Raw genomic sequence first — 224945 nt, forward strand, 5'->3', positions numbered from 1 at the left:
TTACTAAAAATCATTCAGGAGTCGGCTTGTTCTACTTTATTCAAGTTTAATAATTAAATTAATATGGAAACGTCAAAATCGGATCATTTATTATGAAATTTAAGATCTAAGATCGTTAAGAAAATCAAAGTTCGTCGATCAGGTTTTAACCTAAGAGATCAGCAATCTTCCATTTTCTGTGAATTTAAAGCAGATAACTAATAGAAATATAACTAAATTTTTAATTTGAATAGATTACTTCTCTGAATCTGATTAAAAAGTTTTTCTATTTCTGTTAGAGATCAGAGATGTTAACTTACTTTAAAAATAAATCATGCATAATCAGTACGATCGATCGCTTAGGACGTTTATTTTGTAGTTTCCTTGTTAATACATCTTCATTTGAAAAGAATAAAAATAAAAACATATAATTTACATTCTCGTAATATTGTTATGTCTTTAATTCGCCCCGTTATCATGTGAGTCGTCAGTTCTAAATTCTAACATTTAATAAAGACTTAATTGAGAAACTGAAAATAACTCGTACAGAAAATAAAACTGCCAGAAGTGGCTTAATTTATTTGTAAAAAAAAAAGAATTATAATTGTGCAGTCTCTGAAAATTTCACGCTGATTAGAGATGTGAATAAACAAAAGTGGGGTGAAAATGATAAACGGCGGAAAATTCCGGAGATTCTCCAAGTTAATTTGTCAGTTTATCTCGAAAATGTTTTTTGTAGATCACTAATTAGGTATTATTTTACAACTCAATGGAGAAGAGGCGATTTCTACTGAACTTTTGCAGTCTTTGGCCATTCATTAGCACAGCCCACAAAGCCGCCCAGGGGGTGGGAATTCTACATAAAAGGGGGGTCGCTGATAGACAAAAATCATTTGAATAATTTTGGCTTTTCTTTTTGTTTTTGAGATTAAAATTTCCAATATTTACAAACATTTATGAAAAATCTACAAACATTAAAATAGCGATAGAACTTCACGCTGATTTCGGAGAATTTCTAAAATAAAGAATATTGTGGCGAATTGAGCAAAATATGATTGGAAAATCTGTCGAGTACATAATTCGTTTTTTTTCCTTCCATTACAAATCCGTTGGTCAATAATACGCCCGGGGAGAGAGAGAAAAAAAAAAGCTCCAAAAGAAAAATTCAGAGAGTGAAACATTCATGATAACCCCATGGACTTTTCCCGTTCTCTTTCTCCCTGTATCCCCTGCAATTTCAGTATTTGCCTCCAAACATCGCAATGATTATTTTCTGGCACTTGGGGACAATATTCTTGAGGCTTTTTTTGCACACTCATTCCATTCATAGAGATAGACAGTGTGGGGATGAATTTCTAAAGCGCCATTCCAATTCTCTGCGCGCGCCAGAGGAAATGATCACCTCCAGAGCCCCCAAAGTGAACCTCAAGATTAATTAATTTTGCCACAAAAAAAATAATCTCAGGAGATTCTTAAGCTTAGAGAGTTCTTTAGAGTTTCACAAGAGCTACTTAATTAAATCTTGAGCAAATATTTGCAGCACAATGAGTGCGTCGAAATGAATTTGATAAAACTAAAGGAAAAGCTTTAATTCGTTCTATATCAATCCAGTTTTAAATCAATATTAAATGCTCTATCGTCATTCATCGTGTGCACTTCCTCATGTCGTGAATTTTGATGCAACTTTGTACACTCCGGAGAAATCTCTCAACAAAAAATAAGTTTTGAAGAGATTCTGATTCTTGGCCAAAAAGAATTACTAGTTGGAGTTTGAAACACAATCAGGGAAGACTCTGAAATTGATTTTCTTGATCATGAGCTCTTTTTTTTTTAAATGAAGAATAATATGAAACTTAATTCCCTTTAGATATTCAAAGAATTTTATCAAACTTCTTCAAGTGTGTACATAAGATTTGCTGACAACAAACACTTGAGAAAACAATAATTGATTATGTTTAAAGATGTAGGAAAGTAGAGAAAAATCGACTATAAGTTTTATTAAAATTATAGATTAGTTCACGAGGAATAAGCATGTTCAGTTAGCTAAAATTCTAGAAGAGATTTAGACTTTCAAAAATTAGATGAATTGTGAAGGAGTTTATTCATTTTATAGCTCTCGATTGTAAAATTTATTGGAAAATATGCTTTAAATTAAATACTGGAAAAAAATGTAAAAGATCGTAAAACATCAAATAAGAATCAAACTAATTTTCCATTAGGAAAATCACCTGGAAAAACTACGTATATATCGGATAAAATAATTGAAAACCTCTCCCCCATTGATTTTTTTTATTTTATATTTTTTTTATTAATTAAGTATGAATATTATAAATGTTTTTTTTTATGTTTCTATCGTTAAGATAAAATACTTTATTTATCAATCACAAAAGCATTTTGCTTCATGCTGCTTATGCTGCATTCAAAATACAAAAAAAATTAAGTGTGGGCGTGGTTTATCCTATTTTTGGGTGAATTTCTTCCAAATTTTCCTTTGCGATTCAATAAAATAGATTTTCTTTATGATTTATTATTTTTTGCAATATTTTTCGTATTCTGTGTGTAGTACTTAATATTACAAAACTGTATAATAAATGCATAAAAATGAATAAACCCCTTTATAAAAACCTCAGAATTCGATCTAATTTTTAACGTCAAATTTGAAATTTTGATAATCTTAAAAAATAAATATTTTGGCATTAAAGATCTTCATAAGATTCTTCTTTTTGCATAAGAAAGATTCGAGAAAGATCGCGTATTCTAATCTTAATTTTATCTATTAAATTACTTACGTATTAATATTGGAAAAAAAAAGTATGACACATGCTAAGAAAATTCATGAATATAAATTAGAAAAGAGAAAAGGTTTGAGGAAACGTTTTGCAGCATGAGGTGACAAAAGGAAGGGGCATTGATTGTTCCCTGAATGGACTGTGTGTGTGCTTTAGCTTTTCCCAATTTGAAAGCTCAACCACTCCACACCACACCGGCAAGCTCGCATTTGTTGGAGTGTAATTAAGTCGACGAGTACAGAGTATTTTCAGTGTTCGAAGCATTACAGAAAGCTGACGAGGGAGCGAGGCATAGAGCAGCGGGAGCAACAGCTAAAGAAGAAAAAAAAACGAGAGAAGAAATCGTTCAGAGTGTTGGGAGATAACTCGTATTATTATAAACAATATATATTATATTTGTGTATATAATACAGTACAATTCGTGGTTCTATTTGTGATTATATTTTTTCGAAAAAGCGTTTAATGTCCTTAACTTGATAATAAGTGAATCAGTTGTGTCTCATCTGGCAGCGAATTAACATCTCCCCGGGCAAGCAAAGCGTGGTCGTTTGTCTATCAATGTTAAATGTTGGTGATCTTATATGTGAATTTACTATGCAAATAGCCTCTTGGGACTGCACGACATCAGATTAAATTGCATCGAGACTTTTTTTCGGAGCGGATTTTGGGGGTGATCGCTACGAAGATCCAGAAAATCCTGATTATATTCAAACAAGAACATTGAGAGAAGTTGCTCAAATCATTATTGGATTTTTTCCAGCAGCGGCAGCAACAAAGAGAAGAGGAAAAGTGTGGAGAAAATTGTTTTGTGTTTTAGTGATTTTTCCTTAAAACTTTTTTTTTGTTAATCAATTAAGAGAGATCCTGTTAAAGAATAAATTGTGCGCAGTGAAAAAGAAAGGAAATGCCAGAATTGAGTCCCGAAGTGTTTGTCACAGACACGGCAAGCTCAAAAAGTAGCTTAATTGTTGTATCAAATCGATTGCCATTTGTGCTGAAAACCAATCCGGAAACCAAAGCTCTCGAGAGGAAGCCAAGGTGAGGAAAATTAATTTTTTTTCTCTTCTTTTTCTTTTGGTGAAAAAAAAAGCTCTTCTGGGTGTAAGGATTGAGAAGGATTAAAGGGTATAATGATTTCTTTGATTTTCTCTGCAGTGCTGGCGGTTTGGTAACGGCTGTTTGTCCCGTGGTAATCCAAGGCAAAGGACTATGGGTAGGATGGTCAGGGATTCATATGAAGGACGACGATGTGGTGATCCCGGAATCAGACCCAAATGATCACACCCCAACGGCTGGTCTCAAATCCTCACAGGTTAGTTAATTTTTCTCCCTGAATCATTCTCTAGATTTCTAAGCTTCTGCCAGAGAAAATCTCCCTCCAGGAAATACCCACATATCGTCTAAAGCGCAGACATGTTTTCAAAACAAAATTTCCTCATCCACCCGCCACGATCATACCGTGTGATCGGATGAAAAGTTATGAAGCTTTTATAAAATTTTTCTCAAAAAAAAAGTTTTTACTTGTGATCTCACTCTCGTAACGGAGCTGTAGTTTTTGCTTCCATGTAAAAGAGTAATAATTTGTGGAGATAAAGGCGCATACTTTTCACATTATATGTGTTTGTCAATAACAATTCTTGTTTGCTGAGAGAGCATCAGTTATTACACAGAGAGTCAATGCAGTGATAAGAATTTTTTGAGACAAGAAAAAAGTTTTTTGAATTATTTACCCTCTCGAGGATTAATACAAAATGCGTGATAAAGATTGGAGTGTTTAGTAGAGAGACAATATTTTCACAGTTTGCTTATTGCCACACTTTTCATGATTTTCTAGTTTTCTCGGCCCATATAACTTACACAACATCCATTCATTATCACGGTCGGATGGCAAAAGTGGTTTGAAGAAAAGAAATTTAGCAGGGGTGGCGAATTTCTTACATTGAGGGATCCGTGTTTAATTTAAAATGAGAATTTTTCATTAAATATTCTTAAAATTTACCTCTTTAGAAGATCGAGGATGCTAAAAACCCTTGGAATTATTAAATAAATTTGCAAAATAATGCAGAAAATATTATATTCCTGTAATTTATGAGAATAAAAATGCTGAATTTAAATTCTTATTGAAGAGTTTTCTAAACACTTGATCTCTTAAAATCTTAAACTGAAGATTAAAAAAATTATTACTATGAGAGTAAGATCGTACATTACTGTAAAGCATTGAAGATAAGGAAATTCTAATTTTCTTTTGAGATTTTTTTTTATTAAAAATTTTAATTATTTTATAAAGAATTCTATAAATTCTTTCTAGTTTTTCATTATTCTAAAACGTATCCTCTTCAATTATTTACGTATCATTAATACCAAACTTATCAAAATCAGATGAATTATTAATTTTTAGAAATCTTCTTTTTTTTAATTTGCGATTTTTTTTAAAGTTTTTGTTTTACTGTTAGGGATCTAAGAAAGAAAACTAAAAATTATTTTAGTTTTCTTTTTTCTTTTAGATATATAATTATTTATCAAAATCGGTAAAAGGATTGTGGTCTATGTAATTTTATTGAAATGAATAAGACTTCTCTATTTTCATTTATATTTTTAAGAATCATAATTTTATTTACCAAGCGTTAAATTTTTATGATTTAGCTAAAGTTTCTAGAAGAAAAATAAATTATTTAAAATTTTAAAAACAATTATTTTCATTAAAATATTAATTAGCTACTTATCTAGTTTTTTTATTCAATTTTTATTTATTTTAACTTTCTTTTATGTATCAAGTTTTCAATATTTAATATTTTCCAAGACTAACAGTAATTTAAGTTAGTTGTTCGCCCCCCAAAAAGAAAGGTGAAGATGGAATATTCCAGAAATATGCAATAAAATGTTAATTTTAGAAAATGAAGATACCTAGCTCTGATAAAATTCTCGTTTTTTTTTTCAAACTCATTTTTACTGGTTATCATTTCTTATCATATTTAAGCATAATATTCTTTAAAATTTATAGCACTCATGTGTGCGATATCACTTTTTTTTTTTATTTGGCGACTGTTTTTCGAGAAAGCTCCCTTGGCAATGAATTTATATTTTTTTTGAGGGGGAAATTCATTGAGAGAAAATTAAGAATTGCTTAATTTGGGTGATGAATGTATATAAGAATTCAAGTAAATGCGACGGCGGTATGAGAAAAAGAGAACGTGATGTCTGTTGGCGCTGAGAAAACCCCAAGAATTTTCCATACACTCACCTGATAAGTTATCATGCAACTGAACGCCCTGGACGGTTGTTTTATTTGTTTATTTTTTTATGCTCCCTTTCCTGCCCCCCAAAATCATGAGATTACAGAAGAATGGCAAATTGACGCTAATTCGATGAGATTTTCCCAATCGCGCGATATTTTGGCCTGGTCGAGGTAATTGAAACCGTGACATTGAAAATGTGCGACGTAGTGTTTGCTTTCATAATCTTATGTGAACTGCGGAGTCTTGAGCGCGCGTATACCCAATTGATTAGCCTCTTCCACATGGTGGACGAAATTAAATCTCCTAATTGGGATTTAATTTGAGATTTTTGCTAAACTGCGTCGCGACTTTCCTTCACAATGAATTTATTTGTATATTTTTCTTGAATGAAATGCCGCGACAGACAACCGTGAGTCAGATCATTTACAACATCCTAAGACTTTTAACGTCATTACTCTACCGTTTATACTACACATACTTTCTTTATCTCGCTACTTCCTTTTTGCAACTTTGCAAAAAAAAATTCTCTTTATGACCAAAATAAAATAAAATTTTCTCCATAAAAGTAAATATTTAGAATTGAACTGCAAAAAAAAAGTTCACATGACGTAGTTTTGTGGTTTGTTTTATAGGCAGAGGAACTACTATCACTGCCTTTTCAGTATTTCGTATGGATAAGAAAATGCTTTGTGCGATTTTTTTTAACTGTACAAAAATGCTCAGAAAAAACGCCACGCGTCTTTATAAAATTAAGTTCGATGACATATTTGGCAAGATATTGCCCCAAATATTGTTTTAGAGGACTAAATGTTGACAAAAATACAACCATAGGCGCGCTTATCTCGTGCTAGACACACATTTTTGCTTGGTTAAGTAATTATCTTGCACAATGAGCCTAATTATAGATATCAGTTTTACGGAATCTTGTTGAATTTCAATGAAATTTCAATTATTTACCTTTTTAACGTTTGAAAACAATGGCGTCCTTTGAGAAATTATAGCGCCGCCATTACAAAACTATCAATTTAAATAGTAACGGTCTTTTTTTTAGTACATAAACGCGGCGTCCTTTGTTCTTACCTTAAGAATCTCACCCAAAGATGATTAAAATGAAGAAAATTAATAATTTCCACGTTGTTTTAGGTCGTTTGCGTAAATATGGATCCCTTGATCTTTGATTCGTACTACAATGGCTGCTGCAATGGTACATTTTGGCCCCTTTTCCACTCAATGCCCGGTCGAGCGGTCTTCAGCGCTGATCACTGGCGCAGCTACGTGACAACCAATAAGCAGTTTGCCCGACGCACCATTGAGGCCCTGGAGCGTTGCCATGCGAATCAGCGTGAGAATGCGGGAACACCGATTGTCTGGATCCACGACTACCATCTCATGCTTGCGGCTAACTGGGTACGCGAAGCGGCCGAGGAGAAGGGCCTCGCTTTCCAGCTGGCCTTTTTCCTCCACATCCCCTTCCCGCCGTGGGACATCTTTCGTCTACTTCCGTGGTCGGATGAGATCCTTCAGGGAATGCTGGGATGTGACATGGTCGGCTTTCACATTCGCGACTATTGTCTCAATTTTGTTGATTGCTGCCAACGGAGTCTGGGATGCCGTGTTGATCGGAAGAATTTGCTCGTTGAGCACGGTGGGCGATCCGTGAGGATTCGTCCACTTCCGATTGGCATCCCTTTTGAGCGTTTTGTTGAACTTGCCACAAGTGCCAAGCGTGTGATCAAGACAAAGCAACAGGTGATCCTTGGTGTTGATCGTCTTGACTACACCAAAGGTCTCGTCAACCGTCTCAAGGTACAAAACATTCGCAAAAAAAAATGAAGAAAAGCTTAAAAAAATTACCTGATTTTTTAAAAATTCTTTTAGGCCTTTGAACTGCTCCTTGAGAAACATCCTGAGCACCTTGGGAATGTGAATCTGCTGCAAATCTCTGTGCCATCGCGTACAGATGTGAGGGAGTATCAGGAGCTGAAGGAGGAGATGGATCAGCTTGTTGGAAGAATAAATGGTCGCTTCACAACACCCAATTGGTCCCCAATACGCTACATCTACGGATGCGTTGGCCAAGATGAGCTGGCGGCTTTCTACAGGGATGCTTCAGTTGCTCTTGTGACACCCCTGAGAGATGGAATGAATCTCGTGGCGAAAGAGTTTGTAGCGTGTCAGATTAATGATTCCCCTGGGGTGCTGATTGTCTCACCATTCGCCGGTGCTGGAGAGATGATGCACGAAGCATTGCTGTGCAATCCGTATGAGATTGATGATGCCGCCGAGGTGATTCACAGGGCACTCACAATGCCTGAGGATGAACGGAAGCTACGTATGAGTCGACTGAGACGACGTGAGATGGAGAATGATGTCAATCACTGGATGAGGTGCTTCCTGAAGGCGATGGGATCCTTGGAAGAGGACGACATTGGCACAACTTCAATGCAACCTGTTTCCATTGATGACTTCGATGAATCCCTCCTCAGCTACATTGGCTACAACCACAAGCTGGCCCTCCTACTCGACTACGACGGCACCTTGGCACCAATTGCTCCACATCCAGATCTCGCTATTCTCCCCCCGGAAACAAAGAATGTCCTCCTGCGTCTCTCAAATCACTCCGATGTGCACATTGCCATTGTTTCGGGACGCAATGTGGACAATGTGAGGCAAATGGTGGGAATTGAAGGGATCACATACGCCGGCAGTCATGGCCTGGAGATCATTCATCCCGATGGCAGCAAGTTTGTACATCCGATGCCCATTGAGTTTGAGGACAAAGTTAGCCTCCTGCTGAAGGAGCTCCAAGATTCCGTAAGTTTCCGACATTTTTATTTTCTTTGTTGATTTATTTTAGACGCCATCGTGCGCCATCTTGGATAAGTTTTTCTTTGAAGATCCAGAATTAAGCAGTAATTTGTCGATAATATTAGTTATAATTAGAGATTTTGAATGCAGACAATGCAGATCGGGCAAACTTTAAGACCAATGAGGAAAAATTTATTATTGAACGAGGTAAATTGTCGCTTCGCTCCAATTTACCTCGCCCCGCTTCGCGGGGATTTGTTGCGCTTCGCGCAAATTTTAGAGAGAATATAAATTGTGATGGTTTAAAGGAAGATTTGGGCCACTTATCGATCCCAAAAGAAAAAATTTGCAAAGAGAAGAAATCAATTTCATACAACACTTTAGGCGCCAAATTCAAAAATTTGCAAAAACTGCATGAAATCTCTATGGGGGCTACCTGAAGGGGGGCTTTGGGGGGAAAATGAATACGGCCATCTGAAACCGCCTGTTATAAGGAGCCTCTGTACCAAATTTCATCGCGATCGGACAAACGGTGTGGATTTGTATAAAAAAGTCGGAACGACGTTCACCAACAAACAGACCTTTCTTTATTATATAGATGTTTATGAAAATTCCCTTTTGATAAGTTCAAGCCAATGTCACAGAGATTCCCGATAACGCGCAATTGACGTATGCAGCCACAGACGCACCACAAAAAAGTCGTTGTCCTACAACTGAATCGAGTTTCTATCCAGAAAATTCAGGAATTTGTCGCATATTTGCATTAGTTTTAGCTGTGTTTCTTTCAGACACAGCTTTTGTGTACCGAGCAAAATCGAAAGTCGTCAGATCGGGCTCAAACTTGGGATGAGCACGAATTAGGGTCCCCACATTCCAAAAAACGTATGCGCCAAAAAATTTTTTTTCCGGCCGTCCGTCCGGCCGTCCGGCCGTCCGGCCGGAGTACAACGCTAAATTGCGAGAGAACGGTGATAGATAGAGACTTGCGGTAAACGGCAAAGTTTAAAAGTCGACTGGAAGACGTCAGATTATGACGTCAAATTTTACCCCCCACCCCACCGTCCGCCATTTTGAATAACCTCAAAATTTTGTTTTCGCTATATCTCAGCCCCTGTAATAGCTAAAAATCTGAAAATTTTATATGTTGTAGGGGACATCAAGACCTTTCCAACGATACCTCATTTTCGAAAATCGGTCAAGCCGTTTAGTCAATATGGCCGCCACAATTTTTCATCGAAAATCGACCATAACTCGAAAACGGCTTGACCGATTTCGATCAACCCGGGCTCAAATGAAAGCTCTCAACAAACCCTACAACTCTCTAGAACATCAGAAGTTTCAAAAGTGACCGCTAGAGGGCCAAAAATCAAAAACAAAATTTTCGATTAGTTTTCGATGAATATCTCGAAAACGCCATTATCGATTTGCTTCATTTTTTGATATGTTATAGCTGACCATATTATCTAGCTCCATGCCAAAAATGAAGAAAATCTATGTCGCCGTTCTCGAGATATAGCCTTCCAAAGTTGGCATGTCATATCTCGGGTTCTACCAGTCCGATTTCGATCAACTCAAGTGCAAATGAAAGGTTTCGTGAAGCCCTACAAATGTCTAGAACATTGCAAGTTCGAGAAATGACCGCGAGAGGCGCTAAAGTCAAAATCAAAATTTTCGAAAATTTCGAACTCGAATATTTCGAAAATGCCATTATCGATTTACTTCATATTTTAATATATTATAGTTGAGGTTAAGACCTTTCCAACAATAGCTCAAACTCGAAAATCTATGGAGCCGTTCCCGAGATATGGCATTTTAAAGATTTCTTGGGGGATGACTTTTCAACTTTTCCCGACTTTGCGCGTAATTAAATAAATTCGCGTTCTAATTTGCTGTCACAAAATTGGTACACTGAAAGAAACACAGCTCTCGTAAGCTTGGTCAGCTTACCAGTACATTTTTTCTTCATTGAAAAGATATGAAGAAGAATACTAAAGAACAGTGTGATAGTCTCAGACAAAACAACATTCTGCGAGACGGGACAGAATGTTGCTGCTGCTGCTTGATACTTTGGCCCTTCTGGCGTGACGACGACGCCCCAAAGTCCATTTTGTTGAAGATTGTAAAATGTATTGATTGTGGTTGTTTGCTCCGAAGGTTTGCGGAGATGGAGCTTGGGTGGAGAACAAAGGTGCCCTCTTGACATTCCACTATCGTGAGACTCCTGTGGAACTGAGGTCAACAATGGTGGAGAAAGCGCGGCTGATTATCAAGAAATTCGGCTTCCTCGCTCATGATGCCCACTGCGCACTTGAGGCCAAACCACCGGTACAGTGGAATAAGGGACGTGCCTCAATCTACATTCTCAGGACTGCCTTTGGGGTGGATTGGACTGAACGCATGAAGATTATCTACGCTGGAGACGATGCCACTGATGAAGATGCAATGCAGGTGAGTGCAGCAAGCCTTTGCATGTTTTTCAATAATATTTTTTTTTACTTAATTTCTCTTCACATCTTTCCAGGCTCTCAAAGGTATAGCAATGACTTTCCGTGTGACTTCATCACACATCGTGAAGACATCTGCCCAGAGACGTCTTCCATCCACGGATTCCGTGCTCACGATGCTAAAGTGGGTGGAGCGTCACTTTATGCGACGCAAGCCACGCGCTAATTCGCTAACGTACAAAAGTCGCAGGAAAGATGGGCTCAAGATGCAAATGTGCTTTGATCTATCATCACCAAATACTCACACCAGCAGCTCAGATGAGCCCCATGAGTAGCCAGGGGGCTCGCGGAGTTTCACCATGGAGCTCTGCAGTTAATAAATGCATAATCAACTCTATCTTTGGGATTTATTTGTAATTCAGTCGCATGTTATCATAATTTTATATTGAAACACTTTATTTGTGTGATTAAATGCCATTTTTACTGACTTAGGGTTTTATACTTCTTTTTTTCTCATTTTTTTCATCAAAATGCCCAAAATGCAAAGAAATAAAGGAAAAAACGCAGAAATCTTATTTTCCTGACTGTCATGGCGGCTGAGCATTCTTTCCGCAATAAATCCGTTACAGTTGGTCATTCAAATATTTGTAAAATGCGCCAACTTCACTTGAGTTGATTTCATTGATAAAAAATCATATGTTTTTGACAACGTGTTGTTTGTGTTTTGATTTTATTGCTGACGTCGCTTCTGCGTGGCGGAAAATTGTGAAAATCTCTGTGAAAAATCATGCTGAAGGCTGTAATTCTCATTGGGGGCCCACAGAAGGGGACCCGATTTCGACCTCTATCACTGGATGTGCCGAAACCGCTCTTCCCCATCGTGGGGCGCCCCATAATCCAGCACCACATCGAAGCCTGTGTCTCCATGAAGGAAGTCAAGGAGATCCTCATCATTGGGTACTATCCGTCTGCCCAGATGTCGCACTTTATCAGCGACATGCAGAATCTCTATGACATCAACATTCGCTACCTTCAGGAGTTCACAGCGCTGGGAACAGCCGGTGGGATGTACCATTTTCGTGATCAAATCCGTGCTGGGAATCCTTCGGCATTCTTTGTCCTCAATGGGGATGTCTGTGCGGATTTCCCGTTGCAGGAGTTGTATGATTTCCACAAGAGTCGTGGGGCTGATGCGCTTATTAGCATTATGAGCACGGAGGCTACAAAGCAGCAGAGCCTCCACTACGGATGCCTCGTGCTGGACAAGCAGACGGGTGTGGTTAATCACTATGTGGAGAAGCCAAGCTCCTTCATTTCCTCATTCATCAATTGCGGCGTCTACGTTTGCACCACAGACGTCTTCCCCATGATGGCCACCATCTTCCACTCCAAAGAGCAGGATTATGCTGGGTGAGAAACATCCAATTTTATTTAATGAATTAAAAGTATACAAAAAAATTTATGATAAAAATTCAATTAAAGTTATCTAAAGATAAGCTTGACTAGTTCCCAATGAATGAGATTCATTTGTAAGACATTCGATAGAAGAGAAATTTAATTAAAAATATTTATTGCAGACTAAACAACATTTCAAACAAAGATCAGGGTCATATGCAGTGGGAACAGGAGATCCTGATGCCCCTCGCAGGGACAGGGAAGCTCTTTGCCCTCCCTGTGACCAATTGGTGGTCTCAGATTAAGACTGCCGGCTCAGCAATTTATGCCAATCGGCACTACTTGGAATTGTACCGACACACCCGTCCGGAGCGCCTGGCCAACAGTGACCTAAAGTCCGTCAATGGGAGTGTTTGCTGCACAATCTTCCCGGATGTCTACATCCATCCCAGTGCCTCTGTTCATCCCGATGCCACCCTTGGCCCAAATGTCTCCGTGGGAGCTGGAGTAACTATTGGCGCTGGCGTTCGGATCCGGGAATCCATTATCCTGGACAATGCTGTTGTGAATGATCACACACTCATCTTGCACAGTATTGTGGGAAGAGGAAGCGTCGTTGGGGCATGGGCGAGGGTTGAGGGAACCCCCTCTGACCCGGATCCCAACAAACCCTTCGCCAAAATGGACAATTTGCCACTTTTCAACAACGACGGACGCCTAAATCCCTCAATAACCATCCTCGGATGTTGCGTCACGGTGCCCTCGGAGATGATTCTCCTCAATTCCATTGTTTTGCCGCACAAAGAGCTAAACAGAAGCTTCAAGAATGAAATTATCTTGTAGGGAGGGAATTTATTGCTTGCTGCACCAAATAAATGAGCTATTTTTGGAGATTTTATATTTTTTAATGTTTTTTTGTATCGGAAATCAATATCTGTGATTCAATATGCGTGCGAGTTTGAAAACGCACGCAGCAACTTCGGCTGAATTCGTCACAAATCAACTTGATATCAACAAAATCAACCGCAGACACGTCAACAAGTGAAAGGTGATTCAGAAGTTCTTCCTGAAATTTCATTTAAAATTAGTTAATTGCAAAATGAGCAGTATTGAGGAGTTGCAGGAGAAAGTAGCTACCCTGGAGAGTGAATTGCAGCGGCATAAAAATGCCGGAGGACGGGGGAAGATTGAAAAAATGTCCGCGGAAGTTGTGGATTCAAATCCATACAGTCGGTGAGTTGTTGTTGGAAGCACTCCAGGATGTGCTGGACAGGTGATAATCTCAGGATATTGTTTTCTGCAGGCTCATGGCACTGCAGCGGATGGGAATTGTGACGGAATACGAAAGGATACGGGGGAAGAGTGTAGCTGTGGTGGGTGTGGGTGGTGTTGGGAGTGTCACAGCTGACATGCTGACACGCTGTGGGATTGGGAAGCTCATCCTCTTTGACTATGACAAGGTGGAACTTGCAAATATGAATCGACTCTTCTACACACCTGACCAAGCGGGGCTGAGCAAGGTGGAAGCAGCTGCACGAACACTGAGCTTCATCAATCCAGATGTTGAGATCCTGACCAACAACTACAACATTACCCTCGTTGAGCACTTTGATCAGTTCATGAGTACCATTAGTACGGGAGGGATTGACGGGAAGTCTCCTGTGGATCTTGTGCTGAGCTGTGTGGATAACTTTGAAGCACGCATGGCCATCAACACAGCCTGCAATGAGCTCAATCTCAACTGGTACGAATCCGGGGTGTCTGAGAATGCTGTCTCGGGGCATATTCAGCTCATCAAGCCCGGTGAGACGGCCTGCTTTGCCTGTGCTCCGCCCTTGATTGTGGCTGAGAACATTGACGAGAAAACGCTGAAGCGAGACGGTGTCTGTGCAGCAAGTCTCCCAACAACGATGGGAATTGTGGCGGGATTACTCGTGCAGAACGCCCTGAAATACCTCCTGGGCTTTGGCGAGGTCTCCGACTACCTTGGCTACAGTGCCCTCAATGATTTCTTCCCCAAGATCACGCTACGACCCAATAAAACCTGCGAGGATCGCTTCTGCATCCAGCGTCAGAAGGAATTTGAATTGAAACCCAAACCGGAAGCACCAGTAGTTGAGGAAGCATCCAATGAACCCCTTCATGAGGATAATGAGTTCGGCATTGAGATTATCAATGAATCCGTGGAGGAAAAGGGAGCTCCACAGAGCCAGGGACAGGGATTACGATATGCCTATGAGAGTGGAGATGCGCATTCCGAACCATCAGCACCTCCGGAACCATCCGGGGCGGATGATGTCAGCCTAGAGGAGTTGATGGCTCAAATGAAGAAGATTTAAATTATATTTTTATTCAAATTTTGCTTAAAATAAAAATCGCACGCAAAACAATTAATTTTTATTTTTCATTTTCAAACGGTTTTAGTAGGCCAAGAACTTTTCAAACGACCGCCATGAAGTTAGCTGTGCTCCCAACATCTCCCGCGAAGGTTGATCGCCGATACCGCGACATAGTGCAAACATCATTCCATTCAATAATCAAAATTCGGGAAAAATTTGAGATTTTTTTGCTAAATTCGCGTAAATTTGATGTAATTCCTGACTGAATGTTGCAATTTCTGTTATGAGGTGAGTTCCCCCACAAAGTGCTGCCCAAAATCACCCCCAAAGCATCGCGGAAGCGGGAGAATTGTGCCTGGGAAAAGTAACCCAGAAGAGAAGTTGTTTTGTCAAAAAAGGGCAAAGCAGAAAAAATGCATAAATTATTTATTTATTGAACGCATTCAACGGGAAAATGCATGCGATAACGCCCGTGGAATGCACCTAACCCCGTGCTTGATTAATCCGCAGGAATGGAAAGTGATAAATATGAGCAGAAGCTTTATCAGATGTTCAGTAGCTACGACACCGAGGAGAGCAACACACTGAACAGGGAGGAGCTGACAAAACTCTGCATCACGCTGGAACTGAGGGATGCTGGGGCTTCCCTGATTGCTGATCTCTTCCCCGAGGGGGCTACAAAGACGGAGAAGAGGGTGTCATATGGGGCCTTCAAGGAGGCCCTGCTCAAGTTCCTCGGAAATGAGATGCCAGTAAACTCCTACGAATCAGGTGAGAAGATCTCTCTCTCTCTCTTTTCTCCACTCTTCCTAAAGATTTGCATCATTTCCTGACTCTTTTTTATTCGATGTACAGAAGCAACAAATGATTCACACGAAGTAGAAACATCCAGTAGCAGTATTCCCCTCTCTCCGGGCAGAGAAGTCTCCCCAAAGTGCATTGTTGGAACCAAAAAGTACGGCCGTAGATCTCGTCCAACGAGCGCCAATCTGTCTTCGTCGTCACTCTCAGAGTCAGACAATGAGGCAAATCCAGAAACCACGACGGGGTCCACGGCAAAGGTCAAAGAGGTATGCAGACCATAAAGCACATCCAAAGTCCTTGACCCTAAAACTTACTCGCTTTGCAGGTACAGAAATCCGCCTCGCAGACCGATGTGGTGCACCACAAGAGGGTGATTGGGTCAAAGCTCAAACGCTGTGCCTCCCTGCCAGCTCAGAGGAATCGCCATGAGCACACCAAATCCCTCCAGACGCAGCTGGAAGTTGTTCAATCCATTGGTGAGTCGTCCCTCCTGGGAAGATTTGTTTTTCTTTATTTATCACATTTCCCTGGTTAGACTGCTGTGTGTTTGTATTTAATGTGATTTTTATGTTAACCACGGGCTTTGTTTTGTAAAATAAAATTAGTTTTCAAACAAAAAACGTTCAATTTAGGGGGTTGAAAATGAATTTTGGAGATGAAGAAGAAAAAAATCCTTATTAAAGCTTGATTTGATTTTTGACATTTTGAGCGCCGTTTGACCTTCTTCAGGGCATTAGAAAATTAGAAAAACATTTTTAAAAAATCTTGATTTTTGCATAAAAAGCTTCTTACAAAATTTATTTAAGAAAATAAAATATTCGGTTTATTAGAGGTTTACAAATCTTTTTTTTTTTAATTTCTTTTAGTAATTAAATATATAAAAATAACGTATAATAAAAAAATCGTTATATAAAAAATATTTATAGCAAAATAAAAGTAAAAAATAGAGATCAAAGAATTGAAAAAAAAATTATTCATAAGTGAGATTCGAACCTGAAACATTCGGGGTGAAAATTAAGAGAAACTTTAACCACTGTACCAACATCTTAATGTAAAATCCTTCTGAAAACATTTAATTGAAAGAAAATTTGAATTTTATTCTAACTTCAGACACTTCTTAAGTCTTAAAACGTTAATAAAATTTCTAATTCATAAATTAAAAACTTGGAAATAATAACTAAATGTTTTTAAATGCGTAAATAATTAATTATTTCTTTCATTCTATAGTGAAATGTAGACTAAAAATTATTTAATAGTGTTAAAACTTGTTCAAATAACACTATTAATATTCCCGTGTCGAATATTTCGATTTATTTTACGGGAGCATCAAAATCTTGCCGAATAATCCGAATCTTAACGAATAATCTGGATTTTGAGGAACAATCCAAATCTCAACGAATAATCTAAATTTTGTCGAATAATCCGAATTTTCTTGATGAATAATCTGAATCTTAGCAAATAGTCTGAATCTTATCGAAGAATAATCCGATTCTCGACGAATAATCCGAATATTTTCACACAGATAAACACCCCTTGTGTTGAAACGTTTTCTAAAAAAAAACTTTCGTGTTCATTTCTTTTAATTTTTATAAGGAATTGAAAAGAGTCGAAAGCTTTGGAAAATAATTTAATTGATAAAATCTGAAGATAAAACGATGAAAATTTACTGATAACAACAAAAATGAAGATTAGTTCAGAAAATGAGCTAAAATTCCATCTCAATCCATTCAACCCCCGAAATCTCTTAACAGAGATTAATTAACAAGATCTGTGACTTTCCGATAGTGGAGCCTCCCTTCCTCGTGTGATTTTCCACGCTTTATTGCCGGCTCGTCATTGAATTTATTATAAAGAGGTGTACAACACACCGCATATTTATACTGCGGGTGTGCGGAATGATTAATCGACTTTCATTGTATAGAAAGTTGGTCAAGAAAACCAATAGTTGAGGGGCGATGGGGGCACATACTACAGTAAATCGATTTAGACGGTGCGCGGGGGAAAATTCATGTGATGGGGTTTTCACTCTCAAACCACCGCTGCTGCTACGCAAGAAAATACCACAACAATAAGTTTTTTTTCACTTGCTGCAACCAAGAGCTTAAGTAGCTACCATCGTGAGCTTCCTGGATGTGTCTCACTCTCTCGTAGTGAGTGAACATTTCGCACCCGCGCGCGCCTTTAAAAAAAATAATAATAATGTCGTGCCTGAAAGTTTTCGCGTGAAGTGGAATCGTAAAGTATATACGAGTGGTGGTGGTGCTGCTTTAAAGTGGAAATTATAAGCCGTCAAATAATATATTTTTTTATTATAGTTTTTAAAAAGGATCATGCATGAGAAGTACAAAATATAATAATTGAAATTGTATTTTTGAGTGAGGTGTGTGTGTTGCACAAAGTGTTTTTGTAATTTTTTTTGTGCCACAATTAGAAAGAAATATAAAAACAGTCCCCATAAATTCTCTGTGTCTTCTTCATCTTACAACCATTCGTGTCGCAGGTAGATTACAATAACTGTCTCATATTAAATATAATTATTTGTCTCATTAGATTTAGCTCCCACGAGCCAGTGCTAAAATGAAAAAAAAAGAATAAAAGAGAACGTCAAGAACCTTGGAATGAGCAGAAGCAATTTTCCAAAAGAGAAACTCCCAAAAGTACAATTTTCGCCCCATATTTCACCTTGAAATCTCCCCTCAGTTAGTTCACACCCTGTTGCAAATTCTTTGTTTATTCGCACATCACATGATAATTTCTACTTTTCCATACATAGCTTCTCCCTCCTCCTATATGGGAGTGAGTTGAGAGAATAATAGCGATAAGAATCGGATAAGACGATCCCAAATACCCAACAAATCGATTTTTGAGCGTTTTCTCGAGGAAATTCCACTAAAAAAATGTTTTCTTTTTGTATTTAATTGAGCTATTTCTTCTTCAGGAAATTCTATTCTAATTCTGAACTTTGTTGACTTTGTTAGTCAACTCAATGACTAATAAGCTTTCAGGGGTTTTTTGATAAACACAATTAAAGGCATTTTTATGAATAATTTCTCTTTGATTGTTCATTCAAGAGAATCATCGTCAATAAAATTTTCATGAAACTCACAGAGTCTTATAAAAGCCTTAATAAATAGAGTAGAAAATAATAGGGGAGGATGTCTCAAATCAGGGCTTTAATATTATTTTTAATTTAGTTGAGAGAAATAATTCAGTTAAGTCACCTAAACAACATCAAATGTTTGATAAAGTAATGTCAAACGTTAGGAAATAAACGTCAAACTGAAAAAAAAGAAATATCAAATTATAAGAAAAGAGACTTTGAACGTTAGAAATGAAGTGTCAAACGTTAGAATTACATAAAATAATAATTTAAAGGTGATTTGAATGCAACAAGGAAGCATTTTGCATTTTCAAAATGCTTTTACTTTTTTAATTTACATTAAGCTCTTGTATCCTAAGACATTCCTTTTTTTATCTAATGCATTTTAAGGATCCTTATAGGTCCTTTATTTTGAAAAGAAATGTTTTCCTTAAACACCCCTTTGAAGAGATTTCTAACTTATTTCACTGGAATCATTTTATAAAAGCCGTTTATTGAGAAAAAGGTTTTGGAAGAAAAAATATAAAGAACTTGTAATTAAATGTTAATTTTCTTACTGAAGAGTTTCCTCGGACGGTCAAGAGAGGAGGAAGGCAAGAAAAAAGCAACGTTTTTTGCAATCAGCGACGTTACGAATAATTTCATCCTTATGCTATAGGAATACATAATTATACAATTGGATTAGCAAAATTTATCATAAAAAAAGATCTGATGGCTAATCCGAAGAAATTCTTCAGTCAAAATTACCACGATCGTTAAATTTTTCTCATTAATTTTCAAATTTTAATGATTTTATTTATTGAAAAAAAATCATTAAGGGAATATCTTTGATTTAATTATAGATAAAAATGCTAAAAAATAATCTTTTTCTTTAAACAAGAAATTCAAAATGCTTGAAATGCTCAAAACCTGGATTTTTCATTAAAAAAAATTGAAAATAAATCCAACTTTCATGAACTTGATTAAATCTACAGTTCTTCGAAATAGGTACTTCATTTATTAGTACAGTGAAACATGCCCTGATTTGGCACTCAAATGTCTCCGGTTCGAATGACGGATAGATCTTTATTTTTTATTCTTTATTTCAACCCGGAAAAATTCTTTGGCAGATAAATAAAAACTAAAATGTTTTTAATATAAGAAAACTAAGATGTTTTATTCTTCCGGAAGACTTAGCCAAGTATTTGTGAATCAATAGGGTAACTTTTTGATAATTCTATTTGTAAACCTTTAATTTATAAATGAGCAATGTTCTTATTCTCCCTAATTCAATTACCACTTCGTTTGACCACAAAAAAATAAAACATTAGCCGTCCTTATAACATGTTTCATAAACAATTTACTTAAGTGCTTGCTTAATGAATCAAACATTTTATTTTGATTGTAAATTACTTTTTAGTTAGCTGTGTTTCTTTCAGACACAGCTTTTGTGTACCGAGCAAAATCGAAAGTCGTCAGATCGGGCTCAAACTTGGGATGAGCACGAATTAGGGTCTCCACATTCCAAAAAACGTATGCGCCAAAAAATTTTTTTTCCGGCCGTCCGGCCGGCCGTCCGTCCGGCCGTCCGGCCGTCCGCCGTGGTTCAACCATAAATTGCAAGAGAACGGTAATAGATAGAGACTTGCGGTAAACGGCAAAGTTTAAAAGTCGACTGGAAGACGTCAGATTATGACGTCAAATTTTACCCCCCACCCCACCGTCCGCCATTTTGAATAACCTCAAAATTTTGTTTTCGCTATATCTCAGCCCCTGTAATAGCTAAAAATCTGAAAATTTTATATGTTGTAGGGGACATCAAGACCTTTCCAACGATACCTCATTTTCGAAAATCGGTCAAGCCGTTTAGTCAATATGGCCGCCACAAATTTTCATCGAAAATCGACCATAACTCGAAAACGGCTTGACCGATTTTGATCAACCCGGGCTCAAATGAAAGCTCTCAACAAATCATACAACTCTCTAGAACATACGAAGTTTCAAAAGTGACCGCTAGGGGCCCAAAAATCAAAAACAAAATTTTCGATGAGTTTTCGATGAATATCTCGAAAACGCCATTATCGATTTGCTTCATTTTTTGATATGTCATAGCTGACCATATTATCTAGCTCCATGCCAAAAATGAAGAAAATCTATGTCTCCGTTCTCGAGATATAGCCTTCCAAAGTTGGCATGTCATATCTCGGGTTCTACAAGTCCGATTTTGATCAACTCAAGCGCAAATGAAAGGTTTCGTGAAGCCCTACAAATGTCTAGAACATTGCAAGTTCGAGAAATGAACGCGAGAGGCGCTAAAGTCAAAATCAATATTTTCGAAAATTTAGAACTCGAATATTTCGAAAATGCCATTATCGATTTACTTCATATTTTAATATGTTATACATACTTGAGGTTAAGACCTTTCCAACGATAGCTCAAACTCGAAAATCTATGGATCCGTTCTCGAGATATGGCCTTCTAAAGATTTCTTAGGGTATGACTTTTCAACTTTTCCCGACTTTGCTCGTATTTAAATTAATTTGCGTTCTAGTTTGCTCTCACAAAATTGGTACACTGAAAGAAACACAGCTCCCGTAAGCTTGGTCAGCTTACCCGTACATTTTTTTTTCTACAAGTCATTGAATCATTTATCTTTTTCTTGTCTTGAACTATAAATAAATCATTACAACATTTTTTTCTTAGCCGGTTGTTCTCGTGCATTATGCAAAAGCAAACAACACGGTATGATACCGTCGTGGGATTTAATAAATGCGCGCGCCAAGCTGCAAAAAAGATCTCTCAAGCATAAAAAAAAAGCCTTCCATCTCCCTTTTTCTTTTTTCCAATATAAATTGTTGTTTTTTTATTTTAAATTAATTTTTGGGTGTATTCTTGTAGATTTTTCGCCCGAGTCCGATGTTGTGCCATTCGATGTGATTGTGGACATGTGGGAGAACGCTGGTGTTCTCCAGGCTGCAAATCACCTGGCGAATCTTGGCTTTAGTGGCAGGCAGATCAATATAAGTGATCTCACGGCGTCAATTGATCACGAACTTCAGGTGATGCGTGAGAACGCGGCTGCCATTCCCCTCCTGAGGGCTTCCCTTGTGCTGCACAAGGCGGAAGTTAATGGGCTGCAGGTGGCCCTGAGGCAGCTTGCGTCGGAGAATCAGAAACTCCATTCGGATAATCAGAGTGCAAACCAACGTGCTGTGCTTCTGGCTCAGGAAATCGACGAGAGACATGCAAATATTGAAAATTCAACCCGTTCTGAGGTAAGACTGCTTTTCAATTTTTAGTTTTTTTTTCTAAATTCTTTGTAAATTGAATTTTCGTGGCAGATTCGTGCCTTAGAGCAACGTCATGCGGAAACTGTGCGTGAGCTTACCCTACAGATGACAAAAGATCGGGAACATTTGGCGGCGCTAAATGCAAAACTGGAGGAACGTATAAAATACCTGGAGAATGAGCAGACACGCCTAAAGAATGAAAATTCAGCACTCAGGAGTGAAAATTGTGCCTTTGAGAGTGAACAGACAAAGTATCAGGGAGTTATTGCCGAACTAACAGCTACAAATGCAAAGTTAAATGCAGAAATTGTCGAACTGGGTCAACGACAGGATCACAGTGAGGCAGAATGCGAAGAGGTGCAGATGTTGATGCAAAAGATAAGTTTGGTGCAGAAGGAGAATGTTGATTTGAGGGATAAAAATGATGAGCTTTGTGCGGAAATTGAGAGTGTTTCGATGGAATTGAAGCGAATGCGTGGGAGTAAGAGTGTGTCAAAGTCTCCGGATGGGGAGATTGATGAGGATGCTGTGGATGGTGGAAGTGAGGATGTGGAGTTGAATGTGGCGAATACGTTGGCAATAAAGCGACGGGGAGATAGCCCCAGTAAGAGAATCAATGAGGAAAGTCCGAGACTTGGGAAGTTCAGGAAGTACAGCGATGATTCAGCTGATTTGTCGGACAATCCAGCTGAATGGGCGGCTCTCAATATGGAATTGGAGCAGGCAGAGAAGAAGATCGAAGAGGTGCAGGACACGACGGAGGAGATGAAAGAACAACAAGAAGTAGCAAATATGGAGACAAAGGCGGATGAGGAAGATGTGGTAAAGCTGAGGGAACGTGTGGCAGAGTTGGAAGCAAGCTTAGAGCTGATGCGAAAGGAATTTGAGGATTTGGAGGACTACTGGCAGGGAAAACTCACCACTGAACGTCAAATGTTCGAAGAGGAGCAAACTCAATGTGATGAGAAACTCGCAGAACTCCTGCAGAAGATGATGGAGTATGAGGAGCAATTCAAGACAGATAAATCCAACAGTGGTCGCCTGACGCCAATTGAGGAGAAGGATAACCTGGAGCAGCAGTATGCTGAGCTCGAATCTGAAATAAACGAGCTAAAAATGAAGAATTCCTCCCTGTTGGCGGAGAAAACGGATGAAATTACAGAGCTGAAGAATCAAATAAAGACCCTCATGGAGTCTTCAAATGCCACATGGAACACATCAACGCAATTTGAAGGGCACGACGATGCGAGTTCAGCAAGCTCACCCATGAATTATCTCTGGAATCAGAGTACAATTCATGCGCCAGCCAGGGATTATCACAATCCTAATTGGCATCAGGAGGGGGAGAAGAAGAAGCCCCCGGCCACGGGGATTGAATGCCTCACCACAACGGAAACATCCACGTGGGCTTTCTCACCGGAAAAAGCGCCCGCAATCTCGCCCATTCAGAAGCCCAAACGTCACACAGATGCCGAAGATGCAGCCCGGAAGCCAGAAGTGGATGAAGGGAATGCTTCAGTCAAGAGTGGAGGAGCTTCCTCTCACAGTGGGGCCTCCACATACAACATGTAAGTACCTAAAACACTTTTTATTACCTCGCCTTTAAGTGATTCATGAGTATACATAGTAGAGGCAGGAAGTTGTGTGGAAATTTTATTTAATGCAATTCATGGAAAAAAAAGAAAAATTATTATTTAATAAATCTTATAAATTTATTGGGTTACGAAAACAGCAAAAAGAAACAGAAATACCTCGCAAAATCGGCTTAAATTTCATGTTTTAGCTTTGAATAAATTACGTAGTTGCGTGGACAAAGCTATGTGGGAGGATTTATGTGGAATATTATTGATTGATTTATTTTTGAATTAATATTGAATATTTTAGGTCTTTACGAATAATTTGATCAAAATGGAATTTAGTTGACTAAAAAATTAATTAAAGACATGATTTTTTAGATTTCTTAAGACAGAAAATTAAACGAAGTCTAGAAAGTTCAGATTCCTATAGCTAGAAAAGCCTAGAAAATTCAAAAAAAAAGAAAGAAAATTATTATTCTCATAGCCTAGTTCATAAATTCCTGGTTCTCTAAGTCAGAAAAATATAAAGTTCAGAAATTCTTCATTTTATTAACCACAGTCTAGAAAAACCTTATGCTCAATTAAAACAGCTTAGAAGCTTGTAGAAGACAAGAAAGAAATTCCTTATTTTCTTTGTTAGAAAATTAGAATAATAACTTTGAATTCATGGATCTTCTATCTAGAAAAATAATAATAATTTTATTTCACCCTTTTACAGACTAGTGTTTTAGGGATATCTAGAAAAATAATCTAAGATGCTAAAAGTTTCTGATTCTATCAGTAAAAACCAGAAGAATTTTGAAAATTAATTATTTTCCTAAATTGAAAGATAAATCAAATCTAGGAATTCCTGATTATCTTAGCCAGAAAACTAAAATAATTCCTAATATTCCTGATTTTCTTAAAGAGAAAAATCGAGTTTTTTTTAGCCAGAAAACTAGACAAAGTCTAGAAATTTTTAGCATTCTTGGCTATAAAATCTAGATTGAAAAGTTAGCCTAGCTTAATTTGTCATGAAAATCTAATTTTGTCGACAGAAAACTGTATTAAGTGAATGTCTGACTTTTTAAGTTATAACAACTAAAGAAAAATTCTAGATAGTATAGATTCTATTAGTCAGAAAGGAAAACTAAAAGTAGCTGTTCTCGATCTCTTAGCTACAAAATTTTCAAAAACTAAAAATCCTTAATTCTTGTAACCAAAAAAGTAAATTAAACCAAGAATACATTTCTGACTTCCTAGGTTAGAAAAAAAACTAGCAAAATCTAGAAATTGTTAAGTCTCCTAGCCAACAGATTAGCTTAGTTTGAAAACTAAACCTGACTTAAATGCTTTTTATTCTGTTAATAAAGTCATCGTCCCCTCTACAAAAAAAGTTCTAAAAATCAAAAAATTGAATATTAAGTCTTGAAATTCTCTCAAAAATTATTTTCACTCAAGCATTTAATCTTCTCAAACAATTTTAAATAAATAAATTTTTAATTTATCAAATAAATTAAATTACAAAACAATAAGAAATAAAAATTACTTGTTTATTTATTCCATATCAGACGCACGAATGCGAGCCCTGATGAATTTAAAAATGAAATACAGGAATTAGTAGCCATTAAGAACCATCTTGAGGAGGAAATTAAAGACATAACTTATAAGAGAGATTGCCTTCTAATGGAAGTTCAGCAACTTTCTTATGTGAAACCAACACGCACGGAAGCTGCTGTAAGTCTTCATTCACTTTGTTATTTATTTATTTATATGATAATTTTAACATGAGGTGTCTAACTTGCATTTTTCTTACTTTTTATATGTGAAAATGAAAATAAAAATAGAAAATGGCAAATGTGAATTTACAAGCACGCATCCAGCATTTAGAGCAGAAAAATCGACAGCTACAGACGGTGCTGAAGCAGCAGCAACACTATGCTGAAACAATAATGCACCGTAAGTACCTACCTATATATAAAAGTGAGGGGGTCAGTGGGCTTTCTGTTTAGTTCAGGAAGCTAAAAAAAATGCAAACTTTTCTCTTTCCTTACATGATGGGCAATGTGGTACCCATAGAAACTTGGCAGCAACAGAGATCGGAAATAAGTGAACTGAGAAATCGCCTGGAGGCGCAAACGATCATTATAACAGAACAAGCACAAAGGCTGGCAAATGCGGATATCCTGGTGAAGGATCTCTATATTGAAAATTCTCATCTCACATCAAACATGCAGCGTCTTGAGCAGCAAAATTCGCGGAATGCATATCTCTATCAGTACTCAGCTCCAGGATCTAAACTCCCATAGAAAATGCAAATGAAGAAGAAGAATTTTGCGATAGGATTCTAAGTGAAAATCATCTCTATGTTGCTTCGAGTTTTGTCCTCTCAGCAAAGGTAGGCGCAAAGTATTCTAAAAAAAAAATAATGAAGTTCAATAGCTAAAATTCTCCTCTTAAAAAATAATTGTAAATTTAAATGAAAATGAAACAAAAAGCAGTGACATGTTGTCTAGAAAGCACCGAGACTTTTGTAAAAGACAGAGAGCTTTAAGTCACACAACTTTTAACTCCAGTTTATTCCTTTTAATCTTTCCATTTATTACTAACAAGACTTTGTTTTCGTTTTTTTTTTTTTAATTTTCTATTGTTGAATTTAAAACTCAAGTTTTTCTTATTTTTATTTCTAAAAAAAAATACTAATAAACAAAACATTGTGAGTGATATTTCAGTAATTTGTAGTATACGTGGATTTTTATTTAGAATTTATGAAATTTTTACTATTTTTTGTGTTTTTTTTTTTTGCCTGAGAATTTCCTCACATTTTAAGAGAGAAAAGAAAAAAACAAACTAATAAAAAAAGAAGTGAATTAAAAGACATAAAATCGTGTGAAATATTATTACTTCTAGTGAAAATGTATTAACTTAATCTTTCTTAATTTATTTTCTGTAATCCAATACCATCTTGTTTGAAATGCAATTAAAATGAAGAAAAAAGACTTTCAGTGGCTTCTTAATCAACATCTGGACATTTGGTCTTGCGAATGTAGCCCTTTCCTGATGGCAATGAGACTGTAGAGAAGCCCGCGGGGAAGAGCTTCTGAGCCTCATCGTCGGAGATTGTTGGTAGTATCATACACTCAGATCCTTGCTGTAAAGCAAATTCAATTAATTAATATTATTTTCTCTGAAGAACTTAAAAGGTTTTAGGAGTCCCTCACCGTCCAATCTGCAGGAGTTGCAACCTTGTTCTTGTCCGTAAGTTGCATGGAATCAATCACACGAAGAATTTCCCTTTAAAAAAATCAATTAAAATTATTAAATCTTCCTCAAAAGAAATCTTTCTCTCCTTACGTGAAATTCCTTCCAGTTGTTGCAGGATAGAGAATTGAGAGTCGGAGCTTCTTTTGGGCATCCACAACAAAGACAGCTCGGCACGTAACAGGTAATCCGTGCTTCCCAATTTCATCTTTATCCAGCATATTGAGCTTCACAGCCAATTCCCGACGATCATCATCTATAATTGGGTATGGAAAATCTCCGGAAAAGCCCCCAAAGTGCTTAATATCGTCAATCCACTTCTCATGCGTGGAGACACTGTCGCACGAGAGAGCGATGATTTTCACATTACGCTTCGCAAATTCAGGAATCAAAGTGAGAAGTCTACGAGGAGATAAATTTGCAAAAGATTAGATGATAAGAAATTATAAAAAAGTGCAGCAGTGATTGCATATTTGCATTAGAAAGCACGCGAGGTAAGTTTGGAAGGGGAGAAATAATGCAACAGATCAATAAATTAAAATATTTATTTGCTAAGCAGGGTTAGACTGTGAAAACGGCTAAGTCTGTTTACAAAAAAATTGAACAGATTTAGCCGTTTTGACAATCTAACCCTTACAGTGACCTAAAACAGGAAATAAAACAAGAAGACATCAAATTCTAATTCTGATGAACGTAATTCACCATAAAATGTTTAAATATACATTCGTAGTCGTATGATGATGATCCAGAACACTTGCATAAGAAATGCCGAGAGGAGTTTTTAAAGAATCTAAAAAATTGGTAAAACTCTAAGGACTTAACTTCGGCGTGCGGAAATTGCTCATCGGTGGGGTTTTTACTCGTTTAACCCCACCTTTCTGAATAAGTTTCTTGCTACTGATAATCATTGTTCTTTGAGACCCTTTTCTGCCGTAAACAAATAAATAAATACACAAGGATTCTAATACAGAAGCAACGTGTGAGATTTAATTATTCGTCGTTATTACTTCTGAAGACTTAAATCTGTGTTAAAAGTACAACTATCAAAACTGATAAAAAATCTAAGAGTTTGAGCAGTTTGAGAGTGAAAAGTTTTTTTTTTAATAAATTCTTTCTTGTATTTCAACATCATTGGTCACACATGCTAGGAATAACAAACATAGATGTTTATTTTCGGAGCAGTCAACATAAAACATGAAATATATCTCAATCAGAATATATTTATCGAAATGTAAATTTTTCCTATTTCTCTAATCAAATACAATAATCAAATAGAACTTGATAATGATACATAATAAATTTGTCGAAACGTTGCTGGAAAGTTCATAAAGCTGCGTCTTAGAAATTTTAACTACTACGCCACTTGTTGATGCAATCAACAATTGAATCGCGAGCATTCAACAAAGTCGCGTGCGCTTTCTTTTATTCTTGATTCAATTTAGAAATTGCATGCGCGTCACGGTCGTGATTAGAGAATTAAATGAATGTAGGTACTCACCGAGAAAGTTCTGTTGTGCAAACAGGTGTAAAATCGGCCGGATGTGAGAATAAAACTCCCCATCTGCAGTGAGAAACCGGAAGAGTTAAAAACTCAATTATTAGATACTTCCTGCTGTTGATACTCACGACGATCCGAGCCAGCTGTAGAAGTCAATTTCACCGATTGTGGTGTTGGCTGTGAAATTCGGGAATGTGTCGCCGATATTCATTTTTTAAGTAATTAAATTTATAAACAAAAAAACACGTTTTATTGTACCGGGGTGCGTTCGAATCAGCTGATTTTAGTGTGAAAATCTGCAGGTCGTGAGAAATCTGCAAATCTCCAACACGAAAAGTTGCCGAAGGTAAGCCGAAAGCCTGTTGTTTTTGAGCAGGGCCGTAGCCAGGAAGCAAATTTTATGGGAAGTTTAGTCCCCCAAAACCCCCTTCCTGGGTACACCACTGATTTTCTGTGTTGGTTTTTTGGCATTTTGGCCTTTTGAATTTATTTTTATTTTAGGTTTCCGCGTTGCAGAAATCCGGTAAACTTGTGGAGGCCGTGCACTTTCTCTCGGGGCGCTAAACGAGTTTTCTGACTTTGGTTGTCACACCGCAGCAGAAGAATTGAGACACTAAATTCCCGGAGAAGCAATTTGGTGGAGCGTTCAAAGTTCAAGCACTCCCGAAAATTGAGCTAATTGAAAAGTCATTGCGCGATGAATTGGATAGCCCAAAAGTCCGTGTCGGTGCTGTCGAATCCGGTGAGTAATTCTGAATTTTATTTCGATGGTACATCGATGCAGTTTGCTGACTTTGACCGTCCCCGGAAGAGTTCACGCTACTTGGCAGCCAATACGAGGACATTGGCTTCATCCTTTGGGCCCCCAATGCACGCAGGGCCAGGGCATGTGGGACAGCAGCAGAGGAGTTCATCGAGTCAGGGAAAGGCGCTGGAGAATCCGCAGAATCTACCATCACTCCCAGTGCCGACGCTCAAGGAGACTCTCCTGAAGTTCCTCACCACAGCCCAGCCGCATCTCAATGAGGAGGAATTCCGACGCACCCGAAGCCTTGTGGACAAGTTCATCCAACCCGGAAGTGATGGGGAAACGCTGCAGAAACTCCTGGAAGCTCGTGGGAAGTTGAAGAGTAACTGGCTGGCCGAATGGTGGCTCAAGACGGCCTACCTGGGCTACAGGGATCCCGTTGTGGTGTGGTCCAGTCCGGGAATTGTCTTCCCGGAGAGAAAATTCACCAGCCAGCGGGATCGTCTGGCCTTTGCGGCTAAAGTCATTACGGCTTCCTTGAAGTTCAAGGAAGAAATTGACAACAATCGCATTCCCATTGAGAAATTTGGGAGGAGCGAACTGGACATGCAGCAGTACAGGAAGATCTTTGGCACATGCCGAATTCCAGGGAGAGAAATTGATACGATTGAATTTAATCCCACTTCCAAGCACATCGCTGTCATTCATCGGGGGAATGTAAGAGAATTCCTGGCGTGGGAGGAAATTGAGGAATATTAAGGAATTTTACTTTTTGACAGATCTTCAAAGTTCCCGTCTATGGTGGAAGCAATCAGGAGGAGATTCTGAGTGAGGAGGAACTCATTCAGCAGCTTGAGGAATGCACGAAGGAAGAGAAGAATCCCTACCCTGTGGGAATCCTCACTTCGGATAATCGCAATAACTGGGGCAAGGCACATGATTTCCTTCTAGCAGGTTCGATACTTCCGGGAAGTTCATCAGGAAGAGATTTTTACCATTTTTTTCCTTCTGCAGATCCCAAAAATCGTGCCTCTCTGGGGGAGACTCAGAGCGCTCTGTTTGTTCTCTGTCTGGATGATGCAGTTCCCCGTCCAGCAGAGTACAAAACAGTCACCAGTCATCAGGTAATCACAGGCGGTGGATCCCATCAGAACACCGGAAATCGCTGGTACGATAAAACCGTTCAGGTAGGTCAAACTTATTTGTATTTACAAAATCTAAGCACACCGACTAATTGCTCAGCTCGGCTGACTCTCCCCCTCAACCACATCCTTGTCCTTCTCCTTCTCAATCTTGAATTCTCCCGTCTTTCTGAATCCCGAATAGTGCAAAACGGTGGCATTCTCAACTTTCAGTGCTTTTGCAAATCGCTGAGCTGAAAGGCAAGACATTTCAATTAGTTCTTAAGATTTCCGGGAAAGTTTGCCAGCAGACCTTGAGATAGATTATCGTGCTCATCTTTGATTCCGTGAGATTTAGCCCAATCGAGTTTCCCATTGTAAATTGCATAACAAACAAATCCAAAGGCATTCCATGCCAGGAACATGTAGCCCAAACTCAGCCGGTTGCGCCATGTCTCGGCGGTGTTGAGGGGAATTGGCCGGGTGTTCCGCCTCACGAATCTCCGGAGCCACGGGAACCTAAACAGAGCCATTCCGGGCTCGACTGGAGGAAATAACTTAACCTCACTTTTTATCTTTTTGATGTTTTTGACATTTATTTTGCTTTGATTAGGATTCGTGAAAGTTTCATGAAAAAATTGAAAATTTGTTTCTTAATGAAAAGTGATTTTTGAATGAATTTTGTGGCTTTTAGAGGCAAAATATCGTAGTATGTATAAGATTTATTTACTCTAACAACATTCATAGAAAAAAAAACGCGATTTTTCCCAATTTCTTTCGGAAAAATTAAACAAAGGTGTCTTAAATGAATTTTTCAGTGATTCATTGAAATTTTCAACCCTCATCGTGTCAGTCAAATGAATCCGTCAAAGGTGAATGGAGAATTTTGTGTTTTGTTGTGTGAAAAGTAAATGAATTGGTTTGGCATGGACTGTCAAAGTGAAAGGAAGTGTAGTGAAAGAGCTCCATTCAAATATTCTAAATAAATCAAATAAAAACCCAAAAACAAAACGAACATTAAATAAATTATATCAAATAAGCAATAAACAATACACAAGTGGAAAAAAAAAATATAACGGAAGTAAAGGGTTCTATCCCCCAAATAAAGTGGCCCATAAGGGCACGAACAAAGTGAAACTAAACAATGAACTGATAACAATAGAAAAATACCGAGAAATAGAAATAAACAGTGAAACACTTAATATACTAAAAAAAAAAATTAAAAATAATACAAAAAGAGATGACAACCCACATAATAATCAAATACCCCTACACCCTATTCAAACAATAGAAACGATGAACAAAGGAAAGAAAAAAAACAAACCTGGAAAATCCCCACAGAAGAACAAAAAACAAAAAATGGAAGCCGCATCCTCCTCGTCAACACAAATAGACGAACCATGCACGAACATGGCCGTGGACGAAGATGAGGAAACAGAAATAAAAACATGGACAAAGGAACCCTTACCCCAAATCGAGGAACAAAGAAAACATATGTTCCAAAAGATGACCAATACCCAGAACGAGATCCCCGAAAAAAACAACAAACAAGAAACGGAAGAATTAATTAAGTACAACAGGCAGGACAAAGGTCCCTTCATATTAATGATGGAGAAGGACAACGCAAACACAGTTGAAACTGCCAGAGAAATCTGCAGAATAATTGGACGAAACAGGATTGTTGAGATAAAAAAACTCTCAGCAAGAAGAATAAAGGTAACTACTAACAGCTGGGATTCAGCTAACAAAATTCTGCAGGACATAAATATTACAAGAATCAAGCGCTACAGAGTATATGTGCCATCAGCGTACATACACTCCATCGGTGTCGTAGACGACATCCCAATTAATTTCGACACAAAAGAAATAATACAGGAGTCAGAATGCGAATCACCAATCATAAAAATTGAACGCATGATGAAATTAAACGCGACGGAAAACAAATTGGAGAAATCAAACAAGGTGAAGGTAACCTTCAGGGCCTTCCACCTCCCAACAACCATCAAAATTTACGGGGCGAGTTTCAGAGTGAGACTCTTTATACCCCCACCCACATACTGCAAAAAATGTCTGTGCTACGGACATTTTAAAAAAATCTGCAAAAACGAAGAAAGATGCCCCAATTGCACCAATTTGAACGTAAATGGACACGACTGCAATACTTATTGCAAGTATTGTAAGACCGGGGAACACCCAACAAATGATAAAGAATGCCCTGAAAGGAAAAGACAAACAAAAATAAAAGCTGATTGATATGGTGCAGATAATAAGCAAAATGGCACACGCAGACAAAACCCCGAACGAAGAAACCATTGACTACATTCGTGACGTGCTGGATGGAAATCAACCACTCTTCACGTACAAAGAATAAATCCAAACTAACAACTAATCAATGATAATCACACAAATTAACATAAGAAGTTTAAAATCAAATAAATCATTACTAGAACAGTACATAAACGAAAATAAAACTGAATGTGCCTTACTAAGTGAAATATGGACAAATAAAAAATCAAAAATTAATATCCCAGGATTCAGAAAACACCTACACAGCCGTGAGAACGGATACGGAGGTGTTGGTATACTAATAAATAATAAAATTATCAGCAAAAGTAAAGTGAGAAATGATCTAGAACCTCTAGAAGTTATAGAAGTGCAAATAAAAAAAGAAAACAAAGACTACACATTGATCTCAATATATATCCCACCCCAAATTAGAAATAGTGACATAAAAGACAAACTAGAAAAACTCTTAAATGAACTAGTGAACAAAAACAATGTGATTTTAGGTGGTGATTTCAATGCAAGACATGATATGTGGGAAAACAACTCAATAAACAATGGAAGAGGTGTACTAATAGCTGAACTAATCTCAGAATCAAACCTAATATGCATCAATGACGGCCAACACACCCACTACAGCAGTCACTTCAACACAACATCAGCAATAGACCTAACTCTAATATCCCCCAACCTTATAGATAAAGTACAATGGAATATAAATGAAACAGAGATAGGATCAGACCACTTCCCTATAGATATAAAAATTAGTGTAGGAAAACAGAACCAACAAAATAAACTTAAAACAAAACTAGATTTAAGCGAAATTAAAATACAACTAAAAAACAAGCTAAATCTTAATGAATGTACAACAGCAGAAGAAATTGAAGGAGAAATAAAGAAAATAATTCTCAATAATATAAAAACATTCAAAGACAATAATGACAAATATATACCAAAATATTGGTGGACTGAAGAAATAGGAAGACTGTGGAAAATAAAAAAAGAAAAATTTAAACTATATAAAAAACATAATACAGAATATACAGCTAAAGAACTTAGAAAAATAACAGCTAGACTTAAGCTAGAAATAAAGAAATCAAAAAAGAAAGCATGGATTACTTTTATAGAAAGTATAAACCCAGGGAGCAGCCCTTTAGAAATATGGGAGAAAGTAAATAGATTCAACAACAAAAAAATCAAAAGAAAAAATAACATAATAGAAACTAGGGAACAAGGAATAGACTTTATAGAATACAACTTCGTAGAAGAAGAATATAAAACTATAACAACACAATCTATAGATATAGACTATGATTTTTGCACATTCGAAGAAGTAAAAGAAATAATAAAATCAAACAAAAATACAACCCCAGGCATAAATGAAATATCACATGAAATGATGAAAAAACTAACAGACGAAAACATTAAAGCCATAACAAATATATATAACAAAACATGGAGAGAACAAAAAGTCCCTAACAGTTGGAAAAAATCAAAAATAATACCAATACTAAAACCTAATAAAGACGAAATGGACATTGCAAGCTATAGACCAATAGCACTCCTAAATGTAATAGCAAAAAATTTCCATAAAATACTAATAAATAAAATAAATAACATAGTATACAACAACAAAATACTTCCAAGTAATACATATGGATTCAGAAAAAACAGAAACACAACAGACTACCTACTAAATCTAACAAATACTATAAAAGAAAATAATAAAAAAGGCATGAGAAGCATAGCTATAATAACTGACATTAGTAAAGCATTCGATAACGTAAACATTGACATACTAATAAAAAAATTAAAAGAACTTAACTTTCCCACAGAAATAACTAACTGGCTCGAACACCTACTGAATAATAGAGAAATAATAATAGACGAAGAAAGCTATACAGAAACTATATTAACAAGCACAGGACTACCGCAAGGTAGTATACTCAGCCCAACACTATTTAACTTATATACCATAAACCTACACAAAATTAACTCAAGAGACTGCAAAATATTACAATTTGCAGATGACATAACACTAATAGTCTCAGGAAAAAATAACACCCAATTATACCAAAATGCAAACAAATTATGCGAAACACTCAAGAAAGAACTAAAAAAACTAGATTTAGAACTAAACCCAAATAAATGTAAATATATACAATTCGATAAAACAAGTAAAGATAAAGGAGAAATAAAAATTAACAATATAAAAATAAAAGAAGAAAGATACCACAAAATACTAGGCGTATATATAGACAAACAGCTTAATTTCAAAATCCACAAAAAAGAAATAAAAGCACAATGTGAGAAATACATAAATCTCCTTAAAATATTTAGCAGAAGCAGGGGAGGAGCCCATCCAAAATCATTAACTATGATATATAAATCTCTAATCAACTCCAGAATCAACTATGCTGCACCAGTAGTATGGGATCACAAGGAAAATCTATTAGAAAAAAATATTTTACAAATAGTTAAAAATAAAGCCCTCAGAATCGTAATGGGATATACAAAATCCACACCAATAACATCTATGTTAGCAGACGTAGGAGAAATGCCAACTAGATTAGAACATGAAAAAAACACAATAAAACATCTTATTAGAAGAATACAAGGGCCAGACAGCTGTCCCAACATTATAAACCAATATAGAGAACTAGAAAACATAAACTACATCAAAAGCAATTACGAAGAATTTGAAGAAACTGGAACAAATACAGAAGAATTAGATAAAGAAAAAATACTAGAAAATCTTAAAGTTAAATGGAAATCAGACTATCAAAACATAACAGAAAATGTAGGTAAATACAACAAACAGATAAGAAATAACAAATTAGAAGATAAACCCTGGTTCAAAAATAAAAAACTAAACGCTAGAGCAACTAAACTAATAAATAGACTTAGAAGCGGACACTCTTATGATAAGAAATTCCTTAAAATAATAAAAATAAGCGAAAACGATCAATGCGATCTTTGCAATACAGAAGAAAACGCGAATCACATCATAATAAACTGTAAAAAGTATGATATCTCAAGAAGGAAATACAAATCCATCACCAACGCCCCAGACCTCCAGAGCATACTCAAAGAGAACAAGACAAACAAATTGATAGAAATCTACGAGTTCACCAAGGAAAACAACATAGACATTTAAACACAAACAAACACTCATATATTATAAGTAACAATAAGAATGTACAACTTTACCATATACTATTATGGTATGATACATCCTTATAGAACAGGATAATACTCTATCCTAAATAAGAGTAAACAAAACCAGAACAAATTAAACCAACGACAAAAATTCAAATTCAAACAAACTAGTAATATAAGAGTATATGTATATTGTGTGTAGACGTCAAATGACGTTTGGCCTTGTGGCTTGAAAAGGCTGGGGCCGTAAAGCTTTAAAATAAAAAAAAAAAAAAAAAAAAAAAAAAAAAAATGAATTTCGGTGAAAACGCAGCAATAAACGAACGGACTGCACTAATGGATGGTCATGTGGGTGAATCGCACGTCGTAAGGACCACAGATCGCGTCGAGGACATGGAGAGGAGGAACAAAAAGAAGCGGAATCCGCGTGAAAATAGACCAAATTACGGGGTAAGGAATCCCTTCTTTGGGCAACTTCCGGACGTTTAAGGTGAATCACGCTTTCTTGTAGACAACCAGCACAACACAGACTGTTGGGGTACCCACGGGGGAATCGTCGCAGAGTCAAACTGATGGCCCTGGGGGGCCTCCACCGCCGGAACATGCAGAGGCTTCGTGGGAGGAAGAGGAGGGATTGAAGTATGGGGCTCAGCATGTTATTAAGCTGTTTGTCCCCGTGTCACTGTGTATGCTGGTCGTTGTGGCCACAATTAGCTCAGTTAACTTCTACTCAACCAAGGATTACTACCTGTGAGGACAAAGGTTAACCATCCTGGTGAATTTTGCTAAATTCCGGATGATTTTTGCTTTGCAGACTCTACACTCCATTTCATGAAACATCCCCCGATACGGGGACGAAGATTTTGGACGCCCTGGCCAATTCGCTAATCCTCATGACTCTCATTGTTATCATGACAATCCTCCTGATAATTCTCTACAAGAAGAGATGCTACAAAATCATCAATGGATGGCTCATCCTTTCGTCCTTTATGCTCCTCTTTATCTTCAGCTACCTCTACTTGGAGTGAGTTAAAAGTGACATAAAAGGCGTTGATTTGGTGGATTAATTTTTGGGGATTTTTAGGGAAGTTCTACGAGCCTACAACATCCCAATGGACTACCCAACAGCCATTCTGATTATGTGGAATTTTGGCTTTGTTGGCATGATGTCAATTCACTGGTTGGGACCATTGAGGCTCCAACAAGCCTATTTGATCTTCGTGGCTGCCCTCATGGCGCTTGTTTTCATCAAATACCTCCCAGAGTGGACAACGTGGGTGGTTTTGGCTGTAATCTCCATCTGGGATTTGATTGCTGTTCTCTCACCCAAAGGACCCCTCAGGATACTCGTTGAGACGGCACAGGAGAGGAATGAACAGATCTTTCCGGCTCTCATTTATTCCTGTAATGATTTTACGAAGATTTCTCCTTTAGAACCTTCTCTGACAGCTTTTTTTTTTCTCTTAAAGCGACCTTCATTTACTCCTACATGGGAGCTGATCAGGATACTGCACCACCAGCTCCTGTTGCGAGACAGAGAACAAACAGAAGAGCCGGAACATCGGCAGATCCTCCAGCTGAGGTTAATCAGAATCCTGAAGGTATTTTACGAAGGTTTTCTGTTAGCATTTGCAGCTCATTAAATCTATTCTTTCAGTTGCAGACGTTGAATGTGGATTCACAAAAGAGTGGGCCAGTACATCCACTGAACGCACAGCTCGTCGTCAGCTGGAAGTTCAGGCAAATGTTTCCAATAATCCAAATCGTTCCACGGAATATCGCACCGTGACAACGGAGGAGAATCCCCCGAATTATGAAGTTCCCGAGGAGAGAGGCATCAAATTGGGTCTTGGGGACTTTATCTTCTACTCCGTCTTGGTGGGAAAAGCCTCCAGCTATGGGGATTGGAATACAACAATTGCCTGCTTTGTGGCAATCCTCATTGGGCTCTGTCTCACACTCCTCCTTCTGGCCATTTGCCGCAAAGCCTTGCCCGCCCTGCCGATTTCCATAACTTTTGGGCTGATTTTCTGCTTTGCAACGAGTGCCGTTGTGAAGCCATTCACAGAGAGTTTGGCATCTGAACAAGTATTCATTTAATCCTCCAACTAACGCCTCAAGCCTTCCAATATTTATGCAATCTTCTTATTCAGCATAATTTATAATGTGAAAAAAAAAGAATTTCATCGCAAAAAAGGTGGAATAACGACTAATAAAAGATAAATTAATAAAGGAAAAATGTTTGTTTTAATTCATTTTAACTGAAGGGGTTTTATCTTAATGAAATTATTCGGATCTTCGGAAATATTGCGGATGATTCGCTAAATTCAAGCATAAAAACACTCTAAATTAAACCAAAAAGTATGTAGTAAAAAGAAATAAGAAAAGACTAAATTCAAGCCGATAGGGGAGACCGGGGTAAAAAAGTCAATATGGAGTTTTGAAATATGTACCAATTTTTCCGAACTTATAAATCGGAAAAATTAGAGTGAGACTGAGAAGCCCTACCAACCTCCAATTTTTGTCTGTAATTTGGAGGTTATCCGATCAAGGAGTTAACCCTTTAAGGTTTTTTGGGTCATCCGCTGACCCAAACGTGAAACATTTTTTTTTTCAATTATTTATGAATGTAATTGTTTTTCCATGTTACAAATGCATCAAATTCACGCATAAGGGGTCAAAGAAGACGTTCTGAATGAGAAAAGTCCTCTAAAAAAATTAATAGAATAAAAATCGCGATAAAAGAGCGCATGTTTCAATGTTTTTATGTTTCACGTTGGACGTTAAAGGGTTAAAAAAGAAAATAAATTTTTGGCCCTGTTCAGGATTGGGCAAACGTTATTTTGAATTTAAATGAGCGATCATCTGAGCGACATTCAGTGTAGTTTGCCCCCTGATTCATGTTTCACCCATGGCTGTCACTTTTTGTCACTTCCGTTTGGAAAAATAGCCCCACGTTTTTTGGCTAGAATAAAATTTACAAGAAAAAGTGAAATTATCGTTTATTGCTCTACCCCAAGATATTGAAGTTTGATCCTCCTCACCGCCGGATTAATTGTGACTGTATTTACAGGTGAGAGAGGCCCGGCTGAAGTGCCCTTGTGAAGAATATTTATTAATTAATCTTTCACGGATATCCCCCCCAGGTGAGAGAGGCCGGATAAAGGTGCCCATTGATGCCAATTTACTAATTATTTTCTCGTGGATATCACCCATAGGTAAATATCCCTACCATATTTGGTCCTTCGAGCCGGATCGGGAACAGTTTGAATCCCACAAGAACCATGGCATCAGTTTGCAAGGAGGCCAGCCGGAGTGCATTCAAGGGTCAATTGACGGTCGTCAAAAATCTCCTGAAGAAGTACCAAGCCTTGAAACCTGAGGAGCTCAAGGACCCTCAAGTGGAAATAGGTCTCATGTCTCAACGCAATGTGATCAATCGCATTGAGGACAGATACCGTGCTATTCAGATGGAAATCATCGCAGAAGCTCCTCCCGAATCAAAGGAGGAGGAAGAGACCAGGCTTATCAACTTTCTGAACGATTGTCAACAGGTTGATGAAGGTTTGACGAAAATTATTGTGCAGATTCAACTATTGTCTGCACCAAAGGGAGCTGCGGGTAGCAGCCAAGTACAAACCTCCACAAATCAACCTATGCATCAATTGATCTCTCTCATGACACTCCACATTCAAGAGCAGCGTGCTCAACGCGTCAGTGAGGATTCAAAGTTGAAGGACATCCTTTCAGAGCAACGACATGAGCTGAAGAAACTACTGGACAGCTCAAAACGTGATATCCTCAATTCTACGATGAGAGAAGACGACGCATTTGAAACTCCTGACCCTTGCATGAAGCTGGAACCAATCAAATTGCCAATTTTTTCTGGTGATTATTGCGAGTGGACCACGTACAAAAATTTATTCCTCGCAAGTGTTCACAAGAATGGACGTATCACCAAATCCCAGAAAATGCAGTACTTGAAGACGTCGACCACTGGTGATGCTCTTGCTCTATTTAGCAGTTTGCCTATTTCTGATGAGAACTACGATGTTGCATGGAATCGCCTGGAGAAGAGGTATGACGACAAGATGATCATCATCTCAGCTCACATGGAGAAATTTCTTGGGCAGCCCATTGTGACCAAGCCCGACGTATCAGCAATCCGTAAGCTTCAATCATCAACCTGCCAGGCATTGGAGGCAATCGACGCTTTGGGTGTTACAAGCCGAGATCCGTGGCTCATCCACATTGTCCTCAAGCATCTCGACTATCAAACCCAAGCACAATGGAGTGAGAAGAAACCAGATGGTATCCCTACATGGAGGGAGTTTGAGGACTTCCTCGACAAGAGATGCAGGAGCCTTGAGACTTGTCCGGTCTCCAATCCGAGGTTTCAGAGTAAGTCCAATAAAGCTTCGTCTCTTGCCACTGAAACCAAGGTCAACAAGGAGAATTGCAAATTTTGTAAGCTCAATCCTCACAAGTTATTCAAGTGCCGAAAGTTTCTGGGTCTTCAACCCAAGCAAAGATTAAGTACTGTAAAATCTTTGAAAATTTGCATTAACTGTTTAAGTGAGTCCCACGCAATTGATTCTTGCTCTTATCAGTCTTGCAAACATTGTAATCAAAGACACAATCATTTGCTACATGATGCATTGAATCCTCCTACTCCTTTACCCACTGACGTCCAGAATATTCCCGAATTTGTTCCGAGGAACACTGAACGACCTCCCACGAATTCTGCCACCGTGAGTTGTACTGGGGCATCACAGGGGGGAGTTAAATCGAATGTTCTGTTCGCAACGGCTGTTGTGAAGATTGTGGGACGACATCGTGTGCAGCAGTGTCGTATTGTATTGGATCCAACGTCTCAAATCAACATCATCACTACACAGATGTGTCAGCGGCTAGATGTGGTTCCCCAACGTACAAACATCATGATAGAAGGTGTGGGATCCATCTCAGATAAAAGCCAACAAGAAGTTGCGGTGACTCTACAAGTAGGTTCTGATTCTTCCCATGTCAATGAAGAGATCCACTGTGTTGTTATGCCCAAAGTCATTGGTGTGCAGCCGAATTTCCCAGTAGACCTACAACGAATCGCAATTCCGCCTCAGTTTAAATTGGCAGACCCCATGTGGTACAAACCCCAAAAGATTGATCTTCTCATTGGAGGGGCGTTGGCATGGTCGCTCTTTGAGCCCCAACAGCATCATTTGGGACCTGGATTGCCAATCCTACAAGCAAGTCCGTTCAACTGGTTAGTTGTAGGCCCGTGTCCCACGCAGAATGACCCAGTCTACGCATCATGCCACGCGACGACACTCACCAGCATTGATCGAGCTGTTCGAAAATTCTGGGAGATTGAAGAGGTGCCCAAGGAAACTGTGGCACAAACTGAATTCAAGGAAGTAGAAGAGCACTTCTCTTCCACAGTTTCACGTCATCCAAATGGTAGATATGTAGTTGAGCTGCCATTCAATTCCTACGTCCATGAATTGACCAACAATCGTGAAACGGCTCTTCGTCAGCTGAACTATATGATTAGACGACTGCAGAAGAACCCTACGTTGATGAAAGAATATGATGCCATCTTCAAGGAGTATTTATCTCTGGACATCATAGAAAGAGTCCCAGCTCAGGAATTGGACAACAAGTCATATTATCTTCCTCATCACTGTGTGATCAAGGAATCTGCGGTTTCAACAAAGATACGCATCGTTTTCAACGGAGGCTCTCGTGCAAGAGGTGGTCTAAGTGTCAACAATTGTTTGAAGGCCTGCCCAACTGTCCAGCCCACTCTGGTGTCCATTTTATGGAGATTTCGGATGTACGAAGTTGTGTTGACATGTGACATCGTCAAGATGTACTTGCAGGTGCTTCTTAGCACACTACACCGAGATTATGTGAGATTTGTTTGGGAAGAGGACGGCAAGGTGGTTCACTACCGCTTTCGTACTGTATGCTTTGGAGTCTCAGCGTCACCTTACCTTGCCACTCGAGTGTTGCTACAATTAGCAGAGGACTACGAGGATACATATCCACTGGCAGCTTCCATTCTGAGACAATATTTTTATGTGGACGATTGTCTGTTTTGTGCCTCTACCGTTGAGGAAGTTATTGAGGCAAAACGACAGCTTGAGGCGCTACTTAAACATGCGTCAATGGAATTATCAAAATTCAGATCCAATAGGATTGAAGTTCTTGCTCCTGATAGTCAAACGGCACAAGCCATGGAGTCTCTGACCTTAGATGAAGAAGCGAAGACGCTGGGTATCTTATGGAACCCCCACATTGATGCGTTCCAGTTTCGAACATCAAGCAATTTCCAGGCAGAAATTTGGACCAAACGGCAGTTGATGTCTACAGTAGCACGAATATTTGATCCCTGTGGTTTGATCGCACCTGTTGTGACCACAGCAAAAATCATCATTCAGGTTGTGTGGATCAGGTCGTTTGAATGGGATGAACCTCTTCCCCAAGATATCCTAAAGGACTGGAAGGCTTTCATATGCGACCTGCAGAACATTGACCAACTACGTATTCCAAGATGGATATCTAATATTTCTTCACCCCAAAGAATGGAATTACACGCATTTTGCGATGCAAGCAAGGTTGCCTACGGCGTTGCAATCTATCTTGTGTACGAGGATTTCCAAGGGAATCGTACGTCTGGACTTCTGACATCAAAATGCCGATTGACTCCAATCAAAGACAAAGGAGATGACAAAGATGAGGATGGGAACACCCCAAAACAACCCACTAGGATTCTCACGACTCCAAAGGGGGAGCTATGTGGTGCAGAGCTCGCTACTCAACTCATGACATCAGTCTCGCAAGCAATGAGTATCCCGAACATCTATTTTTGGACAGACTCCACAACAGTGCTTCATTGGATTCATTCTCCTGATAGTCCGAAGCGAGAACCATTTGCCAGACGTCGTGTCTCTAATATTCTCAATCAGTCTCATTCTTCTCAATGGAGGCATGTTGGCACCAAGGAAAATCCCGCTGACATTGTGTCACGGGGGAGCAAGGTCAAAAATCTGATTGGGCAAGATTTATGGTGGCATGGACCACACTGGATTGTCAAACCGTCTTCCGAATGGCCTCCAGAGTTCAACCCAGCGGAACATCTCGACTTTCTTCCAAAAATCCTGTCAACGTTGACTACCTCTGCACAAGAAACCTTGCCATCTCATCCTCCAATTCTGACCATTTACGAGCAATTGACTTCTCGCTGCAGTTCCTTTTTGAAAGCTGCAAGAGTCTTGGTTTGGACACTACGAGCTGTGCACTTGTTCAAGCTCAAGAAAGGGCGCCAGACACGCAGCAGGACAACTCGCATTTCAGAGCTAGTGCCCGAATTTGTGAGTGTGCCGGAGCTACAGCGTGCGGAATCATTACTCATCACATGGGATCAGGAATTCCTTCTCAGTAAGGAAATCACTCTGTTGAAGGATAGAAAGCTCAACGATTTGTCAGCACACATTCGCAAATTGACGCCCTTTTTGGACCCCAATGGTATTGTGCGAGTAGGAGGACGCCTTCAAAATTCTCTCTTATCTTATGATGCTCGCCATCCTATTTTACTGGCCAAAGGAAAGTTAGCAGAATGGATTGCTGAACGAGAACACTTTCGCCTTCTGCATGCTGGGCCCCAGTTGACTTTGTCATCTATTCGTGCCAGGTTTTGGCCTTTGAAAGGTCGCAATTTGGTTCGGCATGTCATTCACAAATGTATCATTTGTACAAGAGCCAAGGCTCGCCCTGTGGAACAGTTGATGGGAAACTTGCCGCCATCTAGAACCAGACCGCACTCGCCATTTGAACACACCGGGATGGATTTCACTGGACATTTTTTCATCAAGAGATCACCAAGAGGATCAGTCTGTGAGAAAGCATATGTGGTTGTGTTTGTCTGCATGTCCACTAAGGCAATACATCTGGAACTTGTGACATCCATGACGTCTGCAGCATTTATTGCCACTTTCCGGAGATTCATTAGTCGTCGTGGAATTCCCAGTCATTTATACAGCGACAATGGAAAAAACTTTGTGGGCGCAGACAGGCTATTGAGTGAATTATTCCAAACCCACAACTTTCAACGAGACATCATTGATTTCTCCTCGCAACTCCACATTCAGTGGCACTTCAATCCACCATTTGCCCCCCACCAAGGAGGATATTGGGAGGCTGAGGTCAAATCGTTCAAGACGCATGTCACCAAGGTGGTTGGGAGTGTCAGGCTCACTTATGAGGAATTGTACACTGTTATGGTGGAGATAGAGGCTGTTCTCAACAGCAGACCTCTAGCTGCAATCATGGATGATCCCAATGATCCTCGATGTCTGACACCAGGAGATTTTCTGCGTCCTGGAGGCGCACCCACTCAACTTCCCGTTGATCCAGGAGTTGTTGCGTCAAATGTTGACCACCTTCAGCATTGGAAACTGTGTACAAAGCTCCAAGCTGACTTTACAAAAAGATGGAAAACGGACTATTTGCATACCCTCCAACAGCGCAACAAATGGAACAAGGACCAACCCAACATCAAGATCGGAGACGTCATTCTGCTCAAGACGGAGGATGCTTCAAACGTGGATTGGCCTTTGGGATTGGTTGTGGCAGTGTATCCTGGCAATGATCAGCGAGTGAGGGTGGTTGATGTGAAAGTTAGCGGCAAAGTGGTAAGAAGATCAATTTCCAAACTCATAAAACTCCCAATTGATTCCCAGTAAAATTATTGATTTGTCTTTGAATTAAATTTTCCTCAATTTTCTTTATTATATATCTTGAATTATATACATTGTAATTTACGCCATGGATGAAAGGGGGAGTATGTTCAGGATTGGGCAAACGTTATTTTGAATTTAAATGAGCGATCATCTGAGCGACATTCAGTGTAGTTTGCCCCCTGATTCATGTTTCACCCATGGCTGTCACTTTTTGTCACTTCCGTTTGGAAAAATAGCCCCACGTTTTTTGGCTAGAATAAAATTTACAAGAAAAAGTGAAATTATCGTTTATTGCTCTACCCCAAGATATTGAAGTTTGATCCTCCTCACCGCCGGATTAATTGTGACTGTATTTACAGGTGAGAGAGGCCCGGCTGAAGTGCCCTTGTGAAGAATATTTATTAATTAATCTTTCACGGATATCCCCCCCAGGTGAGAGAGGCCGGATAAAGGTGCCCATTGATGCCAATTTACTAATTATTTTCTCGTGGATATCACCCATAGGTAAATATCCCTACCAGGCCCATTTCCCAAACTTTTGCGTATTAGGAAAAACGCGTTTTCCGATACATTTCCTTTAGCAATTTTCCAATCTGATAATTTTTCTCACTAGTTGGGTTAATGTAGAAAACGTTGCCAAGGTGGCCAAGGTATGTATATTTTTCACTAAATTTTAATTACTTTTCTGTACATTTGTTTGAATCAAAACATACTCCTTGGGGTAAATAGTGTCAACCCATGTAAATCATATGGGAGTTCGAAATTTTTGACATATTTTCTATCCATTTGTTGCAAAATGGCGTGATTGAGAAAATCGCAAAATTCTCTGTTTTAGTGGGTCTAAATGTTAAATTCCTTATTGTGGATCAAAAGATGAGAAGTTTAGCTATCAAGTACTTATCAATCGCTCAGGTGGAAAATCTCTGGAAATGTCGGAAAATTCCACCGACTTTATTTACCCCACTGGTGACTATATTGTCCCGCCGCGTTTAATAAAACAGAAGCGGAAGGGTTCAGGAAAAGCTCGAAAACTGATATTTCCCGGGGAGATAAAGAAAAGTGATCTGAGACAAAGTTGTAGGCCAGGAAATTTCCTATAAGAATGACCTATTGAGGAAATTTACTTGCCATTTTATGCAAATTGACTTTTTTTACCCTGGTCTCCCCTAATTATTTGGTTTTAAGTTCCAAAACAGCATAGATTGAGGAACAAAACTTACAAAAAATCACTAATGCCTTAAAGAGGACTAAATTCAAACCAAAAAGTTCTAAATACGTTTTTGGATTTTTATCGGTTTTGAGTTGTTCGATTTTTAGCAAAAGATTATTCATGTAAAGTCAAATATTCAGACTTTGGAAATATTCGGATGATTCGCTCAAAATATTCGCCAGATAAACACCCCTTGTTTTTACTACTTAACTTAAGTTTTAACTTAACCCATTTATATCCTTTCTATTTTTCTTTATTGAATTTATTTTATCCATTAGCTTAGCCCCAAAAGGAATTCTTTTTTATCTTTATTGAGAATTTTTAAATCATTAATAACACAGAAAAAAATATAAAGGAAAATATTCGAAAATCCCTCCTAATATGTTCCGGACACATTAAAGTAACATCCGGAAAGAGAAATCACTTAATAATCCAAAAAAAAATTGTTTAAATTGCAGAAAATTATTTCTCCATCAAACTCACTTATAATTTAATTTTAATCCTGAATTTACTTGGAGTCTTAAGGATATCCATTCAGGCAGAATCTGGGCAGAATTAAGCTCTAGAAAACTGATTAAAAATAATCATTTTTTGCTCCAAATATTTATCGCAGGAATGGGTTAATTTCCTTTGAGAAATTAAAGAATTTCCTTTTAATTTTTTAGTTTATTGTGGGAGAAGATGGTCTCAATGGGCTCACGTATGAGCATACTCCTGCCGAAGGAGGTCCCATTGCTGTTCTCACTGATCAGATCCTCAAATACGTGTAAGTAGGGGAGCTTTCTTATCAAATCCCAGAACTTCCCAACTATCCGTTAAATTAAACTTCCAGTGATTCAGGAAAGCCTCCAATTCAGAGTCGTGTAGGGATCTATGAGAAGCCAACACTGCTGGACTTCAATATCAGCGAAGATGTGAAGAAGTGCATCGGTGAAGCAGCAAATAATATTGATGCTCTTTCGCGGAATCTGGACATGGATTATTTGCATTTTAAGGAATTCGGGAAGGGATTTATCAAGTCCCAAAAAATCAGCCCAGACAGCTTCATTCAGATCGCTCTGCAATATACTTTTTACAGGTTTTTTGTTGAATTCTGGAAGCTTCAGGGATTGGATTTGATTGAATTTTTATCCTTTTAGGCTTCATGGAGTTCCTGGGGCACACTACGAATCAGCTCATACGCGTCTCTTTGTTCATGGACGCACAGAGACAATCAGATCATGCTCAAATGATTCAATTGCCTTTGCAAAGTCAATGATGGAGAGTGGAAGTGATGAGGATCGTGTGAAGAAACTCCTGGCTGCCATAAATGCCCACAAAGACTACACAATGCAGGTAAATGCGAGACTTTGGGATGGGTTTAGTTCAGAAGTTTGAATTCTCGGTTGATTTTCTAGGCAATGCAGGGAAAGGGTGTTGATCGGCACCTCCTGGGCTTGAAGTTGACAGCCCAGGAGAATAATATTAAAGTTCCTGAGCTCTTTAGCGATGCAGGATACATTAAAAGCTCCCATATGCGGCTCTCAACGAGTCAGGTACTTGAGCATTTAAAGGAATCCCAAAAGAAGGATTCAATCGAAGATTTTCCTTGCAGGTTGCTTCAAAGTATGAAGCCTACATGTGCTACGGACCACTCGTAGACAATGGCTATGGGTGCTGCTACAATCCACGTGAGGATGACATGTTATTCGGCATTTCAGCCTTCAATTCATGTCCCGAGACGTCCTCGAAGAAGTTCAGCATGACCCTCCGGGAGTCCCTCATTGACATGTACAAGATCCTCTCGGCCACAGGACGCGGCATCAAGAGCAAGCTCTAAAGAAGTTCTTGCCAAATTCTTGCCAATATTTTTATGACAACGCAACAATATTTTATTCAACGAAAGACTTTCAGATATTATTTTACAAGGAGACTTTTTTAGCCACAGCATTTTTATTATATTAGGTGTTGGAACATTTTAATATAGATTTATTTTTTCAAAACATTTTTCTTTCAAATTGGAGGAGAAAGAATTTTAATTTGGTATCCTTGGGACTCCAATATCAATCTGAGAAACACGATGGAATTCCTTTTTCAGCGCTGTGATGGAGTTTGCTGCAAGAAAAATGAGTTTTAGAGGAAAATTCTTATTCTAAAAAGGGATAAAAGTCTCACCACTGTCCTTAAGAATCCTGTCATAGACTCCAGATAATTCCTTTTGCTTCACACTGGCATTGAGGATGTCTCCCTTCTTCATTGATTGGAAGATCTCAATGGCCAATTCCGGGCAGATGTTCAGGGAAGTCATAATACTGCAATCAAATCCTTGAGCAAGGGCTCCACAGAAGATCATATTATTTCCCAGGAAGATAAATCTATTAAGCTTGAGACAAGCTGATCCTTCAGCCAAATCTGGGGAACTGAATTTGATTCCAACAATGTTTTCAATCTCCTTCTCAGCTAAATCGAGGAATTTTGGCATTGAAACTTAAAAGAAAAAAAAATATTTTTAAATTTTCATCCTATATATAGGATAGTCCTATATATGTATATCTTTATACTCAGGGCATGTCTTAATAAATAAATAAATAAATAAATAAAATCCTTAAAAAATGTTCTAAAAGTCCTTCAACCTTCAACTTTGCTCATCATTGGGAAGTGATAGTAGAAAAGAGGCGTCCTGGAGCAATGTTTGGACACATTCCCTATATACCGAACGAGATCCTTTTCATTTTTAGGCCTAAAATACAGTTCGGGAAGGCACAGAATCGCATCAACTTTTAGTTCTTCCGCATGTTTGGCCAGTTCAGCAACATCCACAAAAGGAGCTCCTCCAATTTGCACCATGAGCGTCATTCCGTACTTTTTGCATGCCTTTTGCCACTCTTCAGCAACTCCCTGGCGTTCAGGGACGCTGAGGGACATCCCCTCGCCGGTTGTTCCATTGACTAGCACACCCTGAACACCTTTGTTCTTGAGCCATTTGGCATAGGGATCAATTACACCGTAGTTTATGCTCTGGGAGCTAGAAATTATTAATTTTTTTTACTCTTAAAGAAGATTTTTGATCTAAAATTATTCTTTTTTTTATTTTTAATTAATTTAAAATCCTAATAAGATTTAATAGGGTTAATATGAATTTTCATAGCATAAATAGTCTTTGATCTGTAGGTTTTATTTCGTTTCATCCTATTTTAAATAAAAATATCCTTTAGTTTTCTTTTAACAAAGTTTGCAGACAGAATTCATTTTTCTTTTTATCTTTCGCGTCATTGATTTGAAAAATGGCGTTCGTAACGTTTTTTTTTTAAAGATTTGTTGGATTGGATGCTAAATTATGGAATTCTGAATTAAAGTCTTTCTAAGAATTATTTCCACGCTTAGAATGAGAAAAGAGGCCTTTTCTTTAATCTTCTATTACTTTTATTCAAAAGAAGTTTCTAAATTCTTTTTTAAAAATCCATTTGTTTCAAAATGGAGTCAAGAGTCCTTTCAAGTTTGCCCTAAAAGAATTTCCGATGAAAAAAAGAATATAATATTGGCCCATTAACATTACAAAGCTTGTTTAAAAAAATCAGAAGTAAATAAAATATTATAAATATAACGAAAAAAATTATTTATAAAGATGATTTTGAAAGAACTTTTTTTTTTTATTTTACGGCCGAAAGAACTTTTTAATTATTCTGCCAAAGGAGTTAAAAAAATTCTTCAATAGTAAAAAACGCGGGAACGAATCAATTGAGGGAATCATTAAATTCTAAATTGCGCGATAACCGCTTGATAATCTTTTGGGCAATATCAATTCAGAAACCGCGTTGATGCCGGGAAAATGTGATAAAATCCCTCATCTCGAGGAATTCTCTCTCAAAACTTCTTAATCAAAAAGAAAGATTTTTTTTACAATAAAACTCACGGATCATTCTTGAATGAATTGAAGACCGGTGCCATCAAGCCACGGAACTTAAATGATGCCCGAACCGCATTCATTCTGTTGCGAATTTTTTATTAACCTGCTGGCCGCCAAGACCTTGGAGCTTCCTTAGAGCGCCAAGGTGGGGTCGTTGAACGACCCCAAGAAGGAAGTCGATTTTCTCATAAACTATAAAACCGGGAACTGTCGGGTCACTACTTTTAGACTTCTTATATAGTCCTCTTGCCCCTTGCATCACAAATTCGCCACCCGGAAACACGCAGAAGAAGATATTAGGGAAAAACATTTTTCACTCATTTTTCACACTTTCTTCGTGAGAAATTTGCCACGAAGTTGACCGCAACTGCTATTTTTTTCACTACTTCCCCACATTCCCCTCACTTCCCGCACCGTGATAAATGGAAATATTTCTCGAATATTCTTTATTGTTTTGCACATTTATATGCTTCTAATTATGTTTTATGTTGTTTATGTTACTTATTCGCGATAATTCTGACACTGAGATGGTAAAGTGAGAAAGTAAACACAACCCTTCAACTCCCTTCAACCCCATGATTCATGATGTGACTAACTTCATTCTAAAAAATTTTCCGCAGCATGGCCGTTACACCAATTTTTGAATTCCCTTCTTCTACATTTTCGTCAATAACTTTTCTTGTGGTGGTCGGATTGAGCTGAAATTTTTACACAATCTCCTCAGATAACCAAGGAACTTATTTCCAAAAGATGGGAATGGTATCTTTTATATTTATTAAGTTATAGCACGAAATATAGGGCTGGGGTCGTTCAACGACCCCGCTTGGCGGCCTAGAGGTTAAACAAAAATAAAAAAAGAAAAATAATCAGCTGAGAGCGTCTTATCAGTGCAAAAGACAACACGAAGACTGACAAGTTTGCGCGTTTCCTCTTCGTTCTATTCGTTTTATTTATCAACATTTTGAGAAGTGCTGGAAGGTGGAATTACCAAAATAATATTTAGGAAGATTATTCTCAAACTTTATTAGCACGTTCGCTCTGTTCTTGAGGAGTTTTTAACGCACCGTCGTTGAGAATTTACAACAAAAATTCTTTAAGATTTTTTTTAAAGAATTTCTTTATCTGAAAAATAGCTTGAAATCTAATTTTTGTAGGCCTGATGATTTAGCATAGCTTAGTCCTCGAAACATCACAATAAACGTAAATTTTTCAGCAATTTTTTAATAAATTTCCTTTTTAAAATTTTCAAAAAATTCCTTTTATTGAATAATTACAATCCTCCAATAATAACTGAGCTGTCCTTATAAAATATTCCACCATATTTAAGTTTTTATTAGGATACTTTTTGTATCTAATCTGTCTTCAATTAGGCAGCCTGGTTTTTCCAATATTAGTGTGAAAAACCCGATTGAATTCCATTTTCATTGCCGTCACCCAATCTCCTGAAAATTTCCGAGAAAATCATTAATTTCAAAGAATTCTACACGTCATCAATTGGTTAAAAATCCTCACCATCTTGAAGGATTCTCTCAACAATCTCAGACAGTTCCTTTTGCTTCTTCCTGGCATTGACGATGTCTCCCTTCTTCATTGACTCCAAGATCTCAATGGCAAATTCAGGGTAAATATTGAGGGTGGTCATGATGCTTGAATCAAATCCTTGAGCTAGAGCTCCACACAGGATGGTATCAGCTCCCAGGAAAATAAAACGATTGTCTTTCAAACAAGCTGATCCTTGTGCCAAATCTCCCGAAGTGTATTTAATACCGATGAAATTTTTAATTTCCTTCTCAGCCAAATCGAGGAATTTTGGCATTGAAACTTGAAAGAAAGAGATCCTTAAGGCATTAAAAGGAATGAAAAGATCAATCAAGATCTCTTACGATCGACTCCGCTAAATGAGGGAATGTGATAGTAAAGGAGAGGCGTCCTTGGGCAGTATTTAGCCACATTCTTAAAATATTCCACGAGATCCTTTTCATTTTTAGGCTTAAAGTACAATTCAGGAAGGCACAGGATCGCGTCAACTTCTAGCTGTTCTGCATGTTTGGCTAGTTCAGCAACATCCACAAAAGGAGCTCCTCCAATTTGCACCATGAGCGTCATTTCGTACTTTTTGCATGCCTTTTGCCATTCTTCAGCTGTGGCCTTCCTTTCAGCAACGTTGAGGGACATTCCTTCACCGGAAGTTCCATTAACTAAGACAGCATTGATTCCTTTATCCTTGAGCCATTTGGCGTAGGGATCAATTACTTCGTAGTTAACGCTCTGAGAGCTACAAAAAGGATTTTTTCTTTATTATTTCTTCTCGATAAATTTCAAAGCAAATTGCTTTATTTTTCAGTTAGTTCTTAAGGATTGAATCAATGAAAACTATTCTGAAAAACAACTTTTTATTCAATTAAAATTACATGATTAGCTCAAATTATTTCTTTTACAACAAATTCCTTTACTAAAGGAATTCTATGAGTTCTAAATAAAATATTTTATTTGATAGAAAAGCTATTTTATCTTCTTTTTAAGCACTTCACAAGATCCATTAGCATCTTATCATTATTGTTTTTGCTTTTTGCTTGAGACATTCAAGTTGGTCTTCTTTTTCATAAGATTAATATCTCAGAATTTATTGCCATGACTTCAGAGTTTGTGGAAGAAACAAGATTCAAGCAACTCAGCTAAAGCAACTTTCTCCAAGACTTGCCGGGGATTGCAGACGAAGAAATTTTCTTATTAAATTAATAATTAAAAAACTCACGAATCATCCTTGAAGGCAGTAAAAGTAGGAGCCATAAGGCCACGGAAATTAAATGCACGCACGCTCATTTTCCCCACAGTAAAAACTTTCTTTTGAAAATGGAGAGAAATTTTCTAAAAATACGCAGAAAAGTGAATTTTTTCGAGGAGCTGAAGAAACTTCTTATCAGTTGGAAGACCACACGGAGACTGAAAACATACGAAGAAGCAAAAACAGACTGTGTCTGCTGCTCTCGGTATTTGATATCAGTCATGAAAAATAGTAGAAGCTCTTATATCAACAATAAACTGAAATGTTTTGCTGATAAAATTATTTTTCTTTCATTTCTTTAATTTTTTTTTATGAATAAGTAAAAAATTCCAACGGTTTTGAAAAGTTTTATTTTTCAAATTCACGCGGGAATTTTTCTCACTAAAAAATCTCTAGATTTGTGCTCACAAATTATTTTAGGTTAGATTACAAAAAAATCTGGAAAACTTAGAACTTTGAGGATGAAAATTCTGCTTCCAAATCAACATTTTTGATGTCCTTTGAAAGTAACACACTTCGTCGGTGGCTCAACTATTGGCCCGGTAAGAAATACTTCGGAATCTACAGATTCCTCCCGGCTTTCTTCCTCCTGGGAGCTGCTCTTGAGTTCTCAATGATCAACTGGACAGTCGGAGAGACGAATTTCTGTAAGTTCTCATCCTGAATAACAATCTCACCTGACCCGGAAATAGAAAAAGAAAATTAATTTATCTTTGCCCTCCAGACAAGACTTACAAGAAGCGTCAGGCAAGGAGCATTGTTGAGGAGAAATTGCGAGCAGCTGAAGGAGCAAACTGAAGAGATGCCAGCTGGGGTGACTTGGGGGCAGTACATGAGATTCTTCATTGCAGCCATGCTCTCCATGGCCGCAGGAGCACAAGTTGTTCACAATTACTACAAGCCAATGAAGGATCTCGACGCATACGTGGCTCAGGAGCTGCAGCAATTGCAATCCGGAAGTACTTCTTCTTCTGGGAAGAAATTGGACAACAGTTAGCTGGAATTAGAATTAGTTGGAATGTTTTAGTTTATCAAAATGTTAATAAATTTTTAAATTATAGAAAAAATCTTGTTTTTGAATATTTTTGTTTGGTTTTATTGATGGGAAAGGAATTTAAGGATTTTGGAGCTAAAATATTTTATCTTTTTAATTGATTGATAAAAGAATATTTTATTCCACATACCTACCTCAAAGTTTTTGACGAAAATAATTAAGAAATGAGAATATTCTTTTCCCTTCACAAAATTAAGTCCTTGAAGTTAAAATTTCAAGGATTAAGCCACAATTAAGTGGGTTAGACTTTGAATTTATTCTACTAAATAGTCATTAAAACATCAAAATCTAGTCTGAAAAATTGGCGTTAAAATAAAAGAAAATTCTTAAAAAACTATTAAAGATTTTCTGTATAAAGAACTTTTTTTTCATGATTTCTGTACATATTTTAATCTTTTTTTCTAAAGAAAATAGCAAACCTTTTTTTTTAAATTGAGTTAGAAGCTTTTTGTGTAAAACAGGAAACGTAAAAACAATTTTAAAGAAATTGTTAGGGGAGGGCGGGGCTATTTGTGTCAATTTGGATAAATCGCTATCTGCAGGACTCCCACGGGGCAAGAAATTTTCCTCGATAGGTCATTCTCATAGGAAATTTCCTTGCCTACAACTTTGTCTTAGACCACTTTTCTCTATCTACACGCGAAATATGAGTTTTCGAGCTTTTCCTGAACCCTTCCGCTTCTGACTTTTTTAACACTCGGAGGACTTTACTGGTAATTGCTACCAATTGAAACTTTAAAATCGTCACAAAATAAAATCTATTGGACTTATCTCGATGAATTTAGCATCTATGTGTAGGGAATTTTAATTACTTTAAGATAGCAGAAAGAAAATCTCGAGAAAAGTCTTTTCTTTGGAAGATAATTGAGGTCAAAGTCAGAATCCAACGTGGAGGATCAAATTGGTAATAAGTACCAATCAAAATCTCATACATTTTTGCCATTCTTTTGAGGTTATGTTTCCCCATATTTCCCAAATAAAATACTCTTGTTCACTTTTCCTCGGTGAAAATCATTAATTTGGACTAATTTTATTGCCGGAAGTGACTAAAAAGTTACTTGAAGAATCAAAGTTTGTGATGATTTAGGCGCAATAATAAATTAAGTAAAATTGTAGCTAAAAAAGTCATTTGAATTGGAAATTTTACATAGATTCGACGCAATTTTTTTTTAGTGACGATTTTCTCAATTAAATATTTAGTAATTAGATGCAGGAATGCTTGAAGGCGATTGAGAATTAGTGAAACTATCGATCCTCGTTCAATAAACTGATTAATAATTAATTATTGAGCATATTTTATCAACTGGTACTTATTACCAATTTGATCCTCCGCGTTGTGCCAAATGTTGGGTCCTCCAAGTGTTAAGAATCCGTCGACAAGTATTGTCACCAACGGGGGTAATTAAGTTGGTGGAGTTTTCCGACATTTCCAAAGATTTTCCACCTGAGAGATTAATTGTAGCTACTAACCGAACTCCTCACTTATTCATCCACGACAAGGAATTTCACTTTTATACGCACTAAAACACAGAATTTTGGAATTTTCTCAACCGCTACATTTTGCAACAAAAAGGTTAGAAAACATGTCAATATTTTGACGTTCCATATGATTTACATTGGTGACAATATTAGCCCCATTCGACATGTGTTGATTTGAATAATTGTGCAAAAAAATCATTAAAAGTTAGTGAAAAATGCACCTTGGCAACGTTTTCTGCATTGACCTAGCTCGTGGAAAAGACGGTGAGATTGGAAAATCGCTAAAAGAAAAGTGTCGGAAAATTAGTTTTTCTCAACACCCAAAACGTATTTTTGGAGGCCTCAAAATTTGTTTATTTTTTTATTCCTAAACTATTCATCAGATATTCTCCAAACTACAGTCAACTATTGAGGGTAGATAGGACTTCTTATCCTAATTTTTTCAGGTGCTTCCGATTAATAACTTGGGAGAAATCGCGATTTGAAAATTCCAGACTGTCACAAATAGCCCCGCTCTCCCCTAATGTTCTTTTTTAGTTTTTTTTCGTCGAAAATTAAATCATCGAACCAAATTAATGGTACCTACCTATATGTCTTACCTAAACTATTAAAGAAAATTAAATTTTGCTTGAACCCTAAAGCCTAAAAAGAAAAAAAAACAGAAGATTTTTAACAGAACTTTTCGTTTAAATATGATCTTAATTATTTATCTAAAAATTTATTTTATGGAAAAAATTGAAGCATTTGGCTTCCCAAAAAGTCCCCTAAAGTGAACCCTTTTGGCACCTTTCTAGGAAGCCCAAAGCTTTAATTTTCTCTTGAAATTTCTACGTCAATTAATCCACATAGAAACTATTTAATTACTTCTTTTCTGAAGTCGATGAGCAGCTTTTCCTTCCTGTAAAAAATACTTTTTTTAAGAAAAGAAAAACAAAATCATTTTTCTCCTTGAACTGGACAATATATCATGTAGAACAGGCACCAATGCACAAATACTTTTATGAAAAAAGAATAAAATCAATTTTAGTTACAAAACTTTGAAACATTAAAACTTCTCAAAATCATACCAAATTCTACTTTTACCAAAAAGAAAATCAAAAAAATATTAAAGAAAAAATTTAATCACACAATTCTAATAAAAAAAATGAATAAAGTGAATGAAAGAAATAAATACTCATGACCTGCAATCGTCCTTTGTGATTGCTTTCCTCCCATCAATCCAACCCACACAAAGTAACTACAAGAGAGGCAAAAATAAAAAATTTACTTTTAAAAAAATAAGAAATAAATTAAAAATAAAAAAAGAAAACTAAAAGACAAAGCATTTTGTACATTTTGCAGCCCATCGTGGCATTGATTTATCAATTTTATGTGGCTGTCTTCAGTAGCAACACCAAAAATAATGCAAAAAATGTGTCGAAATTTAACTAGAAAACATGTATTACAAAAGATTTTTTTTATATATCACATTACGTATACAATATTATGTATCTAATTTTACCTACACAATTTTCATTAATTTTTATTTATTAATTTTTTTTATACAATTTACTGGTTTTGAAAGTTTTTTTTCTTCTTCTCATAATTAAGTTACTTCTTGTTGGTTTTTTGTTGTTGTTTAATTTTTTTTTGAGTAAAGACTAATAAGAACTGAGAGACGTTTCTATTGAAAAAAAATTCTCTTTATTAATTTAAAAAAAAAAGTTAAATGTTGAAACTCATTGCTGTTAATTAATCCTTCTTTATTTCATAACATTTTTTCTTAGGTTCACTAACGTTACAATGTTTCCTTGTTGTTGTTTTCTCATCTTTTATTTATTTTCTGATTTATTTTTAATTTATTCCTTTTTGTCTAATTGTTGTTGTATAAATGCTGGCAGCCTGTTTTTAAGAAATCATCACAAAAATTGATTAAATCTCTCACAGGATTTTTTTAAAAGGTAAAATGTAAAGTTTTCATTGATTTTCTTTTTACTTCTAAACCTTCTCTCTAATTTATATACATTTTCCTTCTCTTTCTGGCTCTGCCGTTGCATGACTTTCTTTTATTTATTTATTTTCCTTTTTTTTCCTTTGCTGCTATTTATCCCCTCGAGAATGAATCCTCGAGCGAATTTCCGGTACAAAATAAAAGAAAAAAAAACTGTCCTTTCAACACCTTTTCCTTGGCATTTCCTCATTAAAAAAAAACAATTCCAAATAAAAGAATTTCGAAACAAAAAGAAAAGATGAAAATACATCTAATGAAGAAAGAAAAAGAAAAACAAACTACAACTAAGTTTTTTTTTTCTCTTTTGTTTTATGTACAAACATCGTGAAATTTCATTTATATAATTTTTTTATGCTAAAAACAAAAAAAGGAATTACTTTATTATCTTTTATTTATATTTATATAAAATTAATGCAAAAAAAATGATAAAATTGCTAGCAACAAGAATTTTCATTGTACTACATTATTTTATTTTATTTATCGCAAAGAAATTATTTACACGGGGTGGGGGGGGAACAAAAAAGGATTTTTAAATTTATTTTTGGATGTAAGGGGGGTGTTGGGAGTTTTTATGAAACACTAAAGGAGGAAATTTTCTTTTCACACTTCTTCCACAATTTCTGCATGCTTTTTGTTTAATTTTTTGTGATTTTTTTCAATTTCTTTTTTTTCTCCTTCGTCATTCTAAATTATCTCACTGAAATAAATAAATGTCCCTCAATATCCATTCATATGCGTCAATCTGAATCACTTAGAGCCTTTTTTCGCCTCTTTGCTGCTTTTGGTTTTGACCATTCGTCCTGGAAAGAAAATAAAATTAAAATTTTTATAAAAAAAATCATTAAAAAAAACTTTTTAATAAAACAAAGAATTGTAAGAAAAAAAGAAAATATTTGTGATTAATTATTCCCTTTCTAAGCCAATATAGATCGATATATTTATTATTTGTTTTTTCTGCATGACGTATCGTTGATAATTACCCTACTTCATCAGGCTTAATCAGGAAAGGGTGACCCAAACGTGAAACATTTTATTTTACTTAATTTAATTGTTTTTTTTTTTTAATTTCGAAATTCGTTAGGGGAACGTAGCCCAATTTGGACCTCCAAAGATCTGCGCAGAATGAGAAAAAATTATAAATAAAATAAAGAGCAATAATCTTTTTGGTACCATTTTAAAGCCAATTTAATGCTCTTTTTACTCCCATAAGTTTATACATTAAAAGTTTTATAAGTTTTAAGTAATAGCGGATTGAAAAAGGCCTTGACAGGTTCAAATCGGGCCACGTTCCCTTAAATTTAAATCCATAGAATAAATATCGTTTTAAAAAAAGCCCATGTTTCAATGTTTCTATCATTCATGTGGAACTGAAAGGGTTAAATAAAAACATAAAATTTCCCCAATAATTTAATAAAAATTATTAAAGCTTGACAATGAAGCTTCTCCATCTCTTTAAACTGTCCAATGCAGACCACAAATTATGAAAGCCACATTTGCTATACAATATTACATAAAACAGAATGCTTGACAATAAAATTAGTCAATTAAATTGAATATTATACGACATTTTGCTCATTTATGTGCAACAAAATTTTCCCTCATAAACCAATTTATATTGATTTAGTATCTCAATTGAATAGAATAGATATTGGGGTAGATTCTGATATAAATCTTTTTTTCTTCTCTTACAATTTGTCAATTAAAAGATTTTTAGTATTCTGGGAAAAATCTTAAAGAATTTTAACATTTTATTTCTTTCCTTAAACGGGTTTCTGAAAGAAAATTACTTTTCCAGGGCTCTTTAAATTCTTTCTGACTGTTTTCTGTACCAACAAATTCTTCGTTTTTGTTTTAAAGACCGACAATAGAATGATTTAAAAATATTAACTCTCAAAATGTTATAACTTTTTAATTGTTTGAAAAGAAAAGATTTTTATCAGAATCCCCTTATTTCTTTGTTTTTGTGAATTAAGAGGAATTTTCCTTAATTTTCTCTTCAAAATTGTAAAATTTGAAATAATTTCTTTTATTTATAATATTCTTAAGAAAAAGTAGAGATAATTTATGAATGCAGAATAAGACCCAATTTGCCAATTCAGAACAAACAAGGATTTCTTGGTTGCTGAATAAGGCCCAATGGGTCGAATTCTGCGACCAAGAAATCATTTAAATCGTTGAAATTTATTCTGAAATGACAAAATGAAAATTGACAAATTGAGTCCCATTCTGCTCATCATAAATTCTTCAAAATTGCAAGAATTTATTCGGGGAAATCATCTTATTGGATGGAACCCGTAACAAAATAAATAAATAAAATAAAGAATTTATTCTGAAAATTCAACAGTTTCATTCAGTCAAATTCACCGACCAAGAAATCCTTAAAATCATTCAAATTTCTTCTGATTTTTCAATGATTTCTGGGCCACTTAATTGAACTGAATAAAATTCTTAAAACTTCAGAATAAATTCTTAAAATTTCAAAGAACTCTGCTGAGTCGCAGAATAGAACCCAATTTGCCAATTTCATGGCATATTCTCAACTCTTTTACACATTTCGCTTATTCCCCTTCACTTTCATACCCTTATTAAACCCTCAAACACCCTTAAAAAAATTAGCTGAATTTCCTTCTTGAATATTTTTTTTTATTTCCCTCCTTCCCATAAAAAAAATATTGCTCCTCATTCAAATCTCAATGACTATGTAGTAAAAGACATATCTTTCAGAGAGAGAAGATAACTAACATGTTAAGTATGTGATGCAAAAATATCCTTCCCTTCTACTGCAGTTATTCATCTTCGTTCACTTCACATAACCCCGCAGCAGCAATAAATCATAAATCTTTCGCTATAAAATAAAATTCCCTCAGGAGCTAATAAAGTCTCTCTCTCTCTATATTGCTGCAGAGAGTATAAATGGCCAATTTGGAGAGACAGAAAATGATCAATTAGCCATCTCAAGCTTTTTAACATTTCAATATTCATGCAACTTGTTTTGTGGCTGATAGCCTTCTAGAGAGAGGTGGAAGAGGTGAAAGGTGGTGGGTGCACTTACCTCACTCGACTCCTCATCACTTGAAATAAAACTAGATAGAGGTTCGATATTTTTCTTATTTGATGCATTTGATGTACTACTCGATTCCTTTTTGCTCGGTGGCTGCTTCCTTCCTCGCCCACTCGCACCCCGTCTTCCAACTCCACTCGTCTCATCTTCCGCCGCCAGTGCAAATAAATCACAGTATTGTTTCTATTTTGTGAAACGAAAGAGATAGAGAAATAAATGTTAGAGATGGAAGGAATTTATTAGACGTTACAACATTTTCCCAAAAAAAATGAAGAAAAAAAGGATTTTCTCCTTCTTACCTTTGTGCTCTCGCTACTGTGTGAGAAAGCCTGCTGGAGGGCTCGTTGCATGGCATCCTGAACATATAGCCCGGTCCCTGTGCCATTCCCATGTCGACAGCTCCGTCGAAAGTGCTCCAGATGGTTGAGAAGCTAAAGGGAAAAGGTGTGAGAAAAAAAAGAAGAATTCTTCCGCCCCTCTTGGAGTGGCATTCAAGAGTCTCCTCTTCTTACCTGCTCTGAGGAGGGTGATGTTGTTTGAACGGAATTATTTTTAGTGTGACGTTTCCGTTTATTTGGTGAACTATTCGGATATTTTGATGTCAATAAACCCGCAATGATTTCCGATAAATTCTCCTCAAATTCTTGACACCAATACCTGAGTTTTTTTTTTCAAATCAAATAAAATACAAAGAAAAACAATTTAAATATAAAATTACGCAAAATGATTTAAAAAAAAATGTTGAGCTTTATACCTTAAAGCTGACGTGACAAATGGATCACCACGATTTTTCGTTTCTCTACTCAAGAGCAATCGAACGAGTTCCGCATTTGGTTTCTCACACTTAAGTAGCATCAGCATGTATGTAAGTGCTTCTGCATGATTCGATGATTCTAATTCAGGTAGAATATCCTGAAAAGCAAAAGAGGGAATGTTCAAAAAACCTCCATCAAGTCAAAGTCAAACTCCATCACAAGAATTTGTCGTCGTTTCCATTTAAAATTCATCTCAAATTGCATGGAATTGTTTACACCTTTTCTTTACTTAAAAACTTCTTCATTTTAACTTCCTCCTCTCTCTCTCTTTGCCCTCCTCTCATTTTACACTCTCATCAGTTCAACTACAATTGAAACTCAAAGTATTTGCTTACACTCATTTCGCAGCAGATCCACCAACAAACGGATAATTATAAACAAGACTTTTGTGAATATAACATCATAATCTATTTGCTTTTGGTATGAGTATTTTACCTCTCAAGTTACGGAGAATTTTATTTGAACAGGTAAAAGAGAACGAAGGAAAGATTGCAAAAGGATAAAATTAAAATAGATGCTCGAATAGTTCAAGAAACGATGTCAATTCAAATTGATTTCCCCGTATCAATTGAAAAGTTTCAATTAGAAAATTGATTCCATGTTATTCCTTCGAAGGAGTTTATTATTAATTTGATTTATACTTCTCTCCCTCTCAAATCAGGGAATTTTCTTTTGAAAAGAAAAGTGAGAAAAGTCAGAAAACTTCGCTACACCAAAGAAGGAAAACATTTCCAGAGGAAAAACTTTCTATTTAACGAGTTTATTTTCCACTCAACCAAATTCATCAAACGAAAGGATATTTTGGTTAATTAATTAGAATTCTTGGAAAGTAATAAATTGAATAAATGAAAATTTAATAAATTTTATATTTCAAAAGATTAATAAACAAAATTCAGAACAGGAATTATTGAATTGAGGCGCTAAGAATTAGAGGAGAGCAGTGTAATTCTGACCTCTTAATTTTTTTTTAAGAGAAATGTGATTTTAAAAATAAAACAAAATTTGAAAGTTTCTGTACTGTCTCAAAGCTCCTAATTAATATAATTCTTCATCTAAATTTTTGTCATTTGATATTATAATTTTGTCCAACCAAAAAACATAGAACATGTTGCATTCTGATAAACTTTCATATTTTTAACTTAAAAAAATGGTATTTTTAACCCTAATTTTATCCTTGACTTTTAAACCATTTTTTAAAACTATTTTGTAAAGTAATTACGTAAAAAAGCGATGGAAATGAAATATTCTGAAAATTCTTATCGCATTAAGCACATAACCTCAAATGCCTAAAATGTATTTTTGTTTCCGTCAATTTTATCAATTTTCTTCAACAATGCTTTATTATTCAAATGAAAAGAGTTTAATTAAATAATAATGAGAAAATAAAAAAAACAACCTCAATTAACAATATTTAGCATAAAGTTAATTATCTTATTTAAAATATTATCTTTTAAACGTTAATTTGCAAGAAAACTCCGGCATTTTAAATTAGTTTATTCAAATAAAAAATCTAGGGGAAAAATGTGATAATTATTTCCTTTTAACTTGATTTCTATTAGTAATTTTATCAATTTTATTTGATCACTAATTTATCGCTTTTACTTTAATAATAATCAACATTTTTCCGAGAAAAAACCACGAAATTTTAGGTTATGTTTTTTACAGGACTAATACCGCACAAAATATAACATTTGGCCATTTTCTTATTATAGAGACCTTTCACCTTTATACAATTTCTTTCTTACAAATGCTAATAGCTAAAATAAACGCCTAAAACGTAACAACTCGATTTAACTAAAAACAAAAATCTATACACAATTAATGCAAACATTAAGAATTTTCTTCCGATTTCTCTTTAATAATAATATTCTATATTTACGCGAGCTTATCATTTCTTTTTTTTTTTTTTTACAAAAATTCTCCAATAAAATTAAACTTTTTTTACGTCTTTTTTTGTTTTACTATTTTGTATCAATACGTTAGCTAGCTGCTAATTAACCCTTGCAAACATTCCTCTACTTAAATCCATTGTAAAGCTTGTTTAAATATTTATAATTAGAAATTCTGCAGAAAGATACGCAAAAGGGTCTGATTGAAAAACCTCCCCTAATTTTCACCAAATTTCTCTTGATATTTTTTCACGCAATTAACCAACTATTTAATTAATTTCCCCATCAATCTTTTTCAATGTTTTAAGCAATTAAAACCCTTTTCCAATTGTTTGCATTAAAACGTGCATGTACTGTAAACAAAAATCCATCGTGCTAAATTGCCTTCAATTTCTCCCTCCTCGTGATTCTCGCTTTACAACAAATATTTATCCTCACGGATGCATATTTTTTTCGTGTCAAAAAAAAGAGTATTTCAATTTATCCCCATGAGTTTTGTAAAGGATACGAGAGAAAAATGGGTCCTGGCACATTTTATTATGTTCAAAATATTCCCAATAAATTCTTGTTATTCAATATTTTACGTGAAAAGCGTATTTTCCACACAATACGGGGGTGAGAATTTATGTCGCTTTTTTCGGGGCTTTATTTTTTTTTTGCTGGTGGTGGTGCGAGCAATTCATGGGGGAATATTTACCCACTTTAAATTAATTTAGTAGAACAATGATATGATTTATTTATGGGTATGAAAAAAAAGTTATTTGCATTGTTGCTTCCCATTATTTTTTTATAGAGGTGCGGCGCTTCCACAATAATGTCTTCTTAACCCACAAAATTGTTTGTGGGCTCTTTGCAAATTCCTCCCCCTTTTTTTGGGGGATGAGGACTTGTGAGGTGAGGAGAGGAAGATAAAATTTAATACCTCCCCTAGCAGAATTTTAGAAGGAAAATGGGTGGATGTGGTGTGGAAAAAAGTAGGTTAAAGTTAAGCTGAGGTGAAGAGGTGTGAGTTGAGTTTGTATATGAAGAAGTTTTGGACAAAGTTTTGCAAGTCATACAAACAACACACGACGATGGATGTTTGAGCATGAAAGTGGAGTTATAAACAAATTTTCTTTTGCAATTTCCCACACATATTTTCCTCCTTTTATTGTAAAAGACTGATTTAGTTTCCAAACTAGGCCCTGAAGGTTTTCTCTTCTGTTGTGTTCTGATTTGTTTTTAGCTAAAAGAATTTTTCATTAAAAAAAAAAAAAACAAGCAACAAAATGCTTTCAATGTTGCCGAGGGGGTCACAAGATTTTTTTTTGCAAATTTTATTATCAATTAAAAAAAATTATGGAAAAATGATCAAAAGACTCACCTGAAGATACTCAATGGGTACATCATGCGCCTGTAGGAGTTGCCACAGGCAGAATTGCTCAAATGTCTCATAATTCAAGCTATCGCGTACACATTCGAGTACCCCATCATTCTGGAAGATCACCAACTTCCCCTGCGTGACGCAATAGATGAGATCTCGCAAATTCTTGGCATCAATACACCCAACGAGTGTCCGAAGTACATCACAATTATTAATCATGCTACTCTTGAATTCACGATAAACATCCGGCAGGAGCCAAAGGAAGAAATGCGGACTCTCCCTCTCGAGTAATGTCAAATCACGCGCCAGGCAACTTTCAACACTCTGATTCACGGAATCACACACATTCCTATACATACTCGTTTTAAATACAACATTTGGATTCTTCCGCGACTGCAATCGTGTGTGCACCTTGAGGAAGTACAGCATTAGGTACCCCATACCCGGTATTCGATTGTACACCGTAGCAAGGAGATTTGTTATACACTTCCGACACTTATCCTCATACTGATAGAATATTTTGCACAACACAAATAATGGGTAGTCTATGCTTTCGGCCAACTTCTCATTGTCGTGCTTTGAATCGGGGAAATTTGGCTTTGATAGCGTCGCTTTGAGAATGTTCACCACATTGTTTGCAATGTATGTTTCCTGTTCCCCATCGAGGGTGCTACACGTCCGGAAATCAAGGAGGAACGTCTCAAAATCCTCACATGATTTTGATGTCAAAAAACGTTCAAATGAACCCGCAATTGATGGCGGTAGGTCCACTTTATCCGGTGCTGGTTTCTCTTTTAACCGCACCTACAAAGATAATTTTATTTGATTTATTTTTCCGGATTCGTATTTTTGGGAAACCTTAAAAAATATTTTTCTACCGATGGAAGAACTTTTAATGAAGGAGAAAAAAAGAAAATTCTTAGAAATAAAATTAAAAAAAATGGATTAAAGAATTAGACAGAGAGAGAAAGAATTGAAAATATTTTTTATTAATTTTTGAAAATTCTTTTTAAATTCATTCAAACTTTGAAGAAAAAAAGATTCCTGAATTGCTGGAAATGTTACAAATTCAACAATTCCTATAAATTCATTAAAAATCTTTTCTATCGGAAGATGGAACATTATTTCAAAACATGAGTTACGTAGCAAAATCATTAAGACTCTTTCCTTAGATTGCAACTATCTCTGGTTCAAATCGAGAATGAGAATTTATTTCACAAAAGAAATTTTGCTTTTTTTCTTTCAATTTTCTCTTCTAAATTGCTTTTTTTTGTTTTTCTTATAACTGTTGAGTCTTCGGTTAGTTTTTCTTACGTTAGAAGATACGTATTTTATTAACATTAGAACATAAACGAATTAATAAATAAAATTGATAAGAAGTTTTTATTTTAATCAGGATTTGCATATAAAACACATTTTTTTTAAATAAAACTTGAATAAAATAAATTCTAGAAAAGGCTATTTTTAATCGATTTTTGAGAAATCTTGTGGGGAAAAGCAAACTTTTCCTATTTTCGAATTCTTTAAACTTTTGAGAAAATTATAAGATTTTATGCCATTTTTATGCTCTTAAAGAAAACAGAGAAAAGTTATTAAATGTTAAGGGTGATACAGAGAGCAAACCAGAACTAAATTTTAAGAAGAACTAATTTTTAAAATAAATCATAGTATTTTTTATTTAATAAAACTTTTTAATTTTAAAACGATTGAAAAGGCTTTAAAAATTTAAATTTATTGTGTTGTAAAAAAATATAATGAAAAGAAAAAGTATTTTATTAACTTGAAAAGAATCCTTCGGAGGTTTCGTACTCAAGCATAATGCATTGTAATGCGAGAACGCTACCTATTATGCTACGTTTTAACTTATTAAGCACAACTGATTATCTTCTGCATTAAGGGAAGTTTTTACTTTTTTTTTTAAATACGAACTTTTGAACTAAGAATCTCCTCTAAAAGATCTACTTCATCTTCTTCTTTATAAGCAGATTTATCAAATAATGAGATTCAGTCAATTAAAACAACAAATACAAAACTAAGAAAAAAAACTCTCCGCGAGCTTTTCTTGATAAACTTTCAAGTTTTTGCATTATGTTCCATCTCACATTGCCTTTAGGAACTCTTTCATTTGATGAAGCTACGCGAGAATTCCTCCTCAAAACTTTTTTGCTAAAACATTTATAAAATTTTCCTTTTGACGTGAAGAACTTGTATCAAAATTCCACAAAACTTTTCATCAATAAAAAAAACTTTCAAATATTCTTCTTTAAACATTATTTTATGTTGTGTGGAGAGAAAAAAAAACGAAAAGTGTTAAGTATTCCAATTTTCATCTCAATGCTGGATAAATAAAAAAGTTCCATTACTTGCTAAATGCGACAAATTCGCCAAAAAGTCTGTTCAGTGCAAGATGATGGGAAAGTCTCTGAGTGAGCTTTTTTTTATTAGGGGGATGATTTTGGTGATGTGGTAAGAATGTTAGTGTATTGATTTTAGATGGTACGAAGGGAGTGTGAGGCAGTGTGAGGAGTTAAATGGATGATGCCATTAAAGTTTTCGGGTAAAGAGAAATATTTCCGCAACCACAAGAGGAAATTCTAAAGAAAACTATTTTATACGATTTACGAGTATTGCCAACATTTCTCTCAAGTTATGGGTTAACTTGACGAGAAATTCCTTTTGAAGCTTTTGCTGGGAAAGCTTCGTAGAGAAGAGATGGAATGGAATGTAGGGTGAAAGGGAAAGTTTTACGTTTTTACTCACCTTTGAGAGCGGCAAATCATCATCGTCATCGGTGAGATCTTCCGTTTTGACCGCTGTTGTGGTTTCCTCTTCGTCATCACTGAAATCCACCTCATTCTCCCCTGGCTCCCCATCGGCATCCCCAAGGGTGGTATTTGTGGCCATTTGGGGATTATGACCACCCCTGTGGGGCTCAGCATTACCCGGTCGACCGAATACTTTGTCGTCACTATTGAAATTATTGTGCATCCCCGGTGCCCCAATACGCTCATCCATGATATAGAGATTTGTACGATCGTCCGTCATTTGACTATTGAGGTCATTTGGATTTGGTCCACTGCAGAATTCCCGAAAATTCTCCCTAATCATCTGCTTGAGCTCCCTATCGAGCTTTGGAGATTCAAACAGGGGATACAAATTCGGTATAACCTGCTTCTCCAGAATCTTCCGCAGTGAATTATACACCCCCATGCGAATTTTATCCTCATTCTTCGGATAGAAATTCTTCATGATGCGACAGAGGAAATCAAGGAGGGTACTACTAACGAGCGGATGATTCCGTATGGAATGGTACATCACCAATATTCCTGGTTCCACATTCATTATATTATCCTTCATTGGATCGAAGAATAACCAATCGTAGAAGAGGGCCAATTTGGCATTTGCCAGTGCCGTGGGGTTCGTGCACGACGTCAATAGCCACCCAATGATGGCCCATCGTGGTATTATATCCGAACATAGCATATCATTTGTCGGATGAATTGCATTTATGATGAATCTTATTAGATCCGACCGTAAGCTATGAGATTCGGGTGTTGTGAAGTATTTATCTTGAAACCAGTCTTGGTATCTGTTGAACAACAACAGCAACAACAACAAAACTCAATCATTTTGCAATAAAAAAAAACCAAAATAAGAAAAAATTCCCCGCATAAATGCCTTTCTTTTCTCTTTCACTTTTCTTATCACTAAAGAGACCTTATCGGAGGCAGACCTCATTGCATCTTTCGCTAATTGAGAATTTAGTGTGTGACGATTAATCTTATCGGGAAGGGGGCGAAAAGGCGCGCATTTTAGATGGGAATTTACGTTGTATGGGGACACAATTTTCGTGTGTGTTTGTTGGAAAAGAGAACCGGGGGGAGGAGGTAATTGAGCGACATGCCCTGAATTTGTGATAAAACACCGAGATTTAGCCGTGTGCTTTATACCTTCGCTGTGTCTCTACTCTATAGTTGTTATCCAATAAACTCTCACACAGAGTTGAGCTAATTTATGGAGTACGGGGGTATGTCTTTCATTAATCCCCTGCGGAGTGCTTTCATCCAAAAGCACTGACTGCTCACTACATTACATACTACAGTACTGCTCAAATATAGGGTGTCCCACTTGAGATGTTTTTATTATTTATTTATGAATATTTTTTTAATAAAATATCCCGTCATGGAATTAAAAGATTTTTTTTAAATTGAACGTCTGGGCATTTTAAAATAAATATTTAACGAGTTTTTAATATTAAGTTTAAGGGGTTATATATCTTTTACCAGAATAAAAAAAGATCATTTTCTGTTGATATTCGTGATTTTTTGGGTAAAATTATTTACATAAATGTTTAATAATTTGAAAGGAATTAACATGAGTTTTGCGGTATTAATTAACCCAGATTGCAATTTGTGGAAATTCGTAAATTTCTGGGGATTTTTTTCTGGACAAGATACTTTTTCGATTCAATCCAAAACGGATTTTCTAACTTATATTGTTCTAATTGTTGATTGTTCTAATTTAATTATTTCTGTAATTATTGGAAGATTATAAAACTTTTTCAAAATGTTAAAAAAATTTTAAATTTCGGAACTTCAGAAGTTATATTCCGGAAGTAAAACTGTCAGTTCAATGCTTTTATAAAAAATATTGAAGAGAATTTTTTTTCTTAATCTGAACTAAGGGGTGACGAATATTTTGATTTACGAAGATTTGAATAATTTTAATTCACTATAAACATCCCTTGCTAAAAGCTGACTAATATGAAACCGAATAAAAATCGAAAAAATGGCCCTTTTCGGCTTGAATTTACTAATTTTTAGGCTTCAATTTTAGTCTTTTTTTAAAGCTATAATTAATATTTTTTTTAAAGCTTTTTGAGATTGAAGACTACCTTTTTTAAGGTTGAAAACGAAACCCACGTACTTTTAGGCTTGACTTTAACAATTTTTGGGTTGAATTTACTACTTTTCGGTTTAAATTTACAACTTTTTGTTCTTTCTAGGCATAAATAATTTTTTAAAGCTTTTGTTCCTCAATCTCTGCCTTTTTATGACTAAAAAAATACTTTTAGTTAGTTTTTTTAGGCTTAAATTTAGCATGATTATAGGGGTCAAATTACTACTCGGTTTGAATTTAGTTTTTTTGAGGCTTGAAATAAATATTTTTTAGGCTTCTGATTTTTAATCTGAGCTATTTAGAGGTTAAAAATCTTCCGAACACCCGTTAAAGGATGAAAAGGGATTCTGCGGGAACTCAAAAGCTTAAAAGGCTTTATTGACCAAAAAAATTAATTATAATATTTCGACCGATAAGGGTATATAACCCCTTCCTAACAAATAATTTCCATAAGGCTAACACTTTATTTTTTTCTTATAAGCGATATTTTTTTATTATTTTAATCCTGAGTATTAAAAAAAAAGTTTCAAAACCAACAAAACTAAACAAAAAATCATTAAAAATAAATTCTTTCAAATAAAAGGAAAATTCTTTTATTTCCAACCAATATAAATTCTTCCTTTTCAACACCTGAATTGGAACACCCTATTCAATAATTAAAAGCAATGGAACAACAGACACGATACCGATTGCTTTTCAATATGCATTCAGTTTGTACGTTTTGATGCACATTGAGCCAAATTTATTGCCTCTGTGAACCGATGAATGGAATGAAGAAGGTTTAAATGCGCGAAATCTCTTTGGCATTGGCACACAAACCATCTTCTTCATCTCCATGCTCTCTGTGTGTGCTGGTTTTGTGTTGAGAAACAAATGGCCTGTTCGAGGATGAGGCTTCTTTCATCTAATTATCAATTCGATAGCACACTGATAAATCTCTTAAAGAGTTATTGTTCTTCCGTTTTGATTAAAAGAATTTAACACTCTCAAAGATCTCAATCGGTTGATTGTGGGTGGATGTTTGAAAGGGAAGGATTGAAACAATTTACTTTTGAGGTGTTTCTTTTTGTTGTTCTTTTCATCCCTTAAATCCTCCATCGTGGCATTGTGGAGGTAAATCAGAGAGTTGGAAGCAATGAAATTGTCGGAAGGAGCTCTGAATTCCTCGAAGGGACATAAAACTAAGAGAAGCAAAAAGTTCTTCCCACCCCTTTTTATGCCTTCTCACCCTTCTTTTTTTTCTAAACAAAATTCCTTTGCGCATTTTCCACAGAATCATGTGAAAATCAAAAATGTAGGAAATGTGTCTCACAGGCATTTAAAAATGAGGAATTTTTCTTTTTTTAAAAATGAAAATTAAGTTTAAAAAAAAAAGAGAATTTTCTTACCTTTTGTGATTGCCAAACTTGACGCTGCTCGTGAGGAAGTGGAGCTTTCTCTCAATTTCCGGCGTCAGCCGTGACTGCAGGAAGCGTCGGCTGGTGCGTGTCTGAAGGATCTGCCACACACCCGTGAATGTGGGGCAGAGGGATTTGGGATTGAGGAAGATATCCTTCCACAGTTGATCAAATTCCGGGATACGCGCCACATTCTGCAGCAACCGAATAAAATCCCGTCCGAGTGGGATGACGTCAGTGAAGCGATCCCGAATGAGGGAAACAACGAATTTGACTTCCTTGGCGCGTAAGTTGGCCAGGAGGGGGTTCGTGTGGTCCTCAATGAGGCGCACATACGTGTACACCACCGTGCCCACGAGGAAGGGAGTTTTCTCGAGCCACTGCCTGTGATCCACGAAGATGTCCAAGAGACCTTCAACAAGGAGAATATTGCGCGGCGAAGCATCCCCACCGCTTGCCTGACGGAGCATATTCCACACAATTTGGTCCACATTGAGCACGGCATTCTTCACGAATTCCCGCACAAGCCACAGCAGCTGCTTCCGGGCAATATCTGTCATTTTTGTGTATTTATCCGCCACCAGCATGCAAACGTTGGTGGTGGTGAAGGCCAGCCCGTCGCGCGACAGGAGCGTCAGGTCCCTGTAGGTCTTGGCGGCCTGCTGGGGTTCCGTGAGGATGGTGTACACCATCCCCAGGGAGATATCCTCGTGCTGCTTATCCTTAGCCATTGTCGTGGCCAGGAGGTCGTGCAGCTCCTTGTCGCTCAAACCTGCCGTCATGGGGACGAAGCTCTGATGAGCCCTCTCCAGGCGCTACGTCAAAAAAAAAACAAGAAAACATAGCATGAGGCATAAGGAAAAAAAAGAGCATGTCCGGGAGTCCCGATGGCGTGTTTAAATGGCCCACAGGAGGAGGGGGTGTGCGGGGGGAATTCTGACAACAGCACGTTTGTCAAAATCCACCACAAAAAGAACAACATAAAAAAAACAAAGATGGCTACGACGATTTTAGGGCCACACCACAGATTTGAGATGCCTTTTTCACAGCCTACCTCTTCGAAATCATCCCGCAGATCCACGGCAGAGAATGCAAACAGCTTTGATGATTGTGTTTTGCACGATTCCATTTTGATTAACTTAATTTTCGAGGCAATTTTCCGCGTCCACCAGAGACATTATTCGACGAAGTCAATCCCCATTAAAAAATGTCCTATGACAAACCCCTGGACAGCTATACGAAACAACCATGTTCGCCTGTAAACAATCCCTCGAACTTGTCCGTACGAGAGGTTTTTATGTCATTTACATTCACTTTTTGGTGTGGAATCTCCAAGGATTCTCCGGTGGAGCTTCTATGGAGTGTGGCAAAATTCTGTCTTGATGTGATTTATGGACATTTTGGAGTTTTCTTGAGGAATGTCCAATGCATGCAAAAAAATTAATTTCCTCTTTTGCTGATTAATCTATTCAAATTAAAAATCTTTTTTTTTGTATTTTTTATTAAAATAGAAAATCTAGATTTTTTTTTCAAAATCAAATTAAATTGCAAATGAAAATTAATTTTTTCACATGATTTTCTTTATTTTACTCAGAGAATTCAATAAATTAATGAAATATGCTACCTTTGCCTGGAAATAAAATCTTAGTTCAATCACAAAAAAATCAGTTATTTCAAAATATTCCGTCGTGTGATATGAAGGAAAAACCATGAGACACGCCCTATAAATGTTTCAATCCATGTCCAGAAAAAATTCTGCTTAGATTTATCCGCGGAAAAAAGTCGAAATATCCAAGAAAACTCCCAATTTTTTCCTCCTTTTCCCATTTTCAAGAGAAAAAAATCAATTTCTTCCGTTTTTTGCTGATTTTTATTGAAATGCCATCACCAAAATCGCTAGGAGGCTTTCTAAAGATTCAATCAATTGATACAGAAATGCGGTAGAAGTGGAATTTCAGGCATTTATCCTGGTGGCCATTCAAGCTGCCGGCCTCCGAGGACGTGCAAATGTAGATGATAGACACTCTGGCACCCATCAGGGCCATTATTGACCACCAAGCGGAATCCATTGGGTGCCTTTTCCTGCCCCAGACTCCCGGCGACCTTCATCAAATGCCCCAAAATCTACAAAAAAAAAAACAAACCAAACGGGAAAAAAATGAAAAACAGTTGAAAATAGGGGAGAACCGGCAAAATTTACATCTTTATCCTCATCCTTTGCCAGCTCAAGCATTGCAATTCTCTTCTTTGGTATCACGAGGAAGTGCACCGGAGCCTGCGGAGCAATATCATTGAAAGCAAGGCACGTACTGTCCTCGTAGATAATATTAGCCGGAATCTCCTTGCTGATAATCTTATCGAAGATTGTGGGCTGAGCCGCAGCCCCGGAAGCTGCAGCCTCGCGGGCTTTCTGAGCTTCGTCGCTGAAAGTACGAGACATTTGTTTGTTAGGACATATCCAGGAGTTTCTGTACACAATTGGGGTGATCAGGAAGCGAAATTTGTGCAAAAGCGACATAATTTTTCTAATTTTTATAAAAAGAACAAAAAAGAACTTTACTTTGTGCAAAAATCCGCTCACACTGCAGTTTTTACAGAAAAATCTCTAACCTCAAAAATGGTTTCGTGTGAGGGAGACAAAGATCACTGCAGAACTATAAGCTATCTTCCTCACACTTACAGTTTTTCGCAATTTTTTCGCATTTTCTGGCGATTTTTCCCGAAAAATTAAGGAAAAATCAAATAAATACGCTCCAAAATGGAAAATTATGAGTTCTTTTGAAAATTGAAAATACCTAAACGCCAAAATCAATTTAAAATTCATTTTCTAGTTTTTCCATAAAAAATCCTTAAAAAAAAAGCCCTCAAAACCAGCCCCCAAAGGCCCAGAGAAGCTGGAAAATTCCGTTAGCCCAAAGGAAACTAAAAAAGTGAATTTTTTATCGGGATCGGATCAGCCGTTTTGGAATAATTTGCTTACTAGGCTTACTAAAAACGAATTTTCATGATTTTTAACACTCTGGAGGACAAAACTGGTAATCGCTGCCAATTCGACTTTTTTAAACCGCCATAGAGATTAAAATCTATCCAATTTATCTTGATAAATTCTACATCTATTGGTAGGCGACTTCAATACTAGAAGTTTGTCGAAAGAAAATCTAGAAAAACTTTTTCTTTATAGTAGAAAATTAAGCTCAAACTTTGAGGTTAGAAATTTGTGTCCTCCAAATATTAAGCATTTTCTTAAAAACAGAAGCTATAATTTATTATTTTTCTAAGCTCTTTAAGGGGGGTCTCTTGGGAAAATCGTTAGAATTTGCTCATTTTTTAATGTTGTAATTTTCGGGGTTTTTCTTAAACTTGGTTTTCCGATGTTGATTACATTTGTAGTCTAATTATTGAAGTGTAAGAAAATCACTTTTCGCTATCTTAGGTGCGGCGCCATCTTGTGATTTTCCGAATTTTCCACAGAACTGCCCTAAAACACAAAGGTAGGTTTTTCTCAGGATCTACTGGATGGATTTTGATGGGGTAAAAAGCAAATGAAAGAGGAAATACCAATGCAGATTTTGATGTAGCGGAATTTTGAATTTCCGTTCTGGGGCTGAGAAAAGTGGAAAAATGTGACTTTTTTCAGATATTTTTGACGCTTTTTTACTTTTCTCAGCCCCAGAGTGGAAATTCAAAATTCCGCTACATCAAAATCTGCATTGGTATTTCCTCTTTCATTTGCTTTTTACCCCATCAAAATCCATCCAGTAGATCCTGAGAAAAACCTACCTTTGTATTTTGAAGAAAATCTCAAGATGGCGTCGCATCTAAGATGGCGGAAAATGATTTTCTTATTCTTCAATAATAAGTCTTCAAATGTGACCAACATTTGAAAATCAAGTTTAAGAAAAACCTTAAGAAAAATAAAAACATTGAATTTCATCAGCTCTCAAAAGAGACCCCCCTTAACACATTTAAGTTTTTTTTCTCAATCCGCCATATTGGTATGATGCGACAAACACCAAAGAACGCCTTCAAAGGCCGCCATGTTGGATTCTTTATGAACATTCTCATTTTTCTCTAAAACATCGTGAAAAAAAAACCTTTAAAAACTCACCAGAAAAGACTAAAGAAAATTAAAACAAAAAAATCATCCATTTGACCACATTTTTATTTTATTTTACATTACATTAGTAGTTCAAATTAGAGGTATATATAAAATATTTTAGTCACGAGATTTAACATTTAATTTTCTCATTCATTTTCTTTTCTTGCTTGAGGCACAACACATTCCCTAAAAAACTACGGATCTGACCATTTCCTTAAATGCAAATTCGATCTGTTAAACATTCTCTGTTATATTTAAAAAAAAAAAAGCTGACTAAAAGTCCCTAAAATAAATCTTAAAAATATTTTACAAAAAATTCTTATCGCCATCACAAAATATTTCTTTTTTTTTCTTTCATAAAAATTGGTGCATTAGTCGTACCACAATTTTCTTTTAATTTGAAGAAAAAAATATAGGATTTTTAGAGATTTTTTTCTTCTTTTTTTTTTACAGTGTGGTAGAGAAGCAAAAAATAATAATAATTTCAAACTTAAAAAAAAGAAGAGAACGAACTTTGATTTCTTTTTCTAGGATTCTAGGATAAAAAAAGAATTATTATAGCATAAAAGCAAATTAATAAAAATGTTTTTTTTTTGGAGATTTAACTTTTTTTTCTTTAAAAATTGATTTGTTTTCTGAGATTTTTCTTTGAGGCACTATTTAAGCTTTTTTCTTTAGGAAGTTTTCTATAATTTTATAAAAAATTATTTTTCTTCTTTTCTATTTTATTCTCATTAAAGACAGTTTACAAGTTTTTTTTATTTTTTCATTGGAAAGATGGAGAAATTCTTGAGAGAAATATTAATAAAATTGGTTGATTTCTTTTTTGGCTACAAACTCACGTTTTGTTTAAGCAAAAAAATAATTTGGATTAAATTCTTTTCATTGCGCCAAGAATCTTCTGGCATTTCCCTTTCCAATTAATTCTTTTGCGCAATTTAACAAAAAAAAAATTCATTAATGTTTTCCTTTTTAAAAAAAAAATTAAAACCAAAAGCAATTTGCAATGAATGTAAAAAAAAAACTCAAATTGAGGATCCTTTTGGCGCAAATAAAATATTACATTTACATACAAATAATAAATCATCCTCTCTTGTTTCACAGCGTGTCCTTTTTTCCTTCCTTTCTTGTCGTCTTCACAACTTCTTTCCTTTTGTTTTTTTTGCAACAACTTCTTCTTTCTAAAAATCAATAATATTCTTATTTCGATCGCGGAAATTCCGTGCACTCTTCCTCACACTACTTGATGACCTCTTATTCTTCGAGTAAGACCGCAATTGTCTATCACATTTGAATGGCGAAGCATTATTATTCTTCGTACGCTTTGTTACTGGGAGAACGGCAATTGAATCTGCAAAGAGAAAAGAAAATTCTTTAATTAGAATCATTTCCTTTGAAGAGAAAAAAAAAGAAGAAAATACTTACTCGGAGTCTTGGAGATTTCATAAGATTTGAGAATTCTCTTCGTCTCCTTGAGTTCCTTCATGAGAAGCTCATTCTTCTGCCGCTCCATGGACAATTCCATTGATAGCTGTGCCTTGGATTTCGTATCCGTCAAGCAGAGTAACCTACAGTCACAAAAAAACATAAAATTTGTTAATAAACTCATCCAAAGACCCAAAAACTGCCCCAAAAACTACTCACGGATGATTGAAGATGGAATTGGGTGAAGGTCTCTGCTTTGGATCTGGATGCGTCATCAATTTAATGAGATTATTGAATTCACTGCTTAGCCCCGGAAGTTGCGGAATATTCCCATCGCGGAGTCGATGCCATTCGGGCCCATTCTTCGGCAGTGGACCACCCCCACCGGCTTCATAAAGCGTAATCCCCAATGAAAAGATATCCGCCTTGGCTAGATGTGAGAAATCATCACGAAGTATCTCCGCGGGGAGGTACCGACAATCACCTTCCTCCACTTGGGGATCCAACACAGACGTCACATGGCCCAAATCACCAATCTTGTACGTTATCACATCACGTTCCGTATCGTCGAAGATCTCCTCAAAGCCATCGTCGGGATTCTCGACTGCCGTTAACCTGCAACGTCATCAAATTCAAAATTTGAAATTAAATTTTGTCATGAAAGCTGAAGGTTTGCTTTGGGAATAAATATGGCTGAGAAATAAAGGAAGGAAGGAAGACGTACCTTTGAGGAACTTTCGTCAAAAATATATTTCCTGCCTTGAGATCCATGTGAACCAAATCATTCGAATGGATGTATCTGGAAAGAGATTAAGAAAAATATATTTAATTATTTCTCGTTCTATGGTAAAGCTATAAAAAATTATTAAAAGTTTTTATTATTTATGAATTTTTGATAAACAATTATTAAAGAATAAGAAGTTTTATTCTTAATTCAAAAACTTTCAAATTGATCAAAGAAAAAAGTATTTGTGGGACTTGCAGTACTTGCAAAAGTAATTATAGTATTTAAAAGGAATTAATTGGTTTTTAAAACTATGAGTTGTTAAGCATTGTAAATTAATGTTGTAATTGAGACCAAAAAATTGCGGTAGCTATGTAAAATAAAGGACCGAAATAAATTTAAAAATAGGTTAATGCATGTTAAAAAATTAAAATTTAGTTACATATTATATTCTTTGATTATTAAATTGTATAAATACAAAGATAGAAACCTAGAATTTTATGTTTTAAAGTTAAAAAAAAATGATTTTTTTTAGAAAAGTATTTAAAGTATTTGAAGTATTTTCGGTATTTGTAAAAGTATTTCTAGAAGAATTTAAAAATTCATTTGTAGAGTTTTTATGAGTTTTAAATGAAACTGAAATGTATTTTAATAAAAATAAAACAAAGTACTTATGAGAATTGAAAATTGAAAAAAAGGTTTTTTATGAACTTAAAAAACCTAATAAAAAAATATTGAGAGTATTTCATTAAAAAAAAACACTCTGTGGTAGGTACCTACTTATTAAAAAAACTTATTTATTTAAATTCACATTAAACCTACATTTTTTTAAAAATTTTCGTTAACTATAAGTACCTACTTGAAGTATTTATAGGATTCTTGGTATTTCTTGAATGATTTATAGAATTTTTATAATGCTTTATAAGTTTTTTTTTTCAAAATTTATTATTATGTTTTAAGCGTTTTAAACCCTATCCCTTTACCCTAAGGTATTTGATTTTAGCTTTTATCTTCATATATCAAAATTTAATTACAAAAGAAATATTTGAAATGTTCTTAGTAGGTACTTATGGTATTTACGGTATTCTTACAATTTTATTTTAATTGGCAAAATGAATGATATTATGTAAAAATTGTTGAATTAATAAATTAAAATATTCTTTGCTCTCGTTTAATTAGTTAATGACAAAATATTGTTCAAATTATTTCGACGTGCCCGAACACAGGAGCACACAGGAGTATGGTTCATAATCTTCGGGCGTGTCGATTTAATTCTAGATTTATATTTAAATAATTATTTAAAGGATTTATGGTGTTAATGCAATTTTAAACTGATCAGTATTTAACAAGAAAGTAAAATTAAAATTAATCTGTAAACATTAATGAGATATAAATTTCAAGGATTTACCATTAAAAATTCATTTAAACCTTTTCATAAAAATTAATTTTCAATTCATGCAAAGTCTAAACTAACTAAAATTCTTAGAAATATAATATTTTTCCTATTAAAATATCCTTTATTTTGGGGCAAAAAATATTCCACAAATATCCCTTTAAAAGATTCCATTAGAGAGAAAAGAGAAAATTTAGGACATTCTAATGAAATTCATTCTAGACCAATTTCTACCTAAAAAAAATGTCATAAAATATACCTGAAGAACAAATTAAATATAGTCTGCTGGATTTTTTTGTAGCAGATTAACTACCTTCCATGGAAATTTCTTCTCATGAAATTCTCCTCAAGTTTTAAACCTTCTTCATTTGATCTTTTGGTACAAAAATTTGTGAGAAAAATTAGGTTTTTCTTACCTCAATCCTTCTGTAATGTGAATGAGGAGTATTCTGAGCTCAGTTTCATTGAGATGGCGCATTTGAAGGAGGGATTGGAGGCTCCCACCGTTGCAATACTCATTCTGGATAAGCATGTGATTATTTTCAGCCCAAGCTGAATAATATCGCACAACATTATCGTGTTTCCCCAGCACAGCATGGGCCCAAACTTCGTTCAAAGCGATTCGTCTGTTTGAGAAGAATTTTTTTAATTTAAAAGAAATTTTAAGAAAAAAAGATTTTTTTTAAAGAGAAGAAAGAAAGAGAGAGAGGCGACTTACTCGCAGGCACTCCCAGCAATTGGCTTCTTGCTCTTCTTTATGGCATAAATGCACCCATCAAGTCGATTGAGACACTTGAAGACATGCCCAAACTCCCCGGCCCCAATCAGCGAAAGCTGCACAAATTCCCGCTCATACCGACTGATGTTTGTGTCCTGCAGAGCGAGTCTCTTCGGTGCCTGACGCACCTCACATCCCTCATCGTCCGAGAAGCGCCCATCGTGACACCCGGAGCCCATCATGTGCGCCGGGAGGGAGTGATTGTGCATCTCCGACAGCTCCCACCGCGTTCGCTTCTTCGTCTTCATCATCATCCCGTCTGGCGTGAAGGGATTCACATTTGCACTGGGGCGCTTCTGCTCCAGGGTGAGATTGTGCACGTGCAGGGGGAGCATGCGTGCCTTGAAGTGCTCACTCGCCGGCAGTGGCGTTGAGGAATGATCAATCGGTCTCGCCAGAACATCCATAAATTCCGCCTCACTCTGCGACGTATTCCCATCTTTCCCCGCACCATGTCTCACCTCACTCACCGTGAGCTTCTTCAGGATTGTCTTGGGGGTTGCTGGGGAATCAAAGAGTCTACCCGGAAGGAAAAGAAAGCCATGAAGTGAAGATTTCTTCGTGAAATTCTTCATTTTTCTTGATTTTCTCGCAAAGAAACTCACTTTTACTTCTTTTTTCGATTTATGACTTTACACTCTGAGAGATTTTTCTCTACTAAAACTCTCTGAGTCCCTTTAAATGCCCCCTAGACGGCATTTAAAACCCAAAATGCCTGAAGAAAAGACAACTTAATGACCCTACAGAGGACCTTTAAATTTATTTTTCTACCTCTTGTGCTATTTTCTTGTTTACTACAAGTGTGTGCATTGTCTGCGTGGCAAAACAACGCAAGAACGAACCATCTTACCTTCTCCGAATCCCCCAATCTGCCCAGAAAAAGCCAAACATTGTCTTTTCGCAGGAATTTAACAAAATAATCTTCAACAGGAAATAAAATCTTTGCAGTTTTTGATTTATTTTCATGGCAATTTGAGATTTCAATGCGATTTTGCTATTGGAATGATTGGACGATCAGGAATACAATTTGATCATCTTCCCTGCCCTCTAATCCCAGGCATTAAAAAGAAATCAGGAGGAGACTTACCTTAGAGCTCGAACTTTGCGATAAGGTGGTGACATGGAGACATTCTTCTTGGGACTCAAAATAATGTTTGATTGCGAAATATCCGCGAGAATATTCCCGGATTCCGGTGAACTACCGAAGAAGAGCTTCCGCGGCTGTGGTGGCATCCTGTCCGGACTGATGTCTGCACTGGAATTCATGTCCGGAGACGTGTCAACACCACTACTTTCTGTGCAAATTTCCATTGTTTTCCTGTCTTTCTGCGGAAATTCACGCGCTCCACCACTATGACACCATAAAGATGCACTCACTGCCACCCACGGGAAGTCTCTTTGGGGGCACAATTCCGTGTATTTCCGGTCTTTCTGCCCAAAAATACCTGATGCGTCTCTTTCTCCAAAGCAAAAAAAAACTTCAATGCAAAACAAACACACCGGAAAAAGGTTAATTTTGTTCTTTTTTCACGCCGATTTCACTTCTTCCCGATTCACCATGCACTTATAGAGGAGTTTTGGGTACCTTTTGGTAATTTCACGAGGAATTAAACAAGTTTTTTTGGCAAAATTTACAAAATAACATAACACAATGCCGAGCAATGATTGACAATACGCATAAGTGGCGTCCTCCTTGTCCAACGCTTTTTACGGCGAACGCGGCGAATTGAGCAAAAAGTCCATGGAAAATTTTGAAGTTTAAACCGTTTGTGACTGTTGCAAACACACATAACCTCAAAACTATTCGAAACGTTCCAAAACATTTCTTGAGAATCTCCAAAAAGAACTTTTTGGGGGATTTTGAAGCACTTGTGGGGCGCTAAATTTCATTACAAACATGTCGAAATCTTCCTCAGAGGTCTGACAAGCAGATGTCATCAAAACAACATGAGAAATTAATAAATTCCTAATCATTTTGCAGCGAATAACATCAGCTTTGCGGGATTTTCATTCCGGAAAGAACATCAGCAGCCCAAGGAAGCTGACAAAGAGAAAATCCTCCAAGGATATTTCAACAAAGCTCACAGAAAATTCCCCACCAGCTAAGAAACGTCTCTCAGACGATTGGCTGCACGTCTTTGCCCCGAAGAAGGTGGAAGATCTCGCAGTTCACGCCAATAAAATCCAAGAAGTTGAGAAATGGCTCGATGGGGAGCCGGCAAAGATGAAAAATCCCCTCCTCCTACTCACAGGACCAGCGGGATGCGGGAAGACAGCTGTGGTTAAAGTCCTGGCGGAGCAGAAGAACTTCGAAGTGTGCGAATGGATCTCTCCGGAGGATACGTGCAAACAATACCGGGATGCTGATGATGAAGGGATGGAGATTCGTGAAACACAATCGGAGAAATTCCGTGAATTCCTCTTCAAAGCTTCCCGGTATAAATCTCTCTTTGCCAAGTCCAACAAAAGGCTCATTCTCGTGGAGGATTTCCCGAATTTCCTCCTGAGAGACAATCAAATCTTCCTCAGTATCCTCGAGTAAGTTCCTGGCACATTCCTTGGGGATGAAGCATCAAAGATTAAAGCAAAATCTTCCTTTCAGCTCGTGGAAAATCTACGGGAAGTGCCCACTAATCTTCATAGCAACAGAGACAAAGAGCAAAGAACTGAATATTTCTGTGAATCTCTTCCCGGATTCCGTGAGGAGCACCTATGGGATCTCCAGTATTAGTTTCAATCCCATTTCAGCGACACTCATGAAGAAGGCCCTGCTGAGGATAACCAACGCCCTGAAGCAGGAGGAATACAGCAAGATCTACAAACAACCCGCCCAGGAAGTTGTGGAGGGTATCACATCCTCAGCCATGGGGGACATTCGGAATGCCATTCTCAATCTTCAATTTGTCTCTCAGAGAGGTGAGTGGAGATGGAAAATAATTTCTGATTGATTTTTTAAATGAAAATAAATTTTGCTGGTCAGTGAAAATTTGTTTAGTCAGTGAAAAATATTTTTGATCAGTTAAAAGTTTTTTACGATAAAAAATTCTTTAAAAATTATTTTGGTATTTTTTTACGTTAAAAAAAGTAAAATAAAAAAATAGAAATCTTGGTTTTGTATTCCAGAGTAAATTATCCAAGATCTTGAAAGGCTTGATAACGAGAATTTTATCCAGGATTTTGAACATTTTAGAGAATATAAAACCAATAATTCAATGAAAAATTTAGTAAAAATAATAAATAATTTGTATTTAACTGAAAATGCATTTATTTAGGTTTCCTAGATAAATAAATGAATTAAAAAAATAAGTTGGATAAAATTAGGTTTTCTTTTATTCAAGAGCGATTTGTCCAAATTCATTAAGATAAAAGAGATTTTTTTGCAAGAAAATATTTCAAAACATAATGGCGTTCGTTGAAAATTTAAAATTGTAGATAATTGAGATAAAATTAATACAAAATCAATCTCCATCATCTCACAGAATTTGTAGGTGAAGAAAAGTCTCCTTTGATTGTTTTTGATCTTTAAAAGAATGGCATAGTGTTCTAATCTGATCCTGTACTGGCTGGATAATTTATTGATTTTATCCGTATTATCCAAAGTATCTAAATTTTATCTCTAAAAATTGTGTAAAAATATCAAATAATTTGTATTTAACTGAAAATGCATTTTTTTAGATTTCCTAGATAAATAAATAAATTCAAAAACTGAGTTGGATAAAATTAAATCTTTTATTCAAGAACGATTTATCCAAATTCGTTTAAAGTAAAAAAATTTGCAAGAAAATATTTAAAAAAAAAAATGGAATTCATTGAAAATTTTAAATTATAAATAATTTAAAGAGAATTGAGATAAAATGATTAAAATCGATTCACATTATCTAAGAGAAATTTTTTAAAGATTTCCTTGCCTGCTTCACCTTTGTACAGAAAAGGCTCTTTTGATTGTTTTTTTTATCTTCAAGAGGTACCGGCTGGATAATTTATTGGTTTTATCCATGTTATCCAAAGTCTCCTAATTTTTATTCATTTTGGTACAAATTCTGAAACAAATCCTTTTCTTTATTCTTGAAAAATCTGATAATCAATAATTTAATTATCTTGAATTCTTTATCCCAGAATACGAACAATTTATCTAAAATTAAAATGTATGACCGCCATTTTGTTTTTAAACATTTTTCTCAAGAAATGATCTTAACTTCTGTTCTATTCAACCGATTTTAATGAAAAATGTCTTGAATGAAAGGAAATTTAATTTCTCGCAATTTTCTTCCTAAAAAAGCATTTTAAATCATTTTTTAAACTCCCTAAAAAATTCCCTTTCAGACGCAACAGTAAAGATTAACATTGAAGCCACAAAGGCGCCAAAGAAATCCAAGGGCAAGTCAAGCAAATCCTCATCTGGAACCACCAAGAGGCTAAAGACCGTTGGTCGTGATGAAACAATCACCCTCATGCACGCCATGGGAAGAGTTTTCAATCCAAAATGTGAGTCTCAGCCGCAATGTTGATCATAAATTCCCATTTTCATCCCATCTGTGTCTTTTACTTTTTTGCTTTATTGCCGAGCAGATGAGGATGGCGTGTTGACGCACAATCCCGAAGAATTGGCTGAAGATTTTTCAACGCAGCCACACAATTTTATTGCATTCATTCACGCAAATTACCTCCAACACGGTGGAAATGTGGAAGATTGCGCAGAAATTGCGGAAAATCTGAGTTTTAGTGAGTATTTGAGTAGAGAATGGCGCTGCGATGACATCCCCGTGATGGCACTGATTGTTGCCACGCGTGGGACAATGGTGCTCAATGCTACACCTGTTTCCGGATGGATTCCCTGCAGAGGACCCCGGAAGATTAATCCAATTAGCAGGTAAATTATTCTTTTTTTTTTATTTAAAAAAATGTTTAAAAATTGTTTAAAAAAATTTTGCTTTTAAAGCCACGAACAGCACGAGAAGATCTTCAATTTGGGCTATGAAGGATTCCATTCAATGGCCACAACTGCTGCAGATCTCATTCAGTACGCCACAATCATTGGAAAGGATCAAGAGACAATCAGGAGGGAATTAAAAGAAGCTGATTACGATGAAATTGTGATAGTTTGATTTTTTTTTCTTCTTTTATTTATGATGGATGGACCTTAATAATAATTAGAGAACGTTGATTTTGGTATACAATAATGGCAATGATTTCTCTTTAATTAAATAATAAATTATACAAAACTAATAATATCAATTAGCGATACTTTTTTTTTATACTGAACTGATGTCAAAGAATTGCTTCTCAAAGAGAAAATTGACCTCACACACGCGCACACAATGATGGAAGAAAGAAAAAATAATATTTACAGAAAGCTTTAACACCTAAATCTAAATTTCTAAAGGAAAAATACATCTTAAAAATAGAATTTAAATTTTACAAATTTTTCTTTTTTTTTCTTTTAGTCTCTAAAGAGTATAATAATAATAATTAATTTTCAAGGATAGCTTCTGTATGCCTTTTTCTTGTGAAAAGTCTTCGTACACTAATTTTTTTTTCTTTTTTTCCTACAATGAAACATTTTGGTTGTTTTTTTTTTTACGACAAAAATTGTGACATTTGGACTATGGAATATTTAATGCTTAAATTGGTGTCTTAAATGCACGAATTTATTCGGTTTTGGTGGGTGCTGCTGCAGCGCCCCCGCCGCCCAAAAGCCCCCCAAGGATGTCCTTAATCTTGGCAATCACGCCAATCTTGCACAATCCGGGATAGTAGACGGTGAGAAGGGTGGCCAAGTAGCTCAAGAGGAGATTGTCAATTGTGGAGCCAATCCAGGCTAAGAAGAGAAGAATTCCGCTCACAACCACCACGAACTGAAAGCAAAATTTCATTTTTTTTGTATTTCTTTTTTATTAGAAAATAATTTATTAGCTAAAATCGGAATATCGGTCAAGCCGTTTTAGCTAACATGGTTGCTCGAATATCGACAAATTTTCCGATTTTATTTGTTTGATTTTGATCAAAGTTGGCTGAATTAAAAAGTATTGAAAGCTCGTTAAATGACCGTAAGAGGCGCTTAAATCAAAAACAATTTTTTCGATAAACTCATTGAAAACTAACGATGTATTTTTTAAGATTAAAGATTTAATTTAACCGCTTTTATGTTGTTTTTTGTAAATTTTTTCTTTTGTAGAAATTGATGTTTACTTCAAAATCGGACAAGCGGTTTTGCTAAAGTTGTATTGAAGTTTTTTTTGACAACAATGAAATCGGATGAGTTGTCGGATTTCAGATTTTGGTTGACCTATCTTTAAATGATCTGTTATTTTAACTCTTTAAGAAGGATCAAAATGTAATAAAGATTACCAATATTCCAAAATGGCGTAAGGGGGACATTTACAATTTTTAGAAAAATTAAATCTAATAAAAGGGGTTCTTTCATCAATACATGGGACATGATTTCATTCAAGGATGCAATCAGGATACGCCTTAACTTGTAGATAATTAAGAAGGGATCATAAATCAACTAAATCATAAATAATGGGATTAGTTTGGAAAAATTCGTAAAAGATTTGCCAAAAAATTAAAAAAAAAAAATGACGTCAACATTGAACGTTTTTTGTCTCTTTAACTACATAAAACTATGTATTCATGCTACTAATGCTTCATTAAGGAATTTTGCCAAGTTATTTCTATACTTGTTGAATCCATTCATTAAAAGTGACAGAAATAAAATGTATGACGTCATTTTTGCATTTTTTTTAGTCAAATCTTCTGTTTCTCTTAACGATTTCAACTAATTCCAGTTGAAATTGGAAAATTTTAAGATTTCTTATTCTCATTTAAGTCTCTTACATGATGACACGTGTTCTGATTAATTATTCGAATAAAAGGTTTTCGATATGAGTAACGGGTGAACTCCTTCTTTTCCCTTATTTAAGCATATCAAACAGGTTATTTTAAGGGGGTCTCTGGGAGGGACTTTCGTATTGTTTTCGTTTTTCTTTAAGTTTTATGTATAGACTTATTTTTATTGAAGTGTAAAAAAATCAATTTTCGCAATTTTAAGTGCGATGCAATCTAGTAATTTTCCGACTTTTCTCCACGTATTATAGGGTACGTACCCTAAAACACAAAGGTAGGTTTTTCTCAGGATCAACTGGATGGATTTTGATGGGGTAAAAAACAAATGAGAGAGAAACTATCAATGGAGATTTTGATGTAACAGAATTTTAAATTTTCATTCAGGAGCTGAGAAAAGTGGAAAAATGTGTTTTTTTATTGATATTTTTGATATTGGATGCTTTCACAGCACTTTTTTCAATCAGAACGTTTTCTTTGGCATCTTTTACGTGAAATTGATGCATTTGTGAGTTGAAAAAACCTATTGAATTAATAAAATTTGGAAAAATAAAATGTTTCACCTTTGAGTCTACGTAATGACCCAAAAAACGCGAAAGGATTAAATCTAAAAATCTTCAGAAATATTTTTCTAACTCAAAATCATTTCTTTTAAATCATTCTGTCTTATTTTTTTTAAGTTTCAATTTGTAATTTTTCTATACATAGTGCATAATATCCTTTAGAAAATATATTGATTTTCAATGAAAAATAAAACTTTTCACTGATGAATGAATTTTTCAACTGAAAAATAGAGAAAGTTCTCGAAAATTTCTTCTCACTTCATTAGCTACACCCTGTGTTGCACTGCGAACAGGTAATCGCCGCACAAAATCAGTGCGCTCGCGTGCATTTGACCCCCAGGGAGGCAAACCGGGGGGAACAACAACAACAACAAAGTGGAGCGCCCTTCATTTGGGGTTTTATCATTTGAATCTCATGCAAATGATGAAGCAAATAACAGAGGTAAAGTAAAGATAAAAAAAATGACTCACGAGGGTGGATTTCTTCTCCTTGGCCGCAATGATGGTGTGGAAGATGCCGCAGATGCACTGCTTGGCATTGAAGATGGCCACACAGATCCCCTCGAATTCCTTCTCCTGCACCCCCGTCCATTTATCAGGCTTGAACAGCAACTTCCCCACAATGGGGTACACGTAGTCGAGGAGATTGAACCACAGCAGGGTCAGCGCGAAGAGGGTGAGCTCCGAGAAGTCGAGGTACCACAGCAGAAGGAACTGCAGAGTAACTGCGGCAAAGATTACGGCTGGATAGAAGGGCTTCTCCCACGTGAGAATCCTACTGGCGTGCAGAATAATCTCTCGCCAATCCTCCAGATCGTGCTTCAGCTTATTCAGCTGCTTCTTCTGCGTGAAGGAAAAAAAAATAGAGCAAAAATCAATAAAACATGAAATGCAACTTTTATCAATGTTGGGGCGCGGAAGGCAGAAAAAATCGATGCGCAATTTGAGGGGAGATGATCTCCGTTGTACCTGGTCGGTTGTCCCGAAATTCAACAAAGTCGTCATCTTTGGTCTTTCCTCCACTTCCTTCGCAAACTCTTTAGCACACACTAAATGGGGATTTTCTTCTCTCGCGAGAGCTTAAAAGTTTCCTTGGAAATTGTGTTTTGTTTACACTTTCCCACTGCTGCGCTATATTTTTCCTCTCTCTGTGAAAAAGAAAAACTGGAATAACCCTTCGGAGTTTGAATGATTTGTGATTCTTCCGTTGGGCAATGGATTACATTTATCATAAACAAAGTAATTTTATTCTTCTTATTCTTACATTTCTTATCACTTGGCTTACTGGGATTGAATTTTCTCTTAAATTAAGTAATTTTCCAAAGAAAAATTCAAGAAACAAACTCTCACCACAGGAAATTCCTGGAGAAGAATTTCACAAAGAAAGCAATATCAGTGAATTTTTCTCAAACCCATCGAGTAAGGGGCCTAAACAGCGACATCCGGCGACTTGAGCAATCACTTCGCCGTGCAGTTCGCTCCATGAATTTCGCCATGAAGCGGCAGTTGCGTTCAAAAATCGCTTCGCTTCGTGAGAAAAAGAAAAAAAACCGCAGCGCCCCCAATTGGAGTTAAATTTAAGTCAAGTTTGCTGCGAGTTTTACTTCGTATATTTTTAATTAATTGTAGTTTATTCCTCAGCCCGTGTGTTGTATTTTAGTGCAAATAATCACTACAAAGCCTTATCGTATGCATTCACATCCCCGCACTTCCTGCCCGGAAACGCTGAAGCCATGAATTCGGTGAGTTTTCCCAATTTGGCAGCTCTGCTCATACAAATGGAGCGCTTCGGAGAAAAATCCACACAAAACAAAAACACGGGAAAACATGCTTTTCCACCCACAAATTTCCCCCAAAATTCGTGGGAAAGTGAAGAAAATGCTTCAATGGAGGGAATTTGGGACTTCCTGATGGCTAAATTGGGGGCTCTTTGGGGTGTTTGATGGTTGTTTTGTGGCCCCTTTGTGGGCTTCATTTTGGGGGGAGAATGGAGGAAGGAAATTAACCAATTTCTCTCTCTTTCTCTCTGTTGCAGACATCAAACGTGGAGAATCTATCACCGCAGATTATTCGGCAGATTGTCAAGGAGATGCACGATCTGTCCACCAATTCCCCGGAAGGCATCAAAGTACAAATAAATGAAGCCGATGTGACGGACATTCAAGCAATAATCGAGGGTCCAGGTAAGAGGGGCTCACTCACCCCCTTTGCTAATTGTCATGCCTTGTGGTGGCGCGTTGTATTTTTAGACCTTTTTGCGCGATTGATTGAACTCGTGAGCGATGAAAAAGTCATTCCGGTTGTCACGAGAAGCTCGCTCTTTTGCTCTCAAACTCCTCTTGTAATCATTCTTATTTAAACATTTAACTGATAACGAGTCCCCTTCGAGGGTACAAAGATGCCTCAAAAGAGAACCTGAAAGCACAAGAAGAGAAAGTTGGAGAGAAATTTTCCTGGAAGAAATCTCTTTTGGAAGCGCATGACTAATTCTTGGGGAATTTTCTTGAATAATCTTCACGTAACATTGACTTTCTCTCTTCCTCCACACAGCTGGGACACCCTATGCAGGTGGGGCCTTCCGCGTAAAGCTCGCCCTTGGCAAGGAATTCCCATCAACACCGCCAAAGGCATTCTTCCTCACGAAGATCTTTCATCCGAATGTTGCGGCAAATGGGGAAATTTGCGTGAATACCCTGAAGCGTGACTGGCAACCCGACTTGGGCATTAAACACATCCTCCTCACCATAAAGTGTCTCCTCATCTGCCCAAATGCCGAATCAGCTCTCAATGAGGAAGCTGGGAAGATGCTGCTTGAGCGATACGACGACTACTCGCAGCGGGCGAAGATGATGACGGAAATTCATGCGCAAACAGCCAAAACGGGGCTCCAGAGCGACGAGGAGGGTCCACTGTCGAAGAAGAAGGCGCAGGATAAGAAGAAGGAGAAGCTAATTAAGGAGAAGAAGCGCAATCTCAAGCGATTATGAGCGCGCAAAACCTTCCATCTCGACTTTTTTTTGGAGAAAGATAAATTTAAAAACCATTTTCTGAAAAAAACTTAGTTTTAGGCGCACCTAATCTTTCCTTTTGTGAATGAAGAGATAAAAAAAAACTCAATCAAATCCAGTCAATTGAGACAACGCGCGAGAATGATCGTTTTGTGAACGGATTAGCACCACCCACACAAACTTTTTTATTTAGAGTGGATTGATGATGAATTTTCTTCCTTTTTTTACCGCCCTTTCCCTCATCCTCACACCCCCAACCCCCACCCTCACTACACTCATAGATTTCTAAGTCGATCACCTGTCTGTTTTTTTTTAAATTAAATTAAATTTTGTTCATTTATAAAAATCAAAGGGAATCACTCTTGTCATTGCAATTTAATTATTAAAATATTTTTAGTTTTTCTTGTAAGATCAAAGAGTTTTTTTTTTGGCAAAAAATGCATTTTTTATGTTGTACAAAAGTTTTATTTTTATGGAATTTGTTGGGTCAAAATGTGAATTTTCTTTGGGAAAAATAAACAAATTAGCAGAAAAATAAGAAAATAAAATAAAATTAAAGAAAAGAAAGTTTGCAGATGAAACCGACAAAGGACCGCGTATTTTCAACAACAACAAAAAACCAGCTAAATTTATTGTAACAATTTTCTCAAAATACAATTTTAGATAATAAATGTGTGTAATGTGTCGAAGGCGAAAAAGTAGAAAATAATATATATTTATTTCATTAATGCCACTGAAATTGTCTTTTAATTTTTTCATTACGACCCAAAAATCCATTCAGATTTGTTCTAAAATCAACAGGAGAGCCAGAAAATGCAAAAAACTGATTTCAGTCAAAAATATGTCTGAACTTGAAGGGAAAAATTGAAAATTCTTATTTTTTGCATTTGAAACTTCCCTTTGGTACATATCGATCAGGCTCATCGACGAACCTGCGGGTACGGGATGACCCAAAAATCCATTCAGATTTGCTCTAAAATCAACAGGAGAGCGAGAAAATGCAAAAAACTGATTTCAGTCAAAAATATGTCTGAACTTGAAGGGAAAAATTGAAAATTCTTATTTTTTGCATTTGAAACTTCCCTTTGGTACATATCGATCAGGCTCATCGTCGAACCTGCGGGTACGGGATGACCCAAAAATCCATTCAGATTTGCTCTAAAATCAACAGGGGAGCCAGAAAATGCAAAAAACTGATTTCAGTCAAAAATATGTCTAAACTTCAAGGGAAAAATTGAAAATTCTTATTTTTTGCATTTGAAACTATCCTTTGGTACATATCGATCAGGCTCATCGTCGAACCTGCGGGTACGGGATGACCCAAAAATCCATTCAGATTTGCTCTAAAATCAACAGGGGAGCCAGAAAATGCAAAAAACTGATTTCAGTCAAAAATATGTCTAAACTTCAAGGGAAAAATTGAAAATTCTTATTTTTTGCATTTGAAACTTCCCTTTGGTACATATCGATCAGGCTCATCGTCGAACCTGCGGGTACGGGATGACCCAAAAATCCATTCAGATTTGCTCTAAAATCAACAGGAGAGCGAGAAAATGCAAAAAACTGATTTCAGTCAAAAATATGTCTGAACTTGAAGGGAAAAATTGAAAATTCTTATTTTTTGCATTTGAAACTTCCCTTTGGTACATATCGATCAGGTTCATTGACGAACCTGCGGGTACGGGATGACCCAAAAATCCATTCAGATTTGCTCTAAAATCAACAGGGGAGCCAGAAAATGCAAAAAACTGATTTCAGTCAAAAATATGTCTGAACTTGAAGGGAAAAATTGAAAATTCTTATTTTTTGCATTTGAAACTTCCCTTTGGTACATATCGATCAGGCTCATCGTCGAACCTGCGGGTACGGGATGACCCAAAAATCCATTCAGATTTGCTCTAAAATCAACAGGGGAGCCAGAAAATGCAAAAAACTGATTTCAGTCAAAAATATGTCTAAACTTCAAGGGAAAAATTGAAAATTCTTATTTTTTGCATTTGAAACTATCCTTTGGTACATATCGATCAGGCTCATCGTCGAACCTGCGGGTACGGGATGACCCAAAAATCCATTCAGATTTGCTCTAAAATCAACAGGAGAGCGAGAAAATGCAAAAAACTGATTTCAGTCAAAAATATGTCTAAACTTGAAGGGAAAAATTGAAAATTCTTATTTTTTGCATTTGAAACTTCCCTTTGGTACATATCGATCAGGCTCATCGACGAACCTGCGGGTACGGGATGACCCAAAAATCCATTCAGATTTGCTCTAAAATCAACAGGGGAGCCAGAAAATGCAAAAAACTGATTTCAGTCAAAAATATGTCTAAACTTGAAGGGAAAAATTGAAAATTCTTATTTTTTGCATTTGAAACTTCCCTTTGGTACATATCGATCAGGCTCATCGTCGAACCTGCGGGTACGGGATGACCCAAAAATCCATTCAGATTTGCTCTAAAATCAACAGGGGAGCCAGAAAATGCAAAAAACTGATTTCAGTCAAAAATATGTCTAAACTTCAAGGGAAAAATTGAAAATTCTTATTTTTTGCATTTGAAACTATCCTTTGGTACATATCGATCAGGCTCATCGTCGAACCTGCGGGTACAGGATGACCCAAAAATTCATTCAGATTTGCTCTAAAATCAACAGGGGAGCCAGAAAATGCAAAAAACTGATTTCAGTCAAAAATATGTCTAAACTTGAAGGGAAAAATTGAAAATTCTTATTTTTTGCATTTGAAACTTCCCTTTAGCACATATCGATCAGGCTCATTGACGAACCTGCGAGTACGGGATGACCCAAAAATCCATTCAGATTTGCTCTAAAATCAACAGGAGAGTGAGAAAATGCAAAAAACTGATTTCAGTCAAAAATATGTCTGAACTTCAAGGGAAAAATTGAAAATTCCTATTTTTTGCATTTGAAACTTCCCTTTAGCACATATCGATCAGGCTCATCGACGAACCTGCGGGTACGGGATGACCCAAAAATTCATTCAGATTTGCTCTAAAATCAACAGGGGAGCCAGAAAATGCAAAAAACTGATTTCAGTCAAAAATATGTCTAAACTTGAAGGGAAAAATTGAAAATTCTTATTTTTTGCATTTGAAACTTCCCTTTGGTACATATCGATCAGGCTCATCGACGAACCTGCGGGTACGGGATGACCCAAAAATCCATTCAGATTTGCTCTAAAATCAACAGGGGAGCCAGAAAATGCAAAAAACTGATTTCAGTCAAAAATATGTCTGAACTTGAAGGGAAAAATTGAAAATTCTTATTTTTTGCATTTGAAACTTCCCTTTAGCACATATCGATCAGGCTCATTGACGAACCTGCGGGTACGGGATGACCCAAAAATCCATTCAGATTTGCTCTAAAATCAACAGGAGAGCGAGAAAATGCAAAAAACTGATTTCAGTCAAAAATATGTCTGAACTTGAAGGGAAAAATTGAAAATTCTTATTTTTTGCATTTGAAACTTCCCTTTGGTACATATCGATCAGGCTCATCGACGAACCTGCGGGTACGGGATGACCCAAAAATCCATTCAGATTTGCTCTAAAATTAACAGGAGAGCGAGAAAATGCAAAGAAACTGATTTCAGTCAAAAATATGTCTAAACTGTCTAAACTGAATCCTGACGATTAATTTAGATTTAAAATTAAAGACTCTACGTTTGAGCAAGTTCACGTAGTTATTGTTAAAAGTATAAGTTTTTCTTTCGAGAAAAAATTTGCGCTGACTCTAAATTTAAAATTTTCTTTACGAATCAACAGCTGAGATCCTTTCTTTTTAAAACAAAGGAATAGTGTTCTGAAAAATTTTAAACGTCACACAAGCCTTCGATAAAGTCTGGCACGAAGGCTTCCCAACAAACATTTCATTTGGCTTAAAAGACTAAAAGTTCTAAAAAGGTGTTATAATGGTGTAACACAGAACTTTTTGTCTTATAAAGGGATTAAATAGGCTATATGTTCTACTAGAATTTTGCTCTTATAAGCCATGATTGTAGTTCTCTATAGGACTTCGATATGAGTCTTTTGTTCTCAGGAAAATAATTCCAATAATGTCTTCTTATAAAAGCCTACAGCCTATCCATATAGAACCAATAATCTACAAGAAAATATGTTTCATAATGGGGTATTATAAGATAAATATACTTAAAAGAATGCTTATAGCATGCAATAAGAATTTTATAGAACTGCTTATAGGATTTTTATGAAACCTCTTTCTCCCTTAATGAAAAATTATTATTAAAGTTATATTTTCATTGCTAAATATAAATTATTTTTTGAGATCTAATCGATCTAATACATATGCGCAACAATACATCATCTAGTTGATTTTTCAAAGAAAAAAAAAAAGAAAATATTTTTTCTCGTATTTAATTAGCATTGACATATCGCCTCTACCATGCAAAAGTATGGTAGCTGAGAAAGGCAATTTTTCACATGAAAAAGTAAATTTGTCGCGTACGTACAATACTTTCTCAAGGGAGATGCGAAATTTTAATAGAGAGCATTTTTGAGAAGCTAACTAGATCGTTATAAGAATTCAATTCTCAGAAGGTTCTAAAGAGTTCCCATAATGTTCTACGAGTATAAAAGTGTACCAAATATCCCGTATACTTCGGTAGAAATAAATTCTAAGGAGTTTTGTTAAATACGAAATTCACACATTTGCCTGGCAAGATATGTGTGTATTCTCAACTCTTTCAGATATGTTCCCGGAATGCAGAGGAAGTTATCCAAGACATATGTTCATCAATTATACATATAAATTAATCATATAATATAATCACAAAATAATTTGATATATAAATACGAAATATGTATAAAAAAAATCAAAATAATATAGAAAATAGAAAATTGGAAAAAAAAATAATAATTAAAAATCTTTTTTAAAATTTTTACGAATTTTTTCGTAAGTTTTATAACGTTCCTATAAGCAGTGCTATAAGTTTCTCATAGTGTATTACAAGACGGCACTAATAAGTATTTCATTTTCTTATAATATTTATTGTAGATAGTTATAAGACTGTTATAGGATAAACCTAGAGAACTCTTGTAGGCCCTTATTAGTGCGCCAGATTGGCTCATAATGGTCTGAGAGACTTATATGAGCTATCTATAAGCGTTCTCTAGGAAATTCATGGTTTTATAAATTTTACTTGAAGTATTCAGTGAGAATACTATAGAACCTATTTTGTTTGTTGGGTTGCTTTGTAAACTAAAAAAGACTTCTACCTCATCAAATTGATGAGCAAAATGTTCAAAAAAGGAATATTTAGTGATATAATTAAAAATAAATCAAATACTTAATCACTTGTCGTAGCAGTTGTCGTATAAAATTCATTGAAAAAGAAAAACAATTTATACGACAAATGCTACGACAAGTGAGAATTTGTGTCCTTAATAGGATTCAGGTGTTTCCCAGGGCAGCGTTTTGGAACCGGTACTGTACCTACCTTTACTGAGTTTGAAAATGAAGAAATTAGCATGTGATCGTTTTCAAACAGCAGGGGGAAATGCTCCTTCATCACGAAGCGCCCCATCAAATGGATATTCTTCTTTTTCACTTCTTATAAAAATATGAGACGACAGTGATTTAAAAAAAAAAACAAATGGATGTTGTTTCTAACCTTAAAAAGAAGAATGTAAGTTTTCTCTCCTCACGTTGTGACACAACATTTTTGCGGCAACACGCCATTGATAGAATTTGTGAGAAATAATCATCTTTTTATTCAATATTATTATAAAAATTTGTTTTGTGAGATACTCTAGAAGAGAAGAAGACAGCAAAGAGAAGTGAATTAAAGACTTTAGTGAAGAAGAAACCACCGTGTGTTCCTTATTTTCTGCATTTCATCAACGCGTACGGAGAATCAGCAAGCTTCCGGAAGACGCCCACCCTCATCAGCCCTCAACAGCATCAAACCGGTCAATCTCGCCAGAAGGGCTATAGATTAATCGCTACCCTACTTGCAGGTACACATTATTGAGGAGCTTGTGGCAGGAAGTGTCCGAGGTATTGCCAATATTACCTATTCTAACCTATCGCTGTATTCTCCAAAGGTACGCTATCCCTGAGGGTCTCGTGGCAGGAGGCATTCTAGGTCGCTACCAAAACCTAACTAATCTTTTGCTGTATTCGGGCTTGTTCGGGGTTGTGAAATAGTCCTATTTCTCGGTAAAAATCAATCAACATGAAGAGTATTTTTACGTTGTAACTTGATTCGTAAGCGGAAGTAGGAAGCATAATTGATTTTTTTAACCCTTAAGAAGCCAAAGCAAGATGTTTAACTGTCCCAGAAGAAAGTCAATTTGTTTCTTACAAAGTATTCAAAGTATTAAATCTTTTATCGAATTAATACTTCTTTAGACTTTTTTTTAGATACATACAGACTCAGAAGTAAGAAAGCTCTTATTTTACATTCTTAGCTACGTTTCGTTCTATACAAGAACTCCATCAATTCTTTGTTCTTTTATTCCAATTATTATAAAGTTTGTCGTCTCAAATATTTTTTTTGTTAATAAATTTCCTAAATTCCACAAAGCCTGATGAAGTTCTTAAATAGAACGAAACAGCTAAGGCCTTCTTACCTCTGAGACTGCCTCCGATCTTTTAATTCTTCATATAAGATAATTTGTAAAATACTCCTTCGAGATTAAAAGAATACCTTTTTTTTACCTTAAGTAGCTTCTTTTATTTTCTCTTTTCTTCCATTTCTTTTCTTTTCTTTTTTATCAATAGACAAAATCCTCTTCTACATAAATGGTAAATGTATTAAATATATATTATAGCTTGTATATCTCCACACAAACTACTACTCGAGATTAGAAAAAGAAAGCCACTTATATAGAAAAACCTATAAGGCATTTTGCATCCCACGGTGATCATCTTAAAGGAAAAATATTATTTTGTACCACAAAAAAGAACAAAACTCCAAAGGAGAGAAAAAAAAACAAAATAAAATCGTGTTGCAACACTTAATAATTATTTACACAAAGAGGCTATACGAGGGTAAATAGGTTTGTAAATGTATAAAATAAAAAAAAACACGTTCTAAATAACAAAAATAAAATAAGAATAAAACAAGAAATTGCCCCCTTTGCTTCACACACCCCCGCCGTAGCACAGCATGGAGGGTGAATTGCTGCTATCAGCGTTCAGTTGCTATTCATCGTGGCGGATGATCGTGCCTGGAGTTGCTGCGACGATATTGCCTTCAGGACCTCCTCGCGTAGCGTCGAAGGATTCTCCGCCGAAAGGATGTCCGTATTGGTGGACAAGTAGCGCAATTTATTCGTCACAGCTAACAGATTTTTGATGTTTGTTTTAAACTTGAGCCAAAAGAGTTATTGCAAAGAGTCAAAGAAGACTTACCTGGTCGTAGCTCAACCAGTGAACAATTTTGATCTACCCACAGCATTGCAGTTCGACAGAGTTCATCAACACTCGCAATTGAGACTGTGGAGTTGAAGGAGTTGAGAAGAGGCTCAAAGATCAGGCCAAACTTCAAGGAAAAAGAAAACTTTTAAAAGAAACTTCCTTATAACACTTGGAAGTAAAACTTACAATCCAGAACTTCCAGTTATCGACTGATCTGTACCGTACGTATTGGTTGTAGAGTTCCAGAACCCTTCCTGTCCGTTGCCGCGAAACTGGAGCTCCATTGGCGGGTAGGATTGAATGCAAATGGCTGCAAAACAAGACAGATCAAGTAAAGAAAAAACCTCAAAGTTAAGAAAACTAAAAGCTCTTTGAGGACTCACTTGAGCGAACTGTTGAGTTTATCCCGCTCGCCACGCATCGCCTCGGTCTTTTCATGTATAGCCGCCCGTTCCGCCTTGAGTTGGCGAATGTATTCGGCGCCCTTTTGCAAGATTGCCGCCTTGCTCAGCTGTTTGGGAGTTTTTTATTGGTGGTTTGTTACAAGAAAACAAGAGTAATGGGCAACAATTTTTGGGGGGAGACTAACAAAAAAGATTCTTTTGGGGAAGAGGAAGGGACAAGTAGAAGATACCTTGGCCGTTGGATTCTGCTGTAGCTGCGGTATCAGCGATTGCAGCACATCGAAGCCATTCTTTATGTTGTACCGCCTCTTTTGCTCCGCATGAATGTGCCCCGCTCTGCGCTGTGGGTACTTCGATGGGTCCTTCGACGGTGACAGTGGCCCACCCATTTCGTGCTGATCCATCGCAATTTCCGGCGATAGACCCAATGCACTCGATGGGGATTCACTGCCAACCATTCGTGCGGGACTCGTGTCGTGACGCCTTGAGGTGGATGGTGCTGCGGTGGTGCTGCTCGTGAGGTTCGTCTGGGAGCCCCCGTGCTGCTTACCGATTGTTGTGCTCGGCGTTGCCTGTTGCTGCAGCAACTGCAGAAGGGCCGGTTCACTCGTTGCTGCCTGCAGCGTGGACGAGAGTACCTGCTGCTGTGGCTGAGCCTTCATCACAATTGAATTGCTCCGGCTACGTGCCTGATATTTGTTAAAATTTTTTTTAGAAGTTTTGTAAAGGAATATTTGTTTTTTTTATGAATAAAAGTTTATCAATTTTTTGATTTAATTGATCAACGTTCTGTTCTTTGTTACATTTTGAAGGTAAAAAGGTTTATTTTTTCTCGCTGGTTCTGTATTCGAACCCGAGACTTTTTAAACGCGAGCAGATTGCTCTATCAATTGCACTATTTGCTTCCATAGGTTAATGAAAAGACTTCAATTTTTAATTTTTTAAATTCATTAAAAGTTCAGAATTATTAATTTTTTGATCAGTAATCTATTCTTAAAAAAAGTAAGAATAGTTTTGATCAGTAAAAAAAAGTAATTTTCGTTAGAAAAAATATTCTTTTTAATAAGCAAGAATTAGAAAGATAAAATTGTTTTATCAGCAAAAATTATTGAATTAGAGAGATAAAAAATTGTGAAAAAAATCTTGATTATTAGTTTTAATTTAATACAATAATTTTTCTTTGATCATGTAAGAAGTTATTTTTAACCAGAAAAAAATCTTCAATTAGAGAAACAAACTAATTTTAAAAAATTTCATATAACTATAATTTTTTTTTGATCAGTAATATAAACTCAAAAAAATCCTTTGATCAGTAAAAAATCAATTTTCGTTAGAAAAAATATTCTGTCAGGAAGAATTCTTTATTTTGAAAGAAAACTGTAGAGAATGAATAAATAAACAAAAATGAAATATTATTGATCAGCAAAGAATTCAATTTTCCTAAAAAACATCGTTTTAACAGCAAAAATGATTTAATCAGAGATAAAAAATGGAGAAAAAAGTCCAATTTTTTTTTTTAAATATTGCATATAATAATTTTTCTTTGATCAGTAAGAAATTCTTTTTAATCAGAAAAAATCTTCATTTAGAGAAAAAAAAATCAAAAAAAAGTTCCTCATAAACAATAATTTTTTTTTTTGATCAGTAATACAACTTATTCACAAAATATTCCTTTGATCAGTAAAAATATTAATTTTCATTTGAAAAAATATTATTTTCAGCGAAAATTCTTCATTTAGAAGCATAAAAAATTGAAAAAAACTGTTTAAAAAAAGATATTGTTTGTATTATTAAAGAAAAAATTATAAACATTTATTATTTACTGATCAGTAAAAAAAATTTCTGATAAACAGATTTTTGGTCAGTAAAAATTCTCTATTAAGAGAAATAAAAATTTAAGAAACTTAATTGTAAAAGATATTTTTTAAATTAAAAAATCTTCATAAACAATAATTATTCTTTGATCAGTAAAAGCACTTATTGACAAACAATTTTTTGATTAGTAAAAAAAATCTTTAACGAAAAATATTCTATTTTAATTAAGAAAGAAACATCTTTAATGAATAAAAATGTAAAAGTCAAGGCCCTTACAAAAAAAAAAAACAAAGTAAAAGTCCTTACCTTTGACTTTGGCTGATATTTAGGCAGGACAAATTGACTTGTGGCTTCCTTTGTGCCGGTATTGTTGAACAAGAGCGTGGCATTGAGGGGCAAACTATTGGATCTGTACATTTCCTTTGAATTCGGGGCGGGTTCTGAGATAGCAATCAAATTGCTCGTTGCCGTGGGTGTTTGGGCATTCATCATGGGCACCGTTGTGGTGACCATTTGATTCCCCGGGAAACCCACGGACATTGATTTGAACTGATTGTAGGGCACCTTTGTGGGTGACGTTGATCTCTGATCAAACGACGCAGTGCATGGCTGCTGTGACAGCAAATTGTACAAAGTTTGGGAATTTTGTGCCATTGGCAGCGGTAACTGTGGATGCTGTGGCACCTGCATCACATTCTGCTGTGCCCCCATTGTGGTGTTCCCCTGAAAACTATTCGTTGCCTGAATCCCCGTAAAGGCCGACGGTTGGGGCATTTGAATCATTGACTGCAGCGTCTGTTGCTGCTGCTCTTGCTGCTGAATGAGGATCTGATTGTAGATGTTTGTCTGATGGGGTGTTGGTAGGGCTTTATCGTAATTGTGCGGCTCCCGCTTACTCAGCTGCTTCAGGTTATTCCTTGAGAATCTCGACGAAGGCTTACTGTAGCTCCCATGCGCCGGCTTATCACCGAGTATCTGCTGATACTGCGTCGCTGGTGTTTGTCCTGCATCAATGGACGCCCCAATTGGTGGCTTTTGATATGCCTGAATATTGCTACTGCTTCCATCGAATGTTTGTCCCTGTTGCTGTTGCTGCTGCTGCAAATTGCTCAGATCATGCGACAACATCTTTGCCGTGTAGTGCAATTGCTGACTACTCGGATACACCTCTTCCTTTAACTCCACCCCAGCACTCCCGCCGCTCAACATATTGCCACCACCCACGGATGGCACGTTATTTTGCACTTGATTGCCGCCCCCGGATATTTCACTCATATTCACCGATTCCATCGGTTCCGACCCCATTATGTACAGATTTATCGACTTGAAGAGATCATCGGGCGCCTCCTCCAACACCGGGGGCAATCGCGACGGACCAAAGAACTCCCCAATTGGCTCACACGTATCCATAAAATCCTCCAAATTGGGCTGCAATGGCCCCAAACCCGGTTGAATAAAGTCCGCTATTCCAGCTCCTCTTGCTACAACACATCACGTGGAAAGCAAGGTGGAAAGTCAATAAAACTTCCAATCAGGGATTTGAGTTGTTAAAAATGGTTCTTTATGTACTTCTGCAGCACTGAATGCGCCGTAATTTTATTACAAACAAGAGGTGTTTATCTGACTAAAAATATTCGGATTATTCGGATGATTCGTCAAAGAAAACAAAATATTCAACAGACAAACATTTTCTTTTTTTTTTAGTCTTAAATCGGTAAAAGCCTAAAAAGTACTAAATTCTAGTCGAAGAAGTAAAATTCAATTTAACACTTTATAGGCTTAAATTTACTACCTTTTTCCCATTGTATTCAGTATACTTTTTCAGCTAAAATTTACTATGTTTTGGGCTAGAATTTAGTACATTTCTGCTAAAATTTAGTACTTTTAACTAGGTATTGAATTTAGTACTTTTTCAGCTAGATTTTAGTATTTTTTGAAAATTCAATCTTTAGAAGTAAATTCAATATTTAAATTTTAGTCGAAAACATACTAAATTCTAGCCAAAAATATATTAAATTCTAACTGGAAAAATCCTGAATTCAATAAGAAAAAGTACTAAATTTAAGCCGAAAAAGTACTAAATTCTAGCTGAAAATGAGAATATTCAGATCTTCGGAAATATTTTTGTAACTTCTACTAATTTTGTTTTTTTATTTGTTATATTTGTTATGATTCATTGTTTTACATAATTTAAAAAAGAGGGAATTTTATTACATTTGTCTTGTAATTTATTTGAATTGGCGGGATTATTAGTACCTGGTTATTGTTTACCAATATTAAGACAACTAGTTGTCCGTTAGATTAATAATTTTATTTATTTTATCAAGCAGCTCATAGAATAAAATTCAGATTTTTTTTTAAATTAAGAAAAGATCCTTTAAAACAAATAATTACTGTCATTTTTGGCATCCTTTTGCGTCCACAGCAGTCTGAGTATTCTTACCATTTTCTTGAATTCTTGCCTCAAACCAGCAGAAAATTCTCTTAATTTACTTTAATTCTCAAAAATGTATTAAAATCCTTAATAATTCAAACTAAAACCTCTTAAATTCTACAAATAATCAACAATTCATTTACAATCTTCAATCAAGAATTTACCGAATTAAACCGATTAAGAAAAAAAAAAGAAACTTTGTTGCAATCAACGTCAATCTCTCTTCCCGATGCTATCTCTCCGTATGTGTGAGACTTCAAAATCCTTTTAAAGATTAGCAATGAGAACTAATTTATGAGACCTTGTCACTGAGAGATAGCTCTGTTTTTTAATCTCGATCTAATGTGGGCTTAAGTACTTCAAATCAGTTAAGAACTTGTCCAATATTTACCTTGAGCTATTTTGCAATAAAATTACTTTCTCAATGCAATTAATTCCTTTCAGAGATAAACCCGATAAACCGCTCAATCCATAACTTTAGTATTTAAGGATTAACAAAAAAAAATAATTAAAAAAAAGGAAACTTACCTATTTCGCGTGGATCAGGAAACTGAAAGGGTTGCGAAATAGTTGAAAATAGTAGATCGTCGATATTATTTAAACTCCTGTCGTCATTTGATGACCAATCGAAATCTCGTTCACTTAGCTACAGCGTGATTGGAAAAAACAAAGAAAATTCATTGAAAAAAAAAACGTTTACGTTGGAACATTCCGAAAATTCCCCCGGTCATTTCAACTCTATCACGTGAAGATGTTGAACGATAAGAGTTGATAAATTTAGCATTTAGGGGGTGTGATGTCTCTTAATTCGAAACGGTTTTTAATGGAAAAATCCTCGTTGAAATGATTCTTTTTTTTATTTTCGGATATTCATCCTCCGTCATTCAAACACCCGATGTGAGGAGTTTAACGATAAGATAAGCCTGTGCATGTCTTATAGGCGTGTTATGACCATTATTAACACAAAACCGATGACTTCATACACGAGCTCAAAATTCCTTTTAGATCCCAAAGTCTCTTCTCATTCAGCGGTAGATTATTATTAGGGGCAATGAGTGGAGATATTTTCTCATCTCAATAAAATCTTATTAAATGAGGGAATTAAACAAAAAAAAGAATTAAAGAAGATACTAACTGTGTCAAGTGCATTCGAATGTTCCAGGGTACGATGATGATGGAATCTCCGCCATTTCTTGTACTCTGCACTTATAACTAGCAAATCCCGCTTCCAATATTTCCCCTCTAGTACAACTGCCTGTTTTTTTAATTAAAATAAAAAAATACATTTCGGTTAAAAAAATTAGAAATATGCTTATAATATTTTTTTTTTAAATTTTAATTGAAATCTAATAAGAATCTTAAGAAAAATTAGCGAAATTTTATAAAACTTTTATTAGTTTTAAATTACGATTAGTTTTATAAATCACTAAGAATTATTTTATTTCGCTTTCTTTATTTCTCTTACTCTTAGGATATTTTTAATCCTTAAATCCTAATAGTAGATGTTCTTAATGAAAAATTTAATAATAATAATTATAGTCACCATTAAAAAATTGAATGAATTGATAAGAAAATAAATAAAAACTTTAATTAATTAAGTAAATTCTCATAACAAATCTAACTAAAAAAGAATATTAAAATTCTGTTAATATAATTTTCTTATTCCTTATTTTTTTTAACATATTTTTAGAATGAAAAACATTAATGATTGTTTTCCTTTAATAAACCTTTAATTAATAGTTTAAATTAATAGTTTACTTTTTTTTAATTTTTAAAAAGATTTATAAAAAAATAATAAAACATTAAGTTCGGTACAAAAAAACATAAAAAATCTTTAAAAGAACACAAAATTGATTTTGAAATACCCAAAAACAAGAAAAGTTCTTTAAAGAAAGCTTATTAAATTACAAAGAAAACTTAAAGAAAATTTATAAATAAAAAACAAATTAATATAAGACATTTTAGGAATAATCTAGCTCTCAGCAGAAAATTCCTCTCAGTGTGATGTCAATGCATGAAAAACAACATTTTACAGCATTCCTCTTACAGATAACCCACACAGCTTTTTTTCCCTTCAATTTTATTCATTTTATGTTCTCCTCCACATTCTAAAAAAATCTTTTGATTTAATTTAATCCATTTGTTTTACTTACTTCTGGTTTATTGTGAATATCGCAGTCTAGTGGTGAAGCAAATTGACATAAAGTCTTTTTTCTCATGATAACTGCAAAAAGATTTTTAGTAATAAAAAAAAAAACGTTAAAGACGTTAATTTTTAAAAATTAATTAATTTGAAAAAAAAAATCACCAAGCGATAGTAGAGAATCTTAAGTCGTTTGCGCCTTAAGACGCTAAAACTGGGAAGTCTTTTGGCCATTATTTGGGGAGAGGTAGTTTAGGAGAAAAACTTCTTTCCCGGCACTTCTTTTTTGTTCGGATTATATAACACACCGCCTCTATGTGCCACTTAGTCTCTCGGGAGATGAAACACCCGCTCCAAACGCACCACTCTCACTCTAAATGTTAATTTAACTAATTTGTATATTTTTGTTGTACTAAACCACTTTATTTGAAAATTTTTATATTAATATTTTCGTTAAGCAAACTCCCCCTTAAAAGCGCGCGCGCGCGTCTTCCGCAAGAATCAAAATCTGACTGAACTTTCGGAAAATCTTTCACTCTACTATGTGCCACGAGACATCGCAACAAGTGGCGAAATGATATTTATCAGCAATAGGCACATAATAAATCGTGTGCTTAGAGATAAACTCGAATTTTGTTTCATATACTAAATGACGCTCGTAGTCGCTCACATGCTCAAAGCTCAAACATCGCGCATACACAACAAAAGGAATTTAAAAAAAAAATTAAACATTTTTTGTCGCTGCTTTTTGTCCCCTTGCTCCAGGATCTCACAAAGAAGAAGACGAAAAATATGTTTTAGTAAAGTCTAATGAGATTAGACAAAATTTTTGAGGGCAAATGAGAGAAATTTTCATGAGTAGAAGAAGATTTATCTAACAAGCATAAAAAAAAACTTTTGGAGCTTATCACCACAAGCTTAATGTAAGTATGAGTTTTTCAATGTTTGTCTGTAGTATAAATGTATTTAATTTACTGAAAGCTCATAGAGCATCACATAAAAACTCTTATCAATTTTATTTATGGTTTTATGGTGGGAGGTTGTTTGGAAAATTTTGTGAAAAGAATTTTGGGAATTATTAGAATTGATTTAAGATTAATTTAAAAATTGATTTAGAATTAATCAAAACTACTAAATCAGATTTAAAAAAAAAATCTTTCTGATTTTTTTTAAGTTGCTTAGAATTAATTAAAACCACTTCAGAATTTTTGTAAAAATTGAATTTAAAACTTTTAAAAACTATTTTAGAATTAATTAAAATTTATTTATAATTGAATAAAATTAATTTAGATTTTTGGGGCTTAGATCGTTAATCTAAATACGTAAAGTAAATTCGTAAGTTAAGGGTTATTGAGTGTTGACTTATACAGCAATTTAAGCATAAATTTTCGGGAACAAAACATTAAAATTGATGCTTAGACTTCATCATAAGAATACAATTAAGGGCTTGAAGTTTTTGCAAATGTTAGTGAAGAACTAATTGTCCTAGAAACTGACCTAAATGACCTAAAACCTAAGGCATAAAAATTGAATGTTCGGAACAAATAATTCAAAGTTTAGGAGCCCAAAATTAAAGATTCAGACATTGTTTTAAATTCAGACATAACTATAATTATTAAAAACAATATTAAAAAAATATTTCTTGAATTTATAAAATTTATAACTTGTTGAAAAAAAAAAACAATTAGAACACACTTTGCTTAAGAAACTTTCGAAAAAGCTTTCCGTTCTTTAAGGTGAAATATGTAGGCACCTAGGTCCTTTAGAACCTTTCTGATATTTTCTGTTTAGGGCATATTTTCATTTATTTTTCTTTTATAATTTTTTAAGTAAAATCCTACTTCAAGCTGCAAAGTTTCTTTTAAAATTTAATCAAATTTAATATTTTCTTTTTAATTAATTTTCCCAAAACTTTCAGCAAAACCCTCCCTCAACAAAGTTTCAAAAGTATCTGTCTGTGTGCTTTGTGAAGAGGCTCCACTTCCCACTAATCACATTTTCAATTTCCAAGTCCAATATACATGGAGAATATACAGAAATATATTGCTGACGATAAGGATAATCTTGTGAATTGGGTGATTAGTGATTATATTTTATATTTGGTTTCTCTCTCATTCCCTCATATAAATATTAAACGTTACTAAAACAAGCTCGTGTGGAGCAAGTTTCCAATCATTGACCAGAAGCATGATATTATTTACATTTTTTTTACACCATCCTCGTACCATCGGTACCATCCCAAATCAATCATTCACCGTCTACCCACCTAATCTCCCACCAATGAGCTCTACCTGAGCAATCACACGGAAAAATCACCCATTATCGTGCTCAAGAAAAAAAAACTCAATTATTTCATTTTGCCCACAGGGCAGGAGCATGATTTCCACACACCTTCCGTACGTTCCACACATCATAAGAAGATTATATATCATTGCGGGGTTTGCGAATACAAAAAAAGGAAGTTTTCATTTCAGAGTATATTTTCTTCAGTTGGAAAATTTTATCTCCTGCTATACGAAATGATTTACAACAAGATTATTTTCTCTACTATCTCTTGGCTTTTTTTTCAGCTAAAAGTTCTTTTATTCCCGAAATCATGCGGAGATTTTTTTTCGCTTTAAATATTGCAAAAGAATCTACTTACATTGCATATGCCAACATCGCCATATTAAGTTATTAAGGCGAATTTTATCCTTCCAACGAAGACGGATACCTTTGAAGCGATTCCATTTTGGGGAGGTTAATTTTTGTCTGGAAAAATCATTGAAAAGGAATAAATTTTAAACGGGCAAAAAATTAAATTAATTTGGGATTAAAGACTTCTTACACTTCGAAGCAGAATTATTGAGACAACGTAACACTTTTGTAAATGAACAGCGACTGTTGCGCCATCCACTGAGAGAGAAGGAAAGAGCCGTAGACTGAAGAGCCCTCTATCATAAAAATTCTGTGGGAACGCCTCCAGGGGGCGTTAACTTTACTTAAAACAAGTAGAAAGGTTCCAAGTCCAATATGGATTTGAAGATAACCTTTTTAAACTTCGATTTCGTCGATTTTTAAATTTTTTAAGTGGTTCTTCAATGAAGTTTATGCTTAGAAATAAATTTTTCTTACTAGTAGAGTTTTTAATAACTAGTAAAGTAAAGTTCATGTACTACGTCATCTCAACCGCAAAATAATTTTAAAAAAATTTAAACTCAAAATAAACAAAAATAAGGCAATAAATTACAAAATTAGTCCTTTTAAATTATATTTGGTAAACAATTCAATTAAGCATTGCGCATAAATATTGACAAACCATAAAATATTGTTTTATTCTCACCCACAAACTTTACGTTGCGATATTTAACTGTATGTTAAGGCCGGAGGCAGAGAGCTGATAACTCATTGAAATAGTTTATGTCAATATTATATTTCGAGATTACAACGCAACAAGGTCACACACAATGGGCTTGGTTTGAAGATATTCAAAAAATGCCCAATAAGATTGTAACACATCATCCCTCAGTTGCATCATCATAAATTCATTCTCGAGCTGATAAAGTGCTCTCTCACAGAAGTTTTTACTTCTTGTGCAAAAAAAAAACATCCTCCTTAGAGCACTTTTGCACGTCGTGTGCCGTGAATTTTATTTGAAAATCAAACAGAAAACACCCAGAAAACAGAAACCTCAAATTGATGACGGAATAAATGAGATGTTTTTATTACAATTTAAAAGGAAAAAAAATGTGCGAATTTCCAGACAAAATAAAAAAAATAAAGTCTTTCAGTGAGGCTTCCTCCCTCACCGACAAATATTTATTTATTTCTGCAAGTAATGTATTATTTCTTCAACGCGTTACCATTGACATTGACGCCTTCAAGTGTATGTACTTCACTTGTTTGTGTAAATAAGGATTTTTTATTTAATATAAAAAGTAATTTATACGATAAAGGCATTTAATATAAAATTGATAATGAGCACCAGTTAAACTCTTCTTGTTTATTTTATTGCACATCTTCCTTTCGCAATTCAATAAAGTCTTCAATTTTTCTTGGAGGTGTAAAAAAAACGTGAGTCTTCAGATCTCAACAGCACAAAGACTTTCGGACTGATAACAAAGTCTTAAGTGCACAAATACGCGAAAGATAGTGGACAATGTGCTTTATCATCTCGATAGGGTTAAAAAAAAAATCTTCCGCCGATCTCTTAATTTAAGAGATACATACCCACTTGAAATCTTCCATTTGTTATCTCTTTTTTTATTAGCTCTAATGCGTTCAATAACTCTACGATTTTCTTTACATTTTTAAGGAACAAAGGGAATAAATTATTTTAAGGGATTACTTAGCGAAATCTATTGAGAGAACAAGAGAAGTTTCCTTTGTAATTGATTTTGGTTCAGAGACATCAAAATGCGTTTATTTAGTCATAATGTATGATTTCTTTAAGGAATAATTAGGTTTGAATAAAGGATTTTTTAAAGAACATAAAATAAATCAGAACTTAAAATAATTATGCAATTAAAAGCAATAAAAATATATTAAAAAAAAACCTTTTAAACAATTCAAAAATTCAAAATAGTAAGAAAAATATTTATATTTTCTGTATAAATCGGATGGGTTTCTTTTCTAAATCGGAGAGATTATTATGATGGAAAAAAGTCCTAAACTATTCTAGTAGTTTCATTTTCATTTTAATTTAAAACTGGTTTAATTTTAATCCAGATTTCCTATGATTATTACGCTCAAAAAATTCTCTTTTCAGAAAAAAAACAGAATAGATTCCATTAAAGGAAAAATTTTAGAATTTATGTAAATTTTAAGGAATTCTGGTTGAGAATTGAATTTTTTAGACAACTTTGTCGTCAGACTACAAAAAACAAGACTCATATTTTTTTTTTTTTACTAAACATGTCCTACTTATCAAAATCGTACCAGGAGTTAATTTTATCCAAATTGTAAAAAGAAGAATATATTTTTTCAACGTTCTTGATTCTAATTTTTCTAGAGATTTCAGAAGTATTTTGATTTTAGAATTGACAATAAAAATAACTAACAAAATATATTTTTTTAATAGGTACTACAAATCATTCTTTCCACTTTAAAAGTTACAAAAGAAGTTTCCCTAATTCTGCTGCATTATTTCTGACCAGGATCTGTATTTTCTTGATGTTTTGAAATAAACCCAAAGATTCATTTCTCTAAATTAAAATTATATCTTCCCAGAAATTTTGACAATTTATTACATAAAACTGCATTGCAGTGCAGACGCCGGGTACGTACCAGGCGCCTCCATTTCAATCTGCTGCAATTTTCAAACAAATTTTAGACTATAAAAATAACTCACATTTCGCACTAAAAATGCTTAAACTCCTGGCAAATAGTTGAAATAAAAGTTCTCTCTGAATGGGGCAATACTTTTGATGTTGTTGTTATGCACAAACAAAGGGGAAATCCCATCCACTTCCCAAACAAACTAAAATAACCAAAAAGAATAAAAAACGATAAAAATCCAATAGCTCTGATGATTTTTTTTGCACACAGTGGTCAATTAGAAAAAACCAACTAATCTCTTGTCAACGTGCTCAAATCAATGGACTGCTCTTTCAAGAAATTCGCTCTCAAAAGGTGGACGAGCAAACAAGTCCTTGGGCTGGGGCAAAAGAGGTGGCTTTTGAATAAATTTCCTGTATAAATACTGAAGAAAAATCATACCCAATGATGAGATAAAAATTTTATGACAATTTTATGGTTTTATTTTTTCTTTCAAAGATGAAAAACTTTAACATTGCTGCCAAAGACGACATCTCCTTTGTTCTTTTGCACAGAAACGCGTATGTTTGAAAAAAAAGAGAATTTTTGAAAAATATAAAAATGGAAATGAGGCAAAGTTTTACATTTATAATTACACAGGAAAAAACGAGAGGTGGACGTCATCGAGTTTGGGTGACAACCGGGAGCCCATGAATTGCTGGCGATTGAGGAGTTGAAGAAGAATTTTTATTTTTTCACCCAACAAAGAGACAAAAGAAGAAACCACAAAAAGCTCGGATTGAGAGACATTAAATTCATTGTTCATCGTGGGGCAAAAACGGAGAGTTTGATAATAAAATGTGGGCTGTGTGCTCGTCCGCGAGGTGTGCGACGATCAATTTTGCTGTTGCGACGATATTTGGAGGCCCGTCGCCTCCATGTAGAGACGCGCCTCCCGCTCACGATATCCCCAAAGTGAGTGTCGTCCACACAGTCAGAGTGTTGTAAACACTTAACCGACAATCAACGCGTCGTTTCCCTCCTCGTGCTGTGATCTAAATGCTAATTCTGCCGCTCATCTGCCCATTGGAGTGGAATGTTTGTGACATTTTGTATGCATTGCCATCATTTTGAATAGTTGGTGGATGCCACGCTGTGTGTGTGACTGATATTAAATCAACAAACTGCCCGCTAATTTATGGTGTTTGCAGCAACACCTCTATAAATATTTTCATTTATTTTTTTTCAGTGTACAACAAAACACCCCAAAACACTTTTAATGTTCCTCCATTAAAACTTGATAACTTTTTTTTTTCTTCTCATTTCGTCTCATTTCTTGCAAATTGAGACGTTTTCTTAATTTTTTTCTCAGCTTAAGAATTTTGATTTTAACATTCCCAAACAGCACGTGGTCTGAGAATTACAAACACGAGCAGATGCAGACACTCCCCCACTGATGATGATGATGATTTTGTGAGGAATAAATGAACATTTTAGAAGATATATTAATCAATGTCAATAATATGCAAATGTTTATTTATAATCCTCAACGCTCTCTGAAGAAAATATATTTCGCCAGAAGCTTCGTGGAAATTTTATAACTATGGGAAATTCCATTAAATTAATTTTATTAGGGAAACCAACGTTAGAGAAACTTGCATTGAATTAGTAAATCTATAAAATTAAAAATATAACACAATTTGAAGTGGCGAAGGGAATAATAGGAGCTAACGTAGGGGAAGACGGGCTAAGATTTTTTAGAGAAAATAAAAAATTCTTTCTTTTCACAGATTTTTTTTTCTATTAACTGATCTTTGTAATATAGGAGAGAATGGAGCAAAAAGTAAAAAAAAAAACTATTTTAAGAAATACCGAAAATTTTGTATTTTCTTCTGAGCTAGAAAAAAGTTTAAAGATCTTCCTTAATACTTGGAAGATTTTGCTGACCATCGTGGCCAGGTCCAAGTTTTTAAATCGTCTGAGAATTAAAAGCGGTTAAACATTTCGTGATAAATTTTATATTTTTGTTTAGGGAATTTCAATTACTTCAAGTTTGTTGAAAGAAAACTTGGAAAATACTTTCTTTGTGAGAGAAAATTAGAGACAAAGTTTTGAGGTTAGAAAAAATCGATCCTCCAAGGACTAATTGAATTTATTTTCTCAATTATTCAATACTTCTTTATATAAAAACTAAATTTTTATTAGATTATCTAAATAACAAAAAGCTCCTAAAAATCCTTAATAAAAATTAATCATTCAAGATCTTTTACAATTCAAAGGTTCTTCAACCCTTTCTGATCATTTTCATTCAACCTTCAGCACACTGATTGAACAGAGTACTGAAAGCTAATTTATTTAAAAATAAAGTAAATTAAAAAAAAGACCCATTTCCACCCCACTCTCCCCTATTTAACGTATATTGAAAGAAAAAAACCTATTAATTTAATCTTTTCTGCGCATTTTACCTAAAACTGGATGATGGGCATTTGCGGCATATCAATTTAATTTTTCTCTTCCTTGTCCCCAAGATAGGGCTCCACCGCGCGGGCAATTTGATTCGAATTCCTCCAATAAATTGATAAGAATTATCATCACCTCTGCCTGGTGGCGGGGTGCCTTTTAAATTAAGAGAGAAGTTTAATTCAAAGAGACATTAAGAGCCCCATTGGACGGAGTCGGCCTCAAACTCTCGTGGCCTTTTCAGGCGGGGAGGGAATCACTTGAGAGAGATGAAAGGTCTGCTGATGAATGAGGAAGGGAATATTAGAGAAAAACCATCTCCCTTCTTCTTGGCTTTGTTGGCATTTGAAAGTTGTTTCGACGAGTGAAAATGAAAGTAGTTTGAGGCATATTCCAGCAACTCCCCTATTTATTTTTTTAAAGGAAAACTATTTCCTTGAGGGAAGGATTCTGAGGCCAGGCACTGTCAGGGAGTGTTCTGGGTGTGCAGAGAAAGGTCCACAAATGGAGGAGAGAATGTTGCGATATTCCATTTGTATTTTTGTGAGGCAACTTGTATTGATAACCTCGCAATCTATCAAATAAACGTCTCTCTATGTACAAATTGGTAATATTATGTACTCCGGGGAAGTTTATTAAATTCACCTCAATGGGCTACTCAAAGGGGCAACAATCACCCGGGGCAATCGCTTTTGGGGATCAGGAGTTACTCTCTTTGAGCTGCCTCCGGAGAGATTGTGGATGATTGTAATCAGCTGTGAGAGCTACATCTTCCGGAATGCTCTCGCACATGCTTGACAATGTGAGAGGCGCTAATAGACGCGCTATTAGCAATTGAGCAAGAAGTCAACTAATGGATTATGCAACAGCCTTCCCCGTAGAAACTCTCCGGACATTCCGCGGGGTAACCTTCCACCAGGGCCTGCCGGAATGCCAGGAAGGAAGGGAAAAATAAATAAATTACCTGTATGCGAGTTTCATGCAGTTGAAGAGCTTTGTGAGGGATGTCTCGATGGAGAGCTCATGATTCCGGAAGACACTTGTCCGTGGCACATACCGCTGGATGTCGGTGCATGTATTGACGACGTTGGGCTTATCCGGATCGGGCATTTCTTCGTCATCCCAATCCTCCTGTGCTTCTGCCTCAAATTGCGACACCATAAACTGCCCGGAATGGATCGTTTCGCGATCCTTCTTCGACTCACCACTACTCAACTTGAACGACATACTCATGCCTAGCATATTACACCAATTTTTGAGCACAATATCCCTTATCAGCGAGCTACAATCACGAAAAATGTTGGGAGATGACTTCCCATCCTCGAAAATTTACGATTTACGTGAAAAACTAACAACCCAGTAGCGAAAATGACGTTGTTCTGCACGATGGCCCTTAAGTGTGTCACGTGACGATTTTTAACACTGCCTAGTGACATTTTTAAAAATATTTCAATGTGTACTTTGGGCCGTGAAGAAAAATCAAGAAATTCGCGAAATGAAATGAGGATTATGCTGGAAAAGTTCTAGTTCCTGGGAAAACAATAAATGTTCTTCTAGAAAATAAAATATTAATTTAGGAAAATCTCGAGAAGCAATTTTTGTTGAAATAAAAATTAAAGGTCATTTTGGTATTCAGCGTAAAAGATAAAAGAATTTTGCTATTCATCATAAAAAAAACTAGTCTAAACTTTTATAAAGTCTCCAAAAATTAAAAAAATTAAATGGAATTGGGGGCCATATCCAGCGTAAAAAATCTTTTACTTTTATTTTATGTATGAACTTTTATCGTAAAAATCGTTAAAAGAATTTTTTATAAGATAAAAAATATTTTACGCAGAATACTGTTTTTTTATAATAATTTTTTAAAGTTTTTTTTTATTAAACATTTGAAAGGTTCATTACAAATTATCCCACAAAATTGTGAAAAATTTATCGGAAGCACGATAGGCAGAATTATTTTTTTTATTTAATTGTAAATTCACAGCCGTGATGGAACCCTTTAGGGGAGAGCGGGGCTAATAAAGTCACTTAAGGGTTTGGAAAAGGCTTAAAATATCATATTTCCTAGCTAGATAGAACAAAATGATCTGAGAAGGAGTTGTAGGGCAAGAAATATCCTAAAGAATTGAGCTATACATTTCGCTTTATCTGTTTGGGAAATATGATATTTTGAGCGTTTTCTAAACCCTTAAGTGACTTTTTAACCCCGCTCTCCCCTACCCATAGTGATAAGAAATTAAAAGAAATGTTATTATAAAAAAAATCGGTATTCTGCTTAAAATATATTTTATCTTACAAAAGATTCTTTTGACGACTTTTAGGATAAAATTTCATATAATAAAAGTAAAAGATTTTTTACGCTGAATATGGTCCTAAAATTAAGAATTTCAAAAGATAAGAAAGATAAATGATTTTCCGAGACACATGATGCCCACCGTTTGTCGTAGGACAAAATGGAATATTTCTCAACCAACAATAGACGACGCTCGTTAATGTGCAAGAATGAGAACTTCCCACGACATGTCTGACAATACTCGAAGGATTTTCTCTTCGAACAGCTGATTCTGTCAAAAAAATCAAAACAAACACAAAAGGCGCGCTAAAAGCAACCTTCTTATTGCTAATTTTATCTCATTTCCTCATCCGGTGAAACAAGAACTCCCAGCTAGTGAAAATGAATTCAATAATGACGAGTCCTACCCAGAGGATAGCAAGGCGGATAATGCTGTGTGAATCGCCTGTTTTGCGAGATATGCTGAGACAGGTGAGAAAGAAATCTCTCCGGATGTTGATTTCTTTGATTTGATGATTTTCCTCGTTTCCAGAAATGCCGTATCCGGATGAAAGAAGCCCGAGCGCATGCCTTCAATCGTCACAGGAACCTCATGGAGAGTGACCAGGTAAGAAGACACAAGAAAATGTCAAGAAAAATGTGTTTAAGATAAGTTTTTTTTCTTACAGGTGATGATGACAAAGATCTTCAAGAGTGAGATATCAGAGCTGGACAGAGATATTGAGGCTCACGAGGAGGTAATCCAAGAGTTGATGAATGAAGCGGATCAGTGGATGTTTGAGGAAGTTGAAAAGGCCGATGAGGATCTCATATCGCACTATGAATCCGGATCCCCCCAAGTTTTCTGCCCAATTTGCCAAAAGAACCTCCTGCATCAGCAAGGGAGCACGATATCTTGTCCCTGTGGAATGAGGTAAGTGCACAGGTAAATTCTTCTCTCTCTCAATATCCCTCTCTAAGAGGTACTCAATCCTTGACAGATTTATCTTTGAGAATGGCCTGGAGAGATTCCATGAAATCATTCAAATGAAAGTTGTTTACCACGAAACATTTTGCGACAAAGTCTTGCAGTTCTTCAAGGAACCAAAATTCGATGAAGGATTCTACTCCTTGTCTGCTATCTGCAATTACTGCGAATACATGACGTCAATTATTTTGTAGCATAAATTATGATTTTTGGTAAAGATTTTTTTTTAGTTTGTTAGTGGAGACACAAATACACTGAAAAAAAAAGTTTAAAAATTTCCTGTTAATAAATTAAGTATTTCAATTAATGTTTTTGTAGTCTGTTCTAAAGTGTTCTTGAGATTAATCATAGAATGAAAAAATCATGTAAGATAATTAAGTTAGAATTAAGCCCTAAAATGTACAGAAAAATGGTTAAATAAACATGCGGCTTTCAACAGCTTTCATAAAAAAATCATTTTTTACTTCAACTTCAATAATTTAAATTTTCCTTCAATTTCAGTTAATTTTTAATGACTTAGGTACGTTAAGATTTAAGTCTGCCAGCTGTATTTAAGTATTTAATCTTTGGTCAATTGTTTTACCACTTCTACCTATACACTGACCCTAAAATCTAGAATTAACGGATGCTAATTATTTTTTTTAATAATCTGTGCAGAATAACTTTGCACCGATACTCCATCAATTAAATTAAAAAAAGAAGAATCTGTCAAGAATTAGCCAATTAACACTTTGCTTTATTTTATTAACCAATCAGAGATAATTTCCAATTCTTCTTCTTATTATTTGTCATTTCAAAAAGAGATTCAAACTACGATTCAATTGGTTACTGAATTAAGCTCCGCCCAAACGAATTTGGCCCCGATTGTCCAGAGTTTCTTAGTTGTGACTCTTTTTGTTTGTCTAGAAAAATCTGTTCTTAACCAAAATTCTCAAAAATTTAACGTTAAAAATTTTAAAGCTCTTATTTTAAACAAATCATTTGATTTTTATGCATTCAAAGTCAACAATTTAAATTCAAACGTATTTAATGGCGTACAATAGAGAAATCTGGGTTAATAATTTTTGTATAAATTAAGCTACAAAAGAAAATTGAATTTGCAGAGACAAATTGTAGAATTTTCAGGGACATTATTCTTTGGCATCGTTAAAATGGCCATCAGGAAATTGTTGCAGTCATAAATATATAACTTTAATGTTATCAAAATTGCGTTGATGATGACATCAAAAACATACGAAAAATACCATAAAATTTGTTGGGCAAAAGTGCAATCATTTTTGAGATTTATCGCGTGACACATGATGCGAAATTTGACCGAAAACATCGTAATTTGAACGTTAATCTCTTTAACAACTTGGGATAAAATTTTTTAATGACCCCGTTTGGTTTATTTTTCGGGATTCCTTTCATCGCTGATGGCGATCAAAAAGAGCTTTTTTTTTCAACAGTCAGAATTATGTTTATTTACTTAAAAAATCTCTCTCTCGTGCTCCCTTCGCTGCTGCTGCTGCTGCTGCAAATTGCATTTAGGAGAGAAGATTTTTATTATTTGTTCCACTCAAATCCAATCGTTCACATTGCGGACGTTTATTTCCGACCAAAACGTTATGTATTTTTTCCTTCAACTAATTTCCTCCCCGGACAAGAGAGGGGATTTTCAGTTGACATCATAAAATCATCGTTAAAACTTTTATGTTGTGTTCAATGGAAGAGTTTTTCGATAGCATATAAAAGTAATGCGATGTACTCATGTACAGTATCTCCCAACAATGGGAAAAATATTTTCCATCTCTCTCCTTTTTTTTTCCTTCACTTTCAATCATTTTGTGTTGGATAAAAGGGGATTGGGTGGGTGGATATTGCAGTTGAGCGAGGGAGGGAAGACTCCTTCAGCCAAAATCACAGAGCAGCAGCACCAAAGAGTCTCATTCTTCCCATGGGTGCATAAAGTATGGACTTTATGGGCGGGTGAAGTACAATCAAAAGGAAAAGCTCCTTTCCCTCCCGAACATTGAGTTGTGGGAAAATTTTATTTACAAATAGCGGATGAAATTCAGTACATGAGAAGGAGCAATTGTGTAAGCGAGAATTATATTCACAGAGTGAAATGTTTACGTGGCCACTTTCGCTATATACCCGAAGATTGTGGCTGAGAGGCTGTTAAAAAATTTGAGTTGATCATTTTGTAGATTGGAACATTTTCTTTCTACGTTGGATTAAAAAATTGTAGAGATTTTGATAAATTAGTAGAGGAAAGGAGAAAGGAAGTTATTTATTTTGAGAAGAGATCATAAAATTTATCAGAAGAGTTCAGAAGATTGTAAAGAAAATTCAGAAGAAATAGCTCTTAATTGAATAAAACCACGCCCCCATTTGACTTCATTTTTGATCATTTGTGCATAAAGCATTAGAGCATATGCTTCAGATGAAGATCTCTTAAATTTTTTAAGAGAGAAAATTAAGTAATTGTGTCTCGAATGCAAATTTGTTTTTTTAAAGAGATAAGGTATTAAAATTTTTATGCATGACATTTTTTTTAAATGCATGACCTAAGTTTTTTATGCTATTTTTGATTATTACTCAATGTAAATTGATGAATAAAAATTTAGAAAAATAAAGAAATTCGTCCAATGAAGCTTGGATGCATTTGCTTTATGCAAATAAGCGCAAAATAAGATAAAATATGGGCGTGGTTTTAGTATTTTACGACCATTATGCTTTGCAAATTATTTTTAGTTAATCCCTATGAAAAATAGAAGATCTTTTTAGCTTGACCCTTTTCGCGTCTTTTGTTTCTATATTAATTCAAAAGTGAAAAATTCGTTTTTTCTCGAATAAAAGATAATTAAATTATTTTTTGAAAATGAAAATTTGCTAAATTTTCTTACAAAATGACAAGCAAGATGTTTTGAGTAAGAAATGTCCTCTGGGGTGTGCTCTTAAATTTATATTATAAATAAATTTATTTATTAAAAATATTTAAAAGTTAAAAGAAAAGAAACAAAGAAACTTAATAGATTGCAGTGGAGACGCCTGGTAAATTTTCTTCTAGATTTTCATTATCGATAGATTAACTTTTTTTTGAGATTCTAAATCAATTTCAAACGACAAAACATAAAATTCTTCTCTTATTTTCTACACAAAACCTCCGATCTTTAATCTATAAAAGAAAAAATTATTTATAATCAACTCTGAGGCGAGCGGCTTCAGGAGCCTCAAAATTTCTCCAGAAAAATCCCCTTGGTGCAAATTTCCGATCTGTCGATCTGAACCCGGTACTGTGATGGTATATGAGGCAGAGCAATATTGTGTGAGCAGAGAGCTCTATAAGCGGCACTGAGTGTTTACATTTGCGAGGAAAAATCGAGGAGCATCGTCTGAGATTTTGCTCTACACTCAATTTCAGTTTTTCATCCGAGATCGCGCCTTCAAGAGCTCCATTGATTTTTTTTCTGGGGCACCCCCCACGTTGAACAATTCCCCCTGGTGCCCCCTTTTGCAGAAGTGGATGTTTTCTTGGTGGAAAGGATGCTACAGCACTGCATAGGGACATCACAGTTGAGCCAACAATTGTGCAAATTGGGGATTATTGATACGAGTGTGTCAGCTCTTACGATAATCTCCCTCGGATCTGTGGCCTTTTACTTATGCAAACGCACAAATTTAAAGTGAGTGAGGAATCAGCGACATTTTCTTTTTCTTTCTCTGTTGTGTGATGTTCGTTTTCTTTTCATTTTCTTTTAAATTTTTTCACAAATGGCTGATTTTTTTCTCCCTCTATTTGGTGCTTTTTTCCTCTCGTTTTGTGCCTGAATTCCTTCAATGTACCAGAAAGTTCCAAAAATGTGTGAAAATTTCCCATAAATTCTACTTATTTTTGGAAACTCGCGTGCTTCGCCGCTATGTACAGGAAGAGCCCGCGCGTTGGGAATCGTCATCGTTAGTTTGTAATTTTTGTGCTCAATGACGCGTACGTTGGCCATTTGAGCCATCTGCTGGAGCTTTTTTCCAATAAGAATTTATTTAAGTTCAATTTTCAATTAATATTGCAACCTTCTTCTCTATTTTCTTCCTGTTTTCTTAAAGAAATGAGAAGAAAGTTTGAAGAAAATGCGATGATTTTGAATATTTCAATTAAAAAGGAAGAATTTTCTTAAAAATTTAACCAATAAAAAAATTTGATCAACAAAAGAAAATCTGCGTCATCATCAGCTAATAGAGAGTAATAAATTCTCTTGCGGAAACGTAATCTTTTCTCACGTTTAATTTAATCAAATTAATAGCGGGGGCGGCAAATGAACGTAAAGTGGTTTCCTAGTAGTGAGTATCACAAAAGGTAAAGTTTGAAAGTGCAGGTGGTGATTTATTGGAAAGCAATTTAGAGATTTTAAAGGCGTGTGCAGCAATTTTTCATCCTTCTCATCAACACGTTCCACGTATAATCTTCTCGGGATTTTGTCAGGAATTTTCCATCTTAACTTCCCATTTCCACGAACCATCCACAAACTACTTGAGAAGGAATATCAATGGAAGATTTTTTTTGTGCGGATTTTCCAAGTTTTCCGTCAGCAAAAAACTACTATTTTCCATTGATAAAGTTACATATAATGAATATATAAATGGATGGGGAGTTTTTTTGTACATATGTAGTAGAGAAGCTTTTCGAGCTTTTCATTGAATTTTCTATCAATTGTAAGAGTGGAAAAGTGGAAATGGCATTTATTGCCAGTCGGATATGTAAATCACTAAATGAAAATTGAAAATTTTCATCAATTTCCATTTTATTATTTCAAATAGTTTGTTGAAAATTAAATTGATTCACATAAAAATTTAATATTTTAATTTCTTTTTGCTTGTTGAAGGAAAACGTCTCGATGGTAATTATGCTACACAACGATGAAGCATAATTATGTTTTATATATAATTTTAGATTAAAATTGAAACAAGATTCGCATTTCCATTCAGGAAGCTCTGAAGATTAATTTGTTGAGTTCATATTTATTCTTTCTCTTTGAAAGGAAACTGATACAAATTTATTTTTGCGAGAGATTTTTGTTTATTTGGAATAAAATCGCATAAAGCTTTCCTCACGTTTTCGCGCTTGGTTTTCACCCGTACATTGAATTACTAAAAATAGCTTTATTGCTGCTAAAAGTGCTAAAATAATCTCACTTGTTTGACACGTAATGTATGTTTATTACCAAATGATAGTAAATTATTTTCAGAGCTTTTTTTTTTCGAATAAAAACTTTTGCTATGTATGGGGGGAAAAGCGCTACAATCATTTAAATGTAAATTGCTTCTCATTTCAATTGTGTACGTAATCAATTTATTAATTTCCCTATTATTGTGGTCATGTTGCAGTCTGATAGAGCTCTAATTAAAAAAAAATCACCAAACTCTATTAGGTAGAAAATTAAATGAAAATGATTTGCTCGATTGGGAGTTAATATTAATTAACAAAATAAATTGAATTGCATTGCAACATTATAAAGTGCTTATTTGAAATGCTTTATGGTTAAAAAAAATGCATCCACAGATTATTAAAAAATATGTTTATGATTTTCCATAATAACTGTGATACCTACATACATATAGAATGTTTGAAATTGAACGCGGAAGCTTTCATTTGCAGGCGCACAGACATACTTTATATGCACAATTGGCGATTTTCATTGGTAATTTTGATACTTTTCGTGCAAATATGCGGATTCGCAGAAGTGTGCATTGCAATTAATTCCCAACGTGATGCCAGTGTGGTGAATCGATATGCCCTATTTGATCCGGGATTGGCTCTTGGTGCATCCATCGTGGCAGCTGTCTTTATACGGGCTGTTGAGCTTCAGGATCAACCCGGTAAGTGTTCTTCAGGCGGGTAAATCTTTGCACATGTCCACAAATGCGGGTTTTCTTGGCAATGTGGTCAAGAAGGGGGGTGGGGGGTGGTGTAACTTCTGCACACAAACCCTCCTCAGAGTCTCACAGCTCTTACAGCAAAGGCATCAAGCAATGTATACACATACATCAATTAATTGTTCATACTGCAATGGTTGAATGATCACAATCTCTAGCACTATTATGTCTTCGGATGTCACATGTGTAAAGCCTTGTCCCTCCTGGGAAAGTGACAATGCTAATGGAAATTATTTATTGAGGTAATTGTGCGTCTATCAATGACCTGCCTCTCTACGTGATTGGATTTTCAATTGGATCACATTTAATTGAAATATTTAATTTATTAATTTTTGACTTTTCAACCTCACCACGCTAAAGCATCAATGAGTTTTAAATTAAAGTTCAAAGAGGAAAAGTTAAAATTTAACTTTTTTGGATTTGAATTTTGTGTTTTCCGATAATGAAACGACAGTTTGAGTCAGAGCTTTAGCAGAGAAGAAGATCAAGAGTTTGGGTCAAAAGCTCTGGCTATGATTGCTATGTAATTTTTTAAAGAAACAGAAAATAGTTGAAACTAATGTTAACGCAAATTTAGCTACTTGCGACTCAAAAAAGACTATTTGCGACTCAATCGTCTTATTCAGACTCAGCTTTTGCCTAATGTAGACTCACTCAGTCTTTGCCTAATGGTGACTCAATTTTTAACTAATGTTGACTCAATTTTAGCTGTATTTTTTTCAGACACAGCTTTTGTGTACTGAGCAAAATCAAACTTGGGATGAGCATTCGTGCTGAATTAGGGTCCCCACATTCCAAAAAACATATGCGCCAAAAGAAAAATTTTTTCGGTCGGTCGTCCATCCGTCCGGAGTTCAGAGCTAATTTACACGATATCGGTATTAGATAGAGACTTGCGGTAAACGGAAAAGTTTAAATATCGGCTGGAAGACATCCGATTATGAGGTCAAATCTAACCCCCCTGGTTCAAAAAATTTTATAAATCAATTCTTTTTTTATAGTTGTAATCATTTTCATGTGGGATTCTGTTTGTTTAAAATATTCGCTGTCTATTTTTTTTAACGTGCCCTTAAGTTAAAACTCGCGGCTACATCAGGTATTTTGTAGTACAGATATGTTAAAAATTGAGTCACCATTAGGCAAAGACTGAGTCTACATTAGGCAAAAGCTGAGTCTGAATAAGAAGATTGAGTCGCAAGTAGTCTTTCTTTGAATCACAAATAAACGGAGCCAATAGAAAATTGCGCACTGGAAGAAGCAGCTGAAGAATTAATTTATAATTCTTAGAATCATTAAGCTTTAAAATATTTTAAAAAAATAATCTTTTATAAATCTTCTACAAAATATGCAAAAATATTCAATTTTACTTTGTCCTTTTTAATCAACAAAAGATAAAACACGTATGTACCTCCTGCTATTGCTTACACATCACATGGATGTAGCATAAAATGGTAAAAGAGGGGCATATATAGAAGAGAAAACATGAGAGTAAATATTCGCCTCTCAATGTCCAATAAAACTCCCTCACATGGTGGAGAATATCATAAATTTGTACAAGGAAGTTTGTTCAGTTTTCTTCCCTTAAATCTCGTTTAGTAAACAAATTAGAGAAGTTTGCTTGCCACTTAAGTGCTTGTTCAGCTTTCACTGAAGCGGAAGAGAGAGTTGTATTGATTGTGACGGGGGGAGGGCTAGAGGTATGGCAGAGGGTGGGATTTAGCATAAATTCTGAATCGCCCCGAAAAGTGTTGCATTAGTGGGGATCTCACCCTTCCATGCATGAATATATCCCTTTTTTCACTCTCTCGTTGAGTTTAGGGTAGTACTTTTCGTATATATATAAGTTTGAATTGCAACTTCCGGGATTTGGGTGAGAAGCTTAACGACGAGAGGCATTTCTCACCTTTCGTCCATCCCATCGCTGTGTGTTTGAGATCCCTGTGAAAGGTGCATTTATGATGATTCTTGATAAATTATTTTGCAGCCTGGCTCTATCTTGTCGTCCTTGCGGATGCTCTTCAGTTTATCACAAAGATATGCAAACTAGCATGGCTGACACGGAACCAGGGATTATTCTGTCTGCAGCCCTTCCTAATGATGTGCTCTACCATTCTATTTCTCCTCCTCACACTCCTGGATTCCTTCGTGGCATACAAAGAGGTGAGAAAAGAACATATTCCAAATGGTACTAAATAATAGCGCGCACTTTGTGCGACACACTCACCTTAGAATACGAAGAATTTTCTCAAAAGCATTTTCCAAGTTTCTTTGGAAAAAGCTCGGTGACACTTTAAGATGAAGAGCTTTATTCGTTGTAGTAGAGAAATGCCACCAAAGGAGCTAAATTTCCTTATCGCCATGTCATGCAATACCCGGGGATATAACATGCGAAGAACATCCTCCCACACGAAGGAGGTGTAGCGATGATTTTAATAAAGTGTCTTCCTTTCGCTTTTTTCGACCTTGTCTCCCTCTCGGTGAAACTTTAATACTTTCACATAACCCATCGTTTATAAACACGAGACGCGACAACCCAGGAAACGACACCCCGAGCGCTTTAAAAATCATTTGCAACCCTATCTCGCTCTCACGAAAGGGAGCTCTGCATGGATGCTACATATATAGCCATCAACCACCCCCGCTCAGCACAGAGTCCGCGGCGGTGTGTAAAAGTTTAACAAGCAAAGTCGATACTAATGTGAGATTTATTGTTTTTTCACACAATCAAGCGAACACGTTTTGCTAAGTTTTATTTAATTGGAAAACTTCTTTTAGTTTTTCCGCACTGTGTTTCACTTTGGTGGTGAAAAGTGCTTTGGATTTGGGAAATTATGAATTCATTTTGAACTTCCTGCTCATTGCAAAAATGTCCTTGGAAGAATTTTCTTCTTGTATACTAAATTGAGAAAAAAAATGAAAATTTTGATTAGGGAAAGTGGGGTAAAAAAAGTCACAAAGGGTTTAGGAAAATCCTGAATTATTATATTTTCCCGAATAATAGAGGAAATGAGTCTGAGAAAAATTAATAGGATAAAATACATATTTTCTAGAGAAATTGGGCATTATTCAGCGACTAAGAAACCCTTGAAATCTTTAAATTTTGTACTGAAATTTCAAGATTTCAAGCGAATTTCAAGGGTTTCTTGGTCGCTAAAAAGGGCCCATTAGCTGAATTTTTGAGCTTTTCCTTAACCCGTTTGAGACTTTTCTACCCCACTCTCCCCTATCTAACTTTAAATTATTATTTAAAGATGTAATTTAAAAATATATAACGAAGAAGAAAGTTGTAAGAAAACAATAAAAGCCATAGAAATATCCCATTTGTCGTCAAATCAGCAAGTTTGTAAAAAATAAAGAAAAATTCACACATCCAAGAAAACAGTAATGAACATCAAAATAGAGCACATTTCTCTGTGTCGTCGTCACGACAATTTTCTCTTCAATTTTCCTTCATTTTTTTCTGCCAAGTTTCCATGAGAAATTCTTCTCTTTCATGTTATTTTCTCAACTAATTTTTCTTTCTCAACTTTTCTATAGTGGAAATGTTTGTGGTTTAAGTTTTTGGTTTGTTAAGGAAATTTCTTTGAAAAAATTGTGGTGGAAAAATGATGGAAAAATTAGAGCAGAAAACTTACAAAAGATCCAAAATATTTGTCAAGTTTGTAATTTACTGGGGGGATAGGGAAATTGTTGTCTGTCGGGCAATCAATTTTCTTTGTTGGTTTTGCATTTAAGACACGATTTAAACTTTAGAATGGGATTTAAGCTTGATGTTTAATTGGTAATTAAAAAATAGCGATTAAATTTAACGATCTACTCAAGAATATCCTTTTAAATGCAAAATTGAAGAGCGAGCAATGAAGCGAAACTATGTTGATTGAAACTAAAATTAATACTTTCTATCAAAGCAGAATTATTAAAATTCTTTAGAATTTGAAGGAAATTCTTTAAAATTCGCGTTAAAATTGTGAAAAAATTGAAAATTAAAAATCCAGGTAATAAATTACATACAATAGCACCCATAGCTTAATTTCCGGGCTGTATCATTAAATTTAATATTTACTCCATCACATAAATGCCAAAACCGTCATTCACACACAAAAAATAATAAGTTTAATATTATGCGAGAAATTTTATATGATGCGGCTGTTAGTTTATAATATTTTCCGGTTAAACGGAATTTTCGTTGAATATAATTTTGCAACTTTTGCCATCATTCCACTGGGTTTGTGATGAATTTTATTCACAATATTCCTTGAGAGAACTGATGCGCTATGTATATGCAGCATCAAAAATTTCCATGGAGAATTTCATATATTTTAAAGGGGAGACGAGACAAGGCAAATATTTGGGAAAATTCTGCAACACTACAAATTTGTTTTTGACATAGTTTCAGCTGATGGTTTAGATCGTTCTGATTGCCATGTAAACGTGTTTTTGTGATTAATAGACTTCATCTTTGTGTGCACGTTCACCATTCTGTGGCTCATAAACATTCCCGCCCCGCCCACCCCTCGGGGGTTAATTCAAATACATCCGGGGGGAGGAAATTGGGGGTGGTAGATGGGCACGTGAAAGGTGACAAATTAGTGGAGCTATAATTTTAATACATGGAACCGCATTGAAAGCAAAATGGAAAACACTGAATCATGTGGGAGATTTTCTGCCAAAAAGGCTCTGGGTATGCGTGTAGGGGGCACCAAAAAAATCCACGCACGTGTTTGGTTCGATGCTTCACATTTCTCGTTCGCATTTTGGTTGCGGGAATGAAGTCACGTGGGGGCACTGGAGAGGGGGTGGATCCTGAAAATGTGCCAACAAATATCCAAGCAATGTTCGTGCGGTATGAAGAAGAAAAAAGAATGTATCACAAAAGAGAGACTTTTTAAATGATCCCAATAAATCATGAATGAGTCTCAATATTAAACTCCATGCTCATACCCTTTTACCTCAACTTTTAGCACAAAAGCATCGTATGAAATTTCATCGCTTTTCCTCTCTGCAAAATGTTAAGCAATATATATTATTAAATTCTCGCAAATCGATTTAATTGCATCCTGCAGACTTTTGCCATTTCCTTACCTCCACGACAACCCCCTTTCAATTTGGGGGTAGATTCAATGAAAATTTCACCAAAGACAAGAAGAGTTTCCAAAGGTGGGTGATCTATCGTGTGAGCACCTTCCATTAGGTCACATAAATGCTTTTTTTTTCAAACTCTGTGTGAGAGACAAAAAGACTCAAAAAAAAAACGATCCAATATTGTGGGAGTATTTTGCGGGGAAAAAGCTCTAAAGTTTTCTCCTCGCATGTTACGACAAGAAGTGGAGCAATTTTCAAATTTACTCTACGCATGGATGATGGAAGATCTTAAAGATGGAGTTTAAAGGGTAAAACATGAATATTATGGAAATTCTTAAAGTTTTAGGAAGAAAATTTATCTTGAAATCCATTCAAGTGTTGGTTAGAATTTCTTAGAGGAGAAAGGGGAATGTTGTGCTAATTGTTTGGATGTTTAATAGACAAAATTGAATAAATAAATTGAATTTAATCTGAATTCTTTAATTTTTGATTGAATAGATATCTCTTGTCTAGTTTTTTTTGGGAATTTTAAAAAGGACATTTACAGGATCTTTTATAATTCTTTGACGATAAAATGTTTGGAATTTTTTAAGGAAACGAAAAGAGGCGTAGTCAGAAATATATTTTAGGGGGTGTTTAAAAAATTATTTTATTAGCCCGGATTCTTATTCAATTGATTGATATTTTCATTCTAATGTTTTTTTTTTACGATTGTTCTAACATTTGAGATTTATTCTTCCATTTGACTTTTCCTTTTTAACGTTTTGACAATTTTTTTAATGTAATTTAAATTAATTTTTAACATAAAATTCACGTCAATTTTATCTTCTAATTTAATTTTTCTATAGAAATTGGAAAGATTGCAAGTTTTATAATGAAATTTCCAATATTAAGCCCAGAAAATTAAAAGAGATTCTCACGATATTTATGGAATTTGAAGAAAATTTATAAAATAAATTCAATTTTTATTTACAAAAAAGCCTTAAAATTACCAATGTTTGCCCCTTTAGAATTTGCAGAAATTGCTGCTTAGAATTCACCTACGAAAAAAATAGGTCACAATAACATTTTCCTTTCCCTCGAAAAAATGATGAATTAAATTGAACTTCCGCATTTGATGATAAATTTTTAATAAACCTCCCAAAGTTCATGGGGCAATCGTCTTAATCAACTTCCTTCTTCTCCCAAAAATATGATGAAAAAGCTCCATAAATTTATTGCTCTTCATGTTTAAATTTTTAAAATAAATTTTGTAGAAAGCTGGAGATGACCTTTTTTTTAGAGAGAGAAAAAAAAGAAATTCTGTGGGAGTAATCGATGTGTTCTTGCGATATCATTAACATTTAACAAATTGTGCAGGGTTAGAGGGTTCACACATTTCTGGGGCAATTTTTCATGCTTCCGTGCCGTGGAGGAAGGAGCAATATTTCAGCCACACAGCCTTGGGTGGTAGAGGTGACCTCCGGGGGGTTGGAATGACAAATTCATACATTTTGATAAATTGTGATCTGGGTGAGTGGGAAAGAGGGTGGAATGGTCCCTAATGCTATTTTGATAGTGTAATGGCTCCAGTTTTCCTCATAAACATAACAACTCGCTAAACATTTTGGCTATCTTTTCATTGGATGTAATGTGCCTTTTTGGGCGGGTTTGGGTGGGTGGCGTTTGCAGGGTCAAAGTGGCCGCAACCACACAATAAACTGGAGCGAATGCATCGGCTACAAGCACCCACAATTGACTTTCCTGTCGAGAATAACGTTCTGGTGGCTGGCACCGCTCATGTGGCGTGGCTGGTGGAAACCACTGGAACTGGAGGATCTGGGAAATTTGAGTGAGGAGGACACTTGTCGCTATCATTATGACAAATTCCTCCTCAACCATCGCACCACACCGGGTGCATCCATGTGGCGTGCTTACATAAAGACATACTGGCGCGAAACCATCTTCGGTGGTGTGCTCAGGTTCTTCAGTGATGCCACCACCCTCATTGGACCCCTCGGCATTTCCCTCGTGGTGGACTACGTGGCACAGAACCAAAAGCAGCACATCGCGATGCACAGCGCTGCGGGGAACTCATCGAGTGCAGAGTTGGGTAGCCACATGAGTGATGGCATCTACTTTGTCACTTGGTGGGACTTGATGACGAACGGATGGTTCGTAGCCGTTGCCATTCTCCTGGCATCACTCGCCCAAGGCACCCTGTCGCAGTCATCTACCCACATCATAAACATGGTGGGAATTCATCTCAGAGCCGCCATACAGGGGCTCATATATCGCAAATGCCTCTCCCTCAGTCCAGCTTGTTTTCGCCACACAAGCAAACCCACTGCCACCAATGAAGACCATTCAAACCCCGACAGAGGTGATGAGGAAGCGCACAGTGAAACCGATGCGGGATCCATTACCAATTTAATGACGGAGGATGCAGACAACATCATGTCATTCTTTTGGATCATTCACTACGTCTGGTCGATACCACTCAAGGTAACAACCCCTCATATCATGCTTTTCTCAATCAATAATAATGGATTTGTGTCTTAATGTTGTAATTCTTTGTGATTCTCAGAGCTTTTTTTAACAGGGATTTCTTACGTAAATTTTATGCTATACCTGCTATACTAATCTACATTAAAGCATAGAGCTTTAAACATATTTTCCGTTATTTTTTTTTAAATAGGGCTACCACCTTACACTACATTCTAGCCTGGAGATTTTACCTATCTCCCCCCATCTCCTTAAATTTTTAAATACCCATAATAGTAAAAATTACATCGATCTCTCAAGGAATTATTTTTTTTATTTAGGTTTTTTTAATTTATTTAATTTTTTTATATGTTAAAATATTAGGTCGCTTTTCTCGCGAACTTTTTCAGGCATAAGGGATCGGCTTGAGTTTTTTTAAGCCAAGCTTCAATTTTATAAGCTTAGCTCAAGTTTTTTATTGGGGGTTTTTCTATTAAGCTAAATCTCAGTTTTTTAAAGTTAAATATTAACTTCTTTTAAACTAGACCTGATTTTTTAAATCTGAGCTTAAGTTTCCTAAGTCATGTTGAGGCAGGATTGAATACATTCTAGACCGAACCTGTTTTAAATATTAAAAGCTTAAAAGCTTCATCTTAAACAATTGTAAGGTAAATTATGTAATATCTCAAAAAATGTAGGTTTGACTTAAAAACATATGCCTTACTTAAGAAACAAAGTAAGTCGTTTATTAAACTAGGGAGCTAATTCTGGCAAAAATATTTTCTTTTCTTTTCTTACAATTCGTGAGTTATAAGGTTTTTTGGCATTCTCACAAAAAAAACTTATAAATTTGTAAGATCTAAAAAGTTTCACACTTCAACTTTTAGAACACGTCGCGAGAAACATTTTTGCTATAATAGAAAAGAAAAGGTTTTGGTATTCCGGCCGAATTTTTTCTTATAACTTGTAAGAAAATCTTACAAAATCATATGTTTTATAAGGACCTGCCGAGGTGCTTTTTCAATCTTTTTGTGAATTTTGTGACCACCAAAGCATGATTCCTTATCATCATGGGCAACAATTGACTACTTTGACGGATATTTTACATGAATCTGAGTGTTTGGAATTGTTTTTTAACAAAAAATATTGTGAAATATGTGGAAAAACTCTGACCATTTTTTGTGAATTATGCCAACGAATGTCAATAATTTTCAGAGACTTGGCCTTGAGGAAGATGATTAGAATTATGCATTCACACAGGCACTGCAATAAAAGATACTTCTGTAGTGTAGAAAAAAGGCAAAAGTTAGAGTATGGGAAGACATTTTATTAAGGAACATTCTATGTAGATTCGCGACTTCTTCTCTTAATGCCATTCCGGAGAGCTGGTCCCACCAATTTCAACTCTTCCACAAATGCTTCCATCATTCCGCATAAGATCCTGCTTACTAAACAAAGATTTCATGCTGCCTGGGAGTTGTCCGGATATTCTTTCCCGGAATCCGTGGATGCCACAGATGTTCAAAGGCTCCGGATGATTCAATTTTTTTCCATGACAGTCTAGATAAAAAAAAATTAAGAAAAAACTCTTAATTCATGGAAAATTTTTTGCATGGAATATGCAAAAATACTTTAAAAGGGTTAAATTTTTACCAAAAATCGAATAATCCATTGTGTTTTATTGATAAATTCACTTAACTTTAACCTCATTTTCTTTATTTACATTAACTTATTTCACTTCGTCTATCTTCGGTTTCACTTCGTTTGATAAAACTTAAATTTTAACAACGACATCTGTTTTCGTGTTCTAATTTCGGAGGTTTGTGTATGTGTTACTATAAAAGAATGAAAAAGAAATTTTTGTGGGAATGCCAAATCTTACAAAATCCCTTGTAAGACGAAATAGATAGAAAAGAAAATATTTTTGTCAGAATAAGCTCCTAGGTCTATTTTTTTGGCCGAACCTTAGTTCCTTTAGGTCAGACTTTTAAGACGCATTCAGACTCAGTTTAGCCTGATCTAACCTAGAAATCTTAAAAGAATGACCTTAAAAAAACTTAAGTCAAGTCTTCAACAAAGGCCTTGCTTAAAAATCTTAGGACTGACTTTAAAAACTTAAACCTAGTTTGAAGAAAATTGTTGCTTAGCTTAAAGAAGTTTATTCTGGTTTAGAAAAACTTTGATCTGACTTAAGATGCTTTTCCTTTAATTAAAAAAATCGAAACTTCTTAAATTATTATGTGTTAATAAAAACGCATTTTCTCACACCACATATTGGTATTTTATTTTGCATTTTCCTTTCTTTTTTTTTCCTAACCACAACTAATCAACTGTTGGGCCCTTCCTGTGTTGCATATTCACATTTCCATATAAACCATCCCTTTGCACGCTCAATAGCTTTGTGGTGGGTGCACAAATTTGGATGTATAGCAAAAGAAAAAGTCCAATTATTTTACGAATGAGTGGAGCACATGTGAACTTCCGGTGGGAAATGAGAGGAAGAGAAAGTAACAAAAAAAATGAGAGAATTTTATTGCAATTTCTCTTCCAGATATCCATTGTAATTTATTTGCTCTATTTGAAATTGGGCTGGAGCGCAGTGTTCGGATCATTAATTTGTGTGGCTTTAATGACGCCGCTACAGTTTTTAATTGGAAAAATGATGTCAAAAAATGCGGAAAAAATGTCGGTAAGTGCATTATGATACCAACACACCCCCCCCCCCCCCCAAACTCCATATAAGGGTCACATATGTTTTGTGGGAAAAATTCATTCTCTTGAATTCCGTGCATGAAATTTCATTTTCATTAATGGCATGGGGGGGGGGAGTTATTAAAAATGTAGTTTTTAATTTATCAACTCCCACATAGTACTTCCAAGAATTTATGTATACGCTCCGCAGTTGATTTTGTGACACTTTTTGATTACTTTTTACACACGCGAAGAATTAAATGAGAATCATGGAAGAGTTTAGCCCACAATTCCTTAATATGTTGGCTTTTTTACGGGAAAACTTGTTAATTAACCATCACGATTTGCATTTAAATCTTCTGAAGGAAAACTTTCACACACACACTCTTTATGAAATTCCCACAAGAATGACTTTTACTGCTACTTAATGAATGAAATTTCCAATAAAAGCGCATTTTGATTTTCTAATTTCTTGTCAGAATAACTTGACTCCTCTGGAACATTTTCCCCTCTTCCGCCCTGATACCGTAAAGAGAGACGAAGTTTGTGGGATTTTACGGTTCTCAATGAAACTAATTTGAAACTGCCCTGGGAATGGAGTATGTGATTCTGTGAGACCCATTGAAAGTTGCTTTGGTGGTATGTCTATATAGCACACATGAACTAAAATGTGGGAAGACGTTCAAAAAGAGATGAAAAGCAATGAAAGCTCACTGTTCCTCACCAGTAAAAACCCACAAAAAGGATCAATATTTTCGAGTGATTTCTATATAGGAAGAAGTTAGTCTTGAATTGGCCTTTTTGCACTCTCTTTCCCCCCTCCCCCCTATAATGGAAAATTGGGGTGGGATAGTGCAAATCAGTTTATGGTTTTTTGCATCTTGAAACTTTTGTAGTATTGTGAGAAAAATCAATAATATATTTTATTCTTGATGTCATTGAATGTGATATGGATATAGGAAGGATATTCGTCACAGTGAGGAGATGAATGGCCATAAATTCAGCGAGAAAACACAATGATGACGTCATTGTTTCCATTTTTAGGTCAATTTTCTTTATTCGTTTTATGTAGCTTATCTTCGTCGAATTTTCAATATCTTTTGATTTGTCTAAAAATTAATCATGGGCCGTTTGCTCTCCTTTGCTTACAGATAAAAAAGAAATTCTTTTGAAGTTTGTAAAATTCCTCTTTTAATTTTCTTTTTAAAATAATTTTGAAGCTGCAAAAAATCATTTTCTCTAATTTTGTTAATATCCTTCACAGAACAATTTAATTGATAAAACTATTTCCGGTTTAAAAATTTTCTCACTACATTGTAAAAAAAAAAACATTTTCAAAAATATTTCTTCCTTTTAATATTAATATTAAGGATAAATTTTCGCGCATTAGTGTAAAAGCTCCCGCCCAAAGTTGTGATGCATAAACTAAGTTGTGCAATATTTTTTGAAGTTGCTGAAGCTGAAAAATTGCTCTGCAAAGTTGGGCGACTTCCTGAAACTTTGCATAATGCAAATCGTGATGGACAAGCAAGTGAATTGGATGAACACTCCTCCGTCTGCAGAGTTCATCCGATGTAAATGTTTCAATCATTTTTGATTGGATTACTTTGTACGGATGATGGTGCTAGAAGAAAAGTTTTCTCCTGCACCGAATTTTCCATATTTTTTTTTCACACCAAAAATTTCAATGCTAAGTCTGGTGTGAATTGGTAAAGTCCCCTGGAGAGGTGTTTTCCTGTGATTAATCTATTTGCCTTCTCATTTAACACCTCCCCTTGCGCAGCAATACACCGATGAGCGATTAAACAAATTGAATGAAATACTTCTGGGTATCCGGATAATAAAGCTGAATGCATGGGTGGAAAGTTTCAAGGAACGCCTCCATGCTTGCCGTGAAAAGGAGTTAAGACCCATGAAATTGGACTGTATATACTGGACCGCACTGAGTGAGTTTTCCGTCTTGAATGAAAACTTTTGTTGGGGATAAGTACCAACTATTCAACCCCTTTTTGCAGTGATGCAAAAAGCCCTTTTTGCGGGGGGTGGTTAAGTTTTCAATTTGCTAACTTATTTTTCCCTCCTTTTTGGTCCTTTTTTTACTCCTTTACGGACAGCCTTCCTAACTCATGTAGCCTCAATTCTCATTGCCTTCGTCACATTGGCCATTGCGACGAGCTATGATGGAGATTTTTCATCGAGTCGTGTCTTCTCAGCCCTGGCACTTTTCAATCAACTCACAATTGCACTCTTTATCTTCCCCATTACTGTGCCCATTACCATTTCCGCCATCATAAGCACACGCCGCTTGGAAGCCTTTATGGCCTTGCCAGACGTTCACAAGGAGCTCGATGGGAGTCAGAATGTGGCACGTGTCCTAAGTCGTGGCGATAATTTGCTGGATATCTATGAAAATGAAGATCTCAGTGACACGACTACGTCGGAAAATCCCACAGACGTGCGAGAATCCCCATCAGATGGGGGAACCTCTGCTGCTGCTGCCGCCCCACACCCCGTGGGTGGGCATCGTGGCAAGTCAAAGTTGCGAAAAAGCAGCCTCAGCTTGTACAGTCAATTGGAGCGCAATCGTGAAAGGAAGAAGCAGCCACCCGCCAAGGATTCAGCAGCTGCACTGAGTGACCAGCCAAATAATTTGCCCGATTCAACAGTGCTCAGGATAACTAATGGGGTGTTCACATGGAGCACGAATCACTTAAATGCCATCAATTTGCCCATAGAGCATTTGGAAGTGAATAAGGGTGAGTTTTTGGGGCGATTTATGTTCTGTTTTATTGTGTTTTTGCCCCGCAAACATTCCATCCTTCTCTTCGTATATATTTTTCAATTATATAAACGCCTTCCATGCCCAAATATTTACGGCAATAATGTATCATTAACCATTTTGCTCCAATTTTCGACACACTTTCCCTGCCACCCACCCCCACACACCAACGCCATCGTGTTGAAATGAAGATGAAACGTCTCTCAGGTATTGATTTATGGAGACATGAGAGACACTCTACATATTCGCATGACACAATAATAATCCCCCATTGCTCATTAATCTCGCATTTTCCTAATTAATCTCACGTACACCACGCTTAATTTATTAACTCACAATTTAACTGCTCATATATAGATTTTGATTCTATTATCTCTCCTTATTCTCCATCTCTCTCCTTTCAATTCTAAGATTTACAAATTAATACAAAACTAAAGATTTTCAAGAGAACTTCAGCGAGTATTTAATTACCCAAAAGAAAAAAAATCTTTTGAATAATTTTTGAATTTCCAAGAATTTTCCGAGAGAGAGAGAGGGAGAGATTATTCTCCATCAACAAGAACCTTTTCAGAAAATTCCTAAAACAATGAAATTGTTTACTGTGGTGTGCAATGTCTATAATGGAAACCTTTTATACCATGATGATGGGAAGTAGCATGAAAACAAAGCGCTAATACCGTAGCCCCACACCTGGCCAATTTCCCCTTAAAATTGCACTGAAAATAATCTTATATAAAGTATTTAAATATTCATTGGTGGTGAAAGTCGGGGTAGCAGCACCCTCTTCGCATTGTTCCCCATTAATACGGATTATTCTTTAGGTTTTGCGAAGTATTTCACTCGACAGCGGTTCATCTTGTACATAAATTAAATTTCCTGGGATTTTCCAACGATGCTCATTAATTAAATTAACGAGAGTGTTTTCAATTTTAGTTCATTTGCCATTCTAACGGGTTTGGGAGGGGGTAGAGGGTGCTACGAAGGTGATGTTTCTATGCAAAGAAATTTTGTGTTTTACTTGCAAGATATTTTGAGCCAAACCGCCATGAAGTTTGATCAACAAAATACCGTCAAAAGGGGTAAATGTTAATTTGAGTTATTATCTTTTTTCGTTATTTTTTATTATTATTCTTAAGATTTTAAATAAAGGTTTGAGAAGAATAAAGAATTTCAAAAGGAGGATTTTTCAGACTCAGAAAAAAAGTCTTACGTTAGAGTGAATGTCAGAAGTTAGAGAAGAAACATCAAATGTCAAAACAACAAAAGTCATAAAAGAAATGTCAAGCACTTTTAAAGAAAAAATATACGTTAAAAATAAAAGCCAATTTAAAAAAAAATGTTAAACGTTCGTAAAATTAACGTCAAACTTCGAAGAGGAATGTCAGATTTTATAAAAGTTGAATATTAGAAAAGATGTAAAACTGCTGAAACTAAACGTCAAACGTTAACAAAGAAATGTCAAGCGATAGAAAATGGACTACAAATGATCAGAAAAATCAAACTTAAAAAATGTTAAACAATAAAAAAGAATTAAAAAAAATATACGAAACGTTAGAAAAATAAAGTCAAACAAGAGAGCTGCATCAACTAATTGTCAAAATCTGGTCATTTTCGTACAGAAACTTTTACTCGTCTTAAGTCCATAATCAATCTTCTAAATCCATTTAAATGTCTTTTGACCTCTTCCTGTATTTGAATACCCCCTTGAATTGATTTTCTGGCTACCCTTTTATAATTAAAATTTCCTTTTTACCCTCTATGACGGTATTTACTTGAAAAAAAAAATTATTAATTTACCTTCATCATTTGCAGAAGAAATTAAACAAATAATGCATGTTTTGGAGGTATTTTATTGCTAATTATTTTCATCTGGATTTGTTGTTTAACCGCACCAACTCTAGGAACTCTAGTTCTCCTGATTATTAACAAGTTTCCAGGTAAATTTTGTGTTTTTCCATGTATGTTGTTGGAATTATCCGGGGCTATTGGTTGGTTGTTTCCCATCGAATTAATTTTTTTCACACAAATACGGTGTGAAAATTTATTAAAATGTAAATACCTATCTTGGAGCACAGGCACCCTCGTAATGGTGGTTGGTCCCAGTGGAAGTGGCAAATCATCCCTCTTGGCCGCGCTCCTTCGTGAAATTCACCTAATTTCCGGATCACTCGTGTGGAACAGGTGAATGAAGCATTAAAATTCTAATTAAGTATATTTTCGCACGTATAGGAATATTTTCTCAATATTATTACCTTTTTCTTTTGTGGGGATCTTCGTTGAATTTATATACCTTTTGCATGCCTCTTGATTTCACGTGATTACAAAATTCATCCACCCGCCCCACAAAAGCTCCCTCTCGATGTATAATTTTCTCGAAAAGCTTTTCTATAGATTATGTAGTATAGGTAATATTTTCCCTATATATGGTAGATTTGCAACTGTGGCATATGTGTCTCAGACTTCGTGGGTTCTCAACACCTCCATTAGGGATAACATCCTCTTCGGTGAATCCTTCCGGCCAAAGAGGTACGACAAAGTTGTGGAAGCGTGTGCCCTCAAACCGGACATTGAATTGATGCCGGAACAAGATTCAACCATAATTGGTGAGCAAGGAATTAATTTGTCTGGCGGACAGAGGCAACGTATTGCAATTGCTCGAGCTCTCTATTCATCTGCAAATGTTATCATAATGGTAAGGATTTCCACGGGTAAGCAATTCATTCTATATCCCACTACGGGCTATTTGTTTATCCCATAAGCAAATCAAGGACTCTTCGTAATTGAATATATACTTCCTTTTCCCGTGTATATGTATTTTAGTTCATTTCCCAGAAGATTAAGTCAAAGCTTTTTGGTTACATTTCGGTGGTAGAGCCCAGAAGCTTCAAAGCTTTTGCATTTAATGCTGGGAGATGAAAGTAAAATATTTCATGAATTGCCTGGTAGTCTCGTCATTAAGTTGTCGTTGGGAGGAAGTTTGTAAATTTAATAATTTTCAAATTGTTTTTGAAATTACCTATTAGGAATTTCATAGAAATAAAGTCTGTTTAGAACAGGAGTTAGAATTTTATTAAGAAAACTATGAGAATTGGTGGAAAGTTTATTAATTTTATCATGCAAAGTTTCTATTGAGGTAATTTATGTAACAACATTAATAACTTTTTATTGTTCTTTCAATGAAATTTTGATCGCTCTGATGTGAAAATTACATTTAAATTACTTTGTTAAAATTTTGAAATTATTAAAGAAGAAGTTTAAGGACTTTGAGGAGGAAAAGAAGAAACATAATTCCAAAAAAATAAATCAAAGCGTCGCTGGAAGCAGAAACTCTTTAAATAAAATGAAATTATGTGAAAATAATAACTTTTCAAAAACTTCTATGGATTTTTTTCATGCATAAAACCTTTCAGAATATTTTGGCAAGATCCAAAAAAGCATGAAAATTGTTATGAAAATAAGGGAAAAATTACAAAACAATATATTCAAGTAATTTTTCCAGAATAATCTATACCGAATTCTGTCATGAAATTATAATGTTGTGACCTAGAAATCTAAATCCTCATCATATCACCCTTCAGCACAAATATTTTCTGCCACAGAACAGCAAGGGGTTAACTTGGGAGTTTGGGCTTTATTTCTCGGGAAAAAACTTTCACTCTCGTACACATATAATTCCTCTACACCACCCCAATGAGAGGATAAAGCTTGCTGCGTGCGGGGTGATTGCCTGGCAAGATGCTTCCGCATTAAGAGTTCTAATTTATTATCTCATAGGATGATCCGTTCTCGGCATTGGACCATGAAGTAACGAAATTCGTTTTCGAGAATGGCATCAAGAAAATGCTCATTCGTCATAAACGAACAACTATTCTAGTTACGCAGAATCTCCAGTTGATTCGTACTGCTGATATGGTGAGCTTTTCGAATCGATTTTCCGCCCAAAAGTGCCGCACTTGGGAGCTTTATGAGTTGCTCCCGCAGATATGTGTGTGTGGCACCACATTCACACATGAATGATATAATTTAATTTTCATTCTATATAGATAATTGCCATGGAAAATCACGGAATACGCATTGCTGGCACGCTATCGGAGATTATGGAGAAGGATGTGGAATTGTATGGAGAGTGGCAAAAGTCGTGGATTGCACAGGAACGAGCAGCAAGGTGTGAGAACACATTGCAATTTATTTTATTTAACACGAAAAAAAAGAACATCCTCATTTAAGTCGACATAAACCCTTGAAAATTAATTAAATTAATTTTTTCCACTCCCCCTCTGTACTAAAAGCTCCGGTCGAACTGCAAGGGAACGCTGGAAGCTTTTTAAAAATGTTGCCAAACTGGGATTGCAGAAAGTGAATCCGGACGATGGGGAAGTAACCACGGTGAGATAATTATGTATTTTTGCAGCAATTCACACGTTAGGGTTCCCCTTGTTGAAAACAAGAGAGCATGCGGAAGGGAAATGGCAAAAAAAGGGTTTTTTTGTGGTTGATGGGGTAAAGAAACTTTAGCATTTTGCAGAGGGGAGCTCTGTACAAAAAAAAGGGTGTAGCAAAAAAAAGCTCATAGACAGCAAAAGTTATTGAGAAAACCCAAACCACTATATAATTTAACTTTTATACAAATTTCTCTTTTTTTGTGCGGGTTTTCTTTGCAAAGATTCAACTTTTTTTTTTAAAGTATGACTCTGGGAATTTTATTTTTTACTTGCCAACCATTCCATTGAGGTTTCCCATTCATTCACATTTCTTTTCTCTTTTTTTACGCAATGTTCTATTTTTTTCTTATAAATTTTTACTTTATGGAAAAAAAGGTTTTTCTTGGAAAAATTAAATTGAGCCGCGAAAAATTATGTTGTTATAAGTTGGTAAGTAAATTAATAACGATTTAACATAGACGAGATTACGAATAGATAGGATTTAAAGATAAAAGAAATGAAGAAAAATAAAGAAGATTTAAAAGAATACTTTAAAATCATTAACGACTATATATGTAAAATTATTAACGGTTAAAGGAAAATGACCGCAGAATTGTCATTTAAACGAGATAACGAAAAAATAAATTAAATAATTTTCAGTTTAACATTTATACCAGCTTAAAACCAAGCGAAAATAATAAATATAAAATTGGTTAACCCTAAAACACTAGTCTGTAAAAGGGTGAAATAAATTATTATTATTAAAATTGGTTAATTTAGTGCTAAAGAATTAATTTATTAAATAAACGAAAATTAATGATAACGCGTAATGATTAAACGGATTTGTCGACAGTAAAATAAGAGAAAAAACAAAAAGTTTAACGGCCGTAAAACCATTAAACGGATAAAGCTCTAAACGAATAAACTGTTTAACGACTAAACGAGCTTACAACGAAATAAACGAATGGATAAATTTGTCCATTTATTATCAACGAATTTGTTTTATTAAATGGCTACCTATTTAACGAATTCGTTTAAGGCAAAAAACGCAGCAGAAATAGTTTAATAGTCGTAAGATGAATTAAAGGATAAATAAATCACGATTAGAGAATCAATGATTTAATTAATGGACGATTAAAAATATAACTTTTTTCATAATCGAAACGGATAAACGACTTAACGGATAAAAAATAAAATTGCATTTTCCGTTAAAAAATTACCAAGAAACAGACTACATACATAATGTACAATATATAATTTAGTAAGACTTTATCATACACATATATAGGTACATGTAACTTGGGGTTTAATTTAGAGGCCGTGTTAATTTGTACCACCCAATATTTGAGAACATCTTCTCGGTGTTTGCAAAAACCTTTAATTAAAGCATATGTGCTACCTGTACGGTGAAACCCTTATACATACATACATAGCATTGTATGTAGATAAATAGCAATTGAGGTTTTCCTCTCGCTCACATGGTCTTTTCTCCTTGCCATTTAGCGCAAATCATCCTACTTGCCATCTAAATCGCGCTCAAGCATTTATGGTTCCCGCCTTCTGGCCCACGACATTCCTCTGCCAATTGATGAATGCTACGGCGAGGAGGTACACATCCGTCGACGTCCCAGCAGGTGGATGAGCAGAGAACGCAATGGAATGCTACGGATAAAATCACTCCAGTGTGAACCGAACAAATCCCGCAATCCCGTGAGTAGGAATATTTCCTCACCGACGCGCCTACAGACTGAGGATTCGCGCATTGCGGAAGATGATGAATGTGGTAGTACATCAAATTTGGGATTCTACAACTTCCTCAGACGATTGTCCTCGCGTCGTCATCAGAATGTAATGCCTGCCACACCGGAAGAGGAACTCACACCGCACATGGGAAATCATTCATTAAGTAGACACTGTCGAAAGGCGAGTGCCTCCAACTCAATACAGTAAGTGCGGGGGGGGGGGGGCATGAAAGACAGAGGGAATTGTTGGAGTCTTTGGGACACATTGAATTCTCGTTGATTGTAAATTATCTCATGGGTGCTCTCTTAACTCCCCCATCCCTCCATCATAACTTCTTGTAGAAAAGTTTTCTCCTCTGGGGGATAGCTTACAGTGCATCCCTTCCGCAGTAGGGTTTGCCTGAAAGTTTTCTCACAAAGTGCATTTTGTTCCTTTTGTGGGGGGGAAGACCAATGGCAACTTGTAGGATTCCCATGTAACATGGGATTGTGGTATTATATCATCTTTTCAGCTCAAGTCATACAAATTTCGGTGAGAAAACAAGACAGATTAAGTGCCCTTGAAGAGAGTGGTGTTTTAATAGTTTTAAAATTCAAAAAATTAAATTAATTATCCTTAAAATGATTTATTAGTTGAATTTCTCGTTAATTTTAATGAAATATTATTTTAAAAACAGATAAACTTTAAGCTTTGAATATAAGCTTCAAAAGCTTTAATTCAAGAGCAAAATTGCAAACTTGGTTAAAGCATAAATAATGAAAAAAAATTAACACAATTTTCTAATTTTAAATTGAATTTTTCACACTTTCCCCCACAAGAAAATGATTAGAAAACTCTTTGCAGATAGTTCAATAAAAGCTCACTGATTCAACGAGAGCTTTCACAATTTGCTCGCAATCTTGACCCTTTTCAATTCCACCGTGCAAACAGGGGGAAAATGTTTGAAGGGGAAATTCAGTTATAGAGCTATTTTCCCATCATTGTGGTTTTTGTTTTCTCAAAAACAGAAGCATTGAGGAAGAGGAGGAAGCAGAAATGGCTGTTGATTGTGCGGAAAGCACGGCAAATATGCCAAACTACGAGGAAGAGCGGAAGTATGGGGAAATTCCGTTGCGAATCTACTGGCTCTACCTCAAGGACTGTGGTTTGGGTGTTGTGGTGCTCTTTTGTCTAATTGCACTCTCATGGCAAACTCTACGGGTCATCACGGATGTTTGGCTCCAATCGTGGACTAACACTATCGATGGGAACGGAAGTCAAGCTGAGCAAGCAGATGTAAGTGAGAATATATTGTCACACAGATGGTCAGATAGATTGTGCACAGGTACATAGCTAAACTAGAGTTTAATGTATCCCCAGGAGATCCTCTTCTATAATATTAACTTTGTGTTTGATAGAATATTTTAACAGTGCGAGCTTTTGTCGCCATGGGAGCAAAAAAAGCTTTCTCTGGTGCAAAGGAAGATTGTCATGGAGAGAAAGAAAGTTTCACACAGCATAAAAGTCTCACGGTGCGATGTACAAAATTATGCACAATGGGTGTGTGGCAGGAGTGTCTTGTCGCGCTTGTAGTATTTCCTTGTACTTTGAAAACATTCTCCTTGTGCCCCCCACGTAGGGGTAACTGGGGTAAAATAGTGAATCGGAAAAAAAATAAAATTTATATCTCAAAAAAGTAGTTGCATTTTATACCCATGCCTAAGCCTAGAAAGTTTCATAATAATTGATCCAATATTTTGGCTTTTATTTGAAAAACAAATTTTTCGAACGTCAAAGTTTCTGACCTTTCAACTACAAATTAAGTTTTGGCGAAATTCTCTGCAATTTTTTTTTATCCAAATGCATTTTTAGATAGAGTAACTATTGCTAAACAAGAATTTAATCTGAATTTTCCAACAAAAAAAAATCCGAGTTTTCCCGTAGAACACTGATAGCAAAAAGTACTCCTTGGGGCAAAATGGTGAATTTGGTGTTTTTTAAAATAACTTTTTAAATTAAAAAAAAAACATTCCTTGATCAGTATAACTATTACATACAATTTAGGATGTTTAATCACTCACTATTACTAATTTTTATAAACTAAAAAAAAGCAATTTCTTAAATTTAACGTTATTTTTATTTTTTGTATTTTTTTCTTATTAAAAAAAAGTTCTAATTGGTACACAAATCTCTCATTTTCAATAGAAATTATAGTACCTTGCTTAAATAATTTCATTAAATTAAGTTTAGCGAACAAAAAACCGTAATTCACCATTTTACCCCAGGATTGGGGCAAAATGGTGAAAGTCAAGGGGTTGGAAAATGGGCTGAAAATGCATTTTCCAGATGAGATAGAAAGAAATCGTCTGAGACAAAGTTGTAGCCCGGAAAATTTCCTATAAAATAGTCGTCATGAGAAAACTCAAATATTTTCAGGGAAATCAGGAAAAATTATCTCCCAACAATTCACCATTTTACCCCAGTTTCCCCTAATACAGTCGCGCATTGTCGCAAAAGTTCGCACTTCATCCTATATATGGTTCCAGGTGCAAGGGATGGATGTTAATCAATTTACCGTGAAAAGGTGCTTTTATGAGGAGGTATTCAGGAGACCAATTAAGGGGATGCTCTATTGAGCTCTTTCGGCGAAAGGGTAATTAGATAAGATTTTAATCTGAAGCCCCAGTAAAGGGAATCAAGGGTTGGTGTATTTAATCGCTGCTGACGTGGCTTATATAAAATGCCTTCAATTTTGTATGATTTTTTTTGAGAGCAAGAAGATAGGGTACGATCATTTAGGAGTTAGAACATTAAGGTTAACCATACGATGAGTTCAATAATAAAATAATATGTCTTATTCTTCCTCTTCTCCAAAACAGTCTATGCATTACTTCAGCGTGTACGCCATCCTATCGGGTGTATGTGTCCTGCTATCAATGCTCTCAACTCCAATTGGCCAATATGCTGGACTTCGAGCACGTCGTAAAATCCATACGAAACTACTTGATTCCATTCTTGGGAATTCCCTTCGATTCTTCCAGACGACTCCATTGGGTCGAATCATGAATCGATTCAGCAATGACATGGCCATAATTGATAAGGTTACAATCACCATCACCTTAACATGCTTTGAGCTTTTACTCCTTTTGCCATTGAGATGCTTTTTTTTCTTTAGGGAATTTTGCAATAAGGGAAAATAACTTTAAATATTTCTCACTGATTTTTTTGTTTTGCAGAAAATTGCCCCAACAAGTCAGCGTCTCTTGCAATTCCTCCTGCTGTGTCTGTGCTCAATATTAATTAATTCCTCTATCTCTCCTTGGTTCCTTCTGCTCTCACTCCCAATTTGTGCCATTTACTACGGACTTCAACATTTCTACAGGAGTTCATCCAGGTATACGTAATATGACTTTCTCTTCGCCCTACCCCTCACAGCGCAAAAGGGTTTACTTTAAACTCCCCCCCTAAAACCCATATCAACCCCTTATAGTTCTAACTTTGCCACGATAGAATCAAGAAAGCACAAAGATCATACCTTTGGCTCATATACACTGAATAGCTTCCTCTCTAAATGATAAAATCATGCATGATTGAGTATCCTTTTACACTTCAAAAATTCCACCCATTACACCTCCTCCCGCCCCCGCAACGTGTTTCCATTTCATTGAGCTATCTCGTGAAATATAATGAAACATATTCCGGGGTACATTAACTAATTAAAACTTACTGAAATGGATTTCCCGCACACGCGTCTCCACCTAATATTGCTTTTTAATTAGAAATCATGACACCAATATAGAAGATTTTGAATTGTAATCTCTCTCCACGCGGGGGTGGTTGCGCGACAATCTCATTGCTATATTTAGATGAGAAGTTTAGCATTGTGTTCTTCCTTAAGTGCTGTGATTCCTCGGTGAAATGAGACACAAAAGCCCCCGTGGGTATTTTCCCAGGAAGTACTTACATTTGTAAGAAAAAAACTTTGTCCTACTTTTGCAACAACACCTTCTCAGTTTATCTTCCACGGTGTCAGCTTTGCGAGGAAGTTTTCCCACCCACCCCAATTCCCCCATAAATGACTTAATGAAGGGATTTTCAGGATAACCACACATGGCTTTTTCCCTTTTATCCCTTTTATGAACTTAACATTAAAAATGTTTAGGATGTTATCTAAAATGATTTAGAAAATTGAGCTTTTTTCAATTAATTCCAAGACAAATTTTTTTTTATTTTATAATTTTGTCTCATCAAATGTAGCTTAAAATTTACCCTTGTTCAATAAAATCTCTCTAGACCACCTGAAGAAGGCCGAAAGCTTGAAAAATCTTTGTGTTTCTTTAGATACAATTTTTCTTGATCTACGTCATTTCCGGCGAGCCCAAAGCTCTTTTTCTCTGAATTATTTATTTTATTAAAAATTATAATTCAGTTATTTTTTTATGTTGAGGCTGTTAAACACAGGATTTCACTTTGAGATATTTTTCTCTTTTAATAAGCATTACGTTTCGAAGACGTATTGCATCTTCCTCAGGTCTGCAATTATATTATCGAGAATAATTTTGGAAAATAATATATTTATATAAAATCAATAGAAATTTCTTTTCTAAATAATTTTTGATTGAATAATTTAAAATTCAAAGTATAAAAAGGTAACTTTTCATTATAAAAGGAAATTATTTTTTAGAAAAAAATCCAAGAATATTTTTTTAATTAAAATTGCAATGGTGCTAAAACAATTTTCTTAAAAATTCTTTCTATGATTATTTTCCTGAATTTTTTTTTCATAAAAATAAAAGATTTTCCACGGAATTGAGCTTTATTGAAAGCTTTTCTCTAGTTTTCAATTAACTGATTTATTTGTAGGTCTCAAAATTTTATTTTCTTTATTTTTAAATATTTAATTTAATTTATACAACATAAATTAACGTTTGAATTTCTTGCGAAAAGCTTCACAATGATTGTCAGAAAATAATTTTATGAGATAATAAGCTTTCACAAAAATTTCTTATAAAGCTTCAAATATTTCCAACTTTTCAACATTTTGTATCAAAAATCATACTTTAGCTCAACTTTCGCCAAGCAATCATAAACTTATATTTCCGTGATGCTCTTTACACTCTAGAGAATCTCTTGAAGCATCCCTTTCGTGTTAATTTGAAATAATTAAGAGCTTTCTAAATCCAATACCCCGAAAATTCCAAAGAAAATTATTCATTAAGCTCATAGTTTGTAGACAGAAAAAAAAAGAGCGAAAGCTTTCCGCTGTAGAAAGCCTTTTCATGCTTCTGTGGGGTGAAAAACGTGCGCATGGGGAAAAAATTGAGTTTGGGGGTGGATTAAAAGTAAAAGTGGATTAAAATTCAACATACATTCTGTGCCAACAGCTTCATTGCATTTCGAAGTAAGTTTTATCTGTGCTAGTCACGGCAGCTAAATATGAAAACTTTCTGATTCCCCCTCCCCAGAATATGTTATGTAGTATGTGAGGGTTGATTTTGTACAAAACAATTAACATTCCATAGTGGTGCAGTTGATTAAATACATACAATTTCTCCATGACAATTTAATTCTACATCCACCACAGGGAACTTCAGCGGATTGAAAACATCATGAGTTCACCAATATTGTCCCACTTCACGGAAACAATTCAGGGCGTTGCAACAATTCGGGCATACAATCAGGAAGCTCGTTTCATGGAGATTCTCTTCAGGCGCATGGAGGCCAACAATGTGGCATTTGTAATTTTAAACACGAGCAATCGCTGGTTGGGAATTGCTCTGGTAAGTGTTTCCATTTTGCACCCAGAGAGTCATTTTGACACCTCTCCCGGCGCTATCTCTATGTTCTCTATGTATGCATATAAACTGTGTGAGGGGGGCGGGCGGCCGGGGGTGGGTGGACTTTGCACATGGGGATTTCCATTAATGAAAAGTCCCAACAATGGGGGACCTTTCGCATATTGAAAGTGTCGGGGCAGAAAGACGGAAATAGTCCAGTGAGGGAACACTGTGCGACAAAGTAATTTTTGTTATTGGTTTTCCGTTGATTTTTATATTTTTGTGGTCAATAAGTTGTGAGATTTTCAGTAAGACGTTTAGAAAATGAGGTAAATGAGGTGAAAAATTGAAGATTTTAAGTAAAAATTGTCAATTTCTGTATAATCAATGCAATCAATGTTAGAAAGGAGGTTATTCATTTTGAGGTTTTCTTGACAATTATTTGAAATACAAGCAGAGATTTATTCTCTGTTGAGAATGAGGAAAAAGAATGAAGAACAATTTATTAAACTTTCTATTTTCTTTTGGGATCAATCGAAGAAAGATTTGCTTTAAAAATCACCATAAACACGCCCCCATCTTAACTTATTTTCCTTAAAAATCGTCCGTGCTTCAATCAAAGATCTTTAATCTTAAAAATCATTGAAAATCACTGATTGAAGCATGAATGTGTGTATTTTATGCATTTTTAGCATAGTTTATGCAAAAAAGTCTTAAAAAAATTGGCTTTATTCAGCGACCAAACGAATCCTTGAAATCTTTGAAATTTGTAGGGGGACATGGCCTAATTCGGACCTCCAAAGGTCCGCGCAGAATGAGAAAAAAATTGTATAGAATAAAAAGCAATATTCTTAAATTTGGTACCATTTATAAGCCCATTTAATGCTCTTTTAACTCCCATAACTTTTTAAATTAAAAGTTTTATCAGTTTTAAGTATTAGCGGGTTGAAATAGGCCTAAGAGGTCCGAATGGGGTCACGTTCTCCTACTGAAATTTCAAGATTTCAAGCAAACAAACGAATTTAAGGGCTTCTTGGTCGGCTATAGGACTTTTTATTTAAAAATAAAAATTCAGCTGCACGATGTAATTGCTATGACACCTTGCGCGAGTTGTCGTGGACCCTTTTGTCCACCACACAGCTCTATCGGTGCAAAATCTGTGACCCCATCGCATGAACCACTCTCTACCCCATCAACCCTCAAACGTCCACGCGGTGTGGGTCAAAGGCAAAAGCGGGTCTCTCATGAGGGGTATATTATTAATTTTTTTTAGGACTATTTGGGCGGAATTATTGTCTTTCTCGCCATCATAACCGCATTGTTGACGGCGCACATTTACGCGGAAACAACGCTTCCGTCGATGGTTGGATTGGCCATTAACTACACCCTCCTGGTGCCGATCTATCTGAATTGGGTGGTGAAGCTACTGGCGGACATGGAAATGTATGTTGGTGCTGTTGAACGCATTGAATATTACATTAAAAACGGAAGTCCCGAATGTACAGATGTTTGTAAGTTATTGCATATTTATGCGATTTCAAAATGTGCAACACTACTTTCCTGCCATGTCTCTGCATGCCCTCACATCAATATCGTTGTCATTCTTTCCCGCTGAACACTGTCCTTCTTTTCCGCATCAATGCCATTTTCAATATTTTCAATTCTTTCAATATTTCATACCATGCCAGGAAGCAAAAGAAAATTCCATCTAACTCTTTTCTTCTCCTTTTTTTTTTTTCTTTTTTGTGCTATGCTGGCTATGCTCAATATGAGGAGACACGCTCAAAGTAGATTCTTCTTCAATAAATGGGGGCATTCGCTTTCGTTGTTCGCTTCTTCTATACGATGTAATCGCTCCATTATTATTATTAATATTTTTGGCCATTTAATGATTTGGTCCTTTCATCGTACAGATAAGCCCGTCCCAATATCATGGCCCCAGCGAGGAGACATTGTCTTTGAGAATGTTTCCTGCCGATATGGAAGTCAGGAGCAAGATATCATCATGAATTTGTCGCTCAAGATTCCTGCTGGTCAAAGGGTAAGTTTCAATTACAATTTGTCCTGTGCTATGTATGAAATTCCATAGGCGCGCATGCGAGCTTTTTGAGCTTTCTTCGCTATATATAAAATTCTGAGAATTGCCGTTCAAAATTTATTTTACCTTTAGGCCAAAAAGCTTGGCCAAACTTTATTCTTTATGAAAAAGATTTTTTTAAAATAAAAAAAGCTCTACATGAAAAATTATTTGAATTTAATTAAAAAATATTCCTTTTTTATCAACATTAGAAATATATATTGAAAAGCTTCGTAATGGGAATGAAATTGGCTGTACCAATTTATATCACAAATTGATATTGCGGAAAAAATTCATAAAATAGAGTTTAATATTTTTATTCCAGGAAAAAAAATGCGAATTTAGCCGCAGGAATGGCACAACCAAAGCAATTCCCAATAAAATTCACATCCCATCAATTTTATTTGTAATTATTGTGGCGCATTTATTGGCTATGTGTGCAGTAGAATTGTTAGTTTTGTGCTGGCGTTTTGTACTCATCATGCTTTCATTCATTTGAAGCATATTTCGAGCTTCCTTTTGCAAATTTTAACAATGTCCCTGTTTGTGCCAGATTGGTATCTGTGGTCGTAGCGGAAGTGGCAAGTCATCGCTGGCGTTGGCGCTTTTTGGGGCACTCACCATGAGTAGTGGGCGCATATTGATCGACGATGTTAGCATTGCGGAAATCCATGTGGATGAGTTGCGGTCACGACTGTCGATAATCACGCAGGATGTTGTCCTCTTTCGTGGGACAGTGCGCGACAATCTGGATCCTCGTGGTCACTTTAGTGACATTCAGTGCTGGAATTGTCTGGAGATGGCACAGATAAAGGCGCTCATTCAGGCAAATCCCGCAGGGTTGGATGGTGAAGTTGAGGAGAATGGGATGAATTTCAGTGTGGGCCAGCGGCAACTCTTCTGCCTGGCACGAGCTGTCCTCCGGGGATCGGTGTGCCTGGTCCTGGATGAGGCCACGAGCTCACTGGATCCCTTTACGGAGCACACACTCCTCCAGGCGGCCAATGAGGCCTTCAAGGGACGCACAATCATCACGATAAGTCATCGCCTCAGCACCCTGCTTTCATATGACCGTGTTATTGTCCTCGAGGCGGGACGTGTTGTGGAGGAGGGATGCCCCAAGGTGCTGAAGGAGACGCGCGGAAGCAAATTCGCCAGTATGCTCCAAAGCTCATATCACGAAAGCACATAATTTCATCTTCTCTACTGCTCTCCCCCATTACAGCCGACACGAAGTAATCAGATTTGTGCCATAACTTCATTTGACTTCATTTATAAGGGCTGCGCTCTTCTTTTTTTTCTCGCACACACCCACCCCCCATTCCGCCCGCATTAACGCACATCGTCGTCGTATTATGGGTTACCGAGTAAAAATAAACATGCTGTGTCAATGGGGGTTGAAACAGGGTAAGGAGAGTCATATCCTCGGGATCAAAGAAATTTCCTCCATGAGACTTTTATGGGAGTTCTGTCTGCAAAATCGATTTTTTTTCCCTTCACAAAACCTCACCAACTCATCACAACACACCAGCAATATGGCATAGTGATGTGCCACAAGAGATGAATTATTTCAATTGAGATTTTATCGCGAAACTTTCGTATTCAAATTAGTTGTGCAGTAAATTGTGGAAATTGGCGCAGTGCCCAAAATTACCCTCTCGCAAAGAAAAGCCAAAGAGGCGGGAGTGAATTTAATAAAATAAAGAGATTCCCCGAAAAAAAAAAACATCTCAAGTTTTTTCAATGAAGCTTTTAGAAATTCATAGTGTGGGGATGAAAAGCAAATGGAAGTGCAAAAGTTTCAAGCTGCGAAAAATGTTATGGTGTGGAAATATTTTTTGCAATGATCTTCTGGGAGTATTTTCTGCGGTTAATTTTATTATAAAAAAAGGTAATTTTTAGAATATTTAAATCTTAAGTTTTCTGTTGGTTAGATGTTTAAAGGAAAAGTGTTTGAATTCTTTTTCATTGGATAAAATTCACTATAGTAAGATAGACTCAAGATTCTTTAAGAAAAACTTGAGTTTTCTTAGGATTTTAAAATTTTTTTCAGATTTTCTTACGATTCTTTAGGAATTTTTAAGATTCTTTAAGTTCTATTAAGAACGTATTAAGTTTTTAAAAGTTTTATGAGGGTTCTTAAAGTTTTCTTTAGAATTTCTTAAAATTCTTAAAGTTCTCTGAGGATTGTTAAAGTTTTCTTGATATTTTTAAAGTTCTAATAAGAATGTCTTATGTTTTACAAAGTTTTCTTAAGTTTTGTTAAGATTCCTTAAGAAAAAAAGTTAAGATTTTTTAGGAAAAATTTAAGATTCTTAAGTTTTCTTAAGCGAAACTTAAGACTACTTAAATAAATACATATTTTTCGTGATTTTTGCGAATTTCGATGCCCGAAGGCAATCAGAATAAATCATAGATAAATGTACATTTAGCCCGATAGAGCCAGACTGAAGAAATCTTAATTTTCACTGAAAAAAAAAACTTATAAATCTTAAATTTTTATTGAGCTTAAATTTTTCTTAAAGAAACTTGACAAATATTATGAAAACTTAATAAGAAAAATTAATTCTTTAAAAAAATTAAGTTTGCCTGACTAATGAATTTCATCCATTGAGTGGATAATCTTCTCTATTCAATCTACAAAATTATTAAATTAATAATTCGAAAAAGGGCCTGATGAAGACATAAAAAGCATCGAGAACTTCTTAAATGGTTCTAAAACTTTTACAGAGAGATAAAAAACATTTCCTTAAAATGTTTACATAAAATTCTTGTTTTCTTTTTTAAATTTATCAAAAGAATATTTTTCAGTGAAGAAAGCTGAGATTTTGGGAGCTCTTGACGTGCTGATTCTTTAAGCTGTGAGTGAGTGTAGTCGTTTAACATCTCAAAATGTCACAATTCACGGTTTTAACCATCTCCCCAGAGCCCCAGAGTATCATACAATAAACGAGGACAAAATGTGTGTATGTACCGCTCCATCCTGGTACGTTATTTATGCGCTGCGTATACATATTCAGATGAGATGCTTATAAATGTCGTGAAACATAAATTTGAATTTAATTATTTCGCATTGCAAAATTATATATATAGCATGTGAGAAGTCCTATTAAATGTTCTGTGCTGCCCTTATGGGAAAATTGTTCAATTTTTCACCGCGTAAATTCACAACAAAAATAGCATGAGATATTCAATCAACATTAATAAATTGAATTAAAGCACATCGCTGTGAGTTGCTGAAGGGTAAATTAGATTGGGTTGAGGAAAATTGAATCACACCAAAAACGGGGGTAAATGGGTTAAATGCACTTTCTAGTTGATGGTTGAAAACACATGGCATAAGCAACACTTTAAATTGGAACAAATCACTGAACAATTAAATTGCTCTTCTTCCAAAGCGATGAAAATGGATTTCCGACACGCATTACGGGGGATGAAGGAAGAAAAACTATATAATACGCCATATTATGTTATAGAAAACTTAGGGATTGAAAGAAACCATAAAACCACCGCGTAGGGCTTTTGTTGTTCATGGAGAAGTTGATTTTCACGGAAGCACAGAAGGAAAGTTTCTCGGAAGAAATATTAGTTATGTTGAGTAGTGTTGATATTATGTGAAATATGGTTAAAATTATGTTTTTATGAATATTTATGGAAATTGTTTGATGTTTTCTTGTAAAAGGTTGTTTTTACAAAACAATGTAATTTTCCGACGTTGTTGACAATAATTTATTTCCGGGTTTTTCGTCGGCAGTTGAAAATTTCTTACCCAAAGAAACTCAGAATCTTCCCAGAGCTTTCGGCCCCGCTCGGAGCCTTCTTCAGTGGCTAGCATAGAGAGGGGCGCATTTTATTAAAGAAAATTTTTACAATGGAAAATATTTTTCACTCACTCGGGGCCGAAAGCTCTGGGAAGATTCTGAGTTTCTTTGGGTAAGAAATTTTCAACTGCCGACGAAAAACCCGGAAATAAATTATTGTTTTTACAAAACTTTTTGATTTATTTAAACATTTTTTTTTATAATTTACAATTAATGAAAAATTAATGAAAAGCTTGAATGAAGATAACGATCTTAGATGATTTTAAAATCATTTCAAGAATTAAAGAAAATTGCTTTTCTTTAAAAATTAAAGATGAAAATTTTGAACTTTTTAATTCTGAAAAAGTCCAGAAAATCCTTATAAAATACATTTAGAGCTTTCAAAATTTCTTCTTTAAATTCTATATTTTTAATGATTTCTGTGCTTCTTAAGCTTGACAGATTAATTTTGAAAGCTTACACAGAGAGAAATCTTCAGAGAAATATTAAAACTTTTAAGTAAAAGCTTTTACCTAAACTAAGAGCTTTTTTTGTAACAAATTACCGCAAAACCTTAATTCAAGAAAATCGTGAAAAATTTGATGAAAAAGCACTTTAAGCTTTTCTAAGTTTCTTTATTAAATTCTTCATTTTTAATAAATACTTGTGCTTCCAGGTGGGCTTCTTAAGTTTGTAGGATTCATCTGGAAAGCTTACACAGAGCTGAAAGCTTCGGAAAAATAGGAAAACTTTTATCTGAAAGCTTTAAGTTAAAATAATAGCTTTTTTTTATAAAAAGTTGCTCCGGAATTTTTGATGAGAATAAATCAAGAGCATTTTGGTCATAATTTTCAACAACGTGCTATGATTTTTCAATTTCCAGCGATGTTTTGCTTTATTTTAATTCAATTTCAAAGCAAATAAATTTTGATTTTGAAAAGAAATAAATCATTTTGCTATTTTTTTCAATTCAATAATTCCAATAAAATAAAACGAAGCATCAATAATAAATATTCTGACCTACATATTTTTGAGAGAAAAAAATTAAATTAACATCATCATTCATCATGTTATGTTGTTGATTTTTCATTATACTCTTGAACTTGTATTATATAAATTTCAAAACTCTTTCTAAACTAAAATACAAAACCACAGATGATTGCTTCAAGTTTTCAACATTCACATCCACTTCCATTTGCTTGATTGCAAAAGCAAGGAAACTTTCAGCTTTGGGGCCAGGCCGTTTTGTGTGAAAGGAAAAGGAGAAGGAAAAGAGCAAATGGTTAAAGTGTAGCATGTGGAGAGATGAAATTCTTCTTCACACAGAGTATCCCCTTGGCTTTGGTACACCCAACTTTTAGTTGAATATAACTTTGTGAGTGTTTTCCATGGCACAAAACTGCCTACTAATACAAAGTGTATAGCATAGGGTGTGAGGTGGGACGAGGGGGTGGGGTAAATTGTAACATTTAGAGGCAAATTCTCCAACTTGTTAAAAGTATTGTTAAAATACTATTCCGAAGGGCTATTCCGGGGCCAAATGGTGTGTGTTAGAGAACACATTGCCCAAATATCGTGGATTGTCTTGCTTTATATATGGCAGCGATTTAGAATTGTAATATGAAATCAATACCATTTAAGGACGAGACCCTTTCTTGCTCAATCTTCCACCCCACAGGCCTCATCGTATACCACATGCTTTTCCTCCCTTTTGCTCCGTATTTTGTACGCATAGACTTTGGAGCGTTTTATGTTGTTACAAAATTTACAACATCCGAATAATAATCACAAAATTCCAAAGCTTCAAAATATACATATATAGAGATGATGCCTATATGCATATTTTTTCTGGGTACATTGATAGGGACCAGCAGAGTGTACAACATAATATTTATTTTGGATACAATTTTCATAGCAATTGTGGGGGGAATTATAATTTTAATATAATTCAATTGTAGACAATTTTCATAATTGCATACAACTGTCGGGGAAGATGTCTCTTTTTTCTGTTGACATTTTATTTAAATTTATGCCAATGGCATGGCTTTATTTAATTCAATATCCTCCCCAAGGGGTGAATAATTATACATAACTGCATGAGGGTGATTTGTTATGCTCTTTAATGCGATTGGATTTAAACATTTTTGAATTTTAAATATTTATTTTGCATATTTCTTTTTATTTTAAAAATGTTTTTTTGTGGTTTAAAGTGTCTTTCCTTTTACCAACAATTTCTATGCCATAAATAGGCCAGTTAAACACCCCTTGAGATACACCCCACAAGCTCCTCATGAACTTGCGCGCCTTGCTGTGCCCATTAAAGTATAAAATATATAGAGATTATTCGCTACTTGAAGCCCTTTCCCAACGTTCAGTTTCTTTTTATGAGGCAGAGCAGCAGAAAAATATAAGAAAAGGATTTATGAGTTGAGAATGGGGAGCATTTTAAAGTAAAATAGCGCATATAAATGCATAGCTTGATATGCAAGGACAATCGGCAATAGCGACGTGTTACGAATGAATATGTGGCGGTGATAAATCGCTCAATGTTTCGGGGGAGGTGATAATTACAAGTAAATTTTCTTGTCAATTGGGATTCCTGTGGAGTACCATATTCATTAATCAAACACGTAATATAAAGGGCTCTCTGTAGTACCGAACAATTTATCAATATCAGATATGGGATGGTGTTGAATCTATTATAGAAGTTGTGATCCCTCCTTTAGTTTCTTTTCTGCGTGATTGTATCTTAATTAATCGTCATTGCTTTTGGGTTGCCATTAATAAACTAAAAGGTTAGATAATGAGTTGATACAGAAATTGTATTTCTTTCATTGATATAAATTGTTAGAATTTGGTTAAAAAAAACTTTGAAGGTTTAGAGCTTCTACTAAACGAATTAAATTAGGTTTAATTTATTTTTATAATAGATGAGATAAAGCTTAAAAAATTAATGAAAAATCTATAAAGCTATTGAGGAAGGCTCAGAGAGAACAGAAAGTTCTGGCAGAAATAATTAGGGGAGAATTACTGGGTGTTCAAAAATAAGCGCAAAACTTTTTTTTGGAATATCTTTTTTTGTGTTTGAAATACAGGAAATCCCATGGTAGATTTGTTTTCAGGAGACAAAAGGTAATTGTCCTGGTGTATTTTCAAAATGGCCGCCATCTTTTTTTTCAAAATGACGTTTTTCAGCCTCATATTTAGTATTGCTTAGGAGGTTTTTTTCACCCATCAGTGAGTCTAAGACTATCATCCTATTAAGAATGATATTCTGTGTAACATATCCAAATTTCAGCTCTCTAGCTGCCCTGAAAGCGAAAATATCGCAGAAAATCGATTTTGAGCATTTTTTGACATTTTCCAAGATGGCCGCCAGTTTCTTTCACCATCTCTGACTCAAAAAATGTGTTTTAATGGATTATTAATCGATTGGGTGAAAAAAACCTCCTAAGCAATACTAAATATGAGGCTGAAAAACGCCATTTTGAAAAAAAAAGATGGCGGCCATTTTGAAAATACACCAGGACAATTACCTTTTGTCTCCTGAAAACAAATCTACCATGGGATTTCCTGTATCTCAAACACAAAGAAAGATATTCCAAAAAAAAGTTTTGCGCTTATTTTTGAACACCCAGTATATAAATCCGAAACGTAAAGTTTTCTAAAGCTTTTTCCTTTTGAAATTTATAAAGAAAAATATTCTTCCGGGTTTTTCATCCGTGAAAAATATCTAAGTTTGTTTACAAATTATCTCTTTTTTGAGTCATTACATTGATGAAGGATCTGAGCGGGGACGAAAGCTCTGGGAAAACTTAGTTTTCCACAAAACACTTGAAACAAAAAATAAATTAACTTTCTTCAGGTCCACTGGGTCATACGCTGACCCAAAGACTCGATTTTTAAAATTATTCATTTTGTACAGTTATTTTATGAATATAGAGTCCAAATTAGTAAAAGACTATGTCTTTACAATCCTTGATCATTATATGACCACAAAAGGACATTCCCAAGGGCACTCTGGATCAGGAAGAACGAAAAACCGATTGAGTTTAATTTTTTTTTGCCAAAAATGTCCTATTTGAGCTCAAAAGAACCCACAAAAATTATTTTTAATTCAATTAGCTCGCTAGATTGATAGCGGACCTGAAAGGTTAATCTAAAAAAGATTCATTTTAAACAATCTTCCCCTATTGGGTATGCAAAATTCATACACCTGATTTTAATTAATTATTCTGTTTGAACGGCATGAGAAAGGTGAGTTTCCTACATTATTGCATATTTGCAAATGACTCTCTAACTATATACGAAGCATTAATGATCCGTACTAATTTAAGCATAACGAGAAAGCTCCTCAATATTTCATGAATTCCCAACACAGTATTATAGTGCGAAAGTTCAATATCTCACAATCAATGGTGTTGGGCAAAATTTAATATTGAAGTAACTAATATTGAATTTGTGATTAAATAAAATCTTCTTATATCACTTTCAAATTAATTTACAGGGTGAGTAATTAAATTGTCTAATTGGATTAGTACTTACTCAAGAGATTTTATGCCATAAAGCTGATTGCTAGCATTGAGATTTCCCTTCCAATTTCAGCCCTATATTTTGGATATTTTGTCATGCAATAAAGCATTATTTTAATAGCTTAGTCAGAGAGTGAATTTTGCGATTGACTACACCCACCCGAATTGAATTAATTCCGAAACAATGTCAGAATCTGCGTACTCTTGCGGGAAATTTTATTGCTCTCTGGGAAATTGATATATGAAAATCATTCAGGCTGACTTTGTTGCGGAAAACTCGACAGAGAAAAAAGTTGATGATGTGATATAACTGAAGAACTACCCCTAGTGTGGTAAAAGGAGATTCTTCTTGTGGGTTGAAACTATTATGGTGTAGTACGCCCACAGTAGATGATAACTTCCTTGTATCGTTTCCAACAAATTTTCGGCAACAGTCTGTTTGGGGGGGGGGGGGGGGTTTGAGGGTAGTTTTCTAATTAGCTGGACAATGCCGGAGGCATAATTTCATTATCCAGAAGGGTTTTCTCACAGACAGTGGCACAAACACTCACCAACTAATATTCTATTTAACCCTATCTTGGTCATTCAGGGGTATATAATTTAATAAACAATACAATCATTTCTCGACTTAATTATGAAACTCTGAAGGGAAATACATACTTCTTATGCTATAAATTACGTTATAAGGTAGACAAAATGTGACTTGAATAAAGATTTAGATGGATGCGTGGGAGGGACATGGCGGAAGTAGAAGGAATTTTTAAAATTGTCTAAAAATATTCTTTTTTGGTCCTTTGAAGGATTCTTGAAATTTAGGAGAGAGCTAAAAGACTTTTCTTTGAAAGAATTTAGAGAGAAAATTCTTTATTTTTTGGAGCAAAATGGAGGCGCCGGGTGACTACCAGGCGTCTCCACTTTAACTTTAAAATCAAAATCATAAAAATTCCTTCGAAGTATTCAAAATTACAGGAACTTTATCTCTCTTTCAGTCTATTCAATAAATTATAATTTTAGTGACTCATAAATTGCACATTATAATGTAGTAAAAATACATATAAATGTGAACTTGAAAAAAAAAATTGAGTACTCTTTAATTATCTCAACTGTCATGCGTTATTATTGACTAACGTGCCCCTTAATGCGGCAATGGATGGTGGAATAAATTGAATAAATCGTTAATAAAATATTTAATTATGTACTTAAGGGTGGGATTTTGTGTGTGTCGGCAAACTCTCTCCCGGGAGAGAAGTGCCTGTATGGGTTTCAGAAATGGCTTTTGTTTCCTCCTATTATCCTCCCTTCGCGAATATATAGCTAATAAATTCGAGTATGAATTTTTCTCACCCATAATAATACCACCCCCAACCAGTTCCACCCCCCAAAAATGTATGTTGCGTATATATAGTCCCCATTGGCACATATTCGCATACGCACACACAGTGGAGGAGATGATTAAATGCTCACCCAGTTCTCTCCCCCTCTTCTGCTGGGCTTGAGGGGGTGGATGCGTGTTTGGGAAAAATTTTAGCTATTCCAGAAGTTCAGATGGTGGTGTCATATTTTATTGGTGCGTAACCAAGGAAAATTGCCATCATCTGTGTGGTGTTGCGTATATATTTTTCGTAAATAAAGCAACATCATCAGAATACATTTTCGTCTAGTCGAACCCTCCGTCGTCTTCGTGGGAGCATGGAGAGGCCATAAACCATGTATTATGATGGTGGCGTGGTGAAGTGCGAAGGAAACCACCAACCATTGCCAAATAAATAGCCGCATACCTTTGTGGTAATGAATACTTTTCTTCCCAACACACATAATCTTTTTACTTCCACTCTATTTGCATACTGTTTGTCTTGTGGCTGGTGCTTAAGAGGAAAAAAAATGCTCAATCGGAGAAATTTTCACCATTTCTGCCCTCTGCCGAATTCAGCTGTGTGGGGGGAATTTAATTAAAATGAAGAAACTTTTACAGCCGCATGAAGATTTTTTTTTCTCTCGAAACATAATCTTGCAGTTCTTTCACGAAAACTTTGTAAGCGGAGTTTTTTTTTTTGATATTATTTTGTTAACTGCAGCGCTATGTAGGTAATAAAAAAAATTCTCTGGCTTAGCAATCAAATAAACTTTAAGGGTAGGAGGGCCTTTGAATTTGGAGCTTTTTGTACATACATAGTTGACTATATATAGCTTAGCTAGTGGGTGGGAAATTCTTGCAATGTGAAGATGATCGAAATTCAAGCACGTATTCATATGATTCCTATAAATAATTTCCATTTTATATAGGGAGGAATTATATACATAGTTTCCTTCTAATTTTAGCTCAAGAGTCTCCGCCTACGCCTTAGTTGTCAAGGCGTTAAGAAGAATATTTAGGTTAACATTTAAATATTTAAATTCAAATTTATATTTAATTTTGATACCAAATTGAGCGCTTTAAAGCTGAATTTCCTTCAAACGCATTTCCAGGAAAATGAAATGAATTCGAAGAAGAGTAAAAGAATTTTTTGGGTAGCATCTTGAATAAATTGTGTCACCCACCCACTTACCTCGGCGACTCCGCAATCTGTGAAACATTTAGCATTACAGGGTTCAAGGTTTTTCTGGGGCGAAGAAGAAAAGAAAGCAGCAAGTCTTGAGATTGGAGACTTTTGAGCTCAAGAAGTGGATTAATAGGAGTAATTAAATGTTGAAAATGACATGAAAGAAGTTAATAAATAAATTGTCGAGTTAATTGCTATGGCATTATTGAGTCCCTCGCATAGACGCTTGTCGCGCGATTCTTTGTTGACGCGACACTTCTACGAAATCACTTTCTTTTCTGCCTTATTCTTTCCATGGAAACAAGTCTCTGAAAATTTACCAAATATCTCTCACTCTGTGTGGGTGTAATTTTGTGCTTTTTAAATATATACATAACATACATAGCGAAGAGAAATGTTTCGAAGCTGCCATTGACGTGTTTTTCCAGGTAATCTTGGAGGAGAGCACGAGAGGAGAGCCGAGAGGAAAGCACTGCTGGTGATTCATTTCCAATTAATTCAGGCCAATGATCTCTGTTTACTTAAACACTCTCTGGTTTTATTTAGAGCCAAATAATTCAAGTTTACACCCAAAAGTCTTATTCATGATGATTGTGTTATATACACATAGCTAAGATTGTCCACTGTGAGACATTTTTGATGCCATTTGGGGATTTTCCTTGCGGTAGTGATTATTTTTCTCTTTGCTGGCATAAAAATTGAGAAATCCATCCATTGCGTCACTAAATGCTATCAAAATCTAATTCTAATATATCGATAGAGATATAAAATGCCACGCTGATTAAATACTTATTTGCTTTACTATTTTTTTGATAAAAAAATTGATGATGTAAAAAAGCATGCACACGAGGTTTTTTTTGCCCTTATCAGTCACTCATGATTTAGCTCTAATTCTCTGGGGATATCGGAAGACTTGCTAGCGGGGGGTAGGGGTTAGTAGTAAGATTAATGAGTAAGGTAAGATTGTTGATTTTTTTGTGTTTAGAAATCTCTATCCCAGCCTGATGTCTCATCTTGTGGCTCATCCCGATCCGATGGGCAATCATCAAAGTTGGAGAGGTCTGTGGGGTGTTTAACAGTCTGCACAAGGGGTGCTGTTAGGGTTTTATTCTTGAGCTTTTCCCACTCGAACTTGGTGAACCACGTGTGGGTCTTAATCTCTGCAATACCCTGCTTTTGGTACCCCAAGCGAGCAGCTGGGATTTGTCGACAGAGTCTCTTTATTAAGTCTTGGGCTTTCTTGGGAATCCTACTTGGCATATCGACTGATTCAATGCCACGCAGGATGAGCGTGTAGGTCTTGAGGTGATCCTTCCCGCGGAAGGGTGGCTTACCAACGAGAAGCTCATGGATGAAGATTCCCAGAGCCCAGTAGTCAACAGCTCTGTCGTGTCCTTTATTGAGGATAATCTCAGGCGCTACGTACTCGGGCGTCCCAGCGAACGTCCACGTCTTCTGGCTGTGCCCAATTGTCTTGGCGAACCCGAAATCAATCAATTTAACATATCCCTTTGCGTCAAGCATCAAATTCTCCGGCTTCAAGTCTCTGTAGACAATATTGCGTGTGTGGAGGTACTCAAAGGCCGCCACGACGCATGCCGTGAAGAATCGACTGATTTTCTCATCAAACCTCCGGTGCTTCTGCAGCAACCCCCATAAATCACCACCCAAGCAGGGCTCCATGAGGAAGTACAGGTACTTGTTGTCCTTAAACGTGGCATAGAGTTTTATGATGAACTCACAATTGCACTGTGCCATAATATTCTTCTCATTGTATACGTGCTCCTGCTGCTGTTGCTGCACCATATCGATTTTCTTGAGATACTTGAGGGCAAAAGTCTCCTTGTTGCGATACTGTACCAACTCCACACGTCCAAATCCACCAACTCCCAGTGTTCCCACCAATTCCAATTCTTCCAGTGCAATGTGGCTGTACTCTGGAATGGCACATCCAACCGAGGAAAAAAGAAGAAAAAAAAAAGAGAAAAAAGGCAAAGTAAGAAAAATGAAATAGAACTTAAGTGACAATCATTTTTCAAAAAGGATAACTACTCTGCTCACTGTGGCAGACAACGAGGCGAGAGATGTGTTTTTTTCTCTCCATTCTACTACTTCTACGAGAATGCTCACAATTAGAATTTTCACTATATATTTGTTCAAGTTTCCCCCCCCCATCCCATTTGTATGAGTTCAGAGCATGGGACGACATTGCATTTGCAGAGAAAAAGCACGAAAGCTTTTCCATGGAATATGATGATTTTTCTTCCAATGTCTCTTTTCCCTGCACAATGTTATGCTTTTCTTGCCAAGTTAAAAAGCATATCTAATTAACTAGGGTACAACCGAGGAGTTTTTTTCGCACCATCTTCTACATCTAATAGCGAGAGAAATTATTTTAAAAATTATTTTACTTAACTTGAGGGTAATTTTGAATAATTAGCTGTACGAAAAATGAGAAGAATTTCGAAGAATGCAAGACAATTTGCAAGATTTCTTCAAGGCCTGAAGATAGGGAATGTTTCAATTTAAAATTCACCAAATTTTTGAAATTTCCCACAAAAACTTCTAGAACCAAGGGGGTGTTTATCTGGCGAATATTTTGGTTGACTTCACAATCTTTTCCTAAAAGCCGAGTAACTCAAAACCGAAAAAACAATCAAAAACGTATCTAGGACTTTTTGGTTTGAATTTAGTCTTATTTTGGGTTCAATTTACTACTTTTTTTTTAGCATTTTGCATTTTGGTTGAAATTCAGTCCTTTTTTTGGCTTAATGATTTTTTTAAGTTCCAAAATCTGTGCAGTTTGGAACTGAAAACCAATTTTTATCATATTTAATTTTTTTAGGTTGAATTTATTACTTTTCTGTTTGATTTAAGATTTTTTATGCTTGAATTTAACAATTTTAGGCTTAATCTTATATTTGAATTTCCTTGGCAAATCATCAGAATATTTTGTCCAGATAAACCCCCTCCCCTTGTCTAGAACTCTTCATTTGAAGAATTCCATTTGATTATTGTAAAAAATAAGAGCTTTTTGGGCTTTTACTAAATACAATTGAAAAATCCAAATTAAAAGACCTGAGAGCTTTCCAATTTAATCATACACAAAAATGTCTCGGAATTATGAAAATTAATTCTATTAATTAACTTCACAAAATAAACAAAAAAAATAATTTTTACAAATGCACAGTAAAGAAAATAATAAAAATTTTTAAAATTCATATCACTTGAATAATTGTTTTTTGAAAATCTCTTTCAATTTAATTGAATTTAAAATTAAATAAAAAAATCCTTTTATCTCCATTTACTTTGTAATATTATTTCAATTAAATAAATATTAAATTTTAATTGTATTCAATGAGCTTTAAATATTGATTTTCATTGTGGAGCTTTCTCATTCATTCTTCGGTGTGTATTTATTCAATCAATCGGAAACTATATATTGAACTCCTTCTTCAACTTTCTCGCACTCATCCCTTTTTTTAACCCATCATACCCCTATGGATTGTGGTGTGGGGGGGTACCGCACACGGGAAAAAGTTTCCAAAGTGCTCTTTTACATCACTTCCCGAAATGTTTAAAGTGCTCTCTCTTCTCATCTCCACACAATGGGGCGGGAAGTCTTTGAATAAATCACAATGGAGGGCAGTAGACGAGGAAGGGGAAAAAAAAAGAAGTAAAATACTCTGGGAATCCACCCTCGCATGGAATGTCAAGAATTTTCCGGTGCTTTGATAAATGTCTGTGTTTGACAAAAAAAATAATTCAGCGAGAAAATATTTGGACATTGACTTGGGGTTGCACGGCACGTGCTTGAGGGTGGTGGAATGTTGCGCTGAGGGATGGGGGTGTATTTTACCTGATTTAACAACGGCTGTCTGAGGTATTATGGGCTCAGCGACTTGTGATGACTTCTGAAGACTCTCCACGGGTCCAATGAAACTGAGGAAGGATGCTTTATCGAGTGCCAAGCACTCAGTCCCGGGATCATTGGCAATGATGCTGGCAAGGCGACGTTCCTCCGTGAGAAGGGCTTTCTCACCGAAGTAGTCACCCCTCTTGAGGATACCCACCTTTATGGAACGCCCGTCGGCGTCTTTCTTCGTCACCGTGACAGTTCCGCCCCGTATAATGTAGAATTTATCACCACGCTCCCCCTGCTTGATGATATATGAGCCCGTCTTGTAGAACTCCCTACGGAGGAGGTCGGATATCTTGTAGAGAATCGGCTTGGAGATGTCACGGAAGATGGACACCGAACTGAGGAAGCGCATATTGTCATCCTGCTCCTTTCGTCCAGTTTCAATCATTATCTTCTGGAACACCTTCCGATCCAGCATCCAATACTTCACGTTGGACGTGGCACGAATTGAGGCGAATCTCTTTGCCTTGTAGAGAATTGCCAGCTCCCCAAATACCACCCCTGGGCCAAATGAGCTCACCCACTTTCCATCACGTAACACCTCGTACTTCCCTTCGGCGGATATGTAGAGGTAGAAACCGATATCACCTTCAGTTATAATGAAGGTCCCCTCCTTGGAACTACTTGGTATCATGCAATTTACAATTAAGTCTAATCGCTCTGTGTCCATAATGTTCTTCAGAAAGTCATTAGCCATTACGGCATCTTTCAGGGCATCCAGGGTCACTTTGTCCTTTGGGTACGTTTCAATTTGTACATCCTTCAATTCAAATTTCCCACCATCCACCCCGGAGCGCTTCCTGGGCTTGGGTTTACCCCCTTCGCTTGACTTTATCGAATGCTTCCGCCCAATGGATGGGGTCTCTGTGCACGTGGTGGACGATGATGACCTATCCCCATTCATTGGGGTGTCCGATGTGCCAGATTGACGCTGTGCTGCTGACTCGGATGTTTTCCTCATTTCCATCAACTCATCCGTGCGACTCTGCATCTCCCTGGGCAGCTCACTTTTGGTCTCTGTGGAGTTCTTTTTGCTCTCCGTCACTTCAGTCACCTGAAAATAACATCAGCATGTCTCTCAGGTATTTTTTTGACACCAACACCTCCCACAACTTCCCTAAACTCACCTTCCGCTCTGCAACTTTTCTCTCTTCAAGCTTTCGTTCATCAAGCTTTCGCTCCTCAATTTTCCGCTCCTCAACCTTCTGCTCTTCCACCTTAAGGTCATTCCGTATCGGTTGTGGGGCAAGCTTCTTTGTGGTAGCTGCTGGTGCTTTCTTCACGTGATGCTTAGCCTTGGCCGTGATTTGTGGCGACACAGCAAGTGGTAGCATTGGTGGTTTGTCATCTTCCGGACTCCTCACCGTCGTCGTCATTGGCTCATCCTTAACGCCATTCACCATAATTGTGGTCAAGTTTGGTCGGGGGCGGTCATCCCGGCTTGATTGTGGCTGCCAAGAGTTTGCAATAAAAGAGGCGCATTAAGTGTTTTATGTCACAATTTGCGATGTGTTCAAGATCAAGTTAGTTTTATTGCTTCCACCAAAAGCACCCCGGATGGCTTTTGCACACACCGAACTGACGAAAGCTCTTCAGGATTTATTCTTCCCCGGGGAATTATAATGATTGCACTGTGAGCAATGGTTTGACTTTTTTTACGAGAAATATATTTGGGAATATTTGAGAATGCCTTCGGATTTAATGCTGAAGAATTGACTTAAGGTTATTTTTATTTACCTATTTATTTTGTTAGAGCTTTCACTACTTTTGATAAGAGCTTTTGCTAAAAATAATTTTTCAAAAGAAACGAAAGAAATTCATTTAATGATTTATTTAATTTTTATGTTAAAGAAAGTAAATTATTAATGTAAATAAAAAGAAAAATAAGTTAAAAATATTCATTTGAAATGAGGGCTTTTATGGCGATACCTATATTAATGTTCTTTGATGTTCATAAAGTTTACAAACTCCAGAGAAAAAGAATCCCGAGGACAACAAACCTTCTATATAGTAAGAAAGTTGCAAAGAAAGAAACTTTCTGTAAAGCTCTTTTAGTTAAAGAATTTTCCCTGATTTTCCAGGAAACGAGAGGCTACTGCAACAATTTTATTCAACTTAACCCATTCCACCCGAGTTTCCCCTATAAGTATCTACGTACATATTTGTCTTTAATGTTTTTAAACACAAAATCGAGAACAACATCTAAATTGATATTAAATTTCATTCACTCTGTTTCCTTTTCCTTGAACATCTGAGAATACTACATAATACATACATACCTACATAATATGATGTGTGTAGGTATGAAAAAGATATACAATTGCTCTCTATGTACCTTTTGACACGATTGTTGTGGGTGGATGTTGGTTTATGGTGTAAGAGCGTTAAAATAAATAATATCGTAGCTTGAAATAAAATTCTCTGAGTTTCATTCCTCCCCAATAAAATTCTTCTGACTTTTAATTTAATTACGCTGAAAAATATTTTTCTTCAGAGATATTTTTTAAAGAGTATTTTTACGAGCTTAAATGTAATTAGCATTAAAAGTACACAAAGTAAAGAGAATGAGGAGAAAAAACGCCGCATGTCAACAGAAACAGCATTAATCATTGCATAAGAAAATAGTTTGTTTTCACTGCGCCGTGCACAAATAAATTAAAAGTGCAAAAAGGTGTTTTTCCTTGTTTTTCCGTGAGCAAAAGATGCTTATTTAGTCATTAACAGCAACTTATTTTTCCATTTTGTTTGCGAAAATCTCAAAAGTTTCAAAATCACATTTTTTTTTCTTAAATCACGGAGAAAATTGTGAAAATAACTCACCTGCTCGGGAATTGCATTTTGTGTCTGCGGAAAGGATTTAATTCTTTCAATTGGTCTCTCACGATTCCCATTTTGCTGTTAATTGAAAAAAAAAAAGGAGAACAAAGTAATGCTTCATTACTTCTTTGGAGTATTTTCGCATTTACTCGGAATGAGAAAAAAAAACAGCAATATCAAGGGGCAGATAGGTGATGAATATATAATGCCGAAATTGGGGAAATATATTGAGAATATTTAATGAAAATTGAGAATATTTTTTTCATGGATTAATATTTCATGTGAAAGCTTTTTGTTACTTCCGATTTATTGAAAGGAAAATTGTAGGTAATATTTTTGTCTTTAATTTTTGCTCTAAATAGGGGAATTTAGGTCAATTTGGACCTTCAAAGGGCAGCTTAGAGTGGAAAAGAAACGATATTAAATACAAAAAATAAATATTCTTAGATTTGCCGTCATTTTTGAGGTCCAATTTGGGCCATGTTTCCCTAATCTTCTTTTATGCCAATCATTCTAAGAAGTGACTTCTTCCTTTGATAAAAAAAAATACTAATTTGAGAGAAAATTTTAAAGAAACGCTAACCCTAAGCTTTACAAGAGCTTTCAATGAGCTCTTGCTTCAAAATTCGTCTCAATAGCAATTAAAACAGAAAAAAAACATAAAAATTTAATGAGCATTTTGTGAGTATGAAAAATGCAAAAGAATACATAAAATTCCACTTATTGTTTGCCCCTTGAACACCGCACGAACGACCTACAAGGTAAATTGACATGGAATGCGTGAATTGATTGCAAAAGTCAATATATTGAATTGAATTTTTATTTATTACATTAAAAATGTTATCGGAGGTAATCTACCTCAAATGGGCAGTGTTGCGATTGATAAGAGCCATTGAAACGATTACATGACCATTGAGATAAATAGAGATAATAATTTCTTGTTAAACGCGCACACTAAATTCCTCAGGTATTAGACATCTCTCACACAAGTCGAAGGAAGAAGATTGCGAGAGAGGAATTGGCGTGGGTGCGGACTCACCTGGGGATTAACCTGTGGCAGATCATATCCTTTGGAGCTTTTAAATCGAAAGCATGGCATTTTTCACGTGAACTTAATGGGAACAACCCTTGGGCGATGGAGCACAAAACTCAAGGCTTTCACTGACTTTTTTCTGAGAAATTCTTCTTCTTTTGCACCAAAACACTTGACACTTTCTTGGGCGATAAATACACAACCGGGCGACTTTCCACAATTGATGCTCCGAAGTGAATGTCTTTTGTATTTTCACCCACTTGCAGGTGACTCCGTCGCTTTCTTATCAGCTATTTCTTTTTCACTTCTTTTTTTATCGTTCAACAAATAAATACCCGCACATCCGAATGCTATCTCTAATACGTCTCAATACATCGCCCCATGTGGCTGCGTCTATACAAATAGAACAAAATCAATGCACCTGTCGGTGGGTTCCCCACAAAAGATTTATCCCATCTCCAAAAAAACACTCAATCCACAAAACCTATTCGCCTATATACGCTGCAAACTGAATCCCAAACTCAGACTCAATTCCACTTCGTGACTATTTCACACGCTCTCAGACCCCATTGTGTTGTGCGCTATATCAATTTACACCTGTCTTCATTTTACGTTAATTAAAAGTGTTCTAAGTGAGATTGGTTCTTCTCACACGCACAGACACCCACGTATATGCGGTATTCAATTGGAAAATGCTTCGAGAAGTAACCCATATGTGTTTCTGTGCTTGCGATCTTATCACCCATGAAGAGCATGAAAAGTTTTAAAAGGTACCTCAACCTGATAATGTGGCGTCAAAATGTGTGAAAGATAATACAGCAATTTTTGCCAGCAGGGTCATTGTGAAATATTGTTTTATTTTTCATTTTTTCATCATTCGAAGAACAAGAAAATGTGTCACAGAATGCCAATCTTTATGAATCAGATGAGAAGATTAAGGTTTTTCCGCTCCTTTGGCATTTAGTCATCATTGCTGCGATATATACTCCATCGTAAAAGCTCAATTAAGAGGCGTACAAAATGTAATTAATTAAACTCTCATGTGCAGAAAATTTCAGTGAGTTCGTTAAAAGTTGAAATAATTTGGTTAATTTGTTCAATTTGTATGCGTTTGGTTAAATGAGTGGCAAAGTGATGAATAAAACAGTAAAGAGAGAGCTTTCAATCATTCTGTTAGGGATTTTTTTTTGTATATAATTAACTACATAGTAGTTGAATGAAAAAAAAGGAAACATTTTGTAGTAAAAGCCATTTGGAGTTAAATGGATAAAATAAACGGATGGACATGGGATGGATTTCAAGATGTTCCAGACACCATGTTTAGGGGAATTTAATTGAACGAATAAAAAAAGATTTTATTAAATATTTATTTAGGCAAATGAAGAAAATAAAGAAATTTTCTTGAGGATTTCCGGAAAGATTTTAGAGACTTTTAATCTTAGGAATAGATTCTGCAAAAAACTTTATTTCTTTTTCTCTTAAAAACGAAAATACTAAGATATTTGGTATTCTGTTAAAAGAATTTTATAAGATTTTGACAGCTTGTATTTTTCTACAATCGCACTAAAAAATGATAAATAATTTGCAAGAAACTTTTGAAAAACTTCTAGAAGATTTCTGGTACAGAAAATTAAGCAAAACAATAGAAGGATCTATAATAGGATCAATTCTAAAAATTTTATAACAATTTTGGAATTAAAACGAAATATTCTTTTTAGATAAATATTCTCTTATTTTTAAGAGATAAATGTACAACGGCTTTTTAAAGAATTGATGGGATTCACGAGATTTTTTGAGCTCGAAGGATTTCTGAGGGAATTTTAAAACATTTTAGAATTATTCCTGGAATTACTAAAAAAATTAATAACAGAATCAAACGATTTTTGACAGACTCATCAACCTCTTAATTTAAGAGATATGTATGGAATGAAAATTTTTCAAGGAATTATGGGATTTTTGGGATTCATGAGAAATTTATGAATCATTTCCGAACAAATAAAATTAATTTAGCGAAAGCTTGTGAGACTCATATAATTTTTTATAAAAAAAAGAGCTTACATGCAGTACTTGTGGGATTTATCGGATTTATGGGATTTACAGGATTTATAAAAATTATAGGATTCTTGGGATTTATAATGAATTGATTAGGTATTTTTTTTAAATAATTAAAAGTAAAATAATCGAATAGATTTTCCAGGATTTATAGTATTTACGGGATTTACAAATCGTTCATTTACTATCAGAAATTTTTGATTTCTCTCAGTGTTAAAAAAGATTTTTACAATGGTTATCAAATGCATTTGAAACAATTATTCCACACGTGTGGCAAACAATTCAATTTATATGCCGAAGCTTTGTATTTTATTTTGTCTATAAACATAAAAACCCTCTTGTGGATGGATTTATTTGTAAACATTAAGTGCAGTGATAACAATCATTCGGGAATTAGTGCATCGAGTAGAACGCACCTATTGGAATGCTTTTGAAATTTTCCCTGCACGTTATTTGTCCAAGATTATCTTGATTATCGTGTAATTTGATGAGTGTTTGTAAATAAATTTATTTTAGAAACTAAAAAAAAATTATTTCAAAATATTGTGAAAGAGCTTTTTAGGTAGGTACTTGACTTTTAATTTGCCGCTGTTGTCGTTTTAATTGTATGTCATCAAAGACTGATTGAATCCAATTTTACAGAGAAAGGATGTCATGCACAATACAAGGGCGAAGTACCTAATTGAAGGAAACGCAGAAAACAATTTTAACCCACCCAGTCTTGTAGGGAATCAAAAAAGGATAAAGAATCGCCAAAAATATTCACCTTTTTCCACTGGGGTCACAGAGAAAAAAGACAATAAAGTTTTGTAAAAATTCAAAAAAATTAGCCGCCATTCGCCATTTTGTTCATTTCAATGCATGAATCATATGTTTCAATGCTTCGTCATGAGCTTGTCGATGACAGTTTGACATTTCATTTATTTTTTTTTTGGGAGAAAATAAAAAAATTGCGTATTTTTTAGTTTAATTATCGTGGTAAATGTGTTTTACGTGTTGTTCAAGAGTGATTTTTATATCTGAATACCTGAAGGATGAATTCCCGCACAGTTTGTGACCGTCTCAGCGAGCACATCTCTCGTTACAAAACAAAGCAATCCAAAAACAATGGTCGTGGATCGTCTTGAAGATGACTTTTTCACGAACTGGGAGATCCTCTGCGCTGGAATCCTTTGCGTTTCACACCACCACGACGGACAAGACGATGGATTACTGGTTTTGTGATTCCCTGGATGATGTCACGCAAAACCTTACGATGTATCTTGGCACCACTTTTCCCAAGACCTTTTCCACGACCAATGATGTGCTCACTGAGACGGTCACAAACTGTGCGGGAATTCATCCTTCAGGTATTCAGATATAAAAATCACTCTTGAACAACACGTAAAACACATTTACCACGATAATTAAACTAAAAAATACGCAATTTTTTTATTTTCTCCCAAAAAAAATGAATGAAATGTCAAACTCTCATCGACAAGCTCATATTGACGAAGCATTGAAACATATGATTCATGCATTGAAATGAACAAAATGGCGAATGGCGGCTAATTTTTTTGAATTTTTACAAAACTTTATTGTCTTTTTTCTCTGTGACCCCAGTGGAAAAAGGTGAATATTTTTGGCGATTCTTTATCCTTTTTTGATTCCCTACAAGACTGGGTGGGTTAAAATTGTTTTCTGCGTTTCCTTCAATTAGGTACTTCGCCCTTGTATTGTGCATGACATCCTTAGACAAAAGGGGATAAGAAATTTACTACACGTACTTTTGATAAAGAAAAATCAGCTTCCAAGAAAGCTTAAAAATAGATAAGTTGACACTTCAAAAATAAACTGAATTTTTCTTATCAATAAGCTTATATGTACCATAAATTTATACATTTTCTAGTTAATTGAACCTTATTGTGCAAAATAAAGAAAAAATGTTTTTAAGTGCAAAGAGAGTGTAAAAACAATAAATAACAAAAGAATTTTTAATGAAGCAAAATATATTTCAATTGATACTGAAAGCTTCTTTACAGACGGAAATTTTATGAATGGGCTTTGTTTTTTCTTACCGGAAAATTGCTAATTTGTGGGAAATTCAATTCATTTGGTCAGAAATTTTATTAATTATGAAGATGCAGAGAATCTGGTGGTCAGACTTAGGAATATTCTCATAAAAATCTTCTAGATTTGATACAGATATTTGAATAAAAAAAATTGTCCACAAGAAATTGCAAGAAATATAAAAGATTTGCATGAGTTAGATGTCTGGTGAAAAAAAATCCATCGACTGCCTCGACAATGGTTTGAGTTTGTTGAAAGTGATATGCTTCGTGGAATCACAAAAGAATGAAATATTCAGAGATTTGGAGAAATGTTGATAAAATTGAGAAATCTGATACAAATTTCTCATATAATACATACATCATTGCGATAGAATTCAAAAACTCCTTTTGCAATATCCATCTTTGTCATCTACTTTTAGCACCATACTTTTTCATCTTCCCAGCTTTAGTGCTTTTACCCCCTTTTTCTTCTCGTGGCAAATGTAAAAGTTTTCAGCCAACACCGTCGATGGTGATGTCATAATACGGGGAGGTCGCAAAATATAGAAAATTCATAATAAATGGAACGATTGTCGTACGTGTTTGCCGTTGGTGGATGGATCAGGTGTAAAATGCTGGTGAATATGTAAATTCTTCCCTTACTTCAGATGATTGTATGTTGGGAAATGGAAAATCTGTGTTAAATCTCCTTCCTTTTCGCACCCGAAAAAAAAGCCTCCTCACCAGTCATGACGATGAGAGCATGCAATGCATGTCAATAACTTTTGCCACGTAGCAGCTTCTTTTTTTTTTAATAAAAGAGTGTTGCTTTTGTGTGCTGGGGAAGGAAAATGATCAAAATGGTGATGTTGATGGGAAAAGTACTCACCAAACATGATATATTTGTGTGCAGTATTTTCCTCCGAAGCTTGAGCGGCGGCGGTGCCTTTCAATTGGATTTTCCATACGATTGCCTTTGCTCTTATTGAAGCTATATGTACAACAGTGGTGGGTGTAGAGAGTCGTTGACGCCTTAAGCTTGAACTCCTGTTGCTAAATTACCCCTCAATGGGCATTTAACTCATATATGAGGGTGGGTCTTGTGTGTATTATATCTCGCAGGAGTTGTGGCAATGTTCCACCATACGACGCACCAAATGTTATTGCATGCTGTTAATCTCAATTGCCCACAGGGGAGCTTTCAAATCTCTGTGACATGAGGAGGATGCAAAAGCCCGCAGCTATTAAAAAGTTCCATGGCTAAGTTGGTTGTAATAGCTCTATGTGCGATGTGTTCACACGTAAAGGACCTCCCTCTCTCTCTCTCGGCTAAAAGCTCACTTCCAGGCTTTCCTTGAGCTTTTTGACCTCATGATGCGCCCCTTTGCCCAAAAACCTAATCGCTGTAAATTGTTTATTGTTGTTAACAATAAGAAAGTCCATTGGGGATTATGTCTTGCAGTGTGGTGTAAAGTTAAACAAAACTCAGTGTGTGTGGGAGATTTAGAGCCAATAGAGTGGTTAGTTTAACATAGTTAGGAATGCATGAAATTCATGTAGACAGGGGCTTTGGCATGTTATCCCAAACGCTCTCTCACCCACCATATAATTTGGCACCCATTGAATTTATTGAGATTTAAACTGCCCACACAATTTGCCATATGGAGACTCTTCTGCTGACCATTTTAGCCATTTATACGCCCTAGTCTATACTCGTACAGATTTCAAGTGACTTGTACCCTGGTACCATGTTCTATATGTTCCTGCACTCTGCAAGAATCCTCCCTGAACGAACACTCTCAATGCCAATGTTTTGTTTTACATTTTAGAATAGGTTTTGTGTTTCAATTACGAATAAATTAGAGTTAGAATCCAGTTAGAACATATTGTAAATTCAAGTGAAGTTTAGTTGTTAGAGTGGAGATAGAAAATGAATTATAATTTTTGAAAATTTTATTAATTTTCAAATTATCTTCAGTTAAAATGAATTCGGAAAATTCAACTAAATAATTTGTGAAAATTTAGCTTTAAAGCTTTCATAAAGTTTTGAATATCTTCAATAACCAATAACAACAGAGCTTTTAAACTGAATAAATTTTTTTTTGTTTTATTGTGAGAAAATAGCCAGAAAAATCAAGAGAAATGGATTTATTTTTAAGGAAAAGGGAACTGTTGTGCTAGAATTTAATATAAATTAAAATAATTTTTATCTTTTATCTGTTGATTCTTTCTTTTTCGAGCTGATTCACGTTTTAGAAATTAATTTAAATTAACGAATATACGAACCCCTATAAAATCGATCAGGTGTACAAATTAAAATGAAGAGAAAGAAAAGCAAATAAACTTGAAAGAAAATAATATTTAAGTCACCAATTATTCTGCAATTTTGCTCATTTTCCTGTAAAAAAAAATAATTTTTTTTAACCCCTTCGTGTTTTTTTGGGTCATACGTTGACCCAAACATGAAACATTTTATTTTCCCAATTTTTTTATGAATGGAATTGTTTTTCCTAGAAAGAAATACATGAAATTCACGCAGAAGAAATCTAGGAAGACAGTTTTCCTGAAATATGCCCTCTGAGTTCATTATTAGAATAAATATCGGAATAAAAGAGCGAATGTTTCAATGTTTTTTTTTTTGTTTCAAGTTGGACGCGAAAGGGTTAAGAATGAAATTCTGCAATTATATTCAAGCCAACATTTCATCAAATTCTTGTGGCTCTCTTTAGCATTAACTACAAACTATATAGTAATTGCAAGAACAATTTGTATAGTAAGTGAAATTTAGAGCAAAAGTTGAAAGTTAAACTAATTGATTTTCACAAAATATTCCTTTGTTTGACTTTTAATCACTTTCCCATCGAATCTGAAAATGTTCAATGAAAACATTGAGAACATTTCTTCTTCACCAGCCCCTCTCCCCCTGCCACCGGAAGTTGCATGACGAAGAAATGCAACATGTATAAAGGAATCTATTTGACTGAACTGAAGCCAATTAAAACTCTCAAGGAATTTTCCGGCAAACTTTTCTTCTCCATGTGAAAGTGGATTTTCTGTAAAAGTAGTAAATGGTGTAAGTTAGTTATGTTTACTTTGGGTGGGAGCAATTGTAAATGGCAAATAACTCCAAGTATGGGAGGAACTTTCATGTGAGATGGAGTTTAATTTTCAATACAAATTAAGATTCGAGTGATATTTGCATTTATTATAAAGTTGATAATACTTCTCAGTGTGACATCTTCGTAAATGGGACAAAGTCATGCTGTAGTGCAAATGTATCATTCTTATATTTATGTTGGAGGGGTCATTCACAATAGTTCTAGAATCATATTTTCCTATTGAAAATATTTTGTAAGAAAGTTTAAAAATTTTAATTTCTTTGAGAAAGCTTTAAAAAAATAATAAATTATTTTCAAATCAAAATGTTAGGAATTTAATTTCCTAATTATATGTTTCTTATAATATCTGAAAGCTCATTTTCGGTAAAGAACGTTATGCACGAGGTTCAATGTAAGTCCCCCGTATGTAACCAAAATTGGTTTTTAAATTATTGTAGGGGGTCATTAAAGGTTCAAAATAAGCGTGGTCATTTCCCGGAAAAGCGCTGGGAAACCTACGAATTTTCCGGTTTTTGGTGTAACCTATATTGATTTATTTCTCATTTTCTAGCAATTGTAGAATATTGCGATTGGTGTCAAATGAAAGCTATATCAATGCTTAATATTATATATTAAAACCATTTTCCAAAATGCACTAGAAGGTGAAAATTCGGAAAGATTTTCCGATCACGCATTTTTCTTTCGCCTCCCATTTCCACAATATTGCATGGGACCACCTGGAACATCCCTTATTTTGTAGCTTTTTTAATCCCCTTTCATTTGGTATAGCACTTGGTAGGGAAATCCACAGGGAAAACTCGCTACAGAATGATTTTCCAAAGTTAAGCACATTTTCGCCTTGGAAAAAAAGAGATGGGCAATTTCCCCTCTTTGATGTTTCCAGAATGTTCTAAGAATTCCCCTTGAAAAAAATTGTCCATCTCTTTTTCTCCAATGCGAAAATGTGCTTAACTTTGGAAAATCATTCTGTAGCGAGTTTTCCCAGTGGATTTCCCTACCAAGTGCTATACCAAATGAAAGGGGATTAAAAAAGCTACAAAATAGGGGATGTTCCAGGTGGTCCCATGCAATATTGTGGAAATGGGAGGCGAAAGAAAAATGCGTGATCGGAAAATCTTTCCGAATTTTCACCTTCTAGTGCATTTTGGAAAATGGTTTTAATATATAATATTAAGCATTGATATAGCTTTCATTTGACACCAATCAAAATATCCTACGATTGCTATAAATTGAGAAATAAATCAATATAGGTTACACCAAAAACCGGAAAATTCGTAGGTTTCCCAGCGCTTTTCCGGGAAATGACCACGCTTATTTTGAACCTTTAATGATCCCCTACAATAATTTAAAAACCAATTTTGGTTGCATACGGGGGACTTACACTGAACCTCGTGCATAACGTTCTTTTAAATACTTGATCAGGTACCTAAAAGCTCAAAAAGAATTTAGAAAAAAGTCAATTCAACAGAATTATTGTGAACAACCCCCATTTTAGTTTCGATTTGTGGTTCTCGTTCACTTCACGTGAACTTTGTACCATTTTGCAAACTTACATTCCAATTCTGCTCCCAGCTATAGGTTGTGAAAGTTTCGTTTGTGAAATATTCTCCATAGATATCCTATACCGTCCTACACATTGCATTTGTTTGAATTTTTTATCAAAGTACAAGTTGTCAGGAATTTGGAAACCATCCATTCACCCAGAAATTCCAAAACATTGTATTTGATTTAGGTAGACTTCACAGGATTGTGTTATTCCTTATGCTGCGAGAAGGCTTCTAAATTTAATAAATTAGAGCATTTCAGGGACTTCGTGAAGGATATTAAATTAATTAGCTTTTGCTTGGGAAATAATATACAAGAAGTTAGGCTCAATTAGGGCTCAATTTCAAGCTCTAATTTTAATGGGATTTTTGTATAAAAATACTTCTTTATTTAATATAGAACTTTATTGCAAGCAAAGTATATTCCAACAGTTAAATTTAAAAGCTTTTCTAACAAATTGAGAAATAAAGCAAAGCTTTCGGAGTATGTGCTTTGAAATATAAAATAATTTAAAGAAATATCGATGAGAGTGATGTCAGGATATATATTCAGTCAGTGTTCTGTGTGAGTCGTGTGTTCTCCTCATTTCTCTCATTGGAAGCATGACTGAATCTATGCGGAGCATTCGTGATGGTGTTGAGAACCTGACGCACCCCTGGAATATTTCTCTCTGTCCATGAAGCCGTACGATTACCCCCTTCCGGAATGGTTGGCATCGATCCGGAGGATGGGTCTGGTGCAATGTTGGCCACATTGGGTGGTACACCCGCATTCCCGGGACGCCTGGTGGAGTCTGAGCGCGTTGAGCGCGAAAGGGAGCGCAGGCGGTTGAGTCTGAAGGAACCCCGTGACTGGGGGCTGTTGCTGCGTTCCAGCAGTGACGTGACTAATTTGTCCAACGTTGCGAGGTCGGTCTGGCCAATTGTCTTAGTTGTACCACCACTACCCGCGACACTTCCGCCCGCGCCGCCCCCGCTGCTCCCAGTGGGACTCGCAGCCGCCCCAGGAGGCAGAGCCAGACTGTGCGGAAGCTGCAATAAAAATAAATTGTCAGTGGGAATGCCGGAAATTCTTGGCTTGAGCCCTTTTCTTCATCTGTTTTTTTTTCTGCCCGAGATTAAATTATATTGCATGGGAAGCGAGAGGAAGTATAAATTTATGCAGACATCCACGAAATTATGCATGGAGAGTATTGCTCTTATGTGTCATCTATAAAATTCAAGAAAATCGCCTTCTTGCAATATGCAAGGCACACAAATGTACAGAGCTATCCTTTTACTCCTTTTCCTCCCATTTACACAATTGGACACTATTTTCGTGGAGAGTCGTCTTTGTGCCCTCTCGTTGGACTTATTGCGGAGTTTATATGCATCATGCACTTCTAAGAAAAATATTCCTTCACATTTGACCCCTATATATTTTCCACAAAAGCCATGAGATGACTTAGAAATAAATTTTCTTAACGATTTATTTTAAAGAATTCCTTTAATTGCCAGGAAGTTAAAAAAATGCTTCAAGATCTAAGAGAAAAATATTTTTTTTTCTTAATAAAAGCTCTCTAGTTTAGTCAAATGTACTTTAAAAAATTCTTTCAGACATTCCAACGTATGAATAATATTTTCCAAGAATCACTTTGGACAGATTTTCCCTTTACATATTTGATGGATTTTATTCTTGAAATATTTCCAGGTAAAACATAAATGCAAAATTGTGCACCTCTTGTCCCTCTCTCTCTCTCTCTCTCCTGTCGTCTCTCTTAACCTCAAAAGCTCTCCAGTTTCCAACACTGAGCTTTCAAGTACTTGCCACACATATTTTCATGACTATTTCGAAATTAATATGACTTTAATTGAAGCAATTTTCAACATTTCTCTGTGGCACTGAAATTCTCCCATCTTGAGAAAGAGAATTTAAACTTGTGAAGCTGATTAATGGATTGTCCAGACTTTTCGCATGATGGACACACACATGGCACATTTTTAGCTTGAAGAAAAACGAAAGAATCACAGCTAAAACCCATTTTGGGGGATTGTTTGTCCGCTTCGGTTCAATTTTGCGGCTCGCCCGTTTGTCAGAAATCACATTTCTTTTAATTTATTTTAAGTGAGATTTCCTGTTTGAGACGACACCCGTGTGATACTTATTTTTAACGTTCTGTGGGTGGAGAAAAAAAAAGTAAGAAGGGCGAGCTTTTTCAACGTGAAAAACTTTTTCTCGGGCAATTCAGAAAGTACCTCCGAATAAAAAACAACTGGAAGGGGGTGGGAAAAAGAAAAGAGGACGATTTACCTCGTCTGCTGCATTGCTGGAGTAGCTCATCCTCTTGACTTTCCTGAATGTGTCATCGTCAACAGCTTCCTTGAGTGCTCGCTCCAGAACAGTTCCGAGTTTCTTGTTTGTCGGCTCTGCCATTTCCTCATACATTGGATTTCTTTCGGCCGCATTTTTCCGCCGAATTGTTGAGCGATTTGTTTTTCTCACTGTGCGTATATCAGTTTCCCAGAATCTGCAACGAGAAATTCATCCCCCCCCAGGAAATGTTTTAGTATGCGTGGGTGTGGTGGTATTGCAAAGGGAGAATAACATGAAATTGACTATTTTAGAGCTCATCTGCTTGTGGGGGGTGTCTAAAATCCAAAGGGGCTGACAACCATAGCTAGAGAGAGGGAGAGCTATATATAAGGGGCTTAGATGGCAAGAAAGGAAGTCAAGGAATATATTCCCAGAGAAAATCGCCTTATCCACAAGAGCACCACATAAGGGATGAGTTTGTAGTACCGCTGGTACTAACTGTCATGGTATAGGACAGATTGGCTTATGTGTGTGGGGTTGGCGGGCGTCTTAAGGTGACTCTCTCTCCCAACCACCGTAGTACGGTTGGCTCAGTTGCTCGTGGGCCATGGGGTCGTACGGACGGACCCACCCCATAAGTCTGAATCGTAGTACCTGGCTATGACAATTGGTATCTCATTGTCAGGTATTTTACAATTCAGAAGTGGGATAAGCCCAAAACTCGTTCGCGGAAGTGGAACGCGAGAAAATAGTGTCGAAAATTGCGAAATACGCGAGTGAAAATTTCCATGGCGTCACCTTGACGTCATGTGGTGAAATTCGCGGAAAAGTCCGTCGTTCTGAGACTTTTGTGGCGTGGAAAATTGCCTTGGAGCACTCGTGCGTGCTAATTAATGCTTTTGAGTCGGGAAAAGCGTCGCGTGGTGTATTAAACGAGTCGAAAAACTCGTGAAAATCGGGGAGAAAAGTGCGCCATTTTGACATTTCGTGATGAGTTGTCGCGGAATCGAGGGGAAAAAGTTCTTCGTGGGGCTTTTTCCGTGGCACGGGAACTCGCGTAACATTTTCCTGAAGGGTGGGAAATGGTTTCAGAACTTGAAAAACTGACCGTAAGTGGAAAATTGTGACATTTTCGTGCGCGAAATTTATGCGCAAAATGTGTTGAGTGCCGTATAACGGCACTTTCCTGTGCGTGTGTGACTTGCAGCACAGCTCATGGAATGCGCCGTGTGTATGTGTGAGCGGCAGCGAGGAGCGCAGCAGCGAGTGACGTCATTGAGCGACCAGAGAGCATCACACACACACACTCACACCAACAGGGCCTGCATCACACAGCGAGCCTGGCACGCTGAGGATGATGCGGCGAAAAGGAAGGCATGCAGGATGATGCATGTGGAGTAAAAGAGAAGGAAAATCGCAAGTATTTTCTCTTGGTAGGAGAGTGGTATTCTCCGAATTTGGAATTTTGAATTTTAATGTTTTATACCATGGTACTTGAAATGTTAACCCTGAAAAGCGCTTTTCAACCCCTGATATTCTCTTAATTTAGAATCTTATATGTTGATGTGTAACATACTTAGATTTAAGAGAATTTTAATGGAAAGATTCCTTCTAAAGGGATAAAATATGCGAAATTATGTTAATTTTATTCTGTGTATTGTAATTGATTTACAATTGTTGAATTTGTGTTGCATAGGAATTAAGCAAGAAACCATAAGGTTGAAATTTTTGTGGAAAAGTAATGAAAATTTCATAAGGATGGAAAATTACCTTTGTTGGTTTCTAATGCAACGTGAAATGAATATAATCTGCAAGTTTCTTTCAGCGAGGAAAAGAAAATGAATTAAAATAAAAAAAAAAATATATTGTTTTATTCTTTAGTGTAAATTTTGTTTACATGAAGTGAGAATGCATGAACAATGGGAACATTTGTGACATCTGGTTAAAATTCACATCTGTTGAGGATGAAAGGAATCGACGAAGAGTGGCTATAGACGCAGATGAGTCTCTGTCAAGAGTATAGATTCATGGAAGGGAATTTTGGACAGTCTAAGGCTGCGTTGTGGAAAGAATGTTGACGAATGAGGATTTTTGGATCTTGGTAGTTTTTCATTAATCTCTGGTCAGGATAATAGAACAAGCCGAGGGAAAAAGGAGTTCTAGAAATTCTCCGAAGTGAGGAGAATCGGTTGGTTTGTTCACAGTGTAGTCCGAGACGAAAAAACCAAGGAGGAAATGTAGACATTTGGTGTCTAGGAAGGGAGGAATTCGTCAGTGAATGGAGGGAGTAACTGGAACTCCAGGTTACGTCAGAGGTTCCACAAGTCAAGGCATGCCGTAAATCATATAAATTAGAGAACGGCAAGGTGACAAGGGCTGATGTGTGTCAGGTTAAGAGTAGTGTTTCTCTTCGGAATAGGGCTTACTAAAGCATGGGATATCTGGGTGAAACGAAGTCCTCTAGAATAAATGTTTCACATGTTGAGGTATCAGGAGAAGAGAAATGTGCCTGTGCACATGGAAGAGCAATTCACTATGTTTATGTGATCAGTAGAAAAACTGTGATAAACTGGCTCTTCAAGCATCCATAGAACCAACCTGATGTCTCAGTAGATATGGTAGAATGGATGAATAGGAATGTAGGTCTGGGCGATCAATGGACGCATTGTAAGCTAGACAAGACATTCAGGTCATGTATCTATGCAACCAGTTAATACTAAAGACAACATTCATGAGTCTTCGTTGATCGGATGGTATAGAGAGACAAATCATGAGTCTGTGAGTAAATGATACTGGTGTAGATAAAGCATGACGAGGTTTCGCGGAGAGGCATCATGCTTGCATGGTGGGCCTGTTACGTTGAAAACCTGAAATGTCGTATTGATTAACATCAATCCAAGGTTCTTGATAGTTAGTCATACGGCGAATGGTTTCTCGGAGACACTAGTCTCTATGGAACGAGCTTACGGTTCCTGGAACTGGGTAAGCTAAGTCTAGACATATGTTCCATGAGAAACAAGTAACATGGCGAAAGCTGTGTTGAAAGAACCTTCTGTAGGTTCATGGGTGTGATGATTTTGTGTCATGTGCACTGGCGTACTAAATCAAACAGAACCCTTGTGTACTTGGGCTACCAGGTATGGTTCCATTAGGAACAATTTGATATGATCTTCAGTTTGTGAATAGAGTTGTTGTCTAATACAGACTTGTACTCTATACAAAGGACCGCAGTTGTTATCGCATTCATTGTGAAATATACTGGTCGAAGATCACGGGAAAATTCGGTCAATCTGTCTTGCTTTTCCTAGCTTGTGCCGAGGACGTCACAAAAGTCAGGAATGGCCGAATGTAGTACCGCTGGTACTAACTGTCATGGTATAGGACAGATTGGCTTATGTGTGTGGGGTTGGCGGGCGTCTTAAGGTGACTCTCTCTCCCAACCACCGTAGTACGGTTGGCTCAGTTGCTCGTGGGCCATGGGGTCGTACGGACGGACCCACCCCATAAGTCTGAATCGTAGTACCTGGCTATGACAATTGGTATCTCATTGTCAGGTATTTTACAAGTTGATGCCTTTTCTTACAAATATATAGGCACCACACCCCCAAATGTATGTGGGGGTGGTGCAAAAGGTCAGAAATGGACAGGAAATTGTATCTTCTGGATCTTCCGCATTATCTAATACTCTGGGAATTTAAATACATAATTTTTCCCCCTTGGTCAGCTCTTTCGGGGGGTGGTTTTCCCCCCGAAAGGAAGGGAAATTTTCTTGTGGCTTTGATTTTGTGTTGCTCTTCTATACACTTCTGAAATTCCCCTAAGTCGTAGCAATTTATCTCCACACAAAAACATCAATTTAGAAGAAGAAAATGCTGTGAATTTTGCCGGGAAATCATCCGCTTAAGTGTAATTTAATTGGAAAGCCGCTTTTGACGGTTTTCCGAGCTTGAATGAAGGATGTACGGAACCAGGATATGAATGAAGTGGAAGTGAATATTTTGATGTAATTTAAATTTGTTTTGCACCCTGTTTTGCACATCAACAATTTATTGTGCTAACATTTGGAAAATTATAAAATAAATCTCCCGAAATGATTTTTAATTTGTTTTCTCAATTTTTGTTAATTTTTAAAAATATCGAGAAGAAATCGTAAAAGAATTTTCCTTAAAATTCTAGGATAGATTTATTTTTGAGATAGAAGAGATTGAAATATTCCTCAGAATGTTTGCTGCAATGATTGCTTAAAGAAGAGTCTTGATCGATTTTTATTAAACTCAGGAATTTTTTTTCTTTAAAGAGAATATATAAAAGAAGCAAATATTGATACCATAAAGTTTCGCAAGAAGAACGTCTTCATCAAATAATGTTTTCTATCCACAAAGTTTTGCAATTATTTTCTCACCGAACGCCATCAGTGCATAAATTTTCTTAGACAAGTTCACCGTATAATAGAATTTTGCTAAAAATTGCACCATTTAGATCATTATTTTTCAGTCTTGATAGAGCGTATAAGTAGGTCAATACCCAATACACGTGTACAATACAGAATATACGAAGGCATTAGTCTTCTCTTCGGGTTTTACGTGGTGTGAAAATATTACAACATCCACCCGTCTTTACATTGTCAATTAGGATTCATGTCGTTGCTCACAGAGTATTTTAACCAAGGATAACAATGAAAAATGCAAAACACTACCTCAGGGATAAGGCGATAGAGCACCTCCCCCCTATGCCCCCCTTGAGCAAGGGTACACACACGAAGGTAGCTCAAAAGTCGCTGCACACCTACAATATTGATCCCCGGGGCAAAGGAGCTCTCAAAATGTGCATTTGACGATGAATTTTGGGGATGAATAGGTAGCACATAGTGGAATTATGTCAGTTTCTCAGCAAAGAATATATAACTCTCTGCCTCCACTTACCGTCTCAAATCAGGACTAGAGGTATATGGTGAGGCAACTTCTTTGATTTTGAGCACGATGATGGCTGTGATAAAGATGCATATCACGTTTACGACGGTTAGCAGACACGAAACTATGCCATTTACAAAGAATTCAGTTGGTATATAGTCCGTATAAATGGGCACGTAGCTGGAGTTTCCGGTATAGGGTTCACCCTTCAAGTGTGGCATTTTGACATCCTCGTAAATCAGCCAGATACACGCCAATGCCCAGAAGAGACCCTACAATAATTTATTTATATATTTCCCATCCATTCTCCCCAACAGTGTGGGCCAGCGCAATGGTCCATGCTGGAGAATTTTCGCAATTTTCCTGCATGCCACAGGATGCAAATTTCACGGGGAATTTCATACGAAACACGGGGATTTATAATACCTACCCCTCAACGCCTATATTAAGTAGCTACCTATGTATGTTCCTATATGCAAAAGAGACAGATGAGATTGTTACCCTTGTTACCAATTGATGCGCCATCACGTGGAAACGGAAGCTATATACATTCACCGCGAGTTGATCACCCACAAATCGGATATTGCACCAAAACCCTAAAGGATATTCCGCACAATTTTGATTGCTCACAAAACACAAAAACACTTGTCATTTGTGTACTAATTTCAATCTACATATATACTGCATTTGGTGTCAGAGGAGGACCATCCGAAATTAGGACAGAGTTGAAAGAATATTAGTTTAGAGAACTACAAATTCTAGCAGTTCTAGAGAAAATTTTATGAGAAAAGGAATTTTTGGTAGAGGTTTAAAGATTTCGGAATTAAATAAGGGTTGAAAAATTCATAGTTTTTCTTGGCTTTTCTTTCACTAATTTATGCTGAGGTTTTGATCCTGAAAGGATCTTCTTGAGGTCACTAAATTTATCTATTTTAGATTAATAGAATTCTATTTAGAATTTAACAAATATAAGGCAAGATCTTTAAATACTTTATCGGGAATACGCTTTAAAGCTCATTCCAATTTTAAAGAAGAAATAGAGATTTAAAAAATATAATAAGAAGCTTTACAAAATCAAGACAAGAAATAAACAAATTAGAGCTTTTTGCTGCCTAGAAAAATTCAAACAGAAGCAATTAAGCTCAAAAATACCCAAAAAATGATTTTTAGAAGATTATTTAAGCTCTTTTGTGAATTTAAATTAATTCATGAATATTTTAAAGCCCCACAGTCGATAAAAAAGCAAAAAAAAATCTTCAATTTATTTTTCAATCAACTCTGTGTGATTGTTGTGGACATTTCCTGATTTTTGTGTTCTCTTTGCTCTCTCCGTGTTTGGCCTGTTTGGCATCCATTTGACATTTCGTGCTCGACTAGTTGGAAGAAAACAAATATTTGGATACTCACGCAATTGACCACTGGCGGAAGCAGAGATGCCGAAATTGCGACACCAATTAGTGGACCGGCAGAGCCCTGTAGGAGTGCCACAGCCACACCAGTTCCGGATGTCAAGGCCCACAGAACACCCATCCACAGTGAACGTGCATTTCCTCTTATGTGAAGAAAATTAAATTGATATAATTGGAAGTGCATCAATCACTTCTTGCAATCACACGAATGATTAGTTAATGGATATTATGTTCACTGATTTATGTGAATTTTAGTGCATGATTGATGAGTTTTCTTGATTTAATTATGAGAATTTATTCAGCTGAGGAAAATTGTCTTTTCTTTCGTTGGAAAGAAATGGGGTAGAATGTGCTTTCGAGGGGAATTTTCTTTTAAGAATGATTTCTTTGGAACCTTCGGAAGCTTTTTATTTTCAAAGAAATAAAAGAATGACGTCAAATGCTAAGAAATAAAGCAATCTTCTTGTCTTCCAGTTTTCTGAATAACTTCCTTCTTCCTTGAAGTGCAACAACAAACAATTTTAAGTGAATTTTAGTGGCAATTTATGGCAGAACAAGACTTTCCATTACAAGATTCCACTTCATTTACTCTAATGTGTGTAAGGGGTAGTCTCTTGGAAATTATGAACACATTACTTTTCCCACACTTTCCCAAAGTGAAAATTGTATTGAGAAGAGTGCACTAAATTCGCATTTTTCACAAATTGTCTGTTGGCTGGGTGAATTTTCAGCGCAATATTCCGCCTCTTCACAAAAGTTAATCGAATCGAAAAATTGATGATCAATTTTTTTTTTCAAAAAATGGTAATGCAAGAGTTGATTTCCAATTCTCAAAGAACTTCCCCGAAGAGAGAGAGGGGATTTTCATCGACCGTCATGTACATTTTTGGGGGTTTGGAGATTATTGGATTGTGCCGACATTACGCAATTTCCGGATGGGGCTTATATGGTTGCGGAATTTGCAGGAAAAAATGGAGAGAAAAAAATGCCCGCGTAAGGGAATTAGGAAAAATATGGAATCTCCTGTTCGTATATGGTTAGATTGCAAATGATGAGAGGTACTTACCGGCCTTTCATCTCCTCTGTGGGCCAATCACCAAACCCCCATGGCATTTCTGTTGTACCCAGAATTAGGCCGAATATGAAGCCAAATAGCAGCGATATGAACATCCCCACGGCGAGCGATATAAAGCCAACTTTCTGTGTTTGAAGGAACAAAAAAAAATTACGTACAGTGATGGTGTATTAATTTTCCGAAAAAGGCCCTTTTTTCTCTCTCTCAACATAAAACTCAAAAACAATATATTGATTCATGTCAGACAAGCGCGTAGAGCTGTGAATTCTTTATTAAATTAAAATTATCCCCATCATCCCACCCCCAAATGTGCTCTGCTCACGTACTCGTGTGCCCTTTATTTTCGGTTTAAAAACTCCCCCCTTGCTGCCCCCCAATTTAGGGTTTTAGGGGGTGAAAAACTTTTGTTCCAACACGATAGTGCTTGCATACTGAAAATGTACCGAGCATGGCTTAATGTTTTCACGAGAACATAACGCAAAGGGGGGGGGTGGATGATATGTAAAAGATGGAGGTTGCGGAGACTCACACTGAGGGAAAATTCCTATTACATAATCGGTTTGGGGAGAGAGAGCATATATAATGCTTTCCCGGCCGTATGTAATTGGCAGACGGTTTTACAGAGGCAAGGGAAAATTTTCAGCATTTAGAAAACCACTTCTTTCGGGGCCACGGGGGGTGGAGGAGGTGCTAATTAAAATTTCACGTTACATGAATGCAGAATGTAAACACACATCCATTTATTATTTTACAACCATTGTTGGTATATGCGATAAACACATATTTATGAATTAATTCGATATATTTTCCGGGGATACACTCAATCTCTTTCCCATACAATACTTTCTTAATAATTCACTTCGCACATACATACACGCCCGTACCCAATCTCCGCATCATGTGGATTTTGCATTTTGTGGAACATTGGGGTTAATGTCTGCAGAAGACTTATTAAATATTTTCCACATCCCCAACCCTTGTTTTCCCCAAAAATTATTTTATTACATGCGTTGTCACAGTGAATTTTCCTAAAGAATTTATGACTTTGCTTCTCCTCCTCTCTCTCACTCCTTTGCCCTAATGTATGTATTCGGAGGAAAATGTGAATATTTAAGGGCATGTAAAGGATGTAAATGTAAAAATAAAATCATTTATGAACGATTTATGTGTTTTATATAGATTTTTGTTTGCCTTTTATGTGTTCACAGGAAATTTCAATAACCCTTTATTTGATGAGCCTTTTGTTTGTTTCGGGTCGTTAGCGAGGCATTAAGATTTTCTTATGTTGACTTCAGTTTTTTTTATAAAAATAATTCTAGATTCCAAGGAAATTATTTAGTTGGATGGATTCCGTAATATAGGAAAAATTCTAGATTTATATTTTATAAGTAAATTAATATTTATTTAGTTTGGTTTTTAGGGAAGCTAAACTTTATAAAGCTATGTAGGCCTAAGTTTTTTATGCTAGATTTAAGTTTTATTAAACTATACATTATTTTTTTTAGCTAGGCTTTAGTTTTTCAGGCAAAACTTTGGATTGTTTTGGCCAGACCTAGGTAAGTCTTTATGCTAGGCTACTGTTCTTAATTAGGCTTAAATTTTCTGGGTGAAGATAAATGCATTTCGGATTTAGCCCTAATTCAGCCTGACCTTGAATCCTAAAAGACCCAGGCCTAGCTTTAAAAACCAAATTTTGGCTTAATTAAATGTAAGCTTGACTTGAGAAATTTAAGCCATATTTGGTGTGGAATTACATCTCATGTGAAAAATAATTTTTCGATTATTAAACCACTCAATTCTTTGACGTGTTTTCGTATTAATTAATATCCCTTTAGATTTGTCGATGAAAAGAAAAAAAACTCTGCAAAGAACTTTTCTTTCTGCAAAATTATAATTAATCCATACGATAAAACTCAAATAAGTATCCAACATGAATGGTTTGGACATGATACCATTAAAAGAATTTACCTTTTCAAATCCAATGCAAAATTAATCCGTTATATTCATTTTGAATGGAAAACTTTGCTCAGAACGACTGCGAATTTTCCTTTTTATGTAATTTCTACAGGATAATCCCTTTCCCATGATACAGCTTTATACTCCTTTTATGCTCGCCCATTTCAACTTGCATAATTCTATGTGTCATTGCTAGTTTGTTTCGTTAATAAATTAACTCGTATATAGCATTATTTCCAGTTCAGGGATTGTTTGCTGTCTAGCAATGAGAATTATTTATAAGTTTTCACGCTCTGGGAATATTATTCGCGTTGGAGGGGGGGGGAAGGTTTTAAAAAGCTCGTTATGGAGCTTTCTTGTTGATTTCTCTCGATTTTATTGAAACTTCCCCGAGGCATTTGGTTTGATTTTAATAAACTATTGCGTTCAGGGATGTCTTAACAGTTCGCTGGAAATGGGATTTTCCGTATAATGAAAAAAAATCCGTGCGGTTCATTAATATTCACAGCACAGGATGTGGTGAGATAAAGGAACTTTCAAGAGAACCTACGTGAGTGGTACAAAATTGCGCAATGCACATCCATGAGATATTGTTAAAGTTAGCGGGGTTTTACACATAGGGGTTGACTTTTGGGTTTTAATTGATTTAAACCCCCCACGTGGACAAACACATGAGGTTGCGGTTATTCAAGTTGTTTCAAAAAGTGTTGCCAAAAGTTTTGGATTTTTTTTAGCTCTCTCTCTCTCTCTGCCTCAGCATTTTAAACAATGTCCAGGCAAATGAAGTGACTACGGGGGCACACGATGAATATTCTATTTTAGTGAAAATTTTCCAAGTGCATTTTGGGGGGTTATTTCATCTCGGTGTGTGCTGTTAGTGGATGAAATAGTTTTAGTGCGCGAATATATAGCACGTGAGTTCACGCCCCGAATATGTTCTCTCCTCGGGAAGTCCGCATACCAATCTACATAGAAAGCTTTTCTTCCCGCACATACATATTTATGTGTTTGAAGCGATATATCAACATTTCGCCATTACAATAACCACCCTCTCCCCTCTCGCTCATCGCTATATACGTATGCAAAGGAGTGGTGCACGTCGAACGCGAGGACGCCAATGTTAGATGGAGTATATACATTTTAAATTCCTCAAAAGACATTAATTTATTAGAGTTTGTTTTCTTCACAGCGCACCACATTGGGTGATCCTACCACTCTGTGTTGCATTATATTATAAATTACTTGAAAATCTCCCCGAGATGATTTATTACTTGAAAACTGCACCAACAATTCAATATTACTTATTCATTTTGATCACTTCTTCATTCCATCCCTCCATTTTCATTCATTTTTGCAAAACTTTCATTTCTTTCCTCCCCCGGTGTGTGTGCTTTCACATTCACCCTGAATCCGATTTGGGGTTGTTTGCAAGTGGAATATAATATGGTGAAGAAGATATTCAAGTTGAGAGTAAGAGAGAAAATTAGGCAGCTCAGCGTGGGGTTAAATGGCAGGGAGAGAGCTTTTATTGTGGGGAAAACAGTTGCACTTTCACTACAAAATGTTTTTGTAAATTATTTTGTATGAGATTATTCTCATTGCAACACTTTTAAGCTCTTGAGCGGAATTCTGAGTTAGAAGCTTTTGCAGAATTCCACCCTCACAAAGGGATATTTTAGAACTTTTAAACAAGATTTTATATATAGCCGGAGTTTGTGAAAGCTTTTAATTTTCAAAACTTTCAGATTAATAACACCTCAATATAGGTCCACTGTGGATTGAAAAGCTTCTAAGGTACCTACTTCATAATGTGTGCTAAGATTAGAATTATTCACGGTACATTAGAGTTCACCAAGAGCTTGTGTGTGTGTGGAAAATGCAAATTGTACGTAAATTATTAATTTGAGCATTAGATTCCACATATTTCTATTTCCATGCATGGGAATCGCAAGAGAATTTAAACAATATAAATGGAGATGTGGGGGTGTACCAACTTTCGAGAGAATAAATAAATGAAGACCAACTCTCGAGAACTAAATTGGTTTTCCATTAGGATGATCCTCCCACGGGAAAAAGCTTTGGATGATTGACGTTCTCACCCAGCAGTGGGACTACAACTCCTCAAAACTTTTCTCATAGATAGTTTTTTTTTTCTGACGCAAATTTAATTTTTTTTTGTGTTACAAGCAAAAGCTTTTCATCATCCACAGAGAGATGGTGAAATGTTTGTCAAAAAATTAAATGACTTATGTCCTCACGAATGACGCCATTAGAACCTTATAGGTATATAGTAGGTAGGTACCTAAAAATTCATTTAGAGCGGCAGAGAATATGATAAAGGGATGTGCTTTTTATGATTTATTAATAATATTTTTTTTTAGTAGAAAGTTTTCAAAACCAAAAATTCATTTCGCAGCCAAATTGTGAGAGCTTTTTACGATCATATTCATGTAACATTCAGTTATTTATTAATGAAAAGCCCCCTTGAGATTCCATTGGGGTGCTATTCCTCAAACATTTTTCCAACCCATTAAAAATTATTACCACAGAATTTTTACGATATTCCATCGTGTGTTCCCCTCTCTAGCACACCATCCTATCTATGTAGGTATGTTGTATATTTTCCCCCACGTGTGCCATCCACCCTCCCGTTAAAGTTAAGCCTCTTCATCAAAAGCTTATAGCATTCCCATTTTTGGGACTTTTTTTTCTCTTACTTCTTCCCTTTGTAACATCTTTCGTATGTTCATCAAAATACATTAAAAACACCCAGAAAAGACAGAAGAAGAGATTTTTTTTTCTTACTTGCGACATTTGAGGGTGGATACCACCCCCATACTCCACACACAAACAACCCACATAGCAATGTCTTTATGCGAAATATCGCGACAAATTGCCATAACTCGCACAGAAAGTTTTTTTCTTGTTGTCTGTGAAACAGATTTGTTTTAGATTATTCAATTTGTTTAATGAATTGTGAATTATACTTTGATAAATTACAATTTAAGAGACATTTAATGGTGCGTCTGTCAATCTGGGCGCTTCTAATGCGAATAATTAAATGTTAAGTGGTGGAAAAGTCTGGAAGAGAAATTTGGAAATGAGTCTGCAATTTGAATGAAATGGTTTGAGAGGGATTTATTGGGAAAAGATGGTCAAGAAAATTGTACATAATTAGTTGATTGACTGGCAGAGAAATGAATGAGAAAGAAAAATGAAATGTTTCACTCCCTAAAGGAGAAAAAAATATTCAAAAATTAAGGAAGAAAAGGAGCGAAAAAGCCGAAAAAGCTCACAAAGGGTTAGGAAAAGCTCAATTATTTTCCACAGAGAATGTGCAAATTGAAAAATAATTTTCTCATTTGTATAGGATATTTTCTTCTCTGTAACTTCCAGACACTATTTTACACTATTTCGTCGGGAAATATGATATTTTGAGCTTTTCCTGAACCCTTTATGACACTTTGAGAGGAATAATCTTAATTTTGTATTTTTCTCTCTAATAAAAACTCCCCCAACTAACTCAAGATGATTTTTTTTCTGGCCCTCACCGGACGGAAACCTTTTCTCCTTTTGACCTCTAAACTTTTATGCCAAACTTAATTATTTTTAACTCATTTGTCCACTATGTAGGCCTAACTCTGTATTCAAAATTAATTTATCAGCATTAATTTGGACACTAAAAGAATCATTAAAATTGAATAACATCCCTCTTTTACCACTAAATCACAAATTCTGTGTTTAAATCATCCCTAATTTTCCGGATGTGGAAAGTCGGGAAAACCATGTTTAAGCTATTCTGTTGTACCGAATGAATTTTAGTGTGGTATTTTCGTGTCAACCACCCCCCTCTATCCTGGCAAACTACTGGTGATTTATGCATCAAATTGACTCACCATAAGCTCATAATCGGAAATTATTGTGCCAAACGTGATTGACATAACAGGTCCCATGAGTGGCGACACCAACATAGCCGCAGTAATGTTGGGTGCATTATTTTCCACGAGTCCCAGGGCTGCCAAGGAACTGAAATTGCCGGAAAATCACTTGTGGTTGATGCCACACATTTCAAAGCAATTTGTTTGGGTGAAAATCTCAATGAGTTGGGGGTTGGGGGTGTTTGTGTGGAATGCAATTTAGTTTGTGGCGCGATTGGTGTTTAGCAGGGTTTGGTGTGCGAAAAGGGTCTTACTCAGCGGTGACAATTAAGAGGAGATAATCAAAGGATAACGATCCACCAGCCCTTACGCCATCCACAACTTGCTTCACTGTTAATTTCGATCTTATTGAGTCAACAAAGGTATTCCACTTGGATTGTTCTTCCTCACTAAAGGGAGAAAGGAAAGACCGTGAAACACTTACCACGTCAAAAGGTTACAAAATCTCGCATTGAAATTAATTGCTCACCTCAGTACTTCCTCGGTGAAAATATCTTTGGTTGCATCGAAAGTCACAGAACACGGGACAACACTGCAAAAGAGGTTTTGGAATTAATGGAATTTTAGGCGAGGAATTTTTCCATTGTCTCTTCACAGAAAATATATTTGAGACGTGTTTTGTTTTCGGGGGGTGGTTGTACAATACATTCATCCCCCAGGGGGTAACTTTTCAGCTTCTTTCTCCAATTCCATTCAATAGAAATACACACCGCAAAATACTCACAGATGGATGTTCCGCCCGTACTTTATGGGTATTTGCATAAAATTTTCTCCTATATCTGGGTGAGCACGTGAAGTCCAGTTTTAGGGGATGCCGCATATAGAGCTTCAGAAAGGCGATTGTAAAAGTTATGAGCAGCATGTTACGGGAAAATGGCCCCAGGAGGGACTTCTTAATGAAGCTCCTTTCTAATAAAATATAGGTCATACGGGCTTCTCTTTATTTAACTTTGATGTGAGGCAGGACTTTTAGAGAGCTTATGAATTTGTGGAAGGGTTTTGAAATATTGCACAATAGACTATACCTTGAAAGAAATATTATCTATTGTCCAAAATGGGAAATTTTAAAAGCTTTGCGGGAAAATATTTGAAAATTTATAATTTGAATTATTAAAAATCATTAGAGCTTTCGCAGCTTTCCTGACTACTTATGTGGGATTTTTGACATACATAGAGTGAGCTTTTTGGAATTAAAATTTTATTCTAAAACGTTGTATGAGCTTTTTCGTTAAGCATTACGACCAATCACCTCCCTAACTCACTTCCAATTCCCACATAGAAAGGGTAAAAAGACCATCACATATTTGTGTGTGTGGGAGGGCAGGACTAAAGGAAAAAGTCCAATTTCTCAGGTTTCATTTCCAGGGGATTTTACGTGCGGTTCGTGGGGTTTGCCTCAATGTCCATCCCCATTTTGGGCGATTAACGTTGTATTTCAGGGGTAGTGGGTGTGGGTTGGAGCTAAAGGGTAGAAAGACAACCCTGATTGACGGTAACGATTGAGTCCCCATTCGTGATAAAAGTCTCGATATGTGTTAGTCAAATGTACGTAAATGGGAATCTTGGAATATTCAATGAGTCCCCCAACCCCCCCAAAAACCTGGAGCTAGCTTTGGGGATGTAGTGAAAATTGTGTCTATTCCACAATCCTCAATTTATCTGACTATTTAATCACTTTATATCCATTTGCTCCCATTGAAAGTCCCTTGACCACTGTGTGAAGGGGGTGGGCTTTTGTATTCAGGGTGTGTTGATTTTATGATTATTTGACCTATTTTACGAGTCATCGTTATGTGGCTTTGCAAAAGCTCATACTATACAGCAAAAGCTAAAGGAATTCCCAAAGAGATCCTTCTCTCTTTGAGTGAAAAATCACAGGGCTATCGAAGACATGACTTGAAATTTCAAATTCTTAGCTCTCACACGGCATTAGATTATCCCTATTTCCTTGCCCACCCCCACAGAGAGACAGAGAAAGAGCAAAAAAAAGAGACAAATGCGTTGTACATTTTTAACACCTTATTTATGTGCCTCACCTGACATTGGACTCGAGTTTAAGTCCAATTCCCAACTCCGTGAGGCAATGCAGGGTGGTTTCGCAGGGATCACCGGACTGTAGGGGGAAGATGACTTGGTGAAAGTGGCCTTTTTTATCAACACTCCACACGACATGCTCAATCTCGAGTTTTTTCAGCAACTCCTCCAGGACCTGTTGAATCAATAAAACTATCTCTCCCATTGTAGGATGATTTTCCGTATGAAATTAATCATTCGCTACGATAAAATAAATCCGACTCAAGGTATATAAATAATAATAAAAAAAACGTGCTGCAACCCCCTCTCAAAATACTTTTCATTCTTGCCACTCACCGTGACAATGCTTTGCGGCAGTCTTTTTATTTCTTATTAGCCTGACAAATTGCACCGCGTATACCCAACATAAAAATCCGATTTGCCGAGAACATGAATGAAAAGTCTGCAAAGGGGATTTTTTTTTCAGCTCTACCTAAAGGTATTTTAAAATATAAAAATTTAACAGAAAGTTTATCATTTTGTTAAAAAAAATCATTTAAAATTGTTATTTTAAACGGCTTATGAATATTAATTGAGCCTGGAGGCTCCAATTATTTTTTTTTGTTCATTGAGTGATCAATTACTGAGAATAAAAGGAATATTTTTAAATAATTTTTGAATATAATATTTCCAGAATTTACAGAGTTTCATGAAAATTGCTTTTTTTAACGAAGTTATATGTATTGAAATGAAAACAATGTGAAAAAATTCTATATAGTAACACTTCTTAACTAAAGCTCTAACCCTTTTATGGACACAATGAATAAATCCCTTAATTGTCTCGTAATTTGTTTTCCCATCAGAGAAGCAAAGCTATTATTGCTCGAAACCCACACCATTTTGGTTATCTAATATTGAATTTAATTGAGCATTTTGCAATTTCCGTGGCAAGTGTTCAAAACTCCATGAATTAGAATGCTAATTTTTGCAAATTGGCCGGGGGTATTCACTTAATTGGCCAATGTGCCTGGGAATTGAGCAAAGTGGCATTAAAGGTAATTTATATGGTAGTTCCATGCCTGGACCACCTAATTCACAGCGGCATTTTGGGGGTGGATTAATGGCCAAAACTGATTCATTGATGTAGGAAATATGAGAGCCGATAAGCAATTTTCTTTTTGTACAGTGGGGGGGGGGTGGGTGCTTGTAAGTATTTCGCAAAAGGGAAGGAAAGGGGCGAGAGGTGTGTGGCATTATATCACGATATCAAAGCACTTTCACCTTCTCCATTGGTATTTTAACATTTTCCGGTACCGGTGGAGTCCGTGCCTTTGCCCGGAATCTCGGTGTCGCGGCATTCTTGTCACGTAGCTCCAGTTCAAGTCTCAAGAAACCAGCTGAATTTGTGTTGACGTCGCTGGGTGTATTCTGCCTGGTGGGACTAATGTTCAAATTATTGCTGGGGGGTGGCAATATTTCATTATTGCCATAACTTCCACCTGGCGAATAATTAAAAGGCCTCATTCTCATCTCAATATACATCCAAGATTATTCTCTCCAAAATGGGTATAAAGGGAGTGAATAAAGGCGTACGCAAGGAGGGAAGATGAGTTTAATTACCATTTAATATATCTCTTTCGTAATTAGCCGTTGGGATGCACACAACGAACACAACTCCCGGCATTTTGCACTATACACCACCCCACTTGGGGCACGGAAAAATAGCCAAACTTTTCCCTATAACGGAGGCTATATATATTTGTTGCTGTTGTTCTACAGAGAGAGCTTTTGCCACCTCAATTGCTTCCCGTCCTCCCGTGTAGTACGTTCAAGTCCATCGAAATACTTGGAGGCAACTGATGTGATTCCTCGGACAATATGGAGGAGGTGTGAGCTCTTCTCGGGAGGTGAATTTGGACAAAAACTTGCTAATGATCTCACTCTGACGATATAAGCTGATGTTCCGGAATGGCAATTAGCAAAATGCATCGCGTATTTTCTAGGCACAAATATGGGGTGTAAACTTGCACTAAATATCACATCATTAGCAGATCTCGCCCATTGTGCTACACTTTTGAACATTCCGCGCATAGAAAAACAAAGACTCTGCACTGCACAGTTATTGCATTTTGCACTGCTGCATGTAATGATGTATAAAGTTTTTCTTCATTTTTCATTAATGAGAATTTTTTTAAGTTTGAAATTTTTAATTTTAAGAAACATTTTAAGGGTTGGTTTACTATTTTTTTATAAATATTATTTTAAGTTTTCTAAAATCTTTAAACAGAATCTCTGAGTATCCTGTATAGAGAAAAAAATTATTTAAAAAAATATTGAGAATTTTCTTTCATTTTTGTATAAAAAATTCTTAGGAAAAAAAGCAGCACAACTTTTCCCTTTCCAGCAAAGAATTTGATATTTTTGAATTGCTTTAAATCCGTTTACATTTCATACAATCCAAGAATATCAAATATTCTTTGCGGGAAAGGGAAATGTTATGCTGCGTTTTCTTTTAAGAACTTTTGATAGAAAAGTACAATTTAAGAAAATTCTCATTCTAAAGGTTTTTAAATCCTTTTTGAGGATCATTCATTTTGAAGAAATTTTCAAAGACTAAAAAACTTATTTTTTCAATTCTTTTGAATCAGAGTCCTGGGGCTGTATTCTCTAAGAGTGAAAAACTCTCGTGATAAACTCCCGAAGGCTTTTTGCCTTGTGAGGAAAACTTCACATCCATCTTTAATGCATCCCGTAAGATTTTCTCTGTTTTCAGGTTTTTTTTTTAAGTGTTAAAGCCTTCAGGAGTTTATCACGGGAGTTTTTCACTCTTAGAGAATTCATGCCCTGATTAAAAAAATGAAAAAACTAAACCCACAGCTTAGCCTGCCTCAGCATTCCCATAAAGATTTGGTTTAATCTTTATAGGCTACGCCAGTTGTTCTCGTAATCTTCAAGTCTCGGCGAAAATTTGCTTCAGCATGCAATATTCATGTTGAACAGCGAATGACACGCTGGGTATGAATCAATAAAAGATGCCAGAATATTTAGGTTGCTGAAAGGGGTGGAGGAGGTGGTGCTTAGGGAAAAATTAACCTCAATTTATCATTCGGAGATGTCTAATTAATTGCTATCCCTTTTCTCTGCCAACACTTCCTTCCCCCCATTCCCACATGTATGTATCCCTTTTGGCTTGACCTCCATCGCCATTCCCCTGCGTATATCATTCGAAATTGTTTTAATATTTATGAAGTCATATAAGTGAAAACAAGATTGGAATCCTGCAGCGATGTATAGGGAATTATATGCGGGGAGAGAGAGATACGGTATAAGGAGATGTTGGTGGAATACAACAGTATACTGTACATTCCAAGTTGTATTCTCAAGACACACACTTGTGGGTGGGTTCTGTGTGAGTTGGAGTCTTCACGACTGCGAGAAGTGGCAGGAAAAGCCATCGTCTTCACCAATGGAAAATCCACCTCCACACTGCAACTTGTTTTCTCCTTCATCTAATAAACTTCATACATTTTGGATCACACAATTCGGTAAAATAAGCTTCGGGAGTACGAATATTTTTTTAGATTATTTTATACCACCTTTCCACCTTTTGCCATGCTATCCAAAAGGATACAAAGGGAAATTTTTCGAGAGTCCAATTTACAATATCCAATTATGTATAAAATATTCCTTCGTATCTTCACATCCACTCCACACTTTGAAGCATACATATATGTACAATTCCGTGTGCTCTGGCAGGGAATCAAGGATGATACATTAGAGACGTATAGAATATTATACAATCATCCTCGTATAAGAGAGAGAGAAGGAACACATTTATTACAAACCCATGCTATATATTTTGTTTTGTCATTCAATAAACTTCTCACCTTTTGCCAAATACCTTTATCAATTTCTCAAGGATCAAGTGAATTTGCTGGATACACAAGTCCCTGGTAAATTGCTTGATTCAATATCACTTGCAGCATCATCCTGATTATGCCTTTATTCATTGTTATCGAGACAAACAACGTGAAATCTGAGACATGAATTATGCAATATAATCGACTAATAGATACAGCACAGCACTTCAATTTATTGCCTGTCTCAATGGGTTACCGAATCATACTCATATTGCAATTTCAATTGGGTATTAAAGTTCAATGTTTATTGCATCGAATGCATCTTCTCGAGAGTTGTTGGATGTAAACCACAAAATTCTGTATTACTGCCAGACTAAATGTGGTTTTCTCCATAATTCTCCGTAACTTACCTTCTAAAAATTAATACAATTCAACATCTTCGAGTTGAATATTGACTTTGCACCAAGAGCTTTTAATTTATTTCGGGAATCAATTTTTTGATCAGATATTTAGTTAAAAAGTTTTAGAATTTGGAAATTTATCTAAATCCGTTTAATTAATATATCGATTTAACCCTGCAAAATTTGCTAGATAGATTGACGAAATTTTATTGAAAGCTTACGATTCTGTTGGGGACTTTCGTCGTAATTAACAACAGGAAATAATTTCTATATAAATTTTCAGTTTCCATGAAAGCTCCAAACAGAATCGAAAGCTCTTAGAAAATCATGCATATCTCTGTCTAATTAACAAAGGAAAACAATGAAGAAAAATCAACTCAGGTCGCAAAAAAAAATTTAACTTAAAACGGATTTAAATATATATCACAAGAATATGTGTAATTAAATAATAAAAAAAATGTCATAAATCATTTTTAAATAAAACTTCATAGTCGCTTTTCATGAAAATTTGCCCAAAGTACGTCAATCCGGTCCCAACTTCCAAGAAAAGGGCGTCGTATTTTATCGTAGGTAAAAGGGGCTTGTGCAAACCTCTGCTAATCCCTCACTCGGTCGTAGTGAACATGAAACTCCTCAAAGTGCTGTAAATGTTACCCCATTGTGATACATAATTTACATTTGATACCCCTATTTCTTCATTATGTGCCATTTCGCATGAGAAAGTGCCATCCGTGTGACATTCTGGACGATTGCAAACAATGCCTATGGCGTGAATTATTTATTTGTGAAACATACACACACAATAAACACAGAGGAGGGTGGAAAAAAAGCAGGAGAAATGGTGAAAATGTCTTGTTATCGTTTAAACGACATACATACATGTGAACTTGGTGCCAGGGACGACAGACACACGAATGCTTTGGGGATGGGGGATGGCAAAACTTTATCTCGCTTCCAACCCTGGGAGAATTTTAAAAGTACTTCCTCTCGGCACAAGTTCCCAAAACACCCCTGAATTCGACGACGACGACGCGGGGGATGTTAGAGAGAGGAAGTGTGTGGAATAGTTATATACGAAAAGGAAACCCTCTTCTGATACGAAGAGGTGTATCCCTAATATCATTTAATTTTATGATCTAAGCCCTAAAAGCTCTTTAATTGGATACTGTTACAATGTCAAGTTGAATAAATTATTAAATGTGGTTCTTTCTCTTCCTGTTTTATACTCCATCTCATTCTCGGATGGAGAGAATATTAAAGTTTTCCATTAAATATTTAAAAACTTCCCCTCATCTCATGTTAATACAATTCACCTTTTCTGCATTGAATTTCTTTTTCTTCATCTCACAGAGACTTTGTTTTACATTCTAACCGCAAAGTTAAAGTTTCAATGTGGGGTGGTTGGTTGCTCTACGATAGTGCCGATAATGCATTGACATGCTATACGAAGAACAAAACTTCCCCAAACTATATATTATATATTATACATAATACATCCGGTAGTATCTGTTTTCTATGAATTCATAACGATGTGTGTGGGTTGTGTGTTTGATATTGGCATCATTTTCATTTATTTATGCTCTCTTCAACTAGGACAGATAAAGTTTTAAATCTCAACTTTCAACGGAATTTCTCTAATAAATTATGATGAGCAAAATATCTCAAAAAACACATTAAAATTTTTTGTTTTTACTCTGTTAAAATCTAATTAAATTTTATTTAGAAAAAATCGTATTTTCCCCCCAACAGGTGGTTGAGATTTCCTCATACTTTTCACCTCAAAATGCTGCAGAAAATGTTGCAGAAAAAAATAACAAGTATAAAAAACATTATTGGCTTTCCTAGAAGCTTATCTACTTATTCGATATAACCACAAAGCCGTTCTATATAGCGAAAATATTTGCTAAAACTTTCCAATTTTCATTTCCTACAGTTTGTATAGAAATTATGCGAAACTATTCATGAGAACTAAACCGCAATGTATTTGAGTTTCACAGCTCTGAATTCATTAAAACTAATATAAAAATTTAAAATTCGAAACATACACCCAATAACAAAAATTTCATTTGAAAAGAATTTTCCTCCCTCATGGAAAATAAGTAGTAAAAAATCCTCTCATGATATTCAAGTAATTAATGCAAGGCAAATATTTGGAACTTTTTTTTCCAATCCTGGTGAGGAAAGAAAAACTTTCAAGGGGGGCAAGTCATTTGCTGATATATACGTTAATTTGTTGAAAATAGTTTTGGGGGTGGTTGTTTGGTGAAAAATAAGAGAGGGTGTGGTTTTTTGTACACCCTCCTATGAATAAAATAAGCTTTTAAACATGAAAAAACTTTCATTGCAGCGATCGGACTGTGAAGAAAGTTACTTTTTGTGAGAAAAAAAAATAAAAGAATTTTAATTCCAACTTTTTGGTGTAAATCTATAAGTTTCGCATTTCCCTGCAAGGCAAAAGAAAAATACTTCTTTTCCTTTCATACTGTAAAAGTAAAGAATTTACATTCAAGGATTTTTTTCTTGTGAACTTTTGACGTGTTTGCTCAAAGTCTGTCAGTATATCGTTGTTCTTTTTCTAGGAATTTTTCCCTTTCGTTTTGTTAATCGACTTTCCATCATAAACAGATGCAGTGTACAAAGGATTTGCAAGAAAACAAGGTCTAAGGAGCTTAAGGATGGTCTATGTTGGAACTACCTACGCTATATTGCCTTTTGAAATTCACTGAAAAATATCCTTTCAGCAGGTAGGGGTCATAAAAAATTGCAAACTTTGAAGCTTTTAAATTGAAGAAATAGGTTTTAAGAAACAGTATAGTTTATCCAGGGAGGGAGTTAGGAGTCTATTAAGGATTTCTTTTATAAGCTAAAATAAATTATTTTTAAGCTCTTTTTTCTAATTCTTAATACCTCCTTGTTTAACATTGTTTAACATTGTTTAGGTATTTAGAAATCTTATCCGATTTTGACAACTCCGTTTATTTTTTATCAAATTTAGTCTCTTTTCCTCAAAATATCTCCCAAATTAAATAAATTAAAAAAAAAAAGATTCGTTAAAATACATCTAAACTATACTATGCTATGTATGTTCAAATTCGCCTCTACAACAATTTGTTAAACATTCTTGAAAAATTGTACAAACAAGGCCCCGTAATTCCTCAACCGTGTAAACCTCGGCCCAATTTCAATTATATTATTTGAGTTATTAAATTTTGATGATTTTCAAGCCTACACCACATACAACCACCTACCCTTAAACATCCCACCCGCTTCCGTATGCGGCAATGGACCTGCGAAAAGCTCAGCCTTCACCTCAGAGAGAGAGAGCTCCCGAAACATGTGCAAACAAATATTAAGTTCAACATTAGTTTCTGTTCCCATTGAGAGTCGTCTAACTAAAATAATAACATTTATATGGGTGCGAGAGTTGGAATTGTGTTGAGGCGTAGCTCCTTTTGTACTACGGTGTATGCTGTGACAACCATACATATACCACCTAAATATCATTCATAACTCCAGGGGAATTCATACAAATGTAATTCATATACGTGGTGGAATTGTTTGTCTGCCATATGAAATTCTTAAGTACATGTGGGAAAGTTCTCATAAATTAGGTGTTTGTTTGCTCTAATATTTCACTATATACCCTGTAAGTGATTTACACGTGAAATATGTTTCTAAAAGATGGTTTTACCACAAAATACTCTTTGGTGAGAAAATTATTAAAATCTCTTGCAGGTGCTACTGCTTTCTTTCCTCTTCGCTGCGCTATGTACTTTATATTAAGATATATCTGAAGAAAATTTATATATTGAGAAGGCAAAATGTACTTCATTCCGGAAAAATAAACTGACTTCCTTTTATCATTCCAAGTTGTCCAATAATTCAATATAATTATGTGTTGGGCTATAAATGTGACACAATGAGGTTGTACGATGATGCAGAGTTTGGAAGAATACAGCTCCGGGGGTGGCAATTAACATGAAATATTAACATGAGTTTTCTTACATTTGTCAAGTGAATTAACTCATCTTGAGCATGTTGTACTGATTCCTTAAGGTAATTCCAAATCAACTTAACACATAATGCCGTGATTTATTAACATCCCTACTACGCGTGGTAATGAACCTTCCCGTGCTAGGATTCCTCATATCCTCCAGGGATTCGATAGACTTTTTCGATCCTATTGAGTCAGACCAAGCCCACGCAGATATCTATTTTTTCTACGTTAAACATTACCAAAGAAATACTTTAGTGGCACTTTCTCTTCTCTCAGCCTTCCTTTACCTTCGTCAAATATCCTTCTTCGCAACAAGAATATTCAGTTACCTTCTCATTTGAAAAATTCTTCCCAATCTCGCGGAGGAATCTATACAATTACTCCCACACACGCTAAAAACTTCCTCAAACTACAAATTCCAAAAGTAATTTACGTTGCATTTAAACATGATGCAATTATCACATTTTCAAATAAATACCTCCCTCATAAAACATTTCATTACAGATGGCAAATTGACTTCCAGGATGCACCTCCTTTGTGGAACACTCTGCAGTAGGAGCAATTAAGATTATTTGCTTGTCGTCTACGTGCCTCCAGGCATACCGTGAAAGATGAAAGAGTTCAAAAGATTGTCTACCCTCAATGCAATATGTAGAGCGTCGGGGTGCTTTTATTGGGTTTACCTTCTGATTCGTCTTTTGAGGCGTGAGAATCTGATATTGGCTCAAATTTTCTTTAGATCTCTAACATATTTTCGTGCTCGTGAAGTGAAGATATGTGGAGAAGGGAGATTGAAGGAATTTAATAAAATTTATAAATAAAATGACGCGAAATTTAAAACTTTTCTAAAGCTCAAGTTTATTTTATTTTTGCAATAGAGGAAAGCTTTCTAATTATGGGATATTTCTAATTATTTGGTAGAGGAGTTTAGTCACTATTCTATTTGAAAATTTTATCACTCAATGGATCAATCGAGACACGATTGAGGTTCAATAAAGGTTAAGAAATCGTCAGAGAAATTTTATATTTTTCACTGGGATGTACTAGAAAAAAGTCAGCAAAGATTTAGCTCAAAATTGTTGACAATGACGTCACCATGGAATTTTTCTTATCTCTTTTAATACAAAAAGAATAAATAATAATAGTCCTTCTTCGATATACATATATTTTTTAAAGTTTTCTGCAATAAAAAAAAACAAAAATAATAAATGTGACGTCATTGGAAACATTTTTTAGCTTAATTTTTGCTGTCTTTTCGCAGCTGATCCCAGTGGAAAATAAAAAGCTTTTTTTTGTCAATTTTTAACTCTTTTCTTTGATTCCCTGTAAGATTGACCGTATCCTAATGAATTTTACGTATGACGCATTTTTCTAAATAAAATTGATTAAACTCCTTCAAAGAAATTTTATTATGAACTTAAACACTGCTGGAAAATGTTAAAATCTACCCCATTTCAGAGACACATTCCCCTAAATTGAAATTTAAAATTAATTTGCATTATTCCCATTTCACTTCATTATTTTTTTGCCTTCTGTCTTGCCAAAAATAATTAATTTTTTTATGTCCCAAACATAATGCAAATAAGTCGAATAGCGCGTGACATGTGCATGATAATGATGTTGTTGGGGCAACAAACGTGAATTCTTGTATTTCCAATCAATTATTCAAATATATAGCGAATTTACGCTCTTTGGATTGAATTTCCCCAAATGTTAATGATTTCGTTAATTACGCAAGCTAAATTCTTGTTTATTCTTTCGGCTATGTTATTGTATGCTAATGGCATCCAAAAATAATTTTATAAAAAAAAGGAATTTCCAATGAAAAAAAGCAGATTTATCAATTACAATAATTACAATATTTTTCCCTACATAGTGGATGGGAAAATGAGCAAAAGACATGGAGAGGAAAAAAAAAGTCCTGGAACCACGTTTTGAGTGCATTGTAATCGAATTATGGGGAATATTTTTTTTACCAATTGCATTGGAAATAAAATTTATTTTCTTTTTACAGTTTAAAATTCAATTAGTTTCATCCATTTATTAGCTTCTCTTCAGTGGTGCAATTGTATAAATATTGGTGTGTGGTAAATATAAAATTTTCAATTGGAAAATTCGCTTTTGCAATTGTAGGGCACGTGTGTCACTTAAAGAATTGATAATGCATTTTTACCTCCCATTTATAGGTAGGTATACAAATAAATCCATTAAATTCCCCGAGTGGTTTGTACAATGTTTATTGGACTTTCCACTAAAAACCAATTTCGTATCATGCATTATCGATGATGCAATAATTGCGTTTGAAGAGCCCATTGCACACAAAATAACAAAAAGTTTCAATTCCACCCCCAACCACCACCCCCCCAGCCGCTGGGGGAAAAGAGATAAATTCATGGAGAAGGTAAATATTTAAGGTTAAAATAGCCAAAATGCATTCCTGGCAATTATTTCTACATCACTTGCGATACAATGGAAAATTCGCCGTGGAGTTTTCCACCCCCGGAAAATTTTCCTCTATTTATTCCAGAAAGTTTACCTGTTCAAAACTTTTTTGGCGATTATCTTCAGCTTGCTTGGATGAGATTTAGTCAAAGAAAGTCTGAAAATTTAAAGAGTTTTCTCCGTGCTTTACAATAGATGAAAGTTTTGGGAAAAGTTGTGTATATTATATAGGTGGATTGTAATTTAATTATGAAGAATGGAAGTGTGTGGGGTGGATGATTGAGGAATTTTCAATATTATAACTTTATTATTTGTCAATATTTAATTTTAAGTAAAGAAATATGAAGGAATTTTTGAGATTTTCAGGAAATATTTTATTTGAAAAATGCAAAAAAGGAAAATTTGTAAGTATTTTGTTTATAGTCTTCAGAATTAGTTATTTTAGAGCATTGAAAGTCTTTTTATTGAAGGAAAAAACAAATAATTAAGCATATTATGATATTTTTGTTATACAAAAATCTTTTGTATAGAACAATCAAAGTCAACACGAGAGCTTTTAGTAGCCAATCTATGTCGATTAATGAGCTTTCGTCTCTGCAATAATTAAATAAATTTCCAGATCAAAGAAAATGTTTCACATTTCGAATACCTATATATAGTTCGTTATACAAAATGATGATTAATTTAATTTAAGGCGCAGTTATAGTTTGCTCTGCGTAGATATGGTGTTAATTAATTAGTATAGTAGAAATCAAAATATATACATGCACGTTTCCAGCAGTATTTGAATTTGTACCGCACCGCAAGAACTGTTTGCTTCCGCCATCATATTTCGGTTTATTTACCAGAATAGCAGAGAACTATGTGCTTCGCATACATATGGGGGATATAATAATGAGCACAAGTGTCTCACTCAATGATGAGCTTTATGTAAGAAGAGATCCTTTCTTATTCTCGTGCTCTGTGTGTGTGTGAATTAGGGGAGTAATTAGGTATAAGTGAGTATCCCACCGTAAATCTTCTGAATTGTAATTATGATGTCTGCAGAGAGAGGAAGTTTTTACGTTCAATGACCAAAATATTCTTTCACTTTCATTTAGTCTTGAAAAAAAAAAGCTATTCATTTAAGTGCTGAACCCATTGCAGTAGTGGGCACACTTTATTGGATGGTTTCTCTCCTTTATAGTTTTCTCCCCATTGGATTACCTCCCCACCACATATAACGCTTCATTGAATTTTATTTATTTCCCTGGGCTCACCTTTTCCACCCTAAGCCCCCTCCCTCACACGCCACACAACCACGGCGTGCACTGGAAATATAATCAACACATCTCAAGCACACCTTTGTGAAAGTTTTACTTTCACCCACACCAACTTCTCATAGCTTTTGGTTAAGGACAAGCGAGGGTTTCTTCCCCCTTTGGCGGGACCCGTTACAAGTTTTCCTTTCAACTTAATAACTATTACGTAAATAGTTTGTTCTTGTGGGGGTTTCATATCATACATGGGCAACAAAAGGGTGTGAACGTGAGTTCGAAAGTTCATTTTAACATTCAAGTGGTCAAAGTCTGTGTATTTTGATATCTTTCCCCCCCTCACCACTTCCCCAAAGAGAATTTCTCAACAAAACATGAGACTACTTTGGAAGCTGTGCTTGGGTGGTTTTCTCCGATATATATTAAAAATGCTCCCCTTTATGGGATTGGTTTGGGGGTGGTGGTTGTGCAAAACTATTACCTAAATATTGCTGAAGATACCAAAAATACTGCAAGACCTCCCATAACAATGCATTCGATGCCACAGTGAACAATTTCAGTTATTTATGTACTTGAATGTCTTGTGGAATGTGGAGCTTTATATCTTTCAAACCTATGTTGAATTGTTGAATTTCATGATGAAAATCAGATTTAAAATAAATTCATTAAAGTTGAATAAAATAAATAAGAAATTCTCTCATTTTCCATTTTCTTTTTAATAAAATTCCGTTTATTTCAAATAAATTTTCATGGAATTTGCTTCTCTCTTGATTCAATGGGATTCGTCCTTTTACTTCATTCATTTCCCACAAAGGAATTTTTTTGTACTAAATAAAAGAAAAAACAGCAATACTGCTACCCTTTGACTCCTACACAGGGGGAGGTTAGAGCTGGGAAAAAAGGGCAAGAACCTAGCTCCCTGTGACAATCTTTCACGATGAAATTTATTCTGAAATGTTAGAACAAACATTTGTTTAACTCTCACCGTTTTACTCCCTTCGGGGCTCTCTAGAAAACAACTTGACGTGAAATTAATGGTTCATCATGCAAAAAAAACTCCATCATGTCGCAAGAAAGAATGTCAATGGCCATTGTAGGGATAGAAATAAACAAATTTACGAGGAGTTGCTACCGACAATAGTAAAGAGAATATAGTGCTTTTTGGTTCTGCTTTGGAGAAAATTGTCAACTCTGAGGGAAAATGCGACAAAGAAATAGGGAAAAATGTTGTTTTTATTTTTTTAATGTTTGCAAAAACGCGTCATAATGCTTGTCTTGTGAAAAGTGAAGAAGAACATCTTGAGGGAACCTTTGCAATTATTCTTTAGGAAAACTTGATGAGAGCTTTTGCAATTCAATTAATTTTAAAAGTTAAGACTATGCATAGAATATTATTTTTAGTTTTAATTTTTATTTCATTAAATAGAAAATGAAAAGAACTTTTATAAAAGCTTTTGGAAAAAGTTCTAGGACAGAGTGGGATTCGATCTCACAACGTTAGGCTTACGAAGTTGGATGTCTTGTACACTAAGCTAATTATCTCCTTACTTGAACGTATGTAGCCCCCTCTGAATTTCTATATTTTCTCATGTTTCTTCCAGTTTTCTAAATTAAATTATTATTTTAAATTAAAAATTTATAAAGGATAATAAAATTTCTTGAATCCAAAGAAATTTAAGAGCAGAGAAGTAAAGAAAATTAAGAAAAGCAAAGGAAAATGCTTGGGGAAAATTGGTTTCCTCAGTGCCATTCATTTTAGTTTCGCTGTTCATGGGTAGCTCCTTGACTCTGGTGCTCCCATGATGAATTAAGAAGCAAGTCGTGCATATCTGACATGTCAAAAGTTACATGAGATGGCAAATAAAAACACCATTAAACAGCAAAAGTGTCAGTGAAATATAAATGAATGGGAATAGTTTGAAATTTAATTATATATAACGCAGTTTGTTTGGATGCAAAAGCATATATACACAATTAATCCTTAAAGTTCCAACTCATATTCTCATTTTCGTCTCAAACATTCTGCTGAACCACTTTTGCCACAGCTCGCAGAGTATGTGTGCTGCGAGGAGAGCTGTAGGAAAATGTGTCTGGGGTGAAACCTCAAAATGGGGTGTATTTACATTTTGGCATGGATTCTCACAATGTTTTTAAATGGCAACCATCTTTTCGCCCTCAAGAGCCCAGCAATACGAGCATAATTCCTTTTCTCCCATATTACCCCACGCCATTCCTTCTCCATTTCACTTCTCACCATATTATAATACATCCAAAATTCTCGTGGTGAGTGTATACTCCAAGATAATACGCTTGTACTCCCATATAATGAAGCTTTATGAATTAATTTGAACAGCCAATTTTACATATGTCATGGTAAATGTGATATAACGGGCGGCGGGGGTTAGATGGAAAACATGCCAGCCCGAGGAGTGGATCATACGACTTATTAACCTCCTTTAAAATTTTCAACAATGAATTGCAAATTTATCCATCCCATTTTCTCTCACCCACGTCATTTTCTCCAACACAGACTTTTGGTGAGTGGGAGGATTTAAATAAATTCCTTTTACTCCTATTGCACGTTTATATATAGTTTTCAAATATAATAATTTAAAATGCAAATTAAACAAAGAAGTGCTCTCTGTGTTACCTTTTTCAGAAAGAAAAGAGATTTTCATGGATTAAGCCATGAAAAATATCACAGAGAGAAATGATTGAGAATAAATCTCACTTTTTTTTCAATAAATCTCCTTTGGTTCGAACAAAGTGGTACAGAACTTTATCCATTTGGAAAGTTTTCTCATGATTTTAAATGTTTGACTTCTAAAATCTTATGCTGCACGTATTTTTTGTGGGAGAAATTATTCTAAAAGATTTATTAATCTAATCAATAGTGCTATAGATATTTGATTTTTATGTGAAGGATTCAAGGAAGAATCTCGGGGTAACTTTCTGGCCACTCTGTCGGGAAAAAATCTATGGTTTTCCTGACTATCTTTAACAAGCAGAAGCTACTCGCAGGTATGGATACTTAATCCAGAGCGGTTTAATTTTGTACGTTCGAAGAGCTTTTTCTGCTTCTTTTCATATTATTTTTATTTAAATCTCCTTAATCCTTATGCTGAAAAGAACTAAATTGGAATAAGCAGCTTTGGTAAATGTTCTTAAAATAATTTTAAGGGTTCGAAAAGAGCATAACTTTGTAAGGAAAAAAGTGTAGTATGAATAATAAGTAAATTAAAGAGTTAATTAATAAAATAAAATTTAATGAATTTAATAAAAAAATAATTTGAACACAAAAAGCGAAAATGAATTAATAATTTTTTGGTTACAAATTATTTAAACAAAACTCATTTCATTTATTATCCATTGTGTTTTATGCTACATTATTTACATGAAGTATAAAAAAAAAAGAAAAATCAATCCTTTTTTCTAATTAAAAGAGATTTTTTATAATAATTTTATTTAAATAAATTTTTAATTTTTTTTGTGTTCATTTATAGTGAAATGATTTTAATTTTCATTCCTTTCGAATCATGTAATTAATATTTCTAAGTTTCTCAACAAGATTCCACGAGGATTTTTTTTGTTAAACATCTTGCAATATATATATATATATATATATATTTGTTTTAAATTAAACATTAAGAAAAAGAAAAGGAAAAACAACAATTTGTCCAATAAAACTCTGAAAATCAAATTCAAAAGTTCCTTCATTTAACTTTTATTGATTTTAAAATGGAATTTCAACTTCTTTTTGATGTCTCAATAGAATATGTCAAAGGTTTTCTTTTTTCTCCTTTTTTTTGAGATAACTTTCTACTACTGGTCCTTGCTTTCCAATTTTGTCCAAATACAAAATTTATTGCATTTTATCAAGTGAATTTCTCATTGAATCACAATTCAATGTGACTCCCCTTGGAAAATGGGAATGTAGGTATACGTACATGTCTCTCTTATGGAGGAAATCCTGTAATATGAAATTTTTTATATATCAACTTAATATCCGTTCCGTATGTTGCAAAAGACAATTTGTGGCGCATTCCGCATGATGGGAAATTTTCTTGAGGAAAGCGCACACATTTTCTGCTTCTCTTTCGGTTAAGACAGCCGGCAATGTTGAGTGGAAGGACTGGGGAGGTGGGGGGTGGGGGAGTGGAGTGGTTAAAAAAAGGACTAGAATTTTAATGTTTGATGTTAATGAAGTCACTCTCTTCTGGGTCGCTGAATGGATGCTGCTACTTTTCGAGGGAAGTCAGTCAAAAGCACACACATATGTTGAATCATTTATAAATCGCATAAAGTCTCCCATAAGATGTCGTGTTCAGGCATCGCATATGTGTGTACATAATACCCGCCGGTATCACAGGGGGGAAGAAGTGAGAAAGTCAAACACTTTGTGCAGCACTCCATGCCAAGATGCCATGAGAAATCCAGAACGAATGCGGGATGCGGGAGTCGTGGTGAGCATGTCAAAATCACTCCAAAATTTACTGAAAATTTCACGTTAAGGAAAACCACCTCGCCATATTTTCTACATAGAAATACATAATGCTACACATTATATAGTATGACGATTACTACCCTACAAATTGCTACATGGCACTGAATTACAGAGACCCAATTTGCGCATGAGAATTTATGTGGCAATTAGGTACAGTGCGAATTTTCACAGCCTTGCGAAGTTACGACTTGACACGGATTAACAATAGATGCTCATTAGCAAGTTAGATTGCGTGCACTATACCTTGCACACATCGCAAAATGCTTATCTAGACGTCAATAGCATATCAATTATTATCAATTGATGTCTCTATATAGTGTCTGCAAGTCACCCTGATAATCCTATCTGGGGGATATGAAAAGGAGGTGAGAGCTTTCGGAATTTGGCAACATTATCCAAGGAGACTTAAGTCCGGCACTTTGAGCTTTTGGCTTTGATTGTTTGATGCTTTAAGAGCTATTTATATTGTCTTGATAAATTAGTCAATTTATAGACAGGTTATGAATTTCTTTTGAGCTTTTTTAGGGTAGGGAAAATGAAAGATTTTTCGGAAAAGCTTCTGATAGAAAGAAAAATCTCATTCTATGAATTCTTGCATAACTCCTTACGTTTTTCTTGACCGGAAAAATCGTCTTTTCCATTGAACGTTGAATTTATAATTTTCAAAGCTCCACAAAGCTCTGACCGAAGGAATATCAAAAAAGCTTTCCTCATGCTATATATTCCATCATCATAGTTCTTCGTCAAAATAACATCAATTTCTATGCGCACACCATAACCAAAAAGGACCGCAAGGTTATGAATAAAGATGGCCCAGACGATGGGCATGAAAGGAGGGAAAAAAAACGTAATCTCATTGAAAATTTATTCCTCTTACGCTATGCTATTTAACGTGCTTTACCCAACCCCTTTTGCATAGCTCTAAGACAAAGTTTTCAGCATAAATTCAAACGAAAGAGGAGGAAACTTTTATATGAAAATATTGTAAAGGAGTAAATGAAATTTGAAGTGACATGCAGGAGAGTGGAAAAAATTTGTATATGAGAGGAAAATGAACCTTTTGAGTCGCCTCTCCATTCTACTTTATACCACCCATACGCCACAATTTTCTTAAATGTTTAAACAGTTTTTATGCAAACCATAAAAAGTGGCGCTCATTTTTTTCCCCAACAAACGTGGCACAAAACTATTTAATACACCCGCCCAGTACAGCTCTCTTATATACAACTAAAAAAGACCTCGATGTGTACACATTGTATGGGCTTGTAAGGAAAAGAGTAAGAAGAAAAAATCCTTATTTATGTGCATAAAGTAAGGGAAAACTGTAAGGAGTTTTTCTTCCTCGTTTACTGCATGAAGACCAAAGTCACATACACTTTGGCTATGAGAAAGTTTTCCTTCTTTCCCAATGGAGAGGAGGATGGTTCATGGGAATGTTTTCAATTAGTCACTCCTCGCTGTCCCTTTGTGTTGTCCCACTGAATAATTAAGAAGAAAATCTTACTTTGCCAGACAGAGAGAACGGGAGAGTACCAAAGGTGAAAATTTGTTAGGAGTCTGAGTGAGGCAATTTAGTGCAGAAGCGGTGTTTGATTTGATTCTCTTGGAATGATTTGCTGGATTTGCTCATTCTTTCAGCAACAATTTGCACGATTTTGTGAATGAAGCAGGAGAAAATGCAAGTCTTAGGAAAAATTTACTATTAAATGAAAAGCTTCATTATATGTATGTTTGTTGGATGAACATAATTTTATTGTCAGATTAATGCTGTTGACAAGACTGTTGAATTGCTGATGCAACAATTCTTCCATGGGATACAGACTCCATTCAGACAGTGCATTCTTATATGTACTTGTCATGAAATTCTGGACAATATTTTCTCATAAATTTTTGTCTTTTCTGCGAATTTTTATTGTTTAACAGTTCAAGAAAAATATTAGAGCTTTTTGAGCTTTTATTTCTAAGAATTTATCACGAAAAAGTTCGTATTTTAAAGAAATGAAATAGAGTCATTGAGAAGATTTTTTGAAACGGATAATATTACCTCTATTGTACATCTAATTCATTAAATAAAGAAAGCTTTTAACAAAAAAAAAGGATTCAATTTTTCAATTTTTAGTTTCATTTCTTCTTTAAGTTTTAAAAAGCTCTATCATTTTCAAAAGCTTTTTCATTAAATTTTGTATTAATTTTCTCATAAAACTCTTTGAAATTTATGTAAAAAACAATTTTCTAGCAATTTATCATCACAAAAACCTTCTCTATGATTTATCTATGTATTTATGTATTTTCACAATAAATTTAAAGTTATATATTTTAATTAAATAAATGTGAAAAGTCCCTTTTAATTCATTCACATTTTGGACCACAACAATAAGCAAAACGCACGACTTAAGTTGGAAAAAGCTCACATCATGAATACAAATGAGCTACCACCCCCACCCCCAACATATAGTTTTGTCCTCGAAAACTAGAAAAGCTTGTAAAATGTGGAGTGTAGTGTTACCATTTGTGTTCACAAGTTCATACAAATAAAATAAAATGCATTAAGGGAATTTTCGCATGTTTCTCACCAAAGTGTGAAAGATGTTTCGTTTTGTAGATTTTCTGTAATTTCACTGTGTCAATACCACCCCATCCCGGTGGCAGAATAAATTTGGCACATACACAACACTATCCACCCCCCACAGTACACAACTGTTACACTTTTCGCATTATTCATGGGCGACGGTGGGGCAATATTTGCGGGAAATGCACACAGAGATTGGAAGCAATGAAAGCTAAACAATCAGTAAAATGAAGCAAACAACTTTTTCATGGTTCTGCACGCCCCTGCAGTGTCTCACACATATTTTCACTGTATCACATATTCATGTGCGATATTCAGGGGGTTGGAGCTTTTTTTTGTGTGAGCTTCGTGCTATATACTGTCGTGCAGAAAAAACGCTGAAAGCTCCATGGAAGAAATTTGAGTTGATTTTTGCACAAAACCACAAAAAACATTTTTTTTTGCACCATCGATGGCCCGAAAAGAATGAACCAGACAATTTTGTTGTTCTTTCGGGTGCGGTGGTGGTTGTACACACAAAAAAGGCACGGGCGATGTTACATAATACAATTTATTTGAGATGCAGACATACAGAGACTCAAAATGAACTTAACTCCCACAGCTAAAATTGCCAGAGATTAACTTATGGGGATTATTATGCTTTTTACATGTGGGTGGAAATGCTTTTTTGACCAAAGAAAGGTTCTAAGAAATTTATAAAATTGTTTTTTCGGGCTATTTAGGAATTTATTTGCTTTTCTTTACAAGATTGGATAATTTTGATTAAAAAAAATGTTATTTTGCTTTAGATGTTGGAAGAATTTTCATTTTCCATTCAATCAATTTTCCTCGGGAATTGCAATCTTTATATATGAAATTCCTAACTCTTTTCTTGCCAAATTAAACATCAAAGACAAGCAATAAACTTTGCTGCATGAATAATTTTTCTCATAATACATGTTTTGCACAGTCCAATGATTTCTCTCTATATAAATAGTTTCTTTTTTTAAGCTAATAAATGAAAATCAAAGAAAATCATCACGAAGGATGGCAAATAATTGCAACATTATGGAAAGCACTTGTGTGCTTAATGGAAAATTCTCCATGAATTATTCCTTTTATGTATATTTTGTGCAGATCTTATGCGATATTGCTGTGTGCGTTCCTCTCAAGCAGTTTCAATCTGCCTTGTATGGAGTTGAATCGTCTTCTGTTTCCCCCTCAGCACAGCAATAAAAGTCAATTTAGTGTGAAAAATTGCATTGCGATTTTAATAGCTTTAATATAAAGATAAAAATGCATATTGTCTGCGAAAACATGCGCTTACACTGGGTCTATGTTGTAAAGTATAAAAGAAAATATAATGAGAGCGCATCCAATTTTGCATCCATGACCCATCTGGGGGAAATAAAGGGAGCTCAATGGGGGATGGGGAATGAATGGATTTTTCGGGGATGACTAAAAATTGGTGAAATTTGTACCAAATTTTCATGCTGACAAATTGGTTGAACATCTTCAGGGTGATTTCCCAGTGCTAAGACGAAAATTCTGCTCTGCTGTCTACATATTTCACCTACTTACAAAATTCACCACTCACAGTGTGAGGATAAATCTGAGATGGAATTGCAAATAGGTGTGCTATATACTCTCTCTCACAGAGTTGCTCTTCAGGGGGAAATTTATCTACCTTCACCCTCATGTGAGTCAGAGTCTACAGCACATTTCACCTCTCACAAGGCCCTTGATATAGCATGGAACATTGCCCAGCATAAATCCCACTCTCTCTCTCTAAATTGTACGCCCCTGCAATTCATCTCAATGTCAGTGAAAAGTGCCAAATTTTCATCGAAGACGTGAATCGGCACTGAGATTGCCCCGTAAATTCATCAATATAATACTACCACCCCTTCACGTTGGGCTTTGGTGAATAACTCATGACTAAATAAACTTTGCACAACGCCGCCCCCGAACCTCCGCAAGAGGAGCCGTGCCGACATCCCGTCAGCTGTAATAAACGTAAATTTGCACAAGGGGCTGATAAGTTGATGATTCTGCCGAGACTCTTTGCAATTATTCCCGCTCACTTTATGTCTTTCATAATTAATTGTCAAATTATGCCGAAAGAGTGAACATCCTCCCACTCCCCTCCGCATTTGCCTTCAACTAAATGACAATAAGGAAAATTATTTCGCACAATTTGCAATGGACGCTGTACCATAAAATATGCGAGCTTTTGACTTCGCATAAGATTTTTAATGAGCTTTGTGTGCGCCGTACGTTTTGTAGCTCAATATTCTTTGCATTAATTTAGCGATAAAATTAATATTAAGGAGCGATTTAGAAATTAAACAATACTTTGCTGAATTGCTTTCTTGCATTATCAGGGGAGGAAGTGGGAAGAATCTTTTTTGTTAGTAAAAAGAAAAGTAAATGGGGAGGTTTGGGGAAATCATCTGAATTGATGGAACCCGTATTAATAAAATAAATAAATGGGGAGGGTGATTAAAATTGACCATTTGTACGGAAAATTAACTTGTTGTTCTAGTTTAAAAGAATGTAATTTAAGGATGCTAAAAGAAGAGACAGATTTTATGCAATAAAGTAAGAAAATAATGATGAGTGGATTAACGACTGTTTGATATGCGTGTGGGAGGAAAATAATTTTCCTGATAATTAAAAAAAAAAGTAAATTGATGATTTTGGTCCCATAAAAATCTAGAAAATACTAAACTTAAGCTTATCACGGAGCTTTAATAATTGTTTATTCTTTCTTTAAAATTTTTTCAGAATTTCAAAAACTTCTAAAAAGTCAATTCTTAGTTAATTTTCTTGATATTCTTTAAAATAGTTCGAAAACATTCACCTTAATTGAAAGAAATCAATGTTAGTTCGTATAATAAGGTTAGATTAGCTTTGAAAGCTCCCAAATCAACAATGAAAATATGAAATTTAACGTTCATTCTACCGTTTGAGCTTTATTCTTTCATTTAACATTACATTTCTAACGTAGAACGTTTTCAACTTCGAAAAATTCCGTTTTTGAAATATTTAAATGCAATTTTTAGTATGGAAATAATTTCTTCTAATTAATTAAAAATAAAATGTTAATTTCATTAAATATTTACAAAATTTCTTAAGATTAGATTACATTTTTATTGAAGAGTCCTCCCACATGCTTCACACGCTTTCGTATCTATCTTAGCGTCGTGGGAGGATCTTGAAAAATTATTTAAATTTCATAAGAGTCCAGAGATCTGTCTTTAACTTACAATAAAGAAAAGAAAAATGAATTAAGCAGAATACATATAATAAAAATTATTTATAAGAAGAGAAAATAATCAAAAACCCCTCCAAAATTGAAAAAGTCCTTCTTCTAATTGATTTAAAAAAATATATATCGAATTTCCTGAATTTTAATGATGTTTAGACAGAGACGTTCCCTGTCTATGACTTTTGATAATTACTTTAATTAATATCCATTCTACTTTAATAATTTTCAAACATATAAAGGGAATCCAAAATGTAGAAAATGAATTAAAGCCTATCCCTCATAATTTAAAGTAAATCATTGAATTATCAATCCATCTTCAACACCTCATCTTGTGTGATAAGACGTGCATTGAAAGTAATAATTAAATCAATAAAATACATTAATATTTCAATTGAAATTGTTGTGCAATTTCCTTCCATACACCACTCTCTCTCATTGATTGATAAATAAATATTCAATGAACATCAATAATATCTAATTACTCCCTCATTAATAAATAATTCTTTAAATTGATCTAAAGAGCACCGCCCCCATTTAAATTCTCAAAATACTATTTTACTCTTCTATCTTACAAACTATTCTTCGTTATGAGTATATTGTATATTGTTCTTACTACTAAAAAAAAACAAAATAAAACTTTCAGTGCGCAGTTAAAAAAGAAATAATGGCCCTTTATCAAGTTTTAATGAAATGATAGAAAGAAAAAGTTTTTTGCATGGTGTGTTGGGAGACAAAATTAGCTGCTGAATAATGGCAATTAAATTAATGTAAACAGGCAAAACGTGGGTGAGAAATATAGGAAGGAATGCAATTATATTTTCAATTAAAAAGCAAACTTTGGAGGGAATTAACTTTCATGGGTGGTGCCATTTTTGCACAAATATTGCAACATTCCGCGTCTCCCAAAAATGTAATTTACATTACAATTGCCGTAAAAAAGTTTTCTCACATCTTTATGGGACTTTCCCGGGCTTACTTCTTTTCCCGGGGGTGGGGGGAGGGGTTTCTCCCCTCTGTATGTATGTATGTCTTCTTGATGGGTGGTGGTGGATACCGAATATGCCAAGAGGAGCCGGCAGCCAGGAACATGTGTAAGCTAAAAGAAGATATCGTACCAACAATAAAAATTATTGTGTGTGTACTCTTTTTTTTTTCTTTCCTTTCCTCATGAAAAATCTTATGGAAGAACATTGTTAGCGCATGGCCATAAAATTGTGTCCGTCTTGGTGGCGTCTCGCAGTCTAAGGCAATTGGACGATTTATTGGAATAAAAATGTGACAAAAACGCAACTTTTATCACTCCCCAATCGTATAATCTCCTTCCGAGTTGCCCACATCACCGACTTCCGCACCATTCTTCGGCCCAATTTTGGCATCTGCGAGATATCTCAATGATGGATCGAAATGAAGGTAATAATTATGCACGCACCAATTGAATCTGAGATTGATTTGAGTGCCAAATAAAAATTAGTTGGTATACCACAATCGTGGCATACCAAGTATTGTAATCGTCGGAAAAACCGACCACTTCAGATCGGGCTCAAACTTGGTATGAGCACGTTTTAGACATCCCACATTATGAAAATGGTGGTGGAAAATTTTTGATCCGGCCGGCCTGCCGTCCTGCCGTCCTGCCGTCCGGGACTCTAAACTTTGCCTTATATCTCGAGAACGGTGAGAGATAGAGCCTTCAGGTTTGAAGTTTTCTATAGAAATGTGGGTGTAAAATTTAATTTTTTTGCATTTTCAAAATCCAAGATGGCCGCCATCCGCCATTTTGAAATACTGTCAACCAGTTTCCTTATAGCTAGAGGTCTGAAACTTTAGTATGTTGTAGTGCTCAGTGAGATGTTTTCATCGATAACTCATACTTGAAAATCGGTCAAGCGGTTAAGCAAATATGGCGGTCTAAAGCAAAAAGTGTTTTTTCGATATAACTCGAGAACGGCTTGACCGATTTTGACCGTCTTGGTATCAAATGAAAGGTTTCAAGAAGCTCTACAACTGTCTAAAACATTCCTAGTTCCAAAAATATCCGCAAGAGGCGCTAAAATCAAAAACAAAAATTGCCTAACTTTAAAGGGCAATATCTCCGAATCCCCATCATCGATTTCTTTTAAATTTTGATATGTTGTAGCCTAAGTCAATATCTTTCACCAGTCCGAAAATGAAGAAAATCTATGTCGCCGTTTAGAAGATATAGCCATTTGAAAAATTCTTGAATTTGAAAAGTTGTAAGAGCCATATCTCCTGAACCGCTTGCCCGATTTTGCTCATCTTGGTATTAAATTAAAGGTTTTGCAATTCTCTACAACTTTCTAGAACATCAGAAACCTCTAGAACCATTTCTTGAGGACAAAAAGTGCAAAAAACTGTTTTGGTGAAACAAAAAACCGCCATTTTTGTTCTAGATGTGACTTTGAAAATTATTGAAATTTATGTCAATTTATAGCCTATTTTAATACCTTTCCAAAACTAGTCAAGAATTTTCTATAGGTCTTATAGAACTTCAGATATGAGCATTTTTATCTTTCATATTGATGAATTTCATAAAAAAAATCAACTTTGCCTACTAATCCTACTTACAAATTAAATTACAACGCATAGACTGACCCATCCGCGTTGTGGTATACCAACTCTAATAACTGGACGCGTTATGATTGACTTTCCATTATTCATCCTACAATAATTTATATTGGGGGGAATAAAAAAGGGATATTCCCGAATAAGAATTTGAAGGATAATTCTCTGCTTTGCGGAGCTTTTTCCTATACGAAGAAAAAATTAGCAAATTCATGAAGAGTTGAAAAACTTCCAGGAAACTTTATACGTTGGTTGTGGGGAAATTCTTAATGTGAATGAAATTGAATTAATTAAAATGATGGATTATGATTCCACTTTGAGGAGACGCCAAAAATGTCAACTCTTGAAAGACATTGGAGAAAGCTGCAGAAGGGATTGCCTTCCTCAAGGACTCACTGCAACTTCCCATTGATCCACGATGGAAATGCAAGAAATGCTTCAACAGCAAAACCAACTAAAAAGGAAGCAGAAAAAACGTTAAAGGAATTCAAACCTCCCTTTTTTTGGTATATAATTTAATAGAAAAATCAAATTTATTGGATATGATGCTGGTATTTCCTTTGTGAAGGCAAAGAAAGGGAATTTACTTTGTGCTTCTTGGCACATTTCGAATGCACAACCAACGAGCCTTTTGGCAAATCGGAAAAGTCAGTCCAGGCAGTTTACAAATTTATGCAAATTTTTGGGTGGAATAAAGTCAGAAAAGTTTACCAAGTTACGGAATAGGGGAGTAGTTTTATTTGAATTTAATATGCTTTTTGGATCTATTGGATTTGTGTAGATGTATGCTGTATAGCACCAGGAAACGGATATGTATGTGGGTTGGGGGTGTGGGAGATATAAACTGAAAAATAGCGGAAGGAAATCTTCTAAACTTTTATGGATTCAGCTCAGTCCATACGGATCATCAGACTATTAAATTGAGATTTGGAGACAAAAGACTAATTGGGAATCCGCAAAAGTTTATTGCTTTGCTTTTTAGTGTCTTCCATTTGATTTTAAGTATTTAATTTTGAAAGATATTTTGCTCATTTCGTATTTCTTTAAGAATTTGGATAAGATTGCGTGTGTTTAAATAAGGAGTTTTCCCATACAGAAACGAATAAACATCTTTGATTATATTTCTAGAAGAATTTTAATAAAATTCTCGTCTAATATTTGAAATAAATTCATATCTGAAGAGAAGAATGATCCCAATTTGTCTGGGAAATATCGAAAGCTCTGCTTTTATGAAAGGTCACCAATTTTTCTACAAAATATAGAATTTTCCTTTAAATACTTCAAGACAAGAAGGTGACAAAAATACATTTAATTCAAATCAACAAACTCCCTCCAGCTTTTTCTACATAAAATTCATAATTTCTCCATTTGAATAATCATCCAATTTTTCATATTTTTTAACGAAAAATTAGGCAATAAGTCTGCGTAAGTACAGCGTGGGATGAAAGCTCACACAAGGGAGACTTCTTTGTAAAATTTTCTGTGAAATTACTTTTGGAAAATTCTATGCATTACTTAAAGCGTCGCCTCATAAGAGAAGAGTCTTTAAGTCTCCTTTGCCAATTACATAATTTCACCTACCCACATTTTCATGGCCACTCATTCTGAATTTTCTCCCTGTTTAACTACCAAATCGTCTCGCTATGACATCATTTGGGGTTCCGAGGAAAATGAAATGGTGCTTAATATATTGTATATGTATGCCATCGTTTTTAGGAGGGAAAAACGACACAGAAATATTCTCTCTTCTCACAAGTATAAAATCACACATATGCTGAAGATTAGTCCTTGCAAAAACTCCCCGGCTCGTCGTGGCTGATGGAGGGGGATGGGGGGGGAGGGTGGAGGTGAAAATGGTCCTTTTTGGTCTCTCTCCCATAGTCAGCGTTTTAGGCCAAAGATACTCTCTCTTGTGGGTTGTGCGACGGCACAAACTCTACAACACACCCTCCCTGCTGCTTGCCTGACAATTCGTAAAGCTTTGAGAGGGAAAACCACCACCACCCCCCTCGCATCAACCTCTTGTGATAACTTGAAAAGCGGTCGCACGATAAAAAGGATGAATTATGGGATCATGTCGATGTGAGGGCAAGACACGGTGAAAGCTCTCCTTCGACGCCATGGGATATTGAATGTTCCGAGGGTAATTGGGTTTTCTCCTTCGTAGTTAAAATTCCCCCATATCAACTATGGTCTCTCACTCTCTATGTCATCGTATACGAGTGAAGAGATTTCACGTCCCAACTACCACTATTTGCCATATATACAACGAAGCTTTTCCACGCATTCGCCCTGAATTTTCCCTCTGCATATGTAACGTACATGTAAGTATGTGCAGAAAAAGTTGTTTTTCCTTTTGGAACGTGTAAAGCGGGAGAAATTATTAAATTCTTAGAATTAATTGCAAAACTGCACGCGCAGTTGTAGCAATGCTGGTGATATTAAATCCACTAATGTAGAAAACACGTATGGAGCGAAAGTTTATTAAGTGATTCAATAGTGGCAAAGGGAGGGGTTGAAAGCTCTCTAGTATGATCTCTTAAATTCTATAATTTAGATAAGACTTAGGAAAATTCTCAGAGAAAACATTAAGAGTTTAGTTCAGATGCAAAAAAATAAGAATAAACGATTTTTCCCAAAAGTTTTTCCACCAAAAACCGTTTTTTGCATTTTCTGACTTTTCTGTTGAATTTAGAGCAAATCTGAATGGATTTTTGGGTCATCCCGTACCCGCAGGTTCGTCGATGAGCCTGATCGATATGTACCAAAGGGAAGTTTCAAATGCAAAAAATAAGAATTTTCAATTTTTCCCTTCAAGTTTAGACATATTTTTGACTGAAATCAGTTTTTTGCATTTTCTCGCTCTCCTGTTGATTTTAGAGCAAATCTGAATGGATTTTTGGGTCATCCCGTACCCGCAGGTTCGTCGATGAGCCTGATCGATATGCGTCAAAAGAATATTTAATATGTGAAAAATAATATAGCTCGCTTTCATGAGTAGGTTAATAAAACCAAAAATACCCAAAGAGGGAATTATAATTGTCCATGTAAAAGAAAATTCAAAGAAAAATCCCTCCGCGCGTCTAAAATATTAGTTCCCCTGTGTGGAAAAGCTAAAAATGATTGAAATTGTGCCATCTGTCCTCCCTGTCTCCTGTGAATGTTTCTGAATTCCTCTTGAGAGTTCTTCAGTGCTTTTTTCCCTGAATGATGGGCTCGTGCAAAATGCGAGAAAAAAAAGTATCTGTCGCCCTATTGTTGCGGAGATGGAGAGAACGAGGGAGTTTTTGAGAAAAAGAAAACATCCCCGCTTGATTTTTCCGCATTTTGTTTGTGACAATCCCAATGGGATTATAATGTTTCCCTTGTCTTCCTGTCATAAATCGCAAAAGTCCCATTGTCCATTTAATATTTAGCATTGAATTGGGCGAACGATTGTGGTGGAAATACTTTCCTAATAACATGACATCAAATTGAAATAAAGCACCAGGAGGGAAGAAAATTATTTCTTCTTCTTGTGCGGCAAAGAAAAGCAATTTATTCGCATTCTTCAGCTTTTCTCTCTTACTTTTCGGTGTAGGGGCCGTTTTTTTTCCTTTTTTGGTAGGTAATTGAATTACGGAAAAAGGGAAATCTTTCACATTGAATTTAATGAGTATGAAAAATACACTCTCAATGCCTTCGAGAACAAGGGCGAGGGGGTGGATGGGGAAATTGCACCACGAATGGAGGGAGTGAGATGTGGAGAGAATTTTTCCACTCAATAAACTTTCCAAGATAGAACAATAATTTTTTCTGCTGCCCAAAGGAATGACCAAGAAACTTACCCATATCCTTTTCTCATGCTGTAGCTTCTCTTTCTTCCCCTCTTAGAGAAAGGGTGGTGGTGGATCCATCCCTTTTTGAGAAATACAACGACGAAGATGCTGAGGAAAAAAAACCGGAGAAGAAATAAAGGAAAGAGGAAGTATTATTTTATATATGAATTTTATTTTATTGTTCTAAGTATTTTTTTTGTATAGATTTGCAGTTAATCTTTTTTTCTCATTTTACATAAAAAATTATTTTACGAAGTTTTTTTTGATTCTTGACAGAGTTTCTTTCATCATTATTTTTTACACACTTTTATCATTCTCTTAATTTTTGCTACTATTTTAGGAGATAAAATGTACAAAAATTTGACTAAGCAAGTTTATTTTCTTCTTACCGAATTTTCAATTCTCATTTTTTTTTCCTTTTCATGGACTTCCATCCATTTTCCCACGTTGCAACAGTTGCAACATGTGTTAACGCACTTTACGCACAAAATTTGACAAGCACCCGTCACAAAATAAATTACACACAACAACTCAAAGAAGAAGAAGAAGACGAAACAAAAACAAAAACATGCCATAACTGTCAGATTCACTTCCGGAAAAAACCACAAAGAAGACAAACGTGCCAACACAACAACAAAGTGAAAATTCCAAGTTTTCCTCCAATCCAGTGAATTTAGAAGGACGAAGAAGTTCAAAAATTTTATTGTCCTTCAACCCGGACACAACATACACATCCACACAATAATTACAGGTGACAACACAGCGCACACAACAGTCACACAACATAGATTCAACATACACTCCACACACTCATTACAGGTGACAACACAGCGCACACAACAGTCACACAACATAGATTCAACATACACTCCACACACTCATTACAGGTGACAACACAGCGCACACAACAGTCACACAACATAGATTCAACATACACTCCACACACTCATTACAGGTGACAACACAGCGCACACAACAGTCACACAACATAGATTCAACATACACTCCACACACTCATTACAGGTGAGTGGACATTACACATTTACCTTAACATTTTATGGTCCTTCGAGCCGGATACAACATACACATCCACACAATAATTACAGGTGACAACACAGCGCACACAACAGTCACACAACATAGATTCAACATACACTCCACACACTCATTACAGGTGACAACACAGCGCACACAACAGTCACACAACATAGATTCAACATACACTCCACACACTCATTACAGGTGACAACACAGCGCACACAACAGTCACACAACATAGATTCAACATACACTCCACACACTCATTACAGGTGACAACACAGCGCACACAACAGTCACACAACATAGATTCAACATACACTCCACACACTCATTACAGGTGAGTGGACATTACACATTTACCTTAACATTTTATGGTCCTCCGAGACCTTGGTCAACCAATTTGAGTTGACTCGGAAGCAGCGCTAAACGATTACAGTCCTCGTTTAGAAATTGCTCTGCCAAATATTTATAATATCCCCCGAGCTCCCAGTTTTTTGCAAAGTAAGGGCATAATTCATTCGAAATGCCTTTGGCGGAAAAGAGGATCACCCTTAAAGGGCACCTCACAAGAATCGAAGCATACGTGGAAAGAGTCACTACTGAGCACCAAGCAGTCACAGAGGTGGATGTACAGGGGAATCTTACCAAGCTTAAAGACATTGAAGTACAGTTACAGGTGGTGCATGAGTCATTAATTGCAAGTAAGACAGCTAAGGAAAATGAGGCAGAAGAGCACGCTCTTTTGCAGGCTAGAATAGAGCGACTTACATATCAGCTGTTGCAATTATTGAGCCAATGCGAAGACTCGGAGGAAGATGAAGCTAAACATGAGGGTCCACCGGTGACTAGCCATGAACCACAACAAGGGCCCTCAGCATTTCATTCTATTCCTGAATCCCTTACGAATAAACCCCTCTTTTCCACTTCGGACAATGTTCCCCGGGAGCCCCATGCGGGACCCTCCCGACTACATACCCCAATACCTCAAACCATGCAACCGAACCTTATTTCGCTGGGAGAAGTTCTCAATCGTCTCGTTGAGTTTCAAGCGGGAGCGGAAATGAGGAACACAAGACTCCTGGACAAAATTGGAGAGGCACTTCTTAGTGGAACTCAAAATCATAACCACGCACTCCCAAGACTACCAACCCTTTCCCTTCCTGAGTTTTCTGGTGAATATACTGCATGGCAGCATTTCAAGGACATGTTCATCACCATGGTAGACAGAGACAGTAGACTAAGTCACGTCCAAAAAATGCAATACCTTATGATGTCGGTGAAGGGAACTGCCAAGCGACTGATTGAGGATTTGGCGGTGTCAGCAGACAATTATGCCGTTGCTTGGAACGTGCTTTTGTCACACTATGAAGACCAGGCTGCTGTTGTCCACCACCATGTCCAGAAGTTCTGCAAGATGGCAACGGTTACCAATCCAACCCCGGCAAGCTTCATGGAACTTTATACCACAGCAAATTCAGTGCTGAACTCACTGGATGCCATGAGCGTGTCTAGCAGAGATCCATGGGTCATCTATTTGTTGCTTAACAAACTTGATCAGGAGACGAAAGTCTTATGGTCTCGCGAGTTAACCAGCAACTCCCCTACCATTCCAGAATTCATGCAATTCTTAAAAAACCGCATGAAATCCATTGAACGATGTCACCCAATAGTGTCCAAGGGAACCTCAGCTCCAACTAGACCGAGTTCAACAGTACCATTTGGCACCAGGGGGTCCAACAGCACAGTCATGGCATCCACATCTGCCAATTCCACCGCTCGATGTCATGCATGCAACCAAACAGACCACAAGATTTTTAGATGTCCCATATTTACAACAATGGCTCCCAACGACCGCCTAGAATTGATTCGCAGCAATAAACTCTGCCGTAAATGTCTCACAGATACTCATCAGACCAAGGAATGTACATTCTTCGCATGCAGGAAGTGTGCAGGACCCCATAGTACTCTTCTTCATGACGCATTTGCGCTCGCTACCCCTCAACCAACATCGAACACCGCAGCCGTAGCCACAGTTGATCAAGTCGCCGAAGATGACGACACACAATCTCAGGGATCCCAAACGCATGAGAATGTGGAGCAATCAGCGGTGCTCGTTGGTTCGTCCACCTCCTCTAAGTCGGCCAGAAGAGTCTTCCTGGAGACGGCTGTAGTCAGAATCCTCGATAAACATGGGAACCTGGTTCAGTGTAGAGCATTACTGGACTCGGGTGCACAGGCAAACCTTTTGTCGCAATCCTTTGCACAAAGACTGAAGCTGCCCTTCTCAGGCTCAGACACGGTGATCGGTAGTGCAGGCGCAGGAACAACCCAATCAAAATATGAACTGAAATGTGTGGTGAAGCCGCGAACCAATCAGGAAGTTAGCTTCACACTGATGTGTCAGATTGTCCCATCCATCCTACAACAGAAGCTTCCTAATTGGGAGGTTAACACCCAAGACATTCCAATCCCAGACGAACTGATCCTGGCCGATCCCGCATGGCATGTGCCACAGGGGATTGACCTACTAATAGGAAATGAATTCTACAATGATATATTAACCCACAATGTAATCCGTTTGGGCACCGGATTTCCGATCATGAAGGAAACCCAATTTGGATGGGTAATTTCAGGAGCCCATCGGAATAAATTGTCGGCTCAACAAACTGTATGCATGGCTGCCACTGCTTCAGCACCACGGGATGTTCTACATGCAGGTTCTCCAACGGTACCTCGTCAATCCCCCAGTCAAAACCAGCGCCCTCCAGTAAACCCCAGACGTCAATCACAACACCTGAAAGATGGGATTTCTCCACGTCTCCACGGGAAAGTGATCCCAAAGATCAGATCCAAGCCAGACAGTTCATATCACCAAGTTAGTAGGAACCCACCTGCGGAATACAAGACAAGGACGATAGTCAACACCAACTGGAAGTCACATGGCGCTCTCTCGTTCAAGCTGAGAAGCGCAAGGCGC

General features: G+C 35.7%; 23 protein-coding genes across 25 annotated transcripts; 12 read left to right on the top strand and 11 right to left on the bottom strand.

Annotated features, from left to right (window-relative positions):
* Positions 1-2978: 2978 nt before the first annotated feature.
* Positions 2979-11744, top strand: LOC129789601 (uncharacterized). Its single transcript, XM_055826533.1, has 6 exons — positions 2979-3806; positions 3924-4080; positions 7148-7810; positions 7883-8818; positions 10967-11260; positions 11334-11744. The coding sequence occupies exons 1-6, from the start codon at positions 3673-3675 to the stop codon at positions 11589-11591; spliced, it is 2442 nt and encodes an 813-aa protein (XP_055682508.1). The 5' UTR covers positions 2979-3672; the 3' UTR covers positions 11592-11744.
* Positions 11745-11963: 219 nt separating this feature from the next.
* On the top strand, positions 11964-13549 carry LOC129789682 (mannose-1-phosphate guanyltransferase alpha-A). Its single transcript, XM_055826683.1, has 2 exons — positions 11964-12666; positions 12834-13549. Exons 1-2 carry the CDS (start codon positions 12044-12046, stop codon positions 13492-13494), a joined length of 1284 nt encoding a protein of 427 aa, XP_055682658.1. The 5' UTR covers positions 11964-12043; the 3' UTR covers positions 13495-13549.
* Positions 13550-13652: 103 nt separating this feature from the next.
* Positions 13653-15041, top strand: LOC129789704 (ubiquitin-like modifier-activating enzyme 5). The gene is made up of 2 exons (XM_055826710.1): positions 13653-13884; positions 13955-15041. The coding sequence occupies exons 1-2, from the start codon at positions 13751-13753 to the stop codon at positions 14988-14990; spliced, it is 1170 nt and encodes a 389-aa protein (XP_055682685.1). The 5' UTR covers positions 13653-13750; the 3' UTR covers positions 14991-15041.
* Positions 15042-15127: 86 nt separating this feature from the next.
* LOC129789587 (blastoderm-specific protein 25D) lies at positions 15128-26193 on the top strand. The gene is made up of 9 exons (XM_055826488.1): positions 15128-15278; positions 15501-15761; positions 15846-16060; positions 16120-16270; positions 21772-22148; positions 22215-23731; positions 25291-25456; positions 25567-25678; positions 25799-26193. The coding sequence occupies exons 2-9, from the start codon at positions 15503-15505 to the stop codon at positions 26026-26028; spliced, it is 3027 nt and encodes a 1008-aa protein (XP_055682463.1). The 5' UTR covers positions 15128-15278; positions 15501-15502; the 3' UTR covers positions 26029-26193.
* A 189-nt stretch (positions 26194-26382) lies between these two features.
* On the bottom strand, positions 26383-28718 carry LOC129789761 (peroxiredoxin-6). Its single transcript, XM_055826806.1, has 5 exons — positions 28607-28718; positions 28479-28541; positions 27074-27382; positions 26941-27013; positions 26383-26870 (listed from the first exon to the last, which is right to left on the bottom strand). The coding sequence occupies exons 1-5, from the start codon at positions 28687-28689 to the stop codon at positions 26733-26735; spliced, it is 666 nt and encodes a 221-aa protein (XP_055682781.1). The 5' UTR covers positions 28690-28718; the 3' UTR covers positions 26383-26732.
* Positions 28719-29098: 380 nt separating this feature from the next.
* On the top strand, positions 29099-47722 carry LOC129789620 (carnitine O-acetyltransferase). Its single transcript, XM_055826587.1, has 9 exons — positions 29099-29220; positions 29290-29943; positions 30006-30180; positions 30241-30413; positions 46406-46506; positions 46573-46818; positions 46880-47075; positions 47138-47275; positions 47335-47722. The coding sequence occupies exons 1-9, from the start codon at positions 29176-29178 to the stop codon at positions 47557-47559; spliced, it is 1953 nt and encodes a 650-aa protein (XP_055682562.1). The 5' UTR covers positions 29099-29175; the 3' UTR covers positions 47560-47722.
* On the bottom strand, positions 30415-30914 carry LOC129789786 (uncharacterized). The gene is made up of 2 exons (XM_055826838.1): positions 30661-30914; positions 30415-30601 (listed from the first exon to the last, which is right to left on the bottom strand). Exons 1-2 carry the CDS (start codon positions 30878-30880, stop codon positions 30465-30467), a joined length of 357 nt encoding a protein of 118 aa, XP_055682813.1. The 5' UTR covers positions 30881-30914; the 3' UTR covers positions 30415-30464.
* Positions 31199-38028, top strand: LOC129789663 (presenilin homolog). The gene is made up of 7 exons (XM_055826655.1): positions 31199-31256; positions 36079-36239; positions 36301-36539; positions 36604-36813; positions 36874-37193; positions 37259-37390; positions 37447-38028. Exons 2-7 carry the CDS (start codon positions 36081-36083, stop codon positions 37887-37889), a joined length of 1503 nt encoding a protein of 500 aa, XP_055682630.1. The 5' UTR covers positions 31199-31256; positions 36079-36080; the 3' UTR covers positions 37890-38028.
* LOC129789272 (N-acetylneuraminate lyase-like) lies at positions 47688-49730 on the bottom strand. The gene is made up of 4 exons (XM_055825925.1): positions 49633-49730; positions 48353-48744; positions 47895-48206; positions 47688-47834 (listed from the first exon to the last, which is right to left on the bottom strand). Exons 1-4 carry the CDS (start codon positions 49704-49706, stop codon positions 47755-47757), a joined length of 858 nt encoding a protein of 285 aa, XP_055681900.1. The 5' UTR covers positions 49707-49730; the 3' UTR covers positions 47688-47754.
* A 1394-nt stretch (positions 49731-51124) lies between these two features.
* LOC129789273 (N-acetylneuraminate lyase-like) lies at positions 51125-52449 on the bottom strand. The gene is made up of 3 exons (XM_055825926.1): positions 52382-52449; positions 51510-51901; positions 51125-51447 (listed from the first exon to the last, which is right to left on the bottom strand). The coding sequence occupies exons 1-3, from the start codon at positions 52447-52449 to the stop codon at positions 51125-51127; spliced, it is 783 nt and encodes a 260-aa protein (XP_055681901.1).
* A 389-nt stretch (positions 52450-52838) lies between these two features.
* On the top strand, positions 52839-53248 carry LOC129789790 (small integral membrane protein 4). Its single transcript, XM_055826843.1, has 2 exons — positions 52839-53058; positions 53136-53248. Exons 1-2 carry the CDS (start codon positions 52905-52907, stop codon positions 53207-53209), a joined length of 228 nt encoding a protein of 75 aa, XP_055682818.1. The 5' UTR covers positions 52839-52904; the 3' UTR covers positions 53210-53248.
* Positions 53214-53478, top strand: LOC129789792 (ubiquinol-cytochrome-c reductase complex assembly factor 6). Its single transcript, XM_055826845.1, has one exon. It carries the CDS (start codon positions 53214-53216, stop codon positions 53406-53408), a length of 195 nt encoding a protein of 64 aa, XP_055682820.1. The 3' UTR covers positions 53409-53478.
* Positions 53479-57307: 3829 nt separating this feature from the next.
* On the bottom strand, positions 57308-71585 carry LOC129789586 (integrator complex subunit 3 homolog). The gene is made up of 9 exons (XM_055826487.1): positions 71413-71585; positions 70350-71173; positions 66823-67651; positions 64063-64866; positions 60750-60907; positions 60508-60652; positions 60295-60426; positions 59987-60178; positions 57308-57734 (listed from the first exon to the last, which is right to left on the bottom strand). The coding sequence occupies exons 1-9, from the start codon at positions 71485-71487 to the stop codon at positions 57672-57674; spliced, it is 3222 nt and encodes a 1073-aa protein (XP_055682462.1). The 5' UTR covers positions 71488-71585; the 3' UTR covers positions 57308-57671.
* Positions 71586-72205: 620 nt separating this feature from the next.
* LOC129789773 (adenosine 5'-monophosphoramidase HINT1) lies at positions 72206-72916 on the bottom strand. Its single transcript, XM_055826824.1, has 2 exons — positions 72559-72916; positions 72206-72482 (listed from the first exon to the last, which is right to left on the bottom strand). Exons 1-2 carry the CDS (start codon positions 72874-72876, stop codon positions 72321-72323), a joined length of 480 nt encoding a protein of 159 aa, XP_055682799.1. The 5' UTR covers positions 72877-72916; the 3' UTR covers positions 72206-72320.
* Positions 72917-74502: 1586 nt separating this feature from the next.
* On the bottom strand, positions 74503-80474 carry LOC129789631 (wee1-like protein kinase). The gene is made up of 7 exons (XM_055826605.1): positions 79865-80474; positions 78718-79296; positions 78416-78625; positions 76607-76681; positions 76102-76497; positions 75883-76025; positions 74503-75808 (listed from the first exon to the last, which is right to left on the bottom strand). Exons 1-7 carry the CDS (start codon positions 80086-80088, stop codon positions 75639-75641), a joined length of 1797 nt encoding a protein of 598 aa, XP_055682580.1. The 5' UTR covers positions 80089-80474; the 3' UTR covers positions 74503-75638.
* Positions 80475-80586: 112 nt separating this feature from the next.
* On the top strand, positions 80587-84019 carry LOC129789660 (cell cycle checkpoint protein RAD17). Its single transcript, XM_055826652.1, has 6 exons — positions 80587-80695; positions 80759-81315; positions 81380-81693; positions 83101-83262; positions 83347-83647; positions 83717-84019. Exons 1-6 carry the CDS (start codon positions 80675-80677, stop codon positions 83880-83882), a joined length of 1521 nt encoding a protein of 506 aa, XP_055682627.1. The 5' UTR covers positions 80587-80674; the 3' UTR covers positions 83883-84019.
* LOC129789765 (ADP-ribosylation factor-like protein 6-interacting protein 1) lies at positions 83858-87359 on the bottom strand. Its single transcript, XM_055826814.1, has 3 exons — positions 87153-87359; positions 86655-87026; positions 83858-84632 (listed from the first exon to the last, which is right to left on the bottom strand). The coding sequence occupies exons 1-3, from the start codon at positions 87186-87188 to the stop codon at positions 84426-84428; spliced, it is 615 nt and encodes a 204-aa protein (XP_055682789.1). The 5' UTR covers positions 87189-87359; the 3' UTR covers positions 83858-84425.
* Positions 87360-87723: 364 nt separating this feature from the next.
* Positions 87724-89930, top strand: LOC129789767 (ubiquitin-conjugating enzyme E2 S). The gene is made up of 3 exons (XM_055826816.1): positions 87724-87925; positions 88219-88366; positions 88734-89930. Exons 1-3 carry the CDS (start codon positions 87917-87919, stop codon positions 89168-89170), a joined length of 594 nt encoding a protein of 197 aa, XP_055682791.1. The 5' UTR covers positions 87724-87916; the 3' UTR covers positions 89171-89930.
* Positions 89931-96171: 6241 nt separating this feature from the next.
* LOC129789589 (carbohydrate-responsive element-binding protein) lies at positions 96172-112435 on the bottom strand. 2 transcript variants are annotated; one of them, XM_055826491.1, is made up of 11 exons: positions 112044-112435; positions 106029-106135; positions 103395-103465; positions 102377-102496; positions 101770-101887; positions 99114-100288; positions 97223-97681; positions 96972-97099; positions 96775-96898; positions 96583-96712; positions 96172-96511 (listed from the first exon to the last, which is right to left on the bottom strand). In XM_055826491.1, the coding sequence occupies exons 1-11, from the start codon at positions 112319-112321 to the stop codon at positions 96366-96368; spliced, it is 2856 nt and encodes a 951-aa protein (XP_055682466.1). In that variant the 5' UTR covers positions 112322-112435; the 3' UTR covers positions 96172-96365. The 2 variants fall into 2 exon arrangements, with proteins under 2 accessions (XP_055682466.1, XP_055682467.1); XM_055826492.1 differs by lacking the exons at positions 106029-106135; positions 112044-112435 and adding an exon at positions 103550-103889.
* A 1201-nt stretch (positions 112436-113636) lies between these two features.
* LOC129789768 (RIP-like protein) lies at positions 113637-114717 on the top strand. The gene is made up of 4 exons (XM_055826818.1): positions 113637-113843; positions 113905-113979; positions 114041-114285; positions 114353-114717. Exons 1-4 carry the CDS (start codon positions 113754-113756, stop codon positions 114531-114533), a joined length of 591 nt encoding a protein of 196 aa, XP_055682793.1. The 5' UTR covers positions 113637-113753; the 3' UTR covers positions 114534-114717.
* A 3033-nt stretch (positions 114718-117750) lies between these two features.
* LOC129789563 (ATP-binding cassette sub-family C member Sur) lies at positions 117751-148990 on the top strand. Its single transcript, XM_055826431.1, has 20 exons — positions 117751-118007; positions 119975-120195; positions 122237-122412; positions 127006-127818; positions 130349-130486; positions 132272-132434; positions 132603-133244; positions 135343-135448; positions 135698-135959; positions 137042-137179; positions 137311-137432; positions 137557-137653; positions 139192-139634; positions 140439-140706; positions 142290-142511; positions 142647-142804; positions 144995-145190; positions 146461-146698; positions 147101-147228; positions 147818-148990. Exons 1-20 carry the CDS (start codon positions 117868-117870, stop codon positions 148454-148456), a joined length of 5310 nt encoding a protein of 1769 aa, XP_055682406.1. The 5' UTR covers positions 117751-117867; the 3' UTR covers positions 148457-148990.
* A 9658-nt stretch (positions 148991-158648) lies between these two features.
* On the bottom strand, positions 158649-166400 carry LOC129789599 (cGMP-dependent protein kinase 1). 2 transcript variants are annotated; one of them, XM_055826529.1, is made up of 5 exons: positions 165915-166400; positions 164879-164953; positions 163186-163509; positions 161996-163112; positions 158649-160073 (listed from the first exon to the last, which is right to left on the bottom strand). In XM_055826529.1, exons 1-5 carry the CDS (start codon positions 165972-165974, stop codon positions 159118-159120), a joined length of 2532 nt encoding a protein of 843 aa, XP_055682504.1. In that variant the 5' UTR covers positions 165975-166400; the 3' UTR covers positions 158649-159117. The 2 variants fall into 2 exon arrangements, with proteins under 2 accessions (XP_055682504.1, XP_055682506.1); XM_055826531.1 differs by lacking the exon at positions 164879-164953 and having other exon boundaries at positions 165915-166026.
* An 8639-nt stretch (positions 166401-175039) lies between these two features.
* LOC129789614 (uncharacterized) lies at positions 175040-194138 on the bottom strand. Its single transcript, XM_055826566.1, has 11 exons — positions 193868-194138; positions 193529-193746; positions 192271-192443; positions 190704-190766; positions 190489-190623; positions 190193-190322; positions 184332-184465; positions 183264-183408; positions 181869-182128; positions 176944-177160; positions 175040-175685 (listed from the first exon to the last, which is right to left on the bottom strand). The coding sequence occupies exons 1-11, from the start codon at positions 193929-193931 to the stop codon at positions 175203-175205; spliced, it is 2022 nt and encodes a 673-aa protein (XP_055682541.1). The 5' UTR covers positions 193932-194138; the 3' UTR covers positions 175040-175202.
* Between the last annotated feature and the right edge of the window lie 30807 nt (positions 194139-224945).

This window comes from Lutzomyia longipalpis, chromosome 2 (assembly GCF_024334085.1).
Source record: "Lutzomyia longipalpis isolate SR_M1_2022 chromosome 2, ASM2433408v1".
NCBI classification, from domain to species: domain Eukaryota; kingdom Metazoa; phylum Arthropoda; class Insecta; order Diptera; family Psychodidae; genus Lutzomyia; species Lutzomyia longipalpis.

What these genes read in the sequence shown, in the direction of transcription:
- LOC129789601 (XM_055826533.1), top strand. Translation starts at nt 3,673, where the DNA reads ATGCCAGAATTGAGTCCCGAAGTGTTTGTCACAGACACGGCAAGCTCA. An exon ending in GTCTCGTCAACCGTCTCAAG is followed by an intron (nt 7,811 to 7,882) that starts GTACAAAACATT and finishes AAATTCTTTTAG; the next exon opens with GCCTTTGAACTGCTCCTTGA. An exon ending in TGAAGGAGCTCCAAGATTCC is followed by an intron (nt 8,819 to 10,966) that starts GTAAGTTTCCGA and finishes TTTGCTCCGAAG; the next exon opens with GTTTGCGGAGATGGAGCTTG.
- LOC129789786 (XM_055826838.1), bottom strand. Translation starts at nt 30,880, where the DNA reads ATGGCTCTGTTTAGGTTCCCGTGGCTCCGGAGATTCGTGAGGCGGAAC. An exon ending in GCACGATAATCTATCTCAAG is followed by an intron (nt 30,602 to 30,660) that starts GTCTGCTGGCAA and finishes CTTGCCTTTCAG; the next exon opens with CTCAGCGATTTGCAAAAGCA.
- LOC129789272 (XM_055825925.1), bottom strand. Translation starts at nt 49,706, where the DNA reads ATGAATGCGGTTCGGGCATCATTTAAGTTCCGTGGCTTGATGGCACCG. An exon ending in AATGATGAGCAAAGTTGAAG is followed by an intron (nt 48,207 to 48,352) that starts GTTGAAGGACTT and finishes TTTTCTTTTAAG; the next exon opens with TTTCAATGCCAAAATTCCTC. An exon ending in CAGGATTCTTAAGGACAGTG is followed by an intron (nt 47,835 to 47,894) that starts GTGAGACTTTTA and finishes TTTTTCTTGCAG; the next exon opens with CAAACTCCATCACAGCGCTG.
- LOC129789586 (XM_055826487.1), bottom strand. Translation starts at nt 71,487, where the DNA reads ATGGAATCGTGCAAAACACAATCATCAAAGCTGTTTGCATTCTCTGCC. An exon ending in AAGTTTGGCAATCACAAAAG is followed by an intron (nt 67,652 to 70,349) that starts GTAAGAAAATTC and finishes GTTGTTCAACAG; the next exon opens with ATACCAAGACTGGTTTCAAG. An exon ending in TTTGTCACGTCAGCTTTAAG is followed by an intron (nt 60,653 to 60,749) that starts GTATAAAGCTCA and finishes AAAAAAACTCAG; the next exon opens with GTATTGGTGTCAAGAATTTG.
- LOC129789773 (XM_055826824.1), bottom strand. Translation starts at nt 72,876, where the DNA reads ATGTCGCTTTTGCACAAATTTCGCTTCCTGATCACCCCAATTGTGTAC. An exon ending in CAAAGGATGAGGATAAAGAT is followed by an intron (nt 72,483 to 72,558) that starts GTAAATTTTGCC and finishes TTTTTTTTGTAG; the next exon opens with ATTTTGGGGCATTTGATGAA.
- LOC129789273 (XM_055825926.1), bottom strand. Translation starts at nt 52,449, where the DNA reads ATGAGCGTGCGTGCATTTAATTTCCGTGGCCTTATGGCTCCTACTTTT. An exon ending in ACTGCCTTCAAGGATGATTC is followed by an intron (nt 51,902 to 52,381) that starts GTGAGTTTTTTA and finishes TCCTTTTTGTAG; the next exon opens with CTCTCAGAGCGTTAACTACG. An exon ending in CTCATTTAGCGGAGTCGATC is followed by an intron (nt 51,448 to 51,509) that starts GTAAGAGATCTT and finishes CTTTCTTTCAAG; the next exon opens with TTTCAATGCCAAAATTCCTC.
- LOC129789589 (XM_055826491.1), bottom strand. Translation starts at nt 112,321, where the DNA reads ATGCTAGGCATGAGTATGTCGTTCAAGTTGAGTAGTGGTGAGTCGAAG. An exon ending in ATATTCACAATAAACCAGAA is followed by an intron (nt 102,497 to 103,394) that starts GTAAGTAAAACA and finishes TTAAAAAAACAG; the next exon opens with GCAGTTGTACTAGAGGGGAA. An exon ending in AATATCAGCCAAAGTCAAAG is followed by an intron (nt 97,682 to 99,113) that starts GTAAGGACTTTT and finishes AACAAATATCAG; the next exon opens with GCACGTAGCCGGAGCAATTC.
- LOC129789599 (XM_055826529.1), bottom strand. Translation starts at nt 165,974, where the DNA reads ATGCCATGCTTTCGATTTAAAAGCTCCAAAGGATATGATCTGCCACAG. An exon ending in AAAATGCAATTCCCGAGCAG is followed by an intron (nt 163,510 to 164,878) that starts GTGAGTTATTTT and finishes AACTCTTGGCAG; the next exon opens with CCACAATCAAGCCGGGATGA. An exon ending in GACAGCCGTTGTTAAATCAG is followed by an intron (nt 160,074 to 161,995) that starts GTAAAATACACC and finishes GTGCCATTCCAG; the next exon opens with AGTACAGCCACATTGCACTG.
- LOC129789767 (XM_055826816.1), top strand. An exon ending in AGCAATAATCGAGGGTCCAG is followed by an intron (nt 88,367 to 88,733) that starts GTAAGAGGGGCT and finishes TCCTCCACACAG; the next exon opens with CTGGGACACCCTATGCAGGT.
- LOC129789614 (XM_055826566.1), bottom strand. Translation starts at nt 193,931, where the DNA reads ATGCCGGGAGTTGTGTTCGTTGTGTGCATCCCAACGGCTAATTACGAA. An exon ending in ACAGAGGAGATGAAAGGCCG is followed by an intron (nt 183,409 to 184,331) that starts GTAAGTACCTCT and finishes TCTTCACATAAG; the next exon opens with AGGAAATGCACGTTCACTGT. An exon ending in CCAGCAATGCAGCAGACGAG is followed by an intron (nt 175,686 to 176,943) that starts GTAAATCGTCCT and finishes TTTTTATTGCAG; the next exon opens with CTTCCGCACAGTCTGGCTCT.
- LOC129789682 (XM_055826683.1), top strand. Translation starts at nt 12,044, where the DNA reads ATGCTGAAGGCTGTAATTCTCATTGGGGGCCCACAGAAGGGGACCCGA. An exon ending in AAAGAGCAGGATTATGCTGG is followed by an intron (nt 12,667 to 12,833) that starts GTGAGAAACATC and finishes TATTTATTGCAG; the next exon opens with ACTAAACAACATTTCAAACA.
- LOC129789663 (XM_055826655.1), top strand. Translation starts at nt 36,081, where the DNA reads ATGAATTTCGGTGAAAACGCAGCAATAAACGAACGGACTGCACTAATG. An exon ending in TCAACCAAGGATTACTACCT is followed by an intron (nt 36,540 to 36,603) that starts GTGAGGACAAAG and finishes TTTGCTTTGCAG; the next exon opens with ACTCTACACTCCATTTCATG. An exon ending in GGTTAATCAGAATCCTGAAG is followed by an intron (nt 37,391 to 37,446) that starts GTATTTTACGAA and finishes CTATTCTTTCAG; the next exon opens with TTGCAGACGTTGAATGTGGA.
- LOC129789620 (XM_055826587.1), top strand. Translation starts at nt 29,176, where the DNA reads ATGAATTGGATAGCCCAAAAGTCCGTGTCGGTGCTGTCGAATCCG. An exon ending in TGTCGGTGCTGTCGAATCCG is followed by an intron (nt 29,221 to 29,289) that starts GTGAGTAATTCT and finishes CGTCCCCGGAAG; the next exon opens with AGTTCACGCTACTTGGCAGC. An exon ending in GGTACGATAAAACCGTTCAG is followed by an intron (nt 30,414 to 46,405) that starts GTAGGTCAAACT and finishes TTAATTTTTTAG; the next exon opens with TTTATTGTGGGAGAAGATGG.
- LOC129789768 (XM_055826818.1), top strand. Translation starts at nt 113,754, where the DNA reads ATGAATTCAATAATGACGAGTCCTACCCAGAGGATAGCAAGGCGGATA. An exon ending in TGCGAGATATGCTGAGACAG is followed by an intron (nt 113,844 to 113,904) that starts GTGAGAAAGAAA and finishes CCTCGTTTCCAG; the next exon opens with AAATGCCGTATCCGGATGAA. An exon ending in TCTTGTCCCTGTGGAATGAG is followed by an intron (nt 114,286 to 114,352) that starts GTAAGTGCACAG and finishes AATCCTTGACAG; the next exon opens with ATTTATCTTTGAGAATGGCC.
- LOC129789631 (XM_055826605.1), bottom strand. Translation starts at nt 80,088, where the DNA reads ATGGAAATTTGCACAGAAAGTAGTGGTGTTGACACGTCTCCGGACATG. An exon ending in CGCAAAGTTCGAGCTCTAAG is followed by an intron (nt 79,297 to 79,864) that starts GTAAGTCTCCTC and finishes CCTTCCGGGTAG; the next exon opens with ACTCTTTGATTCCCCAGCAA. An exon ending in AATTCCATCTTCAATCATCC is followed by an intron (nt 76,026 to 76,101) that starts GTGAGTAGTTTT and finishes TTGTGACTGTAG; the next exon opens with GTTACTCTGCTTGACGGATA.
- LOC129789704 (XM_055826710.1), top strand. Translation starts at nt 13,751, where the DNA reads ATGAGCAGTATTGAGGAGTTGCAGGAGAAAGTAGCTACCCTGGAGAGT. An exon ending in GATTCAAATCCATACAGTCG is followed by an intron (nt 13,885 to 13,954) that starts GTGAGTTGTTGT and finishes TGTTTTCTGCAG; the next exon opens with GCTCATGGCACTGCAGCGGA.
- LOC129789660 (XM_055826652.1), top strand. Translation starts at nt 80,675, where the DNA reads ATGTCGAAATCTTCCTCAGAG. An exon ending in ATCTTCCTCAGTATCCTCGA is followed by an intron (nt 81,316 to 81,379) that starts GTAAGTTCCTGG and finishes TCTTCCTTTCAG; the next exon opens with CTCGTGGAAAATCTACGGGA. An exon ending in AAGATTAATCCAATTAGCAG is followed by an intron (nt 83,648 to 83,716) that starts GTAAATTATTCT and finishes TTGCTTTTAAAG; the next exon opens with CCACGAACAGCACGAGAAGA.
- LOC129789761 (XM_055826806.1), bottom strand. Translation starts at nt 28,689, where the DNA reads ATGAATATCGGCGACACATTCCCGAATTTCACAGCCAACACCACAATC. An exon ending in ACAACTGGAAGGAATTTCAC is followed by an intron (nt 27,014 to 27,073) that starts GTAAGGAGAGAA and finishes ATTTTTTTAAAG; the next exon opens with GGAAATTCTTCGTGTGATTG. An exon ending in CAACTCCTGCAGATTGGACG is followed by an intron (nt 26,871 to 26,940) that starts GTGAGGGACTCC and finishes TTTGCTTTACAG; the next exon opens with CAAGGATCTGAGTGTATGAT.
- LOC129789765 (XM_055826814.1), bottom strand. Translation starts at nt 87,188, where the DNA reads ATGACGACTTTGTTGAATTTCGGGACAACCGACCAG. An exon ending in ATTTCGGGACAACCGACCAG is followed by an intron (nt 87,027 to 87,152) that starts GTACAACGGAGA and finishes TCCTTCACGCAG; the next exon opens with AAGAAGCAGCTGAATAAGCT. An exon ending in AGGAGAAGAAATCCACCCTC is followed by an intron (nt 84,633 to 86,654) that starts GTGAGTCATTTT and finishes TTTTGCTTTCAG; the next exon opens with TTCGTGGTGGTTGTGAGCGG.
- LOC129789790 (XM_055826843.1), top strand. Translation starts at nt 52,905, where the DNA reads ATGTCCTTTGAAAGTAACACACTTCGTCGGTGGCTCAACTATTGGCCC. An exon ending in AGTCGGAGAGACGAATTTCT is followed by an intron (nt 53,059 to 53,135) that starts GTAAGTTCTCAT and finishes TTTGCCCTCCAG; the next exon opens with ACAAGACTTACAAGAAGCGT.
- LOC129789792 (XM_055826845.1), top strand. Translation starts at nt 53,214, where the DNA reads ATGCCAGCTGGGGTGACTTGGGGGCAGTACATGAGATTCTTCATTGCA.
- LOC129789587 (XM_055826488.1), top strand. Translation starts at nt 15,503, where the DNA reads ATGGAAAGTGATAAATATGAGCAGAAGCTTTATCAGATGTTCAGTAGC. An exon ending in GGGGCCTCCACATACAACAT is followed by an intron (nt 23,732 to 25,290) that starts GTAAGTACCTAA and finishes ATTCCATATCAG; the next exon opens with ACGCACGAATGCGAGCCCTG. An exon ending in TGCTGAAACAATAATGCACC is followed by an intron (nt 25,679 to 25,798) that starts GTAAGTACCTAC and finishes TGGTACCCATAG; the next exon opens with AAACTTGGCAGCAACAGAGA.
- LOC129789563 (XM_055826431.1), top strand. Translation starts at nt 117,868, where the DNA reads ATGCTACAGCACTGCATAGGGACATCACAGTTGAGCCAACAATTGTGC. An exon ending in TATATACTGGACCGCACTGA is followed by an intron (nt 132,435 to 132,602) that starts GTGAGTTTTCCG and finishes CTTTACGGACAG; the next exon opens with CCTTCCTAACTCATGTAGCC. An exon ending in TGATTCGTACTGCTGATATG is followed by an intron (nt 137,180 to 137,310) that starts GTGAGCTTTTCG and finishes CATTCTATATAG; the next exon opens with ATAATTGCCATGGAAAATCA.